At 35.6% G+C, this 288,358-nt stretch overlaps 1 protein-coding gene, 2 long non-coding RNA genes and 1 other non-coding gene across 8 annotated transcripts; 3 read left to right on the top strand and 1 right to left on the bottom strand.

Annotated features, from left to right (window-relative positions):
- Positions 1-8,982: 8,982 nt before the first annotated feature.
- LOC105493251 (uncharacterized) lies at positions 8,983-61,540 on the bottom strand. 2 transcript variants are annotated; one of them, XR_003020845.2, is made up of 3 exons: positions 61,410-61,540; positions 59,579-59,850; positions 8,983-9,174 (listed from the first exon to the last, which is right to left on the bottom strand). It is a non-coding gene; the product is annotated as an uncharacterized lncRNA (long non-coding RNA). The 2 variants fall into 2 exon arrangements; XR_011620521.1 differs by lacking the exon at positions 8,983-9,174 and adding an exon at positions 35,677-35,789.
- On the top strand, positions 48,892-153,903 carry LOC105493249 (uncharacterized). 2 transcript variants are annotated; one of them, XR_011620520.1, is made up of 7 exons: positions 48,892-49,060; positions 58,671-58,763; positions 62,051-62,202; positions 130,120-130,203; positions 139,349-139,463; positions 148,937-149,254; positions 153,653-153,903. It is a non-coding gene; the product is annotated as an uncharacterized lncRNA (long non-coding RNA). The 2 variants fall into 2 exon arrangements; XR_011620519.1 differs by lacking the exon at positions 148,937-149,254.
- Positions 153,904-221,757: 67,854 nt separating this feature from the next.
- On the top strand, positions 221,758-236,084 carry LOC105493248 (protocadherin 18). 3 transcript variants are annotated; one of them, XM_011760767.3, is made up of 5 exons: positions 221,789-222,026; positions 222,539-224,679; positions 225,458-225,546; positions 225,638-225,801; positions 232,587-236,084. In XM_011760767.3, exons 2-5 carry the CDS (start codon positions 222,853-222,855, stop codon positions 233,252-233,254), a joined length of 2,748 nt encoding a protein of 915 aa, XP_011759069.2. In that variant the 5' UTR covers positions 221,789-222,026; positions 222,539-222,852; the 3' UTR covers positions 233,255-236,084. The 3 variants fall into 3 exon arrangements, with proteins under 3 accessions (XP_011759067.2, XP_011759068.2, XP_011759069.2); XM_011760765.3 differs by having other exon boundaries at positions 221,758-224,679; positions 232,587-236,082; XM_011760766.3 differs by having other exon boundaries at positions 221,759-224,679; positions 225,461-225,546; positions 232,587-236,081.
- An 18,525-nt stretch (positions 236,085-254,609) lies between these two features.
- On the top strand, positions 254,610-254,743 carry LOC112428796 (U4 spliceosomal RNA). Its single transcript, XR_003020847.1, has one exon. It is a non-coding gene; the product is annotated as a U4 spliceosomal RNA (small nuclear RNA).
- The last annotated feature ends 33,615 nt before the right edge of the window (positions 254,744-288,358 follow it).

Consider the following 288,358-nt stretch of genomic DNA (forward strand, 5'->3'; position numbering starts at 1 on the left):
TTTCTTTCAGAAGGTAGAATTCAATAAATAGAAGTAAGTAGTATTGTCACTATTGGGAGACTTTTAATGATTCCATTCTAAATGCAATCCAGACTGAAATAACCTAATGAAGAATGAGCCTATCTAAACATCTAAATATTTTTATTTTGTCATTTAGTGAAATCGAGTTCTTTTCTCATTTATTTGGCTGTGATTTTGGAGTAGTCAAAAGTGATGGGACTGGCAGTACAGCAGAAAAGGGAAGCAGTGGCCCAACGTCGGTTCTAGGTGTAAGTGGTAGTAAAATGGAGCTACAGTCAAATCTTGAATGATTCTTCATAGTAATAAAAAAAGATAGGTTCTTTTTACTCTTATGTGGAGTGAAAGTCGCTGCCGCAACATGAACACGAGGACCCAGAGTTATGTTCACAAGTTTAATTATTTTAAAAGACACCAAAACATCTGTGCTCTGCCATTTTACATTATATTAATTTAAGATGACAGCTTCTTCAACGAGACAAATTTTTTCTTCTGTTTTACTTGCATACTGCGCTCCCATGGTAATTATTGTAGACATTATTTCACATGGGGTGGTCCATAGTTATTTAACACCTTATATCACATTGGGATTTCTGGGTAAGAACTCATTAAATAGGTGGACAGAAGAGAACTGTGTCTGTAATAGTGGCAAAGAGCCATGGCTTACTCCTCCCAGGTGTTCAGAGAAGTTGCTAGAACCTAATCCATCTTCAGAGGATGACTAATACAGGTTCAACGGAGGAAAACACTGGCATGAAAGAATGCTATTTCAAATCATCATTAAAAATAAGATGAATTTCCTTATTCAGATGAAATTTGTTTAAATAAATCTTCCCAAGGTTACTAAACATTCCTGGAGTGCTTCCAATTTTGGGCTGATCCAGCTTCCTGGAGAGTCCAGTAAATGTTTTGAAAGATACCATTTAAAACATGTCATTTTATTATATTTTAGAACGTAATAGCAATGAAGGTGCTCATAAACTGCATTAGAACTAGCATTCATTTGGAGAAATTTGAGGGCCTTTTATGTCTAGGGAATGATTTTTTTTTTTTTTTTTTTTTTTTTTTTTTTTGAGACGGAGTCTCGCTCTGTAGCCCAGGCTGGAGTGCAGTGGCTGGATCTCAGCTCACTGCAAGCTCCGCCTCCTGGGTTCACGCCATTCTCCGGCCTCCGCCTCCCGAGTAGCTGGGACTACAGGCGCTGCCACCTCGCCCGGCTATTTTTTTTTTGTATTTCTTAGTAGAGACGGGGTTTCACCGTGTTAGCCAGGATGGTCTCGATCTCCTGACCTCGTGATCCACCCATCTCGGCCTCCCAAAGTGCTGGGATTACAGGCTTGAGCCACCGCGCCCGGCCGGGAATGATATTTTTTGAACAAGAAATATTTTCACTCACATGTTTCCCTTTACTGGGATCTTTTATACATCTCAAGTTGTATGACTTCTTCTTGTCAGTATCTGTGATGTTTTGAATCAATTTTTGTTGGAAGATCAGGAAAACAAAGTTTAATTCATAATGATTGATTTTCTAAGGTTTCTTTTAAAGATGTTTCTCTGAAAAATAAGGCTTTTACTATGACAGAGGTTAATTTGTATGAAAGGTGGTGAAAAGCCATGAAAAAATGTAAAAATTCTGATCAGAATATAGTCTGAAATAGTCCAAAAATGAAATTTTGCAATTGTTTAGATTTGTATATCATATAAACATATTTTAAACAATAAACCTTATTAAAATAAGTTTTAGAAAATCAAGTTAAGTTGCATATAAGGTTCAGCTATTGGGAACCTTAACTATAAGGTTTACAATGGTCTCAGTTAAAGTTTATATGGGTGAACTTGCTTTTCTTTCAGAAGGTGGAATTCAATAAATGTAAGTAGTATTGTCATTATTGGGAGACTTTTAATGATTCCATTCTAAATGTAATGCAGACTGAAGTAACCTAATGAAGAATGATCCTATCTAAATATCTAAATATTTTTATTTTGCCATTTAGTGAAATCGAGTTCTTTTCTCATTTATTTGGCTGTGATTTTGGAGTAGTCAAAAGTGATGGGAGTGGCAGTAGAGCAGAAAAGGGAAGCAGCGGCCCAACGTCAGTTCTAGGTGTAAGTGGTAGTAAAATGGAGCTACAGTCAAATCTAACTATAAGTACTGGTAATGCCATAGCAGAACATGCACAGAGACAAGGCATTGAATAGGACGAGGGGATAAAAGTACTTTGGTTTTGAGGAATATAGTTTTATTATTTTCCTTACATTGAAGATATAAAGTAACATGTTATTGAAATTCTACTGTGAGCAGACATTTATTTTTAAATCTTGTAAATGAATCAAACATTAGGAAAAAAATGCTCTGCCTGGAAAAATGCCTAATACTGAGGCTCAGATGTGTATTTTCTGCCGCTTCATTTTTTGACAATGCAGTACTTGAAATAGGGATGTGTGCTATTGTCAAGGGACATGTATCCTTGTCAGCCTCTTTTTTTGTCTTTTTTTAGTCTTCGCTGTGCCATGCTTGGCTACCAAAATGAAAACTGTAAAGAATTAGCTATTATTTGCCAAACCCCATGTGTTTTCCAAGTATTTAAAAATAAAACATTCCCAATTTTTATGACTCACCATTGTCAGCATTTATTAATTATATTTTGAGGCATATTTTTACAAATGAAGAATACAACAAACCCATGAATTTTATGAATAAACTTCTGATTCGCCCCCTTTTTAAAGTGCAACACTTGAAAAAGAAAAATAATATTTGTCTTAAAGAACTCTGCTCTTTCTTTTTGAAAAAAAGCATCAACATTTCTGTTGCTAATTTTATTTTAAAACTGTGTAGCATCCTATCATCGTTTTTTAATTCCTAGTTGAAGAGGTGCTGTGGGTTGAATTGTCATTGGCTAATAACGTACGTTTTGAAATCAAAGTAAGCTAAAGGTTATTCCTCAGATATGTTCTTCTTTAGAACCTATGGAAGCAGTAATCTTTGCTAAAGATTACTGAGAACTCTGGGGATCAATAAGATGAAGGTTAAGGAAAATAAGAATTGTATTTTGGGATAGAAAGGTACAATATTTCTCTTATACTTTGTCATATATTAATTTAATAGACATTTGGTGAACTCTCACTAGGTTTCAGACACTGTGTAGGCACATATTTTCTTGTAATGAAATTAAGATAATAATGTATCTTGATTGGCAAATTTATAGATGATTTATATAATACATATGTAATAAATCATAAAAATTTATTTTTGATTGTAGCATTAATTTTTTCTATATATGTTCAAAAATTGAATTGTTTTCATTGTAAGTTTACTGCTTGATTTCTTAAGAATTAAGAATATTGACAAATGGGACCTCATTAAACTAAAGAGCTTCTGCACAGCAAAAGAAACTACCATCAGAGTGAACAGGCAACCTACAGAATGGGAGAAAATTTTTGCAATCTACTCATCTGACAAAGGGCTAATATCCAGAACCTACAAAGAACTCCAACAAATTTACAAGAAAAAAACAAACAACCCCATCAAAAAGTGGGCAAAGGATATGAACAGACATTTCTCAAAAGAAGACATTCATACAGCCAACAGACACATGAAAAAATGCTCATCATCACTGGCCATCAGAGAAATGCAAATCAAAACCACAATGAGATACCATCTCACACCAGTTAGAATGGCGATCATTAAAAAGTCAGGAAACAACAGGTGCTGGAGAGGATGTGGAGAAGTAGGAACACTTTTACACTGTTGGTGGGATTGTAAACTAGTTCAACCATTATGGAAAACAGTATGGCGATTCCTCAAGGATCTAGAACTAGATGTACCATATGACCCAGCCATCCCATTACTGGGTATATACCCAAAGGATTATAAATTATGCTGCTATAAAGACACATGCACACGTATGTTTATTGCGGCACTATTCACAATAGCAAAGACTTGGAACCAACCCAAATGTCCATCAGTGACAGACTGGATTAAGAAAATGTGGCACATATACACCATGGAATACCATGCAGCCATCAAAAAGGATGAGTTTGTGTCCTTTGTAGGGACATGGATGCAGCTGGAAACCATCATTCTTAGCAAACTATCACAAGAACAGAAAACCAAACACCGCATGTTCTCACTCATAGGTGGGAACTGAACAATGAGATCACTTGGACTCAGGAAGGGGAACATCACACACCGGGGCCTATCATGGGGAGGGGGGATGGAGGAGGGATTGCATTGGGAGTTATACCTGATGTAAATGACGAGTTGATGGGTGCAGCACACCAACATGGCACAAGTATACATATGTAACAAACCTGCACGTTATGCACATGTACCCTACAACTTAAAGTATAATAATAATAAATAAATTAAAAAAAAAAGAATAACATTTTCTTTCCACTGAGCATAAGAAAGGGGAAAAAAGAATAACATTTATTATTTATTATTTTCCTGAAGTCATATTCCATTTTGAGTATTATCATGTAGTCTCTACCAGTCATTACTGGCATACTACTACTTTTACAAAATAATAATTGAAAAAATAGAACCAAATTAGATGACTGATGTTACTGGATTTCAAGACACACTATAAAGCTACAGTAATCCAGACAGTGTGATATTGATGAAAGAATAGAAACAGAAAAAAATTGGCAATGGAACATAATAGAGCCCAGAACTAGATACATATATAGTCAGCTGATCTTTGACAAAGGAGTTTACACAATTCAATGGAGAAAAGATAGTCTTTTAATAAATGCTGTGGGAACATCTGGACGTCTACATGCAAAAAGTCAATCTGGACACAGACCTTGCAACCCTCTACAAACAAATAAACTCAAACTGGAACTAAAATATAAATGCAAAACACAGAGATATAGAACCCATAGAATATAACATAGAAGAAAGTCTAGATGACCTTGAAATTGGTGATGACATTTTAGTTGCAACACCAAAGGTACGATCCATTTAAAAAATGATAAGATGGACCTCGTTAAAATTTAAAATTTTTGCTGTGAAAAAGACACTGTCAAGACAAGCCACAGACTGGCAGAAAATATTTGCAAAAGACATATCCAATAAAGGACTTGAAATACACAAAGTATACAAAGAATTTTCAAACCTCAACGATAGGAAAACAAACAATCCAATTTTTAAAAATGGGCCAATATGGTGAAATTCCATCTCTACTAAAAATACAGTACTTAACCTTCTAGGGAGACTGAGACAGGAGAATTGCTTAAACCCCAGAGGCGAAGGTTGCAGTGAGCCAAGATCGCACCACTGCATTCCAGCCTGGGTGATACAGTGAGACTCTGTCTCAAAAAAAAAAAAAAAAAAAAAAAAAAAACCAAAGACCTTAACCAACATCTCACCACATACAGGTGGCAAATAAACATGTGAAAAGATGCTCCAAATTATATGTCATTAGGGAAATACAAATTAAACAACAGTGATATACCACTACACACCTATTAAAATAGCCAGAATCTGGAACACTGATGACACCAAATGTTGGTGACAATGTGGAGCAACTGGAAGTCTTACTCACTACTGGTGGGAGTGTAAAATGATACAGCCACTTTAGAAGACAGGAAGTTTCTTACAAAACTAAACATAGCTTTAACATACAATCCAGCAATCATGTTCCTGGGCATTTACCTAAAGGGACTGAAAACATATCTACACAAAAACCTGCACATACATATTCATAGAATTATTATCTATAATTACAAAATGGTGGAAGCAGCCAAGATGTCCTTCAGTAGATGAATAGATAAATAATCCGTGGTATATACAGAAAATGGAATATCACTTAGATCTTAAAAAAACAAACAAACAAACAAACAAACAAACAAAAGTGCTATCAAGCCATGAAAAAACATGGAGGAAACTTAAATGCATATTACTTAGTGAAAGAAACCAATCTGGAAAGGCTACATACTGTATGATTCCAATATATGTTATTCTGGAAAAGGCAAAACCTTAGAGTTATTGAAAAGATCAGTGGTTTCCACCAACTAGGAGGGAAGGGAAGGGTGTAGAGGAAGAGCACAATGGATATTGAGGGCGTGTCATCCTGCATTTATTCAAACCCATAGAATGTACAACATCCAGAGGAATCTTAATATAAACTTTAGACTCTGATGATAATGTTGTGTTAATGAGAGTTAATCAATTATAATAAATATACTACTTTGGTGGGAGAATTTGATAATGGTGCAGGCTATGCATGTGTGAGGGCAGGAGATTTAGGGGAAATCTCTGTACCTTCTATTGAATTTTGCTCTGAACTAAAACTGCTAAAAAAATATAGCCTATTAGAAAAAGTAAAGACCCTGTGATAAATTTGCCATGAAATTCTTATCAGGATGACTTTTAAAAAATCTATTTTTTCATACAATTAAAATCATATTTGCTCTGAGAATCAACCCAGGATAATATATTTAAAAGAACAGTTTCCACTTGGGTAACATGAATGAGTATATATGAACAGAATGTCATTGTACCTTCCTGGTTTTTTAAATAGCACATGAGCCAGTTACCAGAAGTAGGCACCACAAAAAAAAAAAAAAAAAAAAAGAGTTTTAAATGTATTAATTTCTCTGACCAGAATGCAATCTCCCATCATAGATGTTTAAAATTCTAATGTGCACAATATTCATTGTTACTATTCCTCCCAACATGGTTAGCTGTTATGTAATGGAATGAATTATGTTGTTATAATAGAAATATGAAGGCTTTATTTCCATTCTCCATTCAATTTCATTCTCTGCAGCTTTGAGGTTGCACTGCTTTTTTGTTTATTTTGTTGTTTAAATATAATCAAGGTAGGGATTATTTTTAGAGTAAGTTAACTTAATAGTTTGCTACCACTCCTCTTGGTGTTACCTCAGATCTTTTTCTTGGCCTTTATTTCACATTTTCCTCTTTAGGTAATCTAATATTCTACTTGTCTTTTGCTGAGCTGTGGACTATGTTATTGACACTAAATCGACATGCCCATTAAGACACATGACGCAGATGTGTCTTAATTTTTCTTCATTGGCATACATTCAATTGACTTATAACACCTTTTTTTAGATATCTCAAATACTTTTTAATTTCCATCTGTGCAAAAGTAAACCCATTACTCTACCCATTACTAAACGTCTGTTTTTTTTTTTTTTTCCAACATTTCTCATTTTGATTTGCAGCTCGATCACAATCTCTGATCAAGAAGTCAAACTATTGAAAATCATTTAGCTTAGTAGGGATGTCAGCTCATAAATTAGTTGCCATAACTAATAAAACCCTCAGTCTTAATGGCTTAATTCAATACAATTTATTTCTCACTCCTACCGCAGTCAAAGGTAGGTATTTCTGGCCAGTAGCTCTCCTGCAAGAATTGACTCAGAAAGGCAGATTTCTTCCATCTCATGTCCTACTTTAACATTTGACTCTCAAAGTCACTGCGAAGTTCATCTCTGTCTAGTAGTCAAAAGAGGCAAAATGAATAAATCCTGTCGGAGGCTTTTATGCACCAAGTACAAAGTCTTGTATCTATTTTGCCATAATCTTATTGACCAGATATCTATGTATGGCTATACACAACTGCATGGCAGTTGAAAACTTTAGGCTGTTTGTCCAGAAGGAAAAAAGAAATGTGTTTTGGTTAATACATACAAGTATGTACTCCATTAGCATAGATTCTTCTTCAAAATCTCACCAGCCCATTTCCAAATGTCTTTATCATGTTTTCATCTATGTTTGTGTCTCTCTTTCTTTCCCCTCCCCATCTCTCTTTCTTTCCTGAACAATTACAAAGGACTTGTAATTGATCTATAAGATAGAATCATCGTAGTGTCAAAATTCCAAGTTAATTTTAAGGAATAAAGATGACCTATGTAGTATTTCTGGCCTATAATAGTGTTTAATAAGTGGTATTCATTATTGTCATTGTCATCATTATCTTCCTACATTTGATTACCAAGTGTGGACCAAGAGATGCTTAAAGATAATGTGCATTTTTCTTCATCTTTGTATCAACAATGCCCATTTTATAAGATTTAAAGACTCTTTTGAGAGTGAGCACAACAAAATGACAGAATAAAAGACAGAGCTCTTGTTACAGCTTCAAACAAGAGAACACAGTCATGCATAGCCATGTAGGGGCTTGCATCTGGGGGCTGGGTAACAACAAACTGGAGCTGTAGGGAGCAGCTTATGTGCAGCAAGTGGGATGGGGTTAGCTAGGTTTTAAATGCTCCCTGGGGATAAGCTATTTTGAATAATTTTATAGTCTCTTGGAAACATGAGTTCTCTTTAATTTTCTGGTACCTGGCCTGGGGTGATTATAGCAGATGCATGGCAGCCCTGAGAATGAGAATTTGATAAAGTTGGGGTGTGGACTTGATCATCTGCTCAAAATGAAGGTGGTGGACTTCTAGCAAAGGCCCTAAAACTGGGGAAAGACAGTATTTTAAAAACACAAACAATATATCAGTACCTTACAGAATACTTGATAAATATATGTACATATTCCATTTTGTTAAATAGAAATAAATTAATATCCTGGGAATAATATCCAACATTATTTCTTTTGTCTTATGCTTAATAGTAAAGTTTGACTTTGGCTATTCTAACATCAATGAGGAATTTGAATAGTTATTGCAATGCCTTTTGTTACATTAGGAGATACACACATAGTGTCTTGATGTGTTTAATTACCAGCAAACTGTAAAAACTTCAGGAGATTTTAAAATAATGAATTTTTAGACCTGACCATAAGTTGACTCTTGTTTTTTATTACATTGGGCAATGTCTCCAGATTCTCACACCCATAATTTGATGGGAAAAACATCATGTGAAAAGCTATCCTTCTGATTAGCAGCATGCATTTTATGTACTGCCTATTCAAAAATATTCATACTAAGCCTCAATTTATCACATATTTTTATTAACATTGGAAACATAGCCACTTTCTGGTTTCAACATCTGTGAAACATAATGAACATTCAAGAAGAAAACTAAGAGTTATTTTTCTTTGGTGAATCATGCATCCTAGTTTTGACTATTTTTCATTCTTAATCATTGGGATGCCTCACACAATTCCATCTGCAATAGAGTTGGCATGGTGCTCTCCTTGGAATCGATATGTATTCCTATTATGTCTTCTTCATCTTTATAGGAGAGAAGAGAAAACCATTTTCATCTCTTCTAATGCCAGACACCTGCTCCAATTATCTAGTTTGGTTCATACAATTCAGTCATTTCCAGGGTTATTATAAACTTACATGGGAAACAATTCTGGCAAAAGACACATTTTCATTTGAAGTGCTTGCTTCTGGTTTCACCTCTGTATCATTCACTCTCCCATTGCTGCCAGGCTTTTCTTTTGATTTTCATCCATTTTTTCCTGTTAATTTTCACTACTGAGCTACCTACTATGATGTTATAAAGAAATTATTTAAGCTCCCTAGCATATGGTATATTAATATTCCCTGTTTGGGTAAATGATGAGATGGAACTGAAAGGATTTTTGTGTTAGATTTTGTCCAGGAAAACCTTGATTCTACTGAGAAATTTACAAATAATTGTGACAGCTGAATTAATAATAATTTTACCTGTACCATTATGGTGTTTTTATGTAAACACCTTATACATACATCATTTTATTTTACCTTTACAAAATCTTGTGAGCAAAGCGTGTCAGTTATAGTTATTCCCATTTCATAGATCAGGACTCAGACTGAGAGAAGTTAAAAGAGCAGCTGAAAGATCATAGTACCCTTTCTATTAATTATCATCACAAAATCATGCATAACTCTTCAGTGTTTTAATAAAAAATCTTAAATAATGGTGAAGAATATTTTTTTTTAAATAGTGCAATAGATTTTTATAAATGTAAGCAGAATTAGTCTGGAATAATCACAATTCAAGTAGATTCTTAAGACCTCTTACCCATTTCCCCTAAGACACCAAAATTCTGTTTTTGAGATATTTGCCTAATATCTTAGATTTATAGTAAATAAACCTAGGTACTTCAATTTATAATAAAAATTACAAAATGCAATTCTAGGCATGAGTTCCCAGTCTAGTAAGTGCTAATCTTCTAGGCTTCTTTGAGACTTTTCAGAACATAGGCTATAAAGACATGAAAACATAATAGTATTTATAATAACTGATATCAGCTGTCAATGAGTGTAATTGCTCATACATTTTTACTTGTTCATTATTTATGATGTTATAATTTATATGATTGCTATAATAGTCTATTTGAACAAACTTGTCATCCGAATAAATATAGTTTCCTCTAAATAAATATAAGGCCAGAAATTTCTAAATGTATCATTTAATAGGATGCCTAGAATTACAGAGCTAATACCAGGAGCACATAATTATTTTGGTGAACACTCAAAAGAGAACAACATAGCCAATTTGCAAATTAATTTTCTTGGTCATGTTTTCCATAGAACATAATATTTTCAAGAAAATCTAAGTAGTAAAATGTGTGTGGAAAAGTTAGCATTGTTCATTGTGCAAGTGTATTCCACCAACATGTATTGAGAACCTTCCATATGACAGACAGTCCTTGCTTAGGCCCTCGGTGCTCTACTAAGCAACGGCTTGAATAAACAAAGTTATAGGCAGTAATGAATCAGTATTTGTGCTGGTAACTTCCAAAGTAAAGCTAGTGCTCTTTAGAAGTTTATGAAACAGTTTATCCCAAACATTGTTTTCTTCAGTGAACCAAAAGGACTATCAAAAGTTCATGCAAACATTGCTGTTTAGAATCCTCGTGGTTGCTATGATCTTCACTGAAAGCTTTGTCCCCTTCACTAAATACAAAATTTCAGCACAGGATAATTTTCCTTCCTTATGGCCTACTGTTTTAGTGAGGAAAATTATTTCATATTTTGGAAAAATATCCCTTGTCCAACTTATTACATTTATTTCGGTCTGTGATAAAATATAGAAGACAAATAAAATTCCCGAAGTTCCCAAAGAGCTTATCTTTTCTTCTTTGAGGAAGCTCTATTCGTTTGCTAAGTTGGCCATAATAAAGTACCACAGACCGGGTGACTTAAGCAACATAAATTAATGTTTTTCACACATATGGAAACTAGAATCCTTTTTCAAGGTGTTGGGTTGGTTTCTTCTGAAACATGTGTTTTTTTGGCTTGTAGAATGCCACCTTCCTCCTGTATCTTCACATCAGCTTAGCTTTGTGCATATCTCTGTCCAAATGTTTTCTTATAAGGACACCAGTCCTATTGGATTAGGGCCCACCCTAATGATCTCATTTTAACTTTTGCCTCTTTACAGACCCTATATCCAAACACAATGACATTAACACTTTAGTATGTGAACTTTTAGGGAATATACAATTCAACCCATAAAAGATGTGAATACCCATCAATCAATATACATACGAGAATCACACAGGGAATTTCTCAAAACAGCATCTTATCTTCTCCAAACGTTAAAAACTCATTTATTTTTCAGTACTACACTTGGAACTCTTAAACATCATCATCATGAAATTCCATTTATTATGGCAGTCCTGTTGTAAATTGATTGTATATTTATACAGAATTTTTTGGTGGATATGTATCTATTCTGCATGCACATTATACAAGTCAACAGAGTTCTCAAGTACATTGAGAAATGAAAGATCTGGATATTTAGAAAAGTCTGTGTCTCTCTAGATCTGAATGCTTTTACCATTTTTGTCCCTGGTTACCTCTCATTTCCTTAGCACAATAAAAATAACGGATACTTTGAACTCTCTGAATACTTAAAAATGTACGTATGTGTGTGTTCCCGTTTTGCCTAAGATTTTCCTTCTAAGATATTTAGGTTGTTTACTCTTCACTCTCATTGGTTTCAGCATAATGACAGAGCTAGACTAAACCACTTCTTTCAAAAGAGTAACATTTTTCTGCATGACTATATTTAGGCATTCACAATTTTCCGAATGATTCTTCTAATCTTAAAGTAGTTCATGAAGTACTCTTCTTGCTCAAGTATTTCCCGGTCATACTTCATTCTTCTTAATGTGTTTATGGAGAAACACACAATTTCTGCACACTAGCAATTATTCATGCACCCAATATTTCTCCTTATCAGTTTAAGAATGGAAATATTTATATATTCTTATCTTTTGAAATAAGTAAGAACATTCCCTTGATCTTTTCTTTCCCCTATCAGAGTTTAACCTGTTGGAATAGTTATTTCAAGTCCTGTATTTTGGATTCTAAATTTCTAAAAATTTACTCCAAACAGTAAAAAACATGTTCAAACTATTTAATTATTCACTTTATTAAGCAAAACATAGTTAAACAAAGGTGAGGACAACAAACCTTCAAGCATACGAAGAGTGGCATTGTTTTGTGTTTGTTTGCTGTTTGGTTTGCATTTTACACCATAATATTCTTATACTAGTAAACTGAAGCAGATATAAATGTATCAGACAGGCACCAAATCTGGACTTCACCTAGCTTATTTTCTGATAAATTCCCAACACATGTAAAATTAGTAGGAGTTAAATCCAAATTATTACTTCCTCAAATCACCTATAGTGCTTAGTGAATACCACTATAACGACTTTAAATTTCCACCTTATATTTTTTTATCAGACAGATAAATTCTCATCAATTATTTGGCCATGAAAAGCATTCTGCATGTAAACGTTCCTCACAGGTCACACTGTGTTTCCTGCATTCTTGCCTCTTTCAGCAGAGATCTAAGGCCTAAAGGAAAGCTCTTAAGGAAGAAATACTTACAGATTTCTCATTCTACATCCACCAGTTGCCATTTTCATATTTCCAGGGGCATTACTTACTTTTGGATGGGTCCCTGGCATTTTTGAGTTTTCATAATAATTGTTGTCATTTTCATAATTGTTATGAAATTTTCATTTGAGAATTAAGAAATTGTTTATCAGCTCCTCCAATTAGATCATTTCAGCCGCGCACTACATTTACATCAAATTTCTCAAGTTACAGGATTACTTTATTGAACTTTCTGATACAGAGATGAAGTCTTTAGAAATATAATCTTGAAAGATGAGAACAGATTCCATCGTTTCCCTTATGAGATGCTATAGTAAAAAATCTTCACTGTTTGGGGCAATAAAACCAAGGCAATGAAATTTGTACAACAATTTAAATTTGGCAACAACTGCAGTTTTGTCAGTGTTTTTCATCACAGTTGAAGAACATTCATCTTAGTTTATTGAAGTTCCCCAGAGACGATAGTGAAGAGCCCAGATTTGAGAAAATGTCTTCTGACTGTTTTTAGCCAGATAATTGAAGCAGTTGTGGGAGAGGTGGAAGTATGGTCAATATTATTAATGAATAATTATTGTTCACTCTGCTGTCTTAGACATTCAGTGTGAAAAACCTTATAGACAGTAACAATAGCAAGACCCTAATATCTTCATAGTAAACTATGCATTCTTAATCTCACTGTCATGAAGAAAACAAGCTGATGACATGAGAAGGAACATACTTCAGCTTTCACAAATAATAGCTTGCTGGTCAGGGTTGAAAGACAGTATTTCAAGGATAGTATTAACTTACTAGCATGGCTCAGTGCACTGTTCAACTTTCAATTCATTGTCAAATGAAATTGGTATAGTGTCAAAAAACAGCAAAACCCTAACACAACAATTTCTCCCTGGAGAAACATACTGTAACCATTACAACACACTTTTAAGGTTTATTGATTTGGAGATAGAAAGCACAGCTAGATAGGAGAGATGACAGAAATGAAGTGCATTTCTCAGACAGGCATAATAAACATGTTCCCAAGTCAGGGATCATATAAATACGAAAACACAGCATCGGTTAATTGTCATCTATTCTGCTTTCACAGCTGTATTTCAGCCAGATTATAAGTACCCAAAAGACATAGGTATTTCTTCTCAAGATGCTGGTACAAATATAATATTTGCTAAATATCTGAAAGGAAAACTAGGATGATAATTTCAAAAAGATTAGAGACTTTGCATGTAGATAAATCATGGCAGAGCTTCAGGACTGTATGCAATATCATATCCACAGCAGAATTCAGGAAGTTGAGCAGAAAATTTCCCATTAAAAAAAATCTCTATGTTGTATATTCCCTTAGTGTAGGACCTCCATAATGCATTTCTGCATAAAGGTGCCTATTGAATTGACTTTTCCCTTGTTAGGACTGTCAATATAATTATGCTTATTTACATACTAAATTAGCACCAATCGAGGTAATACAGAGTTTTAGATATTATTAATATTCTAATAAAATTATTTTCATTCACTTTGAATAGTGTTACTTCAAAGTTATTTGATCAAACTTGAATCCTGTATTAACATGGGCAAATGAAGCAGTGACTTAAAAGCTGTATTAACAGATGCATAAGCACTTTCTAATTCAAGAATTCCCACAGTATATTTTTCATTAGATTTTAATATCTTCAATGTTATTTCCTCTAGAATGTCTACACAGAATATGTGTATATTCTGATAATAATACAATGAATCTCCTTCATTATGTTACATATTTCTAAGTTCAAATAAAAATAGTATTACATAAATCTCAGATATGAGAAAAGACTATGTCTACTAAATTAGGGTAAATGCTCTTTGAAAGTTTTCAACACACATTTGAATTTTCTGAATACAGTCACGTTTTTTAATGTCATAGTAAATATTAGGGATTCTAGCTCCTGTAAGGTTTTTAAACAATTCTATAACCCTAGCACATTAATAACCACCACATTGGAGACTTTTCAGCCTAATTTATGAAAAAATAGATGATACCCAACATTGCCTCTATTATTTATGTTTTTCTAAAAAATACAGCTATTGTATGAAAGCAAAAAAAAAACTAGAAAAAACAATCAAATAATAGAGAAACTATTTTATATATAATTACACATGGCATTTAAATGTAAAATAGATTTGCAAAGAAAGCTTAGTGTAATAGGCGAGTATAAGAAAAATAATGAACATGAAAATTAATAATTTTATTTGCTGCAAAGATTAGTTCAAAATATATAATCATAAACCCCTCATTAACAGCAGTAAATATAGCCATAAATAATTGAAATAAACAAACAGAAAAGTATGGGTTGTATATGAAGAAAAAACTATCAAATATTAAATATAATAAAAGAAAGAAATTAAATGTTTAGCATATTACAGAACAGAAAGTTTGAACATTTGCCATGTAAGTCCTTAAAAAATAATGTAATTCCGATCTGAAACATAATTTTTTATTTTATTTTACAAATTTGGAAAAGTGATTTTATATTCCTCTAAAAGAAATTAAATACATAAAAATAAAATGAAGGAGCCATAATCCCACAGTACATTGTAAAGATACAATAATAAATGAATAATTTATGATGCAGGATTAATACTGTTAATACCTATGATTAAGTAGGCATCAAAATTAATTGGAAAATGAAAAATTATGTTTTTTAGTGGTGCTGACACTCTTGGTTAGCTATTTTAAAACTTGTTTTACTAAGGAATTTGGAAAAAAACACTGAAGACAATTAAATAGCATTTCTGTATGTTACTGTTAAATAATTGTAATATATACAGAAATTATAAAATACAATAATGTTACTGTGTGTTACTGTAAAATAATTGTAATATGTAAATAATTATAAAATACATCTCACTCGGGCGACAAAAATATATAAAATACTTAAGGATAAAACTAGCACAATTATGTAAAATCGGGAAGATAAAAGTAGTAACACTTGATCGAAGTCCCTAAAAGATCTAAGAGACAGAGACATGTCAAAACCCTGGATAAAAAGACCAAAAATTCTAAAGATGCCAATTTACCTAAATAAATAAACATATTCAATGTACTTCTGAACAATGGGAATTTGTGTAAAACTAATTATATTTGAAAGAAAAAATGAAAATAAATATCATATATTTGTTCAAAAGAGAAGCAATGAGTGAAACATATTTTCCAAGATTCAAAGACTATTGTAAGAGAGAGAAATGTATAAAAAGATGGCTAAATAGAAACCTCCTGTGAGTATCTCCCTGTGGGAACACCAAATTAAATACCTGTCCACACAAAAGAGCACTTTCATAAGAAGCAAAAATCAGGTGAGTGATCACAGAATCTTGTTTTAACATAATACCAAGGAAAAAGGCACTGAAAAGGGTAGGAAAGAGAGTCTCGCAATGCCTACACCAGCCCTCTCCCATCTCCCCTGGCAGTGTCCTGCAGAGAGAGAACTGTGTGGTTGGGGGAGAGAGCCACATGAGTGAGGAATTTTGCTTTGGAACTCGGTACTGCTCTGTCACAGTGAAACACAGCGGGGCAGAATTCTGCTGGTGCCACAGAGGAAGCATCTAGACCAGCCCTGGGCCAGAAGGGAATGCCGTGCCCCAGTGGGAGAAAACGCAGTTTCATCACTGACTGACTAGAGTGGCCTGAGGCCCAGAATAAATTTGGGAGGCCGTCGGCCATAGAATTACAGTTATTGGGCAAGCGCTGGTCCCAGCTGCGCTGGTCTCAGAGGCAACAGACTTGGGTGTGCATGACCCATTGCAACACCAGCCCTGGCAACCAAGGAGTGCTTATCTCATCCCTCCCCCTACTCCAGACAGTACAGCTCAGGAGGAGACTCTTCACTTGGAGAAGGGAAGAGTACAGAAACATTGTCATGCAACTTGGTTTCCAGCTCAGCTACAGTAAAATAAAGCAATAAGCAGATTTCTGAAGCCCCTAATTCCAGGTCTGAGCTCCTGAATGACATTTTTAGAGGCACCCTGGGCCAGAAGGGAATCTGCTATCCTGAAGGGAAGGGTTCATTTCTGGCTGGATTTGCCATCTACTGACAAAAGAGCCCCTGGTCCTTGAGTAAACATCAGCAGTAGCCAGGTAGGAGTCATCATGGGCCTTGGACCCAGTACTGTGCTGCCCTTGGGGATGACCCAGCACACTCCCAGCTGTGGTGGCCACAGAAGTGCTTGCATCATCCCTCCCCCAACTCCAGGCAGCCTAACATGAAGAGAAATTCCTTTCGATTAGGGCAGAGAGAGGGAAGAGAGTGAGAGACTTGCTTAGTAATTCCCTTAGTAACTCAGGGAATTCTTTCTTTTTTCTTCTTCTTTTTAAAATTTTACTTTAAGTTCTGGGATACATGTGCTGAACGTGCGGTTTGTTACATAGGTGTACATGTGCCATGGTGGTTTGCTGCACCTATCAACCCGTCATCTAGGTTTTAAACACAGCATGCCTTAGGTATTTGTCCTAATGCCCTCCCTTCCCTTTCCCCCAACTCCCTGACAGGCCCTGGTGTGTAATGCTCCCCTCCTTGTGGCCATGTGTTCTTGTTGTTCAACTCCCACTTATGACTGAGAACATGCGATGTTTGGTTTTCTCTTCCTGTGTTAGTTTGCTGAGGATGATGGTTTCCAAAAAACATGGAAGGCTTCATGAATTTGCTTTCTTTTTTTTTTTTTAACTTTTTATTATTTATTTATTTATTTATTTTTATTATACTTTAAGTTCTAGGGTACATGTGTACAACCTGAAGGTTTGTTACATATGTATACATGTGCCATGTTGGTGTGCTGCACCCATTAACTCATCATTTACATTAGGTATTTCTCCTAATGCTATTCCTCCCCTCACCCCATGACAGGTCCCAGTGTGCGACGTTTCCCACCCTGTGTCCAAATGTTCTCATTGTTCAATTCCCACCTATGAGCGGTAACATGCAGTGTTTGGTTTTCTGTCTTATCATACTCAAGCCTGCCGCTCCCTCTAGGAGTCCATAAAGGGGGCAGCATTGCTGAGCTTAGGGATCCCCCTAGTGCTGATATAGATGAAGTGACCACGGGCTTAGATCACAGCACTCAATCCCTTCTAAATACATGGAAAGCCTTCTCAAGGACCAGTACAAACAAGCCCAGACTCTGAAGGTCAAAATAAATACCTATCTCTTCAATGCCTAGACATTGACAAATGTCCATAAGCATTAAGAACATGAAAGGAAACATGACATCTCCAAATGATCTAAATAAAAGCACCACTGACCAATCTTAGAGTGTTGGAGATATGTGACCTTTCAGACAGAGAATTCAAAATGCTGTCTATAGGAAAGTCAACGAACTTGAAGATAACACAGGGAATTGAGAATTCTATCAGAGAAACACAATAAAAAGACTGGAATAATAATTTTTAAAAATCAAGCAGAAATTCTGGAACTAAAAAATTCAATTGACAAACTGAAAAATACATCAGTCTCCTAAAAGCAGAATTGATTAAACATAAGAAATAATTAGCAAACTTGAAGACAGACTATATGAAAATACACAGAGAAGAAAAAAATAAAGACACACACCTATAAGATCTAGAAAAAAAGCCTCAAAGGGGAAAATCTAAGAGTTATTGGCCTTATAGTGGTTGGAGAGAGAGAGTGAGAGAGATTAAAGTAAAAAGTTTATTCAAAGAAATAATAACAGAGAACTTTCCAAGCCAAGAGAGAGATATGAATATTTGTGTCCCATAAGTTTATAGAACATCAAGCAGGTTCAACCGAGATAAAACCTCCTCGAGCCATAAAATAATAAAACTCTCAAAGGTCAAGGTTAAAGAATGGACAGTGAAAGCTTTAAAAGAAAATAAGCAAATGCCATATAGAAGAGCTCCTATATGTCTGGTAGTAGTGTTACCAGTGCAAACTTTACAGGTGAAGAGAGAGTGGGATGTATATTAAAAGTGCAGGGGAAATAAAATCCAATCTAGAACATTATGTCCAGCAAAATTATCCTTAAAACATGAGGGAGAAATAGGCTTTCCCCGACAAATAAAAGCTGAGGGATTTCAACACCAGACCTGTCTTATAAGAAATGCTAAAGGGAGTTCTTCAATCAGAAAGAAAATGATGCTAATTAACAAAAAGAAATCATCTGAATATAGAAATCTCCCTGGTAGTAGTAAGTATACAAAAAAGACAGACTGTCCTTACACTGTAATTGTGGTGTGTAAATCACTTATATTGTTATTAAAAAAAATAAATAAAATACAAACCTATCAAAAATAATAATTACAACGTTTTAAGATGTAGAGAGTATAAAAAGATACAAATAGAAACAATCAAATATCAAAAGGAAGGGTGAATGGAATTAAAGAGTGGACTTTTTTTTTAGTGTTCTCTTTGCTTCTTTGCTTGTTTTCCTTTCTTTGTAATCAGAGTTATCATCTGTTTGAAGTAATTTGTTATAATATATTTTTTGCAAGCCTCATGGTAACCATAAAACAAAAACCTGTAACAGATACACAATATACAACAAAGAAGACATTAAAACATACTGTTACAGAAAATCACTTCTATAAAAAGGAAGACAGGAAGGAAGCAACGAAAGAAGAAAGGAAGCAACAAAGGAAGGAAGACAAAGAGAAACAATGAAAAAACTAGAAAACAAATAACAAAATGGCAGTAATAAATTTTACCTATCAATAATGGCTTTAAATGCAAATAGACTAAATTCTCAAACCAGAAGATGTAAAGTGGCTGAATGAATTAAAAAACAAGACTCGCCTATATGCTGTTTACAATAAATTTATTTCATCATTATAAGTGAAAACATAGAAAGACTAAAAGTGGAAGGATCAAAAAAGATGCTTCATGAAAATAGAAACCAAAAAAGAGCAGGCATAGCTGTACTTGTATCAAATAAAATAGATTCCAAGATAAAAACTGTAAAAAGAGACAAGATCATTAGTAATGATAAAGCAATCAATTCAGTAAGAGGGTATAATAATTATACCCTCTCACTGAGTAAATATATATGCACCCAACACGGTAGCACTAAAATATATAAAGGAAATATGATTACAGCTAAAGGGAGAAATAGACCCCAATATAATCATAGCTAGGAACTTCAGCACCTCACTTTCTGCATTGAATAGATCATCCAGACAGAAAATCAACAACAAAAAATCTGACTTTATCTGCAATATGGACCAAATGAACCTCATAAATATTTACAGAGCATTTTATCCAATGGCTGCAGAATACACATTCTTCTCAGGACATGGAACATTCTTAATTACAGACCACGTTAGGTCACAAAATATGTCTTAAATAATTCTTTTCTAACCACAATGGAGCAAAACTAAAAAGTGAATAACAAGAAAAACTTGGGAAACTACACAAACACATGGAAATTAAACAATATGCACTTCGGGAGGCTGAAGTTGATCACTTGAGCTCAGGAGTTTGAGACCAGCCTGGGCAACATGGCAAAACTCCATCTCTACAGGAAGTACAAAAATTAGTTGGTGTGGCACGTGCCTGTAGTCCTAGCTACTTGGGAGGCTGAGGCAGGAAAATCACTTGAGCCTGGGAGGTAGAGGTTGCTTTGAGCTGAGATCGTGCCATTACAATCCAGCTTGGATGATGGGGGTGAAACCCTGTTCTCTATATCATCAAAAAAAAAAAAAAAAAAAAAAAGAAAAAGGAGAGAGAGAAAGAAGAGTAAGAAAACTAAAGATTTTCTGAAAGGAGTGAAAATGGAAACATAACATATCAAGCCTATGGGCCTATGCGGTACAGTAAAAGTACTGATAAGAGGGAATTTTATAGCACTAAGTGCCTATATCAACAAAGGAGAAAAAGGTCAAATAAACAACCTAATAATACATCTCAATGAACTGGAAAAGCAAGAGCAAACCAACCAAAAAATAGAAGAATAAAAAGTAATAATAAAGATCAGAGCAGAAATAATTGTGATTGAGGCTTAAAAATTCAAAATGTAAATGAAATAAAAAGTTGACTTAAAAAAAAAAACAAAATGAACAAACGATTAGCTAGATGAAAATAGACCACTCAGATCAATAAAATCTGAGATGAAAAAAAGTCATTATAATTGACACGTCAGAAATGCAAAGGATTATTAGAGAATATTATAATCAACATTTTGCAAATAAGTTGGAAAACTTAGAAAAAAGGGAAAAACTTGACACATACAACCTACCAAGATTGTAATGAGATAGAAGCAATAACAAAATGTTTCCCATCAAAGAAAAACCTAGGAACTTTACTGCTGAATTCTATGAAACATTTAAGGAAGAACTAATACTAATCCTACTCAAACTATTCCAAAAACACAGGAGGAGCTAATACATCCAAACTCATTCTGAGGTCAGTATTACCTTGATACCAAAACCAGTAGAAGACACAACTTAAAAGAAAACTACAGGGCAATATCTCTGATGAAAGTAGATGCAAAAATCCTCAATAAAATACTAGCAAACCAAATTTAACACACTAAAAAGATCATTTATGATCATCAAGTGGGATTCATTTCAGGAACACAAGGAGGGTTCAACACACATACATCAATAAATGGGATACATCATATCAGCAAAATGAAAGACAAAAACTATATGATCATTTCAATTAGTGCCAAAAAGTATTTGAAAAAATTCAATATCTCTTCATGACAAAAATGCTCAAAGTACTGGGTGTAGAAGAAACATACCTCAACACAATAAAAGCCAAATATGACCAACCCACAGCTGAATGGGAAAAATTGGAAAACCTTTCCTCTAAGATCTGGAACAAGAAAAAGGAGACTACTTTTACTGCTTTTATTCAACTAACTGCTGGAAGTCCTAGCCAGAGCAATTTGACAAGAGAGTAGAATAAAGTGCAACCAAGTTGGAAGGGAAGAAATCAAATTATGGTTGTTTGCAGGCACTATGTTCTCATATTTATAAAAACCTTAAGTTTCCACAAAAAAACCATTAGAACTGATAAGCGAATTCAGTAAGATTGCAGGTTACAAAATCAACATACAAAAATCAGTAGCATTTTTATATGCCAATAGTAAACAATCTAAAAAGGGAACCAAGAAAGTAATCTCATTTACAATGGCTACAAATAAAATTAATACCTAGGAACAAATTTAACCAAAGTGAATCTGAAAGATCCCTACCATAAAAACTATAAAACAGTGATGAAAAATTTGAAGATGACACACCAAAAAAATTAAAAGTCATTCCACTGGAATTCCAGGTATTCCATATTCTGGGTTGGGAGAATCAACATTGTTAAGATGTCAATATTACCCAATGCAATCTATACACTGATTACAATCCCTGTCAAAATACTGGTGACATTCTTGCTAGAAATATAAAAAATAATCCTAAAATTTATATGGAACCACAAAGTCCTAGAATAGTTAAAGCCATACTGTGCAAAAGGAACCAAACTGGAAGCATGACATAACTTTATTATAAATTATACTACAAAACTGTAGTAACCAAAACAGTATGCTACTGGCCTTAACACAGACAGATAGGCCAATGGAACAGAATAGAGAACCCAGAAATAAATTTATGCATTACAGAGGTGTCTAATCTTTCAGCTTCCCCAGGCCACATTGGAAGAATTGTCTCGGGCCACACACATGAAATACACTAACATTAATGATAGCTGATTAGCTAAAAAAAGAAATCTCATAATGTTTTAAGAAAGTTTATGAATTTGTGTTGGGCTGCTTTCAAAGCTGTCCTGGGCCACACATAGCTCGCAGGCCACAGGTTGGACAAGATTGATTTGTAATCAGCTCATTTTCAACAAAGCTGCCAAGAACATACACTGAGAAAAGAACAATCTCTTCAGTAAATGGTGCTGGGAAAACTGGATATCCATATGCAGAAGAATGAAACTAGACTCCTATCTCTCCCTGTGTATGAAAACCAAATAAAAATTGATTAAAAATTTAAGACTTGAAACTATAAAATTACCATTAGAAAATTTTGGGGAAACACTCCAGGACATTGATCTTGGCAAATACTTCCTGAGTAAGACCCCCAAAAGCACAGGCAACCAAAGCAAAAATGGACACATGAGCTCACATTATTTGGAAACGCTTCTGTACGGCAAAGGAAGCAATTAACAAAGTGAGGTGACAACCCCCAGAATGGGAGAAAATATTTGCAAATTGCTTATCTGACAAGGGATTAATAACTAGAATATATAAGGCAAACAAACAACTAAATAGGAAAAAAGCAAATAATTTAAAAATGAATAAAAGATCTAAATAGACATTTATCAAAAGAAGATATACAAATAGCCAAGAGGTATATAAAAAAATTCTCAACATCACTAATCATCATAGGAACAGAAATCAAAACTACAAAGAGATACCGCATTTCAACTGAAATGGCTTTTGTCAAAAAGACAGATAATAATGAATGCCAGCAAGGATATGGAGACAGACTCCTACATTGTTGGTAGAAATGTACATTAGTACAACCACCATGGAAAACAGTATGGATATTCCTCAAAAAACTTAAAATAGAACTAACATATTATCCATTAATCCCATCACTGGGTATATAACCAAAATAAAGGAAACAATGTCAAAGAGATATCTGCACTCTTATGTTTATTGCAGCACTATTTACAATAGCCAAGATATTTGAAAGCAACATAAGTGTTCATCAATAGATAAAAAAATGTGGTACATATATACAATTATTCAGCTGTAAAAAAATGAAACCTTGCCTTTTGCAACAGCATGGATGACACTGAAGGACATTATTTTAAGTTAAATAAGCCAGAGACAGAAAGACAAATATTTTGTGTTCTCCCTTATATGTGGGAGTTATATATATAAATATATATATATATATATATATATATCTTGGAGACAGAGAGTAGAGTGATGGTTACCAGGGTCTGGGAAGTATAATAGGGAGGGGTAGGGATAAGGAGTACAATGGGTACTCTTGTACTAATGGGTGCAAAATAGAGTTAAATAGAATGAATATCAAGTATTCAGTAGCACAATAGGATAACTGTAATAACAATAATTTATTGTATATTTTAAAATAACTAAAAGAGTAGAACTGGAATATTTCTAACACAAAGAAATGATAAAAGCTGGAGGTGATGGATACTCCAGTTACCCTGATTTGATCATTACACAATGTATGCCAGCATCATACATATGCCTAATAAGTATATACAACTATTATGTACTCAGAATTAAATTTAAAAATTAAATAGAGATTTTTGTGAAATTATATATAGGAATTTAAAGTGCAAATAATTGTAATAAACAAAGGAACCTAGAATAAAATCCTACAAACCAATTCTCTATGTCTGATATTTTGCTTAATGCTAATGGTAGAACTACAGGCCAGGTGCAGTGGCTCATGCCTGTAATCTCAGCATTTTGGGAAGCCGAGGCAGCTGGATCATCTGAGGTTGGGAGTTTGAGACCAGCCTGACCAACATGGAGAAACCCCGTCTCTACTAAAAACACAAAAAATTTGCCAGGTGTGCTGGCGCATGCCTGTAATCCCAGCTACTCGGGAGGCTGAGGCAGGAGAATCACTTGAACCCAGGAGGCAGAGGTTGCAGTGAGCCCAGACCGTGCCATTACACTACATCAAAACTCCGTCTCCAAAAAAAAAAAAAAAAAAGTATAATTGCAAACCAGTAGGAAAACTGTAAGTTATTCAATTAATGTCCTATTAGTTATTCAAGCTGTTTAGAATATTCCAGATGGATTCACAATTACCTTCAATTCATTTAGAATTATCTGTATGGTTTAATATACATAAATGTATATAGACATTAAAGGATATATCCAAACATATTCAATCAAAGAAATATAATTTAGAAAGAGAGTGTTGTGTGAAGTCTTTCTATGTAAATACAAAATGCAAAAATTTCAGAAAAGATAATTCATGTGGGTACATAAATAATTCTCTATGTGCTATGATATTCAATGTTGAAAAGTCTCCTACAAATCAATTAACATTTTTAAAAAAGATAAACAGCTTACTCTTAGAGTAAAAAATGAAATAGGCCACTACATTTGTTAAAGTATAACCTAACATAATTATTCAGGGAAATTTGAATAAAGCAACATTGAGATGCCAATTATTTCTCACCCAGATATTAACAAATTAATCATAAGAAGTAAACATGCTTCTGCATTGCTAATGATATTATAAATTGTTATAACATTTTATAATACCAGTCACCGTTTTAGTGAACAATTTAGCAGTATCTAGTAAACTCAATTACATATATTCAAATATGTTGACCTAGCAATTCAATTTCTAAACATCTATCCTACAAAATTTATGTTCTATGGAAATATACATTAAAAATTTAATTATTGAGAAAGGTAAAAATAATTATTAAAAACTATGTTTCCATCATCAGTATGGGGTTTAATAAATTATGGTGCATCTGTACAATTGCAGAAAGCCAAAAAACAAGGTAGATTTCTGTATATTGACACAGAATAAGTTTTAAAGTATTTTTTGTAAGTAAGAAAACTAGTGAGAGAACAATCTGTAAGACATATGCTTATTTATGGTAAATAAACAAAAAGCAGAACTCTCTGTATGTCTATTATTTCATAACATGTTAGAAAACAATAAACATTAAAATTTTGTGATTGCCTATGAAAATAGTAATATTTCAGAAACATTAAGGATAGTGGTACTGGAAAATTGAACATTTAACTCACTATAGTTACCTATTTTTTAAGATAGAATGCATTTAAGTATTTCATACAATTTTTATAAATCAAAGATAGTCAAACGTTTGATGAAAAACTGACAAAACTGTGAAAGTCTACAATAAACTACATATATGCAAAAAAAAGAAAAGAGAAGTTTCTAAATTTTAGAAAAACATTAGACATAACAAAACAACAAAAGGACATATGGATAGCTAAAACAAAATTAAAGTAATAATTTTCTATATCAGATAGTAAAGAAAAAAAATGAAAAGCAAACAGTAAGTATACCTAGGCTGAATGCATTATAAAATGGTAGCATTACTTAAAATGAAGAATTTGTACACAGGAATAATAAAATATTAGGAATCCAACTGGTAAGAACACAAGAATAAGGAGATCATATGATAAAATTGTTAGTGGCAATAACAGACAATAATTGCAACAATTACAGTTGGTCAAATGAAAAAAAAAAAAGAGCAAATTTAAAGAATGGAATATATTTCAGAGAGAGAGAGAGGAGAGAGAGGAAGGCCTGGGCTCATTCACTCTGCCACAAGTATCACCTGGAAAATCTGTGTCAAATAAACAAGCTGGATTTATTCATATTGTTGCCTGGCAGGGGAAAGAAATACTGAGAAGAGTTTTAAATAACATATCATAAAGGAGAGTTTAGAAAGCTTTTGTTTGTTTTTGTATTTCATTGTTTTTCATAAGGATAAGAAATGGTTGAAACTTGAGCGATTTGCGGGGATGAATTTTGGAAGGAGGGGCAGGACCTAAGTAGTATTTGGGTGAAACAGGTCAGGCTGAAGTTACTTTCAATTTCCTGGGCTTTTCAATCCAGGAAAGGATGATGCTATTGGACAGAATATGTGTGCTGAGATCTCTCTGGATTGGTGGGAGGTACTGTAGCAGACACTCTTGAAAGTTCACCCTAACAGTTAGGTCCACTTGAGTTAATAGGATGCTGTGCACAGCCCCTCACACCCTCAAAGCTTCCCACATTAAGCATTTTCCTTTGTCTTTTCTAGCTGAAGACTTTCTAGCTCACCAGGACAAAACTCACCCAATGGATGATAGGAATGCCAGCCTCCAGCCTCCAGAGACACAATTTGAAGCCGTTTTCCACACAAGTTACTCAGTGCCTCACGATATAGCTGAGACATATCAGAGCATATCTCAAGATATGCTTATTTAAATATGAACATAGCCTCCTGACCATTCCAGGTTTTTATCCTACCTTGTATAATTTCACAGTATCTATGTTTATTCTGTTAAATGTATATGGTTATTTTTTCCACCCTGTTTTACCAAGGCAAGTTACTTCACTCTGAATCTCAATTTTTGTATTTTTAAAATATACATAAATATAATACCTATAGCAGAGTATAGTTGTAAGGGTTAAATTCATTGAGGTAAACTGCTTAGATGTGTCTAATAGTAAAAATAACAATAATAATAGTCATTTCTGTTACTATCATTATTACAATGTTATGGTTTTTATTACTCAAGTTTCGTGCATATATCCTGCCTCTAAGGGAATAATTCTCTACTTTTTCAACCAAAAATAACTTTCAGCCTTTCCTCACCATTTAGTACTTTAATACTTTGCTCAAAATGTTCTTTTAAAAAATTCCTTTAAATGAGATGCTTAATCCCAAACTAATTTTGATTTTCTCAATACCTTTTAAAAAATGCAATATACAGAACAAAAATCTCCTAGCACATAATAAATATATACCTTGATCATTTCTCTCAAAATACACATAACTCTGAACCCAATACCCAGATCAAGAAACAGAATACAGCTAATACCCCAGGACCCTCCTTGTGCCATCTTCTGTAACAACCTCCTTCAAGGGTAACCACTCTTCCAGCTTTCTTAAAGAAAGATTGATTTTGCCTATTTTAAGCTTTTATGTTAATTAAACCACAGCTATCTAAGTCATTTCTTTGTATCTGGCTTCTCTCATTCGATATTGTATCGGGGAGATTTATCCACATCATTAGGGCTTTCTGAAGCTATTGTTATCTTATACCACAAATGGGTTAGCAGCTTCTTCATAATTAGGATTGAGACTTTTACTTGGATCCCTTCATATACTTGATATACACCATACCTTGACCGATGCTCAGAAAATCCTTTTGGAATAAATATTTTAACTCCTTGCTTCTCATAATTCCTCTCAAAGATTTTTCAAAACCTTCCTGTATCACTACACTTATCTATTCTTCATGGTTTCCTTCTGTAAACTACCATTGCCTACCTTCCCCAGATTTTCTTACTTCAAATATTTTTATGTGATGATGCATATTTTAAACAGACATTTATAAAGGAAGAAATGAATAAATATTCAAAACTCCTACTAAATGGTGACAAAGGACGTAACTAGTGGTATCATGTTCTTCTTCAGTTCTCTATTAATTGTATTTTCACCATAGATATTTTTACAAAATTTACACAGATTAACGTTCAGGTATCATTAAATCACCTTTTGTGTTGTCTGTCTTTCCCATTACTGGAACAAATATGTAGATCATGTTCTTTCTTATCTGTACCATTCATCTTCTTTAATGATTTCTAGCTGGTCGACTAAGGGATACAGGGAAATTGGTATCTGAACAAAAAAAGGCTATTCCTTATAGATAATGTTACTTTCTTTTTTAGGACCACTCTTAAAAAGTTCACTCCAATTTTGGTTTATGAACTTGATATATTTTTAAATACATTTTAAATCTGTTGCTTCTTAAAATGTTTTTTAAATGTCCCTATTGAACATAAAAAGGAAAATCAGAGAGAGCCAATGATGGGGGAAATAAAAGTACAGCAAACAGACTACAGTTTTTTTTTTTTTTTTAAGATGAAAATTAAAACCATGTGGCTGAGGGACAATTATGTCTTTTCATTTCTTTTTGCTCAAACAAAATATAGAGATGTTTAAAGTAAATGAATGACATTTTAGTTTACTGTGAACCTGACAAATGCACTACCCTCAAGTCTGTTATAACACAGATGAAGTTAGTTTAAAGCGACAGAGGGGAAAAGCACCATTAAGATTTCATAACTCTGCTACCAAACTCACATTCCAAACACCTGGTGAACTTGCATATTTGAGGAAAGGTAGAGAGAACTTCTAAAAAGGAAAGTGAAAAACCTGATTATGCACAGGTGTAGCAACTGTTCCATAAAAAATGTGATTTTTAAAGTGCATAAAGTTCTTAGAGATTAGGTCTCCATTATTTAAATCATTTGGAATATCCTAGAAGCTCAAAAAGTTACTCAGGTAGTTGAGGGGAAAAAATTCTCTGAGTTGGTCTTTACTGATTCTTTTAGTGCTACCTTGAAACACCATGCATCTTGAGCATTAGGATCACAAAGCAGAAAATGTTTTTCCTTTTGCTGTAAAATCTAAACAAGAAAATTTTCTTAAGGAGAATATTGTATACATAATAGCTTCTTATCAATAAACCATATCGACTGCACACATGTCAATGATTATTTTATTAGTGAGAAAAGAATCAATGTTTTTTATTTTGTTTGTTTTGTTTTGCTGATACCTAGATATATTCTACAGTAATTCACAACGTTGGCATTAGTTTCCTTCTGAGAATTATCCATAAGAACAAAACTTTTTCACATTTACATTGCACCTGAAAGTCAAGATAATTATTTTTCATTTCTACTGTAGTTACACTTTTTATCTGTATGAGGGTAACTGATACCTGTGTTCCTTGAGAAGGCTTTGAAATGCACATAGATTTGAACTTCAGGTAGCTGGAGTTCTTCTTAACAATTTATTTTCTCTTGAAATCAATTTTTCAAAAACAAGGAAAATAATTCTCTTTAAATATTGACTGGTTGTTTAAATGTCAAATACAGTAAACTTTCTATCTGTCAAGACCTTTCTGGTCAGATGCTTGCCAAAATTTACTCTGGTTCCAATTTATTCATTTTCTGCATTTTTCTGTTTCTTATATCTACTGTCTTTATGTTTTTGAAACACTTAGGAGAGGATTTTTCTACACAGAGAAAGCAACTGAAAAAAAATCACCACTAAACAGTTTGAATACATATTTGAAGATTCTAATAAGAATACAAAAGGCAGATATAACTGATTTGTTTTTGAAAATTTCTCTATAGCACAGAGATTATTTTTCAGTGGGAGTCATTACCCCTGAACTAATTTATTTAAAAATGTCAATGAATGGTACAATAAATGTGTGTTAGCCAGCTTACTCTTGGTGACTGTGTCTCTCACCCTCCAAAGAGAGTCACAGACCATCTGATTTTGAAAAGGAGGGACGTTCTCATGCAACACTGGGTTAAGCCTATGATTCTGCATTGTGATTTGCTACAATGAAGCAGTGAAACTTTTGTTCTACATAGTTTTAATTTTATTATAAGAATAAGAAAATAATCACTGATTAAACATTTGAACTTAGAGCTCGAATCTGGCATTAAGACTCACTCAATTTCACAATGATATGTGTGTGTGTGTGTGTGTGTGTGTGTGTGTGTGTGTGTGTGTGTGTGTGTTGCTATGAATTACAATAATATCTCACATATAATATTCCTGGGTTACTCTAATTTAAGTGAAGGGTTCTCTCATTTAAATTAACAAGTACATTGTTGAATGCATCTGCATACATGGGGACAGTCATGAAGACAGCCTAGCTGTTTATCTGCTTTTTCAAGATGATCAGATCTTTGCTAAGATTTCTGTAGCCTAGGTTGTCTGAGTGTGGTTGATTATGGAAGTGAAGATTGGAATAATCTTTAATGTATTAGCAGAAATCCAACAGGCACCAAATAGAAATATTCACCCTTATAAAATCATGATCTTATTTTTGATATTATTGTATTTGCTTTATCAGGTTGTAAGGTTGTTACAGTTAGGTGTGTTCCAACCAAATAGCTTTGTGAATGTTTTTGTTACTTACTATAAAGTCTCAGGATACACATTTTTTTTCAAATTGGCATGCAAAATACCTATCTCACAAGCATTTTGTGAGGATTTAATATAAACAACTTATCTTTTATTAGCTTCTTGTCCTGTTTTATTATAATTTTTTAAAAATCTCTGGAGTCATTCTGAGAACAAATTTTACACCAATAAATCATGCTGGAAGAAGAGGGTTATGTATATATTTTGTATCCTCATAATGCCAAGCATATTTTTTGTGTTATAGATATTTAATAAGCATTTATACAGGTAAATAATAGAACAAAAATTGCCTGATATCTTGTATTACTTCATTCTTTTATCGTTACAAATAACTACTTCAGACTGGGTAATTTATAAAGCAGAGAGGTTTAGTTGGCTCACGGTTCCACAGGCTGCACAGGAAGCATGGCTGGGGAGGCTTTAGGAAACTTACAATCATGACAGAAGGCAGGCATGTCAAGGGAAAGCAGGCAATTTCACATGGCCCAAGAAGGAAGAAAAGAGAGAGGAGTGAGGTGCTATACACTGTTAAACAACCAGATCTTGAGAGCACTCACTATGATAAGAACAGCAAGGGGGAAATTCACCCCCATGATCCAATCACCTCCCACTAGGCCCCTCCTTCAACACTGGGGATTATAATTGAACATGAGATTTGGATGAGGACACAAATCCAAACCATATCATATCTACTAGATTCTAGTGCTACAATTGGACATTTTATATTATCTAAAGAAGGGTTCATATTGCCATGAATCTGGTCATAGTATTATGATCCGAGGAAATAATTGCTAATATTCTTTAAAAATCTACTTTTTATTAAAAGAACTAAACAACCACTGTGTCACCATTGATAAATTGTTCTTTTCAGAATACATGTTTGAAAAGTAACTAAAACTTACTATTTAGTTTAAAGATTCAAACACTTATATTTGCAAAAGTTATATTTGCTGAATTCATATAGATAAAATCTATCTAGAAGTCCATTGAAAACTATGGCAGCCATGAATATTTGTTGAATAAAAGTTTTATCAATTATTTAAAGTATTTTGACATATTGTTGGTACTCAAATCATATTATTTTGAAAATTCTAGCAGCAATATATACGTGGTTGTGATAAATTATGTTAAGTATGAGCTTTCCTTGAATGTGTTAATGGAGAAGTGGGACATTTGTAAACAGAGTTCTAATGGTTAAATTGTTAGAAAACAGTTTAAAAATTACTCTTAGTGTAATATGAATAGAACTGCTAGTGCTCTAATGTTCTAGATATACACATACTTAGGAAATAGAACACAGAAAACATTTTCAAAGTCTCTAAGTGGATTATGCCTTAGCCATAGACATGTCAAGTATCTCACTGAGAACTGGTGATATTTGCAAAGTCCCTTCTTTGTTGTTGAGCCCTGAATTTCAGGTGTTGTCTGTCTAGGAGTATGCAATTATTGAAAAATAAATTTAAAAAGTACAACAGCAACAATAACAACTCTATTTAGCTTCTTAGCCCCTTATTAAGTGGTTTCTTCTTGCTTTTATGCTCTTCTCCTCCACATACACAGCATTTGGCCAATGCCTAGAGAGATATTTGCATGCAGAAAGTTAGACTCACTTCTCTTTGATTTCTTTTTTCCCAGGGATACTGATCCCTCAAGTTCTTTCCTTCCTGGATGAGATTGTTGTTTTCCAATGCCCTCACTAGCAAAAAAAAAAAAGCTAGCTTTCATAGCTATTCTCAACTGGAGGTTTAGTTTGATGCAAGCTAATCTAAATTGCCTGCAGCAATCAACTGGAGATACTATTTTTTAAATGTTAAATATACAGATTTTGTATATAAGGGCAGAGCAGCTAAAAATGGACTTCCTAGTCACATTTTGATACATTAAGGCCAATAGAAAGTTAAGAGCAGTCATCATAGCTATTGTTCTAGACTCTAGAAAAAAATGCTTTAATTTTGTCTTTTGTTACTCAAGTTTTCTTATAAGGTGAACTTTTTAACACTCCAGATATTTTAGGAAAGGTCCTGATACTTGAAGAAAATTTCTACCTTTTACCTCTACTATGGACTAAGTTATAGAACTCCAAAATGTATATGTGAAGCCTAATACAGTTTGGATATTTGTCCCTACCCAAATCTCATGTTGAATTATAATCTCCAGTGCTGGAGGTGAGGCCTGGTGGTAGGGGTCTGGATGACAGAGGCAGATCCTTCATTACTGGGTGCCATCTTTCTGACAGTGAGTGCTCACAGGATCTAGTCATTTAAAAGTGTGAGGCACTTCCCACTACCCCCGGGACTCTTTCTCTTGCTCCTGCTCCTTCCACGTAAGACACCTGCTTCTCCTTCAACTTCTGGCACGATGGTAAGATTCCTGAGGGTTCCCCAGAAGCTGAGCGGATGCTAGCACCATGCTTCCTGTAAAGTCTGCAGAATTATGATCCAATTAAACCTCTTTGGTCTATAAATTACCCAGTCTCAGATATTTCTTTATGGCAACTCAAGAATGGCCTAACACAAAGCCCTGACCTCCAATATGATGGTATGTGGTGATGAAGCCTTGGGGAAGTTTAGGGTTAGCTGAAGTTATGAGGGTAGGGCCCTCATGGAGAAAGTCATGGCTTTATTTGAAGAGAAAGAGAGAAATCTGCTCTGTCACGTGAGCCAAAAGGTAGGACTCTGAAAGCCAGGAAGCAAGCATTCACTGGGAAGACCCCAGTAGGCCAGCACCTTAATCTTGGACTACCAGGGCTTCAGAATAGTGAGAATAAATATCTGTTGTATAAGCCATCCCATATACAGTGCTTCAGTGTTACTCTCTTGAGAGCATGTTCCTTCAGTAGACTTTTATAGTCACTCTTCTTCTCGTAAGTTGAAATTCCTTATAAAGGAACACACTCACACCAATGTTCTGGAACCCAGGACATCATTCATTACCTTCAATTTTATAAAAACATCCATTTTTTCTTTAAATATCTAGCTTTTTATATTGATATTTTATACAAAGTCTTTGGAATCAGCCTCTAATTTTAATAATGTTTCTGTGGGAAAGAGGTTGTTTACAATAATTTGTTTTATAAAGAAGATTTTTGAAGAAATACTGAAGTTAAATTAGGCTTTAAATATGTTTTGATTTATGAAAGTAATTTCAATCATATATTCCTATACAAAAATATATTATGTACAAAATATATAACACAAACTAGATAGATATATCTTATATAAACATACATGTACATAAAAATAATACTCACATATATCATATATATGTGTATTATATACACAAAAACAAAAAAAATTATAGTGTACCAGCAATTCTATCCTTTTTGCATATTCACCCCTCACAAAATTGCTTCATATTTTTTTCTAGAAACCTGTTAAAATCTTATTCCATAGAAGTCAGAATGATACACAAACACTCCTGACAAGAGCCACTCCATTGTTAAACACTGTTTTCCAGATCTATGCACATGTTGCTGCAGTGCTAGAGTGAGGTAATGTATCTGTTAAGCATTTAGATGAAATTTTACTAATCCCTATATACTCAGATCAACCTACCCTCTAAATCTAGCTTTTTCTGAGCCCCTAAGTAGATGTGATCATGGCTTCCTTTATAGCTTTCTTAAGACCCTTATCCAAGATTCCCTTGTTTTAGATGTGTAACCATCTTATTTGGCTACTTGATTATAATTCCCAGAGCATGAGTTCCTAAGACAGCCACATTTGTGATGCATTCATCTTTTCATTTCCTATAGTAAGTAGCACAATGGCTTGCACATTATAGGTGCACCATATGAAATTAAACTCGGGTTTTGTTTTGGCAGTAAGCTAGAGAGTAATAAAACATTAATTTCAATAAAAAATTAGTAGGAACATATGACCTATTCTACTTGTTTATCTTATCCTTCTCATTGGGCAGTTTAATGGCAAAAAATTATGATCATACAACAAAATATAACTGAATTTATTACTAAAAACAAATTATTTCAGACAATGGTGGTATAAACTTTAAACTTGCAAACTAAAATAACTCTGAAAGCCACTGGTAAGCAACATTATTTTGTTTTATGGCACACAGCATTGCATTGTATAAAATATCGCAAACTCCTACATATTCACCTGACAACTGGGTTATGGTCACTGTGGGGACTATAATTTCAGATTCACAATATACATTTAACTGCTCAACATTTACACTGCTCTGAGGTAAGGTTTGGAACATAATTATCTTATATTTTTTGTTTTATTTAATGAAAATGGTTACACTTTAAAAACAAACTATGTTCTACAGAGATGAGGATACATTTTTCCTGTGTATATTTTGGCCATTTCTTTTATAATGAATCTGGGTAGAATCCTCACTAATTGAATGAAGGTGTTCTGAGACCTTAGTTGACTTCCTGTTTCCTATTGATTTGCCATCATCAAGAAAGTGACTTAGCTGCTCTTAGAAAACATACTGTCATTAAAAGTAATGATGACGTTGCCCACTTTTAAAATAAAATAACAAGAAAATATATTTGAGGTTTTTTAAAATAGATAATTGTTAGAGAATTATGAACCCAGAGCCAGATTCAGACACAAAAAATTGGTGGTAGAGTTTAAGGATAAATATCCATTATTTATCATTTTCCTGCCTCCTGCCTCCTGTCCCTAGTCTCTCTAATTCCATACTCTTCTCATATACTTCTTTCTCATCTGAGGTAAGAAGGGTTAATTATGTTTTAAAACATTATTTTTGAAGGAACGACTTTATTTGCATAAAGATCAACATTTTTAAACTAAATTTATTCATTAAAATAAGTAAGAGATGGATAGCTTCTATCTATATGATAAATTTGAGCAATTCTTTCCAAGAGTGAAGCTGTATTTATTGAAGTCTACTACCTAAGTGTCTTTGAAATTCAGCATTCAACTTCTGTTTGTTTAGCAATTACTACGGGTAAGGCATGGTGCTAGACCTCACAAAAATAGTATTGAGTCAAGCAGACTAAAGTTTGCCCTCATATGGTTTATAATCTGAGATCAGGGTAAGGGGAATAAATTAATCAAATAACCAAAATTAACTAAGTGATCACAAACACACACACATAAATTTTACGTGTGTACGTATTTGTATGTGATGACCAATGAGGGTGATATAGGGTCATATAAGCAGAGGGCCTTACCTAATCTGCTGTGACAGGGAAGGTATCTGTGAGTGTGTCATCTAAAGTTGTAGAATTAGATGCTCACTTGTTAGCAGTGGAAGTTATTCAAGTTACTGGTGGCACATCCATACGGGTCTGCAGCAACCTCAATTCTTGCCTCCTTAGAAGAAAGAATTTGACTGAGGGACATAAGGCAGAAAAAGATACGAAGGCAAGTTTTAGAGCAGGAGTGGAAATTTATTAAAAGGTTTTAGAGCAGGAATGGAAAGAAAGTAAAGTACACTCGGAAGAGAAGACCAAGTGGGCATCTTGGAGGTCAAGTGCCCTGTTTGGCCTTCGACTTTGGATTTTATTAGCTGACCTGCTTTTGACCTCTTGCATCCCTTCTCCCTGATTCTTCCCTTGGGGTGGGTTGTTTGCATTTACAATGGCCTGCTAATACTTGGGAGGGGAGCATGCGCACTGTGTTTACTGGAGGTGTATGCAAGCTCACCTGAGACGTTCTTCCCTTTCCGAGTGGAATGCCCCTGAAAGGTCATATGCCAGTAAAAATACACCATTTAGCCTCTTAGTGCACATGTGTGAACCCACTCACCTACTCCCTGAGATCACCAGTTTCAGGTTTTTTCTACCTAATGGAAGACTGCGTTTCTCTGGTGTTGGCTACAACCAGTTACTATTTAGAAAGGCAGTGTAACAACTTCCTGAACATCACCTGATAGTCACCTGACTTTCCTTGTGGGCTCTGGGGACCTTCTCCTGCCCTGCTCATGTCTGACTGGCTACCCACTGTAACACACTAATATTGAACCATAAGGTCAGTTTTAATCATAGAACACTGAAATTAAGTTAACAAGAAATATAGAGAAACAAGGACACAAATTGTCAATAAAATGAAAAGAGAAACTGAAGTCAAATTAAAGTAATATAAAGAATATTCTCAAAATCATTACTGGAAGCTCTTAAGTGGTATTATTATAATAAATGATGTAGTACACTTACTTTAACATTCTGTTTTTTTTTTTTTCGTTTCATTTTATTTTCTTTTTTTGTTGCTGTTTAAATACATTAAGCTTTGATTAGTCAACCTGATCTTCACTCATAACTTGCTGGAAAAAAATACTTTGAAATACTCAGAGACTAGACCGATCCCCTTGAGAAATGCATATCACTTGAAAGCCTTCTTTATTGGGCAGACAGAAAACAGTATTAAAGATTTTATAGTATTGTTTAAATGTAAAATGTAAGAGTATGGTCTAGTCTGATATTTTCTAGAGTGTACACCAAAACAGGTTACACACTGTAGAATAATCAAATAAGTTTGTGAAGTTATACTGATGTTATAACCCATGTAAAAATCACCCTGGCCAGGCGCAGTGGCTCATGCCTATAATCCCAGCACTTTGGGAGGCCAAGGTGGGCAGATCACCTGAGGTCAGGAGTTCTAGACCAGCCTGGCCAATGTGGTGAAACCCCATCTCTACTAAAAATACAAAAATTAGCCTGTAATCCCAGCTAGTCAGGAGACTGAGGCAGAAGAATCTCTTGAACCCAGGAGGCGGAGGTTGTAAGGAGCCAAGATCGCACCACTGCACTCCATCCTGGGCAATAGAGCAAGACTTTGTCTCAAAAAATAATAGTAATAACAATAATAATAATAATAATAAATAATTAAAAAATAAAAACCACCCTATTTGGTATTCACAATAAACAAATACTTTTGAAGTATCTAAATATATTAAACTCACTGGGAATTTCTGCAGTAAAGAAATATTTTTAATGTTTTTATTTAAAACACAGATTGACAGCTAATGTAACAGTTGTCAAATACAATAAGTAGTTGTATTTGTTCCTTAATAAATATTTAAATTCAGCCTAATTATTTAATTTGCTGAAACATAATTTTAACATGTTGACCTATTTAATCACACCTGTTGACAGTTGAGAATTACATTGTTCTAGGAACTTGAATAATTTCCCAAAATATGCATATTTAAGGATAGTGACTATCAGAAACAAGATACCTTCACTCCCATATTTATATTCTGTCTCTTGTATCATTTTAATACATATTATTACTATATTCTCCCTTGATGTTTTTAGATATTAATTTTTAGTAGAATATTCATTTACATTTGAGTTGAAGTAATAAACCTATATCAATATACAATCATAATACATATCAATGAAATAATTGCTATTCTTTTATATAAATAAGTTTGTATGTCACCACTACATGTAAGTACACATGAGCTGATCAGTTGGATGTCTGATTCCTCATTTCATCTATTGAAGAAAAAGGAAAGTAAAATTAATCATTCTTTTCTCATTAAGGCAACATGACAAGCTCTGAAATGTTGATAATGGACTTTCATTGAATTACTGTCATTCTGGCCTTCTGAAAGCTTTTAGGACCCTGCAAACATATGTTGCAGTGCTACTGGTTCCCAAGGTGGTCATAAATGTGCATGCTATAAAAGAACAATCAGCCACATTCAAAAACATTTATTTTAACACAACCCCTTAATAACAATACAAGGAACCTGTATAGAATTTCATTTTAGTGACCACTTCTTACTGTCACAACTGGGCAGGAACATTCAAAGGAACAAAGGGGCAGAAATAATCAAAACAATGAATACGAATATTCTACCAAGTAGGTTTTCAAACTAGTGATATATCTCATTAATATGGGCCCACATAAAAAAAAATCAATGAAATTGATTGAAATAATTGCATGCCATATCTTCATAAAAAGAGACCTGCTGTGTTGTCATGGAATGGGGAAAAGCTAGGAAGAATGTATTGAGCCGATAGAGAAAACTGCAACTGTTTCCCATTTTTGGTGTTGGAAAATAGTTTACCAAAAATCAAAAACAAAAGCACACAAAAGAAAACTTCACACAAGCCTCATTTAAGAGTAGCAGCAAAATTAACAGTGACCTAAATATGACTGTGGCCCCATGTTTCTCATTTTCTACCATATTAGTGTTTCTTTGGACTAATGCTTTTACCACCATCCCCTGAGCTCCGGTGGAACCACTGTCATCCTAATCCTGCAAATAAGCATATAATGGTCTCTGACATCAAGTCAATAATCAATGGACTTCTTATACCACAACAAGACTGATATCAAAAAACATGTTTATTTAGAAAATTGTAAATAGTAATAATGTATACATTTTTTATTAAAATTACTATGATCTTCTTAATTGCCTTTTATCTCCTCTTCATTTCATCTACATCTTCTGTCAGATTAAAATTTTTGTCATATTACTTCCTGAATTAAAATTACTACTGACTCCAGACCGGGATCAGCTGGGAATCTGAAGAAATTCCTTAATTTTGGGACACAATAAGTGAGACACCCACAGTGGTCCACATTCCTGTCCACAAACTGCTACAGTCCTAGTTATAATAGAGCTTCTTCACAATTGCAGCCTCTAAGAGTAACATAGAGAGTTGCCTGGAGACCGTGCAATGGAATCGATCCAGAGAAAGAGCTCATGCCGGTTTCTACAAACACCTTACTCCCAAGCGGCTGCAGCATGGTGCCATTTTGAGAGCCCAGCCTCCACAGGACTGTGTCCTGTCGTGCAGATCAATAGCCTCTGCATCTTAACATCCCTGGAGCTTCTGTAACGTTCCTTTCCCACAGATGCTGCCACCAGAGCCACTGCAGGAACCATGAGCATTGACGTTGCACCCCTCAGCAGAGGGGCAGCCCCGCATACTCAAATGCCCTGAGGACAAATGCAACTACCTGCAGCTGCTGCCACAGTGGGCTGCTGTGGGACTGAGGTGGAAGTGAAGCTCACACCCCTGGCTGTCTGTATATGGCTGCTCCCATTGAAAGCAACCCGACCCTCCACTGTAGCAGGGTCACAATGCAATCACAGCAGCCCTCATAGGAGCATTTTTCAGATGGTCTGGGGATCACCTAGCCCCTGCCTACCACAACCACCGATGGTATACATCACTGGGAGGCCACAGGGTAGGTGTGACTAGCTCGGTGACACTCTCACCCCATTACCTGAGCACTCAGTCCAGGGCCCTGAGGATTGCCCAACCCAATAAACCACTGCTGGCACCTGAGCACTTCTTGTGAGGTCTGAGGTCAGGCCCACTAAACATGCTGCTACCACCACAAGTGGCACCCATCCATGCCAGTTGTGGGTCTGGGGACTGGCCTACCAAGCCCATTGTAGCCAACATCAACACAAATACAAAAGCTTGGATCCCAGAAGGTTGTCCCAGCACTGCTATTGCTATCACCCATGCCACACCCACTGCCCGGGGGCTCAAGAACCTGCCCACCTACCTGGACCATTGCTGCCATTCCCAGTACATGAAAAAGCCACCTGGATGCCCAAGAACCAGCCACACTTTCCCCACTAATACCAGAGCCAGCATCTGCCACAGCTGCCCCTGTTAAGGCCCAAAGCCTGGCCCACCTGGCATTCCAGTCCTCAGCAAAACTTCACAACACTTTCACTCACAACTGCACCCTAGGAAATCGAGGAAAGCACAAACACTACTAGTACTGTTTATAGCCAAAGAAATCATATAGAAGCTACACTACTGCACACACCCAGAATCAAAGCCAGAGGCCTACCCAACCAACACATACATAGATTTTAGGAAAAAAATCCCTCCCTGTAAAGGCAAATTCAAAAAATTCCCCCATATTTCCAAAGAAGAACTACTACCAATTCTTTACAAGCTATTCTAAAAAAATTGAAGAGGAGGGAATTCTTCCTAACTCATGGTACTAGGCAAGCAGTACCCTGACACAAAAACCAAACAAGGGCACAACAAAAAATAAAACTACAGGCCAATATCTCTAATAAATACACATGCAAAAATTTTCAATGAAATACTAGTGAACCAAATTCAACAGCACATTAAAAAATATGTGATCAAATGTTTATCCCATAAACGCAAGAATGATTCATCATATGCAAATCAATAAATGTGATACATCATGTGAACAGAATGAGTGACAAAAATCAAATGATCATCTCAATAGACACAGAAAAAGCAATTGATAAAGTTCAACAACTCATCATGATAAAAACAACAACCTACTTACAGAAAGAACGTATCTCATGGTAATAAAGCTTCATGTGACAAAGCCATATACTGAACAGGAAAAAGATGAAATTCTCCCCTAAGAACTGGAACAGGACAAAGATGTTTGCTTTTATCACTCCTATTTAACATGGTACTGGAAGTCCTAGCCACAGCAATCAAACAAAGGAAAGAAATAAAAGGCATCTAATTTGGAAAATAAGAAATCAAATTGTACTTCTTTGCTGATGATAAGATAATACATGTAGAAAAACCTAAAGACTCTGCCAAAAAACCCTTATATATGATTAATAAATGCAGTAAGGCTACAGGATAAAATATCAACATGTAAAAATTGGTAGCATTTCTATACACCAATAACAAAATAGCTGGGAAGGAAATCAAGAAGGCAATTCCATTTGCAATAGCTCCGAAAAAAAAAAAAATTGGAAATAAGTTTAACCAAAGAGGTGAAAGTTTTCCTCTACAAGGAAAACTACAAAACTCTGATGAAAGAAATTGAAGGAGACAAAACAAATGGAAGGACATACTGTGATCATTGATCACGTGATTTAATAGCATTGAAATGACCATACTACCAAAAACAACAGACAGATTCAACCCGATTCCTATCAAAATATCAATGTCAGTTTTCATAGAAATAGAAAAATAATCTTACATTTTCATGGAACCACTAAAGAGCTTGCATAGCCAAAGAAGTCCTGAGCAATAAGAACAAAGCTAAAGGCATCACACTACTTGAACTTATTTTAAAATCTATTAAAAGGTCATAGTAAACAACAAAACAAAATACAAACAAATAACCCAGCATGGTATAGGTATAAAAACAAACACAGAGAACAATGGAACACAATAACAGAATAGAGAATTCAGAAATAAATCCACATATTTATAGCCAACTGATTTCTATAAATGTACCAAAAACACACATTGGGGAAAAACGCCCTCTTGAATAAATGGCACTGGGAAAATTGAATATCCATATGCGGAAAAATGAAACTGAACCCATATCACCACATACAAAAATCAAATCAAGATGGATTAAAGACTGAAACATAAGACCCAAAGCTATGAAATTACTACAAGGAAACATAGGGAAAATGCTTCTGGATATCAGTCTAGGCAAAGAGTTTATTGCTAAGACGTCAAAAACACAGACAACAAAAATGAAAATAGAGAAATAAGACTATATTAAACTACAAATCTCCTGCACAGCAAAGGAAATAATTAAGAGTGAAAAGTAAAATTACCTGCTGAATAGGAGAAAATATTTGAAAACTATTCATCAAACAGGGAATTCATATGCAGAATATAAAAGGAAAAATTCAAAAGTAGGAGGAGAAAAACACAAATAATCTCATTAAAATGTGGGCAAAGGATATGAATAGATATTTTTCAAGAGAAGATATACCAATGGTTAATAAGTATATGAAAAATGCTCAGCATCACAAGTCATCAGAGAAATGCAAATCAGAACCACAACGGGGTACCATCTTAATTTCATTAGAACAACTATTATTAAAAAGACAACAAACAAAAGATGCTGGTAGTATGAATAGAAAAGAGAACTCGTATACACTGTTGGTGGGAATCTAAATTAGTATAGCTAATTTGAAAAAACAATATGGAGATTTTTCAAAACACTAAAAATAGAACTATTATGCAATCCAGCAATCTAACTACTACTATTTATCCAAAGGAAAAGAAATCAGTATATCAAAGGGATACCTGCATTCTCCTATATACACAGTGGAATACTATTTGGCCATAAAAATAATGTAATTGTGTCATTTGCAGCAACATGGATGGAGCTGGAGGTCATGTGAAGTGAAATAAGTCAGACACCAAAAGACAAATTTTGTTCTCACTCACATGTGGGAGCTAAAAACGTTGATCTCATAGAGGTAGAGAGTAGAATAATAGCTATCATTGGCTGGGAAGGGTATGTGGATGGGAGAGGGGATGAAGAGAGGCGGTCAATACGTACAAACATACAGTAATTTAGAAGGCATAAGTTCTAATGTTTGATAGCAGAGTAAGAAGACCAGAGTTTGCAACAATGTCTTGTATATTTTGAAGTATCTAGAAGAGGGAACTTGAAATGTTTCCAACATAGAAATAATAAATACCAAAGGTGATGGGCACCCCAAATACCCTGACTTGATAATTACACATTCTACGGAAGTAAGAAATTATAGCATATAACCCATAAATATGTAATATCTTGTGTATCAATTAAACATTACCATGGACTCCTAGTTACTTTTGACACCAGACTCAAATTCTGCTTTGTTTTCAAGTCTCTTTATATCCATTCTATGTGTTGTCAGTTTGTACCTTGTTTTGCTCCCTGACACATCTACTTGTATTGGTCAGGTGATCCATCTCACATTCTTTGCCCAAATTTGTACTTACTGCCCTTTGTTTCCCATGTTTATTTTATGCGGTTCCATTCATTTAAGGAGAAAACGGTTTCTTCCCTCTTTACTCATTTAATCTTTCTATGTATCCTTCCAAATTTTGCATCACTGAAAGTGCCTCTGATCTTTCTGACATTTATTCATCTGAACTTCTCCAATATTCTACAGCATCTTCACCCATCTCTATAAACCACTCTTTAAGAATATGCTATTAACTTGGCTAATTATTTCATGCGCATTGTTTTTAACCTCTTCAAGCCTAATTTACATACTTTTTAAGACTGATATATGTCTTACATACCCTTTATTTTTGCAAACTTTCATTATATCTAGCACAATGATGACAAAATGATGTGTGCACAAAAATCCTTGTTGATTGATGGATTGAAATAATTGCATACTATCTTTTGTTGTTGTTGTCATTAGCTGACAGGATCAAGTTTTAGAGATCCAGTTAAATGCCTGTCTATCAACTTGCCTAGAGCTGATCCAGATGGAAGCCATCATCCTAAGAATCAGACAACTCATTAACTCTAAAGAGACTGCCATGTATTAAAAATTCTCTTTATGGATTGTGATGAATTGCATTGTTTGATTTATTCTTTTGTATTCAAACTGTATTTATGGTGTATCTAGAAATAAAATTACCTTTAAGATATATTTAAAACTTTTCACTGACTTTCCTAGAGTTGCCATCTTAATTTACTACTAAAAAGCTGGTTTTTTAAAATCATATGACTTTAGCCAAAACCATGTTCTCCACAGTGCAGAAGTGGAATGATATTAAGGAAAGTAAATAATAATTAGCTTATTGAGACAACTACATTTCTTATTATAATAAATAGCCAGGTAACAAGTTAGCTTAACTGGAATTGTAGCAGTATTCTATTTTCTAAATAGTTTAATTTCTTTATACATGACTTTAAATTTTATGTATATGTAATATATATAATAGAGTAGATAACTATGAGCTTAAAATTAAAGAAATATTATAAAATCAGCCCATATCTTTTTTTCAAAATGCTCTTAATATATCTTTTGGAATAAACAGATAAAGTTAATACATCTAAATTTTTTGTGATAAAATTTTTCATATGTTTATATTTTAAGGCAAAATCAAGCCTAATGAAGATTTACTTTTCATCTGACTTTGAACTCATTGTTTTGATTGCTTGTGTTCTTAATTCTCAAAGATTTGCCTTCTCACTGATTTAACCTTTATTGATTCTTTTAATCCTCAGTTGGTTTATTTTTACTTTGGAAATAGTTCTCAATTTTTTTTTCTCTTTTTCTTCCTATAGACATATTTATTTCTCTGTGAAGGCAAAGGTAGTTGATTTCCCATAGCTTGTAGATTGTTTCTTTTTTCCCACCCTTTATATTTTTCTTGACCCCTGAGTCTCCTCCACCCACACTACATACCCCACACTTGCTCTGCATTTGCCTCAGTAGACTTCAGAAAATTGCGTATGTCCAACACATGCATGCACACACACACAAACACACACAAACACACAGATACACACACTCAGTTATTGGGTATGAAACACCCTTTTTGTTTTACAGTGATTCTCAATTATTACAACTATTAGGATATTTTATTTTTTAAATTAAGACTTTATTTAATTCTACTTTTTCAAAATGGAAAATGAAAAGAGAGAGGAAATTATGTTTCCATAGAAGGGTAGGTTTGTCCAACTATGCCCTTTGGAGGAGCCACAACAAAAGAGGGTGGAGAATGGCAGGGTTAAAATTTGTGTTCAAAATTACATATGCCCTTTGGAGGAGCCACAACAAAAGAGGGTGGAGAATGGCAAGGTTAAAATTTGTGTTCAAATTTACATAGATTTACATATTGTGTTCAAATTTACATTACATAATGAAAAATTACATTCAAATTTGTGTTCAAAATTACAAATTTGTGTTACAAATTTACAAATTTACATTATAGTTTGTCATGTTACTGATGGGCAAGTATTTGGCTTTTTAAATATGCTTATCTTATGGTCTGTTTTGTTTTTGTTTTTGTTTTTGTTTTAGAAGAAGAATAAAAGTCCTTACCTGTTCAGCATTTTTTATAAAAGGTGAAGCTTCAATAAAATTGATAATTTAGCTACTTTGAGTTCGTATAGATGGTAGATGATGGCCAACCTTGATAATTTATGCAGTTAAGCAAATACTTTTATTACTTCAAGTGTAACTGGGACTCATATGTGCACATGAGTGTGTTAAATTTTGAGGATCTCCGGGCCTCTGTTGAAGAATGTTGAGTAATTCCTGCTGTCGTAGGGCTAGTACTTCCTCTTCAAATGATACCGATCAGCAGAGATCAGTGCTATTTTTTGCTCTTTGGTGGTGATCCAACAATATAAAAAGAGAACATCTGGATTTTTGTCAGTTCCAGTCATGCTGAAAAGATATCTATAGTATGTGTTTGTTTTTACAGATTCATATACATTCTCCAAATGTTATTTTCCAAGGCAGCCACATATTAAAACCAGGAACTTTATCTAATTTATTGCTAAAACTAAACAAAGTGTCTTTTCAGCTCCCATGCGAAGTTCTAGTCCCATGAATCAAGTCACTTTTCAAAACACATGTTTCATGCTTGATGTAACTCTAATTCCTCTTGTTCTTGGGAATCATGACACAACTTTGAGAAACCCTCTAACAATGTCTGTGTTCACTGTTTAACGTAATGAACAACTCTTAGGTAAGTTATTTTTGAAGTTTTTGGAAAGAACAAACTTTAAGAAAGCAAGTAATAGTTCTGAAGTAGTTACCATCTCAGAAGTATAAGGTCATAGTTTTATTAAGAGAGAGGTTGGAAAATATGGAGAAATAATGAAATGTTCTCTTTTTGTTTAGGTAGTCAATCTCAAATCCAAGCAAGTCAAAAGAAATTTCTGGTTTTTTGTTTGTTTGTTTGTTTTTAAGTCTCAAATTCTTCACTGATTTTTTTAATGGCTTTAATTTATTTTTAAATAAGGACAACTGTTTAACATAAGTGAGTTTGCCAACAATATGACTGCTTCTTCTCCAAAAACTGAAAAGAAATAATCTTAATATGGATAGTGGACGTACTGCCTAGAGCTATGTTTCACTCAATGTAGACTAAGTCAGTGTGAAATAGAAGAAACCAAATTTAAGTGGTTTTTAACCCACTTCCAAATCCCAACAAATGGGTTGACAGCTGCCTTAGTCCAGTCAGACTGGTATAACAAAATACTGTAAATTGAAAATAGCTTATAAACAACAGAGATTTACTTGTCATAGTTCTGGAGGCTGGAAAGTCCAAGATCAAAGTAGTAGCAGATTTGATGTCAGTAAAGGTCTGCTTCCTGCTTCATAGATGTTTCTTCACATGGTAGAAGAAGCAAGCTAGTTCACTGGTGTCTCTTTTATAAGGCTACTAATCCATTATAAAATGTAAAAGTGAAAAAATGATCTCTGAATGGCCCTACTTCCTGATACACTGATGATCAGTACACTGATGATTAGATTTTCACATATGGATTTTGAGGGGACACAAACATTCAGATTCTAGTGCCAACTTAAAGTTCTTAATGTTTGAACATGAATTTAAAATTTCAGGTTTTTAATTTAAATCACAAATCTAGAAAGAAATAGATTTTAAATTTCTCTAAGTGCTCAGCCCTAACATGAAATTTATTATTAGCTATCAATAAGTGATAATAATATTTTCCTGATATATCTGAATATTTTTCTATGACTTTAATAATTTTGCAAATGAATATATGCACCATTATTTAAACATTTCTAACATTGTTTCTTGTCCACATGTCTTAAACACTGACTTCATTTTCAGATTTTATTATTCTCACTTTCCTCTCAAAATACTATATAATCACTCTATTTTATGATATTTAAATTAGTGAAACTGTTATGATGTCTCTAGATTGGGAAGAATATCCCGGTAACAATGTGACTGAGATTATCAGGTTCTATCAACATTTCACCTGCCCCATGCCAAACACATATGTTAACAGAGGTCCATTTGAATCCCATGTACCACCTTGGCCTGTTTGGTCTTCAATTTGTAGCCAACATATGGTGAGTGGCTTTGGAGAACAGTCTTCAAGCTGGCAGACTGCTGTTGATGTCTCTGGGCTCACATGCTCCATTTAAGTCATGCAGTTCCAAATTGGAGCCTGAGCCTTGTCTGCTTGTGCTGAAATGTGAGAAGGTCCAGATTTTTTACAGCTTCTAAGCCTCCCAGACAAGTATAATTATCAGCACTCCAAAGAGCTAGAAATATAAGCCAAATGCAAACAAATTAGGGACTGAGAGCAGAAAAGCTACAGCTGTTGGGTCAAGCTGGGTGCAAAATGGTTTAGGATTTTTAGAAATTGGAGAATAATGTCACGAGAGTGAACTTTCCATGATAAAACGATCTTGCTTTTTAGTACTTTTTCTTTCCAGTGCTGGAGAAAATTAGCTCAAGAGAAGAATAGTTTTTAAATAAGTATAAATGTTGCAAAAATGGGTGGGCAGAAATGGCAATACTTCTGATGAAGTAAATTATATGATAATTTGGTAATTGCAAATTGTCTTGGGGAAAGATAGGCATAACTGATAATAATTACTAATAATTATTTTAAAATTTAGGTTCTAACTCCAGAACTAGAAAGCCTACTTCATCAGAATTAGAAAGTCTACTTAATGTTTTCTCCCTACAATAGTATTTATTGCTTCTATTCTACATGCATATTTTCTTTCACGCTTATTTATTTTTATTTTTTTTGTGAATATTTCCCAGCTAGTCTTGTTCTTTTCTTGAAACATTGCTTATATGCAGTGGCATGCAAAAGAAGGACTTCAGTCAAACCTCCATTTGCATATTGCAACATCCTTTATTCTCTGGGTTGGAGACATATTTTGTTCTCATGATGTCTTTGGCAGTTTAATTTCTATAGTGATGAGTTTGTTGGGGTCCTGTAGAGATAGTCAGGCAATGAATAAAGCAGAGGGGAGATACTCCAGGGAGTGGGGATGATTATGGTTAACTGAAAACCATATGCCATGTAAAGGAAGCTTCCAGTAGTCATCTTCAGCTAAGTTTTTGTTGTAGTTAGATGGAAATGTAAACCTGGAGACTCAGAAATCTGGATTATTATGAGTCATTGTATGATTTTTAAACATTCACAAACACAATTTTTTTTTCTACTTTTAAAAGAATCCTGTTATTCTTAAAAGTGTTGCCAATACAAAACTTCAAACAAAGCCCTCATAAGGCCACACTTAGCCTAATGACCATCAATTTACAGGCTTTGCTCTGAGATAAACAATCCTTACTAGAATTTACTCTAACAAACATTTAAAAATCTGCACTTTTCCTAAGGAGATGGACAATTTTTTTCTCCTGTGATCTCTGCTTCTCCTTTGTACATTCTTTCTAGGAATTATCTTCAATATCTCCTTCACACTGACCCTTTCGACTGGGATTCAATAAGTAGCCTAATCCCATCATTTATCCTTCTAAATATCTCTTCCATCTGCAATGTCCTCTCCACTTCCCTGGCCATTGTTTTCAGTCAAGGTCTCATCATTCTTTTATTGGAATCTCATCTATTGATCTTTTTCTTATAATAGGTTACCCTCCTCTATTTCCCATCTTAGGCAGAATGGACTATTATATCTTTATTTTCCCAGCACCTTCTTCTTCATTCTTTAAGTATGTCTACTTACCCTGTATTCCATATTATTGTTTCCATAGCAGCAGGTCTGAATCTCATTCTACAAACTCAGTATAAGAAACTGATGTCAATCTATTTCCTACATTTTCAACTTGACCCCTCGCTCTGTGGGAATATACATCTGAACCCCCCTGGTGGGGAATTCAGCCTCCATTATTCTTGCAGCCTTTTTTGTCACAAGATTGTTGCCAAGTTTCTGGAGCACTATAATGCGTTGCTAAGGTATAGTAAGACCTGTTAGTCATCTGTCATTTTAGTTTCTTGCTAAAATCCTTTTTCAGTGTCCACATGGTCTACTGGTGTGACCACTCTGCTGCTTCTGTGCTAGTATTATACACACAGAATTGGTCCATTTCTGTATGCCAGTATTTCTCAACTTTTTGTCCCTCTATACAGCTATGTTTTCTACCTGTTAATATGTTATTGTGGCCCTTTAAGAGACTACGGACTATTGTAAAAGATTTTTTTCACCACTCATGAACCAATTTTTGTTCCCTGGAGTGATATCACCCCTGTTGACAATGCATGCCCACACACAGAAGGCTGTATTCGAGGTGCTGCCAGGGAAGAGGGCCCAGGTTGCTCAGGTCCTAGAACAAGACATATTGTTCCAGCCCTTCCCTAGCCTGGGAGATCTGTTTCTGGCTGTTGTAAACACTTTTCTTGCATCTTCAAGCCATTTTGCTTTTTCCAACTCATCTTATTTTTGACAACATGCTTTCAAAAACATTATAATCAAATATCAAAGTAGTTGCACAAAAATTCTGTTTATCTGTTTTTTAAAGCAAGAGAAGGTCAAATGGTAAAAGTGTTGTGGCTTTTCCATTCCTGTAGTTCAGTGAGCGGCAGCAACTTCTCTCCCATTGTTTGGCAAGCAGGAGAGAGTTGCGTCTAGTGGCTTCTTCACTCCCATTGTTTGGCGAGTGGGAGGAAGTGTCACAGCTCTTTTACTTCTGCCACCACAACTTGGTGAGCAGGGGAATTACAACTCTTTTGTTCCCCACAGTTCCGCAAATTCTGAGTTCTTGTCTCATGACCAAGAGGAATGAGGTATGTGGACACCAGAGAGTGAGTAAGGCAGAGTAGAATTTTGTTCATCAGCGAGAGGGGACCTGAAAGCAAGTTGCCATCTGTGAGGCTGAGTATGGGGTTTCTGTGGGCTTATAATGGGGGAATGCATGCTGATTGGTCCATGGGTGGTCTTGGAAAAAGCACCATTCAATTGGTTAAAAGGCATCATTCAGAAGGAAGCAATCAAGAAAGAGTGGGTAAGACAAGGATGGAAGTTCTCAGTCTGGTCGTGGACTTTAACTGGAACTGGTAGCTTGGCTTTCAGCCTTTAGACTGTCATTGGCTTGAAGGTGGGGTTTCACTAGGGACCCATCCCTGTCTGCCTATGAATTTGTCTGTCTCCTGTCACTATCGAAATCTCCAAGCAGATGAGAAGAGTTTTTTCCTTTTATCATCTTGTGTTATTAAAAAAAAAAAAAAAGAATCAAGTGAATCTACACATTAAAATTGTTTGAAAACTGCACATGTAGACTGTCAGACAAATACACATCTGTCTCCCTCTACTAGGCTATGAGCTTTGATAGGGTAGAAGCCATGGTTTTCACATATTAGTAATTCTAGTGCTCTATAAAATTACTGTGCATAATGTTATTGAATAAATAAATGATCTAGGCCAAGGATTGTCATATTAGTCTACTCTGGCTGTGTGACAAAATACCACAGACTCAGTGACTTAAACAACAGAAGTATAATTTGTCAGTTCCAGAGGCTGAAAGTTCAAAATTAAGTTGCCTGCAGAATTGGTTTTTGACAAGGTCTTTTCTTTGGATTGTACATAGCTGTTTTCTGGCTGTGTCCTCATATGATTTTTCCTCTGTATATACACAAAGAGTAAAAGGAAGAGAAAAAGAGCAAGGAGGAAAGAGAGAGAGCACTAGGTCCCTTGTGTCTCTTCCTCTTCTTCAAGGACACCCGTCCTATTGAATTAGGGACCCATTGTTTCGACCCTCTGTTAAATAAATTTTCTCCTTATATGCCGTATAGCCAAATATAGTCATACTGGGGCTTCAACATATGAATTGGGGTAGCAGAAGGTGGGTAGGAACATCACAGTGCAATGGGCAACTTTTTAAATTAAATGTTTAATTTAAATTTAATGGGCAACTTTTTACATTTAAAAAGTTGGATAACTTTTTAAATAAGGGGACAGATAGAAAATATTTCATATTCTGCAAACTATATGGTCTCTGTTACAACTACTTAACTCTGCCATTGTCGCATAAATAAGTGTGCTGTATTCCAATAAAACTTTATTCCCAAAATGAGGCAGTGAGCTAGATTTCCCCTACAGACTATGGCTTTGCTGACACTGATACACAATTCTAAAACTTTCTTACCCACCTACACATTCATCCATTTTTATAAGTAAATCTCCTCTTGCAATTTTTTGATGATTTTCTATTACCTGTAGAATATGGCTTAAACTCCTAGGCACAGAAGGCTTTTTATATTGAGTCAGGAAACTTCTTTCCTACTCTGCAAACAATATTCATTTTTCCAAAAAAAAAAAAAAAAAAAACCACAAGTATCTTCATAATCCATGCTTTCTCCAGAATATTTATTTTCTGTCTGGAATCACTCTCTCATTCCCATCACTGCTTCTGCCTATCTACCTGGAAAGCAACCACCTAGACTCTGCATTTTTTTTTTTTTTTGAAACAGGGTCTCTCTGCAATGGCACTATCTTGGCTCACTGCAACCTCCTCCTCCAGGTTCAAGTGATCCTCTGACCTCAGCCTCCCAAGTAGCTGGGATCACAGGCATACACTACCATGATGGGCTAATTTTTTAATTTTATTTTTTGTAGAGATGAGGTTTTGCCATGTTGCCCAGGCTGGCCTCAAACTTCGGAACTCAGGCGATCTGCCACCTCAGCCTCCCAAAGTGCCTGGATCACAGGCGTAAGCCACCATTCCTGGCCAACTCTGCCATATTTGAAGCAGCTCAAACTCCAGAGTTTTTGTTCCTCCTCTTCCTCCTCCTCCTTCTCTTCCTGTTCCTCCTCCTCCTCTTCCTCCTTCTTCTTACTCTTCTCCTTTTTTTCCCCCCTGATAACATAGAACCTACATTTGATCACTCACCTTCCCTTATGCTTTGTGAAACTCTTGGGCATTTCTGTATTACCAGCTAGTACTAGCATTTTGAGGACATCCTAGGAATACTATGTATTTTTTTACAGCTGGAATGTGTTCTCTGACTAGAATTCTATGCTCTAGACCAGTGGTTTTCAACCAGAGTTGAGTTTGCCCCCCTCCCCACAGGAAATTAGGCAATGTCCCAAAATATTATTGGTTGTTATAACAGGAGGAGAATGGGTGTGTTGCTACTGACTAAGTACGTAGTGCTTGGGGTGCTTCTAAACATTTTACAATGCACTGGACCATCTTCCACAACAAAGAATTATCGACCCAAAATATTAGTAGTGCCGAAATTAAGAAGCCTTGATTTAGACTGCTCTAAGACGTTTCTTTCCATAAAATTAGCTTGTACTATAAGCACTCTCTTCTCTGATTTCTCATTGTATTAACGTGGTTTTATATAGTTTTCATACTGCTTAACTCTTTACCCATTTCTTTTTATACTAACCAGTTCTGACAACACATTTATCTTAAAAAGATCAGAGTAATAAGAGATTTTAATGGAGCTCATGAAATAGTTGTAGGGGAGGCAGAGGAATATTTGACAAGGAGCATATTGACAAGGAGACAGAGAGAGATTTGACAGTATGTCCTACTCACAACTAGTAAATTCATCCAAGTTTCTATCATCATGCTGGGGCACAGCACGTCTGCTTCTGCACAGACTTGGAGTTTTGGGATGAACATAGCAATTTAGAATTATTTCAGGATAGATTATGTTATGATTTGAAGGTCTCCTCCAAAATTCATGTTGAAACCTAAACCCCACTGTAAAGATAGAAAGAAGGTGAGAAATCTGACTATGGTATTTGAGAGGTGGCACCTTTTGGAGATGATTAGGATTAAAAGCAGTCACGGGAGTGAGAGGCAATAGTGACTTTCTAAGAGGAGAGAGTTCTGAGTAGCAGGCTTGGCCCTCTTGACCTGTGACATCTTCTACCATGTTATGACACCTCAAGGCCCTCACCAGAAGCCAACCAGCTGCAGCCACCTGATCTGGCACTACACAGACTCCAGCATCATGAGCCAAATAAGTACCTTTCTTTATAAATTGTCCAGTCTCGGCCGGGCATGGTGGCTCATGCCTGTCATCCCAGCACTTTGGGAGGCTGAGGTGGGCAGATCACCTGAGGTCAGGAGTTTGAGACCAGCCTGGCCAACATGGTGAAACCCCGTCTCTACTAAAAATACAAAACAATTAGCCAGGGATGGTGGTGCATGCCTGTAATCCCAGCTACTCAGAAGGCTGCGACAGGAGAATTGCTTGAACCTGGGAGGCGGAGGCTGCAGTGAGCCAAGATCATGCCACTGCACTCCAGCGTGGGCAACAGAGAGAGCCTCTGACTCAAAGAATAAAAATAAAAGTAAAAGTTAAAAAGATAAAGAAATTGTCCAGTCTCAGGTACTCTGTTACAGTAATGGAAAATGAACTAAGGCAAATTAAGAGTTAATACTTCCCTTCTATATCTTGGAGTTCAGAATAATAGAATAAAATTAAGAATTATTTGTGGAACACAGAAAATAATTTTTTAAAATAGAATAATATAAATAACTAATGCAAAAAAATAAAATAGGAAAAAACCAATACTTTTTTTTGAAAGAAACAAAAAAGAATTGGTAAATTGGGACAGGCAAAAAGGAAGGAAGGAAGGAAAGAAGAAAAAAGGAGAGAAAGGAAGGAAGAAAACAACTGGTGAATCGGGACAGAAACCATGAAGTCTGGAGTCAGGTAGAGGCAAGACTAGGTTTAAGTTCTGAATTAATTAATCCATTAATCTATTTATTTGAGACGGAGTCTCGTTCTGTCGCCCAGGCTGGAGTGTAGTGGCGTGATCTGGGCTCACTGCAAGGTCAGCCTCCCGGGTTCACGCCATTCTCCTGCCTCAGCCCCCGAGTAGCTAGGACTTCAGGCGCCCACCACCAGGCCTGCCCAATTTTTTGTATTTTTAGTAGAGACGGGGTTTCACCATGTTCGCCAGGATGGTCTCGATCTCCTGACCTCGTGATCCACCCTCCTTGGCCTCCCAAAGTGCTGGGATTACAGGCATGAGCCACCGCACCCAGATTTAAGTTTTCAATTTAATGAGTGGTGTCACCTTGGACCTTAGACATGTTTCTTATTTTTTTCTCATTCTTTACCTCAAAAAGGGAGATAGTATTGTTATGGAAATTAGATGCATACACACACACACACACACACACACACACACACACACAAATCACTGTGTGTGGAACATAGAAAATCTTAAATACAAGTGTAAAAAGTAATGTTTGACAATCTTTAGAGCATAACTTCCTTGGAATAATAGAATGTTCCTAAGATAAGGTTTTTTAGAACTAGGGAGACCAGAGATATGTTTTCTATGAATATATTTCTGCTGGTAGCAGTGAAGTTAATAAAAATCTCTTTTTTCCCCTTTCCCTAAAATAAATCAAGGATTTTAAGTGAACCCCCAGTTCAATTTCTTCCACTGACAGTTGCATTTTTTAAAGGAAAATACATTAAAGACAGATGCTGTTACTTTCTGTTAGCTCATTAGTCCATGCCAGTATCACCTGTCACCTAGACAATGCAGGCTCCTGAGGTATGCTGTTATTTATTTATTTATTTATTTATTTATTTATTTATTGAGACGGAGTCTTGCTTTGTCGCCCAGGCTGGAGTGCAGTGGCGTGCTGATGTAGGCTTTTTATTATTTCCCTGCTTCTCCTTTTACTCTCTTTCAGCTTAAAAAAAAATTCTGTTTCAAAAGGCATGAATCTGTTAATTTGCCCTCTGTTTAAGAGCCTTCAATAGCTTTTGTAATCCAAATAAAATGAAAATTCTTGTCATAGTTCCCAAGGACTTGCTTGGTTTCAGTCCTGACTTCCTATTCACCATCCACTCATGTCTGCACCTCTGCTGCTTTCTCAGCTCCAGCGACACCAGCTTCTTCAAGTTCTTCCTGATGTTCTTCTGATGAATCAAGACCTTCTCTCCCCAACAGCCTTTGCAGAGACTTTTTTCTCTGCTCTTTGTAACACTGACTTCTTATCCTTCATGAGTCAACTTAGAAGTCACTTAGTTGAAGATTTTACACTACTCTTCTAAAGTAGATCCTATAATGCTGATCTCAAAATCTGCACTATTTTATCCCCCTTTTCACTTAGCATAGAATGAACTGGAATGTATGTTAAATTGCTTACCTACATATATTTTGAATTCCCCACTCAGCTATAAACTTCATGAAGGCAGAGAACATGTGTGTGTAGTTTATAACCATACACCTACAATCTATCAGCATGTCAGAAAAAAATACTGATTATATCAATATTGACTGGATGGATGCATAAATGAGTAAATGAGCAATTAGATATAACTCAGGATATAATATCTTCAAAATTTATCAAACATTTCTTGGACTTGGGTTAGACAGAAATGGAGAGTTGTAAAACAGATATTTTACAATGTCTCAGTTTCATTTCAAGTGTTGGTTTTGAAATTTTTAATAAAAATGTATGAGTAGCAGCATAAAAAGATGATTCAATATTTCATTCCTCGAGGGCTTCTTTGTATTTGTAGATAACTATATGCCTTGTAACCAGTAAATTCTGGCTGAATTATAGGTTGTTTTAAAGAAAGTATTTTAGAAATACAAGATGGTTTTTGTTTACTTCTTATTCTTAGCTTTCTATCTTGTATATGTATAGAATACGTGTGTATTCTTTCATATAATTCAGGTGAGATAGTTATTAATTTTCTTAAACAGAAATTTAAATTGTGTCACCATAACATTTTGATATCAAAATAATTCTGAAAATCCTAACTTTATATAGCTTGAAAGTACTTTGTCATTGTTTTTTCATCTATTATTTAAAACGAAATTCTGTGGAACAAATGTTATTAACCTACATAAAAAAATGAGGCTCAAAAATGTTTTAAAAACCTGTTAAGTCACGCAGTTATTGATAGACAGGGACAGTAATAAAATGCCAATCAGACTGTAACTTCATGTTTATTCTTCCACATGACAGCTATCTTTCCCTACAAATGCATGTCTTTCTTTATAAATACATATCACTTATGATCAGTAAAGAGAATTTTACCATGACTTTGAAATTAGTAATTTGTTTTTCCTATGCTCTGCTACATTTTGTAAAACCAGTCAAATGTCTTGACAGATATTTTATAAAACTATCAATTGGATGATAGCCACAATGTATGTGTTTTTGAAAGCAATACTATGGCCTCTCAGCTACTTTAGATCATATAAAAGATAGAAAGAAGTATTAGACATAGATGCTGCATTTGATGAGATTAAGTTGTATTAATTTGGATTCTCCAAGTATTTGTTGTTTCATGCTACATGAAGAAAGCACTGTGGCCCAGCCAAGAGAAACACAAAGCATGCCAATGTGCTTGCACTTGAACTGGTGAAACAAATTTTAAGTGCATGATATTTCCAAATAAGAGCACAGAGTAGTGTGTAAATACTTGAAAAAAAATCCTGCTGGAAATAGGGTATTGCTGTTGAAATTCAGGAGAGGAAAATAGATTAATGTGAATGGCAGTGGATGGTGGGGAATTTGAGTTATACTCTAAAAGTTAGATGGTAGAGGAAGTCTAGGTAGATAAGGGAATGAGTTGGCAGTCTATGGTAGGAATATCTCATTAATATCTCTTCTTAGGGACTTCAGAGAATTTATTTTAGAATATCTCTTAAGTATGAAAGAATCATAATCAAATCAATTACAAAGCATTATGAGATAATATATACTATTAAATTGCATTGATGCTTCAGCATATAAAGTTGTAAAACCTGGGTTCCTTTAGAATTTGGCACTAATGCTAAATATTGTGCTATTCATATATTTTTAATGAGTATGCTTTCCTACACAATATTGTATCTCTTTAGGTCAGTTTTTGGTCTCGTGACTCACAGAAACTCCAAGACAGATTAAACTAGCAAGAGTTGAATATCTGAATTTCTAAAACTGTGAGGCTACAAAAAGAAGCATAAGTACTCATAAGACAAACTTATTCACTAATTAGTTACTTATTTATAAAATTAGCCCCCAAATGGTCTTAGTATATGTATAGAACTGTACCTTGATAATTGCAAACTATTTTACACTGCTGAAAATGCAGTGGAAAATCATGCAAATATGTTGCTAAGTGAAATATGCCAGTTTGGAAAGAAATATAAAATTTCATCAAATCAATGAAAGCGTTGGAGAATATTTCAGATTGCATATGGACTTTTAGTATACACATGTGAAGACATATATAATTCTCTATGTTTATATGTAAAAAAGAGTATGTACATACAATCTATAATTTATACATAAAAAGTTGATTTAGGCATATTTAATTTTAATATTCACAATTGTTAAGTCACAAATGACTTAACAGTTCATGAAATTTTATATGTAATGAGGGTATTCTACCATAGAAGCATATGTTATTTTATTGATTAAATAAAGTTAAAGGTTGATTTATTGATTACAGATGTACTGTATATAACCTATCTAAGAAAGAATTGGAAGAATTTGAATAGTACACACTTAACCTACTTTCCAATATTTATATTATAATTATTTATTTGATAATTGCCTTTGAGAGGAAGAGAAAACATAAACATGCATTCCTCATAAATGTCAAGAAGCTCACCTATATATTTATGAAAAAATAATTGGCTAACCTTATCTGTCCTATTTTGTGACAGGGTTAAATCATACCCTAGTGGTCTTAAAAAATACTTTTTATCATCAACTGTCTAACACTAATAAAATTATAGAGTGTGTGCCTCTGTGGGCATGTGTGTGTGCACCTGTGAAACCTGAGTTTTCTTTAAAGCTTCCCGAGTAGGGATTATATGGAATTGGTGTTCAGTAGAATATGCCAAATTAAACCTTTTTTCTAATAATAAGCTATTTTATTTTAATACACTGTTGTATTAAAGGTGTGCTAAACCTTTATTTTTTTATTTTTTTATTTTATTTCTTTATTATTATTATTATTATTATTATTATTATTATACTTTAAGTTCTAGGGTACATGTGCATAACGTGCAGGTTTGTTACATATGTATAGTTGTGCCATGTTGGTGTGCTGCACTCATCAACTCGTCAACGCCCATCAACTCGTCATTTACATCAGATATAACTCCCAATGCAATCCCTCCCCCCTCCCCCCTCCCCATGACCTTTAAATACACCTTTGTATTAAGTGTAAGAGCACTTAAGAGCACTCGAGTGTAAGTGCTCTTTGGGGAGCACTCCTCAAGCCATTAAACAGCCCCAACATCAGCCAGATACCTTTGTGTATTAAAATAAACATATTTAGCAAATACTCATATAATACTATTTTAGGTGCTGTATGCTTACAAACATTAATTCATTTAATTTTATAACAAAGCGTAAGATACTTTCTATCCTCATCTTCATTTTACCAACCATGAAACTGAAGCACAGAAAGATAAAGCAATTTATATGAGGTCATAGAGGTAGTAAAGGGCAAGTTCAAACCCAGGTGTCTGGCTCCAGTGCCTGTTCCCTTAATCATCAACCAGTTATTTGATCTGGTAGTTTACTCTGAAAAGTAGTAAAATGAATTAAATTCCACTTTTCTTCTGTTATTACAGATTAAAGTTAGGACCAAATGCTGCTCAGAAATTGTTTTAATCTCAAAAGTAGTTGGCAAGTTGTCAGAGTTCATTTTCAAGACCTAGTGTATGGTAAGTTTCTTTATAATGAGTTCTTTAACATGTTTCACTTTACTTGGGTGATAGCTTCAGGGAAATATTATGACCCTGTTTCTAAGATTGATCTTTCTATTTAGCTTCATAAATTGCTTGATGTCAGCAAGGACATAAATACAATCTTTAGGTTTTGTGGAAGATGATATCTTGAATAAATTTCCAAAACACTTTTAGAAAATAATGAACAACAGAATTAACTTTTCTTTGGTATTTATAGACAAACACTGAAAGCAATGTCATCTACAAACTCAGAGGTAAATAACCTCAAAGAGTCTTTCAGCACACACCAGAAGTATTGTAAGAAAAGCAGCAATCTGGGAAATTCTCAGTGATGAGGTTACCATAAGTATAATCCAAGGTTCGGCAACAACCTTCTAGTTTCTGTTCATGTTCTTTGCAATCCAGGGGCTCTTCTAAACTATCATCACACTCCTTAAGCCATTACTAACCTCAACATCAGGAATTGATATGCCCTACTTCTCCCCAGATAAATTATGACATTGAGGATGACCTTCTCTTCCCTGCTTCTGCCTCTGGACTTTGCATACAACCAACTCTGCCCATCAGGGAGGTATAACTGTGGCTAAAACTTCATGTGCTAAACATTCCATCCCTGTTTATCCTCATATGTCTTGCCCAACAAATTTTTATCTTTCTATTTCTCTTTAACCCTTTCCTTTTCAGTGATTTCTTTCCTTTGGAACATAAACAAATTTCTTTACCTCAGAAGTCAAACCCCTGACTTGATCCTGCAGTCTCCTCTAACTACCTTTCCCTTTCTTTTCACTTACGCTTCTGGAAAGGTTGTCATAATTTTCTGTCATGTTTTTCTCATCCCACTGAATTTTGATTCTTCTGCTGTGTGGATTTCCTCCTTGAAATCTTCAGTGAAACAACTGAACATTCAGAGCTATTTCATTTTCAAAGATTCTCACATGTAAGTATTCCTCTTTCTGAATATAATCCTCTTCCTATCTCTTCAATTTTGTTCTTCCATCAAAACTTCTCTTTCAACACAGGCTGAGATTAAGGTTTATTTCTATGGCTTCTGAGACATCTCTCCCTAAGAGAGCAGAAAGGCATATTCGTGTTAATATGTCCAAATCAAACACACCATGCAGATCTACATCTCACACCTACATCTTTATTTCCTATTTCAGTTGATGAGATAACAATCTCTCCCTCTCCCAAAGTAGAGACCTTGGATCCATCTTTAATTCTTTCCTACCTCTAATTATTAAATCCAATCATACACAAAAATTGATGTTCTGAATACTCTTTCATTTGTGTACTCCTTCTTTGTCATCATATCTCTCCCGGACTAAAATATTAGTTTCTTGCAGGGTGTTGAATAGTGTCCCCTAAAAAATCATGTCCTGAAACCTCAGAATGTGACCTTATTTGGAAATAGGGTGTGCAGATGAAATTAATTAGTGATCTCAAAATGAAGTCACTATATTATTAGTGTACATTATTATGTACACTAAGTTCAAGGACTGATGTCTTTATAAAAAGAGAGGGTACACACACAAGCAAACAGAGAGAAGAAGGTCATATGAAGACACACAGAATTTGGAGTTACGCTGTCACAAGTCAAGGAGTGCTTGGAGCTACCAGGAGATGGAAGAGTCAAGGCAGGATTTTCCCTGGAAGATTTGGAAGGAGCATGTTTCTTCTGAAACCTTGATTCTAGTCTTCACTAATGACAGAGAATAAATTTCTGTTCTTTTAAACCACTCAGTTTGTGGTACTTGGTCTTACAGAAATTCTGGGACACTAATACATTTCCTAAGTGGTATTCATAACATCTTCTAACATTATGATTCTATGGAATGCTTTGATAATCAGCTAAAAGTTATCAGATGTCTCCCAGGAAAGATGCAAAAACATACATATTCAACATTTAGTGTGCTCAATTTTTCAAGTTTCCAGAAATTCCAAGGCCTCTCTACAGATCCTCTTAGTATCTACACAGCTGATTGTGAATTCTGTTCCTATACAAAGTATCCAAAGCTAATTAGCTACAATACAACAGTGATTATACCATTCCAAATTATAAATATTAACAGCCTTTCTAAACTGCAAGGCCCTCTACAATATGACTGCATTTGTACATACTGCAGGTCTCCTGCTGAACCATACTTTGTTCTTATCATACCAAACAAATATGTTTCCAGAACATACTATGCCTCTGTGCCTTTGCACATGCTATGTGCTGCCTGGGACTCCCTAACTTCTGTCTGCACACAACCTTCTAATGAATTCCCAGGCATTCTGGAAGTTTTACATCCCTCATTTTATCTATGAATCAAATGATCTCACTGACAAAGCATTACGTTGCTTTTACAACATGATTCAAGTCCTTGACTGTGACGTATTACTGAAATTCAAGGTGCTTTACTTTGAGTGTAAGAAATTTTTAATTATAATATTATATTGTAATATGTAGTTTAAATTTCTATATACATTTATCATATTTACAATTTATTACAGAAAAGGATTATTAAAATTGTATAATATATAATGTATAGCACTAAATATACTATAGTATTAAAACTATAGGCTTTTATTACAATTGGTGAAGATTAAAATCTTAGAATCATGATCTGTGGGCATTCTGACCTTGACTAAACGCGTAAATTTTATGTATCTAAGCTTTCTTCACTGTAAACTGGAGCCATCAGAGCCAGGAAGTCACAGAAGACAAGTTGTCATGCAATTTTATGTCACCATGAGAGAACAGGAGAGAGAGAGAGAACAGAACCCCTGTGAAGTTAGAATGTTTCCTAATTCTAAAATTCCGAGAAAATTTTACACAAAAATAGACAGGAGAAAAGTTTGAGGTCAAACCCTATACAAAATTACAGAAATTAAAAAGAGAAAAAGATCTCTATAGACAATTACAGCATACTCTGAAGATGTACTCAATAAAGCAGATCAAACTATCAAAAGTTATTAAGAAAATAATAATAAAAACTAACCAGCATAAGAATAGATGGGGTCCCTAAGAAGAAAACTAAAATGGGAGAACAAGCCAACCACAAAAATTAATTAATCCATGTAAACATTACAAAACAAGAAACTTTCCTTGAAATGAAAGATTTTAATCTACATGTTGAGGAAGCACACTAGACTCCAACATCAAGACATAGTCTAGCAAAATTATTGGTCTTTCTAAAAAAGAGAGAAATATTTCAGGTATTAAAAATATAAATGTACAATTTATCATTAGGCATTCTCTTTTTTTTTTTTTTTTGAGACAGAGTCTTGCTCTGTGGCCCAGGCTGGAGTGCAGTGACGGTATCTCGGCTCACTGCAACCTCCACCTCCCCGGCTCAAGTGATTCTCCTGCCTCAGCACTTAACTCAAAGAATTGTGAGGATCAAAGAAAAGTAAAACTTTAGTACAACATCAGGTATGTAGTAAGAATTAACTTTACAGCCGTTACATTTAGCAAATCTTATTAGTTTATACATTTATAAGACTATAGCAATATGTCTTAGTTTATAAGTAATACCTCAAACCCTTTATTTTCCTGGTAATTTGTCCACTAAAGAAGCTGAGCTTTGTTGATTGCATACTCATGGTCCAGTTTGCTGTGTTCATTTTTCTCTTTACTTTCTGCCAAATGGGTGTTGGATTTGGAGATCTTAATTCCTTTGGCATGATTATAGACGATATTTGGAAAGATCTATAAAAAAATGCTATCTGTTTTTCTATCTTTTTCTGATTTTAGTAGCCATTAATGCTACTACTTGTATCTATTAATTCATTGGAGGTCACAATATGAAAATATTCTAATGCTATCACTTCTCTTTTTTATTTATTATCTGAGATGTTGTTATACAGAGACACATTCCAGCATCAATTATCTGGTAATTCTGTGGTTGATATGGGAAGGCAGGGTGAATGTTTATTTTTTTTAGTGAACCTAAAGGGGACTGGTTTGTTTTAAAATAAAATTATGAACACATGGCTTTACACGTGTTTGATGGGTTTAAGTCCTTTGCAATTGTTATCAACATGTAAGCTCAAATTATTCCATCCACAGTCAATGGAAACCTCTTGAAGTTGGCACCTGAGTTCCTTTGGCATAACCATATTAAATCTTTGATAGTTTCTTTGTTATCTGGTATAAGATGTGGCTCATATTGAACATGTCCTGCTCCAGAACTGGAATTAGCCATTTTTTTTTTTTCCCCCAGTAAATACTGTTTTATTTTAGTGGAAACGTTATGTAAGACTTTTGAACTGGATACAAGAGATACTTACTGCTAATGATTTGGTCATAGTTTCTAGGCCCTTTCAGTGGACTGAACAAGGAAATAAATGCACATATATGCAAAGATAACGTACCTTATAAGATCGTATTGATTCCAATTCAAAGTCAGGACTAGAGAGCCTTTATTTTACCTTTTCTCAATGACATCTAAGCATCCTTCCTTTCATAGCAAGAATCCTGGTTCTCAAGGACACACATAGCTGCTTTCTTGTTTTAAGCCTATAGTACATATGGAAATTGCAAAATGATAATATTAATGCTATTACTAATATAATTATAAAAGTATGAATAACTTTTGCATTTATTTTCCCTATTCTTTCATCATTTAAAAACAATTATCCTATATTTATAAGAGTGCATGACCAGGGCCTACTATACTCACTCCTTCTTGAACTGCATTTAGTTTTCATTTCAGATCTTTGCAGTAGCTTATGTATTGATATCTCTCTAGTTGTTATGGTTATATCAAGTATATGTTCTGGTCAATCACTTAGGAAGTCCTCAAGGAACAACATTTTCTAATTCTTTCGTGTTATTAATAATAACAGCAGTTTTTCTGTGTTCTTAATACTTGAAAGTCAGTTTTTCTGAATATAAAATTATTTTCTCACACTTTCTTTTCTTGGTTTTCTTTAATAAATTTCTCATTTTATTCAGCATAAACCATTGTTAAAATGTCCAATGATAGGGCTGGTCACAGTGGTTCAAGCCTGTAATCCCAGCATTTTGGGAGGCTGAGGAGGGCGGATCTCCTGAGGTCAGGAGTTTGAGATCAGCCTGGCCAACATGGTGAAACCCCGTCTCTACTAAAAATACAAAAATTAACAGGGTGTGGTGTGCATGCCGGTAATCCCAGCTACTAGGGAGGCTGAGGCAGGAGAATCACTTGAGTTGAGGAGGTGGAGGTTGCAGTGAGCCAAGGTAACACCTCTGCGCTCCAGTCTAGGCCACAGAGCAAGACTCTGTCTCAAAAAAAAAAAAAAAAAAAAAAAGCCTAATGATAAACTGTACATTTATATTTTTAATACCTGAAATATTTCTCTCTTTTTTAGAAAGACCAAAATTTTACTAGACTATGTCTTGATGTTAGAGTCTAGTGTGCTTCCTCAACATGTAGATTAAAATCTTTCATTTCAGGAAAAGTTTCTTGTTCATGTGGATTAATTAATTTTGTGGTTGGCCTGTTCTCCCATTTTAGTTTTCTTCTTAGGGACCCCAACTATTCTTATGCTATGCTGGTTAGTTTTTATCATTATTTTCTTAATAACTTTTGATAGTTTGATCTGCTTTATTGAGTACATCTTCAGAGTATGCTGTAATTGTCTGTAGGGATTTTATTCTCTTTTTTCTTTCTGTAATTTTGTATAGGGTTTGACCTCAAACTTTTCTCCTGTCTATTTTTGTGTAAAATTTTCTCGGAATTTTAGAATTAGGAAACATTCTAACTTCACAGGGGTTCTGTTCTCTCTCTCTCTCCTGCTCTCTCATGGTGACATAAAATTACATGACAGCTTGTTTTCTGTGATTTCCTGGCTCTGATGGCTCCAACACTTTGATGGAACATTTTACCTTATTTCTGATATCTGTGCCTTGTTCCATTTTGATTTTGCTCCTGGCATTGTCCCTTTCTTAGAAAAGAATCCTGATAGGTCACTCTTTAGGGTTCATAGAGGCGGAGCTTCTCCAGCCCCTTTGGTCCTTCTACTATCAGCTCCCTGAACTCACCTGCTGTAAAGGGCTGCCCCGTCCATCCTAGTTTCATCTCTGCACACTTTACACCAAGTTTATGTTTTTGTCTTTTTGGGTGCCTTGGACGCTACCCTGTTGATCCCTTTTTTGCTTCCCATATAGTTGCGAGTACTTTGTAAGTTTTGTTTCTTCCAGTCAAGATTTTGGTGCTCCTAGGCATATCTTGCGGCCTAATTTTGTTGTAAATGTTACCCAGTGATTTTGATTTTACTGTTGAGTTTTCTACTGAGTTATGTTAGTTTCCTGTGGCTGCCATAACAATTTACAACAAATTTAACCACTTGAAACAACACTTTATTGTCTTAGAGATGTGGAGATCAGAAGTCCAGAATCAGTCTTACTGGGGTAAAATCAAGGTATCTACAAAGCTGTGTTGCTCATAGTACTGCCTTTTCCAGTTGCCAGGCTGCCAGAGTTCCTTACCTCCTGGACTTTTTCTTCATCCTTCAAAGGCAGTAGCGTAGTGTCTTCATTGTTCACTTTGACTCTGACATTCCTGTCTCTCTCTTTCCTCGTGATTATATTGAGCCCACTGGATAATCCAGGATAATCCCCCATCTCAGTATCTTTAATTTAATCATATCTGCAAAATCCCCTTTGCCACATAATTTAACATATTCACAGGTTTTAGGGATTAGGTTATGAGCATCTGTGGGGGGGCCATTGTTCTGTCTACCACAGTGGGTATTCAGTAAGATTTTTAAAAGTTGCTGCCACTATCTTCCCAAAATCCTTGCCTGAACTACTATTTATTTTTTTCACTATAACTGAATCCTGATGTACACTGAAATTCTGAAAGAAGAAGAATTTTGAATATCACAATTCTATCATGCTTCCCTTAAATACACATTTTTGTCTGATGTAATATATGCTATTTTATCATATCTCACATCTGAAAATATTTTAAGCAAGGATATGAAAAGTGAGATGCTAAGTATTGTTGTTATGTGTGTTTGTGTGTTTACAAAGTTTTTGACTCTGATGTGGTTAAGATACTTTACTATAAGAAGAGAGATTTAAATGAAACCAGCAGAATGATTAAAGTTTGCAAGTCACTAAATAATTTCCATGAAAAATCATTTCATCTGCATGTGGCTCAGAGATGAATGGCAATGGAAAAGCTATGCCTTCTATGCCTTGTCTGAATTAACGCTCTTCTGAAGAGGGATGTGGAAGTCATTCAGGCTTGCACATTCTTTAATTTCTTTTATTAAGGCCTGCACAAAGTCAGTGTAGCTAAAAGGCAATACACAGGCTTTCAGAAACTACAAAGTGTAACAGCTGGTCCCAATTACCCTCTCTGCAGTGTGACCATATGCACAAATGTTCAACTTTCTGTTTAAGTTCATGAATTTTTTTAAATGAATTCCTTGTAAAAACTTGAGACGTGCTACATTCTTTGCATACATTTATTTCTACAAACTTCTAATCTTCTAGTTATAGTCAAATGTATAGAGAAAGTAGCTCAAATAAGACAGTGTTTAAGCTGGCAGAACAGAAATATTTTTAACTTTAAATTAAACATACAGTGCAGTAGTTTTTAAAAAGTTCTCTTCCTAGAACAAAACATGTTTCAAGAAGCATGGAGTTTTAAAAGAATCATTTAACGAAGAAATTGAGTAATCTTGCATTAAGCATACAGGCAGGTAGGTAACTTTTATATCAACTGATTAAGACTAATGAGATTTGGCATTTCCAACTCCAGTGACCTTTATGAAAATCATAGGCTGTCTCTTAAATAGATCATATTGGACTAGAGATAACAAATATACATGCTGAATTGACCTTTTTAATCGCAATCTGAAGTTGAAAATTACACCTTTTTATCTTCTTCATTGGAAGTTCAAAGTAGGTTTTTAATACTACAGAAGGCTTAGTTAATTTGAATTCTTAACTTTTTGTACAAAGCATTACGCTTAAGGTCCATTTATATTATCTGTTGTAATGAATGAAATGTAGCTAGCACCAATAAGGTGGCATTCATTAACACTGAAACTTATTACCTAACATATATCACAATTGCATATATCTTATTTTCTTAAGTGGGAATGTATCAACTTGTTCAGTGTAGGAATTTGCATCAACTCTTAAGTTAGTGACAAAATGATAATAAACTGCATCTGCTGATCAACTAAATGACATTATGGATAGGTAAGGAGAAATTATGTGCCGTTTTGAAAATAGAATGTTTACTGTATTTAAGAAATGAACCATGTGAATAAGAAAGGAGAGTATGTTTATAAAGGTTAGAAGTTCCCTAATCTCCCTGTCTTATAAATATTTACATTTTAACCAAATGTGTTTTTCTAAAAAAAAAAAAAAATTAAGTAGCTATTCAGGAGCATACATTTGTAGCTGCAATTATATATTATAAAAATAATGGTAAAATGGATCCTGCTTAAAATATCCCTAGTGTTAATTATGATTTATTAGTTTGCATAGTCTGGAAAAGGAGAAATATAATGATCAAACCTTCTTTCCAAACACATTTTGTTATAATTTCTATTAATTTGGAGGCCAGGAAGTGAAAATAAATTGCTGGAAGGCAAATGAATTCTCATTTGTGTGGTATGGGTTTTTTCCATTTGCACAGTTTCATCAGCATAACAAAACATATTAATATGCTTACTGTTTGTATGACACTTTGTTAAACTGGATGAATGAATATTTATCAAAATCCAACTATCTAAACTTTATTAGGGCCAGGCATTGTGGCTCACACTTATAATCTCAGCACTTTGGGAGGCTGAGGCGGGCGGATCGCTTGAGGTCAAGAGTTCAAAACCAGACTGGCCAACACAGTAAAACCCTGTCTCTCCTAAAAATACAAAAAATTAGCTGGGTGTGGTGGCTCATGCCTGTAATCCCAGCTACTCCGGGAGGATGAGGCAGGAGAATCACTTGAGGCCTGGATGTAGAGGCTGCAGTGAGCCCAAATTGCACTACCACACTCCAGCCTGGGTGACAGAGCAAAACTCTGTCTCAAAATAAATAAATAAATAAAATAATAATTTAAAAAACTTTATTAGAACATTTCACCGACTTTTCACTATTGACAGAATCAAACATTCGTTATCCAAATGGTACTAAGCTGTTCTAGGAATAGAGTTTAAAAGTGTTTCAACCATCTAATGATACCACATTCTGGCATTGTGATAAAACATGCTTCTCTAACTTCTTCAATATCTAAAGGACTAACTCATTTGAAAGGATCAGACACAATACCATGCACAAGACTAGAAATGTTTTCTGCGTATTTTCTGATATATTGAATTTTTGCTTAGTTTTTATAACTAAAGGACTATTTTACTTAATACAAATTTCACGTGTAGGTTATTAACAATCACTTAACCTCTTTAAACTTTTAGCTGTTCTAAAACTAAAGAATAACTAAGCTTTCTCCAGCTATGTTATTCTATGATCTGTAAAACTCAGCACAACTCTGAAAGTTGAAAAGGCTCTTCAATCATGAACCGAATCTTTCGTCATGCAACCGAAGTATGAACATTAATGATCTATTTAAGACTCACTGTCAGAAATATTTTAGGCTGACAGAAAACCATCTAATATTTTATGTTGGTATATTTTAGTAATAGATGATGACATAACTTCAACTGATGTGTCAAGCACAATATTTAATATTCTTCTGGGAAGATTATTTCAAATTACAAATCAAAATCAAAATAAACAACAGTGCTTCGCTTGAAAATCATAAATATCTGTCAAATGTCAATGAAAGGTTTATTATACAGAAGTCAAATATTGATAGATGGAATGACTTGTACATTTGTTATAGCTATTTTCAAATCTGTCCATTCTTAGAAGACCCTCGATGTGATCAATAAGCATATTAATAGGGCAGCCAAGAACTGTAGGAAAGCTTTTTTTTTTTATTTATTTTTTCACCTCTACTACTCTCTTCTACATTTTTTGTTATAAAGTTTTCTGTTTCCTATTTGTAATATATTTCAAGTAGAGACTTAAACTTCTTATAGCCTAAAGGAGAAACAAAAACTTTTGGAATAGCTATAGTTGTAAGGGTACAAGGGGGAAAACAGCTGCTTGCATCTTATCTCTTCCCCTAAACATTAAGGCAAGACCCCATTCATGTTGATGAGAAAAGAACAGCTCAAGCCTCTTGGCAACTCTATGCTGTCATTGCATCTCATTGCAAAGCAGACAATATTTATGCTTACATTCTGAACAAATAAAAGACAACCTTTGATAAAAGATCTCTGCATTAGAATTACTGAATTGTCCAATCTGTGTACTGTTGATCTTCATCACTTCATTCTGATTTACTTTTACCCTATGATTGAACAAATCAAATAGTTATTGGTGTAATCCTCTCCCACTTTTTTAATCTGGTAAAGGAGAAGTGGATGCCCTGCACCTCTTAACTCACAAATATACAAATTATATGGTATTAAATTACATTGATTTTGAAATAATGTTAATAATGCAACATGATTCATATAACCTAAGAGGCTAAGGGATCATATTGTTGGCAACACATGAAAAAGTTAATGTTATTGTTGGGGTCCAACAGAACCTCCACTTGAAAGTACCTTTTTCCAATTGATCTTGAATTCTCTATATTCTCTCTATGTACAAAAATGAAAATGATTAATTTTCACATGTGCTTTAGGCAACAGTACGGTATATTTCATTATATAATTTTCATAGCATCCATGGATGAGAAACATAGAGGTAAAATGCCAATAGTACTATAAGAGAAGTAGCTTTATTATAGAATAAAATTTCATATGAATCCTGTGAATGAGGAATTTAGTGTATATGTCTACATATGTGCATGTGTCTCTGAAAATGATTTATGAGTGAACCATAAAGAATAACACCAAGTAGACATATAGCATGCATATAAAACATTCCACCCCACTTCTCCCAGGCTGGAGAGCAAATGCATATTGTATCTATCTACCTGCCTATGTTAAAATTGTAGTTTCACCGGAGTCATCATAAACAGTTTTGAGTGTACTCTAGTATAGTGGACCATTGTTATTCAGATTAATAAATTATTCACTCACAATTGGTTGGGTAGGGATGATGGTAGAAACTTAGCTAGCCAAGCTTCATCCTAAGTCTCAGAGTTACCATTGACAATGGATGATCCTTCTTTGAAAGCAAAAAGAGAGAAAGGTTAGTGCTCGAGTAAACGTCCACAGATATTATTTTTCTAGTTTTTCTTTGAGACTATGTATTTGGATCTATTTTGTGCTGTATGTATGCCCTCTTTCCTCTCTACATGAGGAAAAACATAATTATCTGCAGGCTGTTTGTTGAAGGAAAGAGGCTTTTGTTGTACACCTGGAAAAAGTTACATGTACGAGGAGGAAATGTGGAGAGTTAGGAGTGGATAGGGACAGCATCATAATAGACGTCCAGACTAATATTTAGAATGAATAACCCTCAGTATGGGAAAGTGTTAGATATTATTAAGCTCCAGTAACAGTTGCTTCTTGCAACGTTGATCTCTGTTATGTATTTGGCCAGCAGAATCAATGGCTATGTTTAAACATTTCCGCAGTGCAAAAAACCTTCTCATTCTAGGAAATTTCTGTCTGCAGGCCAGCTTCAATAGAAAGCTACACCAGGGGAGCTTTTAAGGGGATTTTCCTCTAGAACAACAACAACAAGAACTCCATTAACAAGAATTAACTTGCTTCTGAGCCAATCCCAGGATAGACTGTTTCATTTTAATACATGAAAATGTGCTTCAATATAACCTGGGATTTTGAGGGTTGAGCGTTTAGTCTTAACCACTGCCCTGCTGGCCAAGAGCTGTGTTAGTAATGAAGATATTTCTGTGGGAAGAAAGGAGGTGTGATAATTGTGCTTCTAATTGAGTCTAAGATTAGAATTCAATGCACTTTGGCTGGTGTAAACCTTAGCAAACATGATATTAGAATTTCCCTTCATAGACAACCTATGATCCAGTCCTTTAAACACATAGTGTAAGACAGGTGGACCACAGGTACAATTCCACACCAGTCGTTTTGGAGGAAGTGGGCTTATCTGTTCATTCTAGTGAAAGAGTATTGAGATGATGAAGTGCAAATGCAATCTGTTCAGCATATGTGCTTTAGAATTCTTTCATGTTATAAATAGAACAGAGATCATTTCTTTCACCTGAATTCAGTAGCTGAAGTAAAAAAATCTTGATTCGGTAATTAAGCAATAGCTCACAACTAAATGTCTATGAGTTGCTTTGCATTCTCTTCTTTGTAAAATGGTATTTTTTTCTTCCTTTCTCCTCTTATTCTTCCTCTTGTTAGTTCTTCTTCTTCCTTTGAGCCACTGCTTTCCACGACCCTTCACTTTCTCCTCCTCCCTTTTCTTTTTCTTTTTCTTTTTTTTCTTTTTTTCTTTTTTTTTTGTTGAATATCAGTGGAAACATGTATGAGGGAGATTATATACACAGTGCCTATGGTATTTGAAACATCAATGTTAGTTAGAGAGTCTATTCATTTTCTAGGGCTGCTGTGACAAATTACCATACACTTGATGGCTTAAAATAACATTCATTTATTAACTCATAGTTTCTGCATGTCATGAGTTTCTGCAGGCATAGATATATCCCAATTTCAGGAGTCAAGTGTGCAGGCTAATTCCTGTGATTAGTCTCACAATACAAAAATCTAGGTGTCAGCGAGCCATGCTCCCTTCTGGAGACTCTAGTGAGCATCCATTTTCTGATTTATGCAGGTAATTGGCAAAATTCAGTCTGGGCAGTTGCAGGAATGTGGGCAGTGTGGTTTGTCTTCAGCTTCCGGAGTTGCCTGTGCTTTTTGGTTCATAGCCTGTATCTCTAAAGACAGCAGTGGGTGGGAGAGTCCTTCTCTTGCCTCTTCTCTCCTGCCTCTTCTTTTGCCATATCTCTCTCATCTACTCTTATGCCGTCTTTTTTTTTAACCACCCCTTCCTCAGAAGGGAGAAGGATGGAAAGTGGATCTAGAGGAACAAATGGAAGACATCTAGCATACAATATTATCTCCTTTAAGTAATTACTGTAAGGAACAAATGTTTAAAATGTATGTAAACCACTTCCATTTATAAAGGCACTTGTGATTACATTGGGGTCCTCTGACAGCTCAGGATAATGTCCCTAATTTAAAGTCAGCTGATAAGCAGCTTTAATTCCATATGCAAACTCCCCTTGTCAGGTAAGATAACACATTCACAAGTATAATACTGGGAGATAAAGATCATCTGGAAGAAAATCCTGGCTATTATACTGTATTAGTCTGTTTTCAGGCTTCTGATAAAGACACACCTCAGACTGGGAAGAAAGAGAAATTTAATTAGACTTACAGTTTCACCTGGCTGGGGAGGCCTCAGAATCATGGCGGGAGGTGAAAGGCACTTCTTACACAGTGGCGGCAAGAGAAAAGTGAGGAAGAAGCAAAAGCAGAAACCCGTGATAAACCCATCAGATCTCATGAGACTTATTCACTATCATGAGAACAGCACAGGAAAGACCAGCCCCCATGATTTATTTACCTCCCCCTGAGTCCCTCCCACAACACAAGAGGAATTCTGGGAGACACAATTCAAGTTGAGATTTGGGTGGGGACACAGCCAAATCATATTATACACTAATCTCGTTTTGTTGGCTTAATGATAGAGCATAGGCTTTAGGAACCAGACAGGTAGGAGATGAGTTTATAAACGTTCAGAGAAAATTAAAAAGTTTAATCTGGTCTCCTTTACAAGTCTGTAGCTAATAGAATGCCTGAAAGCAAAGCTAGGTTTTCTTTTTCAAGACTTTTGTATGTGTATGTGAGTGTGTGTCCAATTCGACCTATGAATAATTACTTGAGTTCCTCAAATTTTACTCTGTGGTGCATGACTCATTTTGCTTGTGCCTGAAAAGAAATTTAATGTCTTCTTTCTGGTTAATCATTACAACCCTAGAAGAGCATTCACGATACTTTCAAGAATGGTCAACTCGGGGTAACATGACTTTCTATATGCTAACCAAATTGAATGTTGTTATATGACATACCTAAGTCTGCTTTATACAATATACAGATCAATTGAGCTTTAGAAAAATATAGCTGTCAAAATCAGACATGCAATTATTTAGAATAATCAATATTAAGCTTAATTTTCTTACTATACACTTTTATAGTGACTTTTTAATAAAGGCATCATTGTATTGTTTCATATTCTTTGCAAGTAGTTTAATGACCACATAAATCTCTTCAATAGCATATTATTTTCTTATCCAGCTCTTTACTCTTGTACATGTTATGATTTGCTTTTTTTTTTTTTTTTTTTTTTTTTTTTAGTTTTCTTTTAAAATGTCAAAAGGTATGCTATGTTAAATCTCATCTGCAGGCATTGAGGTTTTTTTTTTTTTTCCTTTGAAGACATTTTTTATTCTTTACTTATGATACATTTTAATACATAAGATTATTTGAGGGGGAATGATACATACTTTCTAGTTTTCTTCCAAAAAATTTAATCAACATTATCACCAGTAATATAGAAGAATATAGATTTCCCTATCTTACCGATATATGATTACCATTTTTTGAAGTTTTACCTATTTTGAAAAAAGCCCCTTAAAGTATGATAAACTTTATATTAGATAAGTTCCTGCTCTTTAATATTATTTTCATGAGTTTTTTTGTTTTTTTTTTGTTTGGTTTGGTTTTCATCAGGATTCTGGGAACAGAGACAAGAGTAGATGGTTTCCTTGGGGAATTTTATATAAATATCTGCCGTGGGCTAAAAATAGTTATACATCCCAAAGGAAATTGGTCAATTCAGGCCTAGAAATGACTAAACTGAACAATGTTAGTCACAGCCTGAATTACTAAAGTACTATCCTTTATATAAAAAAGATGTGCTTGACATTTTTTCAGCCTTAATCTAAAAAATGATGTTGGAAGGGATGAGATAATGTCTCTAAAAAGCTTTTGATTTATGATGGAAAAAATCACAAAAACTATGCTATTATTATTTTGTTTTAAATTTAGCTAAAAAGAAATATTACATAGGGATTTGTTCCTCTGTTTGATATGAAATTAATAAGCCCAACTTATTTTTTATTTGTTCTCCTCTCAAAAGTATAAAAATAGTAAAAAGTAATTTTTAAAATTAGTAAACAAGGCTACAATAAAATATTACCTTTTTAATCAATTTATTTATTTGTATATTAAGCATTTATTCCATACCTAAAACATAAATACATTTAAATACACTTCAGATACATTTATTTAACATTTATGATAAATGTTTCTGAAGTGTGTTTAAATCTTCACTCTCAGCAAACTCATCATTTGTCTATCTATATAGTGTAGTGTGTATGGTTGTCCTGAAGTTTTCTTTTTAACTAACTTGTTAATTTTAGTATAGTTTTATCTTAACAGAATAGTTGCAAAAACAACAAAAACAACACAGAGAGTTCCCATATATCCAATGACAGATGCAGGAGGCAGATAAAGGGGGTACCCAGAGAATCGCTGACCCACCCCACAAATGTTTACATCAGATCCATTTGTGCAGATGAGGGAACCACCCAGAGTCTTGTATGCACATGTCCATCGTGGATTGGCGACCTGCCTGTGCACTGGGATGATGGAGTGGAGCCATGGGAGGATCACACCTTGTGCAGGGGAGAGGAGCCTGGCCTCTTCAGCTCTTGTGTGGTGGCCTGGTATTCAAAGTGTGAGGTGGTGGGAACCCGTTGGCAGGACTCCCTCTCACTTTGCTGAGTGCTTTCTTTCCTTTTTCCTTTTCACCCAATAAATTCTGTTCTCCTTACCATTCAGTGTGTCTGTGTGCCTAATTTCTCCTAGTCATGACACAAGAACCAGGATTTAGCTGAACTAAGGAGCAAAAATTCTGCATTACCAACACCCAATCTCTCCTATTGTTAATAATTTACATTAGTATGGTATATTTATAACAACTAATAAACCAATGCTGATAAATAATTGACTGAAGTTCATACTGCATTTAGATTGATTCGGTTTTTGTCTAGTGTCCTTTCTCTGTTCCAAGATCCCACCCAAGTTTCCACTATACTTTTAGTCACCTTATCTTATTGGGCTCTTCTTCACTGAGACAATTTCTTAGACAGTTCTTAGTTCTGGTAACCTTAACAGTTTTGATGAGTACCAGTCAGGTATTTTGTAGAATGTCTATCGGTTGCTATTTGTCTCATACTTTCCTCATGATCAGACTGGAGTTGAGGGTTTGGGGAAGGCAGGGAGTCCACAGAGGCCAAGTGTCATTTTTATCACATCACGTCAGTGATAAAATAATGTACACTATAATGTGATTTACCACGGCTGATGTTAATCTTGATCACTTGGTCAAGTGTCAGGTTTCTCCAGTGTAAAGTTGTTCTTTTCTTTCCCTTTCCATACCATACTCTTTCAAAGGAAGTCACCCTGAGTATCCCACTGTTAAGGAATGAGACTTATGTTCTACCTCTTTGAGAGTAGAATAGCTATATAAATTATTTGGAATTATTCAAGAGAGATTTGTCTCTTCTGCACCATTCATGTATTTATTCAATTATCTCTTCATATTAGTATGAATTCATGGATATTTTATACTTTGTATTATAATCCAGTACTATTTTATTTTGTTGCTCAAATTGTTCTCTGACCCTTAAGAACTCTTTTCAGCTGGCTCCTGTGTACCTTTGACATATTTCCATAATTGTGAGATATTTTTGTTATTTGAACACTTTCTTACTTTTGCATGCTACGAGATGCTCCAGCTCATCTTGTCTATTCTCTGCCTCAGCCCTAGACTCTGCCATTTCTTCAAGCAACCCTGGAACACTTAATTGGAAAATAATATTAGAAACCAAGAGCTAGGGTGTAGGTACCCTGGAGTATTTTTGGTATCTAAGTCTGTCCTACAGGCAGAAATTCTTGAAACCTTTATCCCATATGTATCTTTCATTAAGTCCCAAGAGTCTCCCTCTGATGAAGGTTTCCAGGTTTGTGCAAATACAGGATAACAGTCCTCAAGAGTGTGACGGTGGTTTTATGATCTCCTGACACTGCTAGCCATGAATATATACTGGTGAGTCATATATGTATCATGTCCTAACTTTGTCGTCTTCCCTTTCTGAATCAGAACATGGATTGTGAAAGGTAAGACTGATTAGAAGAATGAAGGGCTAAGATTGCTGACTAAAGACTCACTCTCTCAGCTATTGCCCAGGCACTTCTCTCTGGCGCCAGACACCAGAATATTCACAACTTCTAGTGTTGGCCAAACCCACAAAAGAATGGCCACAGTCTACACCATTTATTTTATTGAACAAAAATTGATTGAGCATTTACCATGTGACAAACCCTATTCTAAGCACTGTGAGTACAGTGCAGAAAACAACAGAATAGTGGGCCTCTATACCCACAGAAATGACATTCTTATGGTGAAGGCAGGCAGCAAACAAGTAAACAAAGAAACATGTAAGAGACTTTCAACTAATGGGAAATATCATGAAAAGATAAGGCAATGTGGGTATTTAGATGTTCAGGAAAGGTGATTTCTAAAGAGATGGAAGTGACAGGAGATTTCAACCAAATGAAAATCTTACAGATGAGAATTTTGGGAAATAAGAAGAGCAAGTACAAATACCTTGAGGCAGAAGCAAGCTTGGTGTGTGAAAGAGATATATGAAGAGACATTGTGACCAGAGAAATAAAGAAATATGAAAAGTGGCACAAAAGTGAGGCAGTAAAGTAAGATAGGGCAACTGCATATGTGGAACTTTGAAATCTATTCTAAGGGTGGTTGGGAACCAGTGGATGGTATTAAACAGAGTATGATCTAATTTGAGCTGGCTGCTGCATGGTGAGGAAATTATAAGTGCGCAAATTTGTAGCTATTATAATTTACCTATCACTTATACTGTTTGTTCTCTTAAAAACTTGTAAATCAAAAAGGGACTGAGGCACATGTCTATTGATTGAAGGTTTATTTTTACCAAGGCTGAGGATGCACCTAACAAAAAGAAACACAAGTCACAGTAGGATCTGTGACCTGTGCTTTTTCCGATGGGGTTTTTGGGAACTTCAATATTTAAAGAGGAAAGAGTAAGCAGGAGGGGAACAATAAAAAAGGAGAGTGGGTAGGCAATGATATAAGTAATTACATTCCTGTGAGGCTCTGATTAGTGCTCAGCAAATCTACATTTTACATGTGAGAAGAAGAGAGTGGGAGGATTCATTTTGTTTTGCCCAGTAAATCCACATTTTACATAAGATAAAGTAAGCATGTGAAATTAAAGCTGTTTCTTTTTTTTTTTTTTTTTTTTGAGACAGAGTCTCGCTCTGTTGCCCAGGCTGGAGTGCAGTGGCCGGATCTCAGCTCGCTGCAAGCTCCGCCTCCCGGGTTTACGCCATTCTCCCGCCTCAGCCTCCCGAGTAGCTGGGACTACAGGCGCCCACCACCACGCCCGGCTAGTTTTTTGTATTTTTTTAGTAGAGACGGGGTTTCACCGTGTTAGCCAGGATGGTCTCGATCTCCTGACCTCGTGATCCGCCTGTCTCGGCCTCCCAAAGTGCTGGGATTACAGGCTTGAGCCACCGTGCCCGGCCTAAAGCTGTTTCAGGACAAAAGAAAGTCAGTTTTTGCATGATTCACTTCCCAAGCTTAACCTTCTCTTTGGCATAGTTAGTTTGGGGTCCTGAGATTCTGTTTTTCTTTCACAAACTTTACATGTATCATTTTAATCATTACTTGAAATAATACTATGAGGTAGATGTTAATTATCCCCACTTATATTCTAGGAAATTGAGGCTCAAAGAGATTAGAAATGTAAATAAAGACCATCTAGCTAGTAGGTAGTAGAGCCAATATTCCAACCTTACTAAATTTCACAGGTTCAAATTTAAAACAAACAAAAAATGTAATTAGGCTAGTTTAGAATTGCTATATTCTGTTAAATGTTGAATAAAGAATGTATTTAAGTAGTGATCTAAAATAATTTTAAGACACATTATGTATTTAAGTTGTGATCTAAAATAATTTTAAGACACATTTAGCCAGTGGTACCCACAATATTTTAATTCTGCCCTCATTCTAAACAACTTTTACTCACAAACCTCTAAGATAGATATACGCAGGAAGGAGACAAAATAGTAAATTGTTATTAGCTAGAGTGTTTTCTGAAGTCCTAATGAAAAACTTGAGTAAGCTAGATTGGGCCAAATAGAGTCCAGAATCAAATATCAGAGGTAATCGCACCCGTCTGTATAAAGAAAGAAAGAGGAGTCATTTTCTTGTTGGAGTTCCTTCGACCTGAATATACTATGCCCTTTCAGGTGGGAAAAATCATTCTTGGAATAATTCGTCTTATTCAGGATTACTGCTCACCACCTAATGGTAAACATCTAAAAGGAGGCTTTATAGATTTTATAGGAGGAAGACAGAGGATAGAGACTATGCTCTTAGATAATGTGGAGAAGTCCATATGGCATCCTTCAGCATGAAGACAGTTGTCTTTACACTGACTCATAGGATTGGGGCTTATGTTAAATACATAAAACTTGGACTTTCCACACAGTTAAATACATTTTGCAGACTGATGCTGCACATTCATGTAATAAAGACTCCAAGATCCTTGTAGTAAAGGTATCACTTTCCTTTTTCAAATCATCCCTTACACACACACACACACACACACACACACACACACACACACACACACACAAAATGAGAATATTTTCTTTTCTACATGGCACCTATTAACATTCTGTTGGAAGGGAATGCTGTGTACCCATCCTGAGAAATCTTGCCTTATATCACCCTACATCACTGAGGGCACAACCCAAACTCTGTCTCTTGGGGTTAGAGGTAATTCCCATTAAATAACACTTTATCCAGCCAGTGCCTACTTTGGACAGTAAGATAGATCTGATGGTTTTGCATTCCAAGAGCAAACTCAGTATTTGTTAATATTGATTGAGAAATATATTGCATGCAGCATGAAAACTGATGAAATTGTTGAAATTTCCTAACAGTCTTGAGCAAGAAAAGGAAGAAAGTTGAGAGAGTGTGATCACTATAAGACTGGCACAACAGGGCCAGAATAGGCTTTTGCTCTGGGATGCGAAGTGACCTCAGAGAGAGTGAGAGAGAAGCAATTTCAACCTTAGATAAGGTAGAGAGTAGTAATTCTCCCAAACTTACTGTTGAATTTTCTCATTTTCATAAAGTGCAAAGAACTTTCTTCCAATTTCTAAAGATTAAAGGAACGTTACAAAATAATAACTGAGCAAGGTTCTCTTTATATATAAAATACATATATATTACATATATGTATATTTTAAGAGTCAAGCAAATTAAAACAACAAATATACAACGTTGTTAGGAAGAGTAGCAACTGAGCAAGAATTGTATCTTTAGCCATTTTTAGTTTGGAAAATAAGAACAATGGACGCTAACCAAAAGAAGATGTGTGACATTCCAGCAAAGTACAAGAAATTAAATTAGAATAGATGGATTGTCATGATACCAAGAAAAAGATGACTATCTGAAATAAATTTTTAGAAGATTGTAAACAGAAATTTAATTCTCGAATTTCCCTTGTAAGGTTAAACTACATTGAACTTTCTGATATGAGATCTAAGAAATATCCCAATTTTTAACACAGTCCATCGTTCGAAAATGTCGTCTTACATTACCTAAACAACCTAAATGAAACATTTATATCCAAAGTTACTATCTGAATTTCTGAAATAAAATAGCGTGTTTTCTGAGGATCATTTTTCTTAATATAAAAAGGGAATGTAGGCTGAGCGCGGTGGCTCACGCCTGTAATCCCAGCACTTTAGGAGGCTGAGGCAGGCAACTCATGAGGTCAGGAGATCGAGAACATCCTGGCTAACACGGTGAAACCCCGTCTCTACCAAAAATACAAAAAAATTAGCTGGGCGTGGTGGCTACTGTAGTCCTAGCTACTGGGTAGGCTGATACAGGAGACTGGCGCGAACCCAGGAGGCAGAGCTTACAGTGAGCCTGATTGCTCCACTGCACTCCAGCCTGGGTGACAGAGCCATACTCCGTCAAAAAAAAAAAAAAAAAAAAAAAGAATGTAAAGAAGACTATAGAGTTTTACTGAAATCTCAAAATTCCTTTTCTTTTTATTCTTTCTAGTCTGTTTATTATTTTTCTTTTTAAACATAGTGAATTTGTAAGAATCTTAATAAAGATAAAAATAAAATTTCCATGTGGAATGATAATGCTATAAAAAAACTGAAAACTAAAATACAAAATTCTTCTCAGAAATATTTCTCTGTTCATCTGCCCTCCATCCTCACATCCTATTTTTCTAGCCTTCTTTTTTTCTTAATGTAAGATTCACGGGTACATGTACAGGTCTGTTACCACTGCACATGTACCCCCTGAATTAAAATTAAGGAAAAATGGGTATATTGTAAGAGGTATATTATGTGATGTCTCTAGCCTTTTCTTTTTTAACAAAGTATTATGACAAGTAAAATCTTATTATACCAATGTATACTTTCTGTCTGATTACAATTCATTAATGGTTTATGTCAAAATAGAGGGCGAGTGACTTTCAACCTTGTATTCTCCTGCACTGAAATTGAAGCTTAATGTTATATATTGACCATTTTCTAAAACCCTGTGGTAGTTCTAAGCTTATGACATACACCGTCTTCGAATATTATTTGACACTCTCATTTCAGTATTTAGATCTAGATTCATAAGACTACCTGGAAAAATGAGAGGCTAATATAGTGTATATAAACAAACTATAGCACACACATAACTTTCATAAGACCTCTACTATGGTGATTTTGAATAACATATATATAATATATATATGTATCTTTATACTTACATACATGTATATAAATACAATTTTTCAGAAAGTAAGTGAATTGAACTTCTAAGATTATGTATTCACCATATAGTTATAGGACAATTCTTAAGCAATTAGTATATACAGGTGTTGTTTGAGGTACGGAATGTCAACAAAGGAAACATGAAACTGAGTTGGGGAAATTGATCTTTAAGGAAACACAAAATTAAGTGATGTATGCATGAGAAAAAAAGACCAGTCCTAAAATCAAGAATTTTGGTTGCAATCAAATAAGAAAAATGGAAAGTGAGAGTGGAAGAGTCAGTAGTAACAGTAGCAATAGATTTATAAAAGAATTTCTATGTAAATATTGGAGAGCTGTTAAAATGAGGTTCCAGGGTGGTCCAAAGGAAAATAACCAAGTGAAGCAGAATGTAATCAAAACAGAAGGCGTATCTATTCTATATTAGGAAATGGTCTTGAACATATGCTTATACTAATAAATTGGATGTGATTTAGAGTTCACATATTATTCAACAAGAAAGTTGAAGAATTTCCACGTTGCAGTCGCATGAAAAAGCAGAGTGAAATGATGAGCTGTAAAAGACGTGTGAGAAAAGAAACAGATCCCAAATCCTTGCTGCTTTGCTCCACTGGGATAGGCCTTGAACTAACACAGCGAAAGCCAGAGTTTCATGCCTGTGGGGGTCTGTTAATTTTTATGTACTTCATGGATACAAATTTTGTCCCTTTCCCTAGCCAGTCATTTTACAAACTCATACTATTTGTTACACAATAGGGACAAGGCAAGTAAAGGTATGTAAACCTAGAATAATGATGTGTCAGCAGTTTTATTATTTTATACACAAGGCAAAATCATATTATTTTTCTATCTTACTTTTTAATCAAAAGGTATCAGGATAGATTCTGGAAAAATATTGCTAATATCTGAAATTCTAAATGTAATTTAAAAATATTTTTTAGTATTATATACACTATTTTCTGTGGTACAAATAGCTTGGTTTTTTGTTGTTGTTGTTGTTGTTTTTGTTTTGTTTTGTTTTGTTTTTTTGTTTTTTTTTTTACTTTTCCTAATAAGAATATAAGAATTTTTTTAAAGAAATCCTTGGTTTAACATTTCTAGATATTAAAAGCAAACATGTATTTGGTGTTTTTCATGGTTGTACAGTATGCTATATGATTTAATCAAAGTGTCTCCTTCTGCTTTGAAAGCAATATTGAAATCATATTAATTCATTAAACTGGTAGTTTTTCTGTTACTCCAATTGCAGAGAGTGAAGTGGTTCTTAATTAGATTTAGTAATAAACCAAAGCAGACATGGACCCTGACTTCAAAGAACTTACAGTCTAAGTGATAAGAAAGATCTTCATTAACAAGTTTTAAAAAGCACTGTAAATAGTGTCATAATGTAACATAGTAGAAAACACAGCAAAGGAAAGAAACTGGATGGTGTGTATTAGAGTGACATAGAATATTTTGATATGTAGTTATTCTCCTCATACACAATATATTTATTTACATCTGGCCAAGTACATGTATAAAAATATACTGAATACATAATGAGATAATATGTATCATGTGCATCTTGTTTCAAAATTAAAACTTTTTAAATATTAAAGATTATCAAATATTAACATGATGCTGGCATCTATGCTGAAGTTTCTAAGGGTACAGAATAAAGCACATGGTTACTTAATAATCTAAATTTTATTTTACAGCAAAGAACTGCATCAACTTCCAGTTCATATTCAAACGCAATTAAGGTGCTGCTTGCAATCTGTAAAGTTTTATTGTCTGAGTCTTGCTTACCTGGAGTATCACTTATCTGCATTTCACAAAGCAAACATTGAAACAGTTCTGCTGACAGTTTCCCTGCCTAGATCTGAGGGACTGATGAGGCAACACCACTCCTGGCAAAATGCTTGAGTTCTGGCACTTCTGTTACTCTGTCTTCAAGACCCAATCAATATTCTCAAATATGCGGAGACACGCACTGCTGCTTAAATAGCAGTTGTAAACAAAGAAAAGTTAGTTTTGTTTTTGAAAAATGGTGTGAAAATATTATCCTCATGCATCTGCAAATATTGACATGCAATAAATATATTACATATTACGTATTAAAATATGTTATTTCTTAGAGAAGCTTTAAATTAGTTATTTCTAAAAAATTCAAAGCACATAATACAAAAATTTGCCAATAATCAATCCATTCCATTACTAGGAAAAAAAGTGCAATGCTAACCATCTCTCAGAAATGATGATTTCTTGATAATGTACTTTAAGTAACATTTTAAAATAAACTCATATAATTAATTCTGTTGAAAAAGTAAGTTTACACAATATTTTTGCTTCAATGCCTAAAAATACTGATAGTAACTAAACAACATTACTGTAATTCATCTGAAACATTGGAATAGAGGTTGAAAATTATAGGTTATAGATTATATTATTTTATTTGGTAAAATTGCCCCCAAACATTTCATGTCAAGTCTACTAACAGGAAGAAAGTTGGCCAGGTGCAAAGGCTCATGCCTGCAATCCCAGGACTTTGGGATGTAGAATCAGGAAATCACTTGAGGCTAGGAGTTCAAGACCATCCTGGGCAACACGGCAAAATGCCGACTTTACTGCAAATACATGCTTGTAATTCCAGCTACTTGAGAGACTGAGGCATGAGAATCACTTGAACCTGGGGGTGGAGGTTGCAGTGAGCTGAGATGGTGCCACTGCACTCCAGCCTGGGCAATAGAGCAAGATCCCATCTCAAAAAAAAAAATCAGTATTCTTTTTAAAAGCGATATAGAAATTGATATAGTTGTGTTCTCTTCATATGATTTGTTTCTATGTAGTAATTGTGTCTTCTGTGTTTCTGTTTATTACATATAACATCTTTGGGAATACTCAACACTATTTTGAACTTTAAACTTTGAACTTGTTACTTTAGATTTAAAAAAATACATTATATAAAGTGCCCAAAATGAACAGAAAAAAATATTATTTCCACATCCTTTGGAATATTCACTGTAGTATGGTACATACGTATATTCTTAAAGACTGTTTTAATTAACTTTATTATTTTTTTCCACAACTACAATGGCTCTCAGGACACTAATTCATGATTATCCTGAGTGCCTAATTTTAGAACCCACATTACTGTAATACATACTCGGCTGTCTTTTTTTTTTTTTTTTTCTTAAGCAAACATCATTTTCTAAGTGGAGTAACAAATGTTTTAAGATGATAGGGAAAAAAATGTCAATTTTGGTTTTGTAGGAAGATTTATCTCTATACTTACTTACCTCCACTATCTACTCTATCTCTGTTGAGCACAATTTATTTCACATCCGTGGTTATTGTTGCAGAACAGTGAAGCATGACAGTGTAAAATGAAACACTAGGAACAACATGTAAAGGAGGCCCGACAAATAAAGAATGTAAATGATAGGTGGTCATGCATAGATGCTGTGTGATGATATTTGCATTTTAAGTTTTTTGCTTCAATATATGACTTGGCTACCCCTACAAAAATTACTAGATCTTGTTTTGATCTTGCCTATTTCTTTACAGTGCAGCTAAAGAAATAGTTATGTAGAAATTTTTGTTAATGGGAAAATAATTCTATTATGAAGAAGTTGGATATATGGGACCATAACTGCAGGTTGAAATTTGAGGGAGAATGTGATGTATTCCATTCTCTTCTGCATCAATAGATTAGATTCAAGAGTTTGGCAAGAATCATATCATGTAGAATGTGGCCCATCAAGATTATATTGTGAAATTAATGGGAGCATTCCCAGAATTTTATGCATCAAAAAGATTATATGACACTTTAGGAAGATCAATCTGACTGTTTTGCAGATTAATTATACAACAGCCAAGATGGCACAGAAACCTGTTAGGGGACTATTACAACAGAGATTTTAAAATGATGGTGAGGCTAGGCATGGTGGCTCATGCCCACAATCCCAACACTTTGGGAGGCCAACATGGGAGGATTGCTTGATGTCAGGAGTTGTAAAACAGTCTGAGCAACATAGCAAGACACTGTCTCTACAAAAATAAAATAAAATAAAATAAAATAAAAATTTTCTGGATGTGGTGGGACATGCCTGTAGTCCCAGCTACTTGGGAGGCTGAGGTGGGAAGATCGCTTGAGCTCAGGAGTTTGAGGCTGAAATAAGCTGTGATAGCACCACTACAGTCCAGCCTGGATGACAAAGCAAGGCCTAAAAAAAAAAAATTGAAAAAAAAGATGGTGAAATGAACTATAGTAATGGCAATAACATCAGCAGATCCTGTGATTAAGTTACTCTTCCCATCTTCATTTTACTGATGTGGAAGGTGAGAGATAGAGAGGTTAAATAACTTACCCACCATTATGCAGGTAGCAAGAAGCAGAGCCAGGACTTGCACAGAGGGAGCTTGAGTCCAGAGCCCTTTATATTATACTGTTTCTCTGATAGAGGATAGAGATAAATCATAGATCCAAGTGAGATTTGTCAGTAAAATTGGTAGGAATCGGTCACTAAAAGGATACAAAAAGTGAGAGAAAACCACAGGCTATATGTGTAGATTTTGGAATCATCAACATCTACCTTATTGCTAAAACCAGGGAAGAGAAATAGAGAACATGTGCAGCTTAGAAAGAAAACAATATCTAAAAATTGTATACTGGAAAACCACAAGATTTAAAGTCTGATAGAAGAAGTGGAGCCCATAATGATGATTAGCCCAGAAGCAATAATGTCATAGAGACTGAGGAAGGATAAAGTTTCAAGGAGAGTGCTGCAAACAGATCCAAATTCTACGGAAAGTATAATAAATACATGGTGAAAACTGCCCATTGTTCTTTGAGTTAATAACAGGCAGTTCATCAATGACCTTGCAAAATACAACTTCTGGGTGGTAGTTAAGGTTTGATTTAATTAAATCTAATTAGATCTAGTCATAGGCTTGAAACTGAGCCTTATGAATTCTTTATTTTTATTTTTATTTATTTATTTATTTTTTTACTATTATACTTTAAGTTCTAGGGTACATGTGCTCAACATGCAGGTTTGTTACATATGTATACTTGTGCCACGTTGGTGTGCTGCACCCATCAACTCGTCAGCACCCATCAACTCATCATTTATATCAGGTATAACTCCCAATGCAATCCCTCCCCCATCCCCCCTCCCCATAATAGGCGCCAGTGTGTGATGTTCCCCTTCCCGAGTCCAAGTGATCTCATTGTTCAGTTCCCACCTATGAGTGAGAACATGCGGTGTTTGGTTTTCTGTTCTTGCGATAGTTTGCTGAGAATGATGGTTTCCAGCTGCATCCATGTCCCTACAAAGGACACAAACTCATCCTTTTTTATGGCTGCATAGTATTCCATAGTGTATATGTGACACATTTTCTTAATCCAGTCTGTCACTGATGGACATCTGGGTTGATTCCAAGTCTTTTCTATTGTGAATAGTGCCACAATGAACATATGTGTGCATGTGTCTTGATAGCAGCGTGATTTATAATCCTTTGGGTATATACCCAGTAATGGGATGGCTGGGTCATATGGTACTTCTAATTCTAGATCCTTGAGGAATTGCCATACTGTTTTCCATAATGGTTGAACTAGTTTACAATCCCACCAACAGTGTAAAAGTGTTCCTATTTCTCCACATCCTCTCCAGCACCTGTTGTTTCTTGACTTTTTAATGATTGTCATTCTAACTGGTGTGAGATGGTATCTAATTGTGGTTTTGATTTGCATTTCTCTGATGGCCAGTGATGGCGAGCATTTTTTCATGTGTCTGTTGGATGTATGCATGTCTTCTTTTGAGAAATGTCTGTTCATATCCTTTGTCCACTTTTTGATGGGGTTGCTTGTTTTTTTCTTGTAAATTTGTTTGGGTTCTTTGTAGGTTCTGGATATTCGCCCTTTGTCAGATGAGTAGATTGCAAAAATTTTCTCCCATTCTGTAGGTTGCCTGTTCACTCTGATGGTAATTTCTTTTGCCTTGCAGAAGTTCTTTAGTTTAATTAGATCCCATTTGTCAATTTTGGCTTTTTTTTGCCATTGCTTTTGATGTTTTAGACATGAAGTCCTTGCCCATGCCTATGTCCTGAATGGTATTACCTAGGTTTTCTTTTAGGGTTTTTATGGTATTAGGTCTAGAGTGGCAGGCTAGAATAGAAAGTGTGTAACTATATATGGTAAAAACAGGTATCATGGAAGAAAAAGAAGAGATTTGTTGGGAGAGAGAATGAATAACAGGATAAAGCAGGTAAGGAAGTATTGCGTCATATTTTGAAAAAGAAGAGAGATATAGAAGATCTAGAAAGTGGAAAATAACTGGTAAAAGGATGATACACTGAAGGAGCCAAAGGAACCATGACATCTGAATTATCTGAGACACTGGTACTGCTGAAATTTATACCATATGGGATTGGTCATACACTGTGTCTTCTCTCAAGGATTTATCACTTTTGAAAAATAAATTCCTTTTCAGTCTTTGTACTATCTCTTTGGTGTCTCCAAACAAGGTCTATCCTGAGAGATATTTTTTTGTGCAGAGAATAGCACTGATTCTCTCTCTCTCTCTCTCTCTCACTTTCTCTGTCTCTCTGTGTGTGTGTGTGTGCTAAACATGTGTGCAGTTATATGAAAAGAATTTAAATTGTGAATGTTAGAATGAGGTGCTGCATTTTATAGCATATCATTTAAAAATAATAATTATTTGAAGTCTGTTTCCAGAGTTATAATGGTTTGAGCCATACTGTTTTCTAAATACTCAAATTTGGTATGCAGCTTTATGACAGGAAGTTGGCTTTCAGAGCAGGAATGTATGTAAACAAAGAAATGTGGCTCACAGGAAGGTTTAGCTAAATCAAATCCCGAAGGCTGCCTCCATTCTGAGCTTCTTTCTGTATCTTGATTATTTGCAGATGCTCTGCATGAAGCTAGAGATGAAACCCAATAGTTAACCTCCCTAAAACTCCCAAGGCAATTCACAGTTAGCCCTGAGTGTTGACCAGCTAAACTAAACAATGAGAAGGAAGTCGGAAATTTAATGCCATCCTGCTTCAAGATGCATGAAGTACTTTTTTCTCTCTCCGGAATCAAACCTCAAGACTAAACTTTTCAAAAACAGAGTAAAAAAATCAACTAATACAACTGCCTGGAATCATCACCATAAACATGAAGAGTTGAAAACTATTTGTTCCTTTGACATTATTACAAAATCACATGCTTGCTGAGCTTCAAATCTATTGTCTTGCACAAAGTGCACAGTTCTGCCTTTCTTGGCTGTAAAAATGCTAAGATGCCAAGAGTTATAAATTGTCTTATATAATAAGTCATGGAAACTTCACAGGACAAAGTAGATAAAAAAGAAGAGAAAGACATTTTTGTCAGCTTGAAAACTCTGTCTTTATGAATGAAAACAAAACATTACCTAATTTATGCCGTGATACCCAATACAAAGATGTAACCCTAGTCTCTTGAAATCTAGTGGCTGCTTTATTTTTTCCAAGCTAAGTAATTGGAGGGAAGACTCAGGAAAGTAAAACTTACTGTGTTACATTTTTGGAACTCTGCTTGTAAGCACGCCTTGTGCTAATGAAACAGTAGAGAAGCAAACTGTGGGAGAGCATGCTGGGTGAGGCCCAGCAGAGGGGCCGGGGGCAGAGGCTACACTCTCACTTTCATAGCAGTGTGGGATAGGATCCTGCGGGTGCCCACCCTAGAATTAACCCTAGGATGGATGCAGTCAGGATCAAGTTTTGCTGAGACTGCTGCAGAGAGGATTTGCTACTTGAGACCATACACATCCTGGAGTTCTGCTGGAAGAACATATGTAAACTCTCAAGAAACTACCAATGCCCAAGTCCACTGCTCAGAGTGAGTTGCCATATCTCCACATTGAACCTGTAAACAAAATACTAGAACAGTGGGGATGGGCAGTGGGTGGTGTGTTGCTGCTGTCAGATAAGAAAGGATCTGTGTTTTCCTTCTCCTTCTCCCCTCATCAATAACTGAGAAGCTGGTACCAAGAAAAGAAGATAGGAAGAAGTGTGAGAGCCACATCAAACTCATCCTATCTTGCAGCCATTCGAACTTCAGCTAATACTTAACTGAAGGAAAAATAATATATTTTAAAATATGAAAAAAAGTTTTAAAATGAATAGAGATGAGTACAAACTAAGATGAGACTGAATAATTGAAAGTGTATGAAAATAAGGAGATTGGGCCAAAGAATTATTAACAAATACAATTTTTATCCACCAATAATATGAGCTTCAATATTGCATAGATGTGGACAGTTACTGAAAACAAAAGCAGTTTTGTGTTTAAAACCAGTGATTTGAGATTGTTAAGCAAATTCATTACATAAGACATCTCAGTTTTGGAAGCAGTGGTTGAAACTCCTTATGGTATCTTATTTTTTTGTTTTCTATTTATTGACATTGAAAATAATGAATTCTTTAGTCCCAGATAGGTAATGCTTTTCTATGTCTAGATATTTCCTGAATTTTTTGCGAGAATCAATATGGATATTATCTCTTAAAATTAATTGTGCTGCATTTCTCAGTGTCAGTGTTGCAGCTTTTTCACTCCTGTTGTCTGGCGAGTGGAAGGGCACATTATAACTCTTTTACTCCTACCACTAAGGAGCTCTGGGTTCTTGTCCCATGGCAAGGAAGACTAAGGCATGCAGACAACTGACAGTGAGCAAGGCAGAGTTAGATTCATTAGGCAACAGAGAAGCTCTCAGTAAAGAGAGGGGACTCGAAAGAGGGTTCCAAGCTATGAAGCTGAGTCCAGGGATTTTTATGGACTGGGAAGAGGGAGGAATGTGCTGACTGGTCTGAAGCCCATCTTGGAGAAAGCACCTCTGAGAAAGAGGTATGATAGTGAAAACAACCAGTTGGAAGCAGAGGTAAAGGCTTGGCCCAAGACTTTGGTCTAGGACCAATCAGGGGCTCTAATGAAGGCTTGACTGGGACCTTGGCCCAGGACCAGTCAGGAGCTGGAGTGATGATTCACTCTATGTAAATGAAGATTCTCTCAGCAGCCAATCACAGAAAGGTAGGTGTATTTAAAATAGGTGAAAAGCAGTAGACTAAGGCAGGTCAAGGAGACAGAAATGTGTCTAAAAAAGAAGTGGAATTTGTTCGTCTGTGTTCACAGAGGAAGCGTGTCCATTCAAAGACACAAGCTCACAGTTTGACTTTCAGGCTATTCTTGGTTTGAAGGAGTTTTACCAAGGACCCACCCTAACTGCCTGCTTGACCAGTTTCTCCCTTCCACCTCTCTCACTAACATGTTCAGAACTCTCAAAGCCTTTGAGTTTATTGACAGTTAAGACCTCATACTCCACTCACTCTGCCACCTGTGAATTTTAGTTCCATTTGCATTTGAATAGAATAGCATGTATACACAGATCTACACGAATGCACACATACTCTCTTTATTCCCCTCTCTCACATGCAGACACACAGTTTTAATTCCAGCTTTCCCCTAGAGTGATGTAGTCCTTATAGTACAAGGGGGTCCATATATGTGGTATCGTGTAACCTAACCACAAGGAGCAGTGGCCTAGCCTGACATTACGTGTGCTTTTTCTACTAAGAGAAAACCCTACCATAAGAAGAGTAACAGCCACTGCTTCCTTACTGAGAAGAGGGCTTTTTCTATCTGAGCCAAGTTTTATAAAATTAGGTAATTTTTCATCCCTAGGAGATATTTTTTCTTAGAAACAACTAGAATATTTAAGATTGTGTAATGATCAATCAAATTTGAGGAAAGTGATCACATACTCATCACAGCAGTGGCTACAGATGTGGGCCAACAAAGCTTAGCCTCAAATCTTTGTTTTGGTTTAGATGACAAAAATGTCAAAACAGCATTTGTTATTTTAATTCTTTTGCTAGAAGAAAATAACACTTCATTTCTAGATGCTTTAAGTTTACTAAGCCAATAATTATCTAAAACACGTATTTTAGTTTTTTCATGTGATGGATAGATTTTTATTTTTATTTTTGATAACATATAAACATTTTTTTAATTTAATTTGAGCAGTTGTAGGTGAGTTCTTATAAGTAAGAATGTCATAATCATGTAGACTTTTATTGTGAGTATTTTCATCTCCACTAGTAAAACCTATGGAGAACAGGTGAATTGCTAAACTTGGAAAATAGTAAGATTGTACATAGAGTGTAATGGGGGGAAAAAGGCAAATTATTCTAACTGAATATTTATATTCAGATAAAAATTAGCTAATAAAACTGAACATGGCCACGTAATTAACTCCCACAATACCTTGTGCTGTTAAAACTAAGGCCTAGGGAGAAGTTTTTTCTGGGGTCACCCACTGAAATAGAAAGCCAATTCTCCTCCTTCCATGCCCCATGTTTTGTTTTTTTTGGTTTTCTTTTTCCCTGGCTTAAACAGCATATCATCCACTGGACCTGGCTTTTTAAAAGTCTGCTGGATTTGTGTATTTAGTGAAGACTGGGAGGTTTTCTGAGAAGGAAAAATAGCCTTATGAAACCATGGACATGGCTGTGGAGAAGGCGTTGAAAGTAATGATAAGTCAGGCTTCATACTGGGAAAAACAAGTAAAGAAACACGCTGTAAATTCTAAGCGTCCTTGCGTAAATATCACTTAGGGGGCAAAGTGGACTCACTGCAAATTCTTGAAAAACATTCTTCTTTGGAATCAGAAATTTGGCAGCAGGATTTTTGAGTCTTGGAACTGAAGCATCATTGAATAGTGAGGACTGGAAATGCTATTTGAGTCATCAGCATAGAGGAAATATTTAAAGCTATGAAAATGTATGAACTCTCTGGGAAAGTGAACTTAAAGGGTCGTGGGTAAATACATGACCATAGAGAATCTTAGACATATGGGATAGTAGGAGGGAGAGAATAAATCAAAAGGGATAGAGTAGGACGAAAACATAAACACTGAAAAGGGACTCGGGTTTGTGCAGTGTCAGAATAACAAATGAAGAGATTATTTCAAAGAGTCATCTATTAGGTTGAAATGGTGGAGAATTAAAATAGACTCTTGGATTTTGTGAAAAAAAATTTTTGTGAGCTTCCAGACTCAGTATTTTCAATAAACTACAGCTTTTCAAATGTTTCAAAGAGGAAAAGTGAGTTAAAGTATTTCTTATTCTTTTATTTATTCAACAAATATTTGTTGAACAGCTACTCTATGCTAGGCATATTCTATCGATGCTTTTCATGTTGCATATGACCAACCCCTTGGACAATCTCCCTCATCCTTGAGTTTTCCTGCATGTTTTTGTCTAACATGTGTATAAACCCTCCCTTCCATGCTATTCAATGATGCTGTGATCTCTTTGGATCATTCAGTGAAATAAACCCTCATACAAAATGATCTTAGGTGATTTATATTTTTGGAATGTATTTTGGCCTCAGTTGGGAAAACAATACTTAAGTATCTTTATTAAATTCCTGTTAAATTAGTTGGAAGTACAATTGCTCTGGCTTGTGAGAAAGTTTTCATTTTTATTTGTACAGTTAGAGTAAGAATTTTAGAATAGGGACTTTGCTGTATGTCTTTTATAATCTCCTTTTTTGGTTTGGTAAAATATGACAGACTAGTAGCACAAGAAGCAAAGCTCAATTTGCATGAATATTCCTTTAACTGATGGAACAAATACCTCTATGCAATAGATGCTTCTTAACCTCCAGGTCAGTGTTCTCAAGAGACACTAAAATTCTTTTGAAAAGAAATGAATAAGAAGACACAGTGTGTTATCATAAGGAAGGGTAATTTTAAATAAAACCAAGATGATTTTACTCACTTTGTCTTTTGGTCCAGACTCTTAAGAGACTTAGGCTGGGCTTCTACACCAAAGAATGTTCAATTTATCTACTCATTCCACAACTATTTATTGAGCATCTACCAGATGCTAGGTAATGAGGCTAAAGAAGTGGCTTGGAGACACAAGCTTATTTTTTAACGGCCCTCATTTTCTTATTTACTTATTTATTTATTTATTTATTTATTTATTTATTTATTTATTTTGAGATGGAGTTTCGCTCTTGCTGACCAGGCTGGAGTGCAATAGGGTGATCTCGGCTCACTGCAACCTCTGTCTCCTGGGTTCAAGGGATTCTCCTGCCTCAGCCTCCTGAGTAGCTGGGATTACAGGCATGCACCACCCACGCCTGGCTAATTTTGTATTTTAGTAGAGACAGGGTTTCTCCATTTTGGTCAGGCTAGTCTTGAACTCCCGACCTCAGGTGATCCGCCCACCTCAGCCTCCCAAAGTGTTGGGATTACAAGCATAAGCCACTGTGCCGGGCCAACGACCCTCATTTTTCTAATGTGTAGAGTTATACAACAAATAACTACTTTGGGGTATTTAGAACGAACATTAAGAAAAATAAAGATAAGGAGATAAAAGTAAAGTGTATAAAGTGTATATGGGGCTAGGTGATGACTTATTACATATACAGTGTGGTTAGCAAAATAATCTCTGAAGCAGTAATAGCAGAGCCTGGAGTTGAATGAAGACAGCAAATGAGCAATGAAAAAACAATCTGCAGAAAAATGTTCCATAGAGAATAAACAGCCCAGCCTGGCCAACATGGTGACAGTCCATCTCTACTAAAAATACAAAAATTTTCCAGGCATGGTGGTACATGTCTTCCAGCTACTTGGGAGGCTGAGGCAGGAGAACTGTGTTTGGGTGAGGGAAAAGGGACAAGATAGAAGAAGGTGAACAAAATGGCCCAGTCCCTGTTGCTTCCGGGTTCTTCATCACCAACTTGCCGGCTCCCTGAACGTGTGGATCAACTGAGCATGCCCACGTGACATCAATCTGAAGAAACCGAAACTTACCAGACCACGCCCATGGAGACGCCCCTATCCCGCCCACTGCCCTCCCCTTTCTGGTGCCAATGCATAAAAGTCTCCAGCCGGAAGGAGCCGGCGCGACTTCTCCGGCCCCATACTTGTAGTCTGAGAACTTCCCGTGAGAGTGTGTGCATATTTGCAATTAAAGGGTGCCACTTTCCTAACTAATTTGGTATCGTGTTTTAGTTGTTCTGGTCCTTTAAATAAAACAAATTGCTTGAACCTAGAAGGCAGAGGTTTCAGTGAGCAGAGATTGCACCACTGCACTCCAGCTTGGGTGACCGAATGAGACCCTGTCTCGGAAAAAAAAAAAAAAAAAAAAAGAAAGAAAGAAAGGAAAGGGAAGGGGAAAGGGAAGGGGAAAGGGAAGGGGGAAGGGGGAAGGGAGGGGAAGGGAGGGGAAGGGAGGGGAAGGGAGGGGAAGGGAGGGGAAGGGAGGGGAAGGGAGGGGAAGGGAGGGGAAGGGAAGGATAATGACCTGCAGAGGGGATGAACCATAGGCACATTAGAGAAACCAGAGACAGTGTGGGGAGAAGTCTAAATCACTAGGGCTTGGTCATTAATTGGAATTTTTATTCTAAGGGTGATGAGAGTTCACTAGAAGGTTTTGAATAAGGAAGTGATACTATCCGATTGTATTTTTAAAATATCAGAGCTACTTTGTGTAAACAGAAGTGGAACAACAGTTAAAGGAGAAGAATTAGTTAAGAGGCTGTTAGAGCTGCGTTGGAGACAGTAAATTGGAATAAGGTGGTAGCTATCAAGGGCCTAAGTTGTTAAAGTCAAGATGGCCATTATAATCAGTAGTAAATTGAGAACACAAGCCTATTTTTTTTGGGGGGGGGGCATAGATTTTATTGCAAATAATAGCAGAGTAGTTTTTCTTTCTTCAATGTGGTGGTGATTGGGCCGAAGCAGAAAAAGAACTATAATCTTTTGGACATGGATTATCAAGTAAAGCATTGGTGGGGATGTTGATAATGGGAGAGGCTATGCGAACATTTTCCACCTTACAATTGCTTGATTTACGATTTTGCAACTTTAATATGGTGTGAAAGTAATATACATTTAGTACTGTCCTCGATTTGTGGTGGGGTTAAATCCTGATAAACCCAGGCTAAATTTAAAATATGAGAAGTTGAAAATGCACGTTGGACTTACTGTTTTCAACTTAGGACAGGTTTATCTGGATGTAGCCCTATCCTAAGTCGAAGAACATCAGTACATGTGTAGGGCAGAAGTCATATGAGAAATCTCTGTACCTGCTGCTCAATTTTTCTGTGAATCTTAAACTGCTATAAAATATAAAGAATGTGTGTGTGTATGTTCATCAAATTTTTCTTATTTTAACGCTAACCAGACACAGAACAATACGATTTCAGATGATGAAAAAACATCAGTAGTACTGAGTAGTACTAACACGTCTTGATTTTACAGAACTGAAAAAGAAGGACCAATGTTGTAATGTCTTTTTTTATTTCATCAACTAAGGATATTTTAAAACAATAAGAAGATGTTATTACTTCTAAAGTTCATTTATTTAATTGAATTGTTCTCCTTTTATTACAAATTTAATCCATTATTTTTATTTTTCTTGCTGTTCATTGGACAATTAGAAGCTTCATCTTCTTGCCCCCAAACACTGATTACTTGGTTCCTAATACTTGGTATATTAGTTTTGAAGTCAATTTAGTACTTGCAGAGTTACTAATAGCATTGCTTTTATACTATTTTTTATACCAAAATTAGGGTTGACAGATAATATATGGAACATCCAGTTAAATTTCAGACAAATGACAGTTTAGTACTGTAAGTGCATTTCCAAATAGTCATAGAAGTACTTGTATTTTAAAACTTTTGTAATTTACACAGAATTGAAATTTAACTGTGTTCTGTATTTTTACTTGCCAAATATGACTATCCTAACCTAAGTTATTTCAAGAAGCTCTTATGTGCATTTTCCTTTGTGGTTTACTCTGAATTGCTTACTGTCAAAATGTATCTGTACTGTCACCAAGAGTATATATGTACACTACAATTTTTAGACTCCTAAAAAGATTATTATCCTCATTCCTCAACCAATCTCAGTTTCCTTATCAGCATTTTCTACTTTAAAAAGCATTGCAGTGCCCGGACACGGTGGCTCACGCCTGAAATCCCAACATTTTGGGAGGCCAAGTGCCTCCTCACGAGGTCAGGAGATCCAGACCATCCTGGACAACATGGTGAAATCCCGTCTCTACTAAAAATACAAAAATTAGCTGGGTGTGGTGGTGTGCACCTATAATCCCAGTTACTAGGGAGGCTGAGGCAGGAGAATCGCTTGAACCTGGGAAGTGGAGGTTGCTATGAGCTGACATCATGCCACTGCACTCCAGCCTGGCAACAGAGCAAGAGTCCGCCAAAAAAACCAAAAACAAAAACAATAACAAAAACAAAAACAAACACTGCAGTGTATTTACTGGAGTGGAAGCATCTTAACTTCTAACTCGTGTCAGTGACAGGTACAATGGTGCATATGAATTGATGCATCTGAAGCCTGTAAGTCAAGTGCTACAAGGAAGGGCATCCTTAATTCTTTTTAAAGACAAATTTATGAGTAGTTTGACCAAGCTAGCACTTGGAATAATACATTCTCTTTCTTCTTGGATTCTGTGTCCACATCATACACCTCCTGCAAGGCATGAAATGACTAGGTGTATGTTCTTAAATAATTGGGATGCAGTGAGTTTTCTTCACTCATGTACACATGATTATTGTTCCATTGCTCTTGGTATTGCTTTGAATATTTTTCTTCCTTACTTTAAATGCAAATACAATAGACCATTTGCAGATATTTCCAGCTAGTAAACAGCACGAGACTTACAATTCTTGAAAAGAAATGCTTCTAATCCAAACCCACTTCTGCATTTTTATGTCTGATTCTATTTTCTGTTTTAAAATGGCATCTTGAATGATCTTCATACAGAAGCAATCTTTATCCCTATTCAAAGGTGCTGATTTTGCAGGAAAGGAGAAAAAAGGCTATTCTTTAAATTATACTTTTCATCAACCTGAAATAAACACAAGTAGTAAGTCTGAAAGTCTTTTAAAAGAGAGAGACACAGAGCAAGAGAAAGAGAGAAATTTTATTTCCTTGCAGTTTGCAGATGTTAATTACCCCGAATATTGTAAAGGAAGCTGAAGCAGCTGGCATGGATTTTTGACAACCACATTTAAATTGTTTATAAGAAACTCTGTCTGGTAAACATGGGTGTTTTAGATGCAAGGAGAGATTGCGGCATCTGAAATCTGAGAAAGAAAACCAAAAACATTGGGTATGCTCAGAGTGTGCAGTAGGATGCAAGGTCATTTATAAACAGAATGAAAATCAGACAGGTCAAGGCCAGGCCTCTTGAACAAACATTGAATATTTACACCATGTTCAATGTGTGCAAATCTTGGATGAAACTCATTATAGAGATCTATAGAGAGAAAGGCCCACGTATACCATCCTAAAAAGAAAATATTAATATAAATGCCTAAAATCCTTATTCAGAGACGCCTAAGAAAGCAAAGGAATTTTATGGAAGATATTCACCACCAATGAGAAAGTCACACTTCCAATCCTCCGGAATAGATTACTTCTGATTTGAGAGGTAAATCTTGTAGCATATCACTTAATAGTTTATGAGACATTTATTATATTGATATACCGTATTTATCATTTGAAGAAGTTTGGCTTTTTTAATCCATATTTTCCTAAAGAAATAGAATACCATGAGAAGAGACAACCTACTATGATGAAAGGTTGTGCAATAGAGGAGACAGAACTTGGGTTTCCAGGCACCTATTTATATATGCCTTATGAGTGTGTGTCGAGTGTCTACTCTATACAAGACACAAGTCGTAGATGCAGAAGAGGTAATGGGGAAAGCTTACCCAATTGTGTAGAGTTCATGGTCTTGGGGCTGATCAAGTGGGGGTTTAGTACACTCACTGTGACCTTGTGCAAGTTATTCAAGTTCAACCTCAGTCTGTTCTTTAAAAAAAAAAAGATAGATGTATGACATTCATCTCAAGTGATTTTTTTAATTCTCAAAATCAACTTTATTGGTATATTCTTTTTATACAATATAATGTTGGTCTCTTTGTGAGGACTTTTGATAAATGTATATAGTAGCATGACTGCCAACACAAACATGATACAGAATATTTGGATTTCCCTGAAAAGTTCCCAGTTGCCACTTTGTAGTCATTTCCTCCCTGAAGCCCAGTCCCTGGCAACCACTGATCTTCTTGTCACTGTAGTTTCATGCTTTAAGAATTCATATGGGCCAGGCACAGTGGCTCACGCCTGTAATCCCAGAACTTTGGGAGGCTGAGGCGGGCAGATCAGGAGGTCAGGAGATTGAGAGCATCCTGGCCAACATGGTGGAACCCCATCTCTACTAAAAATTAGCTGGGTGTGGTGGTATGTGCCTGTAATCCCAGCTACTTGGGATACTGAGGCAGAAAAATCGCTTGAACCGGGAGGTGGAGGTTGCAGTGAGCTGAGATCATGCCCCTGCACTCCAGCCTGGCCACAGAGCAAGACTCTGTCTCAAAAAAAAAAAAAAAAAAAAAATTCATATGAAGGCAATCATCTATGACATACACATTGGTGTCCAGCTTTCTTCACTTAGAAAGCATTTAGAATCTACCCTTGTTGTTTTGTGTGATATAATTATTCCATCGTATGGATATTCAGGTGTTGTTTTGATAATTAAACAGGAAAGTTTAGGTAAAGGCTAGTGAGCAGTTTATGTTTGGTAGAAATTATTGAATGTTAACTATTAAATAATAAATGATTCTGGCTTTATTTTCTCTCGAGATTTAAGGAATGATACCATATTCAAGAAGTAAAACTTTGGGCTAATGCACAGAAGCTTTGTTTATAAATAAAACGAAAAATTTGAAAATTTAGACATGATCTAGAAAATTTGAGACTGCCCTTGATTCAAATAGAAAGCATGTTCTTTAGACTGATTTATCCAGTCACATGTCTTGTCTCAATTCTATTTTCACTCTGTGTGTGTAGATAATAGCACATTTAGAAATATATAATCTCCAAGGGTCAGTTTTTATTGTCACAGACATGACAATTTATGCTGTTGCAACTTCAGCAATCAAAGATTCTGTTAATGGCATCATAAAACTTGGCACACCATTTTTTTTTCTACAGGGAAGAAAATTAAGAAACTTAATTTCGATATATAAATGGAACTCAGAAAAGTGACCACAGATAAATCTAGAAGCTATTTTCAGAAAGAGGTTTTATTTTCTATGTCTTATTGACTAAGAGCATATGTCTCTGAAATTAACTCAATTTTATGTGTGATCAAAATCCAAAGCAATATTCATGTTATGGTTTTTATAATCCCCAAATTATATAGTCTCTTCTGTGCCTAGAACTGGGAGGCTAACTTTGGTCAGGGAGCTTAATCTGTAATGTTTTTCTAATTCAAAAGAGAATGTACACTAGCTCAGAGTTTGGAATTTGGATTCGGATTTTGCTTCTGAGCACTGGTGATCAGGATTTGCAGTTTGCAACCTCAACTCTCAAATAAATCCAGGATTTATTATTGAGATCAGTAGACTGCCTGCAATGCAACCCTTAGGCTTGCTACTTACACTTAACACTACTTAGCTGAAAACAGCTTAATCAGAACTTGTGGGGATGCCATTGCCTTTTGTATGTTAAAAATTTACTCCATCATCTATTGCATTTGTGCCCCCAATATTATTTTGCGTGTTAGTTTTACCATTACTGTTATTGATTATCAGAAGTCTTAGCCCCAAATTTTGATTTTTAACCCTTCATATACTCTCCTCTGTTGGAGACAGTTGATCATTATTGTGTACTAGCTACAGCATTAGTGGAGGACCTGCATTAGAATACATGTGTCCTCTTTTAATCCCATCTCCTCAGTGTATGAAAGAGAAGAGGAACATCAGTAGGCTGAGCAATGGCTGTCATTTGCATCGAGGAATAGAGCCAGCATTCATTTTTCATTTCAAGATAGATCCAGTTTATCTATTTGAAAAGCTCCTATTAAAAGGCTTGTAATCCAATGCTTGCAGCTGAGAATAATATAAAATAAAATCATCTTCTTCACTCTTTCAACACTAGCATAAAGAAGTGCCAAAAACTAGTCTCTCATTATTGACATTATCATCAGGAACCAATGGGAGGGTGGTGGTGGTATGTTTTTTCATATACTTCATGCTTTTATAAATTTTCTTTTGGCTCAGTTTGTGGATACTCGAGGTGAGTTGTGAACAAACAGCCTCAAAAAGGCATAATTACTATTAAAAAACTGATGGGGAGACAGAGATCTTGTCTCTAAAACACAAACTATCTCTGTAATGTAAAACTCTTTGAGATGGCTTCCCATGATGCATTTAATTAGCAAAATAGTCTATCATTCCATTTCCAAAGACATTTTCTATGAATATATATTGTATTTTACTGTCATTGTATTTCTTTCAACTTATCATCACACTTTGTTTTCTTATTTTTGCTCCACCTCACATAGGATACATTTCTTAGAGAAATCAGTGGTAAGTGACTTTGAAACTTTTTTAGTTTCATTTTACTATGACTATAGTAAAAGTTATATTTTACATTACAATTGGATTTGCAGATATATGCTTAAATTAAATAAAGTTAAGCATACAAGTTAAATGAAAGTTAAGAAATAGCTTTACAAAACAAAACTTACCCTAAGCATAAGTAATGCACTCTGTTATTTTTATATTCTATTCTATTTTTTTTTTAAAGGGGGTCTTTATGACCTACTATATTGATCTCACAATTCACTAATGTTTTGCAAACCATGTATTGCAAAACACTGGTATAAGTGATAAGGTTTGTATCATTCAACAGATTGGTAGAATCTATGTAGACTTGTAAAATTTGAATTTATACTTTTAAAACATAGCCCCTCCATAGTATATATTCTGTCCTTATTTTAGTAGGAAATAAAAACTGTTAATTTTTTTTACTGTTGTCACATTGATATGTCCATGTGAATACACATACAAACACACATACAATGGAAATTATATATGTACATGTGTGTTTGAATTCATTTGGATGTTTTTTATCATATGCTTGTATTATGAGTATAAAAATATAAATTAAAATGAATAAATTGAGCTGGATTACTTGTAAACTTCTGTTTAGTTTAAAAACCAAGCATTCTATTACTTATCTTCAGTAAATTATAATCATGTAGTTGTTTCTCTAGTGGAGGTAGCAGAATTGCCCAGCTCAATGGGCTTTTTTTGGGGGGGTGGGGCAGGATCTTACTCTAACATCCAAGCTGTAGTGCAATGGTGCGATCACAGCTCACTGCAACCTCTGCCCTCCTGACTCAAGCAATCCTGCCACCTCAGCCTCCTGAATAGCTGAAACCACAGGCGTGCACCACCATGCCCGCCGCTCTCTCTCTCTTTTTTAGTAAAGAGAGGGTCTTACCATGTTGCCCAGGCTGGTCTTGAACTCCTGAGCCTAAGCCATTTGCTTTATGTGGCCTCCAAAAATGTCAAAATTATAGGTGAGAGCCAACATGCCTGACCTCCACAGGCTTCTTCTTGGTTGCTATCATATGATGCTTAGGGTTTGTATTTTTTTAAATATCCAGTCAGAGCTAATTTGTGATTGTTTGGAAAACTGCAAGCTTTACTAGAATCCAATACATAATCTCTACTTAATGTCTAGCTAGTAGCCTCTAACTACAGCCTTAACATTATTTTTTAAATTTCTTTCTTTTGTTCCGTAAAGAGACCCATGTTTTTTATTTGTTAAGTCTGAAACTTCTTTATATGACAAAGTGAAATGTGAACCATTATACATAATACTTTCCTCTATTGCATTAATTTATTTTTATTTTTTATGTCTTTATTTAGAGATTTTAAATATTTTTTAAGCTTTAGGTTCACAACAACATTAAGAGGAAGATAGAGTTTTCCCAAATTCCTCCTGCCCTCACAAATAGTTAGCCTCCCCCATTATCAACGTTCCCCACAAGGGTAGTACATTTGTTACAATTAGTGAACTCACACTGACACATCATAATCGCCCCAAGTCCACAGTTTACTTTAGGGGACATTCTTGGCATACATTCTATGGGTTTGGCCAAATGTATAGCGATATGTACGCATCAATGTAGTATCATACAGAATATTTTCATTGCTCTGAAAATCCTCTGTATTGCATCTATTCAACCCATCCCCCACTCAACCTCATCCACCCCTGATCATTTTAGTGTTCCCATCATTTTGCCATTTCCAGAATGTCATTTAGTTGGAATTATATGGTATTCATTGAATGAATAAACTCTAGGACATTGTGGTTGTTTCCAACTTTTGGCAATTATAAATAAAACTGCTTCAAACATCTATGTGCAGACTTTTGTGTGGACATGTTTTCACTTCCTTTAGGTAAATACCAAGGAGCACAATTGCTGGATCATATAGTGAGATTATGTTTAGTTTTATAAAAAGCCACCCAACTTCCTTTCAAAATTGCCATATCATTTTGTATTTCCACCAGTAATGAATGGGAGTTCCTATTGCTCCACGTCCTTGCTAGCATTTGGTGTTGTCAGTGTTTTGGATTTCAGCCATTCTAATAGTTATTTTAATTTACATTTCCCTGATGACATATAATGTGGATAATTATTTAAAATGCCTATTTCCCATCTTCTTGGATGAGGTGTCTGTGAAGGTCTTCGGTCCATTTTTTATTCTGGCTATTTTTTTTTTTTAATTATTGAATTTTAAGAATCTTTGCAGATTTTGGATAACAGTTCTTTATCAAATATGTCTTTTGCAAATATTTCCTCCAAGACTTTGGGTTGTTTTTTGTTTTTTTGTTGTTTGTTTTTGTTGTTGTTGTTGTTGTTCTCTTGACATTGTTTTTTGCAGAGCGGAAATTATAGTACATTAATTTTTCAAGAACAAGTATTAGTTAAGAGATACTAAAATGTGGTTAACTCTTAATAATAGTTCCAATACATGAATAAATTTCCCTTGTATGTTCTTTTAAATACCCTTTTTCAGTAAGTGATATGTAATTGAAAGTAATGAAAAGCATCATAAATGTAAAACTCCTCTTAATCTGTCACTGCAAACTCTACTTAACATTTTGTTCCCAGAAGTTTTGATGTAAAAACTTTCAGGTTTTCTTAGAAATTATACTTTAGACATGATGGATAAGATGTCTCTATTAAATTGGTTGATCCCTATTCAAGGCCTAGAATTTATTGTTTGACCAAACGCATATACACATACAGCGATATGAACTTTGTGTTTCTGTGCTGTATTTAAGCCTGCTTTAGACATCAAAGATTCTCATTATACTGTTGTGAACTGAACTACGGAGCTAAAGAATAGCCTTTTGTTGGGACAAATGGAGCTTAAAAGAAATAGCTAAGTGGTTATGCTTTGCACTGTGAGACACCAGACTTCATATTCAGTACCATGAGACGTTCTTTCAAAAGCCTTCATTTCGTGTGCCTGTTGCAGTGAGATAGCTTATCTCACACAGGCTAGGAAAGTCCTTGGAAGTTGTGAGACTGTTAATATACATACCCATACCTCTCATTCTGTGAGAGTAGAGAAATTAAGTCCAATTGGAAATGTATATTGAATATTTGTTCATGTAACTGACTTGAGGGTAAAGTTTTGAATCACTGCTTTTATAGCATTGGTTACATGAAAACTGTGTGACAGGCTTGGAAGTCTGAAAGAGCAGGAGAGAGGCTAAGCACACACATATTATGATTTTAGAAATCTCAAGGTATGCTTCTCTATCTCTTTATACAACTTTAAAAAGTTCTTACATTTACTTGTAAATTCTCTATATACTACATTAAGTGATGCATTATTACTCATAAATCTGTAAACTACACCAAGAAAAGAATAACCAAAAACTAAAATAAGCTAATATGCGCTCAGCACTAAACTGCCTTGTTTGACAAAGGAATACCTAAGACTAGTGAGATGTTTATTTTAGTCACAAACAATTCACCTACAATGGTGATTCTGTCCAAAGTGAAGGGGGTGTGAGAAGGAAGTTGCAACAAGAATTATAAATTGAGCTACTTTAACTTTTTAAACACATCTCAGAATTTGCTTCACTACATTTTCCTTTCCAAAGCATTCGTGCAGAGACCAAAGGCATAAATAAGCTATAATAGAGTTAGAGACTCTATAAGTGTATCATGAAATCAGGAAGAGTGTCAATGTGGATTCAAACCTTTAAGTGTTAAAAACTGGAAATTGTATGATTTCACTTATGATTATCAAATCTAATAAAATAACAGCTGTCATCTAATTAATTATCTAATTAATTAAAATGATGTTCATTAAATTATTGTTATATTTCAGTCATAACCAATTATGCATCAGTTAGGAAAATAGAAACCATGCTAGGTAATTTGAACAGAAGATTTAATGCATAAATGTGGGGACTTAGAGAAATCACTAAAAGTCTTAAGGAAGTGAAAGTTGCAGTGTGAGTGGGATGTCACAAGGTTTCAGTCTGGGTGCCTCACTTTTGTCCTGGGAGTTAGAAATGTGTTACTTCCACCCCAACTTAGAATAATACGGTAGGAAACAGGTGCCAATGACAGAGCTGACCAGTAATCTCAAAACTGGGTGTTGGAGAGGGGAAGTGGAGTTTGTCTGACTGTAATAAAACTTCAAATCTGCCAAAGCCCATATGCCCACTGATCTCTGCAGCTAGAACGGATGCCATCAGGTGGCAGCATGGTTGGCATGTTTGTGCTTGGTATAAGAAATCTACCAACTAAAGCAATTACTCTTAGAAATATCCCAGAAGAAAATTCACTAAAGCATTATCTATGTCATCTATATTTTAAGAGTAAATATTTTGGTCTATAATGTTTGTTAATTATTTTAATTGGATGGAAAACTCTTAAAAGAGTTTTTTATTACTATATAACAAATTACCACAAACTTAATAGCTTAAAACAACTCATGTGGTATCTCACAGTTTCCATGAGTCAGGAGTCTGGACACAGTCGAAATGGGTCCTCTACTCAGGATCTCACAGACCACAATAAAGGTATCAGTCATCATTGAGGGCTAATGGCTAATGTGAGGACTTGACTGGGGAAGAATCCACTTCTAAGCTTATTTGATTGTTGGTAGAATTAATTTTCTTGCCGACGTAGAACTCATGGGAGCTTGCTTCTCTTTTTTTTTTTTTTTCACTTTAATTTTTGGAGATTGCTTTTTTAAGGCTTCTCTGAACTCAGAGAAAGCCTAAACTTGCTTTTAAATGGTTCACCTGATTATACGTCAGACCCACCCCAGATTAAGGTTCTTAATTACAATATTTAAACTTTACCATATAAAGTAACTATCATGGGAATTATATCCCATGATTCTGCCCATGATTCATATTCTTAGATTCTACTCACACTTAAAGAGAAGAGATTATAAAAGGGCTTGGGTCATTGTGGATCCTTTTAGAATTCTGCCTACTGTAACTGTTAAAAGAGAGATTTTACTTCACTGGGATTTTCTGTCTCACACTGAAGGACACACCCTTTCTAGGGTTTTCTTCCCCACCATTGACTTTATTAAATTATTAGGATAATAAATTTCTGAATGACAGATTATAAGAAATATTACTTTTCTCCAAAGCAGAGTGATAATTTAGATTAGTATACTTTAATTCCAGAATCTCAGATTACATTATTCCAGAACTAGAAGTTGCTATAAAATGCACCTTGCTATTTTCCATTATTAAAAAAATAAAGAAACTGAGAATCAGAATATGGATTGTACATTGTCATAGCAAAAATGTAGACATCTCCCTGGGTAAAACTGGGAAGTATCTATTTATTATAGTAATAAGGAAAAAATTCAAGTGGTTACAAGAATTGGGTAGTGTAGGATTTTAGACTCACTGATTTAGGTAACATAAAGTTATCACTTGACTGCTCTGTCCTGAAGACTTTGGAATATAGGTTGACTATTCCTTATTGGATTTGCTTGGGACAATAATTATTTTCGATTTAGGAATTTTTGGATTTTGGAATATTTGCATATATATAATGGGATATGGGGATGAAACTCAAGTTTAAACACAAAACTCACTTATGTCTCATATATATGTTATGTAAATAGTGAGGATATAGTTTTATACAATATTTTAAATAATCTTGAGCATGAGACAATGTTATGAGCATGAAACAAAAATATTTGTTAAAACAAATAATTTTAACAAAATTTTACTGATTTTGAGCATGTGTATATTGAATCATCATAAGGCAAAGGTATCCCTATCTCAGCCCCCCATGGGGACAATCTGTGGTTCTTTAGCATCACCATCATTCCTGACTCTGAATTTATATGCTGCTGATAAGTAATCATTTTTATATACTTACACACATATAAATAAGTACTTAACAGTAAAATATATGATATACCATTAAATACAGTGAAAAAATAATGTGTTCAGGGTAAGTAAGCAGCACAGTCACAACACCAGATGACTATACCAGCTGTTAAACAACAGCAGCAACAAACAACAGCAGGATCTCCACCTATGATGCTGTGTTTTGATTGAAAGGTTAATGTACCCTGTATGTTTTCAGGTGAGAAGAAACATCAGAAGCAGTTGAGAGACCAGGACGTGGGTCCTCAAGGGATGAACAGAAGTTCTTTTTATTATTATTATTATTATACTTTAAGTTCTAGGGTACATGTGCACAACATGCAGGTTTGTTACATATGTAGTGCCATGTTGGTGTGCTGCACCCATTAACTTGTCATTTACATTACGTATATCTCCTAATGTTATCCCTCCCCCCTTCCCCCTCCCCACAATAGGCCCCGGTGTGTGATGTTCCCATTCCTGTGTCCAAGTGATCTCACTGGGGATGAACAGAAGTTCTTTCGGATAACATTTTTAAATGTTTCCTCCAGAGGTATCTGCCTTATTAACAATGGTTTGAGTCTCAAGAGTCTCTCTTCGATTTTACACACATGATTTGTTGTTCTGCTATAAATGCATGCGGCTCTAGTCCTTCAATAAGCCCACAACACATTTTTGCCATGTTGCTTATAGACACTTTTTCTGCAGTGTTAACAACATCACCATTATCATCACTGTTGTCACCATCACCTTGATTCAAAGCCATTTCAGCCATTTCACCATCAGTCAATGAATGAATAATTGGAGCCTCATAATCCATGTTAGAAACTTGAATACACACTTCTTTCAGATTACCAATAGAGTCTAAAGCAGGGATGTCCAATCTTTTGGCTTCCCTGGGCCACATTGCAAGATGAATTGTCTTGGGCCGTGCATAATATACACTAACAATAATGACAGCTGATGAGCTTAAAAAAATTGCAGAAAAACTCATAATGTTTAAAGCCAGTTTATAATTTGTGTTGGGCTGCATTCAAAGCCATCCTGGGCCTGTGGGCTGCAGATTGCACAAGCTTGCTCTACAGGTGTATCTTGTACATATATGAGGAGGTCAGACATCATTTTTTTTTTTCTCACTTGACATACAAAATCCTTTGAAGTCACGACCTTGTTTATCATTACCACTGAACATAGTCACAAGCCAGAGGTTGTGCCAGGCATGTACAACTGTCTTTATTCACTGTGTTCCAAGTATTGGCAACAGCATAGATGGCATCTTTCTTGCTAAACTCCTTTTGAAAACCTTCCACACACTCACCCTGTTCACTGGTGCTAGGTTGCTGTTCAAGAAAGTGTTTTTATATTTGCTCTTCATTGATCTAAGGACACCCTAGTCACATGGATGAATTATGAAGTCACATTTGGGAGAAAATACATGGCATAACCATTATTTTTTATGAGAATTTCAGCTGTAGGATGAGCAGAACAGCTGCTAAGGAATAACAAACTCTTTCAGTTATTCCAGCTTTTCTGCATGAGCATCAACCACTGGTAACAATATTCATGAAACCATTTAGAAAGATGTCCCTGGCTAGTCATGCCTTTTTGTTAGCATAATAAGAGACTGGTAAAAAATTTACTCCTTGAAAACAATGAGAATGAAAACTTTTTGCCTATTACAGCAAGTTTATAGTAATACGAATACATGGGTGCTGCATTAACATATTCTAGCACAGTTATTTGGCTGTTCCCATTTTTAATTACTGTATGGACTCTTTTATCAACTATAGTCCATGTCTTTCTGGAACAATAATCCCAATACAGCAATATTTTATTAGCCAAATAGCCTTGTTCTGGCATCAGATTTTCATCAGCACAACCTTGGCAAACTTGTCAGAATTTATCAGCAGCTTTGTGATGAACAGACGTTTTATTGTCACAAATCTTTAAAAATATAACGCTGCGTCTTTTCTTAAATATCTGCAACCACCCTGTTGAATGTTCATAGTTCCCTTCAATTTTCAGTTGATTGTAATAGATCTGTGTTCTTTTCATGATCAGCATACTATCATATCATATGTTCACCGGTTTGCTGATGGATCTACTCTTTTAATACATGACTGAGATCTTCATTTTTATTGTTCTGCAGTGCTTTCCTATTTTTCATTAACTTCTGTTCATCACTTTTAACATAGAACATCAATAGTTTATCCTTTGGTTTCTTTGAGTCATCTATGGTGGACATTCCAACACCATACTCTTCTATAAGATGTTTCACACTTACACTGCTGCCCAGTGTTTTTCCAGCATCTTGACTTTCTGTGCTATAAATAAACATGAATACTTCCTTTTTTATATCACTGTTACCAACAGGGGTATCTGCAAAACTTTTTAATGTTTTCAGCAATATCTTTACAACATAGGGATGAAAGTAATAAAAAAACAAACAAAAAACAGTGAGTAATGCACGTAGGTCTTGGCCCCATGTGAGGTATCATGGGGAACCTGCCATTGGGGCATTTGGCCTGCACAAATGTCATTTTATTACCCTTTGTGGGTGTGCTTATATGGGGGAATCTGGGCATGCAAGGGAAAGATATATGACAGCTAAAGGGGGCTGAGAGGATCTATTTTTTTCTAGGGGATGCTGAATTAAATGTGTGTTGTGTGCCTGAATTTGGACTGTGATCTGTCGCATGAGGTTAGGTGTAGGATTTTCCACTTGTGAAGTCATTTTGGCACTCAAGAAGTTTCAGATCTTGGGATATGTTGGATTTCTGATTTTCAGATTAGGGATACTCTACCTGTACCAAGAAGTAAGGTCTTTAGTAAAACCCCTGATCAAATGATCAATCTCTAACTCTGCTGTCCAGGTTCTATTAAATATCTAGCAGAAAGAAATCATTGTTATAGGATGATATCTTAAAGAGACATATTACCTATTTATTCAATTATTTTAGACATACAACTGTCTAGAAAGTTTTATCAGCTCTTTAGATGACCACAAAATTACTTTTACTTAATTACTTTGACCTATCCTCTCTCTTACCAGGTTTAGGTCTTTCTGTTTCCACAGATCAAGGTAAGGACTAGCGCTTTAGGTCCTATTTCTGTTACTGTTGTTGTTTTTTGAGAAATGGACAGAATTCTGCATATTACTTATTACCTAGTACCTCTTGAGTAGAGCTTACCCTAACTTTTTTTTCAAATTTAAAAGTTGGCAAACACACACATACACGCGCGTGCGCGCATGCACACACACACACACACACACACACATACACCCCTCACACCCCAAGTTCCACAGGAGAACTGGCATATTTTATTTCTCATAATAATGAGTTAAGATAAACAGCAATTTTTCATCTTTGTCTTGGCTGCCAGAATAGTTAGAACTATCATTATCTTCCTAGGACGAGCCACTGCCCTGATTTGCCTGGGATTGTTGGGTTTCTTGGGACTTGAGACTCATTAGTAAAACCAGACAGTTTCAGACTAATTGGGATAGTTGTTTACTTCTTCTTATAAGGGGAATATATGTTTGTCTTTGAAATTTAAAAAATTATACAAAAAATAGAAAAAACTGTAAATAAACAACCTAAGTAGGAAATTCTATTTGACTGATTGGATTAAGGAGCTAGAACGGAGGGTAAGAGAGAATGACTAAATGAAAGAGTGTGAAAGTCATTGATGTTGATGGGGCAGCTGAAGAACAGATGGTCCCTTTATGTGCCACGTAGAGAAAAGTGGGAGACATAGAATAAGTGGTAGGGGAATAAAAGAAAATAGTATAGAGAATAGGAAAGAAAACTTCTATTTTCATGATTGACTAAAGCTCTTCTATTTCTTTGTAATTTTTTATCAATATTTTGTGTTTCTGGATAATTTTTTTAATTCTTAAAACTTATTTTCATTTTTTTAATGGAGACTATCCACTTTTTAAACAGTGTTAAAAATTAGTCAATTATGTATTTGCTATGTTAGGAGAAAAAGTCTACATTAAGATATTAATCTACAAAGTTTTGGCCTGAGTATTGTCAGAGTAAAGTGACAAAGCTCTGAGTGGAGATGTTTTGGTTGGAAATGGTGCAGAAAGAATTCCAGCCACTGCTACATATTGCAAAGTACTCCCTCGTGCCCTTGCATCACCACTTTCTCAGCCTGTACTAAGCCAACATATTGTTTTTCTGTCCAAGTAATTTTCAGTAACACCCACAGAATCCCCAGCGGTGACTGCATCTAACATAACACCTGGCAAAAATTCAACTTAATGTGAGCAAAATGGCATCATAGAACACATGCTTCTGAATAAAACTCTTGCTTCAAATTCAGAAAAGGAGGAAAGGAAATAAAGAAGTCCATGGTTATGAAATTAAGATGTCTTTAGCCACTAATTCTAAGACTAAATAACGACAACATGCATATTTTATAACATGGTTTCAGCATCACTAAGAAAAACAAAATTATACAATTCTACCCAGAGAGCATTGTGATAGCAGTGTGGTAGCAGCAGATTAATAATTAAAACCAAGTCTCTTTAAAATGAGCTTGTTCTATCAAATTCAAGAAACATTTAAGAAGTCTGTCTTAGGTTTCAGGAACAGTGCTAGCTCCTTTCACTTACATTATTATTTTTAATCAGATGAATTTCACCAAACATGAATGTCTTATAAGTTTTAAATTTCCCTTTGTATCATAACATTATTTATACACTGTAAGTTCACCATTCCACTTAGCTTATCATTCAATGAATGTATCATTTTTTGACAAAGCAGAGATATGAGGGAAAAGGGAACTGAAAGTTGCCAGAACAGTTATACCATTTTGCTCAGTTTCGGATTTAATAAATTGCTCTGTCACATGGAAAATTCATCACCTAAATGTAGATTTTTCATGCACAAGACTTGATGCTCACAAATCCCATTACTACATAATAGGATCAATGAGGCCTCATTTGAAAATGTGCCCCCTATGGTCTGAGTTGAATCTTGTCATGTGCATTGTCAAATGAATAGTCCCACTGTTGGCTCCATCTCCACAAGCTGACAGCTCAGCCTTGGCTCTGGTATAATGTGGTTTTTTGTTTTATTTTTGTTTTAGGTAGAGTTCTTAATCACATTAAAAGCTATTATAATTCCCTGGCCAATCAGACAGCTTGCTTTTGGTTGGCTATTCTTTCTGAGTACTAATGCTTTATGAGTAATAGACTTCCATGACATTGGTGAGATGACATTATCCTGGCAACATAGTTCCTTTTGTCCAACATTTGATGCTGCCTTCTTCACCATTTATAAGTCTGGAACACATAGGAAAGTGGTCAAAGAGTTGGAAACAAGAAAACTTTTTCTCCACCCATTATTACTTATGATGTTGTTCTATTTATCCCGTACTTTGTGAAAGCCACCCTTAGTATCAACCCACTTTTCTATTTCTTATTTTAGAATGGGGGAAAAAACATTTTAAAACAGTAAAATCTGCACTCAGATTATGCTGAAGTTTCATGTCAAGTAGAATGATTAAGAAAATGGCCTATGATGTTAGATGACTCTGGGTTTGAAACCTGGCTCTTTCTTTCATTACCTGTGTTACTTTAGAAAGCCACACAAACTCTCCAAATAGGAGTTAAACATCTGCACTGTATAAATAATAATAAATATCTACATCCAACATGTTTCAAAAAGTCAAGAAAATAATGCAAGATGACTTACTGTGCCTGTCACATATTAAGTGCGATCAAATGATTGCCATTATTTTTATTAGAAGGCATAGAAAAGTAATTTAGTTTTTTATGCATCTAGAAAATTATTAATAGTTTTATTCATGATTAATTACATTAAATATTAATTAAATTATTAATAGTTATTACCTTTAATAAAAGTAATATTAATACCTTTATTGAAGGTATGAATTGTTATTTTATAACAATTTCAAATAAATTGTTCTATGGTAAAGCTGTGCATTTTTTAAAGAAAGGTCACACAAAACACTTGTGAAGAAAATGTAGAATCCTACATTAATAAAAATATTTTAATTTTAGCAAATTTATTCTTATAACATCTGCTGAATTTGTTTCCATGGATTTTCTTAAAATCTTGTAATAACTGAAACTTTAAAACATTATTATTCCTGAAGCAAACTATGTAATGACCTATTATTCAGAGATACTTATTTACCCTAGGCACACATTGATACACACCTAAGGGTCCTCTATAAAAATAACATATGGGGAGATAAGGAAGTAATTCCTCCCTGAAACTTCCCAGGGGAACTCAAATTATATCCATCAGGAATGAAATAGAAGTCTTCGAAGCACAGAAAACACCTGCAAGATTATGAAACATGGGCCACTATTTTTTTTCTATGACAATGTAAAAATCACATTTTTCAGAGTTCTAACATCACATATGAAAGTAATTGATATTGAGCACCTATTCTGGCACATTAGACCTGTGGTAGCTTCAGACACCGATTGATGTATGTATCTTAGAAAGCACTCCACTTCTCACAACAGCACCAGTGTTTTCAAAGAGCTCATGTCCATACCCTTTAAAGCCATACAAAATAGCACAACACAACGCAATAGCACAGGAGAAATCTCATGGCCACTTGTATCTAAAAATATAAGACGGGACATGAATATTGCATAATACAGAGACACCTACTCAGCCTCCTTCTGGCTCATTGCTCAGAGGTAGACACTAACTAGGATCAGGGTGTATAGGTAGTTATGCTACATTTGCACAGGTTTTACCACACAGTATGCAGAAAAGCAGTCAAACAAGAACAACCACCTTCATTCTATACTTTGTGGTTTGAAGAATAGCCACCACACCACCCTCAACACCACACACATACCACTACCAGAGGTTTTGTTTGTTCGTTTATTTATTCCCAGGCCAGGAGGAACTTTGAGCCAATTATTTTCTGCTTCTGCAAATAGTAAATTCTTTGGGAAGCCTCATTACCAAATATGTCCAAAGATCCCAAAGCCACACACAAATGAAAGCGTGGATTACATTCAGTGTCACCATCTGATTTCCTTCCAGCTCTTATTATCTGTCTCTCAAATAGAGGGAGAAGATAGCTAGATTTGGGTCCCAGGCAATAACATGGAAGGTGAGGACCAATTATAATAGATAGATGTTAGAACCCTTAGCGAGAGGTATGAAAAGAGGTATGGGGAAGTGAGGAGGTTTCAGAAAAGAGAGAAATGAAAAATGAAGAGGAAATGGAGAACTTAAGGTTTTGACCATTTCTAAAATAAGCAAAGTGACCTAAACTAAGTGGGTTCACCAGTAAATTGGCATGATTAGGCCGGGCACCGTAGCTCATGCCTATAATCTCATCACTTTGGGAGGCTGAGGCAGGCAGATCAGCTGAGGTCAGGAGTTTGAGACCAGACTGGCCCACATTGAGAAACACTGTCTCTACTAAAAATACTAAATTAGCTGGATGTGGTGGCACATGCCTGTAATCCCAGCTACTCGGGAGGCTGAGGCTGGAGAATCGCTTGAACCCAGGAGGCAGAGGTTGTGGTAAGCTGAGATTGCACCATTGCACTCCAGCCTGGGCAACGAGGGTGAAACTCTGTCTCAAAACAAACAAACAAACAAACAAACAAAAATTGGCATAATTAATCTTCTACAACAAAATTATTTTGAATCAATTGAGATAATAGATTGAACTAATAAATATGAGAACATTTCATGAAAATTCAAGCACAATATGAATGTGAAATTTTATTTGTAAGTTATTATAGCTATTTTACAAAATGAAAAGCCTAGGGACATAGAAAAGGTTTACATTAGTAGGACAGTAATTATTCTGTATTTTGGTCATTTCAAATTTCTGTTCTGATGCAAAAAAAGAGAGAGAATGTCTGTGGTGCAGGTGTTGAAAACTCCATTTATCTAAGATGTCACATACCTCTTAATCTTTCAGGTCCCGTGGCAATTGCCTCAGTATCTCTTTAAGTTTTACAAACTCTGTATGAATGCAATTGCCTAAGGATCCCTCAACCCACTGGCAATTGAGCTTGGTAAGACCCCACAGGCTATACTCACTCAGCTGATAAATTATTCAACTTTCTGGCCTAGCTTCAGACAATTTTTTTAGTCCTTTTTCTCCAGGTGGAGATTATGTTGACTGTAGCATATTGCATTATTGACTCCAGCGCTTCACTTGTTGTGGTATGCCTTCTCTTCACTGCGTGACTCTGTAGTTCCTTCTTCTAGAATCTGAATATAGTATATTTTGTTTCCACTGACTTTGGGTTTGGCCATGTGGCTTACTTTGGCAAATGGAATATGGCAGAAATGATGGTGTGCCACCTCTGGGTCTATGCCTCAGAAGGCCTTGCAGCTTTCAAGTTGCTTTCCTAATCCTCTGCCGTAGCCTTGAGAGGAACTTGCCTTGGATACCCAGCTTGTCCAAAAGGGATGATTGACATGAAGAAAAGCTGTGTCAGCCTAGGTTAACCATCCCCAAGATATCCCACAGATGCATGAGTTAAAACAATTTTTATTTTGTGTTCTATTGATAACTTGTAGGTGTATGTTATGCAGGATTATCATAGCAATAATTAACTGGTCCATTGAGCCTCCAGAATCAGTCATCTCCTTTGGAGCCATGGGAGTGAGGGCAGCAACAAATCCTTTAGGCTAGCTTCCTCTTGGTCTCTTTATTTATCTGTCTCTCTATCCTCTCTACATTAACATAGACACTTCCCTAATCAGTTTATAGATTTCCTTTCTTCAGCTTTGGTTTAAAAAATATTCACTTGAAAAACTAGTGGAGAAAATACATGGTCCATTTTAAGGTAAACAATGAAAAAAAAAAAATTTATATGGTCTCCATGTACAATCTCTTACAAGTGATCTAATCTGTAATTTAAATCCAGTTTAAGATTATTCAAATATGTAGCCACTAAAACAAAACAAAACAAAAGAGACTCACAACTTGCTGTTACATTAGCAGTCAGACCTCTTGGCATGATACATATTCGAATGGGTTAAGAGTGACTAAATTGCACACTTTGTGTGTGTGTGTGTGTGTGTGTGTGTGTGTGTGTGTGACGGAGTCTCACTCTGTCACCCAGGCTGGAGCGCAGTGGCACGATCTCAGCTCACTGCAACCTCCATCTCCCGGATTTAAGTGATTTTCCTGCCTCAGCCTCCTGAGTAGCTAGGATTACATGCATGTGCCACCTTGCCTGGCTTTTTTTTTTTTTTGTATTTTTAGTAGAGACTGGGTTTCACCATATTGGTCAGGCTGTTCTCGAACTCCTGACCTTGTGATCCACCCGCCTTGGCCTCCCAAAGTGCTGGGATTACAGGTGTCAGCTACTGCATCCAGCCTAAATTGCACTCTTGGATGAATATAGAGGTATCTTTGGAACTAGGCAGAAGCAGGTTACTCTAGCTAGGCACCTACTAACTTTGTAAGCTTGGGAAGGCTAAGTAACTTTTCCAAACATCTTTTTCTTTTTTTGCCAAAATGTAGATAATATCTATTTTCTCAGTTTACTATGAGTATAAATGAGAAAGATGTATTTGAGGTCATTTGACTAGTTATAGGAATCAGTAAATGGCAGCTGAAATGGGATCAGTAAATTCCAATAAGATGTGTATCCTGTAGGTGTCCTGTAGTATCTGTATCCTTATTATTCCCTTACATTTGTTTAAATAAGTGACACTGTATTTTATTTGGTACTACTACTACCAAAAAGTACAATTTACCATAGATTTTAAGGAATTTATGATGATGTCAGATGGAACTGTGTGAAATTAAGCTGAATAAGCCTAAGGCGCAAATAATCCCCGCAACCCCTTCTACAGGTCCATGCTCAAGGGATAAACCCATTACATTTTGCTTTGATTTTGGATTCAACTGAACCTGAAAATTCAAAACAACACTCACAAAAGCCTGCCAAGTTTATTCTTCAAAATTTTGATTGAGGATCTTATATATTTCTTCTAAAATAGATGTTGGCTGAGAACCTGATGCTCCTTTTCTTGGCCATCATCTCTTGAAAAGCTCATGATCTTCAATTGGCCTTTGGACCCAAAGACAGACTTTTATTTTCCCATGAAAATCCAAATTGGTAACATTATCTTGGATACCTACTGTAGGCAAACAAATTGTGTTAACTTTATTGTATTAAAAAATAAACATTAGAATATTTAAAAATACCTTAGGATAATATTGCTTGTTCTGATAGTTTAAAGGTATATTAAAATCTATGTGTTTCTTTCTTTCCCTTAGAGCTTTTCCCAATAAGTTCTAAAAACATGAATAACTGTATTTCAATAATTTTCTCTTCTATATAATCCCCCGTTAGATGTTTTCAGACCCTAAAGACGTTTTCAAAGATTAACCATTGGAAAATGTCTTTTTAGACAGGAATAAACAAAAGGAAATGAAAACTATGTGCAATTTCCCAGAGAAACTTCTTCTAATTTACACTAATGGGTATGCAGGTCATATGGAAAATTAAACACCAAAATCTAAGTTTTCAGGGCAAGAGAATTTATGCATACAAATCCTATTACCAGTTAATGGGATTTGTATGGATCCCCAGTGACCTATTTAGAAAATTTACCCCCTGCTGTTCAAGATGAATATATCATGTGAACTAAACCTGAAAACAGAGTCCTACTGTTGGCTTCATCCCCAATCTGTCAAGCAAGTCCTCTATGATTTCCACAGGATTCTGGCAACAATTTCAGTATGTATATCTGACTGACAACGCAAAATGATATCTGTATTTTTTCATTGAAGTTATCTGAAATTTGTTTCAAATACGTTTTTCAGTCTTCTTCCTTCCCTCCCTCCTCTTCCTCCTTCTTTTTCTTTTTCCTCTCCCTCTCCTTCTCTTTCTCCTCCTTCTCTTTTTCCTCCCGTTTGCCTTCCTCCTTTTCTTGTTCTTGAATATTGAAAGGAAACAAAACAAGCATTAATATTCTGTTTGCCTGGATTTTGTTAAAGAGATTGAGGTTTGTGTTACAACTGAAGAACATATAGCTGATGTGGGTTCAGAATCCTCTCTGTGATATGCATATACAAAATTCAGAGAATTCTTTGTAAGCCAGGCCTATCAGACATTGAGAAACCAAATCTCTGAGGCAACCAAAAATGTAATATTTGCTGTGAGTGACTTTGTCTTCCTTCTTGAGCAACACTCCTTTTCCCAACACCTATTCTCTCTGGGACTCAGACACTAAGTATGCTCATCTGTCCTCTCTCTGGACACAGAATCACACTCCAGATGGCATTGCTCTATCCTTCAAAATAGCATGTTTCTGCTGGCCAGGCAACGAAAACATCCATTTACTTAAAGTATACATTTCAGCTTCTTTTTTCGAACATACAATCTGAACCAAACAAAACAAAATCTAACTAATACATGATTGAATTATCTCTCCTTAAATATCTGAATTCTAGATGTTTTTATAACTAAAGAATTAAACTGCTTGATAATAGTGAAATACCAGATAATATCACAAGAAAAGTGGGGTAAGGAAAGACTCTTGCCTAGGAGTTTTTAACATCACTCAGATCACTCAGGTTGTTAAATTGAGAGCTTTCTAACTTTTTGAAGTGGAAATTTCATGCCTTAAATTTCACTCTTAACATTGCCTTTTCTGTGTCTCAGAGATTCTAGCATGCTGTATCTCTGTTCTCATTAGTTTCAAATAACTTCTTTATTTCGGTTTTAATTTTATAATTTACCTAAAAGTCATGCAGGAAGAGAGGAGAGGTGGCCCACGCCTGTAATCCCAGCACTTTGGGAAGCTGAGGCAGGTGTATCACTTAAGTCCAGTAGTTTGAGACCAGCCTGGCCAACATTGTGAAACCCCGTTTCTACTAAAACCATAAAAATTAGCTGGGCACAGTGGTGCATACCTGTCGTCACAGCTACTTGGGAGGCTGAGGCAGGAGAATTGCTTGAATCTGGAGGTGGAGGTTGCAGTGAGCCGAGATTGCGCCACTGCATTCCAACCTGGATGACAGAGCAAAATTCTGTCTCAGAGGGGGAAGAAAGTCATTCATGAGTAGATTAATTTAATTTTCATGAAATCGTATGGCTTTGGTCAATTTTCTTAGGCTTGATTTCTAATTTTATTGTGTGACGTTCCAAAAGAGTGGTTCTTATAACTTCGGTTCTTTTGCATTTGCTGACAATTGTTTTATGTCCAATTATTTGGTCAATTTTAGCGTATGTTCCATGAGGTGGTAAGAAGAATGTATATTCTGCTGTTTGGGGGAGCAAAGTTCTGTAGAGGCCTATGAGGTCCATTTGATCCAGTTCTGAGTTCAGGTCCTTAATATCTTTGTTAATTTTCTTCCTCAATGATCTAGCACTTTCAGTGTGGTGTTAAATGAAGTCTCCCACTATTATTGTGTGGTTATGTAAGTCTCTTCCTATGTTTCTAAGACCTTGCTTTATGAATCTCGGTGCTCTTGTGTTGTATATATAAAGTGTATATATATATACACACACACACACCCCTATATATGGTTAGTTCTTGTTAAATCGAGTCCTTTACCATTATATAATATCCTTCTTTGTCTTTTTTATCTTTGTTCGTTTAATGTCTGTTTTGTCTGAAATTAGAATAGCAGTGTATCAGTCAGGGTTCTCTCGAGTGACAGAACTAATAGGACATATGTATATATGAAAGGCAGTTTATTAAGGAGAACAGACTCACATAATCACAAGGTGAAGTCTCACAATAGGCTGTCTGCAAGCTGAGGAGCAAGGAAGCCAGTAGTGGCTCGTGCAAGTCCCAAAGCCTCAAAAGTAGGGAAGGTGTCAGTGCAGCTTCAGTCTGTGGCTGAAAGCACAAGAGCCCCTGGCAAACCACTGCTGTGAGTCCAAGAGTCCAAAGGCTGAAGAACCTGGAGCCTGATGTTCAAGGGCAGGAAGTGTCCAGCATGGGAGAAAGATGAAAACTGGAAGACCCAGAAAACTAGCTTATCCCACCTTCTTCCACCTGCTTTTTCTAGCTGTGTTGGCAGCTGATTAGATGGTGCCCACCCACACTGAGAATGAATCTTCCTTTCCCAGTCCACTGACTTAAATGTTAATCTCTTCTGGCAACATCCTCACAGACACACCTAGAAACGATACTTTGCGTCCTTCAATACAATCAAGTTGACACTTAATATTAACCATCACAGCAGCCTCTGCTTTTTTCTGTTTTCCATTTGCTTGGTACATTATTCTCTATCCCTTTACTTATGGGTGTCATTGCATGTGAGATGGGTGTTTTGAAGACAGTATACTGTTGGGTGTTGCTTCTTTATCCAACTTGCCACTCTGTGCCTTTTCATTAAGGCATTTTACCTGTTTAGTCTCCAGTTACTATTGATATGTGTGGATTTGTTCCTGTCATCATGTCGTTAGCTGGTTATATGCAGACTCGTTTGTGTGATTGCTTTATAACATCACTGGTCTATGTGCTTAAGTGTGTTTTGCTAGTGGCCAGTAATGGTCTTTCTTTTCCATGTTTAGCACTCCCTTCAGGATCTTTTGTAAGGCAGGTCTAGTGTTAACAATATCCATTAGAATTTGCTTGTATGAGAAGAATCTTATTTTTCCTTCACTTAAGAAGCTTAATTGGACTGGATATGAAATTATTGGTTGAGAATTCTTTTCTTTCTTTTATCTTCATTGATGTCCTTGGAGGCTTGATTATGGTATAGGGTGGGTTCAGTCAACTGGCTTCACTTCTAGTAGATTTTTGGAGGGTCAAGGCTCAGCATAGCCTCCTTGGGCTGTGTGCTCTAACTCTGGGGGGCTGGTATGGGGCCCCCAGCTTTATTCTCTGGCCCCTCAAGTTTGGAAACCCACTGGATTGGAGGGGCCAAGGTGTTCCTGGACCTCTGGCCACATTTCAAAGGGTGGTGCCAGCCAAACTGCTTCACTGGGCAATGGCAGCAGGATCTGTGCTCACTGGCTTATGCCAGCAGCAGAAGCAGCATGGGGGTGCATGCTCCCCAGCTGAGGCAGGGCACTAGCAGGCCTGAGCTACTGGCTTTCAGGCAAGCACTTGCAGTGGTGGCAGTGATGGTATGGCTGGGGGGCAGGCAGGGCCTCTGATGTCCATGTATACATTCACCCCCACAGCAGTGTTGGTGCAGGGGTGGGCACTGGTGGGCACAGTTCTGGCAATTGTGTGCATGTTTGTGCCAGTGGTGGTGGTGGTGCAGGACAGGTAGTATGGCTACTGGTGTCCCTGTGGATGTTCATGGCAGTGGCAGTGGCAGCACAGAGCAGGGGGGCAATGCTGCTGTTGTTCAGGCATGTGTTTGTGTCAGCAATGACTGTGTAGCAGTGGCACCCATGCACTGGCAGGGGAGGAGGCCGTGGTGGGTCAAGGGAAGATCTAGGAGGGCTAGTGCCTGTCAGTGGGGTCCACTATGCTGGAGCTCTCTGATAGTAAGGCACTGTTTGCCAATGTAGCAACTATGATGCAGGCTCACCGGAGGCACCCTGATTGGGCATCTGAGGCTGCACTGCAAGCAGTCATGGCCAGGCTGGGGACCCAGGAGAGGCTAGCAGACAAAAGGACACTCAGGTTGGACTGGCCTGATCTCACTAGCAAGATCCAAGATTGCCCTTCTCTGTTCAGGTCTGACAGTTCCGGCCAGCCTTGGGGACTGGGCATCCTTGGCCATGCCCTCCTGGAGACATTTCCACATCAAACCATCTGGGCTTCACACAAGCTGGAGTCCTGCCCCTATCACCTCTCAAAGCAGCTATCCTTTCCAGCTTGAGCATCCATGGGGGTTGTGGGGTTTAACGATGCTAGGATTTCAGAAGCCCGTGGTGACAGCAAGTTGCTCCTTGCCTCTTCAACTCATCCCTTCCCCAGGAGTCACTGGGGGCCAAGAACAAGTCCCTGTGTGTAGCAACCCTATGCAGGGTTCCCAGCTTTCTCACCCTTCAGCCCAGTATCTGTGACCTTCCTCTGTTCGCTCTCAATGCCTTCCTTCCTAAGGTCTGTTTAGAGTGCACCAGTCTTCATGGTGTCCTGCTCCCTTGGTGGTCCCATGTCCCTCTGAACCATTAGATGTTCCTCCTAGCTGCATCTAGTGGGTCATCTTGCCTCCAACTCATGATATATGTATCTCTGTGACCTCTTAGTTTCATTCCTTTAACTCTGAATGTACATAAGGAATCATTGGACTCAATTTTCATTTTTAAACTTTATTTTTTGAGCATTTTATAAAGATTGATGTTTTATGACTTTTATTTATTCTTAAAGTTTTCCTAAGTTCAAAGGGAAAAAAGTTAACAGAATAAAGCTTATTATATTTTTAATTACAATGGATTTGTCAATGCTTTTATTTTTTAAAAGATATTTTAACATATTAATAACATATGTTAACATATGTTAACATATTTTAACATATTTTAACATATTAATAACCTATGTTTTTATATTCCTTTAAACATTTTGCTATTTCATAAACCTAAGAATTATTTTATCTACACTCTTCATTACTCATCAATTATTTTCAGCTATGATGAAAAACCTCAGATGATAAGAATTTTAAAAAATGATGAAATCGGCCGGGCGCGGTGGCTCAAGTCTGTAATCCCAGCACTTTGGGAGGCCGAGGTGGGCGGATCACCTGAGGTCAGGAGTTTGAGACCAGCCTGGCCAACATGGTGAAACCCTGTCTCTACTAAAAATACAAAAATTAGCCAGGCATGGTGGCAGGTGCCTGTAGTCCCAGCTACTCAGGAGGCTAAGGCAGGAGAATCGCTTGAACCCAGGAGGCGGAGGTTGTGGTGAGCCAAGATCGTGTACCATTGCACTCCAGCCTGGGGGACCAGAGTGAGACTCCATCTCAAAAGAGAAAAAAAAAAAAAAAGAAAAGAAAAAGATGAAATCAACTCAAGGATGATTAAAAAGTGAAATAAATTGTAATCCTTCAGCTTATTAATATGTTGCCCAAAGTATTGTGTTATCTCTTAAAAAGGTATAAAATAAATTTGTCAATATTGTATAGTCTGCTTTAGCCTTCACTAAACACAATAAAAATTCTGAAGTTTTGTTTTCTGCTTATTTTGGTCAAGTGCAGAGGAAGACAATTCACAATAATTCGATAAATAGGAAGATGAACACAAAGAAACATAGAATAGCACTGTGGATTACATGGTAATAAAATTGGTCACAGAAGCAAAGATCTTAGACCGGGTTTTCAGATTGATGGTACTTTACAATAATTTTCTTAAACTCAAAATTGATGACTAAGCAATATATTTCTGAGGCAAAAGGTAATAAGGTTTTCTCATCCAGTTAGTCAATCAACAGGAAGAAGGAGTTCATAATATACAGATTTTGAGAGGAATCTAGACCACCCCATTTTAGCAAAATATATGACTGTAGTATTTTATATTTTATGATGTTTTGTGCCAAAATTTACTTGACACACAGTTTTTCTATGATTAAATTCTGATGAATATTGTAATAAAAATTAAATTAATTTTTTTTATTTAAAAGTTTTGCAGATTACTTGTAAAAAGACTTAAAGTATTTTGAAAATTAAAGCATTCATTAGACCCAGATGGTAAATGGTTATGACTGTTTTCCCTAGAAAATTAAGGGTTAAGGTGCATACATTCTAAATGAGGGAGTTTACGTATTCTAAATGAAAACTTTCTGGCAAATGCAATAAAAGTGCACTTCCTCATCTTGTCTTCTAATGTTGGCTAAGGGTAGAAAGCACTCACAGGCTGATTGCGGCTATCCTTGGACCTGTGGGATATGAGAAAAGACATGGCAAGGAGCCCAAAGGAAAGGGCGAAGATCCTGGAGTGACCCAAATTATCTCTAAATGTATTTGTGTTTCACATACAACTCTCCATATTTATTTCATGTGGAATATATTACTGTCGAGTTTGGCATTTGAAAGACAAATGCTGCTGATCAAATTACCAACTAGTTTGGTTTCAGAAATTTTCAATAATATTTTTTAGACCCTACACCTCAGTTCATCCCAGGGCAGCAACATCAGCACTTATGACAGAAAAAAGAATAATATAAGAGGATCCTTTGTTGTTTTATGAGCATGTGGCAAGCCAAAATTCCCATTGTGCACCTACACATCCAATTATCAAAATCAACATGTCAGTTCAAACACAGTGCACATATATTTTTCCTTATTTGTTGACTTGTAATTACTTACATTCAGCTCATACTTCTATCTGAGAAAACAGCCATAAAAATGGTTATGGGTTGTACACATACGAGTAGGCCACAATTAAGCTGTTGAATAAAATTTATCGATCTTGTTAAATTAACCCAGAAGCCCTACCGAGTGGCAGAGGTCTAGATAAACTAATCCTTTTGATTATGTGGTATCATAACACATCCATCAGATTCCTCATCCCACTCACATGTGTCAAGGACATTCAGTCATACAGATAGCTCAGTTACATTGCATCTACTTGGTCTCTGTTCATTAAGTTCTCTCAACTCTGAACCATTACTAGCAAGAATCAATTTTAAGTTTTTGAGCTATAGTGCCTCCAGTCTGACCCAATCTCTTAGTTCCTTTATAAATTTCTAAGCTTATCCTTCATGGGTTCCCAACAATAAGCTCAATATTCAAGCTAGAAGTATCTTTTTCCTCCTTCTTAGGGAGGCAAACTGAAACCCTAAGATCATGTCCTTTGCTTTTCCCCAGTTCTCTAGGTTACTTATGCAAATTGTAACTGGATTATTTTGTATTTTCCAATGAACTTCTGTAAGAGAAAAGATATAGAAATAAAACTCATATATAGGAATGTGTACTATAGCAAACAATACAGAAGAACCTGATTTTTCTAATTTAAGAACAAATTTTGAGAACCTATTATGTATTGGGTTCTGTGCTAGTCTCCTGAGAAAGATGAAATATAGTACCAATACTCAAAACAATACACTAACATGTAATAACAGAAGTTTTTATCAGACTTCTTTAGTGTTCTCTGGGATCATGAAGGAGGCAGCATCAAGCTTTCACGACAGTTCAGGTAAGGATTCACAGGGAGGATGACTATTTTTGTCACTACTGTTCTAATCACTTATCTATCAAGCTGTTCAATTTTCTTTTTCACCTGGTAATACTGCATCATCCTCTCTTACTGGGATCACGATGTTTCCTTTTGTTTTTAGACCAAAGCCATCTTCTGTAAAAATCACTCTAATAGTTATCTTGTCCGTTGGAACAAAACCATTCTTTCTTTGCAAGTTTACACGGCCTAGCCTCACACTTCCTTCTTAGGAAAAAAAAAAAAGTGTCTATAATTTTGGACTTTTTCCTGACTAAACTGCTCTTACTCAGTCCATCTAAATGTAATTGTTATTGACTATACCTTTTCTGCTTCTTAAGAAAATCCACATGCCCCATCATTCCCATTTCCTTTCAATAACTTCTTTTCATCTGAGCCTCCATCCCTTGTAGCAGTTTGTCGCTTGCCAGTTTATCATTAAGTAAACCTTCTAAACCCATTTTTGTATTTGATAACTTTTACAACACAAAAGCATAATCCCCAATAAATCTAGGTAAAAGATGATTACTATTTATAAATGCTTCAGGTTTTATCCAAATAGCTCTATATGTTTTTTTAAACTTCCATGCTCTTGATAGGCAAGTTGAATGAATGTTGATTCACAACCATTTGTATGAGTATGCATTTCACTTTTCAAAGAAATGTAGTGCCATATGTAGAAAAAAAAAAAAAAAAACATTGCACAAAAGCAGCTAATTAGTAAGAAATAACCCAGAGGAAACAAGCCTGAAATTAGTGATGGTTGCCAACCCAAAGAAGCAAATGTCATTCTACCATAAAATCCCAGAACATTCTTTTCTTTTTCTGAAGATCTCAGGATCAAAACATTCCTTTCTTTTTCTGAAGATCTCAGGATCAAAAGAAACAAATGCTGCAAAGGTAAATAGAAATCCATGTACCCACAGCATATGTTGTTTGCGGAGAACAGACCCAAACAACTACATTGGCATCAGACTTGAGCTTTTTAATTGGAGACCAATTGTGTCCAACTAAAGATGCCTTAATGAGACAGAGCCACAAAAGGGAATGTACGTTAACACAAAGCTTGTTTATGAGTCAGCTGAGGAACGTTATTTTCATAGGAAAGGTTCCATGTTTTGTCATTTTCTGCTAAAACTACATGACAACTGAGTAATTTGCAAATAGAAAAATAAGAATAAGTTACAGAACTCTCAACAGTGCAGAATTGCTTTTTGAAAACGTTATTTAAAAATTCAAGCAAACCAATCACATATGTGAATATGCAAAAATTCGTCTTCTTTTTCATTTGTGTCTTCTTGTTATTAGGTTATAAAATAGAAGACGAGTGGCTTCCTTCAACTATTGAAAGTCTACAGTCCATCTTGTCAAAGCTGTATTAGCATTTAATTCACTAAAAGCACTTAGATAGATTTTGATTTTTCCTCTTCAATACAGACAATGATTTAAAACCACTTTCATTCAGTCAAAGACAAACATATAGTTTAAGAGACAAATTAAACACAACACCTTTATCCCAGTTACTACTCAAGAATGCTTGCTCTAGTGTGGCCTCATTTGAACAAATAGCCTATTCAAAGGATTTGACCTTATTTACCAAGTCTTAGAAATAAAGAGAAAGTAAGACTCTGAGAGGTAATGGGAATCACTATAAATATTTTTGTCATTTCCTTTATATTTGCCTTTCTCAACTTCAAGTACATTTCACCAAGGTTTTATACAGCACTGTTTCTGCTCTACTTTTCTATTCTGGGAAACTCACCATTCTAAAGGAAAAGGAATACTATATATTTTTTACCTCAAAGTCCAGCTGAAACAAGTTTGGAACTCAGATGTCTTTAGGAAAGGAAGGTTTAGCAAATCCCTAAAGTTTTCATTGAATTAACCTCAGGGTATATAATAGCAAAGAGTTTTCTTATTTTGGAGAATGTAATTCTTAATAAGTTTGGTTGGGAAGTGGAAAGGAGGAGTGTGAGGTGCTCACTTTGACTTTACAACAGGGTCAGTTTATTTAATTCAAGACAAAAAGACATTTGCCTGGTAGTTTCTGAGCCAACATACACACACACACACACACACACTCGCACGCACGCACGCGTGCATGATGATAACAAAAAAGCAATACGTCACTTTACTCTTGGAAAAATCTACTTTAGAGTAGGACCATAGCCGCTCTTCTGATCTGCTTTTAAAATATAATTTAACCATTTGAAGCTATGTAGTGAGACAACATAGGTAATAATTTCCTCTTGTATTTTGTATGTACTTCTATTACACAGCACTAAATATTCTATTGTAAAAAATATTATTGCATATAATAGTGTATAACTTTCATGCCAAATAGATCATTGTACAAAAATATGATGCCATATACTTATTTGTATATTCAATATAGCATAATGCCTTGTGATATATAGGTGTTTAATAAATGAGATGAGATGTCTCTGAATTTAAGAGATCATGTTAAGGTTGGGTATAGGCTTTTAAATGAAAATAAAACCTCCCAACCACCATTTCCCTTAACAAATTGTGAAGTTCTACTTTAATTGTTAGTTTGGTTTTATAATAGAACAAACACTGACTTGAATTCTATGATGCCACAACTTCTTGACTATATCAGCAATGAAATGCATCAAAGCAGATGTCTAATTTTTTAACACATACTCTTTGAGATGTATATCACACAACATAGTTTTAAAATGTTTTATTTTTCCATACTTAGAACTTTTTAATTTCAAAGTACACTATAATTTACTATGGAAAAATGTAAATGCCAAAAAATAAGATGAAATCAAAATCAGGTGAACTAACTCTGGTTTAATTAGTTATTAAACCTACTCCCTTAAATGAAGATGCCTAAGAAATAGTAACATTTTCAGAAGAAATGAGAGGTCTCAAAACAAAACCATATGTCCTACTGAAGCTAGTCCTTAAGCTCAGGAAATACCAATTATTTTTGTTGTTGTTTTTTCTTTCAACTTCTAAAAATTTAGAGATGGTTTTGAATTCCAGTTTGGCAACTAATGCAATTCCCCATCAAAGTCACTTATTCTTATGCCTTTAACTTTTTTTAGGTTATATTTTATGTTTCCTCAAATAATATTTTTCTGAATGGAAAATAATGTGATTTTTAGTTGATAGTTTAGTTTTGTATCTTTTTTCACATACACAGGCTGACTATGAGCAGATTTAAAAGTATCTTTTTTTTGTCATATAAGCTATTTTTTGACTGCTGAAGATTTGTCTTCTATTTTCAACTTTACAAGATTTTATGAACTAGAGTGTGCTATTGTTGAATACTAATTTATTACAAGTTATTTATATGTCAGTTCTAATAAATAATTTAAAAAATTAGAAATAAAGAAATATATCACATTGCTGTTTCTCACTGAAAGATGCCTTAAAATCTTCTTGCCAAAATACCATGTCTAATATTTCTAAAATTACCCAGTTCTGGCCTCTCTATGCCTTAAAAAAAAAAAAAACATTCTGAGCCAATATTCTTTCATTTAGAAAAGATTTATTTACCAAAATATGGGATGAGGAGGATGGTAGTCGAGCATCTATATACAGACTCTCTAGCTTGTGCACTACTATTATTGGATAGTGAAGGACTTTTATTTTTTTTTCTCATTCACCCTTTCACTTTCACGTAAACCAGCAGGTGGCATATTTTTGAATTTCTTCTGCAAGCTACTCTTGTTATTATTACTGATTTTATTATTTAGTGTTCAAGTATTTCAGTTTCATTTGTACAGTTGAAATTAATTGTTTAACAATATAGAAACAACAAAAGCTAATGGCGGTCACTGATATTGGTGTGGTTTTGTACACTTTACCACTTGTTCTTCACAAATACTAGTTGATTTAATTCTCAATGAAATTGGGTGGCATTGGATTGTTACTATTTCTTCTTGTCAAAGTTGAGTTAATGTCATCCAGTTAGATATGATTCTACTGATCCAGTAGAATCAGCATTGAATCCAGTATATGTGATTTGTAACTATATTATTTAAATGTCTTCTTATGATCTCTTCTGTCTCTGAGTTACTACATCAAGGCAATCCAGTAAATCTTAGAAAAGTAGGGAAAATACATTTGATGTCTAACCTTTAGTATCTTACTTATAAAGTATGATAATACTTATATTTATCATACTTTATAAGTATTCTTCTATGTATGAATACCAAAGATGTAAAGTTTTTAGACTTCAATTTTTCAACATATGAGCATAATTATTTTGAACTTTTCTCTTTTATACCTCATTCATCATGTATCTGATCATGAATTACAGAACTTTAAAAATGCAAGAAGGATTAGAAATGATCATGCTCATAAGTCATTTTTAGAATAAAATTGTGAATAAAGCATTATCATACGTATACAACACATAGAGGGAAATATGGTTTTTGTGTCATAAAACCACACACTCATCGTGGTATAGAGGGAATCCCATGCTATTAAAGGAAAGCTTCAGTTTTCCTTTTGTAAAATTAGGAATAAAATCATCTGCTCTACCTTTTTTAGTTTTTTTTTTTTTTTCATTTTGAGGATCTGATGACCTAAATTGTGTAAAATAACTTTGTAAAATGTAAAGTGTCATAAAAATAGAATCTTTTACAGTGATATTTCTGAAATATTTTACTTCTAGATAGCACATGCATTTCTCTCACAGAGTAGAAATTTGACTTACAGAGTAGATTAGAAAACATAATTTTTTTTTTGTCAAAAGAAAGCAAACTGACATTTAGTAATGAGCAGAACTGGGAAAATAGTACCATCTACTACCCTCCTGAAGAAGCTTCTTATGTCTGTTAAATTTATTTTAAAAATTAATGAGAATGTTGGAGTTTATATCCCTCATTAGAACTCCAACTGGATAGACTAGAAAAGAGACCAACTGCTATCTGTAAGCCTGTTTTTCAAATTTCTGTTTTACGAAACAGATTTGAATCCCTAGCTCTTAAGGAAAAAAAAAAAAAAGAAGGAAAGAAAGAAAAGTCTTCCAAGCTGCCAGCCGCTCAGAGCTGTGTAAAATAAAATGGAGGTAGGAGGACAAAACCTTTCAGGATTGAGCAGAGGCCATGTAAACAGATGTGGGTGCAGTGAATAGAAAAGGTTGAATAGTTGCTTTGTTTCCTGCTTTCTGTTTGTACCACAGAGGGTTCTCTCTACACAAGTCTTTCTGACAGATGATGTACCACATAACTCTTACTGCTGTAGAAACGTGCAGAGTCCTGATATTTGCTAAACACAGGCACCCTTAGCTCTTGGTTTTGTTTATTTAGTGAATGTTTATTTTAACGAATGTTTCATGTAAAACCAAACATTTATGGTAATTATGAAAGAGAATTTATGAAAAATATAATTGAAACGCCAATGAAATTTTACTTTTTCGTCAACTGACAGATAACCGTCAGTCTCAGACTGCATTGTACAAAAAAAAGTATTGTATGTGAATTTTTAAAAGCTGCGTTTATTGTTGAAAAGCATTAAATAACATTATAGCTAAAAGAGAGGGAGGGTATCTTCATAATAAAAATGTTCCTGAAGAGAAGTCCTGTTTATAGACAATGTGTGGAACTGAGCTACATAACCTTCACTTTCTTCTTAAAGATTGAAGCAAAAAATAGTACATGGCATTGTAGAAGTACTCTACATATGTCCATTGATTTATTTCATGAGGAACTATTATTGTTGCCTCCGTGTAATTTGGAAACCTGCCCAGGTTTCTTTAAATAACCACAGGGATCTGGCATTTTGTGATCCAAGATACCTTGTTGGGTGGGTGGGTGGGTGGGCGATTGAGTGGTGGGGGATGTCTGCTTTATTTTTTATGTACTTTTATTTTGAATCAAATAAAATCAACATCAGCCCCTAAGGCCAGTAGTAGCCTACAGCAGTAAAGTATAAAATGTTCCTTCATAAACGTATATGGTCATATTCAACTCTTCCCCTGTAGTAGATTTTTATTTCATATGGAACAGAATAAATGAGTCTCCTGAAAGCTGGTGGATTTACAGCTTGAATTTACTATTCTTCTAGCATGGTGTTAACTTCACTAATAAAAATGTTGTGTCTGCTTTGCAGAAATTCGCCACTGAAACAAATCATGCATATCCAGGCATAGAAGAGGGGTGACAACTACAAGAAGAAAAAGAAATAGGGAAGAAGGTAAACAGTGAGAAGGTGCTCCTTTTCTTGAATAATATAATAACCATTAATAAATGTTAAAAGGCATATCTTAGAAACTACAGTTAACTTGTTATCATCACAGAGAATTCTCACAGTCCTGCCTGTATCCTCTTGTATTATCCAGATTTTTTTTCAAGAGTTAATTTGTGTAAGTACGTATAATTTTTCTTTAGAAGAAAGGGAAAAATAATATAGTCTTTGGGCACAAAAATACAGTCAGGTAGAAGGAACAAGTGCTACTGCTTGATAGTACAGTAGGAAAATTATAGGTAACAATAATTTATTATGTATTTCAAAGTAGCTAAAAGAGAAAAATTGCAATGTTCCCAGCACAAAGAAAAGATAAATGTTTGAGGTGATGAACAGTTCAATTACTCTGATTTAATCATTACACATTGTATACATGTATCAAAATATGACAGGTACCTCAAAATATGAACAGTTATGATATATCAATAAAAATAAATAAATAAATATTTTAAAAGGATACCATCTCCTTGAAATTTATCAGTTTTCCCCTTATATGTTGAAATACTTGTGTAATTACTGATATGTTGTTTGGAGCTATTTAGAAGTGTGTGAATAAGATAGCTTGCTTTAATTTATTGTTCTGCCACACATTCTGACTTTGTCATTAATAAACTAATCTGATTTGGGCACAGAAACAAGCAAACGAAAAACACTGAAAATGGAGGGAAGGAGAGGAGGGAAAGAGACACTGAGGAAGAGTTTACTGGTTCCTCTCCCTATCTGGAGGCAGCTCCATCACCCTTCCTTTTAGTCTCGCTGACAGGGCTGGAGGCCCTTCTATACATGACCGTGTCTCATGCATTCATGGGCCGCTGTGACACCACAGCGCCTTTTGTTCAGAGCCAGATAATTGCTTTCCCCTTCTCTCAGCTGCCATATGGTGCAATGGAGACCAACTTACAAAGACAGACAGGGAGAGAAAGAGAGTGAAAGAGGAAGGGAAGAAAGAAACGCAAGAGACAGCAGATGAAACTGATTTATGCTCAGTGTTAATGGGGCAAGTGAGCAAGGTGGGGCTAAGAAGTGAGAGGGTTAAGGGGGCAAAAGGAGGGCGTGTGAAACTTTTCACAGGCAGGCAACCAGGCTGCTTCCTGTGAGGCAGGCTCTGGTTCTCCAAATATAGGGCTTGAAATGGAACACTTATACTTCAGTTCCTTATTTTTTGTTATTAACATGAAAATTACTTCCATGATTCCTAATGGTCAAGGCTTACATTCTTTTATTTTATCATAATAGTTAAAAAATCAGACATATTTGTGTTTCTATGCATATTTAGTACTTATTATAGTCAGCACTTTGTGGAGCCACTTTCAGTAAGAAAATTAAAATGCACATGTGTTTTTCTTAATCATCAGATGAAATACCAAGTAGTTCTATTAACATCATATTATGTTTTGAGGATTTGAGAGCCTACCTTTTCAGGAGTCTGCCATATCCTATCATGGCATAGTCTGTGCTTTCCTGATAAAGCTCATGAACATTCCTAATTTATAGGTTTGTGTGTGAGGGTTTTAGATTTTTATCTTATTTTATTTTATTTATTTATTTTGAGACAGAGTCTTGCTGAGTCTCCCCGGCTGGAGTGCAATGGTGTAATCTCAGGTCACTACAACCTCCTCCCCCAGGGCTCAAGCAATTCTCCTGCCTCAGCCTCCCGAGTAGCTGGGATTACAACCATGAGCCCCCATGTCTGGCTAATTTTTGTATTTTTAGTAGAGACGGGTTTTCGCAATGTTGTCCAGGCTGGCCTCAAACTCCTGACCTCAAGTGATCCGCCAGCCTCAACCTCCCAAAGTTCTGGGATTACAATTATGAGCCACCGTGCCCAGATTTTTAGATTTTAAAGATACAGTGGCCTGAATCCATAATGCAAATGCCCTGTGGCACTTTCAAAAAAGTGTATATTAATTACGGCAAGAAAACTGATTTTCCCTCCATCTGTTTTCTATGTATTAAGAATACAATATACTGTCATATTGATCATGTTTTATAAGTCAAAAGTGACAGAAGTACAGCACTTTTTATATAAGAATAGCTTGATTTTGTTGATTTCTTCAATGAAACAGAAAGTAGCACAGCTGCCCAATATTTCATATGTAATCCTGACCTAATGTGTAATGATAAGATAATGTTATACGAAAATATTAATTATTATTACACAAACATAGTTAAACGTCCTTAAATAACAGGGTGAGATAAGTTATGATGTATTTATTTCAGATATAATTATCCAACTTATTATAAAGTCTATAGCCTTGTTTGCTTGAATTCTGTTTTTCTCTTGGCATCCATTATATGACACTCTACTAATTTCACACTTGCTCATTGGCAATTACTTCTCAGTTTATACTGTTGATTTTTCCTAAACTACCTTGTAGTTGGAGGCTACCAGTGCTTGAACTTTGGATTTCTTTTTTTTTTTTTTTTTTTTTTTGAGATGGAGTTTCGCTCTTGTTGCCCAGGCTGGAGTGCAATGACACTATCTCGGCTCATCGCAATCTCCACCTCCCAGGTTCAAGCGATTCTCCTGCCTCAGCCTCCCTAGTAACTGGGATTACAGGCATGTGCCACCACACCTGGCTAAATTTGTATTTTTAGTAGAGAGACGGTTTCTCCATGTTGGTCAGGCTGGTCTCGAACTCCCGATGTCAGGTGATCTGCCCATGTCGGCCTCCCAAAGTGCTGGGATTACAGGCATGAACCACTGTGCCCGGCCTGGATTTCTTTTTGTCTCTAGCTACACTTACTGCTTTGAAGATCTTGCCTAATCTCATGACTTTACATACCATCTATATGACGACAACACCCACATTCACATTGCCTGAACTGTATCCATGTATTTCTAGCTGCTGCCCTAACATATTCTTGTGTTTGTCTGATGGACCTCTTAAATTAGCATATCCAGAACTAAATCCTTGATCTGCACCAAATAAACTTGCTTTTCCTGTAGACTTCCCCACCTCAATTAATAACAATTCTATAATGTTTGTCCCTCAGACTAAAATTCTTTTTTTTTTTTTTTCTTTTTTTGAGATGGAGTCTCACTCTGTCACCCAGGCTGGAGTGCAGTGGCGCAGTCTCGGTTCACTGCAGCCTCTGCCTTCCAGGTAAAAGCAATTCTCCTGCCTCAGCCTCCCCAGTAGTTGGGATTATAGGCGCCTGCCACCACACCCAGCTAATTTTTGTATTTTTAGTAGAGATGGGGTTTCACCATGTTGGCCAGGCTGGTCTCGAACTCCTGAACTCAAGTGATCCGCCCACTTCGGCCTCCCAAAGAGCTGAGATGACAGGCATGAGCCACTGCACCCGGTTGAAAATTCTTGAAATCATTAATTTTTTTCTTTCTTTCATAACATATGTCCAAAATATCCACAATCGCTGTTGATTTTAATGCATTCAAAATCCAATGCTTTAACCACTTCCATTGCTATTATTTTGGGCCAAGTCGCCATTGTTTCTTTGTTGAATTATTTTAATATTTGCTTATTGGTCTTCCTGATTCTATTCTTGCTCTTATACTATACTCTCAATAAAGCAGCCAGGGTAACCCTTGTCATACTTTTTATGTAATTTTATGTCCTTATGTGTATAAAAACCTGTGAGCAATCTGGCCACCCATTACATCTTTAACTTTGTTTCAGCCATACTGGCTTCCTTCCTAGTCTGCGAAGGCACTAATAACACTCCTGCCTCAATACTTTTATACCAGCTTTTCTCTCTGTCTGGTATATGCTGTTTCCCAAGATTTACTCACTTCCTGCAAGGTTTTTCTTACATGCCATCTTCTTGGTGAGACCTTACCTGACTCTCCATTTAAAATGTTTACCCTCCCCAAACCTACATTTTTCCCCCTTCCTTATTATATTATTTCCATAGCACATTTAACTTTCTAACTTCCAAATTAGAAAAGTGAAAAGGAGAGAAGAGAAAAGAAGAAAAGAAAAGAAAAATATTTCTTCCTGTAGAGTGGCAGCATGAGGCAATTGGAGTTATTGAAAATGCACGATATGTCTTTTTGTGAAGTCTAAATTGTAGTTACCGTGTCAAGTTACTGTCAGAAATAGATCACCTGGAGAGAAATAAGTGGTTTTGTTTTCTTTCTGTCTAAATATATGTGATTTATCAAAATATATTGTACATTTACTACTCTTTTTCTCAACCATTTCCAAATATTGAAGAATTGATATATGTTGTATGCCAGGAGCTACTAGACAGTGCTTCCCAAACTGAACTGATGCTGAGACAAAAGGAAAACTACTAATAATGGAGAAAAAAATAAAAAAATATTAATACCCTATAAAGAAAAAAGTAACTGATAATAGATAAATAAAAGTAGCAACCTAAATTTGGCTATTACCACTTTAAAAAGTCAAGTTAGCCGGGTGCAGTGGCTCATGCCTGTAATCCCAGCACTTTGGGAGGCCGAGGTGGCCAGATCACCTGAGGTCAGGAGTTCGAGACCAGCCTGACCAACATGGAGAAACCCCGTCTCTACTAAAAATACAAAATTAGCTGGGCGTGGTGGCGCATGCCTGTAATCCCAGCTACTCGGGAGGCCAAAACAGGAGAATCGCTCGAACCTGAAAGGCGTAGGTTGCAGTGAGCCCAGGTCACACCATTGCCCTCCAGCCTGGGCAACAAGAGTGAAACTCCATCTCAATTAAAATTAAAAAAAAAAAAAAAATGGCAAGTTAAATGAAAAACATAGAAATAAAACACATCTGTTACTCTTATAACAAAAAACATTTAGTATATTATGTGCATTTAATAAATGGTGAGAAGATAATATTCCTCTGTTTAGAAGTAGACAAAGTTTCTAACCACCTATTTTTTATGCTTAATTCTTTTCTTTTATGATCAACATGTATCACAAGAACTTGCTGTGAAAGTTTTCCGGTGAGAAATTACCCAAAATATGGAAAGAAGCTTATTTGAAATCACCATAATCAAGTACAACCATCAGAAGTTATTTTTTAAACTTGGAGAGCATGGGGCCTGGAGTCAGTAGTGTCCCAACTCAAATGTTTAGTTACCACGATTGCTTAGTAAACATGCTTCGTTACTGAGACTCTGTTTCTTCATCTGTTATATGAGAATTTTAACATCTATCTCAATTCATTATGGTTATGGTGATATAAATGCCTCTGAGATATGTTCTGGCATATATAAAATGATCACAAGAGTGTAATTATTATCAGTATTAATCTAATAAAATATTGAATGATTCCTAAAAGTTAGAGATACAGAAATCACTTTTAGCCATGTTTCTCCTTTTAAAATGTAAAAGTTCATAATATTTCAATTCAAATTTACATAACTTGCTTTTTATACCTTTAAGCACAGCAACAAAAAAAGAGAGAACTAGTAACAGTGACATCTGGCACCTTGATTACTATGTTTCTTCCCAAATGAGTCTCAAAATACACAGTCTCTACTTAATAACATATATGGACAGATTTTCCTCATCCAAACCTAAGATTTGTCTAATATCTACAACTTGATGTCTTTGTTTTTAAAAAATGATTGAAATCTATTTCACAGAAATGAGCACTAACTTGTTGTTGAACTCAGACACTTTGGCCAGTTGATGAGATGTTGAGGGAAGGTGTGGTTTTAAATGAACTCTTCCGTTGTGCCTCAGGCTGTTATAACAAAATACCGTAGACTGGATGGCTTAAATAAGAGTCAACTCTTTCTCCTAGTTCTGGAGCCTAGGAAGTCCATGATAAAAGTGCTAGCAGATTTGCTTCTTGGTGAAGGCCCTCTTCTTGGCTTGCAGATGGCAGTCTTTTTATTGTATGATCATGTGATAGAAAGAGAAAGAGAGAGCTTTGGTCTCTCCCTCTTCTTATAAGAATACTAATATCATCATGGGGACCCCAGCCTCCTAACCTCATCTAAACCTAATTCCTTCCCAAAGGCTTCATCTCCAAATATTATCAAGTTGTGGGTAGGGCTTCAAGATCCGAATGGTGCGAAGCACCGACTTTCCGTCCCCAGCATGTTGTTAAGCAGAAGACCTGAAATAAATGTATGAACTGGTGGCAATTATTGCTAATAACAATGTGGATGCTGACTTCAGATTGCAGACCCCATTCTTAGATGGATCCTTTCTTTATACGTTTGCTCTTTATGCTTGTAGTTATCATCTCGATTTTGCTTAATATATCCACTGTTTTTATCTGCTTGTCAAATTATTCTTTTTTTGTTGTTTTTTTGGTTTGTTTGTTTTTGTTTGCTTGTTTGTTTGTTTGAGACAGAGTTTTGCTCTTGCGGCCCAGGCTGGAGTGCCTTGGGGTGATCTCGGCTCACTACAACCTCCACCTTCTGGGTTCAAGCTATTCTCCTGCCTCAGCCTCCCGAGTACCTAGGATTACAGGCGTGCACCACCACGACCAGCAAATTTTGTATTTTTAGTAGTGACGGGGTTTTTCCATGTTGGTCAAGTTGGTATTGAACTCCCGACCTCAGGTGATCCACCCGCCTCAGCCTCCCAAAGTGCTGGAATTAGAGGTGTGAGCCACTGCGTCTTGCCTTGGGGAATTATTCTAAGTACTGCTGTTATTTTTTAGCACCCTAAAGCTTCACGGTGTTTTTTTTTGTTTGTTTGTTTGTTTTTTTTTTTTTTTTTTGAGACGGAGTCTTGCTCTGTCCCCAGGCTGGAGTGCAGTGGCACGATCTCGGCTCACTGCAAGCTCCGCCTACTGGGTTCATGCCATTCTCCTGCCTCAGCCTCCCGAGTAGCTGGGACTACAGGCACCCGCCATCGCGCCTGGCTAATTTTTTTTGTATTTTTAGTAGAGACGGGGTTTCACCGTGGTCTGGATCTCCTGACCTTGTGATCCGCCCACCTCGGCCTCCCAAAGTGCTGGGATTACAGGCGTGAGCCACTGTGGCCGGCCCACGGTGTTGTTTTTTTTTTTTTAAAGCAGATGTTGACAGTTTATGTGTGGTTCCTCTTTTCTCTCTTTTTGTGATAGTTTTTGTTTCACTCACTAAACTAAGTAGCCACAATCTAACCCAGGCAAATGACCAGTAATATATTTCAAAGATGGCCAAAAGACTAAGCTCCAAGGTCTTGTTATTGGAGCAACGCACCCTGGTATCATGTGACATATACTAAGCTCTGTGTACAAGGCATTAAGCTGGGTGTTTTTATTGACCCTCTGTCATTTAACACTTGTATTAATTTGTTTTGGTTTGGTTTTGTTCTTGACGTTGTCTCACTCCATCACCCAGGCTGAAGTGGCGTGGTGTGATCTCAACTCATTGCCACTTCTGCCTCCCAGATTCAAGAGATTCTTGTGCCTCAGCCACCCAAGGAGCTGGCATTACAGGGGTGTGCCATCACACCATCTAATTTTTGTGTTTTTAGTAGAGACAAGGTTTTGCCATGTTGGCCAGGCTGGTCTTGATCTTCTGGCCTCAAGTGATCAGCCTGCCTCGGCCTCCCAAAGTGATAGGATTACAGGCGTGAGCCACCTTGCCCGGCCTAATTCTTGTGTTAACTTTTAAGATGTGTATTTCAGCCACAGAACCTGAGATCAGCTGTGATTAAAGTATCTTGTCCTAAATCGCATACGTGACATAAAAAGAAAACCACCCATATCTTGTGACTTCAAGTCCAAGCAATTTCACTAAAATGAGTTTAATATCAAATAGGACTGATAAACAACACAAATGATATTTTATCTTGATAAAATCAGATCCTTTAGTCATCTGGAAGGTTGGATGCTACCACTGCATCATAGTATTTACATTTGGAGCTCTTGTTTCCTCTCTGCATAGTATTTACATTTGGAGCTCTTGTTTCCCCACAGAGCATTCTAACCTTCTTGTCTTACTGAATATTCATTTCAGCCATGCATTATTACATAATGTACTATCTAAATAACAATACAACACTGAATTGATAATAATAAGAGTTTGAATCCTTGGTTATCTTCAATTTCACCTATCCTTAATTATAGCTCAAAGAAAGGCCACTTGAGCTAAGTCTTAAAAGATAAGAAGGGTTGATGTTCTAGTGCAGATTAAAGTTACATGCAATTTATTTGAAGGCCATGTCCTTTCAGCTTCATTTTGACCCACAGGGACTCTATCTCTATTTGTTATGTGCTATGTGAAAATCAACCCCTTTTATTCCCCAGATGTTACTGGGGACGCTACAACCAGTTCTTGTGAAGTCTGAGTATTTCCTCATTAAGGAATGAATAGATAGAATATGAAAAATGTAGCCAAGGAATTAAGTGGGGAAAAGAGTAGCAGAGGAGAGGGCTTTGGTATAGAACAAAGAACTATGGTTTGAAGATCAAATACCCTGGTTCAAAACCTAGGTCCAGCATTTATTAGTAATATGATCTTGGGGCTCTTTAAACTTTATTGTCCTTATGTTCAAGACAGGTACCTTAGTAGCACTTAGAGCCCCAAACAATTTTACAATGCTCAAGTTCATGTAGTTTATGTGCAAATGTGTGTAAAATATAATAGGTGCTCAAAAATTATTAATTTCTTTTTTCATGCATGTATACTTATTTCCCTATTTATAGTATAAATTCCAACAGACCAAGGTCTCTATTTTAGCATTCTTTATTAAACAAGGTTTAACCTGGCATTTCTCACACGATAGCGACACAGTAAGTAAAATGACATAAAATTTTAAAAGAGAAGAACAGATGGGTAGAGAGGCAAGAAGGGTTGATATAGTAGGATATCTTTTGTAGAGGGCTCTGAAATTTGCTTAGTTGAAAAATAGAATAGTTGCAATTGCAGGGTTTTCAATCAGTAAGATTTTTTCCCTAACCTGTTCAATAATGGATCCAGTTCCAAAGACCAGACTTAAAAAACAAAACAAAACAAATACATTTTCATTTTTAATTTATTTAAAATAGGAAAATGGGAATTTGTGCTATTTACTGAAAGATAGGGGATTCCCATGCTACATCATAAGTCACACATACAGCAACCACACACTTCAAACTGTGTTGGTAAATTTATTCCTCACAAAAATATTTGAAACACAAGATGTATAGAGAAACTCACAAATTAGCTAAGGTGAAATAATTGCTTTCATTTTCTTCTGTTTTTCTAAAAGGACTGACACAAGCTGAGATGAGGAAATATGACCTCCTACACGTGTTTTCCATGAGGAATATGTTTGCTGTGCAGTCACTGAGTTAAAAGCAAGCTTCATTCCCTTGTGCACCAAGGTAATTTGGAAAACAAGCCGGAGAAGTCAGGACTGCTATTTCTCAGTCTGATTTAACCATTGACAGGCTATTTTTACATCCACTATGGAGATGTTCAGGTGAGGTAAACACCCCGGAGAATACTGAGGAAACACTTACTTTCACATAAGTAATACATTATGATAACTCACATCTTCTAATAATATAATCTTGTTTTGAATTCAAACAACTTTCATACTATTTGGTGTAGTGCCTGAATCTAATCCTGTTTCTACCATCTAGCTTTCTCATACAGAATACCTAATGAAATTTTCCCTTCACTGTTACTTGAATTCAATTAAGGTGATGCTATCTCTGTTCTGTGTTTTGATAAACTCACTGAGGTATCACTTTCTCTGATAAATACCCAGGTATCTTAATGAGGTCAGTGTCACTACTTGTTTAATTAACTTTTATTTTCTGTAATTCACATACTGGTGGTTTCCATTGGGATGTCGTATTAAAAGAAAGTGCTGTTATTAAATATAGAGTAAAAATCATTCCTGTATAACTCCATAGTTGAGAGTATTGAAGACCTTATACAATTCTTTCAATGAAATGTATTGTGAAATTATAAACTAATGCTCACTATTTCAAAGATACTAAGTAAAGTTGTGTCTATGTTTTGAAAAAGAAATTATTTACCATGTTTTACCTTAACTCTTTGCTAGAAGCTGTCTGAATATTCTGATCAAAAACCTAGGTGAGATGCAATTTATTAACCATAATAGCTCGTTAAGCCTTGGATTACTCAAAATTGTTCAAAAATTGTTGAGCAGTTTAGTGTATTGGAAAGAGACCTTTAGCTTTAAAAGTGATACTACTGAATATGAAAATATAGAATCTATTGCTAATCTATGAGGAGAGGCAAATGTCCTCTGGGTGTGTATGGCAGATGCTCCTGACAGCAATAACTTAACCATACCCTGAGGCTGACCCTACATTCTAAGGAGAATGTATGTTTGGAGTTCCAAGCAAGAAACCTGGGGGTAGCCAACTGGAGATTCATTCCTTATCTATGAAGGACATCTGATCCATTGGCCTATCCCTTGGAATGCAGACCATACAGGGGATTGAAGCCCTTTGTTTGGGGTTAAATGGGGGTTGCTACGTGGAGTGTGCAAAGTGAAAATTGCCGTATAGACCACACGCTTTTACAAAGGGTAGCATCTGTCCTGTCCAGCCCACTACCACTGGACCATCCCATACGTAAGTCTTCAATAAACTTGACATCTAATTTGCAGGCTCTGGGTCTCTTTTTTGGCCTCTCAGAGACAGGGTCATTCCTAGTGGAGTCAGTAGGGGTCCAACATGACAGGGTCTTTAAATACTTTTTAAAAATCTAGCATTTATCCCTTTGATGATGTATTTCCACATAAAACCTTTAAACTCATTTTAAATCCAAAAGAAGAAACAAGTATTTTCTTTTTTTTTTTGAGTTTTTTAAAATTTTATTTTATTTATTTTTTACTATTATACTTTAAGTTCTAGGGTACATGTGCACAACATGCAGGTTTGTTACATATGTATACATGTGCCATGTTGGTGTGCTGCCCCCATTAACTCGTCATTTACATTAGGTATATCTCCTAATGCTATCCCTATCCCCTCTCTCCACCCCACGCCAGGCCCCGGTGTGTGATGTTCCCCTTCCTGTGTCCAGGTGTTCTCATTGTTCAATTTCCACCTATGAGTGAGAACATGTGGTGTTTGGTTTTCTGTCCTTGTGAAAGTTTGCTCAGAACAATGGTTTCAAGCTTCATCCATGTCTCTACAGAGAACATGAACTCATCCTTTTTCATGACTGCATAGTATTCCATGGTATATATGTGCCACATTTTCTTAATCCAGTCTGTCACTGATGGACATTTGGGTTGGCTCCAAGTCTTTGCTATTGTGAATAGTGCCACAATAAACATACATGTGCATGTGTCTTTATAGCAGCATGATTTATAATCCTTTGGGTTTATGTCCAGTAATAGGATGACTGGGTTAAATGGTATTTCTAGTTCTAGATCCTTGAGGATTCGCCACACTGTCTTCCACAATGGTTGAACTAGGTTACAGTCCCACCAACAGTGTAAAAGTGTTCATATTTCTCCACATCCTCTCCAGCACCTGTTGTTTCCTGACATTTTAATGTTCGCCATTCTAGCTGGTGTGAGATGGTATCTCATTGTGGTTTTGATTTGCATTTGTCTGATGGCCAGTGATGATGAGCACTTTTTCATGTGTCTGTTGGCTGTATGAATGTCTTCTTTTGAGAAGTGTCTGTTCATATCCTTTGTCCACCTTTTGATGGGGTTCTTTGATCTTTTTCTTGTAAATTTGTTTGAGTTATTTGTTGATTCTGGATATTAGCCCTTTATCAGATGGGTAGATTGTAAAAATTTTCTCCCATTCTGTAGGTTGCCTGTTCACTCTGATGGTAGTTTCTTTTGCTGTGCAGAAGCTCTTTAGTTTAATTAGATCCCATTTGTCAATTTTGGCTTTTGTTGCCATTGCTTTTGGTGTTTTAGACATGAAGTCCTTGCCCATGCCTGTGTCCTGAATGATATTGCCTAGGTTTCCTTCTAGGGTTTTTATGGTTTTAGGACTAACATTTAAGTCTTTAATCCATCTTGAATTAATTTTTGTATAAGGTATAAGGAAGGGATCCAGTTTCAGCTTTCTACGTACGGCTAGCCAGTTTTCCCAGCACCGTTTATTAAATAGGGAATCCTTTCCCCATTTCTTGTTTTTGTCAGATTTGTCAAAGATCAGATGGTTGTACATGTGTGGTATTATTTTTGAGGGCTCTGTTCTGTTCCATTTGTCTATTTCTCTGTTTTGGTACCAGTACCAAGCTGTTTTGGTTACTGTAGCCTTGTAGTATAGTTTGAAGTCAGGTAGCATGATGCCTCCAGCTTTGTTCTTTTTGCTTAGGATTGTCTTGGCAATGTGGGCTCTTTTTTGTTTCCATATGAACTTTAAAGTAGTTTTTTCAATTCTGTGAAGAAAGTCATCGTAGCTTGATGGGGATGGCGTTGAATCTATAAATTACCTTGGGCAGTAGGAATCCAACTTACAAGGGATATGAAGGACCTCTTCAAGGAGAACTACAAACCACTGCTCAGTGAAATAAAAGAGGACACAAACAAATGGAAGAACATTCCATGCTCATGGATAGGAAGAATCAATATCGTTAAACAAATATTTTCTTTTATAATGATGTTAATAATCCTTTGAGCAGTTACTTTTCCTTATGAACACACAGATAGATGTTTATATGGCTATTTGTCTGTGCCTGAAATTTAAACATATTTTATCTAAAGGGGAAAATCAGTCACACTAAGGAAATTTAAAAGTGAAGGTACGGTTGTATGGTAAGAGTAACATCAAGATTTTGTGCAACTTTTGCAGGCGCATATTTTCACTGAATTGAAGTTCATGCAGTGAGACATATCTGAGGATAATTTTTTTTTTTTAAAGATATTTCTCTTCTCCATTTTTTTCCCCCAAAGTGTTTACTACTTCAAATATTTTTAATATCATTCTATTCAAGCCACTTGTTTAATGGTGGTAACTATCTGGAATTGCATGCTCATGATTTACTGGTTTATGGCAATGGCAAAAAACAAACAAAAACTGCTATCTATTTCGTTAATTGCTTCTTAACACCAAAGGCTGTTGTAGCAATATTCCTTAAGTATGATTTTTATTGCTGAAAAGAATATCAATATTCTATGTATGAATATATGTACTACAGTAGAAACCTGTACTTTTAAATCTCATCTTTAATGCGTTGAAGCTAACCTTTAACTCTGGATTAGCAGTATTTGATGTCTCAATAATTGAAAAATTTTTATGCCTACTAGCCAAAAATTACTTTTCCCTTAGACATGGAGATAAGAAACAGACCAACTCCAGAGAATTGAAATTATTAAGTCATTTAGATTCATCCAACTTCCACCCAAGCAGCAACCATTCTAGACTAACAACTTCCTCCCTCCTCCACAGCCTGCTCCTACCTCCTCCCAGAAACTCCAAACTAAAAACAGATTTTGAAAATATAAACCAATACTTTAGGATGAGAGTCTTTTCTCATATAACATAAATCTTCTAGAAATGTTGGAAAGGGTAGTTCATGAGAAGGAGAATTGTTTTTCCTGGGCTTATGGATTTTAATGTTAAAACTAAAGCAGAGCAATTACATTCTTCATAAAATTACAATTTAGTGACTTCTGACCTTTTCCTCATCCGGTCCCCAAGTATTCCTCATTCCAATAGTAATAGCATTGGGGGGAAAAAAAGGCCCACATTTACAAGAATTTAGCTTCTGGCAAGCATCATTTTAAAGAATTTACTTCCTGGCTCATGGTTTACATGACCTGTCTTTGGTTGCTTATTTCTTTCCCTCCACCCTTCCCCCTCTCCTCTTCAAAGCAAGGGCATTTTAACTGTTGCATTCACTGCTGCTTCCTGCCTTTTTTGCTTTCTATTTTCATAGCCATGGGAATGGAATCTGCTCAGAATTATCTGGTCAATATCTCCTCATTCCCCATCTCCATCCACCACTGCTGTTACTGCTATGCCAGCCACTTTTGACTTAGAGAAAAGCTAGCATAACTAATTCAGAAGTAAATATGCATCAAAAAATACTAGCTGATTGAATCCCTTCGGTATTCCTTGTTTGTAGAAGCTGTTAGTGCCAAAGAAAAACTTTAATTATGTTAATACCTAATTTTTTGTGGGGATGCGGGGGACAAGTACATAAAAAATATGGTCCTACTCTTAAAAAATTATTTTATCTTATTTATATTGCTAATTCATACTTCTTGTACTCCATTATTTTAATAACAACAACAAAAACTCACTCAAAAGTTACATGTATGCTGAATCAAATTTCCATTATTTACTTTACTAGGAAATGACAGAATGAACTTTTAGGCAAAAATTGAGGAAAAAAATTTGTTAGTGGAGGTAAATCTCAGTTTGTACTATGCATGTTTGAAACTTGAAGAACAACACGCAAGAGAATTACACCAGAGAATGTGGAGAAACATTTTAGCGGCTTTACTTTTAGGTAAATAGGATTCCTAATTTCTCCAGTTTAAGAAAATTTTCAACTAAATGTGAACTTATTAACTTTAAAACATTCATTCAAAAGAAAAAGAGTAACAAAAATTTAGCCTGGAAATCATGTTTTATGTTATCTATAACATTTTTTTTTTTCAAATTAGAGTTTAAAAACCACCTGTTTTCAATATGGTAAGTCTAAATTATGCTACCAGTTATTAGACAATTATGCTCCCAGACTCTGTGGCTCAAAAGTAAAAGCAGACACCAGAGCCCATGGCAGGGTGAGGGAGCAGTCACTCCCTCTGTGTCCTTAGAAAGTGTTGCAAAACCTGTTTTTCTACAACTAAGTAAAATAACAGTTCCTGGAAACAACTGCAGCTGAGAAGTCCCTAACTGACTATAAAAGAACCACACTGCACAAGCCAACCAACCACCAGCCACCTGGAACCAGCCAACTAAGAGAGAGTGGTGATTTGGATCTTAAATGCCATCCGATTATGACTCTGTTTCACACTCCCCGGACTCTTCCTGCAACTTTTGCCTTTTAATCTCTAACTTTCCAACCCCCAATCCCAGAGTTGGCACCAAAGGCTGTGTCTCCCCAATCTGCAGACTGTTTTAAAAAAGTAAAGTTCTCCTTTTTCCTCCAAAGATCTCATGGTCTTTTGTTAACAGGTATAATAGAGTACAATTGTCTTCATTTATTTAATGTATGAAAAGAAAGTAATGCTTTCCTTATTTTAGTTTTATTAATATGATCATCCTCTACTCTTGGTCTCTGCTCTTTATGATCTATTTTCTTGTTTCTATTTCTGCTATACGTGATTGGTTATCTTCACAATTTTCTTCTCAAATTCCGAAGAAATAATTCCAAATTCATATGTGAATAACCCAGCATATTACCATTTTTCCTCTTACTCATGATTTTCTGTGCAAGATGCTACCAGATTTGCTGACTTAGATACCACCATCTGGTAAAATCAGTTGCCACTTTTCCAAGGGATATCCTAGGTTTTCCTTCTTCAGTAGGTTTTTCAGCAGTGTAGTTTCCCTTAAAAGACTTGAGTGGACATAGCAACTTCTGAAGAGGACAGGTTTTGAACAGTGGAGAATCCGTGGGGGGACTGCAAATAGTCTTTTGAGCTGAAACAAAGTTGTCCTGAGAAGAAAAATGTTGGAGATGAGGCTAGAGAAGCCTCATGAAAGTCCTTGCATGTGATGATGGGCAATTGGAAATTCATCCTAAGCACTAAGGAAAAACTGTTCTCATTACCCCACATTTGCATTTAAAAACAGACATTCATACACGTTAAATGTATTCCTTCAATTTCACGTATGGAATAAATAAGTTTCAGAGCCAGGAAAAAGAACTCAATTGTCTTTCTACTACATCAAAATTTTGTCATCTCAGCCTAAATCTACCAAGGTAAGGTGCTCAACATCGATAGTTATTTTCTATGCTTAACTTAAATGGAAGTGTCTTATGTCATTGTTTCTTTTTAGTAAATGATTTAAGATCTTAAAAATTGTCTCATATACTGTGTTCTTAATCTTGCATTTTATTCATTCATTCATTTTTTGCTTATGACTTTTTTCATTTTTTTCTTGACATTTTCTGACTTGATTTAGATTAATGTCTTTTGTTCCTTGATGAATTTAAACTTCTACGTCTATTTCTATTCTGAGTGGTTACTCAAAAAATTAATAATTTTATTTTCCTATTGATGTCTAAAATTAATAATACTTCATAACCCCAAAAAATAAGCAAGTTTATAATGAATCCTCTCTGTTTTATCCTAAAATCATCTGAAAATTTACCTGCAGGAAATTATTTTTAAATGCTTTTAAAAATTTTAATAATATTTTCTTTCCAGACAACGTTATTGCCTCATTATTGTTAACATTTCATACAGCGTAGATTTTAACACTATATACTAATCCATTTGTAACAATAATACATCACTTATCTGTCCTACATGTAACTATTGCAAACAATATGGCAACTGAAATATAATTCCTACCTCATAAGGTGTATGCTTTAGTTTCAATTGATATGACATATTTATTTACTCAGTTACAGAAACGCAATATATGAGATTTTTCAAATGCTTGCCATCTTTTAAAAATTTATTTTTATTTTTCTGATTGGTAGGAAATCCTTTCATAAGATGATAACCATTCAAATTTTTGTCTTCTGTGAATTGCCTAATCATATCCTTTTAATACTTTCTGTTAGATTGCTGCCTTTTTCATGTTGACCTAGAAAATTTCTTTACATATTTGTGCTCTAATCCATTCTTTCAGTCTATGGTCTAATCCTGTTTATAGTATCATTTGTCAAAATGAACTTTTAATATTAACATGGTCATACTAGAGTACATTAAGAGTAGTAGAATTCTAATAATGTTAGCCTATTTGCTTTATTTTTGTTTCTTTTCATGTGCTAAAACTATACATCTCTATAAGATGACCACACGCATATATACACACACATCTATATATACCCACATATACATTCTTTTACTAATTCTTATTTTTAAATTCATCTTGGATTTCCTTTTTTTAAATTTATATTTTAATACTTTTCTTTTAATATATTGTAATTTTAGAAATTAAGAACTGATTTTTAACTATTGCCGAAATTTTTCAATGATTACTTTTCCAAATATTGCTTTGTCTTTATTTTCCCTATTCTCCATTCTCAAATTCCTATTAAAAATATGTTGACCAGGTGTGGTGGCTCACACCTATAATCCCAGCACCTCGGGAGGCCAAGGTGAGAGGATTGCTTGAGTCCAGGATTTCAAGATCCACCTGGACAATATAGGGAGATTGCCATCTCTACAAAAACTTAAAAAAAAAAAAAAAATTAGCCAGGCATAGTGGCCTGAGCCTGTAGTCCTAGCTACTTGGAGGCTGAGGTGGGAGGATCACTTGCACATGGGACCTAGAGGTCGAGGCTCCAATGAATTGATTGCACCACTGCACTCAAGCTTGGGCAACAGAGTGAGACTCTGTTTCAAAAAAAAAAAAAAAAAAGTTGACCTTTCACTTTACTCTTTATATCTCTTAACTTCTGTTTCATATTTCTCATCTCTTTATGTCATTTTGCAGCTTCTGGAGAGTTTCTTCAGATTTATATTCTAGTTCTTCAGTATTGTTTTCCCATATTCAGTTATTTGGCCTGTTTACAGAGTATATATTTTTCATTTCTATATATTCAATTCAAAAATATTGTTTGTTTTCCATTTCATATCTGCCTATTTTTATTCATTGTTTTTCAATATTGGTTACCTTCATTTTTCCAGCACTTAACAATTATATTCATAAATTGCAAAAGGATATTTTATACTGTTCTACTGTCTCAGACACTTGGAGAGCTAGTCTTACTCTCATCTGTTGACTTTACTTCACAGTACATTGCTTCTCCTGTGGTTCAAAAGTATGTACAGAGATATCATTTCAAAGAATTTCCCTTTCCTACTGACAATCCTCATTGCTCTGGATTGTGGAAGTGTTTATAACCACTTTGCTTTGCTTTTCCTACTAAGTAGTTCAGGATGGCTTCCCCTAGATGAATTTATTCAATGTAATTCCCACATTTATTCCTTCCTCCTGTCTTTACCTTCTCCAATCCATGACAGAAACTAATTGAAGTTTTCTCTTCCTAAAGAATACCTATTAGCATGACAAACATCCTAAATCTACCCGTATTATTTTTTTTCTAATCCAGTTTGGGACACTAAGCTTGCTAGGAGGATGGATATACAGTTCAATACACTTACAAAAAAAAAAAAAGTTTTTAAATAGAGAGAATACTGCATTTCTTCTTAATTATGAAAACAATCATTAAGAAGGCAATATACTAAATAATTATAATAGGAAAGAATATTATTTATAGCTGTGACAGTTGAGATTCTATATCAAAGTAATGATTCTCAATTACTGCCTCTTTAAAGAGAACATTTAAATTTTGTGGACTCTCTGGCAGACTATTTGGAAGCAACTCATTGATAGTGCTGCCACCGGACCCTGTTTCTAAATCTTTAGACAGTGATATAATCTTAACTCTTTCTTTTCTATTCTAAAAGAAATAAACAATGAAGTATGTAATCTGAAATATTTTGGTTTGTATGTAATAAAGTGGTTGATCTATTTTAGCCATACAACTACTGTGTTTTTTGACATGGTTTTTCTCCATCCAATTTTAAATTAGATTACATTTCCTGAGAGTACACACATCCCTGTTTGGAGAAGGAATGAAATCTGGTTGTAGTCTCAACTGAGAAAATCAGCCATGTATGAAAAATGCTCACCAGTAATGTAGTTAATGAGAATCCATTAAGATGAAAATAGGTTTGATTTTCCCTTCTGACATAAGTTCCTTATTTTAGGTAGTGCCTCTCCAGAGCTGTAGATGTCTTCCCAGGATATTCCATCGTTCTACACAGCACTTAATTCTTGGAACTCACAGTCCAAGACTGTTATCAGTCCATTTTCACACTGTTGATCAAGACATACCCAAGCCTGGGTAATTTATAAAGAAAATGAATGGACTCACAGTTTCACGTTGCTGGGGAGGCCTCACAGTCCAAGCAGTCACAGTCTTACATGGCAGCAAGCAAGAGCGAATGAGAACCAAGAAAAAGGGAAACTCATTATAAAACGTCAACTATCATGAGACTTCTTCACTACCACAAGAACAGTATGGGGTAAACCTCCCCTATGATTCAATTATCTCCCACCAGGTTCCTCCCAGAGCATGTGGGAATTATGGGAGCTACAATTCAAGATGAGATTTGGGTGGGGACACAGCCAAACTATATCAGTGACTCATCTAGAATTTTATTCATAAGGGTTTAAACAATGGTTACATGTACAGTTATAAGATCATTCTCATTTATAAATTTAATGTTTACAACAATCCTAAAAGTCAGGTACAGAATTTAAGCATCAATTTACAGATGAAGAATCTTTCCCAAGATTACACAGCTGGAAAGTGGTACAGTGAGGCTTTGACCCGCATGTTTTGCCTCCAGATTCCCTCCACTTACGGGTTGTGCTGTCCTATTTGCTGAGTGCAACTGGTCATTTCACAATATGAGAAAATTGTAGCTACTCTATCAAATTGAATGACCTTGCCTGCAATTTAGATTCAGGTCTAGTCTTTGTGAAATATTTCTGATGAAAAACTTACTGATATGATTAATTGTATCTCTGTTAGAGTTATTTTATCAGACTCAATATTTGCAAAAGCATTGGAAAAAATCTATTATCCAAGTAATCTCTTTATGCAGGAAAATAAGTTGGGTATTGATTCTCCCTTAACTTATGACACCAGAACAAAACTGATTAGAAAACTTAGGATTTAATCCATGAATTCAATTTTTTAAAAAAGAAATGGTTAATTGTGTTAATGCACATTCCTGTTTGTAACATGCAGATGTTCTAAAGTAATTGAAGAAATAAATTTTCTGTCTCCAACTGATGAAATGTACTCACTACTAGTTGGTCCCCCTGCTGCAACTTTTTATTTATCTGACTGTAGGAGCTGGGAACCAGTCAACCAGTATAAGAAACTCCTCCAGCTAAACAGAGGGAAACGTCTTTTTATAAACTGCAGACTCCAGTGATCAGTTTTATCATAAACTCTTATGATGAAAAACAACAGGCACTATGCTACATCCATGGGTTTAATTCTAATGTTTGAAGACATGCTTGTCATTATCATATAACTCAAATTACATAAAATGTTATTCAGATTCCCTAAGGAAACATTTCAAAATGTTGTATTGTTAGGTTCTCTCATTTCCCAAAAAGTAATTAGAAGAATGAGTAGTAGAAAAACGGTATGCTTGGCAAATCTTTGACTTTCACACCCCCGTCACCCATTTTTTGCATTTAAACTGATCATTTGCTGGCAGCAGATGGGTAATAGGATGAAAGTTTTCAATATGGTGTGGTGGGGATATATATTTCCAGACACAACATGAAAGAGTACAAAGCAGAGTTCTTAATGTGATTAACAAAGAGGCATGGAATCTGCTATCAATCTTCCTTGTTACTGTCGTAGTACTTCGAGGACTGTTAAAGAAACTTTACAATAGCTGAATACATGTTACACATACAGATGAAGAAGTGCCCTGGGTAGTGTAGCAAAATTTACTGCAAGTGCATTTTTTGGATTTCTGCCTTCTGAGTCACTACTGTCAGTCTGACATTTTTATCTCAGAAGTCTTCCCACCTTAATGTTGACAAGGCAAATAAAGGCTATGCCATCAGTCTATAACAATATTTGCTGCATTTGAAAATGTTATCCTGAAAAGTATATTTCACTGATATTAACACTAGGCTACAAGATAAAAGTGTATTGTTTTCTTTTAAATTCCTCATTCAACTTCCATTTTTGTAATTGTAGACAGAATTTAAAGCGTATTTCTATCACAGTAATTTTATTTCATTTATGTTAACACAATTTAACCTATGAAGTTTTAGTTTTGGTTATACATTAATCTCTGGTTTTAATAAGAACCATAATATTAAAGGGCTGACTTTAAATGCCTGAATTTCCTGAAGAGTTTTAGAATAATGTTGATGCATTTTCTACACAGGTAAACAGTGGAAGAATTTTCTTTGCTGTTGTTGCTGTTTTGAGATGGAGTCTCACTCTGTCTCCCAGGTTGGTGTGCAATGGCGGGATCTCTGCTCACTGCAACCTCCGCCTCAGCCTCCCAAGTAGCTGGGATTACAGGCACCTGCCATCATGCTCGGCTAATTTCTGTATTTTCAGTAGAGACGGGGTTTCACCACGTTGGCCAAGCTGATCTCGAACTCCTGACCTCAGGTGATCCACCCATCTTGGCATCCCAAATGCTGGGTTACAGGTGTGAGCCACCGCGCTCAGCCTAACAGTGGAAGAATTTCCTTCAGCTTGCATTACTGCTTAACTAGGGTCCTATTTAACTCATCAGTATTTTTAGTTTCAATCTGGAAGAGAAAGAAGATAAAATTAAGAGCTTTGGTGGAGGGTCTGGCATGCATTCAGAGAGACAGAAATTGAAAAAAAAAATGAGTGACAAACAACATACGTTTTGGAGTGAAATAGAGAAGCTAATGTACACCATTTCATTTAACATTAATAGTCCATATAGAGTAGGGAGATAGAATAATTTCACAGTATGTATGGAAGCTCAGGCTAGAGTTAAAGAAATATGGAGGAAGTTTGAAAGAGAAAATACTGAAATTTGGAAATCCCAAATAGAATTTTGGCTCAATAAGAGAAAAATAGAAAGTTTATTTAGCAGTAAAGCAGGTCGAAATGAAATTTGATAGATTGTGTTTATAATGTATCCAATTTTTTTGTGTGTAGCTTTCTCCTACAATAGTCAGAAGATGAAGGAAAAAGTTGAGAGATTAAGTGATATAATGATATAAACATTATATCATTGTCAAAATTCATTGACATTTAGAAATTACAGAGTTGGGGGTATAGTTATGAAGCCACCATATTTAAATAAGGTTTGATGTTTATTTTTAAAGGTTATATTTATTTACAAAGTTCTAGCCCTAATTATCAAATATATTCTTGAATATTATTTTTACTCAAAGGTTATTTGAAGGGCACAAAATTGTTTTTATGCATCCTTATTTCATTCAAGGCATAAAACCAGCTCAAACTATTCGCTAGCAGAGGACAGTGTTTTCTCAAATTAGGAGATATTATATGTATGGGGATAACATTTTTTCTTACCCAGGAAAAGACAGAATCAGGCATTTTTTATATTTTTAAAAATAATAAAGTTACCCTTCCCTTTAATTACGTATTTTTTCAGTCTCATCCTTCTCCAAAAGTACTGGCTGGTGTATTTGCTTTTAGTGACCATTTGATAAGTAGTTCACCTTCTCTTAGCTTTTTTTTTTTTTTTTTTTTTTTTTTTTTTTTTTTTTTTTGCTTTTTGCTTTCATACTTTAATCCTGCTGACATCTTTCAATGCATAATGAAAAACAGCTCTGCCTTTTCCTGGCTTCCTTATTTCTGAGTACTATGGCAACGGATGCTAGTTGACTTAGTAAAACTTGAAAATGTCACATTGCTCTTCATTCTTTGATGAATGCACATTCATGAATATAGCTGTATGCAAAAGCAATTAAAGGCAGCCTTAAAAAGCACCATAACCAAAGTCACCCTCAAATGATATTCCCCAGGTGGTGTATTCAGAGCAACCCATTTCTAGTATTAAAAATACACATCTTCTTTGTCTCTGAGAATGATTAGCAATCACTTTTAGTAACATTTCTTATGAAACAAAATGATTTCTGTAAATAAATCTTAATTCCAAATCACTGAATTCACTCAGAATGTATTTTTCCTCCAAAACGAGGGAAACATCAAAAACATAAAATAAGAAGAAACAAATGGACAAATTATTTAACGCAGATAAAAATTTCAACATAAACCTTTGTTGACTCATATAAAACAAATATGAATACACGCACACATGCATACACATATGCATGCAACTTTAACTTACCAGATTTTAACAATAAATTTCAATGCAAAACCATATTTAAGAATGTTTGTGGTGTAATGGAAAATGTTTACTCATAAAATGACATTGATTCTATGTTTAATAATCTACACCCCCCAAAAATTGGCTATATAGAATTATAACAACAGCAATATTGGATTATTTTTATTTAAATAAAAATAATTCATTACATTTATAGTGGCTAAGTGTTTTGTCATTGTCAATATACATTTTCTGGTATTGCTATAATTTTCATTGATGATTTTATATTGAATAACAAATAGGATCTCGTATTTATATAGGGTGCTTTATAATAAAATTCTTTCACCCACCATTACTTGATGTCTATTCTAATTATTTCAGTATCTATGCCATACATAAATGACATATTCTATTATTTACAATTTAAAGTTGAGGAAACCAAGACTTGAAAGCCTAATATTTGAAATCACAACATTATGAAGTAAAAAATAAAATGTTACCTAAGCCTTCTGACTTTATATTCAGAGCTCTTTTCTCATCATATTACCTCATCCATGTATACAGTTTAATTAAATAAATTTTCTAAATAATGTTTCTTAGAAATTGAGCTGTTGAATAAGAATATTCTGAAGTCGCCAGTGATGAAGACAATGAATCAGTGAATATCAGCCATAACACTGAAGATCAATGAATATCAGCCGTAACACTGTGTGACGTGATCTCTAGCTTTGTGATACAGCGAAGTCTTTGAAGCCTGTAAAAATGCCATATTTGAAAGAAGTAAAGTACTGATAAGTATACCCAGGACTTGTTCACAATTATTAATTAATCATATTTAATGGAATGGCATAATAAAATGTACAATAAACTTAAAGCTTTAGAGAGAAATCTACATTTCTATATACATAATTCGAATGTATCAAATAATGTCATTCTATTTAGAGTCAGCATTTAAGAGTACCCACACAAGGAAGTTAAAAGAAAATTTCCTTCTGATAATTCCTACTGGTCCAAAGAAAGACAAAAAGCTTAAAGTGAGCCTATAACAGAAGTTAGACATGGAAATTAGTGCAGCTTTAAATGTGATCATTCTCTTCAGGAAAAGGTCATAAATGAGGTTCATGTAAGTGAAGCTTAAAATAAACAGTTCGAGCTTCTAAAAGAAATGCATGTTGGCCACACAATCACTCAAGGGACCTACCAGGAAGCTCATTAAAAAGACTGCCAAAACTTGCTCTAGAGGCAGTAATAGTGAAGGGTTAAGTGTGTGAACTCTGAAATAAGACAGATTGGGTTTAAAGCTCAGCTCTCCCAATTTCTACCTAAGTTTGCATAAACTTATTTCTAAGTTGGCATAAACTTAAAACAACATCTTAACCTCTTGTGCTCTAGATTCCTCATATGTAAGACAGGAATGATAATAGTAACCTATATCATGGAATTGTTGTAGAAAATAAATGTGTTAATAGAGTGAAAACAAATGGATTGAGTACTTGGCTCCATCTATAGAAATAACTTCAGGCTATGTAGCACTCTGGGGATAGTCAAATTAATAGAGCAGCTGTCAACAGCTGATATCGCTGATGCTTCCGCAGTATTCCCCACTAGCTTGCAAAATAATATGAAAACCAACAATTAGATTGCACTGAATGCATTTCCAAAAGTATTCCAATCTTAAAAATTAAAATGAGAAAAATGATTCTGAGATATACAAATAAATATGAATGGCTAAAAAATACTACAATCAAGATTGAAAAACAAGTGAAACATTGGAAACGTGAATTTGTAGCAAATAAGAAAAAGAAATTTGAACACTTTTAGTATATAAAACACTTGATAAGTCAGTTAAAATGAAAATAATTTCAAGAAATGGACAGATGCTTCATAAAATTTGACATATAAATGGGCAAAGAGATATGAATACATTTTCCACTGTATGGTCTAAAGTTAAACATTAAAACACTATAAGAGAGCATTATTGATCACTACAAACGACAAAAATTTTAAATAATTTTAAATAATCCTGTTTTGCCATTCATTTAAGAGACTAAGAATGAATAGAGAAGAAGATATAAGGCACTCTCATATTTTTTTGGTAGAAATATACAATTAAAATAAGCTTTCCAAAGGGCAATTTGGCTAATTGATGAGTAATCCAAACATCTCCATACTGATTTACCCATGCATTCTATTATTAAAATTTACCATTAAAAATGACCAGCTTTACAATATTATTTACAATGTTTATAGTTTTAAAAACATGGAAACAAAACAAGAATACTTCAATAGAGGATTGATTAAATATTCTGAAAATATATATATTAATGTAATAAAATAGTTACTATGTAAAAATATATAAATCGATATTTATTATGGTTTAGAAAAAAATTAATGAGTGGGTGATCTTCTTTAAAAAAATTATAGTTTTAGACACATTGATAATAAAAATGAGAGTAATTGTTAATGTCTACTTGTCCACATACACACAGGCTTGCTTAAGTGACTATATATTGCTAGACCAACTTTTAAAATTGATTTGAAAAATCAGTTTTTCCCAGACAGAAACAACCAGAACCAATGCCACAAAAACATTTTTAAAAACTGACTTAATGTAAATAAAATTATTTTAATGAAAAACAGACACTCAGAAAGTATTTAGTGAATTTTATTTTCAAAGTAAAAGTTGTAAGTAGCAACTAACTATAGAAAATTAAGTTTGAGAAATGAATAGAGATAATCAATTCTGAAGGGTACCAATTTTTTGAGATGTTTAGTTCATTTATATATTTAGAAAATAAACATCTGTGGTCATCCTTATCATCAGAGAAAGCATTTTGACAGGTATTTTCCAGAAATAAGAAAATACATGAGATAATTAGTGGATCACAGAACATTTCTGTGTGCTAATATAAGCAAACAATTTTACAGTGTACTAGTTTTTTTTTTTTTTTTTTTTTTTTTTTTGAGACGGAGTCTCGTTCTGTCGCCCAGGCTGGAGAGCAGTGGTGTGATCTTGGCTCACTGCAAGCTCCGCCTCCCGGGTTCACGGCATTCTCCTGCCTCAGCCTCCCAAGTAGCTGGGACTACAGGCGCCCGCCGCCATGCCCAGCTAATTTTTTGCATTTTTAGTAGAGACTGGGTTACCCCGTGTTAGCCAGGATGGTCTCAATCTCCTGACCTCGTGATCCGCCCACCTCGGCCTCCCAAAGTGCTGGGATTACAGGCGTGAGCCACCGCACCTGGCCAACTCTTAGTTTAAATCCAATTTTATTAATTTCTAGCCTCTTTGAAAGCCACTATTAATATAGTGTAAAAATTATATACATCGACGTTGATGTTGAGATCTAGTATTTTAAGATCCTGCCAGAATCAAATATTTTTCATTACAGTAGACTATATATATTCTCTGTGACTTTCCCTTTCTCTCACCAAGGTGACATACATAAGGCATTTGTTGCATGATTTAATTAGTTTGGATCCAATAAGTAAATTCCTCTTACCTGTGCCCTTTCTTTTCCAAATCATCTCAGGCAACCATGCTCTACCTTACCTGCAGTTTTCAAAGGAAGTTAGAAGATCCAAGCGGTCTGGGCTTTCTTACTGGCTCAACATGAAATATGGGTAAATTGGTCCCTTTTCCTTTGCAGAATGTTATATAATTCAGAATGTTATCAAACTGTTTGTGCAAACCTGAGGAATAATATGAGGCTGTTTCAACAGAGTCATTCTTTTCTGTTCCCTGACATCTTGGTTCTTTCTATCTCATAGTAAGTATAGCAAGTAAAGTAATTTAATAAGTGTTAAGACCTGAGCTATTCTTGACAATAGCAGATGCTGTTCTCTCCCATATCTTTTTTCACCTTTTCCTAGACTTATCACTTCTCAACCACTTTGACTTAAAAGTCAAAAGATCTACCTAAGAGACTTTAAGAGAGTCATTTAATGATATTCAGTGTCTCTGTAAGAAAAATAGTATTAAATGGCTAGATTACAAGGTTCTTAGGAAAACTTAATTGAATTATGTACCTGAAAACACTTTATAAACTGTAAAGAATTCAGTAAGTTGGTAATACCATAAATGGTTCTTTTCTTTGTTATTTCTTTATTATTCCATGATAAAAGCATTATTTTTATAGACTTTCACATTTCTGTTGCATAACACCCATATATTACAAAGCCATTCGACATTTCACTCATGTATGAGACTGTACGCCGGATATGACATTTCATTCAGAAGTACTGAATGAAATAATGCAACCATTGTCTAATCCTGTTTTTTCACTTTAGCAAGTTGCTTATTGAGAAGAATGATTTAACATGAAAAATGACTAGACTTTTATCAGTTATGCTTCCACAAAGAATATTTAAAAAGCGGTCTTTTTAAAAACGATGTGGATTATTTATAACTTCCCGTATTCCTTTCATCTTATTGGCAACACAATATATGATATTTTATAACCCCTGTAATTTCCATTATCAGTCTGCAACTCTGCATTTCTTTCTTTGTGGACTCATATATTTTCAAATTATTTATTCCTCCCAAGGTATAATCATGTAGTTGAAAGAAAAGAGTAATGTTAAGACTGAGCATGAGTAAAAGTGGTTCAGTAAAAGGCACATAAATTTCACCTTTTGCTACCCATGTCATGAATTAGAGTATCACCAAAGTTTTAGAACAACTTTTGAAAATACTGAAGGATAATTTCTGCGGATTAAGGGTCATCTTGCAGACTAAAATGTCAGTTTCTTTTCTACCTTGCTAATGTTAGTTCTTCTTCATTCTCTATTCCAGGGAGTGTTTAACTGTGTTTTAAATAATCCTGTTTTGCCATTCATTTGAAGTTTTACATGAAAGCTTGAATTCCTCTTTTTCGGATTTTTATTTGTTTTCAGAAATTAAGCATTTCACATGGATTGCTTTTGATAATAACATTTCAGATGTCTTTATTTTTAAGACTGTTGTTTCTATAAACTTCCCTTTATAGTCTTTATTTTGTTTCTTTCTACAACAATGGGTTTCATTTGATTATTTTAATTTATGATCCATGCTCTTAAATATCACCATCTTCAAACTTATTTCCTTGAGAATGTTCCAGTTTCACAGATTGTACTTATAAGACTATAACTGGCACTCTAATATTATCTAATAATACTATTATAATGCTCAAAAAGTATTGGATCCTAGAATTGTTTCTGTGTAGCGATTCTTTGGAAGTAAAGCTCTGCACACTGACATTGAACTGAGTCTAGAACATAAATAAATTAGTTTAATTCACAATTTATTATCTTCATAAGAGAGAGCTATATATTTCTATCAATAGCACTAACTCACATTTGACTATTCTTAGAATTGTGATGCCCTTCTTGCATGAAGCTGATGTAATTTTCCAGTTACATATGTAGTCTAAGTGTTTATGTACATGCCTAAATCCAGTTTATTTTTTCAAATTTATAACAAACTACAAATGTACAGGAGAACAGAATACAATAAAAACACGTAAAGAAACTAGCTAATTTCATACATATTAAGGTGTCCAACGTACATCATAAACTTTCAGGTAGAGGAAATAATTCTTATAGGAAGTGGATTGCACCTGGAATATGAAAGTAGTTAAGCGTTGTAGAACAGCATGAAGAAGAGGAAGATCATTGGATTCCATTGAACTGACATCTATCACGAGCAAGACCCAACTAGAAAATAAAGTGGATGTAAAGATAAGGAAGATACTGCCTTTGTTCCTAAGAAGCTCATAAGAATATACAGAGGTGGCTCAATACATTGCATTGCATGTTGTACGGTAATGAAATCTAATGTAGAGGAACAAGACAAGTGCTTTATAAACAGGGAGAAGGAAAAAATTAATTATGACCTGGGACATCAGAAAAGACTAGAGATGTGTGAATGGATAAGACTCTCAATAGCAAGATGGAAGATATGTTCCATTCAAAGACAATGGTGTGCCCAAAACTCCATCAGTAGGTCACCATCATCAAAGACCAAAGGCAGATAAAACCAGAAAGATGGGGAAAAACCAGTGCAGAAAAGCTGGAAATTCAAAAATCAGAGTGCATCTCCCCCTCCAAAGGAATGCAGCTCATCGCCAGCAATGGAACAAAGCTGGACGGAGAATGACTTTGACGAGTTGAGAGAAGAAGGCTTCAGTCGATCAAACTTCTCAGAGCTAAAGGAGGAACTACGTAATCAGCGCAAATAAACTAAAAACCTTGAAAAAAGAATGGAATAATGGATAACTAGAATAATCAATGCAGAGAAGACCATAAACGAACTGATAGACATGAAAACCATGATTCGAGAATTACGTGACAAATGCACAAACTTCAGTAACCGATTCAATCAACTGGAAGAAAGAGTACCAGTGATTGAAGGTCAAATGAATGAAATGAAGTGAGAAGACAAGTGTAGAGAAAAAAGAGTAAAAATAAATGAACAAAAGCTCCAAGAAATATGGGATTATGTGAAAAGACCAAATCTACGTCTGATTGATGTGCCTGAAAGTGACGGGGAAAATGGAACCAAGTTCGAAAACACTCTGCAGGATATCATCCAGGAGAACTTCCCCAATCTAGTAAGGCAGGCCAACTTTCAAATTCAGGAAACACAGAGAACTCCACAAATATACTCCTTGAGAAGAGCAACTCCAAGATACATAATTGTCAGATTCATCAAAGTTGAAATGAAGGAAAAAATGTTAAGGGCAGCCAGAGAGAAAGGTCGGGTTACCCACAAAGGGAAGCCCATCAGACTAACAGTAGATATCTCAGCAGAAACTCTCCAAACCAGAAGAGAGTGGGGGCCAATATTCAACATTCTTAAAGAAAGGAATTTTCAAACCAGAATTTCATATCCAGCCAAACTAAGTTTCATACGTGAAGGAGAAATAAAATCCTTTACAGACAAGCAAATGCTGAGAGATTTTGTCACCACCAGGCCTGCCCTACAAGAGCTCCTGAAGGAAGCACTAAACATGGAAAGGAACAACCGGTACCACCCATTGCAAAAACATGCCAAAGTGTAAAGATCATCGAAGCTAGGAAGAAACTGCATCAACTAACGAGCAAAAGAACCAGTTAATATCATAACGACAGGATCAAGTTCACACATAACAATATTAACCTTAAATGTAAATGGACTAAATGGTCCAACTGAAAGACACAGACTGGCAAATTGGATAAGGAGTCAAGACCCATCATTTGCTGTATTCAGGAGACCCATCTCATGTGCAGAGACACACATAGGCTCAAAATAAAGGGATGGAGGAAGATCTACCAAGCTAATGGAAAACAAAAAAAAAAACAGGGGTTGCAATCCTAGTCTCTGATAAAACAGACTTTAAACCATCAAAGATCAAAAGAGACAAAGAAGGCCATTACATAATGGTAAAGGGATCAATTCATCAGGAAGAGCTAACTACCCTAAATATGTATGCACCCAATACGGGAGCATCCAGATTCATAAAGCAAGTCCTTAGAGACTTACAAAGAGACTTAGACTCCCATACAATAATAGTGGGAGAATTTAACACCCTACTGTCAACATTAGACAGATCAATGAGACAGAAAGTTAACAAGGATATCCAGGAATTGAACTCAACTCTGCACCAAGCAGACCTAATAGACATCAACAGAATTCTCCATTCCAAATCAAAAGAATATACATTCTTCTCAGCATCATATCACATTTATTCCAAAATTGACCACATAGTTGAAAGTAAAGTACTCCTCAGCAAATGTAAAAGAACAGAAATTATAACAAACTGTCTCTCAGACCACAGTGCAATCAAACTAGAACTCAGGACTAAGAAACTCAATCAAAACCGCTCAACTACATAGAAACTGAACAACCTGCTCCTGAATGACTACTGGGTGCATAATGAAATGAAGGCAGAAATAAAGATGTTCTTTGAAACCAATGAGAACAAAGATACAACATATCAGAATCTCTGGGACACATTTAAAGCAGTGTGTAGAGGGAAATTTATAGCACTAAAAGCCCACAAGAGAAAACAGGAAAGATCTAAAATTGACACCCTAACATCACAATGAAAAGAGCTAGAGAAGCAAGAGCAAACACATTCAAAAGCTAGCAGAAGGCAAGAAATAACTGAAATCAGAGCAGAACTGAAGGAGATAGAGACACAAAAAAACCTCCAAAAAATCAATGAATCCAGGAGCTGGTTTTTTGAAAAGATCAACAAAATTGATAGACTGCTAGCAAGACTAATAAAGAAGAAAAGAGAGAAGAATCAAATAGATGCAATAAAAAATGATGAAGGGGATATCACCACTGACCCCACAGAAATACAAACTACCGTCAGAGAATACTATAAACACCTCTATGCAAATAAACTCGAAAAGCTAGAAGAAATGGATAATTTCCTGGACACTTACACTCTCCAAAGACTAAACCAGGAAGAAACTGAATCCCTGAATAGACCAATAGCAGGCTCTGAAATTGAGGCAATAATTAATAGCCTACCAACCAAAAAAGTCCAGGACCAGATGGATTCACAGCCGAATTCTACCAGAGGTACAAGGAGGAGCTGGTACCATTCCTTCTGAAACTATTCCAATCAATGGAAAAAGAGGGAATCCTCCCTAACTCATTTTATGAGGCCAACATCATCCTGACATCAAAGCCTGACAGAGACACAACAAAAAAAGAGAATTTTTGACCAATATCTCTGATGAACATCTTCAATAAAATACTGGAAAACCGAATCCAGCAGCACATCCAAAAGCTTATCCACCATGATCAAGTGGGCTTCATCCCTGGGATGCAAGGCTGGTTCAACATACACAAATCAATAAATGTAATCCAGCATATAAACAGAACCAAAGACAAGAACCACATGATTATCTCAATAGATGCAGAAAAGGCCTTTGACAAAGTTCAACAGCCCTTCATGCTAAAACCTCTCAATAAATTCAGTATTGATGGAATGTATCTCAAATAATAACAGCTATTTATGACAAACCCACAGCCAATATCATACTGAATGGGCAAAAACTGGAAGCATTCCCTTTCAAAACTGGCACAAGACAGGGATACCCTCTCTCACCACTCCTATTAAACACAGTGTTGGAAGTTCTGGCCAGGGCAATCAGGCAAGAGAAAGAAATGAAGGGTATTCAGTTAGGAAAAGAAGAAGTCAAATTGTCCCTGTTTGCAGATGGCATGATTGTATATTTAGAAAACTCCATTGTCTCAACCCAAAATATCCTTAAGCTGATAAGCAACTTCAGCAAGGTCTCAGGATACAAAATCAATGTGCAAAAATCACAAGCATTCTTATACACCAGTAACAGACAAACAGAGAGCCAAATCATGAATGAACTCCCATTCACAATAGCTTCAAAGAAAATAAAATACCTAGGAATCCAACTTACAAAGGATGTAAAGGACCTCTTCAAGGAGAACTACAAAGCACTGCTCAGTGAAATAAAAGAGGACACAAACAAATGGAAGAACATTCCATGCTCATGGATAGGAAGAATCAATATTGTGAAAATGGCCATACTGCCCAAGGTAATTTATAGATTCAATGCCATCCCCATCAAGCTACCAATGAGTTTCTTCACAGAATTGGAAAAAACTACTCTAAAGTTCATATGGAACCAAAAAAGACCCCACATTGCCAAGGAAATCCTAAGTCAAAGAACAAAGCTGGAGGCATCACGCTACCTGACTTCAAACTATACTACAAGGCTACAGTAACCAAAACAGCATGGTACTGGTACCAAAACAGAGATATAGACCAATGGAACAGAACAGAGCCCTCAGAAATAATACCACACATCTACAGCCATCTGATCATTGACAAACCTGACAAAAACAAGAAATGGGGAAAGGATTCCCTATTTAATAAATGGTGCTGGGAAAACTGACTAGCCATAAGTAGAAAGCTGAAACTGGATCCTTTCCTTACTCCTTATACGAAAATTAATTCAAGATGGATTAGAGACTTAAATGTTAGACCTAAAACCATAAAAACCCTAAAAGAAAACTTAGATAATACCATTCAGGACATAGGCATGGGCAAGGACTTCATGACTAAAACACCAAAAGCAATGGCAACGAAAGCCAAAATTGACAAATGGGATCTAATTAAACTAAAGAGCTTCTGCACAGCAAAAGAAACTACCATCAGAGTGAACAGGCAACCTACAGAATAGGAGAAAATTTTTGCAATCTACTCATCTGACAAAGGGCTACTATCCAGAACCTACAAAGAACTCAAACAAATTTACAAGAAGAAAACAAACAACCCCATCAAAAAGTGGGCAAAGGCTATGAACAGACACTTCTAAAAAGAAGACATTCATACAGCCAACAGACACATGAAAAAATGCTCATCATCACTCGCCATCCGAGAAATGCAAATCAAAACCACAATGAGATACCATCTCACACCAGTTAGAATGGCAATTATTAAAAAGTCAGGAAACAACAGGTGCTGGAGAGGATGTGGAGAAATAGGAACACTTTTACACTGTTGGTGGGACTGTAACCTAGTTCAACCATTGTGGAAGACAGTGTGGCGATTCCTCAAGGATCTAGAAGTAGAAATACCATTTGACCCAGCCATCCCATTACTGGGTATATACCCAAAGGATTATAAATCATGCTGCTGTAAAGACACATGCACATGTATGTTTACTGTGGCACTATTCACAATAGCAAAGACTTGTAATCAACCCAAATGTCCATCAGTGACAGACTGGATTAAGAAAATGTGGCACATATACACAATGGAATACTATACAGCCATAAAAAAGGATGAGTTTGTGTCCTTTGTAGGGACATGGATGCAGCTGGAAACCATCATTCTGAGCAAATTATCACAAGAACAGAAAACCAAATACTGCATGTTCTCACTCATATGTGGGAATTGAACAATGAGATCACTTGGACACAGGAAGGGGAGCATCATACACTGGGGCCTATTGTGGGGAGGGGGGAAGGGGAGGGATAGCATTAGGAGATATACCTAATGTAAATGACGAGTTAATGGGTGCAGCACATCAACATGGCACATGTATAAATATGTAACAAACCTGCATGTTGTGCACATGTACCCTAGAACTTAAAGTATAATTTTAAAAAAAGACAATGGCGTGAACATAGAGATGAAACTTATGATATAACGTACAGTGCATATTTAAGAATGATGAGAAATCATGTTTTCCTAGAAAATAGTATGTGATTAACACAAGATTTCGATCAGATTATGAGGAAAAACTTAAATAACATTCAATCATAATATGAGATTCTATATGTAATGTGGATTCAAAGACTTTAAAATAAGAATGTAAGTGGTCAGAATTATGATTTAAAAATACAAATCTGGGGTCACATAGGTGGATTGAATGAGACACTATGAAAAGAGAATGTACTAAACAGACAATTATAGTGATCTAAATAAGAGATAATGACAGCTTCAATAAGAAAAGGAGCAAGAAATATAGCAATGGATTTATCAGTTGATTTTAAATTAAGGAAGAACAAAAGAACAGGTTTAAAAGTGATTCTAAAATTTCAAAGCTTAAGGACCCTGATGGGCAACTGAGGATGCATGGGACATAAGAAAAAACAATTTGGGATGCTATTGTTGGTTATCACGTTCTCTTCTTCCACCAAATGCTGAAACTATGAATGTTTTGAGTTCCCAATAAGATTGTACTAAAGTATTCCTGGCTCAATCTTTACCAGGACGTGTTTGCAAGTAGCTCCAGTGTCCCATTTCCACTCAATAAAAGCATGAACTCCCACTCACAGACTCAGAAACTGTAGTCTTTTGCATAAATGGCACACTCCCATTTTGCTCCTTGAACTTCCTTTGATGCCAGTTACTCCAAGCATATGAAACATCACTCTCAAATGTTTATTTTAAAAATTACTAGAGTCATTACTATGTCTGCTAGGTCTTCTTTTTACCTTAACTTACTCTCTCTAGAATCTTGACTTATTATCAAAATTTTAATGTAATAGTACAGTCCTGAATTCAACCTCAGGACCTTAATGCCATTATATTATTTTTTTGCTCTTATTTTTTTTCTCAGAATTATTTTTTTTTTCTATTTTGAATACAATTAACTTTTTCTAATCCCAGACCCTGAGATTTGCCTACCATTTTAGTAAATGTCCAGTCTGATGAGTGCTATATAGATGTTTTATGACTTGTTAAAAGAGAAATGAATTACAAGTGTCAAACATGCATAGCTATTACTTTTAAAGCCATTTCTTTTAATGGCAACAATGATTAATTTTCATGGCAAGAACCGCAATTACTTTTGCACCAAACTAACAGTTTATTTCTCTGGAGTTAGTCTACGTGTCTGTCAGTATCTGTCCCGTCTTTGTGGTTGTCATTTCAGGTGCTACATAAAATCTTTTTCCTCCCTAATATCAGAATATGCCTTCAGATTCTATAGATTTTATAGGAAAAATGATAAATTAATTTGGGGGTATACTGATTGCAAGCAGAAACAGAACATTAACATAGTGATGTTCAACTGGAAGTTGGATTTATGGAAAGAGAGCAATAATGTGCTTATTATAAACTAGATACGAATGGGCTTATTTTTCAAGATGCTATACTTGCCACATTCTTTTAGTGGTTCCTAGACACCACTAAAATGATCATAAAGGAATTTTTGAAAAATATAAATCTATCAGGTCAAATACTGGGAAAAAGGACAATAGAAGATAACATTTTGAAAGACTGCTTTATACCCAAATATGTGAATGAAGAAATAATGGCACAATAGAGTCATGCATCACTTACCAGTGAGAATACTCTCTGAGAAATGTATCTTTAGGCCACTTCATCATTGTGCAAGCATCAAAGTGTATACTTAGAAAAATCTAGATGAAAGCCTGCTACACACTTAGGCTATATGGCTTATTCTTCCTAGGCTACAAACCTGTACAACATGTTATTGTACTGAATACTATAGGCAATTGTAACATAGTGATAAGCATTTGTGTATCTAAACATATTGAAAGATAGAAAAAGTACATTAAAAATATGGTATTATAATCGTATAGGACCACTGACTTACATGTGGTACGTCATTGACCACCATCATTCTGCAGCACATGACTGACATAAGACAGAGAAAATTTCTTTCATAAATCATGCACAGAATATATGCCACCGAATATCTAGCATAAAGCAAGGATATTGAAATTTAATTCCTGAAAACACTAAAATAGGAAGACTTAGAATTTAGAAACATTGGGGTGTGCAAGAAAGTAATGTTGAGAAGAAGGCCTGATTAAAAAGAGATGTCTTGGAAGTCCAGAAATGTACAAATTCATAGGAATTGTCAGACAGGTTACAGATGGCCAAAATAAAATAAAAGAGTTAAATAATTAATTCAGAGGTCTAAATTTAAGTACCTGGAACTTCCAGGAAGGGAGACAAGAGTAAATAGGAGACAATATATCAGACACAATATAGGAAAATCTTTCAGAATTGAAGAATATGAGTTTCCATAATAAAAATATTCCATGGGGTATCAGACAAGTATGAAATTATTAACATGAGGGCATAGCATTACACATTTTCTAAGATAAAGGGAAAAAGAGAAAAGATTGATAAGTATATAAATGATAAATAAATACTTTAAAATCTGAAGAGATTAAAACAGGGTACAAATACAAGCATTAGGAAAACAAGATGGCATGGCATTGGGCTTTTCAATAATAATACTGGACCCTGAAGGACAATGACAGAGTATCTTTACATTATCCTGACTAAATATTATACAACTTCCAATCTAGGAACCTAGAATTCCAACATAGTCAGCACAACTTTCCAACTATGTGGGAGTGGAATAGATTTTCATATATGCAGTGGCTCAGAAAATTTAATCTCTGATTAGGAATCTAATGGAGAAAATGTTTTTCATATTCTAATACTGGAAGCCAGCTTGATTTTATCTATGGGCCAAATCATTGCTGTTCTTGTATCCATACCCTTCGGTACTATGCTCCCAAACCTTGTTTGCACTTGACTATGTGACTTTCTTTGAACAGTGGGATACCAGTAACTGTGATACAAGCAGGGCTTTGAAAGACTGCTTGCACATTTTCCCATCCTCTTGCTTCTGTAAAATGCCATCAGAGCATATCAGGAGAATAGGGCTTGACTGCTATGAGAGATTTGAATATGTAAGAGATGTGTAAAGGGTAGCTGAGTCACCCTGCAGAGACCACACCAGACCAGCATGCCCCAAGCTGACCTACCAGTTAAACTTAAATACATGAGTGAGCCCAGCCAAGATCAGTCAAGTCCATCCCAACCAGCAGTCAGCTCAGCCAACCCATAGCCTGGAGAAGAACTGGAACAACTTATTAAAAAGATTTTATACCACGAAATCACTAAATTTTGGAACAGTTTTATATTTATTGGATGCAATGTCAAAAATAGCAAATCAACAGAGAGTAAGTAGTATGTATATACTGCAAAAGGGTGGTCAATGAAGAGACATGAAAACTAAACGGTGTTAGGCTATGGGGAATGAGCTGATGGGTGGGATTAGTATATTTTCTTTCATCATAGCCTTTTAGTAGCAAGTGATTTTTTTAAACCCATGAACACGTTTTATGTTTTTAAAGTGATGACAGATTAGGTTCTATAGAGTTTTATGTCAAAGGAGTTTTGTTGTTTATATTGCTGTTTTGTGAGTTTTGAATGAGAGAGAAAAATAAAAAGTCTAGGAAAAGACTTGGACTAAAGGAGGTGACTATAAATGCTGTCTTGTAGCCTGAAAATATGAGGGTACAGAATAATAAGTAGCTGACAGGAACCCACTATCCTTCAGGAATATGGACAGGTTTCTACTGGGGCAAAGACTGAAACTGATTGAGTTTGTACTCTAGGAAACAGAGCTTCCCGGGGAACACAGATCACGGTGGGTAAGGGAGTTTTGGAGACAGAATTTGATAGTAAGGGACTGTATTTTTGCCTTTGACTGAGGAATTTGCATGAACGATATGATCAACTTATCTGGCCTGCCAATCCTGAACACATCTCTCTTTAAAGTATTTTTGTGTGTATGTGAGAATTACTTGAAAATCCCTGGTTTTTCTGGGCCTGGATTTCTGCAAAAATTTTTATGAAGAAAGAGTTAACCATGCAAAAGTTAATTTTAGCTCAGACTCTAATTTCAGTATTACATATGATACCGATTCTGAATTAATGAGCTGGTGTTTAGACATGAATGCATGAATTACAGCTGTTATCCAAGAAAAAGTGTTTCTTTTAAGATAGTGAAAATGGAAGCTTTTCCTTTATCTGAAGAGTATATGGGAAGAAAATACATGATTGGAAATTCAAACATATCATTTAAAAAAGCAAAGTTAGGCTTCAAAGTCTCATTTAACTAAAGGATAAAGCTTTTAAGTATAGTGTGATGTGAATGTGTCCAAGTAAATCATTGTGCTTTGATGGAGTAAAGATTATCATTTAAAGTAAACTTGTTTCTCCTTCTGTATGAAACAGACATTACAACAAGAGATAAATAAGCTAACAACACAGTCATTATATGAGAACAAAAATGTTCAGTGATACTGTATTTTATGAGAATATATTATTAATAACTTCAAGTGTGTCAGCCCCCTCTAACTTCCTTTAGTTTCCCTCAAATACACAAAGAAGCCTTCAATTTGAGTAAGAATAGAAAAACACAAGTTTACAAGAAACCAGCTATTCTCTATTGTCCACATTCCTATCCTCAGCCACCTCACATGGATGATGAATAAGAGATTTTTCTGCCACCCAGCTCATTTCCAATCACATCATGAGCTCCCAAACTCCTATATTTATGTATGTACGTATTCAAACCACCGCTAATCGTATTTTATCTACATTTGATAGCCTGTATAATTCAAGTTGATCTCATATAATTTTTTTAAATAGTTGATGCTCTTCAATAAATAACACTTTGACAATATGGTATCAAGTTGTTACGCAGAGAAAGTAAGGCAGTGTGAGTGACTGCACCACTTTGTAACATATATCTGCTTATGTATGATTTCCCATGGGAACAATGTAAAGAACTGTGATGAATATTTGTTTTCTCAGTAAGATGCTTAATGAGATTCCCTACTCCTGCAAGTTACAGTAGAGGCTACAGACAGAATTCAACTAAAACGTGTATTATTTACTACTGAGAGAGACTAAAAGACCTGAGCAAAGTTAAGAGATAATAGATGACTCAGAGCACTTCTCAAGCCATCAAAATTCATCTAAGAAATGTATAAACTTCAATATAAAATAAGATACAGTAAAAAAATTAAGATTATAATACACAAATCTCAACTTTACTTAAACGACACTAGAACTTAACACAAATGAGATGTTTCAATCATGAGTATGTTGAGAATTTTTTATTTTGATTATACCTTAATTATGTGTATGCTCATGAGGCAAAAGTGAATCATTATTATATTATCACGTGAAGGACCTTCTCAAGATCCTTGTTGTCTTGTATAGTTACTATCCTGGATATAATCAAAGTTATTGGATATTTCAAACTGAATTTTCACATTTTTCAGTGCTCATGAACTGTTGATAAACTGTTATTTGATCACAACTACTTCTAAATGATCTCATAAAAGTTGTTTAATGAGAACCACAATGAGACATAGATTAATCGTTTCAGGTGAATTGTGGGCTTGGTTGACCTTCTTAATAAAAAATGTGTTAAAATTACTTTAACATTTGGCAAGACTGGCTGGTGAGCCATCATTGTGCTATGTTGCTTGGTTCTGTGAGTATGTGCATATATGCTTGTGGAAGGATGAGGGTTGTCAAAAGAGCAAAACTCAGTTGTAGTCAGCATACTCTCAATCTATAAGAGAGGACATTTTGCATCAAAACTAAGAATTTATATATATATTGAAATTTTAAAAGTGAACACATTTAACTTAACTGAAAATTCTCCATACTGTCCTTAGTTTTCCAGTTTTACCACAGAGCAGTGAATACTTGGTCTACACAGTGGTGCAGAGGCAAGCACAGATCAATGGACATGTTTTCATTGGTCTCTTCACCAATGGCAGAGAAATAAGCTCTGATGACAAATGACCATAAACTGATTAGATACTATAATTCTATCACAGGAGTGCCACTGTCACTCTGCACAGGTAGAATTGGTGATCAATTAGTCTGATAAGCAGCTTTATTACATGTATGACCCCATTTTGAAAAAAAAAGAAAAAGAAAAAGAAAAACTTTGCAGGATTTAATATGATAATGGGAGTGAAGTAATGATGGTCATTATTAACGGGGGAAGTGGCAGAAATATCACACAAGGAATCCTCTAAACCACTGTTTTATAAGCTAAAGCCCTTTTTTAAAAATCACACTGTTTAAAAGTATACCCAAATGAGCTCTTATGTCTGAGAATGTTATCTTACATTTCTATTAGAAATTCCTGACTTTCTCTCTCCTGTTTTTTATATATTTAGATCAAAAGTCTATGATCTGTGTGAACTACAAAACATCTATGTTCACATAGAGTTCAATGACAAAGAGGAATTTTGTGAATTCCTTTAGGCTTGAACAGCTTAAGGTCAAAGGAAAAGGCTGAAGGAACTAATTTATATGGGATTATTTTATGTAAAAGAAAACAAACTAATACAAACTCTTATTGTTTGTTCATTCAGATTTAATAATTCCCACCCGCCATTTCCTTACAATAATAATTTCTGTTTTTTTCTTTTTTTTTTAAATCTGTTCTGTCTTTTCCAGAGTTGAGTATTGACAATTTTTAAAATGATTAAATCATTGCTAAAGCATGGAGCTTTTAATATTTATATTGAGATATCCCTCTTCTTCTTGACCTAGATTTATTTGATATTTTCAAGCATGTCTTATGCATAGATGGAGTATTAAAAGATTATATCATCTGTTTCTCTCATATCAAAGTGTATGTATTAACTTACAGATTTCCAGAAGGGGAGAAAATAAGCAAGCTAACAAAGATGGGGAAGATTCTACTAACACATGCCATAAAAGAGCATTTTAGTGATTTATTAGAAATTGAAAGCTGTTCTTTCTCTCGTAGTCTTAGGATTTATCATTCTCTAGAATTAATTAAGTTTTCTGTACAGAAAAGATAAAGTTGAGAGCCCAAGAATCTGTTGAAAATGGAAAAAAAATTAAAACTGCTTTTTTCTTGCTTGCTCTCAAAATATATTTCTTCTGCCTTAGTTGACTCAAGTTGAGCAAATGAAAACTTAATAGAGATCAGAGAGCACCATATGTCTTCACAAGTGTCTACAGAACAAAGTGCTCCATTTCTGCAGCTGGAAATAAGAGTTCAGGGGGCTCCAAATGACAGAAAGCTTACCAAATGGAGGCACTTTTACAAATTCAGGATTTTTTGTATATTGAGTAATCTCAAGATTTTTGTCACTCCCCCTACTTATTTCATTGTATTTTACATATTCCTAAATACTGCAATAGAAAAATCAAACATATATTGAGATATGTCAACTTAAAAAAAACTGACAGAGTATGGAATATTTAAACTATTAGGTATCTTTTTGTATGCTTTAAATTATCTTTGTGATTAGGATAATGTTCAAATAGCCTTAAAATAATTTTAGTAGTAAGAGCTTTATATTAATAATCCTGTTTAGGAAATAAGCCAATGCAGTCAAAATGATCAATGCTATTATTATAAAGTTGTCAAAGTATTGTAAGTTATTTATGATATATCAGGTGTGGTAAATACATTTAAGGTAATGTAACAAATAATATGGTTGAGAGCTAAGTTAAAAAGGGATGTGAAGCTGTCTCTCTTTTTTTTTTTTTTTTTTTTTTTTAGGAATGAGCTCAAAGATTGATAACCAATACCTGCTATGGGAGGGAAGTAACAGCACTTCTGCTTCTTCTTTGTCATTCCTGATATAAAGTTAAGTTTAGAATGATTTATTACATTGAAAGTAAACTATATATGATCAGTTTCTATTCAAAAGATGTCCATATTTGCCACAATATTTTCAATGTCTTCCTTTAACTGGTGATTTTCTCTGTGTCTTCAAGTATTTGTTGATTCAGCATTCAAGGGAAACATTTATTCACCTACACCCATAACCCATCCTGGAAATTTTCATTGGCTGTAACTCCTCTGCCTTCAAAAAATGTAATCCTACCCATTCTCTAGCTCAGTTACATCTAAGGTTATTCTTTGTCTTCATGAAGGCTACACATCTTGATTGCCATGTTTCATACCATTCTATCAGCCCTCTCTGATAGCCATACTTCTTCCCATATAGCTTAGATGCTCTCATTTTAGATCTTTCAATTTAGACATGAGATTGCCACAGAGAATAAAGACGATCAGGATGGCTGGTTCCTTTTCCATGATTCTGTCACTTCCTTCAACTTCAACATTTTGCTTCTTTACACCCATCTTTTTGCCATGCTCTTCTGACCCACAAGAGAATGCATCCATCTTTACAGCCTGTTTCTCTAACTATGCTTTAGATTCCATTTCTTCCAGCTTCTTCATCATTTTTCCTACTCTTCCTTGTCTTCAGCTCCACCAACATATTGCCCCGAGGAAACAAGCAGTCTCAAATCTACTCCCTCTTCAAATTTAAACTACAGAAATTTACCTCCCTAAATTTTACTCTTGTAATAGGCCTGTCTCTTTCTCTACTTTCTCAGGCAAAATTCTCTAAAGTGGGGTTTATATTATCTGATTCACAAAAGAGAGGGTATACCATGTTAAAAAAAATGGGCTTTGAAATCAGTGTGGGCTGGAATCTTGTTCAACCAATTCCTTGCCATATAACACTGGGCAAGTTATTTAATTGTCTTTGAAACTTTCCATATCTATAAAAGGAGATAACACATGTTCATCATAGTATGTGAGGATGAAATAATTTAAATCTAGTAAGGATTTTAGTATATGTGAATGGTGGTTTGGTATTGACTAGACAATTCTTCCTTAACAATTTCCATATATTTTGTCTACTTCCAGCAGTGCCATAGGTGAGACTTTTATCATTTCTCACCTAGATTATTTAACAACTTCCTAATTTGTATTAGTTCCTATTAACAACTTGTTCTTATCCATTTCTTCACCGAAATGTCAGAGAATTTATTATTTTCAAAAGAAATGTTTCCTTGTTTTTCCTTGGTGAATACTTTCAGGACTCTCATTACCAAGCAATGTTTCAAAAGTTTTATCTAATAAATAATATCTAATAAATTTAAGGCAAATAGCCTCAAATATCACCTGAGTTGTTTGCTAAAAATGAATATGTCAAAGCCTTACCTACTGAATCAGGATCTTTAGGCAATTATTATGTAATATTGCATTAAAGATTTGATTCTCATTTGCTTTGCATTAAATATGAGGTTCATTATTATCTGGCCACTACTCCTCTTGAACATGATATTGCACCATACCAAAATTTTCTTGAAGTTCCCCAAACATAGAACATTCTGACATATTTTACTGCCTTTGTATGGCACTCCAGCAACCTGGAATATTCCCACCTTTATTTACTTAATTTTGCAAGATTCCGCAGCTTCAGGAAATTTCTATTGACCATCAACTCCCATCTCTCTTTTTTCACCTTTATGTGGGTTCAAGGGCCTTTATACATCCTATTCTTATAGTTATCATTATACTTATCACTTTAGAGTCTTTTTTTTTCTATTAAATGTGATTTGATGGAAAAGACAAAATCCTATCCTATTGTTTACAATAAAAACTGCATATTTGTCTCTTTATCAATCAACAAAGTTATTTATATATACATTTACTTATGTAGTTATCTATGTGTCTATTTATTTATATAATTATTTATCTGTTCATAGATGTGTTACAGTAAGATCAATTACTTCATATGACTATATCAAGTACATAATAAATTTATCATCTATGTAAAGTGGAATGAACAAAGAAAGTGAAACAACTTTACTGAAGATAAGGTATATCCAGTTCTAAATCTAATGGTGCCTTCCATAATGACTTACACACCTACATTATAACAAATGAAATTTGTCCTTTCCAAAATAGCCTGTTCTTGAGAAACAATGTTTGAAAGAAAATGAATATAATCAGATTTCTCAGTGAGAACTCTCCTAGAGCTCCGAAATGATGAAATTAATAAAGAACATCATCTGCAATAAGATTGTTACTAAACTGTGCCATGTTTTTACAGAGTGTCAGCTATTCTGGGCCGGGCACAGTGGCTCATGCCTGTAATCTAGCACTTTAAGAGGTCAATGTTGGGGCATCACTTGAGGTCAGGAATTTGAGACCAGCCTGGCCAACTTGGTGAAACTGCAGCTCTACTAAAAATACAAAAATTAGCTGACTGTGGTGGCGGGTACCTGTAATTCCAGTTACTTGGGAGGCCAAGGCAGGAAAATCACTTGAACCCGGGAGACAGAAGTTGCAGTGAGCCAAGAGCATGCCACTGCACTCCAGTCTGGGCGACAGAGTCAGACTGTCTCAAAAAAAAAAAAAAAAAAAAAATCTACATTACACACTAGTTTGATGGAGCCATTTGATTGAGGCTTGTTTAAATAATAAATACGGAAAGAAATAATTTCATCCAGTTTAGGCACAGCCTCTAAAATACCTTCCATGAGCCTTCACATGCTTGCTCTCCTTTCTCTCTAGTCCTGATGCACAGGGTCTGGTGGAGAGCTCTGAGGCGCTTATAGTGGGAGAGCCACTAGACAGAATGACCTTGAGTCTCTCAATCACCACACAGAAGGTTGTGCAAGTAGACTGAGATAGAAGACATAAATATAAAGTTCCACCGTATTAAACAACTGAAACATTATTTGCTTTTGTTTTTAATTTTACAGCAATTGGCCTATAATAGCTAACCACAGTAGATACTTCAGTGAGTTTCTTAAAATTTTTGTTTTTACAATAACTCTTGCCTTTTGACAAATATTGTTTGACTGTGAATCAGTAGTTGCCCTTGAAGTTTAAATAAAATAGTGAATTAATTTAATACCTCTACCTTTAAGGGGTGTGTGTGTGTGTGTGGCTATTGGTACAAGAGTAAAGAAAAAAAATGATGGAGGATAAAATAGAGGTCAAAAATCTTTCACATATGAAGATAGAAGACCTGCTTTACACTGATTTAAGAGCAGAATTTTAGGCCGGGCAAGGCGGCTCACGCCTGTAATCCCAGCACTTTTGGAGGCTGAGGCGGATGGATCATGAGGTCGGGAGATCAAGACCATCCTGGCTAACACAATGAAACCCCGTCTCTACTAAAACTACAAAAAATTAGCTGGGCGTGGTGGAGGGGCGCCTGTAGTCCCAGCCACTCAGGAGGCTGAGGCAAGAAAGTGGCATGAACCCGGGAGGAGGAGCTTGCAGTGAGCAGAGATTGCGCCACTGCACTCCAGCCTGGGCCACAGAGCAAGACTTTGTCTCAAACAAATAAAAAAACAAACAAACATCCAGAATTTTAGAAATGGTTCTCTCTACTTTAAAACTGTAGCATTAATCTTTCTGTTAATTCTCATTTCAACTGTATTTTTTTTTTTAGACAGAATCTCACTCTGTTGCCCAGGCTAGAGTGCAGTGGCCCATTCCCAGGTTCAAGCAATTCTTGTGCCTCAGCCACCTGAGTATCTGGGATTACAAGCATGTGCTACCACTCTCGGCCTCAACTGTGTTCTTGGTGTAAGCTCTAATATGCTATGAAGATATGGAGTGACATTAGATATAAATCTAGCTAGTGATTGGAGAAAATCAGATTTCTCTTCTATTGTAATCCTAATGGTATTATAGACACTTAAATAATGGGGGGGGAAATCTTAGAAACAGCAATATCTTCATGTCACTTTTGTCTGCAATAGCTTTACAAGGTGACTTGTGTGTTTTGGAGGACACTGGCCACTTGAAGCACATGCAGAAACGTAGTTCCGACATATTCAGTGTAAATGCATTCAAATCAGGAACGAAAACACTGACAGGTAAGCCTTTTAAGGATTAGTGATTGGGTGAAATGTCAGTGATTAGTAAATTTTATATCTTTTTTCAAAACATTTTCACCTTTAACCAAATGAAGATCGAAAAGAAAAAGAAAAAAAAAAGCTTGCATTATAATCATCACCTCTTTCACCAAACTTGATGCTGTAATTCTCTTACCATTCAGATTTTCTTATGAGATTTTGAGTACTTTGTGTTTACTGTTAATAATCTGGAATGTGTGACAGGAAGTTCTTCCCAATTCTTCCCGCTATTCTTTTCCCCTACAAATGCTAAGGAAAGGTGTAGGCGTGTGAAAGTAAAAACTAATGGGGAAACAAGGGGTAATAAATATTTGCTACGTTTCAAGTAAAGGATTGGGTCCATTTTTCAGTTCATTCTATAAAAATCCCACTGGTCCTTAGAGATTTTAAAATAACCCAGCTGCAAGGTTCAAAGCAATGACAGGAAATCACAGTACATAATACAAGTTTACATAATGAGATTTGGTATCTTATCATTTTCTTCATTTATCAAAATAGAAAAAAAAAAACAAAACTATAGCCTTTTTTTAATCCTTTAAATAAGTGCAATGACTTTAATTATTTCATTAGGCCAAAGAAAAGTTGTATCTACAAAGTTGTGAAAGCACTGTCCATAGACTATCCACAGAAAGCAGTCTTAGTCTCACTGCCCTAGCCTAAGGGAAGAAAAACATAGGTACAAGTCGCCCTACTTGCCTATTTTAAATACCACGTATGGTCACTACCTTAGCACTCTTTCTCTTATTTGCATGCATGCATCTTGGCCTTCATTTCATTAAGCTGTCAGTGTCAGGTTAAAAGAAACTTTTCCTTTATCTGAGCTGATAGATAGCAGTGAAGCTTGTTCCCTTGTGTCTGCATCTTTCAGTGAGGAAGCATCATTGGGAAAGAGATTTATAACAATACATGGATGCACTGAATTAGAAAAGACAGTTTCAGAGCAATGACATGCTTTTTTTCCCCTCTGATGCACATTACACTGAGATATGTCAAGTACAGTGTATAAAAAGTTTACAAGTTTTGAAAGCCTTACCAACCCCTTTCCATTGTTGTTTTTGTTGCTGTTGTTCTTTTGACTTTCCCTTGTTTTGTTTTGTTTTGTTTGTATTTCCTCTGAATTAGAAGCACCATTTCTAAATTGCTGTGTTAGGGAGAAGGTTATAAATTATAGTTTATCCTCTTACATTTGAAGCTTAATTGCTATATTTCTTGAGGAAAACCTTACAAAAAAGCAAATCTGTCATGTCAGCAGAGGAGCCCACATCCATCAGTGAAGGAAGAAGTTATCCCAGTTTATCATAAAGAACCACTGCTGGAATAAAATTGCTTTGAGGACAACTTACTCGCTCACTTGGAGGAAGTGAAAAGTTCAGTACAGTCCAGCTTTATTTAAAATTTTCAATCTTTATAGCCACCATAATGAAAGACTGAGAATTTGACTGATGACATTTTGTAATGAATATTACCTGCATTCACAAGTTCTGTTTAAATATCAAGGTTATTCAATTCTTATATATAATGAGACAATAAATGCTCTATTTTCAGATTTTATTTACCCAGATATTACATTTTTCTGAGCAAAATCACACTAGGTAATAAATTTCTATTTGGTACCTGGGAATGTTCTTGAGTCCAATATTTCTTCTAATATATGAACCTTTTCAACAATATTCCAGACAGACAGTGCATGCAGTCTGTTTTGCCTTTCCTACTGGGGAACGCTATTAAACTGAAAGGCAGTAGAGAGAGTTAAAACACTCACATGGCTGTTAGGTTAATAATGGCCTTCCATCCATTGTAGATCCAATTTGGGTTGCAATACTGAAACAACTGCCAAGAAGTTTACCACTCCTACATCCCCATTATTTCTTTGTACTCCAAGCACATTCGTTCAGAACCACTTATTAGAAATCCATTGTGGTCTAGAAATGTGGCACCTGCTGTGAACTCATGGGTGAGCAGCCCAAATCTCATCTTACCCTTAAGAATCTTCTAGTTGGTTGGGGGTGGTGGCTTACACCTGTAATCCCAGCACTCTGGGAGGCCGAGGCAGGTGGTTCACCTGAGGTCAGGAGTTTGAGACCAGCCTGGTCAATATGGTGAAACCTCGTCTCTACCAAAAATACAAAAATTAGTCCGGTGTGGTGGCGGGCACCTGTAATCCCAGCTACTTGTTAGACTGAGGCAGGAGAACTGCTTGAACCCAGGAGGTGGAGGTTGCAGTGAGCCGTGCCATTGCACTTCAGCATGGGTGAAAAGAACGAGACTCCATCTCCAAAAAAAAAAAAAAAAAAAAGAACCTTATAGTCTGATTTGGGATGTAAAATATATGTAATTACAAAAAAATGTGATTTGTAATATGGTGATGTATACAGATAGCTATGTGAGTATGTGTGGAAATGATGCTTCATTTTTTACTGAGGCTGCAGAGAAGGTTTCTTGGGAAGAAGGATGTATAATCAGATTGCTAAATTATAGGAAGAATTTAAAAAATGAAGCAAAAAAAACAAAACTAGCCAAAATTGTGGCTGAAAGTCAAATCCAAAATGACTGTTCGTAACTGTGCTAAATAAATCACAATATTTCTGCATTTATTCTTTACAACAGTCTAATATATTAAGAAATTTAAAATCCTATTTACATATAAAAAAACTAAACCTCAGGGAAATGAGCAGATCACCCAGTGTTACACAACTAATAAGTAGAATATCCAACTGATGAATATATTTATCCGGGAACAACTGTAAACTCCAGGAATTCTGGTCACTTCACAGAGTGTGCACTCAATTTTTGATTGTTAAATTAAAGAATGTATGAATTATTTAACTGTCATTCACTTATTGTAATGTTGTCTTTATTTTACTAGGCAGAGAAAGCAGTTTGTATAAATGCTTGGAGGCTAGATAATACATGATTGATGCTTTTAGAGATTTGAAAGTGCTTAAGCCTAACATAAACTTTTGCTTCTTATTTAAAAATTCCCAAATGTAGTATAACACATTTTTTTTCTTTTTAAATTTTATCTGCATTGCACAGTAAGACAGAAGCCTGGCACGTATTATTAGGTGTCTCCTGCAAATGTGATTTAAAAAGTTAAAAGTTAGATTTTAGTTTCAGGGGAGCCATTTGCTAGAATTGTGATCATGGAGAAATAAAAATATGAAAGTTTTTCCCATGTGTAAAATGCCAGAAAATAATCTCTCTCCACAAGCTTATTGTAAGGTTTAAGCTGAACTGCCTATGTACGTTCTCTATCATAGTACCTGCCAATATTGAACGCTCAATGTTAGTATCATTTCCCTTGCTCAATTTTCAAATTGAATGTATTACTTTTCATGAATTGTTAATATTTTGTCATTTTACATGTTAGAAAAGCTGCAAGTTGGGTATTTCCAACCTATACAATTACTATTACGAATTCTAAACTTTTGGTGGTAGAAAACATATCATGTAGAGTTGGATTTTATACTATCTAAAATATGACTTTAATATTATTTTACTTCTAGTGTCATGTAATTTTTTTTGAAGGGAAGCTCCAAACTATAGCTTATGTTTCTTTGAAAAATAAGGACCATATTATAAATTTTTGCACCTGTGTATACAACTTACTTCAACAACTACATGTGTTACACCTAACTGATATAAGGTGTTATACAAAGTACTGCAAGCATAATACTATGAGATGTACCTATAGTGTGGTAAAGAATTTGTAATAAGTAGGGCAATATTGAAAATAAATAATAAAGAGAGGATAAGAAAGATATTTTGGAATTTAGAATCATGTGATTTAAATATTAAATTACTGTGCTTAGCTCAAGACAGTAAGGACATAAATATGACTAGGGTTTTACACCTCACAATAGGAGGGCTGGCATCATTAATTGAAAGAAGGAACTAAGAAGATGAAAGGTTTTGGGACGATACTGAGTTTAGTTCATTACAAAATGGACTGTCAATAGGACAAGTGATGTAAGTTGTAAAATAATTTCATCTGGAGTTTGATCTAGAAATGAGAATTTTAATGCCACCTGAAAAGTGGTTAGAGGGTGGGGCCAACATGGCTGACAAACCATGGCTGCTTCTGAGAAGCAGTGGCAATCAGAGGCTGCCACTGAAAAGAACCATAATAGCGTGTGAATAATGCACTAGCAACCAAGGTAAATATATTCCCTCATCAGAACCGACCAGGCAGCTGACATGATCCACGAGGAGGAAAGAAGAGCAGTGTGGTGCGGTGGCCCACTGGAGAGCTACACGGGACAGGGGAGCCCCCACCCCACAACGAAGGAAGGCAGTGAGGGAGGGTGCTACCCAGTCAGGGAAACCATGCTTTTTCCACAGAACTGTGCAACCCACCGATCGGAAGATCCCACTCGCGAACTCATGCCATTGAGACCTAGGGTCCCAATCCCCAAGCCATGCAGATTCTCAATAGCCTCTCAGCTAGAATCTGCTTAGGCCTGCCAAGTTCTCAGGGGGAAGGGGCGACCAGCTTCACAGCTGCCGCTGCCTGCTAGCTAAACAGTTTGAACTCCTGCGGGGAGGGGCAGCAGCCAGCACTGGGACTCATAACTGCCTCACACACCAAGCTCCCTGGGTTGGGGAAAGGCAGCATCCATCTCTATAGCTCTAGGTCATGCTTGTCCCCGGCTGGAGCCAGGTAGGCTGGATGGCTTGGTCCCAAGAGGTGCCGCCCACAGCCCAACACACCAGCTATGGCAGACTGCAGCCAGAGTGCCTCTTCAGGCCTGACCCTGACTCATCCTTTTTCATTGGGTGTGGAACTCCAACAACTTCAGCCAGAGGGTCAGGGACAGATCCCTGATCTCCCTGGGCCTGAGCCCCTAGCAGGAAGGGTGGCCACAGTCTGCGGACCAGCAGATTTAGCCTTTCCCCCTGGTAGTTCTGAGGAATCTGGGCACCCCAGACAATTGGGTTTCCCCCTAGCAAAGCACACCCCCTCTACCAAGGGACAGTCAAAGTGCTTTGTTAATGGGTCCTGTTCCCTGTGCCACCCAACTGGGTGAGACCCTCCTATACAGGAGCTATCCCACTGATATCAGGTTAGTGCCCATCAAGGTCAGGGATTCCAGAAGAAGAAGCAGGCACCCAACTTTGCTGTTCTCCAGCCTCCTTGAGTGACATCTCCAGGTGCAGGAGTAAAGCTGATGAATAGGGAACCCGCAGCAAACCGTAGGAGTCCTACAGAAGGAGGGCCTGACCACTGAAAGAAAGACAAACAGACAGAAAGCAAAAACAACAGCATCAACAACAACAACAAAAAATCCCCACACAAACCCCAACCAAGTGTCAGCAACCTCAAAGATCGAAGTAAGAAAAAGTCATGAATACGAGAAAGAATCAATGAAAAAAAGCTCAAAATCCCAAAGGCCAGAGTGTCTCTTCTCCTCCAAACAATTGCAAGGCCTCTCCAGCTAGGATGAGGATGAGATGGACAAATTGACAGAAGTAGGCTTCAGAAGATGGGTAATAAAAAATACATTACCTAGCCAAAGGAGCATATTGCAACCCAACACAAAGAAGCTAAAAACCTTGATAAAAGGTTGGAGGAGCTGCTAACTAGAATAACCAGTTTAGAGATGAACACAAATGACCCGATGGAGTTGAAAAACATAGAACAAGAACTTTGTGAAGCATACACAAGTGTCAATAGTCAAATTGACCGAGTAGAAGAATGGATATCAGAGTCAGAGGACCACCTTGTTGAAATAAGGCATGCAGACAAGATTAGAGAAAAAAGAACAAAAAGGAATGAGCAAAGGCTCCAAGAAATACAGGACTACATAAAAAGACCAAACCTATGATTGATTGGAGTACCTGAAGAAGATGCACAGAATGGAAACAAGCTGAAACACACACTTCAGGATATTACCAAGGAGAACTTCCCCAACCTAGCAAGATAGGCCAACATGCAAATTCAGGAAATACAGAGAACACCACTAAGATATTCCATGAGAAGATTCACCCGAAGACACATAATCATCAGCTTCTCCAAGCTTGAAATGAAGGAAAAAATGTTAAGGGCAGCCAGAAAGAAAGGCCAGGTCACCTACAAAGGGAAGCCCAAGGGGAGCCCATCAGACTAACAGCAGACCTTTCAGCAGAAACCCTAAAAGGCATAAGAGATTGGGGGCCTATATTCAACATTCTCAAAGAAAAGGATTTTCAGCCTAGAATTTCATAGCCAGCCAAACTAAGCTTCATAAGCAAAGGAGAAATAAAATCCTTTCCAGACAAGCAAATGCTAAGCGATTTCATCACCTCCAGGCCTGCCTTGCAAGAGCTCTTGAAGGAGGCACTAAATATGGAGAGGAAAAACTGGTACTAATCACTGCAGAAAACACCTCAAAATATAAAGACCAATGACACTATGAAGAAACTGCATCAACTGGTGTGCAAAATAACCAGATAGCATCACGACGATAGGATCAAATTCACACATAACAATACTAACTTTAAATGTAAATGTGCTAACTGCCCCAGTTAAAAGACAGAGACTGACAAATTGGAAAGAGCACTCTTAGGGGTGCTGTATTCAGGACACCCATCTCACATACAGAGACACACAGAGTCTCAAAATAGGGAGATGGAGGAAAATTCACCAAGCAAATGGAAAGCAAAAAAAAAAAAAAAAAAAAAAAAAAAAAAAAAAAAAAAAAAAAGGCAGGGGTTGCAATCCAACCTCTGACAAAACTTCAAACCAATAAAGATCAAAAAAGACAAAGAAGAGCTTTACATAATGATAAAGGGATCAATTCAACAAGAAGAGCTAACTATCCTAAATATATGTGCACCCAGATTCATAAAATAAGTTCTTAGAGACCTACAAAGAGACTTAGACTCCCACACTATAATAATGGGAGACTTTAACATCCCACTGTCAATATTAGGCAGATCAAGACATAAACTTAACAAGGATATCAGGACTTGAATTCAGCTCTGGATCAAGTGGACTCAATAGACATCTACAGAACTATCCACCCCAAAGCAACATAGTATACATTCTTCTCAGTGCCACATGGCACTTCTTCTAAAATCAACCACATAATTGGAAGGAAAACACTCCAGAGCAAATGCAAAAGAAGTGAAGACATAACAGTCTCTCAGACCACCGTGCAATCAAATTAGAAGTCAGGAGTAAGAAACTCACTCAAAATCACATATTTACACTAAAATTGAACAACCTGATCCTGAATGACTCTTGGGTAAATAATGAAATTTAAGGCAGAAATCAAGAATTTTTTTGAAACCAATGAGAACAAAGAGACAACATACAAGAATTTCTGGGACACAGCTAAAGCAGTGTTAAGAGGAAAATTTATGGCACTAAATGCCCACATCAGAAAGCTAGAAAGATCTGAAATTGACACCCTATCATCACAATTAAAAGAGCTAGAGAATCAAGAGCAGACTAATCCAAAAGCTAGCAGAAGACAAGAAATAACTAAGATTGAGCAAGATTGAAGGAGATAGAGACATGAAAAAGCTGCCAAAAATCAATCGATCTGGGATCTAGATTTTAGAAAAAATTAACAAAAATAGGTAAAACACTAGCTAGACTAATAAAGAAGAAAAGAGAGAGGAATCAAGTAGACACAAAACAAGGTAAAGGAGATATCACCACTGACCTCAAAGAAATATAAACTAGTATCAGAGAATACTATGAACACCTCTACCAAATAAACTAGAAAATTGAAAAGAAATTGATAAATTCCTGGACACATACACCCTCCCAAGACTAAACCTAGAAGAAGTTGAATCCCTGAATAGACCAATAAGTTCTGAAATTGAGGCAGTAATTAATAGCCTACTCACCAAAAAAAGCCCAGGATCAGATGGATTCACAGGCAAATTCTACCAGAGGTACAAAGAGGAGCTGGTACTATTCCTTCTGAAACTATTCCAAACAATTGAAAAGGAGGGATAACCCATTTTATGAAGCAAGCATCATCCTGATACCAAAACCTGGCAGAGACACAACAAAAAAAGAAAACTTCAGGTCAGTATCCCCGATGAACATCAATATGAAAATATTCAGTTAAATCCTGGCAAACCAAATTCAGCAACACATTAAAAAACTTAATCACCATGATCAAGTCAGCTTCAACCCTGGGATGCAAGTTTGGTTCAACATATGCAAATCAATAAATGTAATCCATCACCTAAACAGAACCAAAGACAAAAAACCACATGATTATCTCAATAGATGCAGAAAGGGCCTTTGATAAAATTCAACATCCCTTTATGTTAACAAGTCTCAATAAACTAGGAATTAATGGAACATATCTCAAAATAATAAGAGATATTTATGAAAAACCCACAGCCAGTATCATATTAAATAAGCAAAAGTAGGAAGCGTTCCTTTTGAAAACCAGCACAAGACAAGGATGCCCTCTTTCACCACTCCTATTCAACATAGTATTGGAAATTCTGGCCAGAACAATCAGGCAAGAGAAAGAAACAAAGGGTATTAAAATAGGAAAACAGAAAGTCAAATTATCTCTGCTTGCAGATGACATGATTCCATATTTAGAAAACCCCATCATCTCAGCCCAAAATCTCCTAAAGCTGATAAGCAACTTCAGCAACGTCTCAGGATACAAAATCAATGTGCAAAAACCACAAGCATTCCTATACACCAACAGTAGACAAGCAGAGAGCCAAATCATAAATGAACTCCCATTCACGATTGTTAAAAAGAGAATAAAATACTTAGGAATACAGTTAACAAGGGATTTGAAGAACCTCTTCAGGCAGAGCTACAAACTGCTGCTCAGTAAATAAGAGAGGACACAAACAAATGGAAAAATATTCCACCCTCATGGATAGGAAGAATCAATATTGTGAAAATGGTCATACTGCCCAAAGTAATTTACAGATTCAGTGCTAGTCCCACCACAATACCACTGACATTTTTTGTAGAACTCGAAAAAACTACTTTAAATTTCATATAGAATCAAAGAAGACCCTGTATAGCGAAGACAACTGTAAACAATAAGAACAAAGTTGGAGGCATCATGCTACCTGACTTCAAACTATACTACAAGGCTATAGTAATCAAAAGAGCTTGGTACTGGTACCAAAACAGACATATAGACCATTGGAACAGAATAGAGACCACAGAAATAACATCACACATCTACAACCATCTGATCTTTGACAAACCTAACAAAAACCAGCAATGGGGAAAGGATCTCCTATTCAATAAATGGTGCTGGTATAACTGGCTAGCTGTATGAAGAAAACTGAAACTGGACTCCTTCCTTACACCTTATACAAAAATTAACCCAAGATAGCTAGAAGAAAACCTAGCCAACACCATTCAGGACATAGGCATAGGCAAAGACTTCATGACAAAAATGCAAAAATCTATTGCAACGAAAACCAAAATTGACATATGGGATCTAATTAAACTAAAGAGCTTCTGTACAGCAAAAGAAACTACCATCAGAGTGAACAGGCAACCTACAGAATGGGAGAAAATTTTTTCAATCTACCCATCTGACAAAGGTCTAATATCCAGAATTTACAAGGAACTGAAACAAATGTACAAGAAAAAAACAACCGTTTAAAAAAGTGGGCAAAGAATATGAACAGACACTTCTCAAAAGAAGACATTTACACGGCCAAGAAAAAATATGAAAATAAACACAACATCACTGATCATTAGAGAAATGCAAATGAAAACCACAATGAGATGCCATCTCACGCCAGTCAGAATGGCAATTATTAAAAATTCAAGAAAATAGATGCTGATGAGGCTGTGGAGAAATAGAAACGCTTTTACACTGTTGGTGTAAATGTAAATTAGTTCAACCATTGCGGAAGACAGTGTGATGATTCCTCAAGGATCTAGAATCAGAAATATCATTTGACCCAGCAATCACATTACTGGGTATATACCCAAAGGCATATAAATCATTCTACTATAAAGACACAGACACATGTATGTTTATTGCATCACTATTTACAATACTAAAGACATCTAACGAACCCAAATGCCCATCAACGATAGACTGGATAAAGAAAATATGGTACATATACACCATGGAATACTATGCAGCCATTAAAAGGAATTAGATCATGTGTTTGCAGGGACATCAATGAAGCTGGAAGCCATCATTCTCAGCAAACTAACTCAGGAACTGAAAACCAAACACGGCATGTTCTCACTCATAAGTGGGAGCTGAACAGTAAGAACACTTGGACACAGGGAAGGAAACAACACACAGCAGGCCTGTTGTGTGGTGGGGGATGAGGGAGGGAACTTCTTAGAGGGTGGGTCAATAGGTGCAGCAAACCACCGTGGCACACATATATCTATGTAACAAACCTGCATGTTCTGAACTTGTATTCTGGAATTTAAAGTGAAAAAAAAGAAAAAAAAAACCTGGTTAAGTGGCGAAATAGAATTTCAATGGGAAAAGATAGATAGATAGATACATAGATAGATAGATAGATAGATAGATAGATAGATAGATAGATAGATAGATAATTTTTTTTGTTTTTTTTGTTTTTTTTTTTTGAGACAGAGTCTCACTCTGCCACCCAGGCTGAAGTGTAGTGGCGTGATCTCGGCATACTGCCACCTCCATCTCCCAGGTTCAAACGACTGTCGTGTCTCAGTCTCCCAAGTAGTTAGGATTTCAGGCCTGCATCACCACATCTGGCTAATTTTTGTTGTTGTTGTTGTTGCTGTTGTTTGTTTTGTTTTTTTGTAGAGATGGGGTTTCACCATGTTGACCAGGCTGGTCTTGAACTCCTGACCTCAAGTGATCCACCTGCCTCAGCCTCCCAAAGTGCTGGGATTACAGGAGTGAGCCACTGTGCCTGGCCTAGACAGATAAATTTTAAAAGCCAAAGATAGAACCTAAACTGCAGGAGTATTTGTACTTACAGAAAATAATTACTTTAAATTGTCAGGATTTTTCTTCCCAAAACATGTATGTTTTTTATTTTCCAAGGGTCCCCAAAACATACTTTATTTCAGGAAGTTACTATCTCTAATTTGGTGCCACTGTGTTACTAATGCAGATAAGAGCAAGAGAAGCAAGCAAGGAAATAAGAGAAGGAGTAATAAAGAGGAAAAGAAGAAAAATAATGGTAGAAAAGATAAGATTGTTATCAGAGTTAATTAACGACTAAAAATTTTAAGAGTAAAACTAAAAAGGGACAACTGAATTTGGCAAATATACTTTTGTTCGTTACACAGTAATGAGTTTTTACTGCTTACTTCATAGCATTTATTATGAAATTATTATTCCTATCAATATGATGGAGATTTAATGATGTTTGCAAATAACAAAGAGTGAATAACCCTCTTATGTTTTTTTTCCTCCACATTTCCTAACTAGAGTGTGATCATTAGAGCAGATTCTACTTACCTTCATTAATCTAATTTTAGAAAACTCTAAGGAAAGGGTATTCCACATATGTAGAATAAGTAAGTTTTCGGCAGTGTGAATTCACTGAGATTTTTATATTGATTTGTTATAGATTAAATCTGTATTAGTCTATTCCTCCATTGCTAGAAATACCCAAGACTGGATAATTTATAAAGCAAAGAGGTTTTTAATTGGCTTAAGGTGCTGCAGGCTGTACAGGAAGCATAGCGACATCTGCTGCTGAGGAGGCCTCAGAAAAGTATAATCAGGCAGGAAGGCAAAGGGAGAGCAGGTATGTCACATGGTGAAAGCAGCAACAAGAGCGAGACAGAGGGTCCCACATGCTTTCAAATAACCAGATCTTGAGAGAATTCACTCACTATGGCAAGGACAGCACCAAAGGGATGGTGCTAAGCCATTCATGAGAAATTTGCCCCCATGATCCAACCAGCTCCCACGTCCAACATTGGGGATTATATTTCAACATGAGATTTGGGCCGTGTCATGCAATCAAGCTACATCAAATCCTATTTTATTATAATTTGTTTTCCAATGTGATAGCTCAAGACACACTAGAATAAAGAGTAGTAGGAAAGCTCTAAGTCAGGAGAAACTCTCTTCATTAAAATTACAGTGTTAGTCATCATTAAAATAATCTCGGCCGGGCGTAGTGGCTCATGCCTGTAATCCCAGCACTTTGGGAGGTCGAAGCTGGTGGATCAACTGAGATTGGGAGTTCGAGACCAGCCTGACCAACATGGAGAAACCCTGTCTCTACTAAAAATACAAAATTGGCCAAGCGTGGTGGCACATGTCTATAATCCCAGCTACTTGGGAAGCTGAGGCAGGAGAATCACTTGAACCCAGGCAGAGGAGGCTGTGATGAGCCGAGATTGGGCCATTGCACTCCAGCCTGGGCAACAAGAGCAAAACTCCATCTCAAAACAAAACAAAAGAAAACAAAAAATAAAACAATCTCTACTTGAATCTTTTCTATATTTCATAATTAAATGTAGTGTCCAATGTAAGCTTTTCTTTCTATGGTGGTGGTGGTTGTAAAGAATCAAACTTTATGTAAACTTGATTAATAATAAAATTGTCTCATTCTACTATATTGTTTTGGCTGTTTGGATTTTTCTTCCCAAAACATGTGTTTTTTATTTTCCAAGGGTCCCCAAAACATACTTTCTTTCAGAAAATTACTATCTCTAATTTGGTGCCCCTGTGTTATGCAGATAAGCAGCTTAGAGGAATAGATCTTAGCTAAGTATTTTTTTTTTTAAATATGGATTATTTTCCCTAGACTCCTTTGGTTTATGTGAGAATTTGTATTGTTAAGATACAATTGCATTCTCTTCTTGTCTTCAGTGGATACCTTCCAAGACCATCTCCTGCAGTGAATACGAAAAATGCTGGATAGTACCAAACCCTGTGTATACTAATGTTTGCTCCTATACATACATACCTATAGTAAAGCTTCATTCATAATTAGGCATAGTGAGAGAGTAACAACAATAATAACAAATTAGAACAAATAAAACAATATTCCAGCCTCACGACTCTTGCACTTTCAAGTTATTACTAAGTAAATTAAGGGCTACTTGAACACAAGTACTGTGATACCACTAAGTCAATCTGATAACAGGAACAACTACTAAGTGGCTAATGGACAGGTTAGTGTATACAGGGTGGATATTCTAGGCAAAGAAATAATTCATGTCTCAGGCAGGATGGAGCAGGACAGCATGGGATTTCATCATGCTACTCAAGACTGGTACTCAATTTAAAGAAAGAATTGTTTACTTCTGGAATTTTTTATTTAATATTTTCAGACGTCCGTTGACTCTGGGTAACTGAAACCACAGAAAACAAAACCATAAACAATAGGGAAATACTGTTTACATTCCCCTAAACTGTTAGGCTTCTTTAGAAAATGTTCTAGCCAATGTTGGCAAACTAGGGATTAATGTTTTATACAATCCAGAATCTACATATTGATAATTGAGATCTTTAGAATGAAGAAATGTATCTTTACCATCACGGGTATTTGTTTCTTCTACATGTATGTCAGAGAAAATGTGCAAGTATTCACATGCACATCTACAAATGGAAATAAGCCTGTATAAGTTTAAAATAGAAATGGCTATAACAGTTTAATGAAGAACCAACTGCATTGTTCATCTCTCATGTCTCATTTAATATCACTGAGTGTGAAATGGAGCATAAACTAGTTAGAAAATTTAAACTTTCCATACTTCCTTGCCTCATGGCTAAGTTCAACCCAAGTTGAACAGTTATCCTGAAGGCTGAACCAGTTATGTCACCATCCAGGATCAGAAGGAAGGTGAAATACACCTGGATCTATCTTTCCAACGTTAGTTTAACTTTAGATTCACTTATTGTAAGTGGTTTTGAATGGCTGGCATGTTTCCCACAATGAGCCACTGAAAAGGGCACATTATGGCTTGGTGGCCTTTAAGTGCACTTTCTTCTTTCCTGAGCTTTAATTTTTGAGCCATTCCTCCTCTTCCTCTCTATGTGGTTCTGCTGGGATTGTCACACAAGGACATACCTACTTCCTCCATTATTGAGATGGGCTCATATTTTGGGGTGGAGCAAAACAATAATTTGGGAGCACCTCTATGTACACTGTGTGAGAGGAGACTTCTTTCTTTACCCTGAGATCACTAACTGTAAGCCTGGGGTAGCTAGCGGTCATATTAATGCTAATTATAGAGACACGATCTAAAAATAAAGTTAACAGAGTTAAAAGGAGAGGGAGAAAGAGGCAGGGGAAGAGAGACTGAGAGAGAGAGAGAGAAAGAGAAGCAGCCAACAGTGTTTTAACTTCAAGTCCAGGTTGAATGTCACATCACTTTTTGAGTATCTCAGACACTAGAGCTGACAAATTACATTTTAGTGTAAGGTAGTTTGAGTTGAGTTTGTGTCATTTGCAGTGGAAAGGCTCCTGCCTATTTCCAGCATATTAAATTTGAGTTTTTCTTAGAAACATTTTTAGTTAAGAATAAAAGGTAATGATACTGAGCCATTATTCTAAAAGTTCTGTGAAAGTCCAGAATAAATATATTTATTCATTTACTCATATATATATTTTTTTAATTTAGGGTCTACTTCACACCAGGTATTGTTCCAGGAACTGCAAATACAGTTATGATCTAGGAAAAATTCTAAAACCCCTGGTGTGGAGTGGTACACATGGAACATATAAATAATTTCAGTAGCAAATAAATGCCACAAAAAAAAAAAAAAAGACTATTACCTCTTAGGGATGGTAGTTGGGGAAAGCAGAACTTTCCTTGAATGATGAGGCAGCCTAACACAATGATCAGGATTCTAAAGAAAGGAATGAGCTTGTCTTGCTCAAGAAACTTAAAAAAGGGGCCAGGTGCCGTGGCTTACACCTGTAATCCCAGCCCTTTGGGAGGCCCAGGCGGGCAGATCACTTAAGGTCAAGGTTTCAAGACCAGCTAGCATGGCAAAAACCCGTTTCTACTAAAAATACAAAAAAAAATTTCCCGGGCGTGGTGGTGCGCATCTGTAGTCCCAGCTACTGGCACAAGAATCACTTGAATCCGGGGGACAGAGGTTGCAGTGAGCCGAGATCGTGCCACTGCAGTCCAGCCTGAGCGGCAGCGTGAGACTCCATCTCAAAAAACAAACAAACAAACAAACAAAACTTTAAAAAGGCTGGAACACTGAGAAGCAGTAAATGAGGGGGAGTGCAGAAAGCAATATCAGAGAATACGATTTTGTTGGTTATTCTAATGATTTTTATATTTATTCTAATTGCAAAAGGAAAATGATTGAAAATTTTTCCTTAAGGCAATGTTATGATTCTTTTCTTTTTAATTTCTACCAGCTGTTCTGTGGAGAATATATCAAGAGAGAAAGAGTGAAACAAACCAAAAAAAAAATCAATAAGAAGACTGTGTTATAGCATAAAAAATAAAGACATTTTCTGTTATAGCATAAAAAATAAAGACATTATCTTGGGCTAAGGTAGCAATGAATATGAAAGTAAGTGATTGGGCTAATTATGTAATTTGGAAATGGCACAATAAAATTGACCAGTAGTTCAGGGTGCTGGAAGAGAGGATGGTCAACAGTGAGAGAAAAATCAAATGTGAAACTGATGTGGGAAGACTGGTGGAGAAGCTTGTATTCCTTGACTGCCCTATATTCTTAGGATTAGAGATTCCTTCAGATTATAAAAGGAAATAGTCATAGTGATTTCAAGATTTGCTTTTTATTCATTAAGATCTGAGTTCAGTTTCTGACTACCATTTCTTAGATGTATGTCTCTTCGTTCACTCATTCAATACTTGTTAATCACATATTGCTCTCTGTTGTCATACTAGGCACAGAGGAGACAAACGTGAACGAGACAGCTATATTCTCTGTCTCTTCTACTGGAGAGACAGGCAAATGGCAAGTAGAAAAACCTATGTAGATAAAATAATTCGAGATTATAGATAAGTGCTATACAGGGAATAAATAAGGAATAAGGGAAACTGACTCTAGATGACCTGATAACCACAAAAGTGCTCTTTGATGAAGTGACAGCTAGAATTAAAGCCCAATGTTTGGAGGAAACAAATCAAGCAGAGGCTGAAGGGAATGTTCATGGGATAGGAGAGCATACAAAAACAGGCTTGTGGCTTGAGTTTCCTCAGCTGTTAAAAGAGAATGATAATAATCTTTACACAAATATTTGAGAGTTAATAGAAAGCATATGCAGGAGTAACTACAGTTATAGAAGTATCTTCAAAATGAAATAAATGGGTATTAAAACTTTCCTAATTAGTAGAATTATTAAAACAGGAAGTTAGTCATTGGTGGTGTGAGCACTTGTTTAATTTTAGACAGTGCTCCTAGCTATGAAGCCCAAGTCTCCCATATACAAGTTTTGTTTCAGAAAAACTCCTTATTAAGGTCATAGAATCTTAGGTTTCTTTTCTGAAACATAAGATTAGTCCTGTGGATTGGCGTCCCAGTCAGGGAAGACAAGGGTGGAGATAATCTGGAGGAGCAAAAGAGAATAATCAGCACAAGAACATTATTTCAGCTTTATAGATGAGGAAATTGTGGTGAACTTTCATGTAATTACTAAGTACTAGAATTGGAGTTCAGGCCCAGGCAGGCAGTCTGAATCCAAAATCTATGGTCAGTTTTCAGGTATATAACTGCCTCTTACTGCCCATGTACTTTAACACTATCTTTTATTAAGTTCTCCTTTAAGGAAAATTTAAAGCGGAAAGCTATGTAAGTGATCTTATGTATCTTCTTAGGAAACAACTTTCTCCATGCTTTATGTCAGTAGTTTTCAAACAGAGGGTAATTTTTGCCACCCTCTTCACCAACAGACATTTGGCAATGAGTGGAGGCATTTTTACTTGTCATAACTTGGGGATGGGGACACAGTAGTATCGCTAGCACCTAATGTAGAGGCCAGGGATGCTTCTAAACATCCTGCAATACTCAAGACAGCCCCCTCACAACAAATAATTATCCAGCTCAATATGTCACTAGTGCTGAGATTGGGAAACTGTGGGTTAAGACAATAAAGAGGTAAATATTCTACTAATGGTAGAGAAGGTAGTGTACAAAACAAAAACAACAACTAACTACAAGCAGGCTGAAGAGGACAAGATAAAATGACTGAGGAACATACAGAAAGACATTTCCTAAACCACAATGGATGAGTTTTTACTTTCCCTAGGGGTGTAATCTTTAAGAATGGCATGAGGGATGGCCTCTGTGAATAATCGCTTTTTGATATAACTCATTCTTGAAGATATGATATTGCTTTTCAGAAGTTGTAATATGGAAAGAGGAAATACGTTTTACAGCCTAGATATTTTGCAAACTCACTGTTCTTATGAATAATTTTTCCAGTATTTGATGACAAGTAGATGAAAGATCAATGAGCTCTCTCTTCCAGGGATGAGGTCTAAAAAGTCAGAAGGTCTATATTAAATCTTACTGATATACATGCGTCAGAATAAGAGGTTGACATTTTAATACTTCAAAATATTGTTTCCACCCTGCAGTGGCTCTTTGTCAAATTTTAGCCCTTGAGTATTTAAAATTTCTTCTATGTCCTTACATTCTGGCAGAACATCTTTTGGTGGGATCTATCTATTTCAGATACTGTGGGCTAGTGAAATGGGTAGTGAAAGTGGCTTGACTCCATTAAAACTAAGTCATACAATCTCGTCAAGTTCTGACAAGAAATAGGAAGAGTCTCAGTTAAAATGAACATCTGCTAAAGTTAAGTTGAGTCACAGTTAAAATCATGGGCTCTAGATCCAGACTTTCTTGATTCAAATACAAACATAACTTTTTATTAGCTGCATGTCCTGGAGAAAGTTACTCAGTAGAGCTCCACCTTAGTTTCTTGAACACTAAAATGTGCATGAATAATAGTACCTGCCTCATAAAGTTTTTGTAAGAAGCAGATTATATAATATATAAAGGTTACTAAAAGAGGGTTTAATACATTTCCATATATACAAGTGGGCAGTCAGTTAATGGAACAACCAATGTATTCCAGATGTATCCCAATAAAAGACTACATACTCAAAATATGTTTCTATATATGGATGAATCCAAATTAATGCTATTGAGTATGTTATTTCAAGAATGGCTAACCAGGATCTTCTGGAATTCAACAACATATTTAGTAGCAATCAGAATAAAGAACCGTTACCAATGTATTGAACCAAACAGAATATCATTAAGTAATATTTATTTTGAGTTTAATATAAAGGATCAAAAGTAATGTGGTTTTAACTGGCTTAAAATCTAGAGTCCTTGAAAGGAATGATACTATCGGTAAAGATGAACAATGGCAAAGTCTAAAATAGGGTCTTCCTTTGTAAACTATTCTATGTATGATAGGAAGGGATCTCCTTCTTCCTTTGAATGGAGGACATGGATTTGCCTAAGTAATAATGTCCCATTGGGATGCTTTGATGAAAGGACTAGGACTTCCTTACTATTATCCCACTTTTCCTAATAGGTGAGATAGGTTATGCTTTGGGAAGAAGAAAGCATGAAGGAGCTGTGAAGGAGCTGTCTCCTGGGAGTGAAGCCAAAAAATACATGGGTTTGGGAGGCTTGTGAGCTCATTTGTTCCTGAACTGGGGAGGTATCTCATACTGGATGAGATTCCTAATAGTTGGATTGGGAGAACTGGATATGAAGTGATTCAAATGCCAGTGGTCAGCACTTTCTTACTTTATCCATGTTTGAAGAAGAGCATGGAAAGCTTGTAAACATCTCACACCAGATTTAGGTGCCTAGGATCCTAACACACCTTAGACCATTTATAGGGCATTGGCTTTTTGGTCTTAGTTTTGCCACTTATGATAGAAGAATAAGGGTTTATCTGAAACTCAAAGACAGGCAAAGTGTCTCGGCACAGGATCAATAAGAGGTCAGCTGAAAAGGCAGACGATTGAATTCTGAAAGAGAAGAGTGGGTCAGACAATGCAAGAAGAGGTGTGTGCAGCTGGTGAGCAGAAGCAAGAGCTTCGAATCAAAACTAGGCTACTGGAGACAGCACAAGAAGGCTATTTTATTTTACTGGATACTCAGTGCCTTGACTCATATCCACAATTAGTGTAAAGTGACAATCACACTGTAATGAAAGTAACACAACTATAATGGAAGTTATTTTTCGTTTGTTTTTCTCAGAAATAGAGGGAAAATAGGAATGATCTGTCATTCTGTGATGAATACAGAACATGAGAAAATCACTTCCCATCTGTTAGCTAAATAGACAAATAACCATAAATCTTTCAAATGATGAAAACAAGAAAATATAGTAAATATATCAAGAAAACTCTTTTTACATCTCCTACCAAACACCAAAGAGGAAATTTTTGTTTAATTTTTAATGGACTGATTCTTGGTAGTGAAATTAATGCTGTTGACATTTTTTAAGAAAGAAAAAATATTGATAAACACAGAATTTTAAATTTGTTCTAATTGTACTACTCTTTAGGACAGGGGCTTCAGGGTGGACAAAAAAATTCTTTAGCTCATGGCTGTGCAGATTGACTATCACTTATCCAAAAAGCTTGAGACCGGAAGTGTTTCAGATTTGGGATTTTGGGGAACTTTTGGAATATTTGCATTATACCTGTTGAGCATTCCTAGTCTGAAAATCTGAAATCTGAAATGTTGCAATGAGAATTTCCTTTGAGCATCACTTCAGCTCTCAGAAAGTTTCAAATTTGGGAGCATTTTGGATTTTAGTTTCAGATTTTCAGATTTGAGATGCTCAAACTTACTGATATTTGTAAACAATATTTGTATCTATTTTAAAGTATGTTAAAAGTTTCACATGATTCATTTTTTTATGCTTTTTTAGAGTCAGCTTTATTGATGTTTGGTTTACATCTTTTTTTACCCTTTTAAGTGCAAGGTTTTATTAGTTTTAACAAATATATATTGTTGTGTTTAGTTAACATTTTAATACTGGTTTCTAGATTCTTTGAGGAAAAAATTGCCAATAAAATATAAGATCCTCAATTCCCAACTTTTAAAAGTTGACTCTGAAGATTGCTTGAAAATATTGAAGAGAGTTTCCAAGTTGAACCTTTTAGAGATTAAATATGCATATTTAGTTCTCTCCTTAGCCTAACGTAAAGAAAAAAAATACACACATATATATATACATACTAATATTAAAAATATGTTAGCACCCGAGCATAACACTTAGAAAATGATCACTATTTATTATACATTTTGGCTTTAAAATTAAACCTTTGATAATGCCTGTGTAAATTATTACTTATTTTTATGTCAGTAATTTGATGTATTAATTGTGTACATGTTTCTTGCTCTTAAAAATGTATATTGTATTAACTAAATATTGGTTAATTATTTCTCTAATATACTTCAAGTTGCCATACTAAATATTCAGTGCATGCATGTATAACTTGAAATATAAACGACTTTCATAGCTTAACAGTTTCAAGAAAAAGACACACATTCTTTATTAAGATCCATAAATGATAAAATTGATAAATGCTTCAAATGTTTTAGGTTGGTTGCACAAAAAAATAATAATGATAATGATGTGATGTCAGAATAATGCTATATATTATGGCAAACTAATAACCTCCAGGGTGCTCAACTTCCATGAAATTCATTTCATATCTCATCTATTATTGAGGATCTGTGAAAAATAGTTTACTATTTCCCTCCTGAGATATTTGGCAATACAGGCTAGGCTCATGAAAGCAAAGAGATTAGATATTGTCATTTTCAAAGGGTAAAATCTGTGAAAGCTCTTTTCTAATTCTAGAAATGTCTGAGTGATAAAAATCCCTTTATGCAAATAACATGGGAGGAACAAAACTCAGTCATTTTTCTCAGCTTTCAAAATATGTATATTATGTTCCTTTAAACTAGCACACTTATCAGGGGGACTCTTTCTACAAACACAGAATCGGAGATATATGCTCACATAGATGATATTTACTTCTTAAAAGCATTTACCCTTGGCATTGTGTAAACCTCTCCAGAGAAATGTTTTAATCTTTTCACACCTGGGAAGACCATTGCAATTTTAAATCCATGTTGTATCCAGAGTTGTAGATGGTGATGATGAGTTTCACATAAAACAAAAAAAATGCTTGCAGTTTATCAGAAAATGTGTGCTCTTAGAAACTTACTTTCGTATTTTCATTGATTTCCCATTGCCTATGAGTAAGGATTATTGATAGCTCAAGGCCTTCTGTGAAACTATAAACAGTGTGCAAAACATTACTGAACGTGCATATGTGCGTGAGAAGCAACAACTTCAATCGGATCTCCGCAAGAGTTTGTAACCAATATAATACAATATCTTTCAACAAGGCCTTCCAGAGACCTCCTGAATGTCCATATTTCCTTTTGATCTGAATTACCAAGTTTTATCGCCCACAAAAAGCACCTGCCCTAAGACTTGCCTTCCATTTTAGTATTTCCGGGATTCTCTTGATTCCCTTCTGCTCCAGTTCCACCTATACAAATTCTACACAATCATCAGAGTCCTAATTACATATGATCCCGTTTTAAAAGTCTGTGATACCCCTAAGAAGAATTAAACTTTTTTGCTCCCATAGACCCCTTTCCCAACCGTGGCACTAATAGACACTGGTGTTTTGTGTTACTCATTATCCTGGATACAGTGAATGTTCTATGAAGTCTTATTTATTTTGTATCTTCAAAAATACCTAATTCAGAGCATTGGACAGGATGTCACAGTTCTTGATTCAAATCAAATTAGGTTCTCAATTTATTCCAAGCCATCTATTCTCCATGCAGTCCATGATGATATAAGGTGAGGAGAAAAGAAGCAAAATAATGACCATCTAATCTTAGCAGCTTTTATTTTTCAAGCTTTCTCTATTTTTTCTGTTTTCATCTAGCAATATTTTTTCTTTCCTCTACTCCTTTTTTCCTTGGGCAATGGTAGTGGGGTATAGGCTTTGTTGAATTTCATTACTTTTTCCTATCCTTTGCTACCCTGTATGGAACAACACAATAACTTATTTCATGGAAATTAATGGCAAAATTTTTTCATTCCTTGAATTCAAAATGTAACTATAAGATTGGACATGTTGTAATTTGGTTTCATAAATTTACTTTCAAAATTTCACCAGTTGTAAAAATGCCTCTCTCTCTATATATGTATATATGTATTTATATACATATGTGTATATTTACATATATGAGTACATATACGTGTGTGTGTGTATATATATGTGTGTGTGTATACACACACGCACACACACACAGAAAGAGAGAGAGGTTCTCACCCATTCGTGGCTTTCCTTGTCATTTTCATGGCCACAAAGGTAACAAAAAAACTCTTCCTTTGAACTATGTATTTTAAATGTATTATCTCTATATTATTGGGCTTTTCTTTCTCTCCAGATTTCAAGGCTATTCTGCAAAAGGTACAGACTCCTAAGTTGGTAATTGTTCACCTATCCCCACCAACGCAAGTCTCTCAGAACCAGCTCCTTCTCAAGCCCTCAGGGAGGACTTCCTCCTTCTCCACACCTTCTTCCACCCCTGATCTCGTTTCTGACAACTCAAAGTTGTTTTCTCTACCATCCTCTTCATTGTAGCCTGCTCCCTCTATCTCATAGGAAAGTAGCCTCAGACATTTCATAGAATGATAAACTTCCTTGGCATAACTAATACTTGCCTCTCTCTTAAAATTGATGATATATTACGGATCACTTGAGTCTAGTACCCTAACCCTATGTGTGTCAGGAATATTTTCATTAAGAGGTAACATTGGTATTCTCCTACATTGCACTGACACTTTTACATCATTAATCTTCCACTTGAGACAGATCATTTCTTCTTTGATGTTTATTGTATTTTATTATATTATAAATTATTATGTTTTCTCTTTTCATTATTTCTCTCTACAAATATTGCAATACTCCCCATGATTCATGAAATGTTTTGTAAACCGAAGCTTTGATTCTTTTCTAACCAAACTTCTTCCATTACCATACTTGATTTTGTCTACATGGAGGTCCTCAAGACAATGACTGGAAAATTCCTTGACTTTCATTAATCTCTAGTCCACTTTAATAACCCAGTCCTTTCCAACACTAAGCTTCTATAGTCAGAACACCTACCATAAACTACTATTAAGATCATGGCCATTGTACTAAGTCATCGCATTTATTTAACTGGGAATAAGCATACTTGCTCTGCTCAAATTTTAGTATTTGTGGAAGGGTCAAAACACATAATATATGTAAAAATGCCATAGGCATCATCAAATCTTCGTGAATCTAAAGCAATGTGATTTTGAAAACTTCAAAAGCCTTTAGTCCAGTGTTCATCATTATGGAAGTATAAGATTTTAGGTATTCTATGAAGGGACTTTGATTTTTATTTCAATGGTTGTGAAATTTTCTTGTTGAATTTACAAGCTATACATTTCTTTAATGTAAAAATTAAAGATCTAATATGAAAATAAAGATGTTCCAGTATTGAAATGACAGTGTCTGAGAAAAGTTGGCAAACTCAGAGAACTCTGAAGCTCAAAATTCTAAACCACAAAATCACGTTGACAGTCTTTCTTTTACCTGAGAAAGGAGACACAACCTTTCACAGGAAAAATGGTCAATATCACAAAAGTCACACCTAATTTTCACTTGGCTGGTTATAAAATCCAAATTTAACATGGTTAGAAGTGGGAAAAAAAGCAATTAGAGGAATAAAGGATGTGGTTATTTTCTTTAACTATAGAAATATTCTTTCTCATGTTTTCAAAAACATGGTACAAATATATTTATTATTTTATTCATTTATTTAACAAAATATATTCACCATTCCTTGTGGGATGGGCATGTACTAGTTGCTAGAGATAAAATCATATGAATAACCATTAATTATTACAGCCCTTTAGGAACTTCGAATCTAACAACAAAGAAAAAAATCAATGAATCATAAAACATGTGAAAACCCACAATTTTGACAACAGTTAAATAGAAGAACCTATGATAGTATAATTTGACTTGCTTAGGGAGATCCGAGAAGATTTCTTTGAGAAAGTATGCTCCAACTAAGGTGTAGAAGGATAATCATTGACTAGATATAGAGAGGAGAAAAATGTACCAAGTAGAGCTAGTAAATACAAAGACCCTGTGGTAAGAGATCTTAGATAATACACAGGATTGAATGACATTTAGTGTTCTTACAAAAGAGAGATGGAAGGAAAGCAAAATAAGAGAACTAGGAGTTAACCAACGTATGGATCATGAAAGGTCTTATAAAATTCCACACAGAGGGAAATTGATATAATCATTATCTTATTTTTTATTTTAAAAGTACGTATTGTTTTTATTGAGCATGTGTGTGTGTATATATATATATATTTATTAATATGGCAACTGATTTGGTTTTCCATTCATTTTCCTCTACTACAATTTACAATAGTGATGTAATTTTTTTTTTTTTTTTTTTTTTTTTGAGACAGGGTCTCACTTTATTGCCCAGGCTGGAGTGTAATGGCGTGAAAATGGTTTGCTGCAGGCTCAACGTCCCAGGCTCAAGTGATCTTCCCACCTAAAGTAGCTGATATTTCAGGCATGTGCCACCAAGCCTGGTTAATTTTTTTTTTTTTAATTTTTGCAGAGATGGATGTCTCACCATATTGACCAGGCTGGCCTCAAACTCCCAAGCTCAAGAGATCCGCCTGCCTCCTCCTTCCAAGGTATTGGGATTGTAGGTGTTAGCTACCACATTTGGCCAAATCTTCTCCTTTTGAAATTTTTAAGTGAAAATACTAAGTCAGTTTGAAGAAAAAATAATTTAGTAAATAATGATATGGGTGATGCTCAGATATACAAAAACCCATATAGTTATTACAAGAATGACTAAAGTGTGTGAAACACTGCTTTAGTCTAATATATGAATTTTTTGAAGAATTGAGACTTTTCAGAGATTGCTTATTATTGTTTGGTGTTGTCATACATCAAATTTGTTGAAGGAAAATATGATGATAACAGTAATGCCGACACCATTTTTAAATATGTTGTGATTATTTGTAAATAGAAATTCTGTATTTTCAGGAACCAATTTTTTCTTATATGAGGTATTGGACCAAATATTGGTCCCTTTATGTTGTTACAGACACTCTGTGACATAACATGTATATTCCTGTGGAAATATTTGAATGGGTTCTAGACTGAGAGTCCTGTGGCAAAACTAAAGCATAAGTTTGACCATTAAGTATGCTACCTCTAAGGGCTGAAAGTGCACAGAATCTAGACGTTTTACAGCAATATTGGTTTGGCATAAAATTTTTCAGGTTCATTAAAGATAATCCAGGTAAAGAAAATTAAAATATTGAGAAAATTCTTCTCAAAATTTAACCCTCCATATTGTATTCTCTTAAAGTGTATTTTTAAAAACCAGAATTTAGATTATTCATGCTTGTGGTATCACTTGCAGAGCAGCTGACTAGGTGCCAGGAAATGTGCTAAATTCTACAAACTTATTATGTCACCCAGTGCAACAAACTGTAATGTTAAGATCTTATTAGCCCAATGTAAAAAATAAAATCATTAAGAATTAGTAAATATCAGTAATTTGGCCAACAGTGCAAGACTGGTAAGTCCCAATGCTAGAACTGGGAATTAAACCCAAGAAAATCTAATTCCAAAATGTCTGTTGTTAATCATTGTAAGGTTTCTCTCCTTTCTTTGTTTCTCTTTCTCTAGCACACACACTCATTTCCATACACTCATGTGCACACGCATATATAAACATGTATAAATATATTCACCTAGGCATTTATAAAATATAAATATCTGGAAATAACATAGACTAATTTCTTGTAAATTCATGACCTTGGATGATTAAATGAAAATCTTAAAGATGGAGCTTGATTGATCATGAATATGCTTCAGCTATCCTTTACTATTCACTCCTTTGTATTCCATTTACTCTGGGATCTACTGCCTACCTATTAATTACACAGTATCAAATGTTGTATTTCTACCTGAACAAAACACAAACATGGACACCAGCAGCCTGAACATTACTAGTTAGTATATAAATCAATAAGAGATTTTAAATTCCTAGTACCTTCAGGTTGTATATCAGATTCAGGAAGGACAGTTGCCAGAAAGCCATATTGCTTGGAACAATTTCTGAATTACTGGCACTAGATATTGCCATATTGATTTATTGATTAAAACAACAACAATAATCTACAGGCTTAAGTGGCAAATGAAACAAGTGAGTGATTATTCTTGGTATTCATTGTGTCTGTATATTTTTTAAATATAAAATTATTACCATTCACTTAACTTATTTTTATAAAAATCATCTTTTAGGGTACTTCTCTGAAAAATCCTAAGATTTAAAGTGATGCTTTTTCACTGAATCGATGTTTTGAATGAGGATTCTTTAATCAAATTAGCTACAATATCATTATCACATCTTTAAAATTCCTTGAAATAAACATTTCCTAATTGTTTATCTTTTATTAAGAATGTCTTTGCTTAAAATGTGAATGAAAAGAAGAGCCATATTTTAAGATTAACTGAAATGTCTTTTAATGTAGAATTTACCATGTGCTCTCTGGAACCTTTCTGGAATTTCTTGTTGAAGATCTGTTTTGATTTTTTTTTAACAGAATTTTCTATCCCACATTTTGAGTTTTGCTGATTGCATCCCAGCAGCGTCTTTAGCATGATTTTCTTCCCCCGTATTCCCTGTAATTTGGTAATTAGATCCAGAAGGTTGATTAGATTTGTTTTAGGTGTTTTGGGCAAGTGTACTTTTTAAGTGTGTATTTTCATCAAGAGGCAAATAATGTCTCTGGTTGTCTTCTTGTGATATTATCAGTCATTGATGATTATAGCCTAGATCTTTTATTTCACTACAGATTGAAAAATGATGGCATTCAATTTTTAACATTCCTTTTCTTTTGTTGAGTAGAATAATTCTAAAAGGAGGAATGTTCCCATATCAACTCTTTGGTTAACTAGAAGTACAAGTTATTCAGAAAAGGCAGGGTAATTCTTAATTTCTTTCTTTTATGTGCAAGATATGTTGTTTCTTGGCATCTTTAAAAGTTGACTAGTAAAATTTTTGGTTTTTATTATAATTATGAATTCATGCAAACATGTTTCATGTATTTTAATGCTCAAATGATTTCATCTTTGGCCAGTGAGAGTTTATTCAAGCTCGATCCTGGGTCCTTAAAACATTTTTCTTATAGGTTTTGCTGACATTTTTGCTTTTTGTTATGACAAAATGATACAGATTCATCTTACACATTTCCTGTCTCAGACTTTGAAGCAACTATTTCCCCAAGAACCTTAGATCCTTTCAATGGAAAATGGTATTGAGAGACAACAATTAGGGCACTAAAAGAACTCATTTCTCTTGAGTTGGTCTTTGATTCTAGATCTTTTCAGTGGTAAGAAATAGGAAATATAAGTATAAATCTGTGTGTCTATTTTCTTTTTATTTTATTTACTTTTCTTTGGCAGAGGGGAGGGACAGAGTCTCCCTCTGTCTCCCAGGCAGGTGTGCAGTGGTGCGATCTCACCTCACTGCAACCTCTGCCTCCCTGGTTCAAGTGAATCTCCTGCCTTGACCTCCCAAGTAGCTAGAATTACAAGCATGTGCCACCGTACCTGGTTAATTTTTTGTTGTTGTTGTTGTTGTTTTTTAATAGAGACAGGGTTTCACCATGCTGGCCAGGCTGGCCTCAAACTCCTGACCTCAAGTGATCCACTTGCCTGGGCTTCCCAAAGTGCTGGGATTACAGGCACAAACGATTGTGCCCAGCCCAGTGGATCTATTTTCCAAAAATAATATGAATACATTTGTGTTCATTTGTTCCATACAGGGTCACTCTATCACCGAGGCTGGAGTACAGTGGCACGATCACGGCTCACTGCAGCCTCAACCTCCCAGGCACAAGTGGTTCTGTTTTCTCAGCCTCCTGAGTAGCTAGGATGCCTGGCTAATTAGTTGAATTTTTACAGAAATGGAATCCCCCTAGGTTGCCGAGGCTGGTCTTGAACTCCTGGGCTCAAGTGATCCTTCCACCTGGGCCTTTCAAAGTGCTGGGATTACAGACATGCACCACCATGCCCTTTCCTCTCCCTTCAAATTTTGATAAACAACATTTTTGTGAATATATTTCTGATATTTCCTTTCCCTTCAAATTTTGATATACTTAAAATTTTTGTGAATACATTTCTGATATTTCTTAATATAAACAACTACCCTCACATACATTCTGAAATTTAATATTTCTTAGATAGTTTGCAATATATTCCATATAATTTTCTCCATCTCAACAGGCACTAGGTGAATGGCTACTCATTCCAGAAACATAATCTTATACAAGAGAGATTTTTAAACATAGTTTATACAAAGTTTACTATTGATGAGTATGTCCATTGTTTCATTTGAAATTTACTTTACTTTTTATAACTATAAATAGCATAATCCATATAATTTATTCTGTATTATTACTATTCAATGACTTGATTTTTATCATAACTATTTTAAGGTAGGTAGTCATTTCATTACACAAAGAAAGACTATTTGTCAGAAAATAAAGTGCTATGAAGATTTTAATTGATTGGACAACTGATTGATTAATCTAGCCAAATAACCATAATGCATACTGGTGAAGAAACTTAGAACAGGAGGAAAGCAGCACCTTTTCACATTTAATTTTGTCTGGAAATCAAATCTCGAATCAGCAGCAGAGCCTGTAGCAGATGAGAGCAACCTCTCAGCATGGTATCCAGCAGAAGTTTCCCCTAACTAGACTCTTGTCTCGAATTCTCTGATACCATGCCTCTGCTTTTATTGAGCTCATTTATTTTTTCTGTGTTTACCACTTGCCCCTTGCCTTTTTATGTCAATTGTCATCTATAATATACCATTTAAGAGAAAAATTAAAGTTTAATAATTTCAGTACTTGAGCTATAGAGTGAGATATCAATTTCACATTACTCAAGTAACTTGGCACACATTTAAGATACTAAAGAGTCTTCCAGGCACTCCCCCATAGTGATGGGAAAAGAGAAATCTTAACTCTTTAAAACTCTACTTTCTGCCATCCCTGTTCACCTGGTCTCGCCTAGATAACTCATCTCCCTTAGAAGATAGCCAAATCTGTTTCCTTCAGAGAACCTCAGCTTTAATGCATGTTTGATAGGGCTATCCCAATTTGCCTCAGAGAGTCCTCGTTTATTTAAAGTGTAACATTTGTATTGCGGTTCATTTATCACCATTTTTCTTCACGATTGTTTCTGAATTGTTAGTTCGTTTTCCAGTTTGAGTGAAGGTGACCTTTAAATTGAAATCAAAGATGTGATTTTTATGCTGTTAAAATAGTTGAATGGAAACACAAATGTTCATATTAATATATGCATCTGTGAGTCCATACTTCTCCTTGGTCAAGAAGCAACGCATTATTTCTAGAGAATCACCAAAGGCAGGATTTGTTTACAATTAGTCTTTTTTTTTAATGCTGTAGTAGTTAATAGCTCTAATATAATATTGATATTTTGTTGTATTTGTTCTCCCAATATGCTATCATTTATGTATAATCTTTACATTTGTGTGAATAACACTAATATAAAGGAATGTAAGGTAGAAAGGGATTGACAGGGATGTTTTTTGCACCCTGTCCCTATTTCCCTCAGACACACATTGTCTACTCTCCTTTGCTGCCCTCCAGAAGGTGCTCATGTTTCTTCTCCTTCCATTTTTCTCACCACCACCCCTTTCCTTTATGTGCGTCTTCTACTGCTATACTCCCATCTAGAAAGAGATGTAAATACAATTTCCTACCAACCCAGAAACTAGTTTATGTGTTTTAATACTTTATGCATAAGACAGACATAATTTTTCATAGCCAAATTGCTTGTTTTTAGAAAGATTCTAGTGAAGGCCTGGCATGGTGACTTACACCTGTAACCCCAGCACTGTGGGAGGCTCAGGCGGGCAGATCACCTGAGGTCAGGAGTTCGAGACCAGCCTGGCCAACATGGTGAAACCCCGTCTCTACTAACAATACAAAAATTTAGCCAAGCGTGGTAGCTTGTGCCTGTAATCCCAGTTACTCAGGAGGCTGAGGCAGGAGAATCACTTGAACCCGGGAAACAGAGGTTACAGTGAGCAGAGATTGTGCCACTGCACTCCAGCAAGACTCTGTCCAAAAAAAAAAAAAAAAAAAAAAAAAGATTCTAGTGAAATAATTCTCAGCCTTGACTGTAGATTACAATCACCTGGGAAATTTTTCAAGATACTCAGGAAGCAAAACAGACCAATGAAGTCAGACTCTCTGGGGGTGGGACCCAGGCATCAGTGTTTTCTAAAGCTCCTCAGATGATTCCAATGTGAAACCATAGGGAAGACCATGAAAAAAAACAAATGCATTTCTCTAAGATCATACATCTGCTGTTCAGTATCACTACTGATTAAGGGTGAGCCACTGTTAATTTGAGAGGCAGTCATGACCCTGAGTACAAAAAGTTTTGGGAATCAATGCCATCAGTTCAATAAACTATCATTTATAATTATGAAATAGTTAAGGTAAAATAATACTTGGAAGAATAAAATAGAACTCCGTATTGACTCTATACTGTGATTAACAAAAAAAAATGTTAAGTGCTAATATTTAAACTACTGATTCAAGTTGCAGAATGAAAATCACTAGGAATGATATTCACCCTACCCAAGGAATTCGAATAGTGTGGCATTCATTACAGCTATCTTCCAAATCAATTTAGACTCTGATATTTCATTTTATAGAATTTTTACTTTTATCTACATACAAACTTCTTTAATGGAAATTGCCTATATGTCATAGAATACATGGTTGACTTACTTTACATTTGCTTAACAGCCTTATTCTTTATTCCATGATTTACAGAGACTTTATAAGGGCAAAACAGTCAAACAATAACTTAATAACATGATGATTTTAAAAGGACACTCAAGGCAAAATGTGAATATAATATTTTAACACTGATTAGTAACATGAGTACAATGCAGATAGTCCGTCTAAAGACTGAATCCAGCACATCAATTTTGTTAGTAATATACATAGATTTTTTTTTCCTTACTAGGTAATGGTAAGATTTTACTCTTTATCAGACAAGTAATTTTTCTAATACATGAAGAATAAGGTAATATGTGTTTACATTTGTATGTGTGATAGAGTTTGAAAATTCAGGTTACTTCTAACTCTCATCATGAAAATATTAAAATTTGTATATTGTTTAATTTATAAGAAGTGATACCAGCTGTTTCATTATGCATTGTATTTGCTCAGGGATTTACTTCATGTGCCTGGGAGCATATGCTTTTTAGAAAACATTTTAGTAAACATTTGGATGTTATCATACTTATAACTCTAGAGAGAAAGTACACTCTATTATTTTAATTATATTTTAGCATGTGGCTGTATGGCATTATATTTCCTGAAAAGATAAATTGACATATTAAATAAATAATGAAAGTACGTATGAATTCACACATATCTATCTATATTAAAACTGATGCATATTAGAATCCTTAGAGAAAATATAGCAAATATCTTTGCTATAAAGGTTATGCCCGATTCTATTTGTTATAGCGTAATAGGGAGTAAGTCAAGTACTGAGCTTGACTTGGTCCAAATATCTTGGCTCATTAATGTAGATTTGCTTTGTTTTCGGTACAATTTTAAAAATATTATCTGAGACAACATTGCTAACATGATAAACAAAGATAAACTACAATCTGTTGCTGTTGGAGATCTATTTGTATTAATAATATATAAGCTTGCATTCTATTATTTTCAACAACATTCCATGCTATAGACTTCTGCAATAACTGAGATGGAATTTAAGCAGTTGGCATGTGTTTCAGTTTCTATGAAGTTCACATTTTTCGTAATGCATTAAGAAGAACTATTACTAAAAGCTCATTTATGTTATGGACATAGGCAAGTATGACAAGCAAGGTTTAGTTAACAACATGATTGTGCAAAGCCATGAGGAGAGACACCCTATAAACAAAAGTGTTGCACCAGCACAGTCTAGGGGACTTATCCAAAAGCATTGAAAGAAAATCCAATGTGGTGAGTAGAACATTGGAGGATCTGACAGGACGCTACAAACCATCACTCAATGAGCAACTTCGCAGCATAAGATGAGATTAGTGGTACTCTCACGGTTGGTGGGGCAAACAGTGGGGATTCCAGAGGAGATTCCAAAGATAGAGTCAGCATCATGGAATTTCACCAGCTGATGTAAAGACAACAGTCATAAAAGTTTGGAGGAGGATTGAGTAACTTGGAGTTGGAATGGTGGGAGAATAAAACTAGCAAAACCAAACAGTGTCTAAACGTCAATTATTGAACTGGGACAGTAGGCAAGGATGATGCATCAGATGTACACAAGTCTAACTGGAGTCACACAGCAGGCCTAGTGTCAGTGTCAACATAAGCATCAATCATTGCTGAGCACCAACATTCATACCTCCTTCCTGACTCAGCCAAAATTGGTTTCCCATATACTGGGGCAGAGTTCAGAACTCTGGGGATGGAAAGGAAAGGGTTCAAGTGGTTTGAGACAGGAAAAAAGAGAAATACAAAGGCTGTGAAAGAGACAGCATTTCATGTGGGTAGCAGAACTCAAGAAACAAATAACAACATAAATTGTATTTGTGTGGATGCAACTTTTAGAAAAATCTGCAATAACACTTCTGCACTGTACGGAGAAGTCAGAATTGGCGTTTTACCATCTTACTGTGCAAGTGTCTGTGAATATTGTAAATAACCAGAGATGTTTATACTAGACTTCTAGCATAATAGAAAATGACTGAGTGTTTTATTCTGTTAAGAAATGTGGGTATGCACAATTTCTTCAATGGCATGTTATCACTTATATTAAGATAAATACATAAGGAACTCAGATATCCACTTTTATTTTGTCTAGGAAGCCAGGAGGCAATGCATTTTCTATAGATTCAAATATACATTACCTATCCTTCACACAAGAATTATAACTATAACCATTAAAATATTTTAAAATGAAGACTTTTTTTCTCCATCTACATGTTGATGAGTTTGAATTATATCACATCCCAAACATTAAGTTTATTTTTTCCTGGGTTTTATTTGAGAAGATTTGTATTTTGGAGAGAAGCAAAGAATGGTTTATAAAATTAGATAATTTAAAACAACCTATATAATCTTAACCAAAATTTCTTTTTTCCTAATGCTATATTAAAAATGTATACATAGTAATGAAATTTTAGGTTTTGATATATGGCATTCAAAGGAAAAGCAAGATAATCAGTATCAATAAGATCGTTTCCTGTTTCTATGAAAATATAAAGCTAAATATATACAAAATTTTCAATAGTGCTATCATAAATATATATTTTTAATTGTAGTCATTGCAGTAAAAGTTTACCTATTTGTCACTACATAATTTTTTTGTAAAAGTACAAATTAATCTTCACAGCTTTCACTATGTAGCTCTGCTTTCACAGCTTTTAGCAGCCTAATCATTCTTCTGTTGTTCCAAACAAAGAGGCTTTTATTTCATTTGAGCAGACTGTTTCAAATGCTTCTTTTTAAAAATTAAGTTATATCTCTAAGAGAAGGTGCAGTTTTTATATCGCTTATTTAACATCAAGGAAGGAGGTTTTCTTTTAACCTCTTTGTAGCCTACATGTCAATAAATAATAGGCTTCTGCTATTTAACCTAAAAAAAAATCATGTGTTATCACCTCAATCTCGTCCAACATAAACTTGTTAAAAACTGCAGTTTGTAAACATTTATCATGAGACAAAATGGTTAAAGTATTATACAATTTTAATTTTCAGGTAGCATGCTGGTATTTATGCAATTTAACATAATTGGACTGCTGAGGCTTTAAAGATACAGGTTTTCCTGAATTTGTCATCTTTTGTGAATCTTTCTCTCCTTGCATAGCAAAACACTCTGTTTACTCTCTATGGAAAATTACTCAAAACTCTTTTTTTCAGACAGCTGTAGTTTTGGCCAAAGCTTCCATGAGATGCAAAATTGGACCTCGTATCAATGAGGAGAGTAGAAAGAACTATTGTTGTTAACTGATCATAGCTCCTTAAGTGAAAATGTTAGAAGACCAAACCTAGGCCTTTGAAATATGAGGTAGTCTTTAAAGATGTGGCTTGTTACTTATAAAATGAAATAAAATTCCACATTCCAGAAACTCAGTTACTTTAAGCTATTGATTTTAGGTCCTTAATCATACACACACACACACACACACACACACACACACACACACACATATATATATATATATATATATATATATATTTTTTTTTTTTTTTTCTCCTTCTCTCTTCATTCCAAAGGCTTTCCTCTGTGTGATATCTTTCCCCCAAGAAAACCTTCCACTGAGTTGAAAGCTTGGGAACTCTTAAGTTTAGATGAATGATAATGAGCATTGTCAAAGAAGCAGTAAAATTGAGTCCTTGGTTCTGGCTGTTGAGCTGAGAGCTGCAGGAGTTAATTGTGTGAATGGTAATGAGACCAGGGAGGCAGCAGATGCTCGCGTGCCTTTACAATCCAAATCCCACCAACAAATTCCTCCCACAGAAACTTTGAGGGACATCTTGGCACCCTGGAGATGGAGATAGACCCAGCCATAGCCACATGCCACCTGCTAGACCTATTGTTAAAAGAAAAAAAAAAAACACATTACAATAACAAAGTTGTTTGCTGTCTTTTGCAATGACTTTATGGCATCGATTTTACCATACTAGAGGAATGGAACATCTGATTCTTTATGAAGAGCTATCTGCACCCTAAACAGTTAATGACTTAACATGGAAAGACTGATGTTCAGTATATCACACATATTCTTCTGATAAGCCATGCCTGCCATTTTCTCTTATATCTTCCCCCGAGGCTGTCTATTCCACAGCAGATTTGCAAAACTATATAGTTTTTGATGACCTTCAGAAAAGGGGACATTTTTGCTCCTACAGAAAAATTAAAAAAAAAAAATAGGGCTTAGAGTTGTTATAAGTACATATTTTTAAATAAAAACAACTTTAGAAAAATACTCTGTGAATGACCCATTTTTATTGAGCTTGAGTTGTTGCCCACTATCATTTAGTAGTAATAATTTGCTAAATATCTAAGACTAGGAAGGCCAGAATGCCCTGTTTAACAAAACGAATAATCAGAATGAAGGCAAGAAAAATTAAAAGTGTTTCTCACACACTGGCCCTGGAGGTATGTGTGGCAGTGTTTTCCATATGGCAATTTAGGACTCTCCATGAGGACAGTTAAATGGTGTAAAATTGTAAGAAAGTCTACGATTGATTAGTTACTTTCACTTTTGAGGATGTATATACCTGATTTTTAGAAATCTTGGTATATATTCATTGTATGAAAGAATGGACCTATTTCCAGTATTAGAAAACAGGGTTCATTTAAATGGCAATGCTGCAGATAGGGCAGATTTGTCCTGTTTACACCACCCCAAGAAAGAGGCTCCCTGTCTCTGCCTAGGTTAAACAAAAGCTGCTTACGTCCTCACTTTTTGTTCAGTTAGTTGACCCTCATTATTATAAAAGCAATTAGTTAGGTTGGAATTTCTGAATTCATTATAGAAAACCTTTGATGACCTGGTGTTAATAGTACAGATTTTAGATTGAAATATTTATATGCTTTGCAAGTTTATATCATTATCATCAATTCAGGTTTTGTCTGCATAAGCGCTGTGATGCTGGATTATTCTGTTTGTAAAGACCCAAGATTCTATAGTAAATAGAAAACTGTGTTCTTTTCATAACAATAAAATATGTGCTTCTGACTTACTGAGAAGTCAGAAATGGAAGCATGTGGGAGCAATATGTAAATGCCAAGCAAGCTGTTTATACTGGGATATGTTCCTGCATAATAATCATAATCCAATCCTAGCAGAAACCTTTTGAATTTAAAACATTGTCGAGCTACAACAAAACAGAAAGAACCACAGCAAGTGTTGTATTTGCTGATTATTTGTGAGAAAGCTAAAATATATTTACTTTTGATTTTTCTTTTTAAATCGGGACTTTCTGTATAAGTTTATCATTCTCCAGTAAGATCATTTTAAATATTTTATTGTGATTTGGTGAACTGCTCTAGAAAAAGGGGGACATTTTGAGATTTGTTTTTATTTGGAAAGTTAAATCCAATACTTTTGGCTTAGCAAGGTAAAGCACATTTGCTTGCCTTTAATTATATTGCCTTCTTTACCAAACATATTAGAGTCTTTCATTCACAGCCAGAAGCAGAGTTTCTAGAAAAGTCTGTCAAAATAATTAATATAGCCTTGAATACTCAAAGTAAAACTGGGTATCCAGGTGTACTTTTTATGTCTTCCTCTAAAATTTAGGATCCAATTCATTTTTCAAGAAAATATACATGGAGAGTGACTTATCACTGCAAAGACATGATGGTACAATGATAAAACATCAAAGAGCTGTTGAGTGGGAAGTGGGTTTCTTTGATCTCAGCTCAGTATCTCCTGCACTGCATTATGCTCCTCCCTTGTGTCAGTCTCCTGATTGGCTTTTGCTCAAAGTTTGGAGTGTTTCTGATTGTAACATAAATAAGAATCTGAACGCCTACTCTCATTTTTCCAACTTCTCACTTTTTGTTCATACCTTTTAATCTAAAGATGATTCAATTGTATTTCCTTTTGTATGAGCCTAGTCACAAGGAAGCAGTACATGGTATGTGAAGATATCATACCTAAGGTCTGTGGGGTGTATTTAGAGTCAGTAAAACGACCAATTCTTACCTCCTCAATTTTCTCCCATCTCTGCCTAAAAATCACTTCAATTAAGCCTGTAGCACTGATTATTTTCAATGGTGTCATTCAAAGAAAAAAGTAGATTTTTTTTCTTTCATAGACTGAAATATTATTTCACAAGACAAATCACCTTAATGTATATTGATTGTCTTTATCCCATAGCTTAACAATTTTGGAAAATAAAAGAATTAAAAAATATGATAGCATTTTTCATTTAATGTTTAAGAAACAAGTTGTTATTACTGTATAGAAGTAGATTTTGGAGACAAACATAAGTATAAAATTTCAATATCTACTATATATTAGCCATGTTTTAGGCAAAACTTTGTGAGTCTTAGTTTCCTTAAACATAAAATGATTCTAGGATTAATGTGGCTGACAGAACTTGTTCTCCACTCAATATCCACTCTCTAATCCACTTTGTTAAATGAACACTATAGTTTAGCACTTTGCCCTTCAGGAAGTAAAGGAGCTATTCCTCTTCTCCAGGACTGAAACTTTCTAGTCTAGGCCAATTACAACAGCTTTATTCTCTTTGTTAGAGATTGGTTAATAAAGGTCATGTGACACAATTTCGACCAATGAGCTTTAAGAGCATATCAGTAGGAGACTCCTAGAAAACATTTTATTTCTTGATGAAAGACGATTAGGAGATGCTATCTTTTTTGTAACTCTATATTCAGCTAAGTGGAGATATATTTTCTAGAACTGTAGCAGCTGTCTTGGGATCATGAATGAACCCAAGAAAACAGAACAAACCAGCACACTGAATGAATATCAAATAGCAGAAAGATGGGAGAAACCTGGTTTGTGATGGCATTATTGAGCTGCTCAATATTCAGTGTTGAAAATGTCCTATCTTGTAGTCCCAGCTACTCGGGAGGCTGAGGCAGGAGAATGGCATGAACCCGGGAGGTGGAGCTTGCAGTGAGCTGAGATCCGGCCACTGCACTCCAGCCTGGGCCACAGAGCGAGACTCTGTCTCAAAAAAAAAAAAAAAAAGAAAATGTCCTATCTCTGTGTACCTCCTGTTTTGAAATAATAAACTTCCTTTTTTTTTGACAATTTTAGCTGGGTTCTATTACTTATATCCCACATGTTTCTAACAATCATAAACATTTCATTATTAACATTATAGTAAGAATTAAAGGAAATATATGTGTAGCTCACTCGGCACTCAGTATGGTTCAATAACTATTATCTTTATTTTTATTATGTTCCAAGACCCTTACATTCAAATGCTAGGTGAGATGTAACTATTATAGATGGTATTTTCTATATTAATAACACAGTCTGCATATAAACTGTAAATTTGCCCTCTTAACTACATTTTAGAATAGGCATATTCTAAAATGCTTCACTGCCTAAATGGGGATCTACTTTGAAGCTTAAATTCTTTTGAATAAAGAATATCAGCTATAATTGATTAGTTTATTGCAATTAAAATAACTTGCCCGAATTAAAAATAAATACTAGATGATAATAAAAGAGGCACTATATTGTTATATATGGTGGCCTGCTATGAGTCTCAAAGGAAATAGGCATTATTTTCAGTGAAGGTCTAACAACTCTCCTCAGTTTTATTCCCTTTGAAATATTTTCTTTTTAATGCATATACATTCTGGTATTTATTATATAAAACCTATATGTGAACTGTTTATTTTCTTTGTAAGTTAGTAAAGAAATGGCAAGCACATGCATTTTCAGAAATCAACTTTATAGCTAAGTATCTATTAGATGTTCTAAATCTCTATTTATCATTTATTTCCTTTATTTTATAAAATTTTGGTTATTTCTTGATGAAAGTTGCTTTTGGAGAGAATACCTTGAACTTTTTTCTTTTTCTTGTAAAATTAAGCATCCCTCAATTTTATAACACTGCCTTTAACTACACTACAAATATCCTTGATTGCTCCTTGTTAAAAGTGTTTCAATTGATGGATGATATCCACGTAAGATTCACCTAAAGTGAATAACTTCTTACAAATTCTAAGTTAATAAGAAATTGGACCATGAAGTTGCATTGTATTTACTAATAATTTTTATATATATTTGATACCAGTATTTATCATTCATTCAAGCTTAACATACTGTATTAAAACCTTTCAAAAAGTTTCAAAACGTTTTGAAAAGTTTTCATCTAACCTAATGTATCCTAAAATATCATTGACTTATTTATTTATTTATTTATTTAAGTGGACGCTCATATTTCTAAGTGATAACAGTTCTCCTTTATATTATGAAAACTTTGTTCTTGAGAGTAGATGCCAGTCTATGAATAGTGTGAAACTCCTAGTTGGAACAACAAAAAATGGTTGGATAAATTAGCTATTTATTAAGAGCATCCAGAAGCATCATACAGGAAGTGTATTTTAACATGAACACAATGAGTCAGACATTGGCAGTAAACTTTTTGTCACACTTCGATTTGTATTCTTAATTCAGAGATGGAAGTATTTAAGGATAAAATAAACAGTATTCTCAAGATTTGCTTTGCCGCATGGTAAAAGAATGATAAACGAAGGAATGTTGCCATGAAGAAAACATAAAGCAAACTTGTGATTTATATGTACTTGACAGATACAAAACACTCAACCAGAGATTCCTAAACATATACATATGTACAAGTATACAAATAAATATTATAACATTGGAGATATTTTCACCTTCAGAAATAGCTCTTCTGAAGGTATTATTAGATCTCTTTTTCTAAAAAGCATTTTCCTTGCTGATAGAAACTGTACTACCTAATGGATAAACTGGGTGATAGCTGCTATAAAACCCTAGATCCAGAGGGAAGCTTAATTTTCCTTCTCTTTCTGTGAATTTAACTAAACAGATAAGTTTTCTTATATCACTTCTACTTATATTCTTGAATTAATGAGGTCTAAGCTTTGGTCCTTTTTCTGGTAATCTTCTCCATGTGCCAATTGTCTCTAAACTCCCTGGAGTAGAAAAATATCACAGCACAGAAGATTTAAGTAGCATCATGTCAGAAGTTTCACCACTTCACTCAGTAGATTACTCTTCTTAGCAATATCTCAAAATTTAACATGCATAGGAATCACCACAGGACCTTATTAAAATGCAGAATTTGTTGATGGACATTTGGGATGGTTCTGCATTATTAGTATTAAAATTCTGCATTTTAATAAGGCCCTCTGGTGATTTCTATGCACATTAAATTTTGAGATATTGCTAAATTTTGAGACATTGCTAAGAAGAGTAATCTACTGAGTGGTGAAACTTCTGACATGATGCTACTTAAATCTTATGGATTAAGAAAATGTGGCACATATACACCATGGAATACTATGCAGCCATAAAAAAGGATGAGTTTATGTCCTTTGTAGGGACATGGATGAAGCTGGAAACCATCATTCTGAGCAAATTGTCGCAAGGACAGAAAACCAAACACTGCATGTTCTCACTCATAGGTGGGAACTGAACAATGAGAACGCTTGGACACAGGGTGGGGAACATCACACACCAGGGCCTGTCGTGCGGTAGGGGGAGGGGGGAGGGGTAGCATTAGGAGATATACCGAATGTAAATGACTAGTTAATGCGTGCAGCACACCAACAGAGCCCATGTATACACATGTAACAAATCTACAGGTTGTACACATGTACCCTAGAACTTAAAGTATAATAAAAAATAAAAATTAAAAAGAAAATTGCAGAATTTGTTTAAGTAGGTCTGGGGTGCGGTCTGAGATTCTACATTTCTAACAAGCTTCCAGCTAATGCCCATGCTGCTGCTTTAGTGCCCATACATTGAATGGCAAAGCTTAAACTAAAAATTGAGACTCAACTTGCTTAAGGGTTTAGGTCTTCCCACCACCCATTTCCACAAATCTTCTCAGATGCAACTATAGGAAGACGATTTGTAGGCTTAGTTTTTTGCCTCCAGGTACTATCCTGAAAAGAAGGAATTTAAGGAATTCAGATGAATAATCCTAAAAGTCAATTTTGCTGACATCTAGTTTAACTTTGCAATCTGGTCTCCAACTTTGAGGAGGCTTTTGGTATGTGCCTATTTGCAAAACACCGAACCTCTAGGTGCCTGTTTGTTCTCCCCATTTTAATCCTGAATTTCATAACCTGCCTTGTTTGGAAGTCCTGAAGGAAGTCCTATTGTTTGGAATAGAAGTTCACCTACATGCCTTTTATTTGGACTCAATATACTCAATATATTGCCTTTTGCCAGACCCTAAGTCACCTGTTGGAACTTGGCATATTACCTTTGGCAGAACACCCTAAATACTGATTGCCCACTCAGACAAAATTGACCTAGCAGCTGTCACTGTATTTCATGGACTCTAACTCTTCTTGGGCCCTGGTTTGTGTTGCCTCCAGGCCCTAGCACAGCTATGCCTCCAGGTGTGTGGGCCTCCTATGGGTGCTTAGCACATTCAGTTTTGATCAGAATTCGACTAAAGTCTATTTCAGTTACACACATCTAAAGATAGTTTGGGATCTATTTTCATTTCCCAACCTTTGATCTTATGTTGATAAATTTGGTCTCATAAAGATTTCATATTGTTCGGTGACTTTTCATTATTACATTCTTAAATCTATTAGTAAATGGAATAAAGGAAGAACAACATAGAGAGATGTAATGTGATTGATAAAAGGCCTAACGTTGATTTTTAAATACAAATCTTATTTGAAAAATTTTATATTTCCTTGTCCCTGCCAAAATACCTCAAATCATATCCTTTTGTCTTCCTGCTATAGTTTCACATGATATTTAAAGAAACAACTGTTTAGTGCAAAAGCCTTGAGAACAGGCAAACAGTAGATGTGTATACTATCAAATATAAAATATAAATAAGCACCTGGTAGACATCTAATTGTATTTTTAGATATGTTTCTATGGTTTAGGGCCTGGAGGTATAGTTGAGTATAGTTGGTAGGTCTTGGAATTTTCTTCAGGAAAGCAGCAAGTTTTCAAGACCATCACAGTTCAATACTATTAGTTTTGTCAATTATGTTTCACAGGTGACCTTTATAAGTCAAGATGAAGAGAGCTTTATCTTTTCAACATAAAATTCTGTATGCATCTAAACCAAAAGTCTGAGATGCACCAAGTTCTGTGGCTATAATCCACATTTTGTTTTTTTCTTCAATGAGTGTTAGGAGGAAAACAGACACACACAGGTTAAGAAAAGGAAACTAACCTTTGTTGTATGTTTACTGGGCCAGCCTTTGTGGAAAGCCTCAGTCACTGAAATTCTTAAAAGAATTTTTTAGAGTAAATTACTACTCCCATCTCACAGAGGATTATACATTTATAGAGATGTTAAATAATTTGTCCAGGATTATATAATGGCTAACAGGTGGTACCCACAGTTGTTGGGCTCATACAAAAAGCCAAGCAAGCTCTTTATCTTAAGCAGGTCTGAAGTCTTGGAATTCCATAACTGTACTAACCTTTGTCTGGTAAAACCTTTGTCCCTAATTTCCCAGGATGCAGAGTAATTATTTAGGCTTGTTACAGCCATATGGTGTCAAGCAGGACCATAATTTTCTTCTATAAGATGTTTCACAACAAACACTATGAGGAAAGATTGTAAACTATATCAATCAACCAGAAGATTGTAAGTCTCATGTCATTGTTTTGATGGTGGGAAAGACATATAGTGAGATAAAAGTGAATATTTATTACCCTATCTTTTATCTCATGTACTCTAAGAAAATATAAATTAAGAGCAAAAAATCAAAAAACAAAATACATATCTGCTTGTAAGCAAGAAATTTTAGTGACTTTCATCTTGTATTCCAGTACCAAAAGAGACATTTTTCTTTATGTGATGCAGATACATTTGAGTCTTACAATTGAGTTCTAGGTTTTCCTTCCTCTTGAATAGGAAGAAAATCATTCAAAATTTAGAATTATAAAGCTTAATTTTCCTTAGAACAAAAGTAATAAAAGTAAATGGCATGGTGAAAGTGTTATTAGAAGTGAAAGGATGTATTGTAAATGCTGGTTGATATCCTTTATCTAGGTTTAGCAGTTTTCAGCCCAATTAAACTGAAGTGGTAAAAGGAGCTTCATAGATAAAATATGCACAACAGGGTGAATGTATCTGCGATTTGCCTGTAGGAGCTTAGAAGCACTTTGCTGTTGTGCTTAACATCACTCAAGAGGGCACAGTCTTCAAGAGGAACCACTTCCTTTCTTTGTCAACAAAGACTGCCATATCAAAAGAGGATGGACTCTAAGAAACATTCAATCAACTCTCCCTTACTGGTTCTCTGAGAAGTTATTTTAGAGGGTCTACCACTTTTTCATGACTTCATGAAATTCCAGAAGGATGAAGTTCAATCAGGTCATTATTATATAACAACTAATAGAAGTTTATCAGTTTTTCTCCCCTGATATAAACCCTTTTATGGATAGTAAATAATTTGAGAGATAGTTTTTTGTTATCTTTTCAGGGATACTAAATGAGGAAAATTTAAATTGTTACAACTAGAGATACAATATGACAAAGAAAAGATTTATTTGTAATTCTGTACTTTTGGGAAAAAAAGTGTAAAGAACAGATCAGTGCATAGCAAGGATAAATCAAAAGCACATAACTTTCAAGTAGATACATGTGACTTCTCAGGAAGAGACTGGCAAGCTGAAAATGAAATAATACGTGGTAAGGATGATATTACAAGTGAAAAAAGCCATTGTTGGTGAAAGAATGCCAAGTTCTTTAAATACTTACTCGTAAAAACATATCATTTTGGAGGATATATTAATTTACAACTTATTTAATATTTCAGTACGTTACACTGAAGCTCTTTTTCACAATTATTATTTCTGTTCAAGCCCACTGTCAGAAATAAAAGAAGGACTTTTTTATTATTATTATTTTTACTTTTTAAGCACAGGGAAAAAAATCTGTATCAAGGTAATCAAATCCATTGCTCTTGGAGTTTTTTTGGGGGTAGACTTATCAAATTCTCAAAGAAAATTTTCCTAGAACTAATGGAATTAGGTTACCTTTGAATTCTCACCCCAACTTTGAATAGTGACTAATTCCTTTCTTTGCTCTTTTGGTGTTTGCAAAGGGGTTCGCAAAAGCCTGAATTGATATAATTATTGGCTAGATTGTTAGAGATCTAGGCCAGATGGCTATGGGTTTCTAAAGTCCCCCTTGCTTGTGGTAGTTTTCCTAGTTTGCCTATAGGGTTTGGGGATCAGCAATTTGAAAGGGCTACAAACTTGTAAAACAGTATTATTCATGGGGGCAGAATGTTCATCAGCGTGACCCAGTACTAAATACATTCATTATAGGCATTTCTATTCTGCACAATTTGCCACACAGTACTGGTTTCAGGAGGGAGAAAAAAAGACAATGGCTTATAAAATGCTTTCGAATGCCTAAAAAGAAGGAGAATTCACGCTGAGACTCCTCTGCTTTCTTTTTTGGAAAGAGCCTTCTTAGTGACTTTAGCTGAGCTCTGCTGAGAGTAAGCAAAGTGGAAAAATCAGAAAATTACTTTTTTTATATGTTTCTGGGGGGCAAAATAGAGTGGGGAAAAAATGGTAAAAAGTGACAATGAGATTATGTGAAACAGCAACTATGCGAGCGGATGAAGACAGCTGAGGAATAATGAAAAAGGTATGAAAAAAAAAACAGCAAGAATGAAGCCACGATGATACACTTAAAAGGAATTGCAGAGCAGAAAGAACATCATAAATAATCTTATTTTCAAATAAGAATATCATATCAGTTTCTGTGACCTGGATAGAGCACAAGCCTCCCATGATACTTCCTAGCATTTTGATGCACACAAAATGCAATTTTCAGCTCAGGCATTTGATTTGTCAGTGTAAACAAGCTTTGGGGTTTTTAAAATACGTATCTGAAGTGTTTTCATAAATAATGCATATATTATAAAAATTTGACTTGTAAACTATTGAGTCCATGTCCCCCCAGTATTCACTGCGAAGACTAGCCATGTATAGGCAGTGCCTTTTGGTAGAAATTGGCATGCTAAAGCTTGCAGTGTCTTTTACCCAAGATAAATAGGATTTTTTTTTTTTGAAGTACAGGACAAAGAAATATTACAAACAGTTTTGTCCAAACTCAAGGAAAGAAGTCATTCAAGGTAGAGCTATATTGTTAATTAGTTCCAAATTCTGAGGTGCTCCTTTAAGTCTTGCCAATTAAGAGAAATCAAGAGTGCAAGATAGCCCTTTTCTTATCTTCAAAGAATAAAGATGAAAGAAAACAGAAAATGAAACCTCTTTACTCGTTCTGTTCTTTAAAAACAGAGCCCCAAGACAATCTGCTTGTGCTCCTAGAAGGAGCAAGGCCCAAGTATTTACAGAGGGAATGGGGAAGGAGGCGGTCTGAGAGGCATAATTAGAAGCAAGTTTTCAAATTGTATTAAATTCCTCCACCAACAAAACGCACTTAGAGGTATTTTAAGTTAAACTAGCACTTAAGGACTATGAAAAGCAAGATGATTACACGTCTGTGGCAGAAGAAAGAGCAATTAAGAAAACAAGAACAATTTAACGTGCCATATAAATAAAGGCGACCAGAAGTTGACTTAAAGTTTTTCTTCTGTAATTTGTCTCCCCTTTGTCATGGCACGCTCAGAGAAAGTGAATGCAGTAGATTGAAAGGCAGAGGGGGAGTGGGGAGGAAGAAGGAAGGAGCAGGGAAGGACTGGCTCCCATCTCCTCCCCCAGCCCCCACCAGCCCGTCTCCCCTTCTCTCCTTTGCGCCCCCGCCCCCTCCTTCTTCCTTCTCAGTCTCTTTCTCTCTCCCACCCTCCGCTCTCCTCCTCCCTCCTTGGGTGACTCCATCAGTTTTTGATTTGGAAGCACGCTGATTGGCTGGAAGCGATTCAACACACGCTGGGCAAGAGCTTTGTCTGAGTTGAAGTGAAGTTGTACAGATTTTAGACTGGAGTCAGCAATCACGGGTGTTTAGTCTGCAGCCGAGCAGCGAAAGGGAGAAAGAATCTCTCAGGAAAGACACACTGCAGACTCCGCCGGCACCCCGCAATAGATGGATTCCGACTACACAACGGCGAAAACGCGGAGGTGACACTCTTCTGCCTGGAAAGAGGACGAACGACCAAACAAACGCAAGGACTGGACTCCATGCCGAAGGTATCTGGAAGTCGCGACACGGTGTGTATAAAACAAAAGTTTGCGAGCTGTTAATTGCTGTGCTGTGTTATTAAGAGACGCTTTCAAGTTTCAAGTACCAAATGTAGCTTTAAGTTGCCAAAGGAAGTTGAGGGGATTGCTTTGCTGTTTTAACTTGCTCTGTGAGGGAAATCTCATGAACTGACCAATGCACCAAATGAATGCTAAAATGCACTTTAGGTTTGTTTTTGCACTCCTGATAGTATCTTTCAACCGCGATGTACTGGGCAAGAATTTGAAATACAGGATTTATGAGGAACAGAGGGTTGGATCAGTAATTGCAAGACTATCGGAGGATGTGGCTGATGTTTTATTGAAGCTACCTAATCCTTCTACTGTTCGATTTCGAGCCATGCAGAGGGGAAATTCTCCTCTACTTGTAGTAAATGAGGATAATGGGGAAATCAGCATTGGAGCTACAATTGACCGTGAACAACTATGCCAGAAAAACTTGAACTGTTCCATAGAGTTTGATGTGATCACTCTACCCACAGAGCATCTGCAGCTTTTCCATATTGAAGTTGAAGTGCTGGATATTAATGACAATTCTCCTCAGTTTTCAAGATCTCTCATACCTATTGAGATATCTGAGAGTGCGGCAGTTGGGACTCGCATTCCCCTGGACAGTGCATTTGATCCAGATGTTGGGGAAAATTCCCTCCACACATACTCGCTCTCTGCCAATGATTTTTTTAATATTGAGGTTCGGACCAGGACTGATGGAGCCAAGTACGCAGAACTCATAGTGGTCAGAGAGTTAGATCGGGAGCTGAAGTCAAGCTACGAGCTTCAGCTCACTGCCTCAGACATGGGAGTACCTCAGAGGTCTGGCTCATCCATACTAAAAATAAGCATTTCAGACTCCAATGACAACAGCCCTGCTTTTGAGCAGCAATCTTATATAATACAACTCTTAGAAAACTCCCCGGTCGGCACTTTGCTCTTAGATCTGAATGCCACGGATCCAGATGAGGGCGCTAATGGGAAAATTGTATATTCCTTCAGCAGTCATGTGTCTCCCAAAATTATGGAGACTTTTAAAATTGATTCCGAAAGAGGACATTTGACTCTTTTCAAGCAAGTGGATTATGAAATCACCAAATCCTATGAGATTGATGTTCAGGCTCAAGATTTGGGTCCAAATTCAATCCCAGCCCATTGCAAAATTATCATTAAGGTTGTGGATGTTAATGACAATAAACCTGAAATTAACATCAACCTCATGTCCCCTGGAAAAGAAGAAATATCTTATATTTTTGAAGGGGATCCTATTGATACATTTGTTGCTTTGGTCAGAGTTCAGGACAAGGATTCTGGGCTGAATGGAGAAATAGTTTGTAAGCTTCATGGACATGGTCACTTTAAACTTCAGAAGACGTATGAAAACAATTACTTAATCTTAACTAATGCCACACTGGATAGAGAAAAGAGATCTGAATATAGTTTGACTGTAATCGCTGAGGACAAGGGGACACCCAGTCTCTCTACAGTGAAACATTTTACAGTTCAAATCAATGATATCAATGACAATCCACCCCACTTCCAGAGAAGCCGATATGAATTTGTAATTTCAGAAAATAACTCGCCGGGGGCATATATCACCACTGTTACAGCCACAGATCCTGATCTTGGAGAAAATGGGCAAGTGACATACACCATCTTGGAGAGTTTTATTCTAGGAAGTTCCATAACTACGTATGTAACTATTGACCCATCTAATGGAGCCATCTATGCCCTCAGAATCTTTGATCACGAAGAAGTGAGCCAGATCACTTTTGTGGTAGAAGCGAGAGATGGAGGAAGCCCAAAGCAACTGGTAAGCAATACCACAGTTGTGCTCACCATCATTGATGAAAATGACAACATTCCTGTGGTTATAGGGCCTGCATTGCGCAATAATACGGCAGAAATCATCATTCCCAAAGGGGCTGAAAGTGGCTTTCATGTCACAAGAATAAGGGCAATTGACAGAGACTCTGGTGTGAATGCTGAACTCAGCTGCGCCATAGTAGCAGGTAATGAGGAGAATATCTTCATAATTGATCCACGATCATGTGACATCCATACCAACGTGAGCATGGATTCTGTTCCCTACACAGAATGGGAGCTGTCAGTTATCATTCAGGACAAAGGCAATCCTCAGCTACATACCAAAGTCCTTCTGAAGTGCATGATCTTTGAATATGCAGAGTCAGTGACAAGTACAGCAATGACTTCAGTAAGCCAGGCATCCTTGGATGTCTCCATGATAATAATTATTTCCTTAGGAGCAATTTGTGCAGTGTTGTTGGTTATTATGGTGCTATTTGCAACTAGGTGCAACCGTGAGAAGAAAGACACTAGATCTTATAACTGCAGGGTGGCCGAATCAACTTACCAGCACCACCCAAAAAGGCCATCCCGGCAGATTCACAAAGGGGACATCACATTGGTGCCTACCATAAATGGCACTCTGCCCATCAGATCTCATCACAGATCGTCTCCATCTTCATCGCCTACCTTAGAAAGAGGGCAGATGGGCAGCCGGCAGAGTCACAACAGTCACCAGTCACTCAACAGTCTGGTGACAATCTCATCAAACCACGTGCCAGAGAATTTCTCATTAGAACTCACCCACGCCACTCCTGCTGTTGAGGTAAGATCATAAACCGCATCAATTCATTGCAATGTTAGGTGTTAGTGTTCAGGAATTGTGTTTACTGGTTCTTAAATGTTTTCAATAATAAGTAACAATACTAATACCGTGCAAATTAGTAGGATACAAGTTACATTGTGAATATGTAGCAAAGATGCACACTTTAGCATACTGTTTTTAGTTTTCCTTAAGTAATTAACTTGCATGTAATATGTATAATATTGAAAAATAAATATGAAGCTCACAAAGGAGTATGTAGTTAGAGTCCCCTTACTTCCCAGATTAAAATAATGGGAAGCCAAAAAGTAGAGACTTGCTTACTTTTCAAGGTTATAGTTTTTACTGAACAGATTAAAAAATTGAGGCCTTCAGACTTCTATTTCAATGCATGTTATGTTTGTCCAAGTTCGGAAGATTTCCTGACATTTTTAAACTACATGCGTTATAGTGTTGTATTTTACAGTATTTTCCATGTATTTTTACAGGTGATCACTGTATCTGAATTATAAAGAAAATAAATAAGTTATTTGAAAGGGAGTCTTCTTTCACAAAGTAAAAGTCAGTTGTATTAGATCATCCAAATCTCTCTGAGATATATTTTAGTTATAGTTGGCAGCTAGCTGCATGGTCCACCACAGTCCAGCATTTGCGAATCTTAAATAGAGATAATATGTTCAATTACTTACTTGAAATAGCAAGTAACTGTTTTTCATGCTTAAAGATTGTGAGTATTTGGAGGCTTGTTTCCAGGAATCAGTTCTGTCTATTTGGTTTCCAGCAGGTCTCTCAGCTTCTTTCAATGCTTCACCAGGGGCAATATCAACCAAGACCAAGTTTTCGAGGAAACAAATATTCCAGGAGCTATAGGTATGAATTATTCTTGTGTTACCTATTAAGTCTCAGCATAAATGCTGAAGAGTAAAAACTGTAATTTTTGTTTTCTGATTTATCTTTCCAGATATGCCCTTCAAGACATGGACAAATTTAGCTTGAAAGACAGTGGCCGTGGTGACAGTGAGGCAGGAGACAGTGATTATGATTTGGGGCGAGATTCTCCAATAGATAGGCTGCTGGGTGAAGGATTCAGCGACCTGTTTCTCACAGATGGAAGAATTCCAGCAGGTAAGAGGGTAGTGATAGATAAATCTTTATTTTCAGGTCTCCCGTGATAACAGTAAAATGAAAAATTTCTCTCCTGCTTATATTTCTTCTTTATTTGTCCCTTGCACTGAAGTATTTATAATATGTTTTATAGTATATTTGTCACTGTTTAGTAATGAACAGAAACTGAAACATTTTAACACTATTTTCTTAAATTTCATTAAGCTGTCGGAAGAGAAAGAGTAAGCATGACAGCTTCATAGGACAAGAAGAAAGGGGTGGGGAAAAATAAAAAAAAAAAATAAAAAAAACCCACTTCCCTCCTCTTTCCACCTCATCTGATACAGCCATAGAACATGGTTGTGCAACTCTTTGCAAAATTATGGGGTGGTGGTTTTTATTCTGTTAAACTGTTTTGGCGCACAGTGGTGAACTGGACTGTAATTTGGAGGATGCATTTCCTGTGATGGGCACCAACTCACAAAAGCAGAGACTAAAATACGCTAGAAATTGTACACTTCAAGCATTAAAAATAGGAGAAGGAATGCATCTTTGTAGGTGGTAAGCACAGAATATTTTTGCCAACATTTCATTTTGCTATAGTAGAAGAGGAACAAGGACCCAAGAGTGGAATTTTTAAGTACACAGCTAGATAGAAAAGATGCTATTAAGTTTCGAACCACGTTTTCCTTGGAGTTTCTTCCCTCTAATTCTGCAATAGAAACTCTCTGAACTGAGTAAATACTGATTATATTATCCTAGCAGCACCACTACTAAAGACTTCAATGTGAAATCAACCTTAGGAATACATACGTGTGTTCCTTTGGCTACCTATATTTCCAAGTTTCACTGAATGTGGATCAATGACTGCCATTTGATGTATGAAAGACAGAACAACACAATATCACCCATCTTAATTCCACTGCACCTCTATTTTTAAATACAGATAAGTAAGAGAGTTTAGGAAATAAACATGAGGGAGCCTCAGACAGCTACAGGAATTCAAGAAAATCAATATAGCTGACATTCCATATCTGCAGGTTCCACATCTATAGATTCAACCAACTGTTAATCGAAAGTATTTGGATTAAACAATAAAAAATATTAATACAACAATTAAAAAAACAAATAAAAAACAATACAGTATAACAGCTATTTATGTAGCATTTACATTTATTAGGTATTTTTAGTAACCTAGAGAAGATTTAAAGTATTTGGGAGGATGTGCATAGGCTCTATGTAACAGCTATACCACTTTATATAAGCAACCCAATTTTGGTATCCACATGGGGCCTGGACCATCCCCTTTGGATACCGAAGGACCACTGTGAATAGAAACTCGAGCACTCATAAGTGAAGTAGTGATGGCAGTAGCCAGAGCGGTGTTAATATTAGGAATAGTAGTAGCAATAGTAGTTACCAACTATGCCCCCAGGTTTACTCCAGGCCCATGCAGAGTTTGATACCTGCACTGCCTCTTCTAAGGCTTTGCCAGGAATTAGTAGTAGTGACAGTAGTAACAGGCTTCTATTTTGTTGTTGTTGTTGTTAAGCTTTGGAAACTGAAACTTATAAAGGTTAGAAAATGCATCTCAAATCAGGCAGTATGTACATTGGAGAGTGAGATTTGGAACAACCCCCACACTCTTAAACATTAATCAATCAAGTATGTGAAGTAACAGGTTTTTGCTGTTGTAGCAATTGTTTTTAAATAGAGTGTCCTAATATTCTTATGTTCTAGAGACGACATACCCCGTAACTATTAAATGTTGATTATTTACTTCTGTTATTACAGTAATAGATACTATAATACATATCACAGTATGAATGTATAGGGGGAACTTCTAGAGACAATAAGGCATGCAGTGTACCTGAGAGCCTGCTTGCACAATCATGGTGTCCGGTTTTTGTTTCTGTTTTTAATGCATAGACTTTCTCGGCCAATTTGAAGATAAATCTCTGAAAATTTAGTGGAATATATTTAGAATCAGACACATTGCTCAAAGAGAATCAGTTTCATTATTCTTACCTGTGTAATAAAGGAGTTGGCTAAACTACAATTTTGTGATCCTGACAGAACCCTAATTTTGAGTATTAATCCTTGATTTTAAATAATGTAATTTCATTTCATTAAACAGAAAAGTAACATAGTGGGCATGACATCAATATTGTATTGTATATTTTTAGATTTGTATAATGTTTATTCATTGAAATTTAAATTTATCAGCATAGTTAACTGAATAGCTGCTCTAATTACATAATCTTGGCATTTTCGGGACTAAATGATCCTAAAGTCCCTTTTAATTCTGAAATTGTATAAACCTAATAGCTAATTATAAGTTTCTTTTTTTTTTAGGTCAAAGTTATTTTACTTTTTCTTATATTTTCTAAGTTGCCACCTCCACATAAGTTTGTGGCAAGAAAGTTTTCTAGCACTTGGAGTAAATAATAATAATAATTGCAATAATAATGATATATGTTAAGGAATAATGACATTGGGGAAACAATAGGTAGACATAAACTGTAGAAAACAGTGAATTGTGTTTAGTGAGTGGCATTAAGCTCCATCAGTATCACATTTCTTTTCAAAATTAGGAGTTCACCTTTATATCATCATTAATAATTCCACTTATTATGAGATAATTTTTTTTAAAAAAAAATCTCATATTTGCACAACACATTTAACTGTGGGTGTGGTTGGAGAGTTATTTTGCTCGTGCATAACATTGTATTACAACAAAATATATTACAGTAGATACATTTCTGCCTTACTAGGTACCTGCCTCCATCTGAGGTGTGGTCAAAGCTATCCTGGAGGCATAGAGCACCAGGAGGTCACCAATGGGCCACAAAGTATATTCATGTTTGACTACTGTAGACTCCAATATGTGTAATGAGTATCTATACAAAGATAGCTACCCCTTATTTATATAATTTTGATGATACATACTCCAGTTTATTATTTAACCTGGCAACTTCTGGAGGCACATTAGAGTGTAAAGCCTGTGCTTTGTAAATTTATATTCCCAGGAAATATTCCAAGTAGAGAAAAATGTAAGTCCACATCTGAATGCCATTAAAAGAGATCAGCACAGTTTCCAAAGCATTTATATTTCTAGGACTAAAGTGTCTTGGTCCAACTGTTTTTCTGCCTTAGACTTTGAACAAATACAGATTATGTTATGTTGCACTGCCTGCCAACAGCGTCATTTCTGGTCATTCATGCTATTAATTCCCACACAAATATCCTGCATTTTGAGCAGTTAAATCGGTATGCATTTTTTGTCTGTTGGCTCATGTTTGCCAACATACTTTCTTACTCATTCAACTTTGAACTATAACACTAAGCATATGCCTGCAAAAATCCCCATTTTCCATTGCATTCACTTCACCATGATGATTCATACAGCCAGCCGTTTGATTTTGTTTCTTGTGATACTCATTTTTCTTGATTAAGTCCAATCCACTTTTCATCAGTATGTCATCTCTGATTACTTACTTTAAACATTCTTTTAAAATTCTATGTTCTCTCCTTTCTCATGGCAGGTATCCATGAAAGCCCATCCGTTCTGGCCTTTCTTCCATGACTAGTTTAGTGTATCAGTGTGCAAACTGATATTCACTCTCTAGTAGTTCCTCCCTTTGTCAAATCTTTCTTTCATACAGCTTGAACAACATTTTGAGAACATTTTAATCTACATTTTTTTGCTCAAAATCAATACTTGTTGCCCAGCAACACTGAACTAAATAAACTATTTATCTTGGCATTCAAAGGGCAATGGGATCCTCTCTTAACTTATTAACTCTCCTATGTTGCCATCTTTGTATCTTTTGTTATAGCTGGAAGCATCTCCTCACTTCACACACTGATGCTTTGCTCATGGTGTCCTTCCTACCTGAAAAGCTGCCTTCTCGTCACTTTGTGTAACTGACTCCTATTCATCTTTCAAAGTTTGTCTTTCTTTAACTATTTCAGCTCACCTCCACTTTTTTTTCCTTTCTTGACATGCCCTTAGCATCATCTAATTTGACACTTTACTTGTGCTTATGACCCCATTTGCTACACTTTATTTATAGCTATATCTTTTTAAAAGTTTTGAGGGCAGGGTGCTATTGTTGCACTTCACATGTAGCAGACTCCTAATGGATAACTGATTGATCACCTGATTACTAATGGCTTGATAGAAGCAAGGCATACATATTTCTTATATATCTGCTTTGTGCCCTACCAATAAGGTGCAGTGCAGTGACAAAATCCATAGTCTTCTTGTGGTAAAGAAGATGCTCTCCTTTCACCATGTGCCCCCTCCCCAGAGGACACTTAACTACCTAGCAGAGCTTTCAAGGAGCAACAGAAAGATTAGCCACTTGGACTACTTGTCAACAAGCCCTGATCACTGGGATATAGTATGGAACATTTGCGGCACTAAATTACTTACAGATTGAGAATGTTTTCAGTCAAGTCCCTGGGGACAAGGTTGACAATATCAATGAAGTTGCAAGAAATGCCCTCTTCTGCACCATTACTCTTCTCTTTCTCTTATTTTTTTGTCATCCTTCCCTTCATTAGTGTTTCCTCATCAATTTTTCTTATTTTTCATTTTTAAGTTAATTTATTATTTTATAATTAAAGCTCCACTTACTTATTGGGATGAAGTTGCAAATAACATTCACTGTTTAAAAATTTCTATGATCAAACTTATTTTTGAGCATGAACTTTCAGATTGCGTTAGTTACCTAGATTGTATTTTTGCACTGTATTGTTGGTTTTATGTGTATTATATTTAGATCTTTAGAAAACTAGGTCGTTTTCAGTATTCTTAGAAGCCTATGTAATTTATCATTTCCCTCCAATCATTAAGCATTAAAATAAAGTGAATCAAACAACTAAGCCCTTCCCAGGCCTAAAACTACTGAGTTAAAGGATAGAAAATAAATGAAGTGGTGTCAGCAGGTCTGTTCTTCTTCCTTCTAACAGGATATGAGTAAGACAATAGAGACAGGTCTAAGTTCCATTTTCAGAGACCTGGGGAATTAAGAAGGCAAAAAAAATCATTACCACTATGATTGTTATTTCGCTGCTGAGAAAACCTCATTGCTATTAAATTATTCCAATGACTTTCAACCCCTTTCGTTTTGTCCACATCAAATTAAAAAAAAAAAAAAGTTAGTAAATATTTCCAAGTAGTAATAATGCATGAAGTCAGGAAATCTAGACAAGCTTTTATTCTTAAATCATCCTTGTCTATTTAAATGTAACCATTTATAACAAATAGCACAATTTTTCTTCATGCTTACCCTCTTTCTCTTTCCCCACCTTGATTCACATGGAATTGATGTTCACACTTTTCTCCACTTTTTTTCTGCTTCATTGTATTTCTAGCTTTCTTAGTGATTCAGCTTTTTTCTCACTCACAATACTTGATCTCATTTTGTTCCTCAAATTATCCCCTTTTTCATTAAAACTTGAGGTGCATATTTGGGACTCTTGCAGTTTAAGAACAGAATTATCTCAAAGATTCAAGCAGAGAAAAGCAGCAATTTCTACCCCTTCAATCAAAGACCATTACTTCTTTTTTTTTTTTTTTTTCAGAAAGTCAACATTATTTTCTTCATGTTTTATTTAGAAAACATGTAGTGAATACCTACTGTATGCAGGCACTTTACCAGTTGCTAGTGATACCACAGTAACTGCAATAGACAACTTCTTTCCTCTAATAAGGGAACGGGCTTCCTTCAAGAATCACCCTTCTAGCAATTATTTCGGAGGAAGAGGAATCTTCCTAAAATAAACGGATCTACAAAATTAGCTCTTAATATATAAGTATAGCTAATAACAACCTAATGTTGTTTTAAATCTAAGAGAATTATTTTGCATTTTCTGCATTCTGCTATTTGCTCTAAAATGAAATCATAATGCTGAAGAGACTTATTTCTCACTGAAATAAGTCAATGGTTTGTAGAGTATATTTTACATCTTTTCATTTCCTTGTCATGTATCTTAGTTATTGTATTTGCCAAATATAGAGGGTTTTTTTTCTTTTTATTTTCCTGCTTTTCTCATATCATCTATTCTTTTTCCTATGAGTGTGGCCACTCATATTCCAATAGAGCATTAGAACATCTGTAAGAACTAAAGATTGAATTTTTCATATTCTTCCATTTTCGTATATTTGAATATCGATATATTTTGAATCTTTAAAAGAAAACTTCTTAAGAGGGTAATTGCAGATGACCACCCAGTAGCTCAGGATACTTTTCACTACTGTTTTAAGTAATAAGTCCATAAATAATTTGTAATATCTTTAAGAGAGATTAATAAGTATGATTACCTTATAGCTTATTATATTCTCATTGCTTCCATTAAAACGAAACTAATATTGAGAAAGTTACACAAAGGTATGTATTACACAAGAATTATATGAGTGGCATTCTAAAGTTATAGGTTTCACCTTACAAGTCTGTTCTTTAGAATTTATGATCAGTACTTATTTCATTACTGACACCTAGTTCTTCCCACGTATACGTTATCAACCCGTCTTCTCATTATTCGAGTAGCAGAATGTTCTTATTTGACCAATAAGGAAAAAAAACACGCCAGAAGATAACACTTATGGAGGTCTATAAAACTAGTGTTCAAATTAAAGCCATAATTGTAGTCCAGTTTATGTGTATAATAATAGGTTGGCATCATGGCAATAGTTTAAAACTGTCTCATTCTATTTTTTATTATAAAATTATATTTTTGCATTATTTTGAATCGTGCTAAGTATAATAATGAAACCCCATTGTTTTTCTTGAGTGCAGCTATGAGGCTCTGCACGGAGGAGTGCAGGGTCCTGGGACACTCTGACCAGTGCTGGATGCCACCACTGCCCTCACCATCTTCCGATTATAGGAGTAACATGTTCATTCCAGGGGAAGAATTCCCAACACAACCACAGCAGCAGCATCCACATCAGAGTCTTGAGGATGACGCTCAGCCTGCAGATTCCGGTGAAAAGAAGAAGAGTTTTTCTACCTTTGGAAAGGACTCCCCAAACGATGAGGACACCGGGGATACCAGCACATCATCTCTGCTCTCGGAAATGAGCAGCGTGTTCCAGCGTCTCTTACCCCCTTCCCTGGACACCTATTCTGAATGCAGTGAGGTGGATCGGTCCAATTCCCTGGAACGCAGGAAGGGACCCTTGCCAGCCAAAACTGTGGGTTACCCACAGGGGGTAGCGGCATGGGCAGCCAGTACACATTTTCAAAATCCCACCAACAACTGTGGGCCGCCACTTGGAACTCACTCCAGTGTGCAGCCTTCTTCAAAATGGCTGCCAGCCATGGAGGAGATCCCTGAAAATTATGAAGAAGATGATTTTGACAATGTGCTCAACCACCTCAATGATGGGAAACACGAACTCATGGATGCCAGTGAACTGGTGGCAGAGATTAACAAACTGCTTCAAGATGTCCGCCAGAGCTAGGAGATTTTAGCGAAGCATTTTTGTTTCCATGTTTATGGAAATAGGGAACAACAACAACAACAACAACAAAACCCGAAAGAACTGGCATTGCCAAATAGTTGCATTTATCATAAATGTGTCTGTGTATATTGAATATTAAATACTGTATTTTCGTATGTACACAATGCAAGTGTGATTATTTTAATCTGTATTTTAAAAATACATTTGTACCTTATATTTATGTGTAATTTAACAAACAAATTTTATTTTTTTACTCCCATGGCAGACATGTTTTTCCTAATCATGTAGAAACTAGCCATTGTTCATATCTGATATACTATTGAACCACAAAGTGTAAAGGCACTGCTCTGCTTAGATTAGTTTTGTTGGGGAAGAATTATTATGTTGTATGAACAACCCCACTAAAGCATTATACAATTCTTAATTCCATTAAGTGATCCCACTTTTTTTCAATAACTTTTTAGAAATTAAGAATCATTAAAATTGTTAGGCTATTTTATTGTTATTTTTGCTACTTTCTACTAGCCCCAATAGTTGAACTCTTACAGCAAAATCGAAACATAAAGTGAAGTTTATTTCAGGACTGAGAAATATCTTGAAGGTTATTTATTAGATGGCTATCTCAAATGAACTTTTTATAGACAACGATGAAAACAGAACTAAAGTCAATGTTTCCTGACTCCCAGGCTCCTACTATTCCAGGCCATCACACTGGCCTGTTCCTGAGAATATTTCTCTCAGAATGTTATTATCTACTTACAATTAGGATAAACTATAAATTTTATTCTATCCTTGTAGTATGAAACATGCTCCAAGGAAATGGAATCTGTCCTTTAAATGGATAACAGTATGTATTCTAATGGCATAAAATATTACTGGATAAAAACAATTATGTCAGTGTCTCTCCTAGGATAGTAAATATAATTGACTTATTCTGAACCCATTCTATTTTGAATCTTCCCCCTTTCCTCTCACAATACTTGAACATTTTAATCTTTTGGAATGTTGTCTTTTTTTGTTATAACTATTCATTTTTAGCTTTTGTCTCCAGTGCATGATCTCATATTTTTGCTTTTACTTTTAGTATACGAACATTTATGAAATCACATTTTTGTTATTGCAATTGTTTTATTTGTTGTGTGGTAAATGAGAAATCCTTTATTTATTGTGCTGTGATCTCTCTGTGTGGAATGCCTTGGTAAGAGAGATGCTTATTATGACTATTATCATTTCTGACCAAGCTTCTATTAATGTTATTTCTAATAATACACTATCTTGATTGTACTCTCCAGAAAATTTTACTGTCAGTGAAAATAAAAGAAAAATTAAAGTAAAGCTAAGGAACTGTCTTTAAGTCAGAGTCCTGTTCCTACATATTTGTTCAAAAGCTTGGCGTGCAGCATGCCCTTCCTGAGAGGGTGATTCAGTGTTGAGTTTCAAATAATAAACATGCAGCATTCAGTTGGCTGGGCAAACAAGAAAAACACAATTCAAAAGGAATGAGTTTGAGACTTGTAATGGGAATGAAAGTAGTAAGCCATATTCCAGTTAAATAAGTTAAATGCATTTGGGGAATAAAGAAAAAAGAGTAAGCAAGCAATAACTGCTTGAATATTTTTCAAATTACAAAAAAAAATAAATAACTTTCTCAGGACATTTTGTATTAAATTGTGCAAGATAAAAAGGTATCCTTACAATGTTTCCAGGAGGCAAGAATATTATCCTCCCTGGCTTGCTAGTCGGAAATTGAAACACTGGGAAAGTTAAGTAACTGAAAAGTGACTAAAATTCAGATATTTGAATTCTCAAATGAGTACCACATTAAACAGAATATATTACCTCTTTCAACAGGCACATTTTCCTTTATAGGAGGGATTGTAATTACAAGTGGAATTTCAGTTTATTTTTCGTAGATTACACACAAAACGCTAACCATATTTAAATACATTCTGCCTTTCAACTTCACTTCCTTTCAGTATATATTACCATTAAGAAAAAGACTTTTATATCCTCACTGTTCTTAACTTAAAGCACCAGCAGTAATATGGTAAGCTATGCTGAAAATCGCTATTTTGAATCATGTGAAATAAATAAAATGCAATATTTCATTCAATACAAAATTTTTGTACATTGTCCATATTCCAACAATTTCATGTCTCAAATTCCCTTGCTTCTCCAGTCATCTCCATTTATTATTGCTTCCCATGTCCACAGATTAAGAGAAAAAAAGTGCAAGATTTCAGCTTTTTGCTTCTGTTCCTTTCACCAAGTAATATCCTTTTAGTGAAAACTGGGATGTCCGATGCTATCATAGCAACCTAATCTCTCATCAAGTTTATATCACCTCTTTTTTGATACCCTACCCTTCCTCAGATTGAAACAACAAAAACATTCTTTCTTAAACTTTCTTTCCTCCATTTATTATTTTTAATCCCTTTAGCTCCACTGGATTATTTGAAATGTTCTTCAATGATAATCACATATTAAGGAAATTATCTTCCAAAAATGTAACTCAAAACTGAATCTACTGCTTAACAAATCCTCCTTAAATGCTTGTTTATAAAATGATGAGAATTAGCTTTCTTCAAATTCTTACAAGTTATTAACATTGTTATTCATTGCTCATTGATTTACTTATTGATCTTAGTAGATGGGGCTTATAACATTGTTAATCATTTAAATTATTGCTCCTCCTGTCCCAAATATTTAAATTTGCCACTTACCAATAGATAACTATTAAGGTAAAGATGAGTGAGTTATTAAGTTTTTGTGTTATTGAAGTCACTGAAGAAGTCACATTTATGAAAATCAGCTTAGTTTCTCTGTTTCATTCTTTTGATACTGATGGTCAGAAAATATTCAAAGATGAATTTGAAATATTGACACATTAAAATTTAAAGAATTGTAGATCTATTTTAAAAATAAGCAGTATTATACTGGATTACTTGTACGAGTGAAAAGTGCATTGTCTGACATGGCAACTTTCAGTATGGCAGAATCTAATAGAATTGTCCCAAGACTGTCTTACATGTTTTGATATTTCTGTTCCATTTCAGTATATCTGGAAAATGTATCATCACAAGAATGAAACAATAAAACTAAGCTGATTTTCATAAATGTGACTTCTTCAGTGACTTCAGAACTTAAGGATATACTCAACCTAAATAAGCAATACATACTGCTGTATAAAAATTAAAATCTGGGCCAGGCGTGGTGGCTCACACCTGTAATCCCAGTACTTTGAGAGACTGAGGTGGGTAGTCAGGAGTTTGAGACCAGACTGGCCAATATGGTGAAACCCTGTTTCTACTAAAAGTACAAAAGTTAGCTGGGCATGGTGGTACATGCCTGTAGCCCCAGCTACTCGAGAGGCTGAGGCAGAAGAATCACTTGAACCCAGGAGGCAGAGGTTGCAGCGAGTCGAGATTGCACCACTGAACTCCAGTCTGGGTGACTGAGCGAGACTGTCTCAAAAAAAATACATAACTAAAAATAAAAATAAAAGTAAATTAACCAGGTTAGGTGGTGTTTGCCTGTAGTCCCAGCTACTTGGGAGGCTGAGGCAGGAGAATCACTTGAATCTGGGAGGTAGAGGTTGCAGTAAGCCAAGATCAAGCCACTGTACTCCAGCCTGGGCAACAGAGCAAGACTGTCTCAAAAAAAAAAAAAAAAAAAAGAAAAAGAAAAAAGAAAAACCACAGGCAGATCACCTGAGGTTGGGAGTTTGAGACCAGCCTGGCCAACATTGTGAAACTCCATCTCCACTAAAAATACAAAACTCAGCCCAGCATGGTGGCACGTGCCTGTAATCCCAGCTACTTGGGAGGCTGAGGCAGGAGAGTCACTTGAACCTGGGGGGTGGAGGTTGCAGTGAACTGAGATTGTAGCACTTCACTCCAGCCTGGGCTACAGAGTAAGACTCCATCTTAAATAAATAAATAAATAAATAAATAAATAAATAAATAAAATCCAACCATATGAGGCTGGGCACGGTGGCTCACGCCTGTAATCCCAGCACTTTGGGAGGCCAAGACAGGCAGATCATCTGAGGTCAGGAGTTCAAGACCAGCCTGGCCAACATGGCGAAACCAAGTATCTACTAAAAAATACAAAAATTAGCCGGGCGTAGTGATGCACGCCTGTAATCCCAGCTACCCGGTAGACTGAGACTGGGAGAATCGCTTGAACCTGAGAGGTGGAGGTTGCAGTGAGCTGAGGTCAAGCAACTGCACTCCAGCCTGAGCAACAGAGCAAGACTCCATCTCAGAAAAAAAAAAAAAGAAAGAAAGAAAAGAAAAAAAATTCAGTCATATGAAGGTCTTAAAGATTTGGGCCAGTTTAAAAAAGAATAAAAACAGCACAGACATTTCAAAAGAACAGCACATTTGAATTCCTTAATTGCAGGTTGAACGCCCAAGATAAAGCCACCTTTACATTTACAAGCTGTTTTCGGTTGTGACAGTGTAAGATGTCATACTGATTGTAATCATTTATAATAGTTGGATTTCTCTGTGAATGATAGCAATAATACTGTATGAAGTTTTAATTTGATAAATTAGGCTATTTGGGCCACTGAAGGATCATCTGGTTCAGTTAAGTTCCTAGAATAAACTTAGTCACTGTTTCTGAGATAATTAAATGATATTTACATGGAAATCGAAAATACTGTATTGCCTAAATTATGGTTTCATTCTTTATCTGTGTAACTAGAGGTCATAGTCAAGTATATACACTCTTACTACCAGAAAAAATAGAGACCCTTAATATGATCTAATACCAAAAAATAATTAAATAGGTAGACACTATATGTAGTGTCTAGATGTAGAAATGGTAGTGAATATTCCTTATTAATTTATTATATTTTTATTATATGTTTGCAAATATAACTTGTAGCACTGTTGAACACATTTTATGAGGAGCCAGCATCACAAAAATTGCTACCAAAATTTACATACTTTCTGACTTTTAAAATTGCTATAACACATCTTACTCTGGCACTTTAAAATAATAGTTTTCTATTTCCTTTTATGACTTCTGCAAGATGCTCCTAATTCTTGTTTGCTTTTTCTGATTTTATCTCTTCAATGTTTTTATTTAATGGTATTCTTCCTTGATAATTCATACTACTGTCCACATTTTATAGCATTCTTCTCCAAATTTTCACATTTGTAGAGTTCCTCATATAACCACCTAGATTTTATATTTTTTTATGTCTTTTCTCTGTTATTGATACAATAGGGATCATAATTTTGATATATAAAGAGAATACATTTTTTTCTCAATAAAACTTGCTCCTATGATTCATTGGTTTAATGAGAAGGTAAATTCATGCAATCAAGAACAAAGGGTCATTTCTTTTTTTTCTAAGTTTTAAATTAAATGTTTTCGAGTGCCTAGAAAGAAACTAGTGTAGAAAACGTGGCTTATTGAGGGAGGAAATCATTTTCTTTTAAATGTAAAACACTTCTCTTTTTGTATTAAGGGTTGGAATGGTGAGGCTGGAATTTTACTATAAATCAAAATGAAGTGCAGGAAGAAAACAGAATAGCAAATAAGAAAGGCCCCTTGCCACATAACAGAATGATAACTTAGCTAATTGTTGGGAGGATAAAGCCCTAGGGGTGAATAAATTGAGAAGGATAAAATTAGATGTTAGTATATTTTTTATTCCCACTGCCAACGATCTCTAGAAGAAATTACAGAACAAAACTTTGAAAGTGATAATTTTTGTTTCCCTGACCCTCATGGCACAGGAGAGCAGACATGGAAGGAAGTGGTGCCAAGGTGTTTGCCTCTGGGAAATATCTTCCTCCTCAGTGCCTTTGGATGGATGTGTGGCCTATGAGAGACTCAGACTTTACTCCTTGATGAAATGGGGGAAGGGTTGATACTATAAGCCCTATTATATTTCAAAGTGCTTTTATCTAAATGAAGTCAGACTTTCTAAAACCCCAGGTACATTCCTGTTTTATTAAAAGGTACATTCTACTGTTTAAAATAGCTAACCACAAAATATTCTAGACATAAGCAGCATAGACCTTTCCTCTGGAAGTAGGCCTTTGTGTTAGACCGTGCTTTGGGTTCTAAATTATCTGCAAAACTGCCAGTAAATCTTGTTACATACGAAGCAATAAATCCCAAATATGCAACTAATAATGTTTTATGCATTCTAACCAGAAAAATGTTTTGCCAGTCCCTGCTTTGTGATTTGTATTTCTTCTGCAAACTCATGCCTAGAGGCTGTCAGTGTGGATTTTGTGAGCTTCCTCTACAAACTTTTGGTATTTGTTGAGCGTTTTGGGTGGCAAATACACGAGATGGTAATGAGCAAAGTGTCTCTATGGGAGATGGCTATGGAGGACCAGCTGTACCACTGACTCAGTCCACTCACTGCTTTTTCTCCCATGCCTTTGTCCTCATTTTCTCCTTGGGTAGCATCTTAGTAGAAGGGCAGTGTATAATCATTCCTTTGTTCAATAAGTAATTATTGTTCACTTACTATGCCTGAGACACTGTTGTAGGTGTGCTGTAATATACTGATGAACAAAACAGACAAAAAAGAGAGGAAGAGCAAAGCCTGCAGTACCAGTCCATGACTGTCATGACAGGCCAGGCCCACACCATCATATCAGTACAGGCAGATACTTTCCATCAGGTATAATGAGCAGTAGAAGGACAGAGACATGACCCGAAGTCCTGCTTTGCTTACCAGTTCATCCCTCGACCATTACAGATGCTTAACAAGTATGTTGAATATGTCAATGACTGTATGCTTCATGTTGAACCCATATGCTACCTTGGGAGAAAGACTAAAAATATGACTGCATTCCTATCAGTAAAAACTGAGTTATTACTTAAATGCTCTTAAATATTAAAGCAGGGGGAACTAGAATAACATTGATTGACAGCATTCAGTGTTTTCTGCCAGCAGGAGGAATTGGAAATCAAGAAAAACTAAGACCAGAAAGGATATATGTCTACTTCTTTTTCACTTTTCTAAGGACAATTCAGATACTTGGAATATTTACCCTTTTCTCTGGGCATTTTTCCTAGATTAGGTGGTGTAATAGAAATTTCTAAGTTGATGTTTCAGCTCCACCCTTTATGGCAGTGTGACTGATCATGTCACACAACAAGTGTATAATTTGATTTCCACATTTGTACTGCAACGGAAATAATGCTAATAACACTACTCCCTTCAAAGGACTGTTGTATTGGTCAAGTGAAACAAAAAAATGAAATCTAAGTAAGAATAAGGACATGGAGAATTTATAACAGAAACATTTTGTTTTCTTGTGTAATTTTTCTACAAAAGGTCTCATCAGCTCATGTGTAGTTACAGGAAATTAAACAACAAGGTTCTTCTCCATCTGAGATTTCACCATTTACAATTTTTTCTACCCATTTGTAAATGGATGAAAAGAAAAAAAATTACAAAAAGTAGAAATTACAGTCAATGTTGGTATTGGTTGGGAAAGGCTAACAGTTACAAAAAGTAAACTCAAAATGAATATTTTTTCATATTCATAGAAGTTTCTTTCTGCACACATAACAGCCAGTCTTAAGAGAAAGTACAGTTTCTGAGAGAGTGACATTCGTTCGTGAGATCTTTTGGGGACCTGTACCATAGAGACTCTGCCATCATTGACCCATCATTTGGGAGGGATCTCATTTCCAACCAGGCGCAAGGGAAATGATCATGGAGAAATACAACTAGGAAGTCATTAGGGACCAGCCTGAAAGCATCATATGTTCCTTCTACTGATAGCTCATTGTCTAGAAATAGTCACATGACCACATAGGGAGGCTCATGCTGGCCACTGTACCACTCAGTTCCTATAATGCAATCGGTAGGATTTCTAGCACCTTCAAAATGTCATTACAAGTTATTTATATAACTTCTACAGTAATTTTCAGTTTAATTCTCTAAGTTGCACATTAGAATCTCAATACCTAGAGAGAAGGAAGAGTATATTTTTATTTTCTGTTTTTTTTTTTTTTTTTTTCTACAGAGACTAGTAGAGTTTTGATCTGTCAAAGAAACTCAATCATGAGTAAGCAAACATATAAGGAAAAAAAGAATGTCATTTGAATCCTACACAGATCCTTCACAGTAAACTTTAATGGCTGGGAATGGAGAGTGAGGACAGGAAGTAGAATATAATAGGGATGGGTCAGTATATATAGTAATTATCAGAATCAAAATATTTTCAAAATAAATGTGACCACTTATTCTCAAATTCTGATAGGTATTGGAAAAGTGACTCCCTGATTGTTGGGGGGGGGGGGGCGGTGGGTTAGGAAGTACGGAGCCTGCAAAGCAGATGGAGGGAAATGTTTAAGGTAGAGAAAGTGCTCTCTATCTTGATTGGGGTGGTACATCACATTAGTCAAAGCTCATCAAAATGTACATTTAACCACTGTGAATTTTCTTTGTAAGTTTTATTGCATACAAATCATGCCTCTATTGAAAAAATTGAAAAATAATTCACAACTTAAAAAATATAATGAATTAGCAAAAATAGAGAAAAATATGAAGACTTCTCACTGAATTCAAAATCTATTTGAATTTTTAAAATTTTTATTCATTTATGTTTTATTTTTAGAGATGAGGTCTCACTAAGCTGCCCAGACTGGTATCAAACTCCTGGTATGAAGGGATCCTCCTGCTGTCAGCCTCCCAAATAGTTGGGATTACAGGCATGAACCACCATGCCCAGCCAAATCTATTTGTGTCTAATTCAAAAATAAGTCACGTCAGGGAAAGTCTTCAACAGTATATTCTCTATGATGTTGCATTGGCAGCAACTCAATTCTGCAACCCAGTCTTCTTTCTCTTACAACATTAAGATTCTTAGGGGAGAGGGTGTCTGCTTAGAGCTAATTAGTGTGACTTCTGCACCATGAGTTGTGACAAGGGGAACAGTGCTGAAGAAACTATCATGAACGTTGAAGACCAAACTTCAATTAAGGAGTTTTCCTATATTTAGGAAAAAACTTATGATTTTTGTTTTATTTTGACAGAAATTGTGTTGTCATAGAAGGAAGAAATCTGCATCCATTGTCAGGATAGCAAAAATTATGGCAAAATAGGTATACAAAACAATCCTACTTTGGGTTGAGATTGAGACAGAGAGGGAGAAATAAATGTGACGTATGCAACAGAGAGAATTATTTTTGTTTGTCTTGTTTTTGCTTGTTTGTTTTTGTGGGTAATTTTATTTTTTCTTTCTTTCTTTTTTTTTTTTTTTTTTTTTTTTTTTGAGACAGAGTCTTGCTCTGTCACCCAGGCTGGAGTGCAGCTCAATCTCTACTCACTGCAACCTCCACCTTCCAGGTTCAAGTGATTCTCCTGCCACAGCCTCCCAAGTAGCTGGGATTACAGGCATGGACAACCACGCCCAGCTAATTTATTGTACTTTTCTTCATAGAGACAGAGTTTCGCCATGTTGGCCAGGCTGGTCTTGAACTCCTGGCCTGAAGTGATCCATCCATCTTGGCCTCCCAAAGTGCTGAGATTACAGGCATAAGCCACTGCATCCGGCAACAGCAGAGATAATTCTTATAGGATTTTTCCAAAACTGCTGCTGAAGTATTTCATTGTCAGTTACAATGGAAGAGAAATCTGAGACTTACCCAGAACTATCATATGAAGTTTTTGAACAGCAACAAGATTGTTGCTCCAAAATTTTAAAAATGAAACAGCTACCAAAGTTATCAGAATGTGCAGCAACCCCCAGCCAGTAAGTGAAGACCTTATGCCATTTGTTAGGTTGCAAGCCTCCCTAGAGACTGTTAGGGAATGTATCTGGAATGAGGAGAGCTCAGAAATGTTTGCAGAAACCTTGTTCTCCATTTCAGTGAGTCATTAATGAAAGCCTATGACTCATAGCTAAATAAATGAGAAAGAAGCAAAAGCAAAACAAAAGAAAAAGAGCACAATCTTCCTCTCCATGTCTCTCAAACTTTATTACAATGCATCCAATCTTACAAAAGCAAAGACATGCTGTATATAAAATTTCTGTCCCAGATTAAGGACCATATAATGTGAATGATTTGGGAATACCTAGCCTTTTACAGTAGAAATCTGTCAACTCCATAATTTCTTTCAAAGAGAAGGCATGCCTTTTGCTCATTTAACATGAAAAGTCTCCATTGATATGTAACCCACTGAATTTCAGTGAAAATAGTCTACTCAAAACTACTCACTAATTGCTCATAGTTTTGATGGTGGTTTACACTGTGACTCAGAATAATTCATTTTATTCAACAATATGCAATTTTTCTGAAAGAAATGTTTTATTCTGAGAGTCTTTCAATTTTGTTTTTTCTGCTAGCATGCCTTCAAAAAGTAATCACTCTTCAGAATATCATATCCTGAATATTACCCTCTTCTGGGAGAAAGAAAATGATTTAATCACATCTTGACTGGTTGCACTTTTCTCGTTTGTTTCTCATTCAGACAAAAAGCTACTGTGAATAAATTGTTCTTTCAATTTTTAAAATATTTTTTCTATGCGGTATTCAACTATGCTTATTATTTAATTTTTTTACTAACATTTTATTAAAACAAAATGTATGTTATCTTATGCAATTGGGTGGTTTTGTCAGAGGTATTTAAACCAGAGCAACTCCTTGAATAGAGGCTTGGCAAAATAAGGCTAAGACCTGCTGGACTGCATTCCCAGGAGGTTAAGGCATTCTAAGTCACAGGATGAGATAGGAGGTCAGCACTAGATACAGGTCATAAAAACCTTGATAATAAAACAGGTTGCAATAAAGAAGCTGGCCAAAACCCACCAAAACCAAGATAACGGCAAGAGTGACTTCTGGTCACCCTCACTGCTACATTCTCACCAGCGCTATGACAGTTTATAAATGCTGGGCCGGCACGGTTGCTCACACCTGTAATCCCAGCACTTTGGGAGGCCAAGGCAGGTGGATCACTTGAGGTCAGGAGTTCGAGACAAGGCTGGCTAACATGGTGAAACCCTGTCTCTACTAAAAATACAAAAATTAGCCACATGTGGTAATTTTTGCACACCTGTAGTCTCAGCTACTTGGGAGGCTGAGGCGAGAGTATGACTTGAACCTGGGAGGTGGAGGTTGCAGTGGCTGGAGATCACACCACTGCACTCCAGTCTAGGTGACAGAGCAAGACTCTGTCTCAAAAACAAGAAAAAAAAAGAAAGAAACAACGATGACGACAAAAAAACAAATGCCATAGCAACGGCAGGAAGTTACCCTATATGTTCTTAAAAGGGGAGGCATGAATAATCCACCCCTTGTTTAGCACATAATCAAGAAATAACCATAAAAGTGGGTCTACGGAGTAGCCATTCTTTATTCTTTTACTTTCTTAATGAACTTGTTTTCACTTTGTTCTATGGACTCACCTCCAAGTCTTTCCTGCACGATATCCAAGAACCCTCTCTTGATGGTCTGTCTCTGGACCCCTTTCTTGTAACAATTTCAGATTTTAAAAAATAAAGCAACTAATATTAAAGTAAAGGATAAATGCTGTAGTGCCTAACAGTAGATAAACTGCCTTTCTATTCAGTACCATGCTGTTTTAATTATTTGAAGTTCAAAAATAAAACAATGAGAGAAACATAATTCTCTCCCTTTCTCTTCTATATCTATTTTTAGGACATTTCTACTATTTTATTCTTATTATATCTTTTGGAAACAGTTTGTCTACTTTTCAAAAAAAAATACTGTTGGTATTTTAAACTTGGATTACATTAAATTTACAGATTAATTTGAGGAAGAACTGAGATTCTTATGGTGTTGCATTTACTATTGCAAGAGTGTGTTTTTCCTTGTGTTAAATCCTTCTTTTGTGTTCCTCAGTGGCATCTACAGTTTTGTCACAGAAGATTGTAGGTGTCTGGTTAAATTTTGTATTTTATCTTTTGATGTTTTAGTCTTGTACCTAGTTACTGTTCATATGAGAATCTCCTATATTGCTATAAATTAATTTAGTACTCTGCCCTATAACTGATTTTTATTATTATTTACAATGGTCCTCAAATTGATCCTTCTAGGCCGGATGCTGGGCTCATGCCTGTAATCCCAGCACTTTGGGAGGCTGAGGTGGGTGGATCATTTGAGGTCAGGAGTTTGAGATCAGCCTGACCAACATGGTGGAACCCCATCTCTATTAAAAAGAATTAGTCAGGTGTCGTGGCACGCACTTTTAGTCCCAGCTACTTTGGAGGCTGAGGCAGGAGAATTGCTTGAACCTGGGAGGCAGAGGTTGCAGTAAGCTGAGATTGTGCCACTGCACTCCAGCCTGGGTGACAGAGCAAGGCTCTGTCTCAAAAAAATAAAATAAAATAAAATAAAATAAAAATAAAAATGATCCTTCTAGATTTCCTAAGGAGAAAAATATATTATTTTCAAAAGTTAGTCATTTAAAATTCTCCTTTCTGATTTTTGTTTCTAAATTTATTCCTCAATCTATCCAACAGTTTCCTTGGTTAATCTAGAATAATTTATAAACATAATATTAATAGCAAATTTTGTTGTGTTATTATTGATCTTAAAGAGAATGTTCTAATGATTTCTCAGTTAGCATCTATATGTTATTTTTCATGTATATAAATATAGTCATATCAAAACTATTTTATTTTATTATGATTTAAAAATCAATAATAGATGTTGAATATTATTAAATTTTCTTACATCTAGTGAGATTTATATGACAATCTCATTTGACTTGCTAAATATATTGATTTATTTTTATAGCTATCCTAATATTTAACCACACTAACATTTTTCCAGGAATAAACTCCAATTGCTTTACTATTTATTAAATAAACAGCTAATTTTTACCTCGTTATTAAAAAAATGTTTTTATCTTAATGTGCTTGAACAAGCGGTTCTATGTTTGTTTTGTGTGTGCATATATGCATGTGTGCGCATTTACCTTTAATGGGATTTGGGGATCGTGTGATATATATATTCTAAAAGAGTTAGGAAAATTTTTCTTTTTTTCTATACTCCGAACAATTGAAATTTAATTGCAGTTATCTGTTACTTGATGTTTTGGAAGAATTCCCTTGTGAAACCATCTGGGCAATAGCTGTTAGACTTTATCTCCTGAATGGTAAATGATCTGTGTAGTATTCCAAACCCACTTTCTGGAGTCAGTTTGGTAGTTTATATTTTCCAAAAAAATAAAGAAAGAAATGCAGTTTTACACCTGTTCTGAGATATTTCTCAGACATGCAAATATTTGGACACTTTTTTTTTTTTTAAGAACTCTATCAATTTTTCCCAATTCTACCAATGTCTATAGTTATTCCTTTATTGTCATTGAAAAGGTTATATTATTGTTTGTCCTCTTTATTCATGTTACTTATGAATAAAATAAGCACAGTGAATGATGGGAAAGGCAAATGATATAACATTTTGCAAAATTAGGGTCCCAAAAGAAAATGAAAGAGCAATAGAATTTATTTCTTGATTCTAACATTTAACAGTTTATGCTTAAGCAATTTTTGTTTCATGTTTATTTCCAGTCCTTTAATTACATTTGCTCTTTTTCAAATATTTAAAATTGGATGCATAGTGTTTTGACATTATATATTATGTTTTGTCTATGCTTTATTTAAGCTGTTATACTTTCAGAAATGTATGTTTCAATTGGCATAATTTTCTAAATCATTTCTAATTTTGGTTTGAGTCCCTCTTTTCTCTAAAAGAAATGTGTAAGAGAGAAATTTTACATTTTCTACTGGAAAGATTATTACTCTTTCTTGTTATTAATTTCTATTTAATTGTATTTGGATTATATTAACTCTTTGGAATTTATTAAGCTGTTTTTGGAGGCCCAGTATGTGGTCAATTTGTTAATATGATTTAGGAATTTGAAAAGAACTTGTTCTCTTAGCTTTTGGAAATATGCCCCCATATTTGTGAGTGTGTCTATAAATAGACACACACACATATATACATACACACATACACAAACATTTAGTAAGAAATACGTAATAATGTTCATAATATTATATTTAAAATTATTTAGTTTTATGCTAATTTTTGATCTTTTGTTTCTGTTATACGTTGCAGAATGAATAGCTCTTAAAATTGGCTAATAATATTGTGTTTCTATCTATTTCTTTTATTTTTTTCCTTGTGAATTTTGCTCTGTTAATGTTAGACTATGTTTTTGGTGCATCAATAAATGTCTGGCATGCATTTGCCCATTTTTAAATTTTTAGCCAATATAAATATCTTTGTGGTAATAATGTTCACCAATTATAGGATGTTTTGATCTGTTGTCCAACCTGATAATTTTACTTTTCAAATAAACAAGTATAGTCTATTTACATTGAGTGGTATGATATATTTTTTGATGTATACCAGTTCGTCAAACTCAGTGTTTAGGTTACCCTATTTATGATTTCTTTTTATGATTTTTGATATCATTTAATTTTTCTTATATTATAAAATGTTTGTTTACACATTTATAGTTCTAACTGTATAATAAATTCAATTCTCTTTCTTTAGGCAATGTCTATTATAAACAATGACATTAAATATAATTCAATATTTTTATTTTTATTTTCTAATTCTCAGTCTTTTCTTATTTCAGTGTTAAATGATGCTGTGACAAACTGGGAGCCCAGAATAACTTTATTTCCTTTACAGATAATTTGATTTTCTTTTGCTTTCATTCCTTAAAGATTATTTCCTTGTAATTTATTCACGGTATAGTAAAATCTACCAGGATATATTTCAGTGCAATGGTTAATTTTATGTGTCAACTTGACTCTGCCATGGAGTGCCTAAATAAGACATTATTTCTTGGTGTGCTTGTGTAGGTGTTTCTGGATGAAATATGTATTTGATTCCATGGACTCAGTAGAGCAGACTGCCCTCCCCAATGGTATGGGCATCACTCAATATCTTTAGGATTTGAATAAAACAAAAAGCAGAAGAAAGACAAATTTGCCCTTTTTGTTTCCTGCTTGCCTGCTTGAGTTGGGATATTGGTCTTCTGCCCTGGACTGGGAAATCAACTCCTACGGTTCTCAGGCCTTTGAGACTTGGACTGAAATTATACCACTGGCTTTCTTGAGTCTTCAGGTTACAGATAGCAGATCATGAGATTTCTTGGTCTCCATAATCATATAAACCAATTCTTCATTTAAAAAATCTCTGCATATATTTGTGTATATATATATATCTGTCTCCTACTGGTTCTGTTTCTCTTGAGAATCCTAATATATTTCAGCATTTATATATTTATTGTACTGTGTCAGGGTTTCCTGGATAGGTATCTTTTCTTAATCTATACATTCATGTATATTTTTGGAAAGTTTTATTTATTGGAGAAAACTTTATATATATTATATTATTTTATTTTGGAAAGTTTAACTTCATTATATCCTAAGACAGTTTTATTGTTTTCTTTTCTAGTAATCAATTTATGTTCTTTTGGAACCCCAATTTTGTAAAATGTATCATTTGCCTTTCCCATCTTTCATTGTTCTCTTTCTGACTTCTTTTCATCTACACTTTATCATTCATCACATTTACCTCCAAACCCTATCATCTATGTCAGATTCTGTGTCTTCAGCAGTGTTTAATTCATTAGTTGCTAAATCCAATGAGACTTCATTTCCCTGATGGTTTTCTCCATGTTTGTATGTATATTTGCATTTTTATGGGCTTTCTTCCTGTGCTTTGCCTGTTGATATGGTTAGGCTTTGTGTTCCCAGCCAAATTTCATTTTGAATTGTAATCCCCATAACCCCCTAGTTTCAAAGGAGAGACCAGGTGGAGGTCGTTCAATCATGAGAGTGGTTTACCCCATGCTGTTCACGTGATAGTGAGTGAATATTCACAAGAAATTATGGTTTTATAAGGGGCTCTTCCCTGCTTTGCTCAGCACTTCTTCCTGCTGCCTTGGGAAGAAGGTACCTTGGTTCCCCTTTGCCTTCCACCACAATTTTAAGTTTCCTGAGGCCTCCCCAGCTATGCAGATCTGTGAGTCAATTAAATCTCTTTTCTTTATAAATTACCCAGTGTTGATCAGTTCTTTATAGCAGTATGAAAGCAGACTAATACACTTGTCATATTTCACTGTTCTTCAATTCTCACCATGACTCCCCTGAGATTTTTTAACTATACTTTGCACTTTCTGTTTTTATTAAGGTGCTCACTTCACAAAGTTTGAGAATGTTTCCTGCAAATAATGACTTGTGTTTGTGACTCCTTTTTCATTCCCGTATTTTATGAGTCCTGAGGCTTTATTCCAAAGCTGTTCCTCTAAGGTCTTACTGTCCACACAGGTTTCCAAATTATTGCCTGATTGTTGAATTGTTCACAGAGTGGGCCTTTGAAGAATGTGATCTGGATAATTTCCTCAATGTTTAAGCCAAATAGATCTGTATTAGTTTTCTAGAGGATTGTCATAACAAATTACTACAAACTGGTAGCTGAAAACAACAGAAGTCAGTTTTGCAGGCCAGAAGTTTGATGTCAAGATATTGTCAGGGCCATCCTTCCTTTAGAAACTCTTAGGGAAAATTCTTCCTTGGCTCTTCAAGCATCTGGTGGCTCCTGGCTTGTGGCATCATAACTCCATTCTCAGCTTTCATCTTTACATGGATCTCCACATGGCTTTCTGCCCTTTTCTTCTCTTAAAACGATAACTGTCATTTGGATTAAACACTCAGCCCCAAACCAGGATCTTCAACTTAATTACTACAAGGACCATTTTTTTCCAAATAAGATCCTATTTAAAGGTCCTGGGTAGACACATTGTTTTGTCATCCACTACTCAATCCACTATAGGAACTTAATGTCTTCCTATTTACCATTTTACTTTGGCTAAAATCATAATTCTTCTTGTATGGCTTGGGTTTATAAATATCTCCATGAATAGTCAAAAATTGACTTTTATTTTTGTTTTTTATAACTTTTTGTTAATTTTTGGTGATATCCAAAATGGGGGAAAACTTCTGTCTATGTCACTATTTTTAAATGTCCAGTTTCAGTTTTCTTTAACATGTAATTCAACTTTATAGAAGTAATATAAGCAATCAAAGTGACATTAACTTTTTGCATGCAGATTCATCTGCAACTGCATCTGTAATTTCTATTCCCTTTTAGCAAGAATGAAGACAGAGCTCACCACCACTTTTCTGTAACCTTTCCTCCTGAGTGTTTTGACTTTTTGATTTTTCTTCCCTTGTATTTTCAGATTCTCTATCTGTCAAATCCTATACTATTAACACATTATCTTGTCTATTTCCTCTTAAATAACCCTCTGTTTATCTTGAACTACTTCAGTTATGATCCTCTCTTCCTCCTACACTCCAAAACCAAATTTTTAAAATACATTTTTTATACTCACTAGCCATGTTTACATGGCCACTTATAAAAGATACATTCTACCGTTCATTTCCTTTTATTCGTTTGTAGTCCAAATAGTTATTCTAATTAGAAATTCCAAAGAACTTTATAAGAGATGACTAGGTTTTATTATTTTTAATTTTTGCTGTCTGTTTTTCAAAATGAGACATGGACTAGAACAATTTGAAAAGCACTGACTTAACAAATATTGCTTGTCAGGGTAATTTCTTTTTGAGAACACTACACATTACATAAGCATTACTATTTTGAGAAAAAAGATGACAAAATATGTATATTCCTATTTTTTGTGTGTTGAGAAGATGGATAGAGCTTAATAAATGTAGCTGTTGTAATGGGACAAAAAATGTCTGAAGACTACGAATTGTCTGCAGTAGAGAAAAAGGTAGTTAGCTGTTATTGTTAAAACCTTTGTCTCTTTGCTCCCATATTTTAAAGCTAACATGTCTTAACAATTTAAACTTTTCCCCAAAGTGAAATTTTGTCTTGATATTATGAATCTCTGAAACATCGTGAAAAGATCACTACCCACTCATCTTTTTAAATTGAATTTTCAAAGAACACAAATCTCTAATTCGTACTCTACCCAGCCCTGGGTCACCAGTTCTCTCAGTTTTACACTTCTGCATTGCTATGTTCACCACTCAAATAATAGGCTCCACATTACCTATCTGAGAGTTTCTGTTTTCTGAGTGATCTTATTTTCCTCCGGCATAAATACCAAAGCAAAAATGTTGACTCTGTACATTGATGGTTATTTTTAACTTTCCGTACTTGAAAGAGATAGTTAAGTGTATGACAAAGTAGCAAAACAAAACAAACAAAGAAAAAATCACCAAACTTTCCTTTAGCTGGTTAGGTAATAAATGTTTAATGTATTTTCTTACCATTTGCAAGATCTACCATGGGAATCTTAGCATTAATTATTTTTTTTTCTCAGATAATGTATAAAAATGGCAAGAGGTTATTTCAGGGCAGATTTTTGGAAAATATTTTGAATTAGCATAAAGCTAACATTTCCTAAATGATTATTTCAGAAACTAGACCATTAATCTTTAGAAAAGACAAAAAATATATATTGGATATTTGCCTTAATATTATTGGCTTCAGACAGAATTTGGAATAAGAGGCATATTTCTTGGACCAACTTAAACCACTACTATTTATGAGAAACATAAAACTTCATAATAAAACACTCTTACTTTAAGGTAACTCCATTCAATACATTAAAGAGCATTATCTAGAGTTATAAAATAAAATAGCATGAAAAATTAGAGCTGTGTATTTTTGAAGTTAAATCAGAATATTTCTTCTAGAAAAATTTATGGAATTTAATGAAAGGAATAGACTGTAGAGAAAGTATAAATATATAGATGATGAAGTAACAGTTTCATAGGAAAAACATAAAAACTTCTCAAAAATATTCTATAAAAATTATAAAGAAAAAACGTGTCACACAAAGCCTTCAAAACTAAATAAATAGCCTACTTTTAAACTGAACTCAGACTTACATATATGAGTGTGAATGCCACAGCATTGCTACAACAGTGTTAGCAAGTGGGTTGAAATGATAAGAGTTGCTGATAAGGTAGGAGACATACTGACTACCATTAGGAATCTGGGGTGTTGACTTAGAGTTAAGGATTGACTTGTCTAAGTGGGAGTTGTCCTCTTACAGAAAACAGAAAATTGAGACCTATTTCATGGATATCAGCTATAGAAATAAGAACTAAGAATTCATGCTAGCAAAATGCTGAGGTGATGAATTAGGGCTGAAGTCACTGGTACAGCACATCGCATTGCAACAAACTGTGTTTGCAGGTGTGCACTCCAGCTCCTGATCAAGGTGGTGAAGGTGCTTATGTTCCCTCTAATATGAAACTGTATGAATAAGTCCACTGCCCAGAGGGACTGGCTCCCTCTCCCAGAATCTAAAATCTTGTCCTACTCTTGGATTATGGGAAGCCTTAGAATGTGATGAGCAGAAAGAAAATCACGTAATTGCTGTCCCTGTCCCTTTATTTTCCCCAATAATACTGTTTCAGGTTCAGTGTTCCTATTTGCTGGTCAGTCAGTCTTCTTTGCTTACCAGTCACTTTCGGAAAGAATGGGGATATGCTTTTGGTGTTCAGTGACTCAGAAATTTTACCTATGATGCATGTCTCGTAAATGAAATGAGAACATGTTAATATGTTAAGATGTTGAAGCAGTTACTGGTTACCGTCATCTTTTCATTACTAGATTTTAAACTCCTAGAACAAGAACAACAAAAAAGCCTTATTCATTGAACAAAGTTATTTATTTATTTTCATATTATGCCACTACAAAAATTATTGTGATAGACTCCAAGGTGGCTCCCGATTATCCCTGCTTTCTGTTCATGCTTTTATGTAATCATGCTTTTCCTTGAGTGTGGATGAGATCTGGGATTTATTCCTGTATTAGTCTCTTCTCACACTACTAATAAAGACATACCCGAGACTGGGTAATTTATAAAGAAAAAGAGAGTTAATGGAATCACAGTTTCACATGGCTGAGGAGGCCTCACAATCATGGTGGAAGGCAAAGGAGGTGCAAAAGCACATCTTACATGACAGCAGGCAAGAGAGCGTGTGCAGGGGAACTGCCCTTTTATGAAGCTGTCAGATTTCATGAGATTTATTCACTATCATGGAAACGGCATGGGAAAAACCCACCTCCGTGATGCAATTACCTTCCACCAGGTACCTCCCATGACATGTGAGGAATAAAGGAGCTACAATTCAGGATGAGATTTGGTTGGGGACACAGCCAAACCACATCAGTTCCTGACTCACAGAGTAGGATAAAGATGATGGGGCTTGTTACTTTTGTGATTATGTTACCAAAGATTGCAACTTCTGTCTTGCTAGTAGACACTTAATATTGACTTTTTCTGTCTTTGATGAAGTAAGCCACCATATAGAAAAACATAAGTGATGAGGAATTGAGGGAACCTACAGGTGGCAGCCAGAAAGGAGCTGATATCCTCAGTTGGATAAGACACACTTACTGAATCCCACCAAAACCATTTAAGCCTGGAAATGGGCCCTTCCTCATTTGAGCCTCAACTGAGGCCCACAGCTTTGTTGGCACTGATTTCAGCTTTGTGAGAGAAGCTGAAGCAGAGGACCCAGGCAAACTAAGCCTGGATCCCAGACCCACAAATAATGCAATACTTTATTATGCAGCAATAGATAACTAATGCATCTGTACATATTTAGTCATACTTAGCTCCACTAATTGTGTTTTGTTTGATAAATTGACTGCATTATATTCATACCAACTTTTTAACTTATTGGATGCAAATCAGTAGTCAAATGAGAATATTTGTTATTTAACAAGGTCCTGCATGGAGAGTGTTCCATTCATTTAAACCTAGCAAAGAGCAAAGAACAGCCCTTTGTTGGAATATCAACCATGAAATTTCCAGTATTAGTACTGAGCCTAGTTCTTCCTATTATTCTATAGGAACAATCAGAAATAATGAAGATAACTATGTCTTCCTTCTTAATATTCTATAATTAATCACTCTCTCAATTTGAACTTATCTTAGCACTTAAAAATATTATCCCCATTAAAATAAGTAAGTGCATAAAGCACATGTGGGGATGCCTATAATCCTAGCTGTTTTGGAGACTGAAGCAGGAGAATTGCTTGAACCCAGGAGGCGCAGGTTGCAGTGAGCCGAGATCGTGCCATTGCACTCCAGCCTGGGCAATAGAGCAAGACTCTGTCTCAAAGAAAAGAAAAAAAAAAAGCAAAAGTTGAAGTAATGATAGTCAGTGGAACTATATATACATAGTTCAAACTGGAAGAAGAATAAACAATGTTGTTTGCATCTAGTTTACAGAAACATGAGTTTCTTCTTTTCCTTACCCATTCATCTATCTATATTATTCTTACCACTACTTGAAATTAAAGATACATCACATAACTACATAACTTTAGCTTTGTGCAGTGGCAGTATCATAGCCAATGAGGGTTTATCTAAGGCATAATTATTGCTAATTAAATAATTTTGAATAAAGAATAAAAGAACAGATCTATCTGTCTATCTATCTATGTATCTATCTATCTATCTGGTCACAAACTATGTGTCTGTTCTGGTGGTGCAAAATACTTTGTTTTCTGGAAGTCTCATTCAATATTTACACTTTGGTTCTTGATTTTTTTCCTAAAAGTTTGATGCTTTGAATATTTTATTTTTTTGTTCCCAAAATTATTAAGGCTCGACTGAGGGGACCATATTTATGCTCACACCAGGTCCCTTAAGATTACTTGTACCATTTCTGTGTGTCTGTTCCCTGGTTTTACTTTCCTTTCATTGTTGGAATTGTGTTGCTCAAATTTAGAGAGAACAAGAAGGGCCTGTGAGGTTGCACTGGTGAAGAGGATTGACTGATAACAGTAGTACAAACCCCCAGCTCTGTTGCTTCTCACAATGATAAATTTGAGATGCAATGTATTCATGGAACAACCTACCAGTATCAAGCTGAGAGTGAGACTTTGCCTAAAACTTTGCCTTGTATCACTGCTGGGCTTCGGCTGCTTCCATTTCTGCTTCTTACTCTCCCTTTGTGGTTTTTCCTGGGACTATTTCTTCAATATATTACTTGCATGTAGATACCTCTCTCAGGCTGTGCGTCTGGAAATCTTGACCTAAGACACAAATCATGACTACAACACTCTACTTTGAAAGAGCTTGTCCCATGTCTCTAGATTTATGTTTGTACAGTTGTAAGATTAAAAATAGAAAGAAAGAAACTGTATTTCTACCAAATTAGAATGTACATTCCAAAAAAGCGGGTCCTTTGTCACTATATTATAGGAGGCTACAACAAGACCTGATTCATAGGAGATGCTAAATGAATACTTTTTGAATGAAAGTCTATGCCTAATGAAAACTTTACTAGTCAAAAAAGTGAACTGATATGATTAAAAGACAAAGTAATATTTAATATGAAAAAAGGGAATGCTGAAATATGTTCTTATGTTAATTATCTAATGCATGGTGATATATGTGCATATGTTAATTATTTAATAGAAATTACCCCAAAATTTAGTAGATTAAAAAACAATGATTGTTATTGCTTCTTATGACTCTGTAGCAAAGGAACTTAGACAGGACACAGTAGGGATCGCTTGCCAGTCTGGAACTTCAGAGAGAAAACTCAAAGATGGGAGCTGGAATTGTCTAAAGGCCCATTCACTTGTTAGAGAGCTTATGTGGCCTGTCAACTGAAACCATCACACATGGACTCTATATGTAGTTAGGACTTCATCAAAATATGGTACCTGCATCCCAAGTACAAACATGTCAAGAAACAGAGAAACAGAAACACACACACACGCAGAGACTGCAGGTAGAAGCCATATAGGCTTTTGGAATTTGTCCTCAAAAATTATGCGGCTTCACTTCTGCCATATTGATTGAGACAGCTACAAGGTCCATCCAGGCTTAGGGGAGGTAACAGAGATGTCATCCCTTGATGGGACATGTTAATGTCACATTGTACTTTTAAGGGTATGAAATAAGATACATATTGCTACAGCCATTTTGGGAAGAAAAATCTGCCACATTGTCTCTAACAATAAAAAGTAAATTATTTATTTATTTATTTAGTAAATGCAGGGAGAAAGATTACTGGCTGGGAAATTAGGCAAGAGATTGGCTTTCTTCTTTAGTGTTCCTAATTTACTCTGTAAATTCTATTAATTCAGAGCTTTGTTTTTATAAAAGTTTCTTTCTCTATGTAAGATGAAATGATCCCTCTAGCTCTGGTTCCTAATATATTTCAATATTATCTTTAGTTGAAATGTAGCAGCTAATTTTCAGTATAAAATTTAATAAAGATATTGTAGTCTCATACTTTCTATGGATTTTGTAAATGTGAGTAAAACATTTTCTTAAAGAGGAATAAGATATTTTTCTTATATAATCTGGGTTAAGTCACAAGGAAGGCTACAAAATATAGATGGTAATTTATCAGTAGGGTTCTGAAGTCACCTTGCCTGCATTGAAACCCCTGCTCCTTCATTTATTATCTGTTTAAATTGGAAATGTTGCATTTCTGTGTCTTTGTTTTCTCATCTATAATATTGGCACAATAATACTGAATTTGTAGAGTTTCTGTGAGAAGCAAATGAGTTAAAAAAGCGTGACTGGCACATATAATGAAATTTAATATATATTAGCTATCATAAGTATTGTTTTTAAATATTTCACTTGAGTGTACACCACTGTATTAGAAGAGATAGGCAGGTGGCCATTAAAAAGGAAAATGTAGCATGCCCATTAAATTCATAAATAGCACAGTATAAGAGTCTAAGTAGTGATAATAGTTGAATTGGGTTGATTTTGGCTGTTTTCCCCAAAACATATACCCATGTCCTAACCCCTAGAACCTGTGAATGTGACCTCATTTTGCAGATTTAATGCAGTAAGGATTTTGGCATGAGATCACCCTGGAGGATTTGTGTGGGTTCTAAATCTGATGAGAAATATCTTTGTAGGAGATGGAAGAGAAGACAAAGAGAAGAGGGAGAGAAAAAAAGATGAGAAGGTCATGTGAAAACAAAGGCAGAGACTGGAGTTAGGCAGCTACAAACTAAAGAATGCCTAGAGCTACCAGAACCTGGAAGAGGCAAGGAAAAGATTCTCCCCATAGGCTTTGTAGAGAGCACAGCTTTGCTGACACCGTGATTCTGCACTTCTGGTCTTAAAAAGGGTAATAGAATAAATTTCTGTTGGTTTAAGACACCAAGTTTGTAGCAATTGTTACAGCAGCCCTAAGCAACTAATACAGTGGAAGATCGGGTAATTCTACCCTTCAGTACACACGGGCATATGACACTTTGTCCTCTGTTTTCTTGCCGTCAGTAAAACTGATGACAGGCGACAGCTAGCATTCAATTTCATAGACTGGTAGCTGAATCTGCAAAGCGTTTTTGATTAAACTGCTATGTGTGGCTATCTTTGGACCCAATTTAAAAACTAGAACTTGGGATATTTGTTTTGCCTGCAACACAGGTTCTAAATTGTTCTTGGTTCAGTAATTCAACAATAATGGGTAGTGACATGGCATATGGCAGTGAGGGTGCAGGTTGCTTTGAATATGATCTACCTAAGGCATTTTAATATCCCTAAAAGAAATGCTGCTTTTGTTAAAATATTTTTATTTGCCCTTAAGAGAATCAAACATTTGTGAATATGTCTCTAAACTGTTCTTGATCATTCTTTCCTTCCTGAAAGGTAATATGACATTTTAATTTGAAATTAGTTATTAATATTACTAGAAACTGTGCTGCAGAAACTGAGTTGAATGGATGCTATAGATGAGATTTTTTTTAACTCATCATTTATATTAATATTTTTAATACATGAATATTACTGAGTGTCCAAATATAGAAGAAAACATTGATGTATATCTCTTCCATACACACACAACTTGTAGTTGAATTTACCTGGATGCATTATTTACAGAGGTTATTTGTAGAATTAGGGACTTTGTTTCCTACATTTCTGATCAATTTACCTTTACATAAAAATCCAGTTAGAAAGCCAAACTGACTGCAGAAAGCCTGTCTGCAAAAATGAATGCTGAAACATGACAGTAGTTTCCTTATGTTACCTTCATTAGATCTTAAAACAACTCTCTGGAAGAGGCTCTGGAAGAGCAAATTTTCAAATCTAATTTCTTACCAACCTTAATTATGAAAGTGTCTATACGTAAACCATTAAAATCATTCTAAATCATATTTAAAAATAAATGTGCTGTCTTAAATTCCTTAGAGTTTCTTAAATTTATTATTATAAATTGTGAACTAATGCTTGACCTCTTCACTTTTTATTTTGTGTGCTAATAAACAAAAGAGAGAGTAGAAATGTTTTCTGTAATAATTACAGTAAAAAACATTTTATGTGTTCAATAAATATTTGTTAAATAAATGAGAAAAAATAATTTACATAGTTATATCCATAGGGAACTTCAAACTAATTGAACATAAATATATGAATAAGAATTTTAATTTTTGGTTTATAGTAAGAGTTAACCAGGAATGTTAAGATACATTTTTTTTTTTATACAGAATGTTATGTTTTAAAATTGTAACAATGTCACCTAAAAGTAAGTACTTTTTTAGATGGTATGGATAGGTTTTTGCAGTTTTTTTTCAGTCTTTCCATTTGTGTCCATATTTTACATGTTCTATAATTATTTTTATTAATGAATTTTTAATAGGGATTAATTCTGCAATTCAGTTGGATTGGATATTAAAACAATGTAAAACTAAAAAATAAAGAAAAATGTAGAATAAACCTTTTTTCAATAATAATAACTGAAGATTTATGTTAATCTCTTAGGCTTTTCAAATTAATATACTCTCATTTTGTCTTTAATCAAAGGATTAATTTTCTTTAAAACCATAGTCATAGTTCTGACTTAGGAACATTATTAGAAAAATATCTATTTTTAGGACCTGGGTGTGATTGCTCATCCCTGTAATCCCAGTACTTTGGGAGGCTAAGGTGGAAGGGTTGCTTGCAACCAGAAATTAGGGACTGCAGTGAGCTATGATCATGCCACTGCACTCCAGCCTGCGTGACAGAGGAAGACCCTGTCTCTTAAAAAGATGATAAATAAATAAATAAATAAATAAATAAATAAATAAATAAATGGAAAAAAAGAAAAAGAATATTCATTTTTTTAGCATTAGATTTTTTTTAAACAGAGCTTAGGTTAAAAGTTTTAAAGTGAGGCCAGGCACGGTGGCTTACGCCTGTAATCCCAGCACTTTGAGAGGCCGAGGTGGGTGGATCATCTGAGGTCAGGAGTTCAAGATGAGTCTGACTAACATGGTGAAACCCCATCTCTACTAAAAGTACAAAAATTTGCTGGGTGTGGTGGTGGGCACCTGTAATCCCAGCTAGTGGGGAGGCTGAGGCAGGAGAATTGCTTGAACCTGGGAGGCGGAGGTTGCAGTGAGCCCAGATTGTGCCACTGCACTCATGCCTGGGCAACAGAATGAGATTCTGTCTCAGAAAACAAAAACAAAACAAAACAAAACTTAAAATGGTAGAACTTCATATTGGGTAATTTTGTATTTTTGTAACACAATCTCAGAAATAATTCATACATAAGAATAGATGATTCTTGGAGATATAATTATTTGGAGAACATGGACACTAAAATCAGCTAAGAATTCATAATCCTAACCAAAGTAATGTTCATATGTTAAATGTGTTAAACTTGCAAATACTATAAAGTGTTTTTTAAGAGAGCATAATCTCTTGGGATAATGAAAAATTTTGGAGATGGATGGTGGGGACAGTTGTAGAACAATGTGAGTGTACTTAATGCCAACAAATTGTACACTTAAAAATGGTTAAAATAGTAATCGTTATGTATATATTATCACAGTTAAAAAAGATTATGTCCCTGTCTGCTTTATCACTATTAATAATAGATGTGGTCTCTTCTCACTGTACCCCTATTAGACTGTCCTCATGTGTGTTACAATGTATTAACACATAATGAGAGAATTAAGAGCAGAGTCTTACAAAATTACTTCAATTAGCTTTTTTTTTTAATTTTTGAAACATATACTTTCTGAAAACTTGATGTAATTTATGGATCACATTCTCAGAAAAATGCACATGTTCATAAACTCTTAATATTCAAATTCAGCATTCAATTTCAATTAGTATACAATTTCAATAGAGGGTCTTTAATATTTATCCATGAATGTTTGAGTTAAGAAGGCTTTCCAAAATAGACAAAATATGTCTAGGCCAGTAAAGCATGATGACTATATGATTGCAGAGGCTGTATTTACAACCCTAAACACTATTATGTCAGTTAAAGGGGGTTAATCAATGTTAGATTGTAAAGAAAGTTGAATCATCTAGAAAAACAACAACACCAAGAGAAATTTCTCTAACTCAAGAACTCCACTATGTCTTGTGGTGATGGATATATGGGGTATTCCTAATCTGATGCTACAAAACTGCATTAATGTAAGCAATTAATACATTTACTTTTGCTTGGGGATCTATATTCAACAAGCAAATTTTGGACTTAGAGAAAATTCCTCACACAGATTGTCTGTGTGGCACTAATGTACTAGCCAGATGATATGGCCAATTTTATTCCCTTGGAAGTTTATAGTTCTAAATGTCCACATATAAATCTTATCCTGACAATTCTTGCCAGTTCCTTAAAACAGAGATGAGGTTGCAAGTTGAGTTAATGTTTTCTTCAAACCACCTTTAAGCTTTTTTGTCACCCACGGCCACTTCTTGCTTCTGAGCCATAGCTTCTAGACATTCAGGTAAATAAGGAAATTATTCAGTTTTCATAAAATAGATATTAGAAAAGATAAGACAAACTCTCCAGCAAGATCTTCTTATGTATTAGGAACTGGGCGGTTAAACCTAATTTGACTTAAGAAATGTACTTCTTACTTAGCTTGCTTTCTTTAAAAAAAAGAAAAAGATCTGTATTGTAAAAATATGTATTAAATATATATTTAGTGTAACAATTCAAACTATTGACATTAATTTTTTTTTTTTTTTTTTTTTTTTTTTTTTTAAGACAGTTTCTCTGTGTCACCCAGGCTGGAGTGCAGGAGTATGATCTCACCTCATGGCAACCACCGCCTCGCAGGTTCAATTTATTCTCTTGCCTCGGCCTCCCAAGTACCTGGGATTACAGGCGCCCACCACCACACCTGGCTAATTTTTGTATTTTTAATAGAGACAGGGTTTCACCATGGTTGCCAGGGTGATCACAAACTCCTGACCTCAGATGATCTGCTCGACTTGGCCTCCCAAAGTGCTGGGATTACAGGCATGAGCCACTGTGCCTGGCCTATTAACATTAATATTGAGAACAAAGAAGCTAATAAGTTGTTCTGAAGAGGCAGAAGAATGTTAGGGCTGAGCATAAGAACTCTGAAGTTAGTCTGTGCTTGAATTTCAGCCTAATTGTTATATAACATAGAGCAAATTACTTATCCTCTCTGTGCTTATGTTTCCTTACAGGGAAATGATATTATTTGCCACATGAAGTTATGAGTACTACACATATAAAGTTCTTAGAATAATTTTTAGAATATAGTAAATGCTCAATAATTAGCTATTAACTAGTTGGAATGTAATTTTGGAATTTATCTAAATGTGTACTACTATACGGAAGAATAATCACAAAATCTAGAGAATTTACAATGGTCATTTTAGTTATTTTTTCAAGTTTTATTCTACTACATCAATGACCGTTCACTGAAGACACCTAGCAGATCAGAAGGAGGTACCAAGATGGCTGAAGGAACAGCTCCAGTCTGCAGCTCCCAGTGTGAGTGACACAGAAGTCGGGTGATTTCTGCATTTCCATCTGAGGTACCAGGTTCATCTCACTGGGGCTTTTCAGACAGCGGGTACAGCCCACAGAGCAGGGCATGGCATTGTCTCACCCAGGAAGTGTAAGGGGTTGGGGAATTCCCTTTCCTAGCAAAGGGAAGCTGTGACAGATGGTACCTGGAAAATCAGGTCACTCCCACCCTAATACTGTGCTTTTCCAATGGCCTTAGCAAATGGCACACCAGGAGGTTATAGCCTGTGCCTGACTCAGAGGGTTCCATGCCCACGGAGCCTCGCTCACTGCTAGCACAGCAGTCTGAGATTAAACTGTAAGGTGGCAGTGAGGCTGGGGGAGGGGCGAACACCATTGCTGAGGCTTGAGTAGGTAAACAAAGTGGCCGGGAAGCTCGAACTGGATGGAGCCCACCGTAGCTCAAGGAGGCCTGCTTGCTGCCATAGACTCCACCTCTAGGAACAGGGCATAGCTGAACAAAAGGCAGCAGAAACCTCTGCAGACTTAAACATCCCTGTCTGATAGCTTTGAAGAGAGTAGTAGTTCTTCCAGCACAGAGTTTGAGAATTAAGAACAGAGAGACTGCCTCCTCAAGTGGGTCCTGGATCCAAGAGTAGCCTAACTGGGAGATACCTCCTTGTAGGGGCCTACTGACACCTCATACAGTAGGGGGCCCCTGTGAGACAAGGCTTCTAGAGGAAGGATCAGGTAACGACATTTTCCGTTCTGCAATATTTGCTGTTCTGTAGCCTCCGCTGGTGATACCCAGGCAAACAGGGTCTGGAGTGGACCTCCAGCAAACTCCAACACACCTGCAACTGAGGGCCCTGACTGTTAGAAGTAAAACTAACAAACAGAAAGGACATTCACACCAAAATCCCATCTATATGTCACCATCAGAGAAACCAGAGCACAAAAGCTGAAAATTCTAAAAATCGGAGCACCTCTTCTCCGCCAAAGGAACACAGCTCCTTGACAGCAACAAAACAAAGCTGGACAGGGAATGACTTTGACAAGTTGAGAGAAGAAGGCTTCAGAAAATCGGTAATAACAAACTTCTCCGAGCTAAAGGAGGATGTTTGAACACATCGCAAAGAAGCTAAGAACCTTGAAAAAAGATTAGATGAATGGCTAACTAGAATAAACAGTGTAGCGAAGTCCTTAAGTGAGCTGATGGAGCTGAGAACCATGGCACGAGAACTACGTGACGCATGCACAAGATTCAGTAGTCGATTTGATCAAGTGGAAGAAAGGGTATCGGTGATTGAAGATCAAATGAATGAAATGAAGCAAGAAGAGAAGTTTAGAGAAAAAAGACTAAAAAGAAACAAACAAAGCCTCTAAGAAATATGGAACTATGTGAAAAGAGCAAATTTACGTCTGATTGGTGTACCTGAAAGTGACGAGGAGGATGGAACCAAGTTGGAAAACACTCTGCAGGATATTATCCAGAAGAACTTCCCCAACCTAGTGAGGCAGGCCAACATTCAAATTCAGGAAACACAGAGAATGCCACAAAGATACTCCGTGAGAAGAGCAACTCCAAGACACATCATTGTCAGATTCACCAAAGTTGAAATTAAGGAAAAAATGTTAATGGCAGCCAGAGAGAAAGGTTAGGTTACTCACAAAGGGAAACCCAAAAGACTAACAGCAGATCTCTCGGCAGAAACTCTACAAGCCAGAGGAGAGTGGGGGCCGATATTCAACATTCTTAAAGAAAAGAATTTTCAACCCAGAATTTCATATCCAGCCAAACTAAGCTTCATAAGCTAAGGAGAAATAAAATCCTTAATAGACAAACAAATGCTGAGAGATTTTGTCACAACCAGGCCTGCCTTACAAGAGCTCCTGAAGGAAGTACTAAACATAGAAAGGAACAACTGGTATCAGCTACTGAAAAAACATGCCAAATTGTAAAGACTATCAATGCTAGGAAGACACTGCATCAACTAATGAGAAAAATAACCAGCTAACATCATAATGACAGGATCAAATTCACACATAACAATATTAACCTTAAATGTAAATGGGCTAAATGCTCCAATTAAAAGATACAGACTGGCAAATTGGATAAAGAGTCAAGACTTACCAATGTGTTGTATTCAGGAGACCCATCTCATGTGCAGAGACACACATAGACTCAAAATAAATGGATGGAGGAAGACCTACCAAACAAATGGAAAACAGAAAAAAGCAGAGGTTGCAATCCTAGTCTCTGATAAAACAGACTTTAAACCAACAAAAATCAAAAGAGACAAAGAGGGCCATTACATAATGGTAAAGCAATCAATTCAACAAGAAGAGCTAACTATCCTAAATATATATGCACCCAATACAGGAGCACCCAGGTTAATAAAGCAAGACCTTAAAGACATACAAAGAGACTTAGACTCCCACACAAAAATAATGGAAGACTTTAACACCCCATTGTCGACATTAGACAGATCAACGAGACAGAAAATTAACAAGGATACCCAGGAATTGAACTTAGCTCTGCACCAAGTGGACCTAATAGATATCTACAGAACTCTCCACCCCAAATCAACAGAATATACATTCTTCTCAGCATGACATCACACATATTCCAAAACTGACCACATGGTTGGAAGTAAAGTATTCCTCAGTAAATGTAAAGAACAGAAATTATAGCAAACTGTCTCTCACACCACAGTGCAATCAAACAAAATTCAGGATTACGGAACTCACTCAAAACTGCTCAACTACACGGAAACTGAACAACCTGCTCCTGAATGACTACTGGGTACGTAACGAAATAAAGGCAGAAATAAAGATGTTCTTTGAAACCAATCAGAACAAAGACACAATATATCAGAATCTCTGGGACACATTTAAAGCAGTGTGTACAGGGACATTTATAGCACTAAATGCCCACAAGAGAAAGCAGGAAAGATCTAAAATTGACACTCTAACATCACAATTAAAAGAACTAGAGAAGCAAAAGCAAACACATTCAAAAGCTAGCAGAAGGCAAGAAATAACAAAGATCAGAGCAGAACTGAAAGAGATAGAGACACAAAAAAAAGTTCAAAAAATCAATGAATCCAGTAGCTGGTTTTTTGAAAAGATCAACAAAATTGATAGACTGCTAGCAAGACTAATAAAGAAGAAAAGAGAGAAGAATCAAATAGATGCAATAAAAATGATAAAGGGGGATATCACCACCAATCCCACAGAAACACAAACTACCATCAGAGAATACTATAAACACCTCTACACAAATAAACTAGAAAATCTAGAAGAAATGGATAAATTTCTGGACACATACACCCTCCCAAGACTAAACCAGGAAGAAGTTGAATCCCTGAATAGACCAATAACAGTCTCTGAAATTGAGGCAATAACTAAGAGCCTACCAACCAAAAAAAGTCCAGGACCAGACAGATTCACAGCCGAATTCTACCAAAGGTACAAAGAGGAGATGGTACCATTTCTTCTGAAATTATTCCAATCAATAGAAAAAGAAGGAATCCTTCCTAATTCATTTTATGATGCCAACATCATCCTGATACCAAAGCCTGGCAGAAACACAACAAAAAAAGAGAATTTTAGACCAATATCCCTGATGAATATCAATGCAAAAATCCTCAATTAAATACTGGCAAACTGAATCCAGCAGCACATTAAAAAGCTTATCCACCATGATCAAGTGGGGTTCATCCCTGGGATACAAGGCTGGTTCAACATATGCAAATCAATAAATGTAGTCCATCATATAAACAGAACCAAAAACAAAGACCACATGATTATCTCAATCGATGGAGAAAAGGCCTTCGACAAAATTCTACTGCCCTTCATGCTAAAAACTCTCAATAAACTAGGTATTGATGGGATGTATCTCAAAATAATAAAAGCTATTTATGACAAACCTACAGCCAATATCGTACTGAATGGGCAAAAACTAGAAGCATTCCCTTTCAAAACTGGCACAAGACAGGGATGCCTTCTCTCACCACTCCTATTCAACATAGTGTTGGAAATTCTGGCCAGGGCAATCAGGAAAGAGAAATAAATAAAGGGTATTCAATTAGGAAAAGAGGATGTCAAATTGTCCCTGTTTGCAGATGACGTAATTGTATATTCAGAAAACTCCATCGTCTCAGCCCAAAATCTCCTTAAGCTGATAAACAACTTCAGCAAAGTCTCAGGATACAAAATCAATGTGCAAAAATCACAAGCATTCCTATATACCAATAACAGACAAACAGAGAGCCAAGTCATGAATGAACTCCCATTCATAATTGCTACAAAGAGAATAAAATACCTAGAAATCCTACTTACAAGGAATGTGAAGGACCTCTTCAAGGAGAACTACAAACCACTGCTCAACAAAATAAAAGAGGACACAAAGAAATGGAAGAACTTTCCATACTCATGGATAGAAAGAATCAATATCGTGAAAATGGTCATACTGCTCAAGGTAATTTACAAATTCAACGCCATCCCCATCAAGCTACCAATGACTTTCTTCACAGAACTGGAAAAAACTACTTTAAAGTTCATATGGAACCAAAACAGAGTCCGCATTGCCAAGACAATCCTAAGCCAAAAGAACAAAGCTGGAGTCATCATGCTACCTGACTTCAAACTATACTACAAGGCTACAGTAACCAAATCAGCATGGTACTGGTACCAAAACAGAGATATAGACCAATGGAACAGAATAGAGCCCTCAGAAATAATACCACACATCTACAACCATCTGATCTTTGACAAATCTGACAAAAACAAGAAATGGGGAAAGGATTCCCTATTTAATAAAAGGTGCTGGGAAAACGGGCTAGCCATATGCAGAAAGATGAAACTGGATCCCTTCCTTACACCTTACACTAAAATTAATTCAAGATGGATTAAAGACTTAAATGTTAGACCTAAAACCATAAAAACCCTAGAAGAAAACCTAGGCAATACCATTCAGGCCATAGGCATGGGCAAGGACTTCAGGACTAAAACACCAAAAGCAATGGCAACAAAAGTCAAAATGGACAAATGGGATCTGATTAAACTAAAGAGCTTCTGCACAGCAAAAGACACTACCATCAAAGTGAACAGACAACCTACAGAATGAGAGAACATTTTTACAATCTACCCATCTGACAAAGGGCTAATATCTACAAAGAACTTAAACAAATTTACAAGAAAAAATATAACAACCCCATCAAAAAATGGGCAAAGGATATGAACAGACACTTCTCAAAGAAGACATTTATACAGCCAACAGACACATGAAAAAATGCTCATCATCCCTGGCCATCAGAGAAATGCAAATCAAAACCACAATGAGATACCATCTCACACCAGTTAGATTGGGATCATTAAAAAGTCAGGAAACAACAGGTGCTGGAGAGGATGTGGAGAAATAGGAATGCTTTGACACTGTTGGTGGGACCGTAACCTAGTTCAACCATTGTGGAAGACAGTGTGGCGATTTCTCAAAGATCTAAAACTAGAAATACCATTTGACCCAGCCATCCCATTACTGGACATATACCCAAAGGATTATAAATCATGTTGCTATAAAGACATATGCACACATGTATGTTTATTGTGGCACTATTCATAATAGCAAAGACTTGGAACCAACCCAAATGTCCATCAATAATACACTGGATTAAGAAAATGTGGCACATATTCACCATGGAATACTATGCACCCGTAAAAAAGGATGAGTTCATGTCCTTTGTAGGGACATGGATGAAGCTGGAAACCACCATTCTGAGCAAACTTTCACAAGGATGGAAAATCAAACACTGCACGTTCTCAGTCATAGGTGGGAATTGAACAATGAGAACACTTGGACACAGGGTGGGGAACATCACACACTGGGGCCTGTCATGGGGTGGGAGTAGGAGGGAGCGGGGAGGGATAGCATTAGGAGATATACCTAATGTAAATGACGAGTTAACAGGTGCAGCACACCAACATGGCACATGTATACATATGTAACCAACCTGCACATTGTGCACATGTATCCTAGAACTTAAAGTATAATAAAAATTAAATTAAATTAAATTAAAAAGTAAAATAAAGAAACCTAGCAGATCATGACATAATAAGTCAAAAGTGCCATTCTATAAAAGGTCAAACTGACCATAAATTTATTTGAGAATTTTTTTTTAAGTTTCATTTTTTTTCTCCAAATTTAGTCACCTTTTAAAGTAGAAAGCCTCACATAAACCAACACTTGGTAGTTGTTTATGTTCCTGGAAATTTTCGATGATATTTTGGCTGTCCCTGAATCTCGAGATGACTGTGAAATGAAGGATATGCTTCTCCTCGTCCTCTTCCTCCCCTTCCATCTTGGAACCAGATTAGAGTTTGTATATCCTGTCCTTAAAGTCCTTCTAAAACAAAAGTCCTTTGGTCAAATCTTGTGCGCCATGGTTCTTTAACATTCTAAACCTGCTATGGTTGCTGGAATAGTTTATCATAAAACGAAAAGACAAGAAACAAAAAAGAAGAAAAATCCTGAGCTCACAAATAGGCTATTGTGGAGCTAGAGCTTAAAGAGGCTCTGCTATTAGGTGTATTTCATAATATGAAAAGACAGGCTGATTTTAGCCCCCTCGCCTGGTGGGATCAATCCTGTCAGTGCCATTTATTTGCAATCCCTTGTGATTCCTGTGTCCCACACTTTTGCATGAAAATGAACCATAAAGGCAGTCAAAACACCTGCTTTCCCGACAAGACCGATTAATGCTTTGATTTATCCCTTTAAGTATAAGCTAGCCTGCTGCTACCAGGGCCTTGAGGTGGCATATAATTCATGAGACTTTGAAAGTCTTCTTTTCTGTTTCCCAGGGTTTCTTTTGGGTGTCTTTTGCATATGCTGGAGACCTCTATTAACTCCCAGAACACTCAGTAAAGCTGGAAGCCAGAGTTTTGAATCAATATTGATTCAGGTATCTTCAGTTATTAAGGGACTGTAAATTATTGGCGTCATTTGAAAGGACTCCAGAATATATAGATAGGCATTTCTCAGGGCTTCATTTAACTCCAAGAATCCAGAAAAAGAAAATGGGCATCCCGTAGTTTACTTCAAATTTATTCTCTTTGTAGTCTTCTAAAGTTGACACTTGTCTTATTTTTTGTGTGTTATAAACAGGCAAGCTTGAGAGTGGTGTTCATGTCATTGAAGCAGAACACAGTACTCTCTATTTCTGGACACAGGGGATTGACAATCTCCTTTAGTCTCTTTATCTCTTAGGAAAGGAAATGGATCTACAATGCCATTAAACTTGGGTAGAATACTCATATTATATTACAGGATATAACTGCAGATTATAATATATGTAATTGTAAGATTAGTTAATCTTGAAAATTAAACCAATATGCCTGAGTTCAGAAGACATTACTTGGTAAGATGCCTCTTTCCATTGTTATACTTAAAAGAACAAATTTATTTTGTCTTTCCTAATTGAACTCTTTAAATACATTCCTTTTAACGAGACGTGGAAAAATATTTTCTCCCATTTAATTCCAAAGGCTTTCAAGCCTTTTTTAGAAATTTGGTACTTGAGACTGTATCATTTCAGCTTAAATAAGTTTGAAGGAGTATTTCATGAATGCTCTATAAATTAGTGTTTTACTTGCTCTAAAGGATGAGCCTTCTGTATAATGATGGTGCAAAATGATACAGTCATTAGAAAGACAGTTGCAGTGGAAGGCTGTGAAAGGAAAAGGAAAAGGGAATTCACTAAAAGGCAAGATAGCTTTAGAACAAGATGAATATTTGAAATCTTTACTAAAAAATTGAATATCTTGAATGACATACTTCTGAATACTGGTAATGCAAAGTGGTCAGCTTCAATATAAAACTATTTGTTGATATTCTGCTATATTCCAGGAACATACAAAAAAAAAACCAAAACATTAAATTATTATAAAACTGAATAGCAGGCCAGTATTGCAAAACTGGGCAAGCTCCAAAGCTAATTGTCTTTCCATCATACCCTACAGCAGTGAATAGTTTAGGCATAGACATGGGGTTTCTACATGTGCCTTTGGAGAAGGCAAGTAATTAAAGTTCAGAGATCGTTTATATTTTTCAGCTTTTAGAAAGTGCTAGTGCTTATAGCTTCAAAACCTTCTGCAGCTGGTCCTATTCCTGCAAATGTGTGTTTCTGCTGAGAATTTGGCTCTCCTCCAAGGACATGCATAGATAAAACCAAAGGCCTGCATAAAGTCTTAGCTTTAAGTCAGTTCAAAGGCCTGAGGGGACATCCAATTTGTGCTGTATTTATGTTTAGTTAAAATGACCTGGTTTAAAGTACCCTGCAGCTTCCTAGCAGGATGAACTTTGCAAGGATTAACAAGTCAAAAAAATAAAAAACAGAAAAGCTTTTCTTCCTTTTTTGGCTTTGTTTAATGAATTATCAGCAGACAAATAACAGAGGTCTGCTATAAAATCATTTGTGGGGTTTCTTTGTATCTAAGTGAAGGAGAAACACTTGTAACTAAAAGTGAAGATTTGCTGAATTTATGAGTCTCTTTACATCTGAAAGCCTAAAGAAATTTTTTGACAGGAAAGAAACTGGAGTTACTCGAAGTCTGGTGGCGCTCATATAATCAAAGTATTAGTATTAGCATATCAGTTGAGATGAAAAAACTAAATCAAGTTTCTATGAGAATAGGAGGCTGAATGCATAGTTATTACGAGCTTGAACTCAAATACCAGACTGTCTGGATGTGATTCCAGTTATTACCCTACTGTTTGTAAGACCTTAACCCAGTTATTAAAGCATTCTAATCCTGAATGTTATATTCTGCACACAAGGATTCTAATAGGACCATTTTAATTAGATAACTTTCATAGATTTCATAGATGCAAAGTTCCTCTTACATACGAAACGCTCAGCAAAGGTTACCTATTACTGTTACAAATAAGAACTAATGCTTAGAGGATAGTAGAAGAGATGTTAACCCCATTCTTAAGGATGAAAAAGCTAAGACTCCAACTTTGGGAAAAACAAGAGAGAAATTTAAAAAGATTTAGCTGACTCTAAACCTCCGCTCTTTCTAAGATCCCTTAATACCTCAGTTAAGACATAAATGAGGGTAGGCTTACTGCTTTTTCATGAACACGTTTCTATAGTCACGAATATACTTCACAATACCATTTGTCACCAACAGGCTGGTGAGCAAAACTTAATCATCACTTATTTAAAATTAAATTAAATTAAATTAAGTATTCAGTGCTATTGCTATAGTTTGAATGTGTCCCCCAAAGCACACGTTTTGGAAGACTGATTCCCAATATGGCAGTGTTGGGAGGTGGGACCTAAGTAGAAGTGTTTGAGTCATGGCAGCACTGCCCTTACGAGTGGATTAATGTAGTTATTGCAGGAGTGGATTCATTACCGCAGGAGTTGGTTCCTTATCAAAGGGTGAGTTTAGCCCACTGCTGCTCTCTCTCACCCTCTCTTTGCCCTTCAATACGGACTGATGAACAAGAAGCCCCTTCCCAATGCCAGCCCCTCAGTTTTGAACGTCCAGCCTCCAGAATTCTAAGCCAATAATTTTCTTCCATTTTAAGCTACCCAGACTCAGATATCCTTTTATAGCAGCACAAAAATGGGCTAAGACAACTATGCTATTTTATACAGAGGAGCTATTATCACTGAATGCCTTTTAATGCATTGAAACGCAAAAGATTTGGGTTTTGTTAACAGTTATTTCTTTGCATCCTTTGGTGCATTCTTTGCACCTACTAGCCTTGAAAGTATTTTTTCAGCATAGTTCATAAATCAACAATATCAATTTATCTTGGATATTCATTAGAGATTAAATTTAATGTGCACAAATCTTTTTAAAAATCTATTAATATTTTACTTTTTTCCATAAAATATATTTCTATTAACAAGGCAATACATTTGTATTAAAGTATATTTGGAAAACAGAGATTAAATGAGAACAAAAATGCACTAATTCCACAAAATAAAATAAATTAATATTTTGGTGTATTTCCTTCTACTTATTTCTAGAAATAAGTGATTGTTTCTTTATGTGATCATGTTCAATTAGGTATTTTATTTATACAAGGAGGGTGATGCTGACATTATTCCAAACAATATTATTCACACATATGTTTTCCCTTGTGTTTGATAAATGTTTACACTTCAAGGAAACAGCATGGTGCTCATAAAGATTTAACTGAAAGGAACTACATAAGTAGTAATTTGGTTCACCCTTTTGACTATTTAGGAGGCTTACTGGAGTAGTTTTCATATTGAATGACAGCACTTCTTTTCATTCCATAATCATTTAGATTCCTTCTATTAGAAGAGCAGTCTTTGCTATGGAGGACACAAAAACAGTTTTAATGGTTTATGCCTTCAAAATATCTTTTTTTTTTGGGGGGGGGGAAGAAATATCTATTGCTCTATTATATGCATTAGATATTTAAATAATTTTTCTAATTATTATTGGTTGAACTAAATGAGGCAATGAGCTCACAAGGCTACATACACAGTTAAACCTTTTTTCTAGTAGTAAATCCTAGTAGAACAGTCTTTCATTAGTGAACAATATCATTCACAAATTGGTGTACATTAAATCAATTATTGGGTTCAGGGGAACCCAGTGTCTTAATTACAAGATGGGTTAGAATTCTGGCTCTGTCAATCTGTGACATTGGGCAGTTATGCCTGAGTTTATTTTATAAGGTAGAGAGATATTGTGGAAACATGAAAGCTACTAATGCAAAGAAATAAAATTATGTTATGCTTCAGTAATTTTCTAAAATAGTATAAGCTATAAACATGGACTCTGTGTGTTTATTTGTTTTGTGTTTGGGGAATATTCTTTAAAGATGGTTGGCAAGGGGATTGGCTATATCACATAGCACTTTCATACTGACTGGATTCAATTGTTCACACATGTGAGTCACCTTGAAGTATCATCCTAAATATTACCCATGCCTACAAGTTGTAGAAATGTAATAATTTATTTTTTGAACACATATATTAAGTAATGTGGCTACTTAGGAGTGATTACCTTTTTGGTGATTACCTTTTTGGTGACAAACATCAATGAAGAGAGTAACAAAGAAAATAAAAATAAAATTATCTCCATTTTCTAGGACAGGAGTCAATAAACTTTTTATGTAAAGGAGCAGATAATATATGTTATCTGCTTTGCAGGCCATATAATCTCTGTTGGAACTATTCAACTCCACCACTGTGCAAAAACATTAAAAGATGATGCACTAATGAATGGGTGTGACTGTGATTCAATAAACTATATTTACAAAATTACTCAGCGGGGAAGATGGAATTGGCTGTAGCTTTCTGACCCCACTCTTCAGAATATAAATATTTTTCTCTCATGGTAAATAAACTTAACATGTACAAAATCCAAGTAAGGTATTCACGTGTAGCCTCAAAAACTCCTGCCTTATTTGTCATACTGACTTAGAGACAAAAAATACTGTCCAACCCTAAAATCACTGATATTTCTCAAAAGCTTTTGTATGGAATATATGAACACTTTCTAATACATCTTTTGAAGAGCTTTCCAATTACTCTGGTTAAAGTTAATATTAAATTTCACCTGCAAAACATGTGAAACTAACCTCCAATTGGCTTATTCATAACTAAATTGTCCTCTTTACCATACACTCTGCAGTGTACAGTCACAGTGTTCTTTTCAAAACTCTATCAGTTGGCTGGCATAGTGGATCACGCCTGTAATCACAGCAGTTTGGGAGGTGAATCATTTGAGGTCAGGAGTTCAAGACCAGCTTGACCCCATTCAAGACAGGGTGAAACTCAGTCTCTACTAAAAATACAAATAATTAGCCAGGTGTGGTGGTGTGTGCCTATAAACTCAGCTACTCTGGAGGCTGATGCAGGAGAATCGCTTGAACCCCTGAGGCAGAGGTTACAGGAAGCTGAGATTGCAGCACTGCACTCCAGCCTGGGCCACAGAATGAGACTCTGTCTCAAAAAACAAAAACAAACAAACAAAAAAAACCTCATCTATCAAGTGCTCGTAATATTTCAATGCCCTGCAATGACTCTTGGCATGAAAACAATACTCTTAACCTAGCCTGAGAAGCTCTCCATGGTCTGTGTTTAACAACCTCTATAGCTTGATTTTGGTCTCCATTTTCTCCTTTACTCTATACAGAGTAAAATTATCTAGATTTCCTGTGCCCACCCCACTTCTTTGCAGACCCGACTCCATCTGCTGGATATGCTTTCAACTCCCCTCTCAGTAGAGTCCATTCTTTCCTATAGTCAGTCACCTTAGTGTGGTTGAGTTAGCATTTCCTGACCCCTTTGGTAACATTATCACTCCACATGTACCTTTCCCCTACAGCGTTTGCAAAAGGACAACGTGGACTTTATTTCAGAGATAACTTGATTTGGTTATTTCTTTACAACCTTACTGAAAGTACCATGAACATATAAGGGATGTTTGTTTTTCTTCACTGTTGCATTCCCAGAGCCTAGTAGAGGATCTGACAAATTGAACGTGTTCAGGCAATAGTTGTTGAAAAAAATGAATAAATGAAATAACAGCTCTTACCTCCTAAAACAAATTCTTAATTAAGAAATTCTTAATTAAAAGATGTGGGGAAAAGAAGGAGGAGAAAGAGAAAATTGAGACGTTTATCTTAAATATTATTTTAACTACTGATACAGGTATTGATCTCCTTTCATTATCTTTTTCTAAATAATAAAGTAGAATGCTTTGTTCTTTGTTGCTTTCCTATTTGTACACATATGAATTTTTAATATTCTACTCACAATTTTACTATTTATTAATAATGGATAATTCAATTGATGTTTGGATGTTCTATTTCTAATCATACAGGTTCTATACCTGTAATATGTGGCACAAATATTAGCTTACATTTATATGAACAGATTTTAGTATGTGCTCACTTATACTTTTCAGTGCTTTATAAATTAAGCTTTGGAAGAGCTCTGCTCAGTCCTCAGCAACCATAAACTAGAAACTAATCAGTAAGGATGTGTTAGTTGGAGTTTAATGTCTGCCACATAGCATGTGCCAGCAACTATTTTGGAACAACAACAACAGCACCAATTTTGGCAAGACTTGAAAAGCCAATGAGGAGAAATATCGTAAGACCAAAAGGGAACAAAGAAAGAACAACACTTTTACAGATATCATCTGGTTCATGAAGAATGGAACAGTTTAGTTCCTCAAGGCACTAAAATGTCTAACTGATTAGATTAATTCCCTCGGTTTATCTTGTTTCCTTTCTATGTTAACAGTTTATTCTTTATCACACGAGATGATACAGATTCTACAAGCTCAAGATAGTTTAAAGTAGGAGCCCATGGTTTTGCATATCTTTATTTGCTCACAAATTATAAAACCTATTCCTTGTCCACAGCAAGACTACTAGCTATGAGAATATATTCAAAATGGAAGAAATAGAGTGCAGATATTAAGATATTTTTGAAAGAATGGTTGAATTCACTTATGATTTGTAGGATAATTTCCTTTGGAGCATTAAAACAGGAGAATACTGATTTTGTGAAGAAATTCTACCAACGAGGAAATTAATATTCAAACTCATAAAGAATTTTTAATTTAATTAAATATTAACTCATAAGGTAAAAGAATGAGTTATATTCACTATTGATAAGAGATTAGGGATTTCTTTTCAGAAAGTAAGACATTCAGAAACCAAACAATAGAACAAAGTGAAAGTGACATAAAACCTTTTATGGACTGAATTTCTCAGAAAAGAAAAAAACATAAATATCAGTTTTATTTCAACTTTATCCATTTCATCATAGTGTTAGCAGAAAGGGGTCCTGATCCAGACCCCAAGAGCAGGTTCTTGAATCTCACACAAGAAAAAATTCAGGATGAGTCCTCAGTGCAAAGCAAAAGCAAGTTTATTAAGAAAGTAAAGTAGGGAAAGAACAGCCACTCCATAGACGGAGTAGGACATTACTGAAAGTAAGAGAAGGAAGGCATCCACCCTAGGTCCAATACTTGTTTATACATAGGATGAAAAAAGATCATGGGGTGATATGTTCTGCCACAGGGCTTGTGGTAAGGTATTAATTTTTATAATTACTCTATTTTGCAAGGATCAATATTATTATCTTTAAAGCAAAATTAGGAATATTCTGTTCTCAAGATGTTGGGATATTAGAACACTCCTAAGTTGGGTCTGTTTAGCAAACATTATCAATCTGTTTCCTTAACCATAAACATCTAGAGGCTAGGAATACCTAACTTTCTGGGAATGCAACCCAGCAAGTCCCAGTCTCATTTTCCTAGCCCTCACTCAAGAATGGAGTTTATCTGGTTCAAACACCTCTGACGTATTTCTCCCCTCCCTATACAAGAGGGCCGTTAATCCTAAGCATTGCAGAGGGATGAAGATCTGTCTTCTATAGCTTCTTAAGGCTGAATGGGGGCAATGATATTCCTAACAATTGGGTCTCTTACGTTCAAGGTAGAGAGGATTACAGTCAGAAAATGTCGGTATGGTGAGGGTTGTTCATAACTTCTAGTTCCAACAAAAGGTGATATCTGGAAGATTAATGAGTGTCCAATTTAAGAAAGCATTGAGTAAGCTTATCTTGAATTCCTATACAAAGAGTACAATCACAGTTAAAGTAAAGTGAGTAAAATCATTCCAAGTAAACTAAACAGGAAGGCTTTCTAAGAACTGGGCAGTTGTTGGAAACAAGCTGACACAGGGTTGCTAGCTGATTCCAATATGTGTTCAGAATTAGAATACTGATCTAGATTTTTACATTACTCATTTATCTTGTTTCTTCTGAGCTGCAGTCAGAGATCACTGGTTGGTTCACTGGAACAAACAAGGTTATTAAATTGCTTATTCTGGTGAACCAACCAGTGAGTGCAGCAATAATAATTTTTCACATAAGCTTTTTTAAAAATTGGCTTTGATGAAACTCTGTTCCATAGAAGGAATCTCAAATAAGACTTTTTTAAAGCCAAGCCCTGCCATAAGTTTGTACCTTCAAATACATATGAGTTGAGTAAACTCATCTCCTCTTGAGGTCCCAAGATAACTTGGTGCTCCTGGACCTGTCATAAAGTGACATTCTTTATTTACCACAGGTCAGGAACCCTGTACAGGAATTCTGTACAGGGACTGGGTAGACAAGGTATGAGGCTAGTTTTCCCAAGGGTTTTAATTGGCTTTGTTAAGTTTGATTCCTTAAAAGAAAGCATACCATTCCCCTCAAAGCTTTGGCAAAATAAGCAATTTCTCCAACTGTGTCTTGTGCAAAAGAAAACAGATTTTTTATTGCTCTTATGCAAGTAACTATGCCATAAATTGAGAATACTCACAAATAGTTGCCAAATTCTGGAGAAATCAGGTAGAGAGAAACAAATATGCTCCAAATTTTGTTCACAGGAGTATACTTTACTCAATTGTTACAAGCTGTAAATAGCTAGAAAGTTTCCTTAATTCAGAAAAACAAAACAAAGGATCAGCAGTGTTTTAAGAAAAAAGTCAACAAGATTACTTCAGTCTTCTATTAGTTCAGTCCACGTAATTAACTCCTGTTCTCCTTGATAGTCATGAACATTTCAGGTCTTTGTGAGAGTCCTGAAAGATTTTTTTCTGTATTCTAATGTCACAATCTCCAAAGTTACCAGAAATTTGCATTTACGAACATCTGTCAAAGCCCTGTAGCTTATTGTAAACCACCTTTCGAAGAGGACCAACATAAGATAATTATCTGTGGATGGCAAAAAGTTGTAAGACAGCCACAATTAAAGCCACAATTGATAAGGAAATTTGGCTACTTCATGTCATACAAAATTTTTACCTAACACTTATAATTATTAATAACATATGCTAAGCCATATTAGAATTACAAAAGTCTTTATAATTTTGAAACAAATACCAATAACATATTTATACAAACACAGCCCAAAGAAAGCCAATTTTATATTTGACAATGTTTCCTGTATTACTTTTATACTAAATAAGCCAAATTTCACCTTTACATTAGTGTACTGTTGATGTTAAACCCAATTCTTAATACAACCTCATAGATAAATCTATTCAGCTTTAATCAGTATGACCATAAGGTAATAGTATAATAAACCTTTTATAACTCTTTACAAATTTTTGTTAAAGAGCAAATCAGTACTCTAAGAAAAACCTGTTGTGCTTTTATCCCAATGCTTAATTTATGGAAAAACTGAACACCTCTTTAACATTAGCCAATATGTTCACACACAGAATTTCTTTTATGAGATTAATTTTTCACAAACCTTCCACAATTTTTTCAAATCTTCAGCTTTATTCTATCTAACTTAACACAATCTGTTAACCCTTTAATTTAGGCAAGAAATCTACATTCTCACAATGTTTTATAATCTTTTATCACAAACACATTTCACTTTCCTTACACACCTTGCATGTAAAACTGTTTCTTCAGTAGTCTCAAATACAGTTACACTATTAACGCTTAGTGACTTTTATGTTTGGTGAAAACCTTGGTAAGTAATCAATTTTAATTATGTACTAGGTGTGGAGCTTAGTACACCAGATAAGGTTTGACATTTTACAGCATACCTAGGGGGTATAGCTAACACCACATGTCCCCAGGCCTTATCTAGAATCTAATGCTCCAAAATAAGTTGAACAACTTTTTTTTTAATCAAAAAACATTTTATGACCTTAAGGTATTTAATAATCTTAACATCTGACCTGCCTAATTTAGATCAAATGTCTTTATTTTCAATAATCTTTAAAGCTGTTTTTATTTTACAAAGATTATTAAACTTATGTGAACTAAAAGACATTGCAATTTTTACTTTTCTTTTAAAATATTTGATTTAAGCTCTTATTATTTTAAAAGTAATTAATTAAAGCTCTTTCATATATAAACATCACACACATAATACATATAAATTGAAAGACAGGTAGACGATAAAGGACCATTTCCTAAGCCAGGAATTGAACCCTGACCCCAGGCCACCATTGTGAAAAGAAAAAGCATGGCCACATGGTTACAAGGTCAAGCTCCCAAGGACATGACTGACCAGTTTGCTAGGCCATCTTGAACAGCAGGCTTATAGGAGTCGTAGGCCTGAATTCTATCCTAAGGTACCCTTCATTATGACAGAACAATACAGAAAGACAAAGTGCACCAGATTCACCACAGGTTAAGATTAGCTTCATGAATCCTTTTTCCCATAAATCAAAACTTCACAGTTATAAACAATGATTTTTAGCATTCATTCAGAGAGAGAGAGAGAGAGAGGCCAGAAGTTTGACTGGTAAGAAATTCTTACCCTTTTGCCAGCATGACAAGCTTCTGGATTCCCTTTCCCTGAGCAGCCCTAGTGACCTGGCTCACTGCACCAGAGCCCTGGTGCCAAGGCTCCTTTGTGTTGCGGCCAAGCCACAACACAAAGGAAAATTATCTGTTTCCATTCTGTCCAGAGCAAACTACATGTGACAAAACATAGACATTAACCACTCTGTTTAGCACCCAATATCAAATAGGCAAGGCTCAGTCTTGCCCCCAGTTGGACCCAATCATTGTTAATGCAACCTCTGACCATGAGTTTCAGCATGCGGTCTCTGGGCAAGATGGTCACCCTCAGTAACAGAAAAGATAGAAAAGAGAAAGAGAGAGAGAAAAAAACATTGCGTGTGGCAGGGTCAGGAGGGCAAAGTGCTCAGGGAGGCCAGAGAAAGACCCACCTATTGCAGCAAAACTAAAAAATTCAGGCGGCTACTTGTCAGTAGCAAAGGGAACTTTTGCAGCAGTTCCATTAGCTCTTGAATTTTCATTTTTGGGAAGGAAAGCGCTCCCCATGTCTCACAATCCTGTACATGCCTAATTCTGTCACCTACACCCATCAGCAAAGACTGCAAGGCAGAATAACCCAAAGAGAATAGCAGTTAGCATCCCATAGTGCCAAATCCATTCTTAGACAAGAGGGACTTTACTGAGAGGGGCCCCTAACCCCCTAAATCTTAGGAAGTACTCTAACCTTCCTAAGTTGGGTCAAAGTTTGAACTCAAGTTTGGTTAAACATCCTTGCCTTTTATTAAGAGAGGTATTTAACCTTCTCTGTCTTAGGGGAGACTCTAAGTCCCCTAAATTGGGCCTCTAACCCAATCCAACTTTTATTTGGGTATCTCAATATTTACCCAAAGTCTGCCAATGTATTCAGTCTTTTTTTTTTTTTTTTTTCTAGTATCATCCTTTTGTGGTCACCAGAAAGATGTTACAGGAAAGGAGTCCTGATCCAGACTGCAAGAGTGGGTTCTTGGAACTCATGCAAGAAAGAATTCAGGGCAAGTTGACAGTGCAAAGCAAAAGCAAATTTATTAAGACAGTAAAGTGGTGAAAGAACAGCTACTCCATAGACAGAGTAGGTCATTCCCAAAAGTAAGAGCAGGAACATGTCTACCCTAAGTACAATGCTTGTTTACATATAGGATAAAAATAAAAAAAAGATCATGGGGAAATATGCTCTGCTATAAGGGTTTGTGGTAAAGGATTAATTTTCTTAATTACTGTATTTTGCAGGGATCAATATTATCTTTATTTTTTATTTATTTTTACTTTTTTATTTAATTATTTTTTTTTGAGATGGAGTCTTGCTTTGTCACCCAGGCTGGAGTGCAGTGGCACGATCTCGGCTCAATGCAAGCTCTGCCTCCTGGGTTCACACCATTCTCCTGCCTTAGCCTCCCAAGTAACTGGGACTACAGGTGCCTACCACTATGGCTGGCTAATTTTTTGTATTTCTTAGTAGAGACGGGGTTTCACTGTGTTAGCGAGGATGGTCTCCATCTCCTGACCTTGTGATTCACCCATCTCGTCCTCCCAAAGTTCTGGGATTACAGGCATGAGCCACCGTGCCCAGCCTCAATATTATTATCTTTAAAGCAAAATTAGGAATGCTTTTGTTCTGAAGATATAGGGATATCAGGACACTCCTAAGTCTGAGTATATTTAGTAAATGTTATCCATCTGTTCCCTTAATTGTAAACATCTAGAGGACAGTAAAGCAGTCTAAGGTCACTGGAGGAGTTTCGTTGTTTGAGGTATTACCTGGAGTTCTTTGTCTCACAACTAAGAAAATTAAGGAGCATAGACACCAAGAGTGAGGTTGGAGCCAAGTTCAATAAGCTAAAGAGGAAAGCTCTCCACAGTGGAGAAGGGGCCTGAAAGAGTTGCCATTTCACAGTTGAAGGCAAAGGCTTTTATAAACAAGCTATAAGGGCAGAGGGTTTCATTTAGATGAGGCACAAAAAGCCAGTTAGGGCTAAATGTCTTATTTGCATAAGGATGAATTATTGTTAGCTCCATTCCATCCCTCTAGTGTGCATGTGGGTCCTTAGCCTGAGTTATTCCATGTTGTTTTATTTCCCTTACTGTGTATGTGTCAGGAGATGGAATTTTCCACTGCAGGTGTGTCTGGTTCTGTTAATTTTTCTTATCTATATGGTTGCAGATCCGTCTTAGGCAAGCCCCTCTGTACAAGTTCCCTTATCCGAGTATGCCCAAAAAGGAACGGAACATGCTCACTGAAGCCCACCACGTATAGATGGATTTCACTGGTTCCACAAGAGGCAAAGGCATTGGACCTTGCTTCCTTATCTGCGCTTGTAGCTTGATTGCTTCCAGGCTGCTCTTTTGTTAGAAAGACTTCTACCAGGGACCTTGTCCTATCTGCCTAACTGGTTCCTTCTTCTCTCCTCTCTCACTAGGAATACCTATCTTTCTGAGAATCCAGCCCAGCAAGTCTCTGACACATTTTTCCTAGCCCTCAGTCAAGATGAAGTCGCTCTGGTTTGAGTGCATCTGAAAATAGGACTACACTTTTTAATTCATAAGCTATACAATTATCTGGGAGGCAATTTAAAAAATGAGTGAGCTAATTCAACTTTGTTCAGTTTACTAAACTTCACCTAAAACTCCAGAGGTACCTGTCAATTTTTTAATTTTACATACTGAGTTTTAAAGTCACATTTAAAAGAAGTAAACATCTGGTCATCCTTTAAAATAATAACCTTAGAGTTTTTCTAACTGTCAAAACACAGGAAAAATCTAAACTCAGTAGAAATGGGTTTGATTTTGTTTTCCATTTTTGTACTAAATGTCTTCTGTTTTCATCATTTCTAGTAAGGGTTGTACATTATAAAAAAGCAAGCCAGATGTGGTGGCTCATGCCTGTAATCCCAGTGCTTTGGGGGGTTGAGGGAAGAGGATTGTTTGAGGCCAGGAGTTCAAGAAAAGCCTGGGCAACATAGCAATACCTCATCTTCACTAAAAATAAAATAATTAACCAAGTGTGGTGGCACATCCCTGCAGTCCCAGCTATTTGAGAGGCTAAGGCAGAAGAATCACTTGATCCCAGGAATTCAAGGCTCCAGTGAGCTATGATTGCTCCACTGCACTCCAGCCTGGTTGATCAAGTGAGATCCTGTCTCAAAAAAAAAAAAAAATTAATTAATTAAAATTATAAAAAATATGTCCTTGGAAATTACTACAAAGTTTAATGGTGATAATGTTATTTGAAAAGGAAAACATAAAAGTGGAACAGACAAAATCAGATCAGAAGCAGAACCAGAACGTAAATCCCTGGGAAAAATAAAAACAAAGTTATTTTCCTATATAATTCATTATACCTTCACTGAAGCCCTTGGTTTCTCTTACACTGTCCAGCCTTGGTTTTCCCTTGTCTCTCTAGCTGCTCTTTGTTGTAATTGCCCAAGAGGTCCTTCCTGCCCACTGCACAAAGAAAGACCATGGCATTGTAGTAGAGAAAGAGTTTAATAGATAGGAGGCCAGCCATGCCATGTGGGAGATGAAGTTCGTACTCAAATCATCTCCTTCAAAGCTCTTAGGTTAGGGGCTTTTCAAAGACAGTTTTGTGCAAGGGGTAGGGGTGGCCAGTTAACAGGTGCCTGCTGCTGATTGTTTGGGGCGGAGATGAAATCACAGGGGGGTTGAAACTATCCTCTTGCTGGCCGAATTTCTTCTGGGTGGGGCCGCAGGAGTGGGGTTGTCGGTTCAGGTGGAGTCATCAGGTCCAGGTGGAGCCATGTATGTCAGACATGCAAAGAAACCTGAAAAGCTATCTTAAGATGCCAGTCTCCAATATTGGTGTTATTTTGTAGGAGGAATTGGGGAAGTTGCATGTCTTACAACCTCCGAAATAATGTCCGAATCTTAGCAGGACTCACACTCTTCTCCCCTCAGCCTGGAGGCCTCCTGTTAGCTTTACAAAAGCTGCTGAGATTTGGGAAAGGCTGTTATCATTTAAACTGTAGCCTAAATGTCTTTTAAAGTTAGCTTGGTCCAATAGCCCAGGAATAATTTAGGGAAAGGCAAGATGGGGGTTGTGTTAGGTTAGCTGATTGTTAAAATTTTCTTGCAGATACAACTTTCGCAAAGGTGGTTTCATTGTCAAGTTGCTCAGCTGGCTTCAATGATTAAATATTGGAAATCCTCAGAGTCTGGCTTTAGTCTAGTCTACCTGTATCCACTGCCCCACCCTGACACGGCATTTGCTAATTTATCTCCCCACTTCTATCATCCCCCACTCTTTCTCCATTCTTTTTAAACTCAAATCTGATTAGGTTCTTGCTTTAGTCAAAAACCTTAAATGACTTACATTCCTCTTAGGGGAAAAAAAAAAATCAACATCATTTAAATGGTTGAAAGGGCTCTTCATTATGTGGTCCATGCTCCACTCTCTAGCATCATTTTATGCCATTCTTTTGCTTTAGGAACAAAAGGTAATTTACTTGCCTTATTTTGATTTGACAAACACACATCCTCCTGCTTCAGGGTCTTTACGCATGCCTCGCTGTGCCAGAGAAGCTCCCATGCTAAGAATTTTCAGCTGGGAGTGGTGGCTCATGCCTGTACTCCTAGCACTTTGGGAGGCTGAGGCAGGCGGATCACAAGGTCAGCAGTTTGAGACCAGCCTGGCCAACATGGTAAAACCGCCTCTATTTGAAAAAATGCAAAAATTAGTCGGGGATGGTGGCGAGCACCTCTAATCCCAGCTACTCTGGTGGCTGAGGCAGGAGAATCACTTGAACCCAGGAGGCGGGGGTTGCAGTGGGCTGAGATTGCACCACTGCATTCCAGTCTGGGTGATAAAGTAAAACTCCGTCTCAAAAAAAAAAAAAAAAAAAAAATTCTACTTATCTGCCAGTCACAGTGTCTCATGCCTCTAATCCCAGCTTTGGGAGGCTGAGGCGGGCAGATCACCTGAGGTCGGGAGTTCGAGACCAGCCTGACCAATATGGTGAAACCCCGTCTCTACTAAAAATACAAAAATTAGTTGGGCATGGTGGCACACGCCTGTAATTTCAGCTACTTGGGAGGCTGACGCAGGAGAATCGCTTGAACCCAGGAGGCAGAGGTTGCAGTAAGCCAAGATCACGCCGTTGCACTCCTGTCTGGGCAATAAGAGCAAAACTCTGTCTCAAAAAAATAAAAACAAAAAAATAAAAAAAAGAATGTTCTACTTATCTTTCAGATCTCAGATGATGTTCCACTTCCTCAGGGAAGACTTACCCAACCCCTGAAGTATTCAAGACATCCCCCCCACTTATTTTTCTTTCATAATACTTCCCACACGTGGCAATTATGTACTAATTTGCATAAGTATTTTGATTAAGTATCTCTTCTTTGAGTCATCATAGTATCTCCTAGCTACAGTTGAAGGCTTGGTACAAAGTTGCTGTTTGATGAATATTGACTGAATGAATGGATGAAATGACAAGTTTTATATTAGTAAGCCTTAGAACACTTGTTTGGAAAAAGATATTCCAATTATATCGTTTTACCAAGAGAAATCTGAAGCTGGCAGAAATGAAAAAGCATGCCTATGCTCACCAAGATGAACTTGAACCTGAAATCAAAGCTCATGCTATAACCACTACTGTATAGTGGCTAAAGTCAAAGGGTCTGGGGCTAAACAGAACTGGCTTTAATACGGTTAGGACATTTACTTGCTCTGCAATGCAGGCAAGTCAATTTCTTTACAAATCTGTTTCCTCATCGATAATATAGAGTTCATAATAATAGCAATCACATAACATAATTGTGGCAATTAAGTGACATAACAAATATAAGGCACGGTGAAGGACAGATGCAGGCTCAATAATAGCAGTCAATATTACCTTACCCAAGCACTTCTGACTCAGTTTTGAGTAGAGTGTCATCATTCATGTATCTTAATTTCTTTTGTATACATCATTTATCCAGACATAGTGGCACATGCCTGTAATCCCAGCTTCTCGGGAGGCTGAGGCAGGAGAATCGCTTGAACTCAGGAGGCGGAGGTTGCAGGGAGCCGAGATGGTACCACTACACTCCAGCCTGGGCAGCAAGAGCGAAACCCTGTCTCAAAAAATAAATAAATAACAATAGCAAAAGTCATATTGCACTCCTTTTGAAATTAGCAAATTCAGTGTCATCAAACTCAGTCAGCTAGATTGATACTATATGGCCAATAACTAGTAAAGATTATCAGTTCAATACCAAATTCAGTGTAAGTTTTAAAATACTCATTTATTTGTCGAGTCATTTGTGCCTTCCTAGAGTAAGAATAAGAGCTTTAGACTCTAATTCTAAGCTGTGCAGTTAAATTATGTATCCCTTTCTAAGTGCTCAGACATTAACTAGAATCAATTTCTCTCCCAGGTCTCATGAAAGTGTCAGATCTGTTTGAACCAGAGCAACTCCATCTTGAGTAGGGGCTGGGTAAAATGAGGCTGAGACCTGGTGGGCTGCATTCCCAGGAGGTTAATACATTCTAAGTTACAGGATGAGATAGGAGGTCAGCACGAGGTACAGGTCATAAAGACCTTGCTGATAAAACAGGTTGCAGAAGAAGAAGCTGGCCAAAACCCATCAAAACAAAGATGGTGACGAGAATGACCTCTGGTCATCCTCACTGCTACACTCTCACCAGCACCATGACAGTTTACAAATGCCATGGCAATGTTAGGAAGTTACCCTATATGATCTACAATGGAGGCATGAATAATCCACCCCTTGTTTAGTGTGTAATCAAGAAATAACCATAAAAATGGGCAACCAGAAGCCCATGGGGCTGCTCTGTTGATGGAGTAGCCATTCTTTTTTTTTTTTGAGACGGAGTCTCCCTCTGTCACCAAGGCTGGAGTGCAGTGACCGGATCTCAGCTCACTGCAAGCTCCACCTCCTGGGTTCACGCCATTCTCCTGCCTCAGCCTCCCAAGCAGCTGGGACTACAGGCACCCGCCACCTCGCCCGGCTACTTTTATGTATTTTTTAGTAGAGACGGGGTTTCACTGTGTTAGCCAGGATGGTCTCGATCTCCTGACCTCGTGATCCACCCGTCTCTGGCCTCCCAAAGTGCTGGGATTACAGGCTTGAGCCACCGCGCCCGGCCTGCCATTCTTTTATTGCTTTACGTTTCTAATAAACTTGCCTTCACTTTATTCTATGGACCTGCCTTGAATTCTTTCTTGGGAAAGATCCAAGAACCTTCTTTTAGGGTCTGGATGGGGACACCTTTCCAGTAACAAAAGCCCCAGACTAAATCTTGGGATTATCTTTAAGTTGCACGTGACAGTTATCTCAAGTACATACCTGATAATCTTCGAGTTAGTAAAATTAGAGTTTGCCTAATTCACTTGGAACTGCCAGCACCTGATGTTACAATCCTTCGCAGGTCTTTGGTTTGGTTTAACTAAAGATCTTCTTTACCAGCATTGCCTAAATTGTCGCAGATTTATTGCTAAGGTGCATCACATAAATGTAAGCAAGTACATAGAATAAAACTCAGGATTTCTGGCCATAGTGTTATATAAAAACCAAAGTTATCTTATTAATGCAAGATTTCAGTAAAATACACATTTTCCTCTTTAAAAGTAAATTTAAAAGTGGAATTGAAGATTATTTTCTGATGCAAGTCAGGGTTTAGTTAGCAATTTTAAATCAATTTTCCATGGTATATAATAAAACTGGGAAATAAAACACAACTGGTTTGAATAAAATGTTTGCCTTTCCTTGCATTCTTTAATACATTACTTAATTTATGGGAGAATTTTCATAAATGTATAAAACATGTTCTTCAAAATGCAAAATTACTAGAGTGCCTATTTCTCTTCCCATAATTTATTATTCACTTATATTAACTTTATTCAAACAGAGCATGCCCTGTTTCCCCACCTCCCTACTGGCTCTATTGCTAACAGCAATTTCATTATAGATTTTTGGAATTTCATTCAATATTTGTAAAAACAAACTTGACTAGAGCATGAGTTATTTTAAATTCCACAAAAGTATGTTTCCATTTCTCTTTTATTCTTATTTATCATCATTCTTCAACTTCTACCTCCAACCCCCACATATAGATGAAAATTCTACCATGCTCCCCCAGCTGTAAAGGAGTCACCTGCAATCCTGAGTGAGGCATTCTTTGTGACAACTTCTTCCAAATATCGATTCCTGTAGTTATACAATCTACAGGTGGGATTTCTCTAGGAATGAATAAAAGCACCAGGTATGTGCCTATGCATTCAGAGGTAAACTGTGGAGACTAGCTTTGTTTCTAATTATCTTTGAGAATATATGTGTGATTTCTCACAAATTGGAAGAGAGAACTTTATTTCATGTTTTATACTCATTGGTGAGTTTGGAATATGTTTAAACAGGTTGATTTTTTATCTCCTAATTTTACAATTAAGGCAAACACTTTCTCAGCTCTTTATAGAATAGATTTACCCCATAATAGAAACCCAAAAAATTAATTTTGGCAACAAATAAAAATAGATAAGTAGCTAACCGGACATTAAAATCAGTAACATAATGCTTGATGATAAAATGGAAAGCAAAGGGATTGATGGCAGGCATTTGAATTTAATTGACCTGAATCAGGTCATTCTCATTTTTGGACTAAATGTATGTTTTTGTTGCTACTATGTTCTAAGATATTTTTTGAAGAAGCAGAATAAAACTTATTATATAAAAGGAAAGAAAAATGCAGTCCTCTGATTTTCAACTATGTGCTTCATTAAATTTACATTTGTGTATTTTATGTTAGAAAGGAAACAAGAAAAGACTGTGAAATTGCCTGAGATTTTCAGAGGAAAACTGGCAAAGAAGAATGACTAGGGAAGAACAATTAGGACAGTTAGAAGCTACGAATTACGTCATAAGGAATATCTCAAGATAGTGCACTTATTTCTTACAAAATAGAGGGTAGAGGCAGGACTTCTGAAGGGAAATGACATGGAGGCTACTTGTGACTCAATTTGAGTGTTTCAGAAATGCAAAGGAATGGGATGCCT

This window comes from Macaca nemestrina, chromosome 3, assembly GCF_043159975.1.
Source record: "Macaca nemestrina isolate mMacNem1 chromosome 3, mMacNem.hap1, whole genome shotgun sequence".
Lineage (NCBI taxonomy): Eukaryota > Metazoa > Chordata > Mammalia > Primates > Cercopithecidae > Macaca > Macaca nemestrina.

What these genes read in the sequence shown, in the direction of transcription:
- LOC105493248 (XM_011760765.3), top strand. Translation starts at nt 222,193, where the DNA reads ATGCACCAAATGAATGCTAAAATGCACTTTAGGTTTGTTTTTGCACTC. An exon ending in ACGCCACTCCTGCTGTTGAG is followed by an intron (nt 224,680 to 225,457) that starts GTAAGATCATAA and finishes TTTGGTTTCCAG; the next exon opens with CAGGTCTCTCAGCTTCTTTC. An exon ending in AGATGGAAGAATTCCAGCAG is followed by an intron (nt 225,802 to 232,586) that starts GTAAGAGGGTAG and finishes TCTTGAGTGCAG; the next exon opens with CTATGAGGCTCTGCACGGAG.